This window comes from Grus americana, chromosome 14 (genome assembly GCF_028858705.1).
Source record: "Grus americana isolate bGruAme1 chromosome 14, bGruAme1.mat, whole genome shotgun sequence".
NCBI classification, from domain to species: domain Eukaryota; kingdom Metazoa; phylum Chordata; class Aves; order Gruiformes; family Gruidae; genus Grus; species Grus americana.
The window spans coordinates 20,235,656-20,457,966 of NC_072865.1; the positions used below are offsets into that span (position 1 = coordinate 20,235,656).

Here is a 222,311-nt window from a genome sequence, read left to right on the forward strand (position 1 = left end):
TGTCTGAATAGAAAATAAACTTGTTTTTTTTCTGTCTCACCTGGTGTCAGAGAGCTGGCTTGTTTCCTCTGCTGCTGTCATCAGCCCTGTAGCAAAACTGATTTCCAGGAGCACTGCTGGCTCCCACCTTGGGTAGCAGGCAGTGCTTGCCTTTTGGGGGGGAAAGAAGGGAATCTGTCCCCCTGTAATTCTCTCTTTCTTGGGAAGATGGGAATGACCTTGCAACCCCCCCCAGCCACCCTCCATATCCCAGATATGGTGGCGGCTGGGTCGTGATCCGTAGCTGACATCCTCTGTTTTAGTTATTTTGGTGGGCTGGTGATGACTGAGATCAAAGGAGGCCTGATGTAATTAGCAGTCGGACCCGTTAGCGAACGCAGACTTGCAGGGCTCTGGGACAAGGGTGGTTTCTGAGGCGCAGGGCTGCGGTGATGCGGCCAGGGGAGGCCGAAGGACATTTTTGGGTGCCGGAGGGTGGTTTTTCCCCTCTCACTGGTTTTGCCCTTGCTGCCCCCCGCCCCCCCCAAGCCCCTGCGGGAGGGGCGGAGCGTATGGCGGGGTGGGCGGGGCCGGGAGGCGGGGTCTCATGAATATTCATGTGGTGCTGCCTGGGCGGGTTCGTAGTGGCGGGAACGTGGGGGCCGGGGGGTCACGGCTCAGCGTTGAGGGGTGCCCGGGTCCCGCCGGCTTCTCCTGCGCCTCCAGCTTTTAGAGGAGGTAACAAAAACTTGTTTGGGATTTTTTTTTCCTTAATTATCACTGACCGATATAAACCCACTCCTTGTACTATTTTGGGGGTTAGGTTAGGTTTAGTTTGGTGTTTGGGGGCTCGGTGCGGGTACCCGGGGCTTGGGGAACTGCGGTGCTGCTTTCCTTTTTGGAAAAAACAAAAAAAATTAGTTTATTCCCATTTTATTTTTCCATTCTTACCCTTTAACTTTGCATTTTCAGGAGACTCCAGAAATACTGAGTGTACCCCCCGGCGCTGCTTGCTTTGGGTTAACGCCTCAGCCCGGGGTCCCCAGGCACATCCAAAGTCGGAGCAGAAGGTGTTTGCGCTGATGGATGGGGTGAAAATCTGCCCCCGTGAGCTCATAAACCCCCAAAATGATGCTGGGAGCTCGTGTAGTGCGTGAAGTCGTGCTTTTGGTAACTGAGTCACGCTGTTTATTTGCGGGTTTTAGCGGATGGAGCCCCCAAACGTGCAATCCAAAGCCTTGCTGGGGCTCCTCTGAGGCAAAGCCTGGCTCAGGGGGGATTAAGCCGGGTCCTGATTGCAGGTCTGGGGCTTCTTTGTGCTTCCAACGGCCCCGGAGGTGCCAGGCTGTTGGGGTTAATGAGCCTCTTTGGAAACTGCAGGTTATCCAGGCAGCACTGACCGTTAAACCTTTGTCCCCTCCGAGCAGGGAAAGAAATGTCTTAATCTCCTTCTTTAGCCTCTGGTTCAGCATGTTAATTAGTGAGAAAATCTCTGTTTTGCAGGAGTTTTCTCTTTGCTGCTGCTGCTGTTATAATTTATTATTTATTATTCTCCCCCACGGGTCCCACCTCCTGAACTCCTATGGTGTCTGCAGGGTTTGGGGGGTGCCGGGGCCTTTATTGATTCCAAACTCTGCGATTGAGATTGTAAAATCTCTCTCCCTGTTGCTGGTACCGTTGGGTTGGACAAAGACTAACAATTTTCCTGACAGAGATGAATGATGCTGCCTTGGTTTTCCTCTCACTTAGAAACCTTCGACGCGAGCCATGACTCCGACCTTGGGGACAATTTTCCTGTTTCTCTACAGCCTGACGCGGGTTGGAAGGCAGGTTCTCCCTCTTCTTTTCTGGGTTTGGTGGGGGGGGGGGGTTTCAGGCTGTGAAAAACCAGCTCAAGCTCTTCCAGCCAAGAATGTAGCCCTGCTAGGTCACGTCGGTGACGGGGGAGGGTATGCTTTAAGCATGTTACAAATGCACATTTTCCTATTGCCCGTGCTGGGTGATGCTCCTCCAGACAGAGGTGAGAGGTGCTGGGGGGGGGCTGTGCAAACCTTAAGGGGTGCAGTGATGCCAGGGGACCTTTGTCACCCTCCTTGTGTTGTCCTAAAACCAGGGGTTCATTTACCCGGTGTGCAATATGCCAGTATACACACAGAGCAGAGGCATTTTATTGCATATTTGTGCAGATATGGGTCTCTGTCCCAAGACAGCACACCAAAGCTCCAAATCAGTGGTTATTTATACTTTCAACATTAGCATATTCATCTTTCTAATACACATGCGTTGTTATTCTATTAAATGATTGGTTTAGATTTCTTCGTCTAGCATGCAAACTAGAATGCATGCTCAGTTCTTTTCTCCGCCTTTATCTTTTGAGTAGGTGCTAGAATTGGGGTAGGTGGTCCGTGGGTCGGTGGTCGCAATTCCCCTTGCCAGAATTACCTTTTCCCTAGTTTCCCGGTACTTTTGGCAAGTCTAAATGGTTCTTCAAGGGTTGTTGGTCATAGAATCATAGAATGGTTTGGGTTGGAAGGGACCTTAAAGATCATCTAGTTCCAACCCCCCTGCTGCCAGCAGGGACACCCTCCACTAGCCCACGTTGCCCCAACTAACAATTTATCAGTTGCTCTTCTACTTCTTGACAATCACATCTTAATGTTTATCCAAACAATGTACTAATTAACACAGGAGTAGGACTATACAATGGTTGTCCTTAGCAGCAGTGGTCTTGGTTACGTTTGATTTTGCTGTAACACTAGTCGTCCCCCCTGGTCGCCCTCCTGGTCCCTTTCATTGAGCTGGGACTGAAGGGAGACCTTTTGTTCCTCTTTTAATGCCTCAGAGGTTTACCTGGGGTACTTCGTGTTTTAATTGTTTTTTAGCTGCTGTGCTCTGTTTTAAAAGCTTATTGTACCTCTTTGGATTCCTGTCAATAAATTAGGTAGCATTTTATGGATGAAAATAGAGGAAATTGTCTAGGATTTCCACCCAGGGGTTAGATGTCCAGAAAAAACTGTCCTTGCTTGCTATTGTCAGCCATCAGCCTACTGAAATATTTAACGTATGTTTAACGGTAACATAACTCAAATGCCTCTTAAATATACAATGCTCTGCCTGGGGGATAACTCCCAGCACGACATGAACAGTCTGTTCTGCTGGGTTTAAAAAGAATAAACAAACAGAAATGCCTGCCTTAGTGCCTACACAGGGCAAGAACGTGCAGCAGCAAGGGCACGATGCTTTTGGGCAGCTCCTGAGCCACAGGTAACGGTGCTCGGGTCACCAAACCCTTCCGCTGGTTAATCCACTTGCTCAGCACGAGGAAAACTTATTCTGGATGGAGGTGGATGAAGTCGGCGTCCTGTAAAAGCAGGTATTACCACTGGCCGGGCAGCTCATCTACAGAAATAAAAAATTGCCTTCGACTGGACACAGAGCCGTGTTGCTTTTTCCTTGATCTCAGCATGGGCTCCTGAGTGGTGGCTGGGGCAGGGAAACGCACTTATGCAGAGCGGAGATGAAGGGGAAGTGGGGGAAGGCTGGTTTAGAGGACAAATACCTGGTAGCCAGTGGTAGGGAAGATGCTAGTCAAAAAGCTGAGGGTTGACTAGCACGGAGCCTACTTGCTGTTGAGCTCTTGATGTATTATTGCTTCTATCAGAGATTCTGAGAAGTGAGACCCCCCCGCATTAGCAAAAAAGCAAGCTTGTCGTTTAAAAGAATGTAACGTGGGGAATCAGACCAACTGTTTGATTACTCAGTCTGCCTGAATGTCCAGCCCTGTGTCCTGCCCGAGACAGTGACTAAAAGCTGGTGCCTGGGGAGGCATGTGAGAAAGGGAAAGCATCTCCTGGCCTCCAAGCTCCCTCTGCTCCCAGACTGTTCGAGTCGGGTGCAGTCCCAATGTACCAGGTAACCCAGGGTGGGTTTGTTTTCCATAAACCTGCCTGGGTCCCCCTTGGAGCTGTGTCATCTCTGAACATCTGTAAGATCCCAGGCCAGAGAGCCTCAGCTCTGCTGCCCCAACGCGCAGAGCTCCCTCCCCGTTGTACAGACCCGATTCTTGATCTTGCGGGATGGCTCCAGTCTTGTTTCAATAGACAGTGAACAGCAGAATCCTCCCCATCCTTTCCATACCTCTACAGTTCATCATTTTAAAGCTCTGTTCTTCCTCCACTTCACTGCCTGTCTACTTGGAGAAGCTCTAGCTTGCTTGCCCTGGATGGGGATGCCTTCCCACCTTTTCCTCATTCATGTTCTCTGAAATCTTGAAAAGGCACAATTGGGCATCTTTATGTAAACTCAATGACAAACACTTCATTGTGAGACCTTTCCTTATTTGAACCCAGCTGCAGGAATGTTAATACCTTGTGGCTTTGTTGTCTTCTGCTGCAGACCTCACTATTATAAGCTGGTTGGTGAACGTGTTTCCCAAATCCTAGCGTACAAGGATGGAGCTGACCCCGACTTCAAGTGCAAGCACCTTGACATGGACCCCAAGCAGCTGACATGTAAGTCCTTTCGCCGATTATAGCTCGGCTGAAACCAGCCCCATCAGATCGGGTCCTAGAGCAAACCTTGTTCCTTCGTGCCTGTACCCACTGGAGCTGTTGGCCACCGGAGCTTCTCACTTCTTTCTCCCCATGTTTTCCCTTGAGCTGAGCTGTCTTCTGGTGTTCATTTTCAGCACACCCGCTCCCATCCCCACCCCGCACATGGGATGGGGGTCAAGGCCAATCTTCACTACTTCATTTGGAGCACATGTCCCATCGCTTAGGCGCCGCAGTTCCACCCCTGTCAAATCCAGAACTGCGTGTGGGTGGGGAGTGCTGCCAGGATCCAGTGCTTTATATTGACAGCAGATTGCAGAAGAAACCGTTGTCCTGCCGTGTCCTCCCCAAGAGAAGGGCATGCCAGGCTTCAGGCACAGGTCCTGCAGCAGGCAGACAGGGTTTTCTCCAGCAAGGGCAGGGCCCAGCCCCGCAGTGAGCAGCACGGGGCATCGTGGGGGTGTGTTGGAGGAGGGGAGTGCGTTTACAGCAGCGCTTTTCTTATTCGTATTTCCCTTCCTTTTCTTTTTACCTAGCTCGATTGGTAAAACCAAGGTGGAGAACATTGAAGCAGAGTGGTGGAACTGGACACAAAGGTGTTTTGCTGATGTGGTTGGGTGACAGACGGGTGAGCAGGATCAGACTAAAGCCTGTTCTACCTGGTGCTGGACTACAGGTGCCACCGCTCACCTCTGCCTAATTGATTACCATGGGACACATTCTGCTTGATCCTTCTGACAGAGCGTGTGCTTACCTCTTAATTTAAAAAAAAAAAAAAAACCAAAACAACAGGTTGCAGCTATCACAGTGAGGGGAAAAACACCGTTTGAGCTGTGGGCACGGGTCTGCTCTACCTCTTGAACGCGCAGGCAGATTCTGTCTGGTAGGAAATAATTGAAGCTTCGATGGGGTGGAATTGAAAAATGCCGTTGGTGTCACCGCGGTGCGAGCAGCTGCTTCCAGACCGTGCCGAACCTGCAGCAAATCCTTCCCAGCAGGAAAGGTGTCACCGCTGCTGGTGTTTCGGTGTGGATGTGCGCGCTGGGGAGCTTGGGGCCAGCGCTGCTGGGCTGGAGGTGGACTCTGGGGAGGAGTTTACCTCTTGGGTTAGACAGAGGCCTGAATTTACATCTCTGGCTTTGTGGCATGAGGGTGGTCGAGGTTTTGAGAGGTTTTTAGGATGAGAAGGGAACCCCCCATCCCTGTGTATACACGTACTCCTTGTACGTCCTTGCTCAGCCCATGTGTTTGTTGCCCAGCAGCTGGACTCGGAACCGACTGCACGGAAGAGCTGCATATTGAGATGAAGAACATGAAAAGGGACTTTGAGGTGAAACTGCTAGATACGCATGGTGGGAAGGAGGTGCTGGAGGTGGAGAAGCAGCGAATGACTGTAGAGATGCAGGAGCTGGCAAGCAAAGTCTCCCATCCGAGCGAGGAGGTCCTTGGGCTGAGATGTGGGCTGATAGTTCGGGATGGGGTACAGCAGGTCAGAGACTGTACTCCTCGAAGAGCTCTGTCCCTCTCTGGGGAGGGGTAACATTGGAAGGAGGAGAAACAATGAGAGGCTCCCCTGGTCAGAGATTTGGGGCCCTCAGGAGGCTCTGAGCCACCTTTGCTTGGACAGGTAGGGACAGGAGAAAGATGTGAGGGGAAGGATGGGGATTTGAGATAGGCCTGATCATCTGGGACATGCTTCGGGGTGGCACCCTGTTTGCTCTGGGCAACTGAGCACGGACTGACCTCGGGCATCTTCTTGTTTCTGCTTCAGGTGGAGAGGCTGAGAGAAGAGCCTGAAGACACCAAAAGGGAAATGGCTTCGGGCGCTTCTTCCCTGCCTGCAGCTTCGCTTCTGGGCACTTCAGGGAACATGCCACTGCCAGACCCTGTTGGGGACTATTTCTGGAGTCTGCAGGGAACATCCCACCAGCTCCTGCGCTCCCAGGGTGTTCTGGCATCCCACCACCTCCACCAGCAATGGGTATTCCCCTGCCTGCCCTTGGCTTCGGATCTGGAGGAGCCTGCGCGCCTCGACGGCTTCCGTCATCTCCAAAAGAATCTCAGCCGGCTGTACAACTTCAAAGACCACTTTGGAGTAAGGTAGGACCTACATTTTAAAGCCCGCCTGACACCTTGTTCTTTCACCCCACCCAGCTGGTCGCTTCCCTCGTGTCTCATCTCCTCCCATCGCCCTGTCTGCGGGGTTTCATGACCCCACTTTCTGCAGACTATAGAAAAAACAATTTTCTGTAGAAGGAAGTGATTTCATCTTTGCCTTTGTGTGCAGAGAGGGCAGAGCAGAGCACGCAGAGACCTGAAGTGCTCGGTCCTCCAGAAACCAAGCAAGTGGGAGGCCCGGTTTGCAGCGTGTTGGCACGTGCTTTCCTCTGCCACCTCTGAAGGCTCTGGTGGACCAGAAGGTCTTCATCACTGACCTGAGGTGTGCCTTCTCTTTAAGCTGGCTTAACAAGCTGGCAATCCTTAGTAAGACCTCGTGAAGACCTGAAGGCTCTTCCAGATGATGAGGTCCTTGTTATCTATGAGGCAAGGGAGGGATCTCCCGGCTAAGCCACGGCCGCACCGTGCCTGCATCTCGGTGTGGCTCGCGAGCAGCCGGCTGGGCTGTCGGTGGGGTTTGTGGCAGTGGCAGGAGGTTGTGGTGCGTGGTGTGCTGCTGCACCGTCTGTGCCTTGCATCCGCTTGAGTCCGGGTGTTGTGTGTGCTCTCTGTGTCGTCCCGCGCGCTCCTCCTGGGTTACCCGTCCTGGCGGGTTGTGTTAAGAGCAGGCTGCCTGGCAGAGACCTGGGCTCGGTACCGTGCACACCAGTTATGGCTTTTCTCACCGGTTTTCCCTCCTCTCCTTCCTCCTGCGTTATCAGGTAGCTGTTGGGGCTCTCATCCCCATAACACCTCTCTCCGTTAAACACTTCTGGAGCTATTTCCCCACCTTTGCGCTCCAGGCAGGAGAGGGGCAGGATCCGGGCGCTGTGTGCGCGTCGCCTGGGGAGAGGGAGCGCTCCTGCCCATGCGCTCTCTGCCTGCAGCCCCGGGCCCTGCCCGGGGAGGGGACTCATCCCTGCCCTGAGGACAGGCTTTGGGACTCTCTATGTCCCGGAGATTACGGCAAAGCCTGCGGACGTGCGATAGAGGGGATGTGTGGATAGGAGAGCTTACAGGTGAGGTACGCAGACATGCCCAACCTTGTGTTCCTTAAAGAGGTGGAACAGGAGAAAAGCCTCGTGCCTTTGAGCTTTGCTTCTTGGCTGGGGAAAGAGAACTGCGCGTTCATCAGAGAAATCAGTTCACCAAAGCACGAGGCGGCTGTCTGGTGCTTTTCTCCCTGCCGTAAGCTTCTGGGCTGCTGCCTGTAGCAGACAGACACCACGGAGCACGTTGTGTTTCCTCCCGGAGGTTTGGGCAGTGAAAGAGGGATGTGCTGGGAGCAGAAGGTCTCCCTGGACAATTTCTCAGGAGCAGAGCGGCCATAGGAGTGGGAAGGGCTGTGCATCCCCTGTGGGTGTTCTGGGACCAGATCAAGGGGCAGTGGGAGCAGCAGCACACCTTGGTTGTCCTCTGCTGTCAAATGGCCCCCAAGAAGCGAGGCTGGCTGGCCAGAGACCCGCATTTCTGGAGATGCCCTGACACCTGGATGCTCTGGATCAGCTCTGCAGCATCCGCAGGTACAGAAACACCGGAGCTGTTGTTGGGTGCTTTGCCCCAGGGCCGGCCCCGACTCTTCTGACTGCTGAAGGACACGGCCCAGGACCTGCCTCGGTGGTGGCACCAGCGGCAGGGACAACAATATTTCCCTTTAGGGCCACTTTCCGCTGCTCTTTTGTCAGCAGCTCCTTGCTCTGCTGCTGCGACTGGGAGCACCTGCTTGGTGTTTCCCCTCTTCTTCTGATTTCTAAGCTCAAGGCTGATTTCTGAGTGTCCCGATTGTTTTTTGTTACCTAAGTTTCATAGTTGGCGCTGTCTGTAGGGCTCAGGAGTCCGGCAAGGAGTTTCCTACGGGGACAGAATGAACTGGCGTGGAGGAAAACCTTGCGTTGTTTTCTGGAGGTGGGTGCTGCCGTTTTCTACCCTGCAGGTGTTTGGGCCAGGCAGGGTGGCACTGGATGTTTCTGCAGCAGCGTAGGGTGCTGCTCGTCCCGATGACGATGATGTTTGGGTTCTGGGGAGGTTCAAATCTCCGTGTCTGGGAAGTTGGGGGCATGGTGCAGACCTGCTTTTGGGCACCAGGTGGCACCTGGATCTCTTGGTTTTGCAGGGAGCCTTTGTGTCCCTGCTGCAGAGACCGTCTGAGTGAACTTCCCACCCTGGGTGTGGATTTTTGGGGGAGCAGAGCCCTGGCTGTGCTCTGGGTGAGGCCTGGGGGTGCTGGTGCCATGCAGCACCCCGGTGCAGAGCCCGTCCCAGGCAGGTTTCCGGCACAACTGTCACCGGGCTGCAGAGAAGCAGGCTTTGCTCGCGTCTGCGCATCTCCTGCGTTTGAGCTTCCACGCTGGCCCAACAACTCCTCTGCCCCGAGAGTGTGGCCAGCCTGGCGACCAGAGCTGTGGCCAGGGTGGCACGGCCCTTTCTCTGCACAGACTGCGGCGGCAGAACAGCCCCGTCACCCAGAGATCCCCGCGTGGGAGCCGTTAATCTTCTTTGCTCATGCAGAATCGCACAAAATAACTTTCTGTCCTGCTCTGTGTGACTCTGTACGTGCTCCAGCCACCGGGTGCTTCAGCCTCGGCTACGCTGCTCCAAACAACTCCTTTGAGAGCACGCAGTCGTCTTCTGTGTTGGGTGGTTTTCCATGTGTGGTGGGTTGACCCCGGCTGGAGGCCAGGTGCCCCCCAAAGCCACTCTGTCACCCCCCTCCTCTGCTGGGCTGGGGAGAGAAGATATAACGAGAGGCTGGTGGGTCGAGATAAGGATGGGGAGGGATCGTTCACTAATTACTGTCACGGGCAAAACAGACTCGACTTAGAAAAAATTCATTTAATTCATTACCGAGCAAAACAGAGTAGAGCAATGAGAAATAAACCCAAACCTTAAACCCCCATCCCCCCACCCCTCCCTTCTTCCCGGGCCCAACTTCACCCCCCATTTCTGTCCCTCCTCCCCGCCAGCGGCACAGGGGGACGGGGAATGGGGGTTGTGGTCAGTTCATCACACGGTGTCTCTGCCACTCCTTCCTCCTCAGGGGAGGACTCCTCACACTCTGCCCTGCTCCAGCCTGGGGTCTCTCCCACGTGAGACAGTCCTCCATGGACTTCATACAACCCCTGGGGCTGCAGTTCTTCACCAACTGCTCCAGCGTGGGTGCCTTCCACGGGGTGCAGACCTTCAGGAGCAGACTGCTCCAGCATGGGTCCCCCACGGGGTCACAAGTCCTGCCAGCAAATCTGCTCCGGCGTGGGCTTCCCATGGGGTCACCGCCTCCTTCAGGTGTCTCCACCTGATACGGCGTGGGGTCCTCCACGGGCTGCAGGTGGAATCTCTGCTCCCCACTATCCTTCCTCCATGGGCTGCAGGGGGACAGCCTGCTTCACCATGGTCTTCACCATGGGCTGCAGGGGAATCTCTGCTCCGGCTGCAAAAGCTCCCGCTAGGTTGGTTTTTTTCCCTTCTTAAATACGTTATCCCAGAGGCGTTACCACCGTCACTGATGGGCTCAGCCTTGGCCAGTGGCAGGTCCGTCTTGGAGCCGGCTGGCATTGGCTCTGTCAGACATGGGGAAAGCTTCTAGCAGCTTCTTGCAGAAGCCGCCCGTGTAGCCACAGCAGGACGTAGTAACAGTGGGAGACCGTGGAATGATTTGGGTTCGAAGGGACTTAAAAGCCCATCTAGTTCCACCCCCCCCGCCATGGGCAGGGACACCCTCCACTAGCCCAGGTTGCCCAAAGCCCCATCCAACCTGGCCTTGAACACTGCCAGGGAGCCAGGGGCAGCCACAGCTTCTCTGGGCACCCTGTGCCAGGGCCTCAGCACCCTCATCATAAAACTTTTCTTCCTTATGTCTAGTCAAAACCCCCCTCTGTCAGTTTAAAACCCTTGCCCTGTGTCCTGTCACGACAGGCCCTGGTAAAAAGTCTCTCTCCATCTTCCTTATAAGCCCCTTTTATATATTGAAAGGCCACAGTAATGTCTCTCTGGAGCCTTGTCTTCTCCAGGCTGAACAACCCAACTCTCAGCCTCTCCCCACAGCAGGGATGTTCCAGCCCTCGGGATGTTTCCGTACCTCCTCTGGCCCCGCTCTCACAGGTCCCTGTGCTTGTGCTGAGGACCCCAGAGCTGGACGCAGTGCTTCAGGGGGGTCTCACCAGCGCAGAGGGGCAGAATCCCCTCCCTCGACCTGCTGGTCATGCTGCTGGTGATGCAGCCCAGGACACGGTTGGCTTTATGGGCTGCGAGTGCACATCAATGGGTCATGTCCCATTTGTCACCCACCAGTACCCCCAAGCCCTCTCCATGAGGCTGCTCTCATTCCCTTCATCCCCCAGTCTGTACCGATACTGGGGACTGTCCCAACCACCTGCAGGACCTTGCACTTGGCCTAGTTGAACTTCATGATGTTTGCAGAACCCACTCGTCCCGCCTGTGCAGGTCCCTTGGGATGACATCCCTTCCCTCCAGCACACCAGCTGCACCACTCAGCAGGTCAGCAGATGAGACCAAGCTGCGGGCGCACTCAGTCACACTCAGTCGCACTGTCTTATGTCACTGATGACAATATTAAGTACTATAGGTCTCAGTACGGACCCTTGAGGGACACCACATGTTACTGGTTTCCATTTGGACATTGAGCCATCGACTGCAACTCTTTGGCTGCACCATCCAGGCAGTTCCTTGTCCATCTAATAAGATCCAGAGCTTTGCTGGAAATCGGTGACTCCTTGGCTCCAGAAGGCCAGATCCAGAAAGTATTTAGCTCCTAACACATGGAAAGGTAAGATAGCATTAACAGACAGCGGGACTTCGTACACCCAGGCCAGGGCCCTGAACACTTTGTGTGGACCCAAAGCAAAGTGTCTCTTGAGAATGAAACTTTGGGGTTTTCTGAAAATGCCGCCCAGCACTGTGGGTCTGGTGCTGGTTTGCCAGGCCCTCCAGGTGCCCACAGATGCATTCAGAGCATCCCTGCGTGTTCTTCAGGTTCCTCAGATTTCCAGGCTGCTGAGAGGCATCACTTCCTCTGGCTCACAGATGTCTTACTGCCAGGATCCCTGGCACAAGTGTCTCCTCTAGCCAATATCTCCTTCCCTTTTCCATAGCCAGGACCTCTCTCCCTTCTCCTTTTCCAGCCCAGTGTCCCCTGCTCCATCACCTCTCTCTGCTGAGGCAGAGGCCTTCGGGATTCTGCTGCTGCACCTCCTCTCTTCCTCAAGCATCCATGCGTGTTGTGCTAATGTTCACCGGACAGAAACCTCTCTTTTCCTCTGTTGCTTAGAAATATTCTCGGACAAAATGGAGAATTCTGTCCACAAATCTGGGAGCTAGTAAATCCTGGTTCAAAAGAGCAAATGTGGGGAGCTCACCAGGAATCACAGATTGAAAGGGTCTTCTGGAGGTCTCGGGTCCATCCATCCTGCTCCAAGTAAGGCTAACCCAAAAGTTAGAGATTGGTCAGGACCTTTTGCCATCAAGTTTGAATCTTTTCAAGGACAGAAATTGCCCCAGCTCTCTAGACACAACTGGGCTCCCTTCTCTGGTGTTGAACCACCCTTGTGACAGCATTTTCCTTATATATTCCCTTGTTGGACCTGGTGGCTCTTATCTCTTAACCTTCTCGCTGCTCTTGCTTCCTCCTTTCTCCTGGCGTGATGCGGGGGAACACGCAGTGACAGCATCAGAGCACTTTGACAGGACTCTGGGAGCGGTGCTGGTGGGGAAGCTGAATGTTCGTTGGCTTTTCGAAGGAGGCAGAACCCGTTTGGAGAGCTTTCTCCCTAGATCTTTAAGTGTTTCATCTCTGCAGAATACAGCAGGGATCCGCTCCCTGTATCGTGCCCTAGGAGAGGGTTTTGAGCGTGTACCCTGGAGTTTCTAGAAACTGGGGTCACTCCTCATCACACGTATGCAATCTATAGGTACAGGACCAGTGGTGGCTGGACTGGGAGGTGTTTGTATGTTCCTGCTGTTTCCCACCCACGCGTATCAGAGTCCGGAGAGAAGAACCGCAACTAGCTCAGAAACTTTCTGTAGCACAGCCGTGTATTTTAGCAGCCGTTGTTTTCATCTCGCAATAGGTGATGGTGTTGCCTCTGTGTCCCGGACTGACCTTTCCTTATGCTTTAGGGCAAGCGGCACCTTTCCTGCCATTGCGGTGCCGTCCCTGGGGCACCCAGTCTGCTTCAGCCGCAGCAGATGTCCTGGTGCGGGTGTTTTTTCCAGGTGAAGGTGGTGTTTCTAGCAGAGGACCTGTAGAAAAGTGGGAGCAAGAGGAGCTGCTGCTGTCCTGTCGGTGCTGGCACTGCTGATGCCTTTTCCTGGCGGCAGTCGGCTGCTGACGCTCGCTTTTGGAGGTGCAACGGGGGACAGGTGAGCCCAGCTCTGGGGTGCAGCTCCTGCCTGTCCCAGGCTGCTGCCACCGTGAGAAACACTTGGGATGTTACTGGTGGGCTGCATGCAGGTGTGCAGTGCTTACTGGGAGATACTGGGAGATACTGGGAGCCAGACTGTGCCTGTAGTGCCCACTACACTCATCCACTGTGTTCGCACTGGGGCATCAGTGCTGGGCAGTGGTTTTATTTGCAATTTGAGCATCAAGAGGCCCCTGGGTGAACCCCAGGTTAGGGCCAGGGGTGCCCTGAGGGTTTTTTTGGCCTCATGTGGGTGTTAGGGTTTTCTGGCTTTGAAAACTGGGGGGATTTCTCTGTGTTCCCCTTCCTGTGCATTAATATTTCCAGGTCCCTTGCAGTGCTGTTTTCATCCGCCAGATGCGCGCAGTTGAGCCGTGTTGGCTCCGTTCCTGGGGATGAGGTCAGAGGATTGGGATTGGGAGAAGGGATCAGCTGCTTTCCTGACGAGGGATGACGCAGCCCCGCATCCTCCCCTGCATCCCCCCCGTTCCCCCTCCCTGTGACCTCCTTTTCCAGACAAAGAAGGGAAGTGTCGGCTGCGCACGCATCCTGCGCTGCGCCACTGGCAGCCCCCGGCCCCCCCTCTTGTGCTGCGTCCCCCCCCTCCCTCCGTCCCCGCTCTGAACCTGGCAAGAACAGCTCAGCTTCCATTTCAGGGAGCCTTTGTCCTGTCAGACAGCCTTCTGTGGGAGATTTGTCAGTCTTTTTTTCTGCCCGTGACAAGAGTGTAATTGAGAGAGGGGTCTCCATCTGCTGCTGGGGGGAAATGGGGGGGTCACAGGGAGAAATCACCTGCCCTGGCACACAAAGGCGGCATTTGCCCCCCAAGTCGGCATCACCAGCCTTTTGGGTGCTTAGTTATTAGCTATTTGAGAGCAGCAGCAATTAGCAGTGTTTCATGCCGTTAAATGAAACAGGGATCTCTGGGGCATCGTGCGAGCCCCTCTCCGCACCCCCCTGTTGTGGAGCTCCCCACATCTCCCCAGTACACCCCATTCCCTGTGCTCTGCGCCGCTGCTCTTGCGCCAGTGTCGTTCCCTTCTGTTCCTGCACCCCCAGACCCCTTTCCCTGCTGACGTTACAGCCCAGTGCCTGCCCAGCGGTACCAGCACACCCCGGTCCTGCATTCCCGTGGATCCCTGCCCGTCCCCATCGCTCCCGTCCCGCGGCACCATCTCACCCACCCTGATGTCCCACTTTCCCAGCACTCCCAGGCTGAGTCACTTAGGGTGTGCTGGGAAAACACCCCTATTTAGTAGCCCCAAAGTGATGTTTTGCAAATTTTTTTTTTTCAGTGCCCCGTTGCTCACAGGATGAGGTGTTCTGGCACTTCATCTTTCAATGCCCCCTCCTATGCAGCAGCACTGCCAAAATCCCTGTTCGTCAGCGCATCGTGACGCTGGTGATCTGACCTGCCCGGCTCCCTGCTGTCCCAGTGCCAGCCTCGTTTGTCTCCTGCCATGCAGGGGGACATGCCCGTAGTTTTTGCAGTTGCAGAAATGACAGTAATAATAAAATCAACCCTCCCTGGGTGTCCTGTCCTGGGTGTCCCGCACCCTGTCTGCAGCCAGGCGTGCTGCTGCAGCAGGAGCATCACTGCAGAGCTACACCTCCGGGTCAGCCTCACCCTAATCCCACAAAAAGGACCGTTCTCTCCCAGAAAAGGCCCTTAAAGGTATATTTGTAGTTAATTATATACCCAGTGGGACTCGCCGTGTGCGGCTCTGCGGGATGTAAGTGCTGGCTCTGTCCTTGCAGGCAGGATGGGTGCAGCTATGGTGCCAAAATGTGTGCTGGGCACCCTGCTTCCCGCTGAGTTTAATCCTTCGCTGTTAGGATATTACCTGCTGTCCCCTATATATGTGCTTTCTCTCTCTGTCTTTTCCTTTCATTTTTTTTAAAACTTGCTTTTCTTCCTCATCCTCCTCGGTGTTTAAATTACTGCAAAGGCCTTGGGATCCTGGATCTATTTGTGGTTTTCATGTCATAGCTGAGTGATGCTTTTTGGTCCTTTTTAAGCCGATCCTGAGAAAACTTCTTGGGACATTCACATGGGAATTTAACCCTCGGATTCAGCTGGATTTGGCCCTATGCTGACATACTCCTGGCTTGAAAGCTGGATGCTCAGGGAGTGGTTTGCAAGGTATCCCTGTGCTGATTTTGCGTGTACCCTTTGGTCCCTGAACCTTTCCTAGGGACAGTATCCGGTCACCCTGATTCAGGTGGGTGCCGGTTCTCCCCCCACATCTCCCTTCAGCCCTTTCTCCCATCCCTGGGCCAGGACGTGTTCCCACAAGAGGTAACACCAGGCTTTGGGTGCTCACCCTGGCGTGGAACTTAATACAGATGAAATTTGGTGATTTTTTTTTTCTCAAACCTGGAAAAAAATGTGTAAATACGGAGAGGGGCGGCATTAGTTGTTGGGAGTCGTTTGTGCAAAACACGCTGGTTTTAATACATAATACTATCCTTTTCCTAAGGACTGTGAATGTAACGCAGTGAGGAAAAGCAGAATAGAAACAGGGCGGTGGGGAGAGGCAACCAGGAGCGCTCAGGAGGCGACGAGGCTGCTGAAGTTTTTTAAGCAAATATTTTGGCTATAATGAAAATTTAAATGACCCAGTAAGGGCTGGTTGGAGTCTCTTTTTCTGCCTGGAGCCTGTGGGGCTGGAGAGCTGCTCCCCCCCTCCCCGAGCGGCTCATCCAGCAGCAGAGGGTGCTCACGCACTGCCGTGCAAATCCTTCTTCTCCCTCAGCCATCTTAGGCAAAGTGTTTTCTTTCCCTGCAGTCTCCATTTTATGTTTCTGACGCAGAAAATAAAAAGGTTGGCAAAGGGAGAGAGGATGGCGGCGGGGGGGCGGCGGGGAGCGGGATGTGCTGAGGCAAAGCTTGGCGGCGGCTTTCTCGGTGCTGGGGTGGGGAGAGGCAGCGAGCCCTGACTGGTACCCAGGGGGATGCAGAGCAAGGGGCTCTCGGGGCGGGGGGATGCCAGAATTTGGGAGAGGGGTCTGCAGAGAGCTGCTATTTCAGATGAAATGCTGCTTGGAGTTCCCCCCGCCTGCTCCTGCAACCCCTGAGGCTGGATGGTGCCCTGACTCCCTCCCTCCATCCCTCGTTGTCACAGGATGCTCTAGCTGCAATATTGCTTTTTTTAACCCACATCTCTGTAGGAGGCTGAGCAGACCCCACAAACTGCTGGAAAAGGGATGGAGCTGAGGTTTCGCTGCAGAGCTGCTCTTGTCCGGGCTCCCAGATGAGAGGGACTTTCCTGTTTTCATTGTTCGGGATCCTGAGATCTATTCTTACTCTTTTTTTTTTTTTTTTTTTTTAACTTTTTTCCTTCCTGCCTGTGCACGCTGGGGGGGGGTGGGTTGTTGCCCCAGGTTCATTACCAACAAATCGTGGCAGCGGCACCTTTCCCAGCTGCGTGAGGAGCCCCAGGGGAGCTGCCAGCATGTGGTATTGAGTAACTATTGTCAGCATCTCTATTTGTGGTAACCATTTTTATGTTATTCGTCACTGCATCCTTCGTGTTGTGCAGTGGAACCCTTAGGGGCGAGCAGGCATTTCCCAATCCAGGATATGAAGCAAGCCCACAATCCAGACTGCTGGAGGCTTCTCCAACAGTGAACTTCACTGAATCAACCAAACAAGGATGCTGCAGGCTCAGAGATGGACTCATGCGAGTCTGGTCTGCTCCCGGTCGCTGCCTCTGTGCAGGCTCTTGCTCTGCGACAAGGATGGCGCATCTCTCCCTTCCGTGAGAGGAGACAGTTTCATGAACCTCTGCAGGGCTCCTCAGGTTTTTTGAGGTGTTTTTCAGACTAAGGAGTGCAGTTTAAGGGTTTTCTTTTGTGGCAACTGTTGTTCCAGTACCTGAGAACCAAGTTGCTGGGTCCTCACCCTTACAGGTATGTGCACAGAGATAGTAGCTGGTGTAAATGCATTCAACTAACTTCAAACCAGCTGAAGCTGCCAGCTCCAAAACCAGAGGTGCAGATTAAATGCCTTGCTGTTTCGTCCAAGTCCGTCAGCAATCTTGAACAAAAATCCCTGGGAAAGCTGACTTGTTTAAAGTCTGTTTAGACGAGTCTGCACAAGCAGCTCATCCGTCAGTGACAGGAAGGTGGGGGACATCCCTGCTAGACTGCTCGGTCACTCTTTTTTATAGACATTTATTCCTTCCACATAGGTGAGTCCTGGTTGATCTTGTGCTTATCAAGTCCTAGGCCCAGTTTATTCTCAGGTTCTTACACCCCCTTTTGTTGTTTTCCTAGAAATGTGATTTTGCAGCTTAGTGGAGCTTTTTGTTTTGCTTTTACCCAGCTGCTCTGTGGTATTTTTGTATTTTATTTTTTTTTTTCCTTCCCACAACAGCCATACACAAGGATGCTTCTCAGGAAGATAATAAACGACATGAGAGCCACTGTGGTTTCTGGGGATAGTTAGATGAATATCTTTGCCTTTAAATATCCCAGGCTAAAGCGCCCTTTGTTTGTGATCTTGTGCATATACGAAAATAGGTCAGCGATTCTGTGCCGGCAGCAGCCGCACTGTCTGCGCGCTGGCCCGGGGCGTCAGCGCGTCTGCGGGAGGAGGCACAGAGCAGCAGTGCAGCCATAGGTCACCTCCGAGGGAGGGATGCTCGTCCTCCCCTGCCTTGTTACCAGGCAGCGCGCTGCTTCGGGGACTGGTGAGCGGGGTGGCAGACAGCACTGGGGGTGCTATGGGCTCCTGTGCCCCCCCCCCACCCCGCCACCTGAGGTGTGGAAGGATGAGCACCCTGCGGAGCAGGTCAAGGATGGGTTTCTGTGCTGCTTCTCCCCCTCTCTGCTGTTGGGGTACAGCAGGAAGGGGTGTCCTGGCTTTTGTGGTCACCCTGGGATGGGTGCGGACCCCCTGCTTGTTCCAGCCCAGGGTGAAGCGGTGAGGTTTTAGGCATCCAGGCAGTTGGGTGCCTCGGTGACGTGGAGCTGGCAGAGGCAGCCGGAGTCACAGGACAGGGTGCAAACCCCTTCCACGCTCCTCCGTGCAAATCCAAGGAGTGTCGGTGGGACTGTTCGTGCTCCAGGAGAAGGGGGTGTCTGTGATAGTCTGACTGGTGCAGCGCAGAGTTGTTACAAGGGGCAAAAAAGTCTAGGGACTGTGATGATGATGGGCATCTTTCAGTCACTCTTCCAGCACCAAACCTGCAGACATGTCCCCTGAAACGCTTCCCCCATGCCACTCCGCAAATCCTTTGGTGTTCAGTGTCTCGCGCTGAGCTTTGATGGATATTGTGGATATTGTCACCTTGGCCTGAAGTCCCTGCTTTAATTTTAGGCAACAGATGTCTTCCGCAAGGTTTTTTTGCTCATTGTGGGAGTCGCCTGTGTCCATATCCATGAACACCAGGGAGACCCGCGGTTTGATCTTTCCCTACCGCTTTTTGAAGATGTTTGTGGCATGGGGCAGCCATAACTTCGGTGCTTCTTAGGAGGGCAGTTCTGGTCAGCCCTTACATCACAAAAAGCTGCGTGGTTACCCAAGGGTTAAGTCCTTCAAGAGCTCACAGCTTACCTGAGTTTTCGGTACTCAGCAAAGAAAGACCAAGAGAGTGGAGAGAAGGGGGAAAAAAACAAAACTCCAAAGAAAAAAGGGGAAGGAGCTGCTCTTGTTGAGTTTGGACAATCCTCTGCGATTTAGGGGAAGTCATGCCTGACCAATCTGATAGCCTTCTGTGATGGCATGACTGGCTGGGTGGATGAGCGGAGAGCAGTGGATGTTGTCTACCTTGACTTCAGCAAGGCTTTTGACACCATCTCTCGTGACATCCTCATTAGCAAGCTTAGGATGCATGGGTCAGATGGGTCAGTAAGGTGGGTTGAGAGCTGGCTGAATGGCAGAACCCAGAGGGTTGTGATCAGCAGCACAGAGTCTAGTTGGAGGCCTGTATCTAGTGGTGTGCCCCAAGGGTCACTACTGGGTCCAGTCTTATTCAACATATTCATCCATGACCTGGACAAGGGGACAGAGTGTACCTTCACTAAATTTGCTAATGATACCAAACTAGGACGAGTGGCTGACACACCAGAAGGCTGCACTGCCATTCAGCAAGATCTGGTCAGGCTGGAGAGCTGGGCAGAGAGGAACCAAATGAAATTCAACAACAAAGGCGAGTGTAGGGTCCTGCACCTAGGGAAGAACAACCTCAGGCACCAGTACAGGTTAGGGGTTGACCTGCTGGGAAGCAGCACTGTGGAGAAGGAGCTGGGAGTCCTGGTGGACAACAAGCTCTCCATGACCAGCAGTGTGCCCTCGTGGCCAAGAAGGCCAATGGTGTCCTGGGCAGCATTGAGAAGAACATGGCCAGCAGGTCGAGGGAGGTTCTCTTCCCCCTCTACTCTGCCCTGGTGAGGCCTCGAGTTCTGTGTCCAGTTCTGGGCTCCCCAGTTCAAGAAAGACAGGGAAATGCTGGAGAGAGTCCAGCGGAGGGCTGTGAGAATGATGAGGGGACTGGAGCATCTCTGGTATGAGGAAAGGCTGAGAGAGCTGGGTCTGTTTAGCCTATAGAAGAGAAGACTGAGAGGGTATCTCATCAACACTTTTAAATATCTAAAGGGTGGATGTCTAGAGAACGGGGCCAGGCTCATTTCAGTGGTGTACCCAGTGACAGCACAAGGGGCAACGGGCACAAACTGGACCACAGGAAGTTCCATGTGAACATGAGAATAAACTTCTTCACTCTGAGGGTGACCAAGCACTGGAACAGGCTGCCCAGAGAGGTTGTGGAGTCTCCTTCTCTGGAGAGATTCAAAACCCGCCTGGACGCAATCCTGTGCAACCTGCTCTGGGTGATCCTGCTTTAGCAGGGGGTTGGACTAGATGATCTCCAGAGGTCCTTTCCAACCCCTGCCATTCTGGGATTCTGTGAGTAGGACCAAGTCAGAAACCACTTTCCTTTGGTAATTAGTGGGGAGGTTGTTCCTAAAACTTGACCCATGCTTCTCTTTCAGCCCTGGCAGATGTTTTCCTTGGCTTTCTCCGCTTGCCTTATGAAAAGATCGAGACTCTGCTGAGCACTGGCGTGGTGCAGGTGAGTTTCCATGCCTGCCCTTTTGTGTAAGGATGGGAGAAGAGTACAATCAGGGAGTTAATTGTACTCTGCATCTCTTGGACTTTGTCCTGGTGCCAGTCCAGGCAGCTCTGTCCCACCAGTTTGTACACTTCTCTTGCAGAACTTGCTCAAGCTGCTGCCACAGATGGTGAAGCTCAGGAAAATGCAGGTCTGGCAGAGTATGAGCAGTTTGGGGTTCTGGTAAGTGACTTTTCCTCTGGTCAGACAAATAGAGATCACATCAGCATCTTCCCCTAACAGAAAAATTGCATTTTTCACTGTTTTGTTGCTCCATGCTTCTTGCAGTTTCGCTGTGTTTTCTCTGTCCAGCATTGCACAAAAGATGACGAGACAGGGCAATGTGCTCACAGATTGATTCTCAGGATCTGGTGCTGGTGGTAAACATCAACTACAGCAGTAAAAGTTTCTTTTTAGGGGAGTGAGGGGGGTAATAAAAGGAAGAAGAGAGAAAACGGAAAGTGAAAACTCTCCCCAGTGGCCACCCGGGATGAGAAACAGTGAAAGTCTCCCTGAATAAGCACTTCACCAGTGCAGCAGAGTCCTCCAAATCCTTTTCCTCCTGTAACTCTTGAGATTCTCCAGGTCTTGCTCAGTCTCCCCATTGTCAATCCTTTGGCCCAGAGTGTGGATTGGAGCAAGCTTTGATTAGGTGCAGATGTTGAAGTGCTAATTGCCCATTAAGCTTAGTGCTGCCCATCCTTGGGTGATGTTTAGTGGTTGCTTTAATGACCTTCATCTCCTAGATGTTGTCTACTGAGGGTTACAGATCACAGCACAAAGCTAGGGCAGGAAAAGGCAGATCAGCTCTCCCATCAGTGGTAATTATCTGTTCTGGTCTAATTGCTCCCCACTGCAGCACTACAGACGTGGGCTGATCGAGGGGAGGTTAGGGAGAGGCTTTGGAGTTACGCACAGGTTACAGCACGGTGGGCTCAGGGCTGGTCTGAGGTCTCGTTTTGTAATTCCTTACCTGCTTCCAAGGAGAATAACACTGGAAAGTCAATTCTGCCTGGTCTGCCTGCTACACACCCTTCCTTACAGCCGGGGCTTTGTTTCTGTAGTCTTCTTTTCTTCCTCATCCTGCTGCCTGATAATGTTTTTTAGCATCCTTACAACCAACCAGTGATGAATTTAAATTCTGTCCTTCATTTGTCAAAAAAAAAAAAAAAAGTTACCAAAGTCTTTACCCTGCTTGGGCAGCAGTAATTCTCTTTGGGCTGCTTAATCAGTACCAGCTTTGTTACCTAAGTTTCCAAATAGACTGACTCTTCCCATAGAGAAGGCAGCTGTATCATCTCACTTTGATGTGGGATTTTTGAACTTGTTGGATTTTTAAGATCCAAACAATAGCTGTCCCATGTTCTAGAAAATCTATGCTTGTTCCCTATGTACAAGCTTTCATAAAGTGTGTGGTTGCTTGGCTTCACACCCCCACCCTGCTTTTTTTAAAGGCAGGGAAAAATAAAGAAGAGTTAAGAGCTCCCTATTTGTCTTCCCAAAACATCTTGAGCAGATCTTTGTTGTCCAATTTTTTTAAGACGCAGAACTCTGGGTTGTCCACGTAGGAGAAATCTGATGTTTGAAACACAAAAGCATCTGGTAAAACTCCAACAGAATAGGTCATTTTCTCCTGCCACGTTTAATTCCAAAAAACTGAAAATTTGGCCGTGCAATGCCAGTAGGAAACTCCCATCACGATTTTTTTTTTCCGCTTTCTTCAGTGCAAGAAGTCTTCAAATTGTCAGATCTAAAAATCCTCCTTTAGCAGAACCGTGACGTTTTCCCAGTCCCGTTTCGCCTTGCTGCGGGACAACAGGCAAGAAGAGTGAGGCGGGGAATGGGGAGACAGGACCCCGTGTCTGACAGATCCTGCACCGAGGAGGACGGGCTCTCTAGGAGTTAAGCCCATGACCTCAAATGAGAGTACTGCCACTTGTCAGAAACAGGGGAGTGGAAAATAAATCTGATCCTGTGCCTAACACTGGAACATTTATAGTTTGAGAAGCACAGGAAGGATGAAATACTTCAGCAATGCCCGTTCCTATTTTTTTTTTTTTTTTTTACTTGTATTGATCAGAGTACCATTTTTACAGTTAAGATGCACTCAGAGCTTCAAAGGACCCTCTCTGGGAGGGATGATGATTCCTCCATCCCTCAGCCCTTGCCGATGCTCCTTCTGGAAGCATCTCCTGTGCCCAGCTCTGTGTAACCTGTCTAGTGTCTGCAGCCTGAACTTAGTCTCCTTCGTCCTCCTCAACTCCTGGATAACCTTGTAAGCCCATTCCTGGCCATGATCACGTACACTCAGTCTGAGGTCTTCTAAAGAGGGGAGATGGAGATGAGATCTGAGGCAGAAATCCTTCCCTGTGAGGGTGCTGAGGCCCTGGCACAGGGTGCCCAGAGAAGCTGTGGCTGCCCCTGGCTCCCTGGCAGTGTTCAAGGCCAGGTTGGATGGGGCTTTGGGCAAGCTGGGCTAGTGGAGGGTGTCCCGGCCCGTGGCAGGGGTGGGACTGGATGGGCTGGGAGGTCCCTCCAACCCAAACCATTCCGTGATTCTCCTTTCCCAATAGCTTGCCTGAGGATGGGATCTGAGTACAAAACTGCTCTGGAGACAGAACCTGCCTGTTCAGAACATCATTCTGGTTGCTGTCACAAGTTGGGAAGCAGTACAAGTACCAAGCAGTTGTTTTTCAGTTGTGTGGGAGTCCAGAAAGCAGAAGGTCTCGCCTAGCGAGCTGTTTGAGACATGCCTGCGCTGCGGCAGGACCCTGTGGCACCGATGTACTCGGTGACGGTCCCTTGAGACTCGGTGGGTTGGTGCTCGTCTCGGGAAGCATCCCTTCCTCTCTGTCTGAACACATCTCTCTGCCTTATCCTCCTGCTGATTTCTGTGCTTGTCGCTGTGTTGGACTCTGGCTCAGGTCAGCAGGAAACAAGTGCTTGATAGGTCTGAAGCCTGCGGGACTGCAGGCATCGCGTTAATGCTTTCTGCATTCCATCTGACACGTGGGAGCTGGCGATGGCAGAGAAACAGATTCCTGCCTGCCAGTCCTAGTGCCTGCACGCATCCTGCCCTGCTCACTTACCTACTTCGCTGGCGCTAAGAAGTAATTTATTTTAGGTTTATTGCTTGGTAGAGTGGGCCTGAGCATGATGCGGTGTGCGGGCTCAATCTCAGGTAAAAGCAGGACCCCACGTGTGGGTCTCTGAGGGGTGGTGGCTCTGGGACAGCCCGGGGACTCTGGAGCAGGTCTGCACAGAACTAGAGAGAAACCAGCTCTCTGCAAGGCGAGTGCTTTTCTGTGGGCAGCTCGGGGAACTGGCTGGTGCCCTCTGAGCTTATTTCCCAGCCACCTACGTGTGGGTGGTGAGGAAATGCATCCAGAGGATTTCCAGCACCTGGGAATACCTGCTGGCGAGGCTATCAATGTCCTGTTTTCCTGACCAGTTTTTTTTCTCGCGAGCAGCTCCAAGACACAAAGTCCTGGGACCAGAAACCATCCCAGTGAAGGCGAGATGCTTGCTGTGGCTGGGGAACGGGGGATTGGATCTCGGCTGCTCTGAGCAAAGACAGTTTTGGCTCGTTGCTGTGTCGGTGGCTGCAAAGCCTGAGGCTGCATCCCAAGGATGCCTTATTTGTGGTGTTACAGCAGAAACCTTTTCCCTATTAGAGCTGCGGCTGTGCCGTACTGCGCAGGGTGACAAAGGGAAGAAACAGCGATGGAACGAGCGGATGCGATGCCTGGAAGGAAGGATACCTATTGTTTTGTCCTGTGATAAAAGGCTGGTGGTGCTGAGTCAGTAGCCGGGGAGGAAGGAAAGCGAGAGGCAGCAGCAGGATGCGGACTGCAGATGTATCCGTCCCTCAGGGGGTGAAAGATGGAGATTGTTAGAGCGTGCAGACCTTCCCTGTTGTGTGTGTCCCCCATACCAAAATACTGGGAAAAAAAAAAAAGAGGGGTCTTGGTTTGTATTTACGCTGCAGAACTCTCATCTGGCTGTGAAACACCCGTGGGTGTATGTGTGAGCGAGCTTTGCCCTTGGTCAGAGCACGCACACCATCCAGGAGCAGAAAGGACCGTATTTCCTGGGAGATCTGCTGCTCCGGGAGCACCGAGGTGCTGCCTGAAGCAGTTACTTATCAGTGCGGGGGATGGTTTGCCTGGATCTAAACAGGGGGTGAGCCACGCTCCTGGCACTGAGGTCAAAGGCATTTTCGGGGGGGGATGTCTGGTGTCCTGATGACAGTTGCAGGGTAGAAACTATGCTCCTACGTGAAGCAAATATTTTAGGAATGTCCTTCTCTATTTTTATGTCTTTTTTTTTCCCAGTGTCTGCTGAGAACATGAAGAAAAGCTTAAACATGACAAAAAGACAGATTTTGAATGTGCGGTGTAATATTCTGAGCTTTCCAGCTGACACAGATAAGAGTGACAAATTTGTGGGGAAAAAAAATGACAATATCCTTTTGCTTATAGGAAGAAAAATGTTTCAAAGTGGATGTGAGCTATGGCAGAAGGGATTCACGGCTCTCAGCAAAATTTGGAAAGAGAGAGAGCAGAAGGGTCCGTCATGTAGGAAGAGGCATTTCTGTCGTGGTGTGGACACGGAGTGTTCCTCTGCGGCTGGGCGGGGAATCTTGCAGTGCTGCAGGGATGCTGCGCGCCATCAGCAGGGGATCGCCGCCATTCCGAGCAGCCTTGACAGCTTTGGGCAGAGGGATTGCTGCTCTGTTCAGTTGTTGTCTAGAAGCGAGTTACTTGACTGCGTTTCTGGAGCTTCTGGGCTGCTTCGAGGTTGGTGGTTTGCTGGGAGTGCTGTCGGCATGCCGGGGGACGCTCCGAGTTGTTGGGTGTTGCAGTGTCGTGATGGACTTCGAGCAGTTGGGGCGGTACCAGGAAATCTTTTGCAGGAGGTGCTTGCAGATGTGTGCCATGGGGCTGCCATCCACCCCGTGAGGTGGAGCATAACCAAGATGCTGCTTATTTTCCAGCTGCGTGTTCCTGTGACGTAGGAGGTGTAAGCATCACCCAAGCACTGAGCAGGTTAGGCTGGGTTCATCTCAGCATCGTGGTCGGGTGATGGTGGCATCTGTGCTACAGCTGAATCCTTGGAGTGGAGAGGAATCACAGCTGAGGTCGAATGTTGCGTTTCTCTGTGGTCTGTTGCTCACTCTCATGTTTTCCACCTTATGTTTGGTTTATGGTCCTTGACTTCTGGGTTTCACAACCTTGTTAAGGACACCAAGACACAGTATGAGAAGTTGCAAATGATGTTCTCAAACACAGAGGACCTCTAGATGGTTCTGGGCTGGTACTTTTTGCTTGACTCACAGAAAATGACTGTTGATAGCATCTTTGTAGAACTGAATAACCTTAGAAATAGGTTTCTGGTGAGCAAGATGCCATTTTACTCCTCTTAATTCTTGTTTCCTTCATTGCCCAGATCTTCAAATCCCAGACTGGTTTGGGTTGGAGGGACCTCAAAGCCCATGTAGTTCCAACCCCCTGCCATGGGCAGGGACACCCTCCACTAGCCCAGGTTGCCCAAAGCCCCATCCAACCTGGCCTTGAACACTGCCAGGGAGCCAGGGGCAGCCACAGCTTCTCTGGGCACCCTGTGCCAGGGCCTCACCACCCTCACAGCGGAGGATTTCTGCCTCACATCTCATCTCCATCTCCCCTCCTGCAGCTTCAGGCCATTCCCCTTGTCCTGTCACTCCCTGCCCTTGTCACCAGTCCCTCTCCAGCTTTCCTGGAGCCCCTTTAGGGACTGGAAGGGGCTCTAAGGTCTCCCCGGAGCCTTCTCTTCTCCAGGCTGAACAAGCCCAACTCTTTCAGCCTGTCTCCATAGCAGAGATGCTCCAGTCCAGATCTGTCATGCTGCTCACTCCCCTCTTCCAAAGAGGGATCTTAATTGCTTTTGTGCATTTTTCCCCCCACCCACCCATCCTGCAGCCCCCAAGCAGCTGTTTCTCCTGTTCTGCAACAAGCTGTCAAGGAGACTCAGAAGCAGCATGAAACAGATGATATGCCGTGCAAAGCTGGCGAAGGAGAAGGCAGAGAAGGAATGCCAGGAGTGACAGCAGCAGAGAGAACAGCTGGTGGATACTAGTGCAGGTATGAGATGCAATTGGGTGTTTGGGACAGCAGAAGTTTTGGACTGGAGGTAAAGCCCTACTAATAATATGTATGGAGAGCTACAGGTGAAGAGAGAAATGCTCTGGAGCTGGATTCCCAGGGGATGGAGATTTGGGACAGCACAAGTGGCATTACTCTTCTCTTTCCTGAGAGCAGCAATTTGCAGGTTTGCCTGCAGAGCTTTAAACTGAGGCGTGGGACAAGTCACAGTAAACCCATCTTCAGTGATGCGCAAAGCCTGCTAAGGTACAGAGAACCTTGCCAAACCTGAGGGCCTTCTTGAGAGGCTTTTTGCCCGTATAAAATGCAGCAATTTGCATAACGCACCAAAAGCCCGTACGGCCATTCAGTGCTGTAGCCCTGCGCTCCATCTCCTCCCTTGTTTTTTGGGGAGACCCGGTGGGTATTGGCATCAGAGCTCTTCTCCCCGCTTCCCGAACCGTTATGCTGTGCTCCATTAACGCAGGCACCTGGCATGAGGCTCCTCTATTCCAACCACATACATTCCAGATTTCTTTGCAAATGTGTTTTAAAAGGGGGGAGAGGACAGAAACGGTCTCAGAGCTTTCCCCGTGCTGTAGCCTGAGCCTGGGAGTACCTGAGCCAGGGGTACAGCCTTGTGCAGACTGGGGTTCCTCATGCATCACCCCATCTGCGCCCTTACCTCTGAGAGAGTGAGTCCTACAGTAGCAGGTACTCTTGCACCAAAGCTGTGCTGCTTTCTGGGAGCAGAATGGACCCAACATCCCTCCTGGCACTGCTGATGAATGGCAAACCCGTCTTCTGATGTTACTGTTGTCCGCTTTCCTTCCTAGTTCCGTACTTGTAGATCTAACCCTGTCACTTTGTAATAAACCAGCTATTTCCTTCACCTTTTTGCAACATTAGCTGTTTGATTAGGATGTTAATGAGTTTAAGGTTGGAAGCCTCCTGTGGTTACTCCGGGCACAGACCTCAAAGCCCACACAAGTGACCAGTGACCTATCTTGGTGGTTGTGGTTAGTCTGAATTCAACCTTCTGCTTGGTCCAGGAGGTTAACGTGACTGTGAGCGCCCTGTGCATCCCCACAGCATGGGCTTTCTCCCTTACTCTGCTCCCTGCTACCAGATGCATTCTTCACTTCCAACATATGGACTCAATTACTGTCCCTCTCCCTTGATTTCCTGCCTCTTTGGGTTTCCTGAAACGCATCCCCTTCTCCTGGCAGCTTGAACTCCCGCAGTGAGATGCTTTGCGAGCTCTCGCATTCCTCCCTCCCTCCCTCCAGCCCTCCCGCTGCTTTGCTGCCTCTAACAAGGTGGTCCTGATCCAGAGCACGCACCGATAAGGCTGCAGACCTGCACTGTCGCTGCAGCTGAGCCCAGCACCCCCAAGGGCTTGGCTTGCAGCAGCAAAACTAGCCAGCCCACTAAATGCACGCTCAGTGTCCTGCAGGGCCATGACAGAGGTCCCCACCCTGCCTCAGCATCATTTCTGGATCACCCTGTAGTTCTCAGCCAACTGCTTTATTTGCAAGACTCAGGCTATTTTTTATTTTCTTTCCCCCATTCCGTTCTGAGGCCACGGGCTCTCTGAGCCTCTGCGCTTTGAAAGGAGCATCAAACTGCTCTGGGTTTCTCCTGGGTGCTGTTTGGCTTCTTTCCTGGACATCGACTCCTGCAGAAAAGCCATGTGCCCATGGTTTCTGCCTTTAAAAGCATTTGAGGAGGGGAGAGGGAGCCCTGTCTTCTCCGTTAGCGGTTCTCTCAAGCCCTGCCTGCTGCTCTGGCGTGCTGGAAATCTGAAGAAATCCGAGCTTATTGAAAGGGCAGGGGGAGACGGAAACGGTTAAATCGCGCAAACGAACAAGTTAATGATTTCCATCCCCTTGCTGGCATGTTTCAGTCTTTGGAAGGGGGTCTGGCCAACAGCTGTGCCAGCAATTGTAGCTCAAAAAGAGTATTTTCTTTCTGTGTCAGCTTTCATCCCAGGCCCCTTTGGATTCCCCTGGCTCCTGCGGATGCCAAAGTTTCCAGAGCTCCTGCTGCCATGAGTCCCTGTGACTGTTTTCCCTCCCGTACCCAGCAATGGAGTTAGATGATGGGGAGGAGATAAAGAACACCCTGTTGTATTCCTGCCCCATCATGCCCCAAGCAGAGGAGAGGCTTTTTCCCAGGATCAAAGTGACGCAGCGGCATTTGCAAATGGAAGGAAAAGCCGCAGCTTCTGCGCCTCTGAATCCAGGAGCATGGGGAAGCAACTTAGGGTACAGCTCGGGGGAAGATCCAACAAATAAATATCTGCGGCTGAGCACTCCTGCGGTCGGCTTCAGATGCAGGAGCCTTATTGTATAATAAGGCTTACATATGTTATGTATTTCTATATATAGGTGGCTTATATATTATTATATATTGTATAATAAGCTGTGGTATAATAAGCCTGGACATTTTGTGTCCAAGTTCTCTCATCTAAGGTCGCTGAGCCCCAGCACCAGGCGCACAGGAATGGGTTGTCCCTGTGGCTGTTGCTTGAGCTTCCCCTCAAGAGATGGTGCCCATTCTGGACCACTTTCCCCACGAGGAGTAGTAATTCCTTAGGATCTCATCAGGAGCATCACCTTAAATGCGTAGCACCTCCCTAACTTCCTACTTGCCTTCTCCTCCTGCCTCTTCAGGCAGTGGTGGAAGCATGGAGGGGGAAAACCCCCAACTTCTCGAATAAGATGAAGTATAAAGGATGTTTAGAAGTCCTTGAGTATGCTAAAGCTGGAGGGGAGTAAATGATGCACAGAGGTGAGGGAGGGACCCCAACGCTCAGTGTCACAGGATCCTTCCTCATCCTCAGAGACCTTTCGTGGCAGCCCGGACCCTCCGCTTTGGGCTCAGTACAAGCGGATGGGTAAGCGTAAGAAATTAGAAAGCTGTAAGTGGTACCTGCTGTTGCTCAAACTTGCCCTCAAAATTTTGATAGCCCCTTCAAAACTTCGAGAGCCCCCCACGGGTGAATTTGGACCGGTTTGCTCCTTTCGGAGCAAACCGGTCCAAATTCACCCGTGGGGGCTCTCATCTCTGCCAGCCAACGTCACAGCGATGGGTGTTGTGTCCCACCTAGGAGCCCCTCCAAGGCTCACAGTCCTCGCAGGCTCCCTTCGCTAGCCCAAAAGCCAGATCTGGTAGCCAGGTTTCATACCCCAGGCTTCTCCTAGCATACTGGTGCTATCCTTGCTCCCCTCAACCATATTTCTGGGGTGCTGGGTGCTCCGGGGAGGGTGGGGGGGTGGGGGAATGTGGGTCAGCCTGGCAAAGGGGGGGGTTGCCGGCAGGTGGCAGCCTGTGCAGGCAGCGCAGGCAGCGCAGGCAGGCTCTCGCAGATGTTTAATGGGATTTTATAGCTCTGGGTTTCATCGGGAGCTGTTGTCACGGAAACGGAGATCTGCAGAGAGCCCGTGCCTTCGGTCTTAACCGCTTCGGCGCCGCGGCGGATGCGCAGGGTAAGGAGCAGCCCCCGGCTCCTCTTTTTTTTTTTAAGGAGCGATTTGTGCCTGGAGCTCACAACCTCCGCCTGAGAGGTTGCGGGAATGTGCCGCTTTGTTTCGGACGGGGGTGGGGGGGGGGTTTAGTGGCCTGTTAAAATCTGTTCCTGTGCTCTGGGGGATGGGGTGCGGGGGGGGGGGGGGTCCTTCCTCTGCCCCAGTGTCCTGACCCTCTCGTTTTCAAGCTTCCTACACAAAGAAGGGACAGCAAGTGAGGATGGGTGCAGGTCTCCTGGGTTCCCAGCTTGAGGGTGGGGGTGCAATGTCCTACCAACGCCTGGTCCCAGCACATCTCACCCTACGCCACGGCTCGGGCACCTCCTCTGGGTCCGTAGCTGGACAGGAGAGGGCACCGGAGCTACGTTGCCCCTGGGGTGGTGGCAGTACATGTGTCACCCCTGCACATGGCTGCCCGAGGGGTGACATCCCTGTTGCTAGGGAGGGAGAGCAGCTGAGGCCAGGCTAATCTCCTTAATGGCCTGAGCACCATCAGGAGAGTGAAAGGGAGATTAGAGGGCAGGGTGGCATTAGCAACCCGGGATGCTCATTGGAGAGGAGCAAGGAGACAACTGAGCCAAGCAGAGAGGGAGAGGGAGAAGACCCTGGGGGAGATCAGTGGAGGAGCCAGAGAGGCCTCAGTCGGCAGCAAATAACCCAACAGCTGGGATCTCGGAGGAAGTGAAAGGCTTTAGACAACGTGCCTAAAAATCCTGGTGGAGCCGTCCCCACAGGAGGAAGGTGTTGCCAGGCAGTCTAGGTCCTAATCCATCCCCTCTTATCCAGGGAGGGGAGGTGAATGCCTTCCCACCCCCCCGTCATACCCGTGGGAGATGAAAACATTCCCTCGAATCATATACAGAGGGAAGAGAAAACCACTGGATTTTACCCCGTTCCTGAGAGACATGGAGGAACAGGACATGGAATATTTATTGTCGCTTTCCCTGATACAAGAGGCGAAAGATGCTATTTTCTGTAGTGGAGCAGGGTGTGGTGGTTGCTCACAAAGCCTCCGTGAAGGAGTCCAGGTGCTGGGCTCTGGTCCCTGTCCCTGCCACGTGGGTGTCGCGGGGTCCTGTGGTTTCTTTGCAGGTGGCAAACGGGGCCGGAGCGATGGATGTTTTACGGGGAGCTTTGCAGTCCAGCGGCCTGTCCCGTCAGAGCAGGGAGCATGGCAGGGTAGGTGCTGCTCGCTGGACTGTGCCGCCTCTGTGCTTCTTCCCATGGGGAAGGAAAAAAACGGTGCCCGCTGTTACTGCTTGGTGTTTGTTCCTTCCTCCCAGCTGTCAAGGAAGGCATGACGTGGTTCACATACCCAGCTGGAATTGCCGCAGTTGCTGACGTGTTGCATCCTTTTAATCCATATCCAAAATATGGATTAAATAGCTTCTCCTCCCCTCCTTTCGTGCTGGCTTACACAGCACCTTCCACTGCGCACTCCTGCCTGCCATCGGCTGTTCTCTCACCCAGCGACATGGACCGGGATGCCAGACTTTTTCTTAGAATCATGGATTTTTTGGGGGGGTTGGAAGGGATCTTTAAAGGCCGTCTCATCCAACCCCCCTGCAATGAGCAGGGACATCTTCAACTAGATCAGGTTGCTCAGAGCCCCATCCAGCCTGACCTCGAATGTTTCCAGGGATGGGATATCCGCAACCTCTTCCAGTGTTGCACCACCCTCATCGTAACAAATTTCTTCCTTATATCTAGTCTGAATCTCCCCTCTTTTAGCTTAAAACCATGACCCCTTGTCCTATCACTACAGGCCCTACTAGAAAGTCTTCTTCCAGGCTGAGGAGCAGAATCATACCTTTTACATGTGTGAGTGTGGTCACAGGACTGTTACACTTCTGCCAGAAAGACTTACAGCAATGGGAAGAGTCGAGGTGTAGTGAGATATATGGAGGTACCCCCAGGTGCCAGAAGCTAGAGGAAAAGACAGAGAGAAGGGGCTCATGCCATGCTAGGGGCAGAAGGAAGAGAGATCGAGAGGGTTTGGAAAAGGAGACAGCTTGGAAGCAGGCTCAGAAATTACAGGGTTTGAGGAGAAGAATCTGAAGGAGATGTTAGAGCAGCTTATGTGCTGCTGATGGTGCTCCATGTGTGGGACATTCTGGGATGTGCTCAAAGTGGAGAAGAAAGCAGAGAAAAACAGGACCCAAGGTAGGAGTGAGGACACGTGGTGCTAGAGCAGTGCCACAGAAGTGGCCATGAGCCGGTGACCAGACCAGAAGAGTGGGGGAGGAAGATCTCTCAGCCAAGCATTTGGAAAAAGAAAACCAGAGTAGAGCTGTAGAAGAGACAAAGCTACAATTTTCTGTCTCATGTATAGGAGGAGGAGGAGGGTCAGGAGAAGCATGGAGAGAAACCTCCAGCTCAGTTTCAGCAGCCAGCAGCAGCAGTGGGGTGTTTGCTCATCTTCTGCGTGCAGAAAGGGGCAGGGATTGGAAGGAACGGGGTGTTCTGCCTTGTGGCCTCAGCGGGGTCTAAGGCTAACGCGTGGTTAGCTTCGCCTTGCTGTCCCGTCAGACCCTGGTCACGGTGTCTGCATGGCAGACGTGTCTTGGTGCTGTTGGACATGCAGGGCGCCTGTGGTCGCTCCACCAGTGATGGGACCATGGCTGTGAGCGGCAGCAGTGCAAAAATCTGCAGATACGTGTGACCGTGGCACCACGTCTGCTGCCGTGCACCGCCTCGGCTGTTGGTGACAGTGTGCCCTGTGTCCCACCGACATCTCCCCAATTTGGTTTCACCCCTCTGGCCCTTCCCCTGAGCAGCGCTGCGTGCTCGGCGCGCAGGAAGCTCTCCTGCTGTAATCAAAAGCCCAGGGGAACACTCGCCGCCTTCGCAGCCAGTTTGGCCCCAGCTTCCCTTGGAGGGGGAGGACTTCCCTTTCCACACCCGCGAAACCACAGGGCCCTGACGCACCGCCTGTGGGTGCAAGGGCCGGGAGGGCTGCTGCCTTTACGGGGGTAGGAGCTGGGAGGGTCCCCTGAATGCTGCCTCTCACCGAGGGATTTCCTTCCCCTGCTCTCTGGGTTTTTCCCCTCTTTTGCTCTTTTCGGAAGGTGATTTCAGTACAGCGCGGTGTCCGTGTGGTCCTGTCGTGGTTTAACCCTGGTGGGCTGCTAAACGCCACCAGCTGCTAAATGGCTGAACATCTGCCCTGCCGATGGGAAGTGGTGAATTAATTTCTTATTTCCCTTCGCTTGCGTGCTCAGCTGCTGCTTTACCTATTAAACTGCCTTTATGTCAACCCTTACCCTTCTGATTCTTCCCCCCCGTCCCACTGGGGGACTGAGCGAGCGGCTGTGTGGGGCTGAGCTGCCGGCTGGGATTAACCAGCACAGGTCCCAAGCCTGTACCGGTTTTGGTGTGCTGCGAGAGCCTGCGTTTGCAGAGGATCCTGCTGGAGCTGGTGCTTCTCTCCATGAGTCCTCCTCCCCGTGAACCTCCTTTCTGATGCTTTGCGGTACCCAGGAGCTCTCCCAGTGGGACGTATTGTCCTTCTCCATCACCAGTTGTCAGGACATTTCTCCATCCCCTGTCATGGCTGCCGAGGAAGACGGGAGCTCAACGTCTGAGTCTTGTCAGCTCTGATCTCCAGCTCCCGTCCTGCCCAGGCAGCTGTGTCTGTTTAGCCACCAGCAGCTCTATCCCTAGACCATAAAGGAATGGGAAAAGCCACCGGGCTTCTGCTTAATAGCTTAAAGGACCTGTTGTGGGGGAGCGAGGTCAGTGAAAGGGGAGCGCTGCACCAGCTCATCGAGAAGGGCATGCAGACCATGGCAGGGCACACACACAATGGCTCAGTGTCCTTCGGCCTGGCTCGGCGCTTGTCCTACCCTTAGAGCTTCAGCCAGATGATTCAGAATTGGGTTGTGGTTGAAGTGACTCAACTGGTGTCCTTTTCTGTCGCCTTGACGTCATGCGTGTGCCATCTGCTCCCTGTCAGACAGCAAAGCGAAGGCAGAAAATCAATGGCAAATCCATTGCTGCTGGCCCAGGCATCCAGAGGGTTTAGCTGGATGTGAGGGGACTCTTCTTCCTCAAACGGGATGAAGCTGTGGTGCACAGAGCAGACACCTCGCCCCATTGCTCAGGCTGTTGCCTGGTTTGTGGGAGAGAGGAAGATGCTCGTGTTTAACCCAGGTGGTGCTGACCCCAAACCAAGCAGGGGCTGCAGCCTTTGCCAGCGGGTGCAATCATGCCACAGCAAAAATCTGTGTGTCCTGGGCGAGGAGGAGGTGATTTCTGAGTCTTTCTGAAATGTTTTGCCAGGTCTTTGCAAAGCCACTGCAATCTCAGGTCAGATCTGCTGGGGATGACCAAAAAATGTGATTTTTGGGCACACGTTTCCAGCCCAGTGGTCCCTTAATCCTCATAAATACTCATTGCTCAAAACACTATTAATGTTCAGTAGCTCCAGTGAAGATGGCTTGGGGAGCAAGTTGATAAAGCCCACCTGGATTCCCAAAGGGTTCTTGGGGTGTCCTAAGGAAGCTAAGCTCCCGTGGGATGAGAGGGGAGGTCCCCACCTGCCTGTTAACCCGCTATTTAACAGGCTAAAAGGCAGGAAACAAGTACGTCAGGAAGACTGTGAACAGTAGGAATATTTCTGACAATATTTCAGTAGAAAAAAAGGCTAACAGTGAGGGGCTGCAGAAGGACCTCACCTGGATGCTCAGTGGCTTACAGCATCTCGAAGTCTTGCCCTGCCTGCCTTTCCCTTTTAACTCGGCGAGCAGGGGGATGCTCTGACCTGACCGTTGCCACTTGGAGCAAAACACGGGGTGTACAGGGTGTCCGTGGCAATGTCGGCCCAGTGCTCTGTGGTAATTAAAACCCAAAAGCCTCCTCTGACATCGAGAAATCCCTGGGGAAGGAAGAAGAGGAAGGAAAACCAACCACAGCAGTAGCTTTTTTTTGTTTTAAATGTCATGTGCTGCCTGCAGTTCTGCTTCCCCTGCCTGAGGAGGGACATCGTAAGGGAGGGGACAAGGATGACTGGGTAGACCTGGGGCTGCTTAATTCAGAAAAAGGACATGAAGGAGGCATATGAAAGTATAAACTGGAGATGTTTGTGTCTCATCCACAAAGAGCTTGAATGAAGCTGGGAGGGGCAGGCTTAAATGCCAAGCTCTAGTTTCACATCCCTCCTCTTTACAGGATATCGCAGTTGCTTATGGTTTCCACGGATTAAAAAAAGCAACCGAATGCATTTATGGAAGAAAAAGGTGGGAGGATGTGAGAAAATGCACTGGTTGAGAAAGATGAGAGAGTGTCAGTGGGGGCGTGAGGGAATATTTGGGACCTGCAAGGAGCGGAGGTGGAGGGAGGGAGCAGGCTGCTGGGTTTGTGCTGTGTTGGGAAGGGGTTTGGCCCCAGGGGGAACTGGGCTGCGGGGGGATGACAGCTCTGCCCGCAGGGGTGAGAAGCTGCTGCTGCAGCTCGGGGCTTGGGAGAGGAGTCGGGGGACGTGGGAGAGCCTGCGTGCAGGGCGAGGGGCTGTGGGGAGAGGGGGCTGCTGGATCAGAGGAGGGTTTGCAGAGGAAGGAGGAGGACAAGAAGTGCATTGAGCACGGGCTCCTGCTTTCTTTCAGCTCTCTTTAGCTACGCTATGGTCCAGCTGGCAGCTGGGGGGCCATCCCTCATCCTCCCCCCCTTTCTGCCGTAGCCCCGAGGGGATCAGTGCACAAAGCCTGGCAGCTCTGAATGCTCCCTTGTGTTGTCTGCGCAAACCAAATGCTTCATCCCCGCTTGCTGCTGGAGCGAGATGGGAGAGCAGCTCCTGGGCAGCTCTCGTGCGACCCAGCAGCAGCAAACTGCGACCACCCAGAGGGGGTGACCCATCCTCAGCACCCACACAGGGTCCTCGCACCAGGGTCCTGCACTGAAAAATGCCCACCCTGCAGAGGGGACGTCTTGCTAGCAGACCTGGGAGGGGAAGGGAGATGGTCAATGTCCAGGTTTGGAGGCTGCCGGTCCCTTCCCAGCCAGGCTCTGTGCATGATCCGCGTGCGTCAGACCTGCTGTGCACGGGGCAGAAATGCTCGTAGCTGTCTCCCATGCACAGCCCACTTTTCTCTTGCTTTTCTGGTTTTGGGGGTGAGGCACAGACCCATAAGTGATGTCTCCTGCCCGCCATGCCACTCGTGAAAGGGACACTGTGTGGGGCTGTGGCTGGGGAGCAGGGCAGGGAGAGGTGAGGGGTAGTTCCAGGGATGTTGCAGCGCGTGGAGAGGGGTGCTGGATTTGTCATAGTTATTTAGCAGAGTCTCCAAAAGACACTTAAATCCCACACAGCTAGTCTCCTCTGCGCGGTTTCAGGAGCTAGAGTGGCGGCAGGAAAGGTTTTCAGTTCTGAAGGAGTTATTTCTCATGCCTGCAGCGTCTGGGCAGTAATTCAGCTGCTGCTTTATATTCCTGAGCGGGTCCCCTCCCTTCTGCCGTCCCCTCCCAATCATAAAAATACATCTTCTGAGCCACTGCAGGCACGGGCTTGTGCAGGCAACGACGCGTGGCTGTGCCGGTGCCTGCTCCAACACACCCTGCCCGCGGCCGTGCCGGTGCTCAGCTGGCCATGCTTGCCCGGTGTCCTCTTCCACCCAGTGCCCTGGTGCCGGTCCACGCTCGGCGGCTGCTCTAATTCAGAGCTGCTGGCTTGAGCCTGGCGTCATGAGCTGGATGAGCTCAGGATTTAAGTTGTAAAGGCTTCTTAAGGGTAGGCGCTGTCTGGGCATCATTACTGGGATGCCAGCACTTGTAATGCCGGGCTTAAATGGATAAGACCAAAGCACAGAGAGTGGGGGAGCTTGGGGAGCTGTAATCCTCTGCGGGCACAGTCCCACGAGAGCCTGGCGGGCAGTGATCCTCTGTTACGCCGCTGCTGTCCTCTCCTGGCGAGGTGGTGTCCCGAGGTGTGGAGTCCCCTTTGGGTCACAGTGTTGCCTGTCGGGGAGCTGCGCCCGCTCTCCGGCATTGGGGTGAAGAGTCCGTAACATGGTGCATTTTGCAGCCCTGGTGTCCCACAGTGGGAACTTCTCAATTCCCCAGTGTCCTGAGGTCAGGTAGCCCCTCCAGCCCAGCTGGCCACTGCCCCCCGGGGAAGGTGGTCTGCACCAGAGCTGGCCTGGAGGTGCTTCTCTCCCCTGTTTCTAACAGCACCTTGTTTTCAGGACCAAGCAAGACCCATAAAGACAGTAAGAAGACAAGAGATGGAAGCATCCTTGAGACCACGGAGATCATCAGGTTCTCAAGCTAGATGTTGCCACTGGACAAAAGGCAGAAAACTGCTGGACCTGCGAGAGCTTTCAGTAAGTAAAATAAAGTTTCACTCCGGGATCTGTGCGTGGCTAAGAAGGGTAATTTATTTTCCTTCTTGCTCTTGGGGCTGTTTGTCCCAGCTTTGTGTCAGCCTAGCTCTGCTGACCGATCTTTGGTCTGTCCCTGTAGATAACTGAGGGGTCAAAGGCTTCAACCAAGGGGAAGGACATCGCCTGCAGTTCTCATGCTGGAGCAGACTGAGCAGAAAGGCAGGGACAGAGGGTAAAGGCACAGCCCTCCCCACACATAGCCCAGTGCTGGGGTGCTGAAGCAGGGACCCCAGGTCTTGTCTTGCAGGTTGCTGACTCTTGGTGCAATAGTTTACAGGGAGAACGGCTCTGCCCCAGTTTGCAGCTTCCAGGCATTGTTTTTTTGTTCTAATTTAAGGTTTTTGTAACATTGAAGTAACGGAGTGATCCATAACAGCCCAGCATCATCTGGGACCAGCACACAGCTTGGCTGCTGTCGCATCTCTGCAGGAGGGGGCAGGCTCACCCCAGCCCGGGTGGGAGCTGGGGTACTGGCAGGGTGGAGAAGGAAATGGGGTGGCTGGGAATGCTCTCAGAGAGAAGGCAGGTCGGCACCCTCTGATCTGGGAGAGCCGCCCAGGGAGGGGTGAGCCAGCACAGGCAATGCAGCAGGGTCTGGGGGCCTTTCAGCATGGCTGGGGTCACCCAGCACAGGGCAGGCTCTTTCCTGCAGGAGCCTGTGCCCTTCCAAGTGCTACTGGGAGCACTGGTCCCTCCTGGGGTCATGCCGAGCCTTTGCAGTTTTAAGGCACTTTTATGTTCAACAATAATACAATTCTATTTTTCGTGGCATTTTGAGTCTTCCTTAGGCTTGTTATCACATCATGGGTTGGACGTACTCATAAAAAGCTGGGAAAGCCGAGGAGAGCGCGTGATCCTGTGCCAGGTCAGCCTGGCAACGCAGCACGTGGCACAGCCACCGGTCCGCTCACGGCAGCGTCTGCACTCAGCAGGGCCCTTTGTGCAGGATACGATGCCTGCTCCCTGCTTCAAATGCACTTCATGTCTGTCCCAGGTGCTCGGTTCTGGCATGCAAACCCAGCAGTGCGTGAACCAGAGAGAACAACAGCGAGCGAGCGGCTGCAGATGGGCCCTTGGGAAGAGGTAGGAACGCGTCTGCGCGCAAGAGATTTGTGCTCGAGAGAGAAAAATGCTGATTGTAGGAGGGGAGAGGAGTCTCCGGTTCAGCCTTGGGCAGCTGGTCGGGCAGGATGGTGCTGGCTTGTGGTCCAGGGACTCCCTGCACTCAAACCTGGGTCAGCCAGGACCCCAGTAGAAGCAAGGCTTGACCCCTTCCCCTGGCATCCACCAGCTCCTTGTCCCTGGGAAGGGATGAGGGAGTCAAAAAGGGCAGGTAGGACAATTCAGGCATCAGTGCCCCTGCCCTTGCGATGCTTGGGGCATCACGGGGCTCCTTGCAGGGCTGAGAGCTGTGTTACTCCCACATCGGGGGTGGGGGGGGGGTGGGGGGGTGGGGGGTGGGCTCTGCCAGGCTGATGGCTGCGTGCACTGGGAGGAGTTGCCTTTGCACAGCCAAATGCCTGTGGCTGCATTCAGCAGCCCCGGAAAGCTGCAAAATGAAAGAGAAATCGGGATACGTGAGCTGCACCCAGGCCAGCCTGGAGCTTTGCCCGAGAGCTTTGATTTTCTTGTAACGGTGCCCTTAATATAAAGCCTTTTTTCATGACTTTGCAGCTGTGGGCAAGTGATGCTCTGGTAGCACCGTGTTATCGTGACAGTTTGTATCTACAAAAAAATGGAGAAATAAACATTATTTTTTATACAAATATTTGATCTTGACTTTCTCCATATTGTAATTTCAGTGATGCGGAGGTGAACCTGGAGCCTTGTGGCACTGAACAAGGAGCTTGTCCAGGCTGGGGTGGGCTCCTGGGGAGGTGAAGCAGCATCACGGCTGCCTGCTTTGGGCTGGGTGCTGCCACTGCTTCCCAGGAGGAGGCTGCAAGTCCTGTTCCCTGCCAAAAAAAAAAAAAAAATCCACCTTGGCAGACTTGGTCTGGTGCCTGAGAGCCCAGACGTGGAGTGGGGTCCGGGGGATGGAGGTGCTCCCCCCTGCCCAAACTTCACCCAGGCTGGTGAGGACAGGAGCCACCCTCACCAAGTACTTGCTATGATGGCTGTTCCCCAGGGATAAAACACTCAGCAGAGCTCTGGTCACAGAGCTCGACCCGTTCTTGTCCCCGAAGCTGTACATACCCATGTGGCATCTCTGTGACAGCAGTGTCCCTCCTGGTGACCCCACGGAGAGGTCCCCTTGCTCTCCTATGAGCAGCACCAGCCTGGCCACCGGCTGAGTTTAGAGGTCGAGCCAGCCAGAAACAGGCCAGGCTGCAGCTCCCTGCTGCTCTGCTGGGATGGAAGATGCTTTCTCCCAGATGGCCACTTCAGAGGGACAAATGCTTTGCCATGTGGCTGGCGGCCCTGGCTTGGTGGCACAGGAGGAGTCTGTCCTTGCGACTGGTTCTGTGTGTGGGGCTGGAGCTGAGGGTGAAATGCTGCATCCTTCACCCGTGGACAACCGAGCCCGGGCTGTGTTCCTCATCCTGGGGCCAAGTGCACGTTGCAGCAGCTGTTTTGCTGCTGAAGTCCTGCTGGCATCTCATGGTGGGTACCCCATGGGGCATCCAAATCCCCCTGCGGTCAGCCCCAGCCCCTCCTGCCCAGGGCAGCGCTGCCTTTACCCCCTGCCTGCAGCACGGAGCAGCCCCTGCTCCCCTCCCTGCCACCCTGAGTTTGGAAAAGTGGTGGTGGGACATCACCAAGGGGGTCCTCAATATCCCCTGGATCTCCTCCAGCCCCTCCTGCTACAGCGAGCTACCACCAGCATCTCCTCCTCATCCTCGGCCCTCCTCTGTGCCCTCCCTGTCCCCCCACAGGCACAGCCTTGGGGTGACATGGCCACCAGACAGGCCTGTGTCCCAAAATGTCCCTGCCTCTTCCCCAGCCCCCTTTCCTCTTCAAGGTGTCCCCGTTGCTGCGGCAGGTGTGGGATGGGGCCAGCCGGCCAGCACTGGCTCCACGGGGCTTTCAGGAGCTGGTCCCCATGGGCAATGGGCATGGATACACAGGGGACTGCTGGGATAATTTAAAAATGAGGGCAGAGACCTGATTATTGCCCTAGTTTGTGTCAAATCTCAGTTGTTTTCGTGGGGTTTTTTTTTTTTAGCAGCCTTTTGATGACCTTGGCAATGACAAGTTGCTAATTGGGGAGCGGGAGGCCCTGAAGTGGGGTAGTGGGGCAGGAAGAAGAGTCTCCCCGGGTGCCCTGTGGCTCAATGCGCCCGCGTTGTCCTGCAAAAAAAGAGCTGCGATAAAATAATTGCCTAAACCTGGCGCTGGGCCTGACCAGAGGGACCAGGGGGATAGAGGAAAGCTGGGCTGGGGCGGCCCAATGGGGCTGATGCTCGGTTAGGGGTGGGGACACCCCAAAGCTCTGCAGGGGCCAGCAGAGACCTCATGAGCTTCAGTGCCAGGGTGGGGGGGGAGTGCTGCATCACCCTGGGGTGCTGCAGCAGCAGGGCAGGATGTCTGGGTTCTAACAATGTGAGGCACCTGCCTGCATCGGGTAGAGCTCTGATTTTTTTTTTTCTGCATCCCTCCCCCAATATATTTATTGATTTATAAATTACCTACATGTACTACTGGGCTAACACGTACATTGTAAAGCACAAAGTAAGACAGAAATTACAAAAGCATGGGGTAGAGATGAAAAAATCGCTATTTTTAAAAGGGTTTTTTTAATTTATCAACAGTACAAAAAATATTTTCTTCCTGCACCCCAGTGGACTATCTCATGTGCCCCACTTTGGGGACCATGGGGTCGGAGGGAGCCAGCCCAGCACACACATACCCCCCATCTGGCACCCACCGGCCCCTTCCCACCCACCCCCCCCGGATGCTGCCCCACACAAAGCAGCTTTGTCTGCCTCTTCCTCTTCCTCTCCTCCCGTCTGGCCGCTCTCCCTCCCTGGCGCCCGTCCCGTCTCCCTCTGCAAGGACCCTCCTTCTCAATTTATCTCTGGGGAGGGGGTTCCGAGCCCCCCGTGTTGCCCCCCTGGCTGTGCCCTGCTCCCCAAAGCCCTCTGGAGCTGGGGTGATGCCAAGGGGCCCCTTCCCTCCGGCACGGCATGGCTCACCGGCTGCTTTCCCTTCCCGGTGCCAGCAGGGCTGTGTAGCTTGGGGTTCACCTGGGAGGACCCCCCCCCAAATCCCACATAGTGTGAGCCCTGCGAGCGAGGAGGGGAGGTCCCCAGGACACCTCTCTGCTCCCCAGCCCAAAACTGGCAGCAGCTTCCAAACCCTGGCCAGCGGGATGTGCCCGGCACCGTGCCACCCATGTCCCTGTCCTGTGAGGGGGACATAAGAATCATAGAATAGAACCATAGAATGGTTTGGGTTGGAAGGGACCTTAAAGATCATCTAGTTCCAACCACCCTGCTGCAGGCAGGGACACCCTCCACTAGACCAGGTTGCCCAAAGCCTCATCCAACCTGGTCTTAAACACTTCCAGGGATGGGGCATCCACAACCCCTCTGGGCAACCTGTTCCAGTGCCTCACCACTCTAACAGTAAAGAATTTCTTTCTAACATCTAATCTAAATCGACCCTCCTTCAGCTTAAACCCATGACCCCTTGTCCTGTCACTACGCTCCCTGATAAACAGTCCCTCACCATCTTTCCTGTAGGCCCCCTTCAGGTACTGGAAGGCCGCAATTAGATCTCCCTGGAGCCGCCTTTTCTCCAGGCTGAACAATCCCAACTCTCTCAGCCTGTCTCTATAGCAGAGGTGCTCCATCCCTCTGATCAGCTTCGTGGCCTCCTCTGGACTCTCTCCAACAGCTCGATGTCTCTCCTGTACTGGGGCCCCCAGAGCTGGACGCAGTACTCCAGGTGGGGTCTCACAAGAGCAGAGTAGAGGGGCAGGATTGCCTCCCTCGACCTGCTGGTCACGCCTCTTTTGATGCAGCCCAGGACACGGTTGGCTTTCTGGGCTGCAAGCGCACATTGCCGGCTCATGTTGAGCTTCTCATCAATCAATACCCCCAAGTCCTTCTCCTCAGGGCTGCTTTCAATCCATTCCTCACCCGGCCTATAGTCATGCTTGGTGTTGTGCCGACCCACGTGCAGGACCTTGCACTTGGCCTTGTTGAACTTCATGCAGTTCGCACAGGCCCACGTCTCCAGCCTGTCCAGGTCCCTCTGGATGGCATCCCTTCCCTCCAGTGTGTCAATCACAGCACACAGCTAGGTGTCATCGGCAAACTTGCTGAGGGTGCACTTGATCCCACTGTCCATGTCGCCGACAAAGATGTTGAACAGTGCCGGTCCCAGTACCGACCCCTGAGGAACGCCACTCGTCACCGTTCTCCACTTGGACGTTGAACCGTTGACCACAACTCTTTGAGTGCGACCATCCAGCCAATTCCTTATCCACCGAGTGGTCCATCCATTGAATCCATGTCTCTCGAATTTAGAGACAAGGATGTCGTGCGGGACAGTGTCAAATGCCTTGCACAACTCCAGGTGGATGACGTCAGTTGCCCTTCCCTTATCCACGGATGCTGTAACCCCATCACAGAAGGCCACCAAGTTTGTCAGGCACGATTTGCCCTTAGTGAAGCTGTGTTGGCTGTCACCAATCACCTCCTTATTTTCCATGTGCCTGAGCCTAGTCTCCAGGAGGGTCTGCTCCACGATCTTGCCAGGCACAGAGGTGAGACTGACCTGCCTGTAGTTCCCTGGGTCTTCCTTTTTACCCTTCTTAAAGATGGGGGTTATGTTTCCCCTCTTCCAGTCAGTGGGAACTTTGCTGGACTGCCAGGATTTCTCAAATATGATGGCGAGTGGCCTGGCCACTTCATCCGCCAGTTCCCTCAAGACCCGCAGATGCATCTCATCAGGTCCCATGGACTTGTGCACCTTCAGGTTCCTTAGATATTCTTGAACCTGATCTTCTCCTACAGTGGGCGGTTCTGCATGCTCCCAGTCCCTGCCTTGTGTGACCTGGGCAGTGTGGCTCAAGCATTTGCCAGTGAAGACTGAGGCAAAGAAGTGATTGAGTACCTCAGCCTTCTCCATATCCTGGGTAACCGGGTCACCCGTTTCATTCTGGAGGGGACCCACATTTTCCCTCGTCCTCCTTTTCTCACTGACATACCTACAGAAGCTTTTCTTGTCCTTGACATCCCTGGCCAGACTAATTTCTGTCAGGGCTTTGGCTTTCCTAACCTGATCCCTGACTGCTTGAACAGTTTCTCTGTATTCTTCCCAGGCTACCTGCTCTTGCTTCCACCCTCTGTAGGCTTCCTTTTTTTGTTTGACTTTGCCCAGGAGTTCCTTGTTCATCCACAGGGGCCTCTTGGTGTTTTTGCTCGACTTCCTCTTTGTTGGGATGCAAGAATGAGATGCCCCATCACAGCCGTCTCCAGTCCCCTTCCTGCTCCCAGTCGCCCTGGCAAAGCTCTGGGTGGTTTGGCTCAGCATCGCTGCCCATTCCCGTGGAGGGGGTGCCAAAACCCCCTCCCCACACTGGGCATGGCCACTTTCAACATAGGCATGGGCAGCCACTGCCAGAGGAACATTTTTGACCATGAGTGGCTTTTCTTGCCTTTTTTTTTTTTTTTTTTGGCTGGGGGGTTCCCAAAATGCTGCCTCGGCCCAAACTCCCTGGGGGGTGATGGGGGCTGGGGGCATCCAGGATGGAATTAGCCCTGCCTGGCTGTATGCCGCCAGGGACTCCCTGGGGACTGGTTTGGGGGGGCCAGCAAAGGGCTCTGGGGGCGTGGAGGGGTGTTCCCGACTGCAGAGGCACCATCCGACCCAGGGACCAAGCACAGGGGCTGGTTCCTCCTCCAGCAGCGCTGCCAGCGACCTTGGCAGGTCTCATCCCCAGCAAGTGCCAGCGGAGCGTGTGGGGTCTGGGTAGGGGGGCAGCAATGTCCCCTTGGAGCTCAGCCCCTCCAGCCGCACCGTGGCCCGACAGCAGTGCCCGCAGCATCTCCCCGCTCTGCCCGGTTTGCCTTCATCCCGCCTGGCACCCCTCTCCTGCCCCTGCCTCCCCCTCCCTGCCCTCCCCTCTCCCCTGCTCCATGACTTCAGGTCTTGGCTGGGGCAAGGGCTCTGTCCTGCGGGGAAGGACGGACAGACAGACAGAGTAGGCTCCAAGCAGCTCACGCCACTGCACGGCAGAGGCACTGTGAGGTCACGCGGGCTGTGAAGGGGCGAAATCCCACCAAGTTGTATTTTGCCTGGTCTTCTGCAGCCCGGAGAGTGGCTGAGGGCTGGCCCTACTCTTCTGCGTGATGGATGAGCTCTCGGCAGCCACCGTGACCTGGTGGGGCCAGCAAAGGGCAGGCCATGCTCTCTCTCCACCCTCTCCATCACTGCCATCACAAGGTTTCAGCCAGCAAAAGGCAAATTTTATTCCATCTCCGCACGCTGGGCTGAAGCTGTTAAAAAATAATAGTAAATCAAATTGTTGGGAAGTGGATTTATAGAGCAGGAAGGGATGCGGAGGATGGCAAAACACCTCTCGTTCCCACCCAGGAATGTGAGGCTGTGACAGGAGCCAACTGCATCGGGGTAAATAAAATCCCAGGGGTTGTTATGGTGGGGAGAGCTGCGGGAAGGGATTCCCCGCCACACCACCCTGCTACGGCCACCCGCTCTCCTCACCTGGCCTGTTTGCACCCGCTGCCCCAGCGAGTCCCTTTTACACCTTTTCTATCCCAAGCACCAAGATTTTTAAGTGTTTTTTGACGGCATCGGCTGCCCTCCCCGCTGATGCGTTTATGGGAGGAGAAGCCCCCCACTGCTGCCCGCTCCCCGGGGTTTCTTCTGCTCAGGGCGGGCTCAAAATCCAGCTGCAGGCTCTTGGCACGGGAACGCACAAAGCCCCGTTTAACCCTGCAGCTCCCAGTCTCCGTGTCAGACCCGGGGCGACATCCCAACTGCCTTTGGGGATCCCGAAGGAGCGAGCAAGGTGGAGCTGTGTGAAAACTCAGCTTTTTTGGTGATATTTTTTTCCCCCCCACTCTTTGCTGGGTGAGATCACTGCTGGAGGAGCTGCCTGATGGGACTCAGCCTGTGACCGCAGCCTGATGCCAAGGACCACGTCAGCGGGCAGGATGCCAGCTCCCCACCCAGCCCTCTCCAGGGCTGAGCAACCACAGGTCAGCTCAGCTCACAAATCCAGTGGAAAACTAGGTTTGCTCAATTCTTTTTTCCTTTTTTTTTTTTTTTTGGTGGCTGTTGTTTTGGTTTGATTTTCAAGGTCAACTGGCCAAAAAAAGTGACTGCTGTGAACAAATGCCCCGCAAGCGGGCGACATGGGGCCATCACTGCCCAGCAGTGAGCTGGGGACAATCTCTTGGGGAGGACAACGGGGTCTCCAGCACCGTGTGACCTGTTCCTTTGTACCACAAAGGGCTTCCAGCTCAGCTGCCTGCGGAGCAGCCTGGGGCTCCCCTGGTCCTATGCCATGGATGTACCTGGGAGGGTGACAAGGGACAGTGGGGAAGTGGGGGGAAGAGCCACTGAGCTGCTCCCAATGGAGGGGAAAAAGGAGATGGAGGAGGAGGAGAAGCAGAGCGAAACAGCAGCAGGAGGGCACCAGGGTGGAGGAGGGTACGAGCCCCTTCTGGCTGTTGAGGGATGTTCAGAGCAGCCCAGCACAGACCCTCGCACACCTGATACCCCAGCCCAGACTCCCTCTGCTCACCGGCTGGGCTACCTCAAAGTTTGCTGGTGAATACACACAAGCACCCCATGCACACCTGGTTTGGGGGGGGCTACAGCCTCTCACCCCTCCAGCAGCCGGCACCAGGCTGTAACCCATGGTCCCACTCCAGCTGCAGAGCCCCTCGGTCCCCGCCGTGGCTGGAGATGAAAGATACCTTCCACCTGCTCATTGATCCCGCATCCAGGATCGTCCCCTCCTTTCCAAGGTCAAGTTGCCCGAGCAGCTGCCAGGGGCTCAGTCTTTTCACCCTTTTTGTGTCCCTTTTGTCAGGGCTCCATTTCTGTTGGTCTCCCTTTTCTCGTCACTTCAGCTTAGGAAATCCTCCACCAGCTAACCCACTCCTCCATGTCCCCATTAATTAGCGTGGCTGACCGGGTTCCCTTCACCAGTGCTAATTGACCAGGTTTGTGTCTCTGTGCGTTTCCCTCCCCAGATTTTGCAGTGCCCTCGGGTGATTTTGGTGTGACAGAGAAGAGAAATAAAATGAAACTAAAAACGCATCCTCACACTGCGCACATCCTTACATCGGCACCAGCAGCTGGGGACACGGTGGGGCTCAGGGGACCGGGGTGGCTGTGGGCTCCTGAATCCAGACCCACACCCGCAGCTCTGCAAAGCCCCTCTGTCCCCACCAGTGGTGGCTGTCACCCAGCTGGGGACCCGCTGCCTTGACCATCACCTCTTCCTCCACCCGCAGCCCCCATCACCCGGCTCCAGGCATCCAGCGGCATCACTGGCAAAGGGGACAGCGATACCCGGTGCCCTGGGACGATGTCACCCCGGGCTAGGGCAGGTGCTGGGGACACCTGGAAGTGCTCAGCCCTGCTCCTCATTAGCAGTGGGTCGATGTGATTGATCCCCATCGTCGTCCCTCTGGAGCTGCCCCTAATGCGCTCCAGGTGCTCCAGCATGGGAGGGACGGAGGCCCCATGGCTGTGGGCAGAGGGTACGGCATGACAGGGACCCCACAGCACCAGGTCCCTGTCACCATCCTGACGCTCCCCATACCCTCCCCTGTGCTCTGGGACCGCCCACTCCACAGGAAGATGCTCTGGTTGGAACCCACTTCCATGTGTGTGCACGTGGGTGCATGGGTGTGCACATGGGGTGCGCGAGCAGGGCTGTCCCCACGTGCACAGGGAGGGAAGGAGGGTTGGCTCTGGGGGGGGGGCAGGGGGATTTGGGGGGGTCCTATGAGAAATGCATGGGGATTTCCAGGGGTCTCTGTGGGAGTGCAACAGCATTGGGCTGGGGGGGAGGAAAGTCTCTGTGGGGTGCAGGGAGATTTGGGGAGTGTCTGTCAGTCTGCAAGGGAGTTTTGGGGGGTGGTCTCTGTGTGTGAGGGCAGTCTGGGGGGTGCTGGGAGGGGGGGTGGCGGCCACGGAGCTGCAGCCTGGATGGAGGCACTGCGGGGAGACAGGATGGGAATACAGGGCGGGGGGCTGTGCCCTGCACGTCTGGAACCTCCCGCGCTCTGCTAATGGGGCGACAAGACCCAGCCCACACCCCTCAGGCTGTGTCTGTCTGTCTGTCTGTCTGTCTGTCTCCCAGGGCTGCTCTGCCCCCACCCCCTCCACCCTTCCCCTCACATCTGGGCAGCAGCAGCTTATTTTTTCCTCCATGATTACGACACCCCGAGCCACGGGATGTTTTTTCCCTGGCCTGTGTCAACGCCCCCCTCTGCAGGGAGAGGCTGGGGGACTCGTCTTGGCCGGGCACACTGTCTTGGCACAGTGCCTGACACCCCCCATCCGCCCCCCTCAAATTCAGAGCGTGGAGCCCGGGCACCATGGGGTTGGAGAAGGGAGAGCAGATCCCTGCCGGTGATGGGGAAGGGCGATGGGATCCCCACTGGGTCTTGGGAAGGGTGACCAGATTCCCCCAGGACTGGGGAAGGGTGACCAGATCCCTGTCAGTGATGGGGCAGGGCAGCTGGATCCCCTCGGGGCCGGGGAAGGGGCTGCAGCCGTGGACACCACCGTGGTCTCCTTGGTGGGGTGTGCCAGGCTCTGCCCTGCCCTTCCCCAAAAACACCAGCCAGAGCACATCAGTGCCACCCCCACGGCCATGTCACCTTCAGTCCAAAGGCCTGGGGGACACGAGGACAGAGGTGTCCCAAGAGCATCCCCACTGCATCCCAGAGCCAGGCTGGGGCCGAACCACCGCCCCGCCGGCAGCCTCGGCACAGCAGCAGCACCGGGACGGACAGGCCCCATCTGTGCCCCCCTCTTCCCATGGGAATAAAGACCATTTATTCAGAAGAAACCATTTTATTATTTTTTTTTCCCAAAGAAAAAAAGCAATATAAATATTAGAGTATAAAACTTGCGTGTAACACATTGACATTGGTCTATATGGGTATAAGAAGGATATAAGCATATATATAATATATAAGTATAATCCAATATTAGACACATTGAAAGGGCAAACGTGTTTCATTTCACGTACACTCAGAGCACAGACCACATGGAAATAAGATACAGAGAAAAATTGAGAATACTGGTGTCCACAAGTTAGTTACCGAGATTAAAAATAACACGCCACTAAATACACAACACTCACTACGCTACCTCAGATTGCAGATTAAAAAGAAATATAAAGACTATGATTCAGCTACGGCATTTCTAGAAGGGGGGGCAGGTGGCAGCTGCAGGGGACAGGGTGGGAACCGCTCCCAGTGCAGCCAGCGCCGGAGGTATCCGGATCCGGATGAAATGTGGTGTATGCTCCTGCTGCCCTGGGTTTGGGGAGGGGGTGGCGGTGGGGTGACCGCTGCCGTGCCAGAGCCTGGCCGAGAGGGCTGGGTCTGCTCAGTGAGTTACGTGTTAGTGATTAAAAAGGGGAAAAAAACAACACACGCACCCCCAGGGAAAGCCGGTGCAGCCCCTTCCTGGCCACCCACAGCCCCCCTCCTCCCTCTGGGTACACAACCCCCCCCTCCGCCTCCTGGGGGGCTCAGAGCTGCTTTGATATGGGAAGCTGGCCCAGTGCAAGGGTGATGGGCATGTGGAGAAACTCTATTCCTCATCCTTCGATCCCCTCCGTGCGGTGGAAAGCCCAAAGCTAGTGGGAACATCACCTCCCCCAGGTGAACCCCCCTTGTCGCCCCGGCCCGCTGGCTTTGCAGCATCACCCCGCGCTCACCCCCAGCTCTCGGGTCCCTCCTCCCGGTCTGGTCCCCAGGTGCTACCAAACCAACGGTCACTTACTCAGTCACCAACTCAGCACCAAAGCCACGGTGCCGGCAGCTCTGTGGGTCTCACCCCTTTGAGCGAGATCCCACATAACCCCCTTATATTGGGGTCTGCACCCCAAATAAGAAGCAATGAGTCTCCCCATCCCATTTGACCAATTCTCCCCCCGACTTCCCAAGGCAGCCCCGGCACGGAGGCTCGGGCGGCTGCCGGCGTGTTCACACCACGCTGCGTGGGCATGCGAGGACTTCTGTGGGTCCGTGGAGCTAACTGCGCTAGTGCAGGTGTGAGGTGAAGGACGTGCATGCAGACACGGTGTGCAGAGACGTGAAGCATCGTCCCCCGGTCCCCTTGGCGGGGGCTCGGCCAGATGGCTGCCTGGCCTCAGGGGAGCAAGACTCTCTTAGCTTTAATTCCAGAAGAACATTGACTGTACATATAAATATTTACTGCAAAGAAGGGATGAGATGTGTCTGCTCTTCGGAGACCCCTAGAACCACCGGGGCAGCTGCCGCACACCTCGGCACGCTCCTCATTGAATTCCCTACCTCTCAGACATCAGAGGGTGGGGTTTGTTTTTTTCATCTCATACTTCAGGCCATTGGTGGTTGCACTTTAAAAAAAAAAAAATGTTTAGGAATGCAGCTTTGCCATATTCCCTTGGACTCATGCAATATAAACACTTATTTTTTTCCAGGTAATAGGTAAGCAGGAACTGAAGCACTCCCTACCAACTCCTCAGCAACAAACCCATCGCTATCATTAACTGGGGGTGAATTTTACTAATGGAAAGTTTAAAAGCAAAGATCTGGATCATGGGCTCTAAGCTAGGAATTTCCTTTTCCTTTCCAAAATATGATCGAAGGTCTATAAATTAAAGATCCGAGTTAAAATTATTTACACTGGCCAAAGCAAAGCACAAGCCTTGTGCCTTTCTCGGACCATCTGGGAGCAAATCGGATCCAGAAACGTGGCAGAAGACCTTCCACCCTTGCATATTCTAATACCCGAGGGATCGTATAAAACATTAGCAAGTATTCACAGGGCACTTGTTTGTGTTCGGTTTAGCTTCCGGATTGGTTTTCATCATGAGATCTAACAGCAGAGAGACCCTGCTCCTAGCTCTGATGATGACGAGATACATTCGCAGCGTTCCCTACTTTTTGCATCACAAAAAAAAATAAAAAGCACATTCGTCCTCCGGCCTGGGCTGTGGTTTTGGGGGAGTGCTGGAGCCGGCTGCCCTGTAGCTCTAAGGTCTCCTTCTTCTTCTCTACTTCTTCTCCTTCTTCCCGGATTTCTTCTTGTTGCCTCCCGCGGAGGCGGCGTTCTTGGCATCGCGCTTGCTGGCGGCGTTGGTGAGGGTGGCGGTGCTGCCCGGGATGTAGACGTTCTGCCGGTAATCGGGGACGTGCTGCAGGGTGAACTGGGGGCCGTAGCGGGCGCTCAGCCCCATGGTGCCCGTCCCACCGCCCAGGGTCGAGTTGCCGTCAGCAGCTTCTGTGGGGGACGCCGGAGGCGGGGAGTGGGGAAGAGAAGGGCAGGTTGTTAATGCTGGCCAGAGCCCACCCCAAGCCCCAGCAGCCCCGAAAGGCTCCCACTGGGTGTCAAACCCAAACTTCGGTGCCACCAACCTTCTCCCCCAGCCCTCATTACCCTCCAGCGCTATCGCTCCACAGGACGGCCGCAACATGCGTGCTGGGGAGCATGGCGCAGCCGGCACCGAAATCCCTTGTTTCCATCTCACATCGTTGCTAAAGGTTGGGGATTTGGCGCTGGAGGCTGGCCGGGATAGGGCAACCTCTGCTCTGCCCTCGGCCGCGATGGGGCTGCCTGTCCCTCCCTGCCTGCCTGCCACCCTCTGCTCTGCCCCCCCCCCCCCCATTTGCCGCCTCCGCAGAAAAACATCCCCCCCTCTGAAAGTGGCCCATTACAAACATATCATACAGCCACAACGATTAGTAATGCATTAAGGGAAATCCAATATTTGTCGTCTTTTTTTTTTTTTTTTTCTCCCCACTGCATTTAAAACCTTGCCCCCAGTATTTCTCCAGCCAGGTTTATTCAGGGAGCAGAGCACACAAGATGAGAAAGAAAATCCCTCCCCTGCAGTACCACAAAATGGCTCTAGGAAGCCAAGCACAAAGCAAATCAATGCTCAAGCGCATCTGATGGTCCAGATCTGGGAGCAGGGGGAGGGGAAGGCAAATTCATTCCTGCCGCACTGCAAAGCCCCAGCACGGAGACAGCAAGCGCAGAGAGGGGGAAGGGCACTGGGCCCCCCCGGGGTTGCTGGGGCACTGCTGGAAGGTAGAGACCAGATGGAGATGGGGGGATGCACTGAGGGGGGGCGGGGGGAAATGAGCACGGGATGGCAGGGCACGAGCGATGCTGTTGCCATGAGCCGCTGCACAACCCCGCACCAGCGTGACTGCCCGTGCACGGCCCAGGGTGCAGGGATCCCTGCACGGCCCTGCTCAGAAATGATTTTGCTAAACCCCTGCCGCTGCATTCGATACTCTGGATCCCAGCTCAGCCTTTTGACTGCTCCATGCACGTGGCTGTGGACGCGCTCTCCTGGGAGGCTGGAGAGACCCAGCAAGGGCACCTGAAGGGCCCAACACAGACTCCAGGGCTGCTACTCCCTCCTTTCACAAGCGGAGAGACTGCAGGAATAAAGAAAAACAACGGAGCGGAGCTCGTGGGCTGGTCCCCTAGAGTTTCTGCCCTCGCCAGACCAGATCTGTGCACACCTCCGTGTTGCCTTTGTTTTCCCCTGAGCAGATGGAGGTGGCTAAGCCAGCCAGAAAGCTAAACAAAAAACTGGGCCACATCCCACCAGCCCCCCTGAAATATTGCTGTGTGCACATCCCCTCGCAGGGGTTGGAAGGATGAAGCAACTGCAGTTTGAAAAGTTACAGCTGCTCTGCTGGAGCAGGCGGAGGAAAACACATAGCGGGTCCAAAAACAGGCGGGATATCGTGCACCGAGGGGGTGGGGGGACGCACAGGACGGTGTAAAAACACAGCGAAACACTGTGGGAAATGCCATTTTGCTTTCCGCTGTGGAAGCACCCACTGGCTGAAGAACTTTTCTACAGCCCCCGTTAAATGGGTCCCAGACCTGGTGGGGCTTTGAGGACCTTGGTCTGGAGGAGATGTGCATACACAGTTAGTGATATTTATCTCTAATCCTCGCTCACCTCACCAGTAGCTTGTTTCATTAGCAACCAACTCGCCCCCATGCCTGTCGGGGTGCTCTGAACGGGGATGGGGTGGCTGGAGATGTGCTGTCAGGCGAGGCTGCAGCCAGGGACCACCTTGCAGGAGGACTATGGCCTCTGGCAGCGGGGGAGATTTTTTTTTTTTTTCCTGGGCTCCCCTAGCTGGATACAGCCCGGTTGGGGGTTTGGTGGGCTTGGGCACGCTCTCCTGTGCCCCCCACTGCTGGGTGCCGCTGCCCTGCTTCCCCCCTGGACCATCCCAACCGCACCAAGGCAGCGAGGAGGCTGGGGGGGTCCCAGCAAGATCCAGGACAACTGGTCTCTGTGAACTAGTTTGCAGTCACAGCACAGCTTTCACGGGGGAGAAAAAGCCGCCCGTGAAGTTCCCAGCCTGCCAGTTGGTCCAGGGTAAGTGCAAAGGGCTGTTTCTAGGGAACATTGACATTAAGGCTGAAAAGAAGAGAGAAGGGGGACAAAAGAGGTTTATAAACGGGCACCGAGCTGCTCTTGCCAAGCAGTGCACTTCATCTCTTGTTGCTGGAAAGGTTACACTCCTTTACCGGCAGCCAGCCATTATCCCAAATGGTCCTGAGGAGGAAAATAAGAATTTGGGCTTTGGCAAAAATAACCAGCTAGTGGCTGCATCACCCCCAGAAGCACAGAGAGGAGAGGCTGGACAGGGCAGCCCCGGACCACGTGCTGCTGCAGCTGCTGCTGGGCGTTCAGGAGAACCCAAATAACGCGTCTACCCCTGCCTGCGGGCAGCAGAGCTGGGGAGAAGGATCTCCTTGGGCTGCCTGTCCATCTGTTCTCCCATGGCACCCCTATAAATTCCCACTGGAAGCCAGAGCATTTTAAGGACAGGATGTTTGCCCTTTAGCGTCTGGTGTCCTGGAGCATCTGTGCTCCTTGGTCTTAGCAGCTGCCTCTGCCCCTTAGATGCCTCAAAACACTGACTTTTCACGTTGTTCCCAGCTCCAAGGGAGGAAGATCCAGAGGAATGGAGGCTGGGAAGGGGGACAGAAGCCCTACAGCAGGGTCGCAGCCTTGGAGGGGATACCAGCTCCCCAGGCAGTCTGGCTTCTTGGGAGGGTGATTTAACCATTGGGCAAGTGATTTAACCCTCAGAGAGGCTTGGCATGGCAGGACCAGCTCTGCCTCTTGCTGTACTGAAGGATAACCCCCAGGATGGGGTAGGGATGCAGGCAGGGCATCACCAGCCCCTTCCAGATGCTTGTGGAGCAGAGCAGGATCGAAGGGGCTTCTGCCTCCCCGGCAGCCTCTGCTCGGCACAGACTCCAGCATGAGCTTAACGTGGTGCGGTGCAAGTCAGCATCGACTGCTCTGGGCAGGAGCAGCTCACACTCAGAGGAGCGGGTGAGCAAAAGGCACAGGGCCTGTGTCACTGTGTCCCACCTGCCACCTCGGAGCTCAAACAGAGCTCAGCAGGTGACAGTAAGAGATAAGGATCATTTAAATAGTCAGGAAACATTATCCAAGAATGGGCGGCACAAAGCTTAACGGGCAATTAGCACTGCCCCTAACCAAAGCCTGCTCCAATCAACACTATTAGCTTAATGAGTGAGAGCAGAAAAGGAGCGGGACAGAGAGCAGGGGACACATGAAAACACAGTAATGGTTGGAAAAACTTGTGCTGTGTCTCCATCCATCCATTGCATGGGCAAGGAAGGGATGGAGTGCTCCTATCTAGTGGATGGATCTGATTTAAATTGCCCCCTGGACGCACTGAAGCCGTGGGAGAGGTTAGGACTGTTTGAGACTTGTGGATTGGGGGAGATTTGCTGCAATAGGGCCTGGGGCTACGCGGAAGTCGGTGCTTAACCTGGAAGGGACCTGCTTATTCCTCAGATCCAGGGGACTGCTGGAGTGGCAGTCAGAAAAACATCTTTATTTGTGAGCAAGGAAACCGGATCCGGAGGCACCGGGTGATGATAACCACATGCACCCCCAGAGGCTATTTTTCCAGGGTCGTTTTTCAGAGCAGAGACACATCTTCGCATTGTTTCTTTCCCCGGAGTGTAAACAACTCCCTTGCCCAAGACCTTCATCCCCTTCCCTGGCCACAGCAGCTGCGTCTCCAAGGCTGCCTGATGTCTGCAGAGCAGCAAAGTTCAGCTGCAGCAGCTTTCCAAGAAAGCAACACCAAAGCCATGCCTCCTCCCCCAGATTCCTTCTCTCCCAACAGCTCAAAGGAAACATCCTAAGCATTTTGCACAGGGTTTTATGGCTGTGCTGTTGCTTCTATTTTTAAATCAAGGGGGGGGAAAGACTTGGAGGTATTTATAAATAAAGGCTGTATGAAAACCAGCCTCTTTATCCATAGTGCTGCACAGAGTGATAATTGCATTTCTTTTATATAAAGCCACGGAGACCACAGGTGCATGGGAACACCCCTCCCTGCCCACCACTTCCACATGGCACAGCTGTAAACCAGGACAAATCAACCCAAAATGACCCCAAATCAACCCCCTGAGACTACATCAGCAAAGAGCCAGCAGCAGCTGGTGGGGCAAACCCTGGTGAGCCCACAGCTTGGTGGAGGGACCCAGTGCCAGCAGGGAGCATGCACCAGCATCTCTGGGCACAAGGTTTGTTGGGGATACCGAGTCAGGCATTTACTGCACTCCTGCCTCAGCATAAGCAAATCTTCCAGGCTTCCTACCTCCTCGCCTTACAGCAGATGTTTCATTTACCGTGACATTCTGGAACCATGTAATTTATAAAACATCATCTCAAGACTGGTTCTTTCATGTAACACAACCACATCACGAGACAGATAATGTTCTGTCCAGTACATAGACAATATCGTTTGGGTGGAAGAGGTACCCCTGTCTACAGCATGCCTGATGCTGATGGCTACCTGGTATCTCCTCTGCCTGAATCCTTCCCGACCCCTCTTCTCTGCAGGGTAACACAGACAGCAGTGCTTTTCCACCAGTGTCTGTTGAAGAAGGACTTCCAAAGCCACCCCGGTTAACCCAGATACATCAATGCCACCAGCATCTTATCTAACAGCATGCATCTGAGATGTCCGCGCGAGAGCAAGTGCCATGGTTTTTCCAACACATGATGGAGACCAACCATTTGCTGAAGCCAGGATCATGGCTTGGAGCATCTCCGTGTCAAACTGGTTGTTTGGCCAGGCTCCACCTTCTTCTCCATTCTGGGAGCTACAGGAAAAGAAAAGAAACAGCAAGTTACTGCAGCTCAGTAAGGAGGAGTGGGCATGTCAGAGAGTATGTGAAGCCAAGGCTGTGGGCTCATCCACTGGCAGAGGAGTCTGCAGGCTTTAAATCCTTCCATTAAATAACACTCAAGAGTCAAGACACTTTCAGATGTCTCCATCCCGGGGTTTTGAAGAAAAACCACCAAAAGCAAAAGCACTTAGGGGCTCAGTGGTGCTTCCAGCAACCCCTACCTAACTCCTGCTGACTTCAGAGACAGCCAGCACCTCAAAGTCCCACCAATATAATGTAATACCACAAAAAATGCTGGCCCTAAAGCCCCAGAGGTGCATGTACCCTTGTGCAACCAGGTCCTCCATTCCTTTTGCAGGCCATGTGAGTGGATGAACCTTTCAAGCTATTTCAGACTACAACTCCATTCTGCAGCTTCATTCGTAAGATGGAGGATGAGAAAAAGCCGTGGCGTGGTGGGCTTTGGGATCAGCATGGAGCCAGCTGCCCAGCACCGCAAAACTTGCTCTGAAGGGCATCCAAGAGCAGCTGGCAGCTCTGCAGAGCTGGCAGCAAACAGCCCTGGGGTGGCTGGAGCAACAGGGAAGGGAGAGAAGGGAGGTGGACACATGCCTTGGTTCCCCAGGACTGGCTGATGGGGCAGCTGAGCACCACAGATCCACCTGGGAAACCTCTGGGAATGCTATTAGACTTCAGCTAAGGAAGCTTTGTGACCGAGGTTACAATCAGCAGTCTGTGTGCAGTCTAACAAGCCCCGCTTTCATGTTTGCCAGGTGCCAGCTGTGCTTGGCCTCCGCTCACTGGTGGTGGCACTTCCCCTCCGGAGAGGTCAGGATTGTGCTCCCCAAGCCCCCCCGGCGCCTCACCACTTTCAGCAGAGACCTCTAAACATCTCACCAGCTTCCTGGATCCTCGTCTGCTCTGACCCTAACTGACCACATCACTCAGCCCACCAGTCTGTCCTCTCCCAGCTGGGTGCTCTGACCATCCGCAGCTCTTGCTGCCCCCAGGCTCTGTCCCTGGCTCACCTGGGACGAGGGCTGTCCCGCTCCTCCAGCTGGGAGCTCTCTAGAAGTGAGACGGGGGGGGGGGTTGAAAGCCCCTCCTCCTGGAGAGAGCTTGAGCCTGTTTTCCAGGCAAGTGTTCAAACCACCAGGCTGCAAGACACAGAGGTGGCCTCCTCTTCCTCCTCCACCGCTGCGGTCCCAGCCCTTACACCCAGGAACTGCCAGACCCCGAAGCCCTGCTCAGACATGCTCAAGAAGCCAAGATCTCCCCCAGCTCTGGGGTCTCTTGCCAGCAGCTCTGTGCTTGAGCCCTCAGCACCCCGCACATTGTAAATGCCGGCACAGGCACTGCCGGTGCCAACGCAGCACCCCATGCTGGGTGGCAGATGGACTCTTCGCCACCGTGCCAAGTATCCTGCTGCCCAAGTTCCCCCGCCAGCTGCTCCTGCTGCAGCCCTCACACACAGGACGGGTTCGATATGGCCATTTCGGAAATGGGACGGACCCACAGGCACGTCCTTGAAGGTTGTATCTGCCACAGTGACCTTGTAGCATGGGTAGCCACTGCCCCAGCTGCATCAAAGCTTTACAGGGAGGGAAGCCCTGAATGCACAAGAGCTTTCCCCGTCCTCCCTGTGCAAATGTCCTGCACGCAGGAAGAAAAACTGCAGATGCACGGGATGGGTAAGAGCTCTGATCAGACCCCACATAGCCGTGCTCGGTCACACAGCTTGGTATGGACCCTGTGAGGGGTACATACGGGCAAACTCCCTTTGAACCACAAGATCTGGGTGTGTGGACCCTCCCAGGTACTCTGCAGAAAAATCTGGTCTTAAGCAATTTGTCCAAAGACACGTGGGACCTGTGCCAGGACCACACAACCATCCACCCCCTTCCCCTTCTGTACCGTCTGACCCATCCCCAGCTGGGTGCAGGGCACTGCTCTCACACCGGTTTATCTGTGGAGGATGCAAACAATCCCTAGCGCAGCAGAGCCTGGCTCATAACAACACTGCCACCATCACCGCTTCTGTAATACCTGCTGTCTGCTGCAACCCAGGGCATCCCGAAAACTATGTCGCTCGTCCGCGACGTGTGGTGGCACAGTTTCAAGAAAGCCAGAAGTGAGGCTTGCCCGCCTCGCAAATTGATTTCAGCGTTTGCATGATGATTGTGCTGAGACTCCTCGGCCATGGGTACCACTGCCCTGCACTTGGTGTTGTGCCAGCGAGCAGAGTGCAGGCAGCACAGGCAGTGCAGGCAGCGAGGACAAGATGGGGACAGCCCTGGGGCTGCAGTGACCTCTTAATGTCACGAGCAGGGCTGGGAATAGAGCCCCAGGTTAGATCCAATAAAGGACTTAGGAATCTAAACCCCAAGGCAAACCACTGCCCATTCAGCCACCAGTTAACCCCAGCAGCTCCTGCCCCACCAGCTGCCAGCTGAGGTCTCCAGGTTTTTCAGTGCCCAGAAATGTGTGCAGAAATGTGCCCAGAAACATGCTCCAGGTTTTTCAGGGCTCAGAAAGGTGCCCAGAAACACCTCAGTACCTCCCAGCCACTGCTCCTGGCTCTGGGGGCTGCCCCGGCACAATGGTGGGATCCAGGGATGGGGAAAGGGAGAGCACAAGGAAGTGCTAAATCCTTTTTTTTTTTTTTAATTGTAATATTCCAGTAGTTTGAACTCTGTTTTGAAATTGGAGGCCCATGTTCAACTCCCTCTTTGATGCAGCAGTGCCGGCATCACATTTTCCACCTCCCAAAAGACTCTTTCCTCCCCTCCCACCTCTCCTTTGGGCAACGGGCTGCACTGGACAGAAGCTCCTCCTGCCTCCTATTAAAGCTGTGCCTCGGTGCCCTAGGACAGCGGGAATGTGTGGAAGGAAAGGCTCACCCTGTGGTCAGGGCTTTCACCTGGGAGGTAACATCAGGACCCCCAACCTCACTGAGCTCCTTAACCAAGTGGTCCTCCCTCTCCACCCCAATGAGCCTTGGCCCCATGGCCAAGCCACATGCAGGCACAGACAGGAGAGCTGGCCATCGCTGAGCATCGGACTTGCCCAGGGCTGGGTTGGAAGCGGGGGGAAGAAGGGCCGTGGTTAGTCCCTGCAGCCTGGGAGGGGGTTGAGCAGCACAGCCCAACCCCTCTGGTGCACGGCACAAGAGGAGCAGCTGCACCAAGAAACATGTGGGTCTTGTTCAGGTTGTTTTGACCTCGTGTTTTGGTGGTGTGTGCCCCCAGGGAAGGGTGATCCTGCATCACCAGTGAGCAGAGAGAGGTTCATCCCCGGAGGATGTGGAGACAGGCAGTGTTTCAGATTCTTTTTCTTTCTTCTGGTCTTAGAGAGGGAGTGAACACACATGAACTCTCATGGTGGACTTGACCAGCCCCTGCACTATGGTTATACCCCAGTGTCAGGGGGACAGCCGAAGCCCTACATCCCCTTAATGTCCTGTGGGATCACAGAATCACAGACTGATTCATATGGAGGGACATGAAGCACCCAGCCTGCCGGAGGTGGGAAGGTCTCTGGTCCAACAGCCCACTCCAAATAGGGCCAAGCTTTCAGCTGGATCCAACTTTATATTAGATGCTCAGGTGTCTGAGCAGCCACATTTTGAGATTTCTCCATCTCTCTGGTCTCCTGTTCCAGTGTTTCACCACCCTCGGGTGACAAATATTTCCTAACATCTACTCCAAATTTGTCTTGTTGTGACATGTCCCCATTGCCACACAGCCTTTCACTGTGCACCTCTGAAGACAGCAATGAGACCCTTCTCCCAGCTCTCGCGCCTCCAAGCTGAAGGAGCTCTCGGCCTCTGCTCCCCTGCCATGGGCTCCAGACCTCTGATCATTTTGGTACTCCCATATGGCCATGTCTTTGTTACTGTGGGGAGCCCAAAACCAGGCACGGTGCTCCAGGTGTGGTCCCCTAAGTGCTGAACTGAGGGCAACCATCTCTTCTCTTGACCTCCTGGTTACAATCTTACCAGTAAAACCCAGTATACGGTGGGTCTCCATCACAGCAAGGGTGCACTGGTGACTCACGTTCAACCTGATGGCCCCCAGGTCCTTTTCTGCAAACCTACTGCACCCAGTGTTCCCAAATTTTGCACAAACAGCCCCAAAGCTGTGTGCCTGCTCCCCATGACATCACGCAGAAAAGCTATTTCAGAAATGCCTTAGAGTTGCGAAAAATGGTATTGAGCCTACTTCTCTAAGCAGGAAATTCAAGTGCCTCAATTACTTGCAGTGCAATCATCCAGAATTCAGAGGCACAGAAAAAAACAAGTGCTGTAATCTTAAAATGACCAAAAATAACTTCTCGCATTGGAAAAAGACACACAGCTGATGACCAGACCTGGCTGTCTTCCACGGCTATAGGATGGAGCTCTGAATCAGAGCTGTGAATCACTGATTCAACAGCAAGCAGCCTTGCCCTGCCCTGCTCCCCCTGCCTGGGGCGGGCAGACCACGGAGCCCCCCCCTTGCAGCACTGCTCCTGCTTGGCCGCAGCCTTGGCGCTGCTACAAGGAGGCTGCCCAGAACACGGGGCTGGTTCCTATGGAAATGACTCCAAGAACTCACTGGTTTTAATACAAATGCCGTTGACTCAATACTGGGTTTTTTTTCCTAAAAACCCATCCCCCATAGGATAGATTTTTTTTTCTCTCTGTTCAATTCTACTCCACACTTCAAAGCTCAGCAAAGAGCTGGCTTACATTTTCGGGAACGTTTCCAGCACAGCTAGGTCTGGAGAGAAGGAAGGAAATCCACATTTGATATAAACGCAGGGATACGGCATCTTAGGGGGCTTAGGCCACGGTGGACACAGTGTAGACACCAGCAGAGGCAAGCCCAGCCGGTGCATGACGTGCAAACGTCTTCATTAAACCTGGCTACATGGAAATCAGGGAATACCAAAACCACAGGCTTGCCCTGCAGCCTGGACACAGCCGCAACGCCCCATTACCGAGGGCTTCCACGAGCATCTGCCTGAGCAGCGCAGGGTGGACCTGAGTGCTTTACTGACAGGCTATTTTGCAGCACCCCCGGCCACCACATCCCTCTTTAACTTCCACAGCACAGAATTACTCATTTCCTTGCGGGGTTGCTATGGAGCTTGTCACTATGGCAGCCAAAGGCCTCACAAACATTTATTTGCACAACTGCCCGGTGGATTCCTGAAAAATTGTTTTCCTCGCTCTGCAGCTGGAAACCTGAGCTGTAGCAGCACCACAACAAACTGGAGAAATTAATTTGTGCCGCACGGAGCTGTCAGAGCCTCAGGGGCTGGAGAGGACAGCGCAGCACCCTGCGGATGAGACCCTGGCACCCCGGGGAAGCCTGGCAGGGCTGCGGGCAGCGCTTGACCTGGGGATTTTCCCGGGACACCCTCAGCATCCTCCCTCCTCCCTCATTTGGGGCTTTCTGGCTCCTACAGCAGTGGCCCCCCCAGCCAGCACTGCTCCCACCCCACAGCCCCGGCTGCTCCCAGGCTTCCCTGCTCCGGGGAGGGGGATGTAGCTGGGGTTTGTTTCTCCTCCCAGCTTCTTCCCCTTTTGCTTCCGTTTGCTCCCCAGCTCTGGCTGCTGCTCCCACCCTCCCATCACCTCCCCCAGCAGCCTGGCTGGGGCAGCACCCTGCCCTCCCCAGTCTCAGGGCCAGGTGGCATCTCCAGCCCCATTCCTGGGCAGCCCCTAAAGCGCCCCCAGGCTGCCCCCCCAGCCTAATCCCCCCTGCACTGCTGTTTCCTCTCTCCCAGCTTCCTCCAAGCCCTCCCTGCCCCCCCCCACCTCCCACACACAGCTCCAGCCAGACGCAGCAGCAGCAGTTTCCAGGCTGGCAAAGTGACAAGCAAGAGGGAACGGATGAGTCCCTGCGGGTGCTGAGCCTCTGCCGCGCTCAAGGCGTGCTGGGGACACAGTCCCACGGCTGGGGATGCAGCCCCAGGACCAACATCCCTCTGTCCCACCACCCACGCCAGCCTCCCACAGCCCCAGCCCCCAGCCCACCACCCTCCCACCTCCCCCAGCCCCCGAAAAAAATGGAACCAGCTCCAAAATTGCCACAATTTCCTGCTTTGTCTCTTCTTTAACAGAGGATGCTGCTGCCGGCCCTTCCCCCATGCTCCCCCAGCTCCACACATTCCCTGCCGCTTCTGTAATGCAATTACAGAGGCTGGAGAGAGCCTGGATGAGAACCAGCTCTCAGATCATGACTTTGCAAAGATAGGATTGAAAACTGTTAGCAGGCAAGCAGGGGGGAAGATTTTCAGCCTCCCAAAACACTGGCGAGTCGTTACTTCCAGCCAGCAGAGCTGCTGGGATGCTGCTCTGCCAGGCTGAAGAAGAACAAAAGGCCACGATGTCTCTAAAAGGGGGACCAGGGGCAGTGTCCCCCCCCGTCCCGAGGACTCTCCTAGCCCTCCTGAATGAGACGGAGCTGACATCAGTGTTATTTCACCCAGCCCGTCCTGACGCCACCCGTGCCCCAAACATGCCGGGAAGGATATTTTGAGAGATTCTTTGGAAAGGGTATTGTGCTTATTTGTCAGATCCCCGTGCTTCTGCAGCCGGCCGTGGCATGTGCTCAGCTGCACAGGAAGCAGATGGAGAGAGGAAAAATTAAACTAATACACATAGCACCTGCTAAATTACCTAAAATAGCATTTCTATACATAACACCGTGATGATGAAACTCCTGATATTATGGGGGCTTTCCAGAATGAGAAACACATCCCATCGCTGGGATATTTCCCTTCCTCCATAAGAGACTCTTCAGCTTTTGTCCTGCCTGGCAGGGTCTGGATGGCTCAGACTTCAAGGGCCATGACAAATGCAGATAAAGGCATTATTGGCCCAGGATGGTCAATAAGGGAAGGAAACATTCAGCTGAAGAGGGCTACGTGTGATCTAAAAAGAAGCCCATATACTGAAGCTGCTGAGATTTGGGCTGTTAATAGACAAAAGGGTGAACCCTGCAAGCAGTGGTGCTCTGAGGCATCATGCACAGCATGGGGGACCAGCTCTGTGATCCCCTGGCTGTGGAAATGTGGTGGGGTGGACACTACAAAACCTTCAGCTTCCAGTGCCAGGATCAGCTCAGCCTCACAGGGAGGGGGAAAAGGAGAGTAGTTATCCAGGGACGACTCCTGCTCCCAGCATCAAAACAGCTCCTGCCTGTCCCAGCACCCCAAATCCTCTCCAAAATTGCACCATGGGGCTGCAGCCCATGCTCGGAGCAAAGCCAGGCTCTGAGCAGCCTCGTAATGCTTTAAGGCAGTGTTTGCTCAGCAGCGTTTGAAAGGCAACCACGGTCATAGAATCATAGAACCATTCCGGTTTGAAAAGACCTTTAAGATCATCGAGTTCAACCACTAAACCATGTCCCTAAGTGCCACATCCACACATCTTTTTAAATCCCTCCAGGGATGGTGACTCAGCCACTTCCCTGGACAGCCTGTTCCAATGCTTGACAACCCTTTCGATGAAGAAATGTTTCCTAATATCCAATCTAAACCTCCCCTAGCACAACTTGAGGCTGTTTCCTCTTGTGCTGTCGCTTATTACTTGGGAGAAGAAACCGACCCCCACGTGGCTACACCCTACACCTAGTTGTAGAGAGTGATGAGGTCTCCCCTCAGCCTCCTGTTCTCCAGGCTAAACACCCCCAGTTCCCTCAGCCGCTCCTCATCAGACTTGTGCTCCCTTCCTCACTTCGTTGCTCTTCTCTGGACACACTCCAGCACCTCAAAGCCATAAACCTTTGAGTGATCTTCAACCTTTCCTGTTTCAAGATCCACCAGGGCAACACCAAACCTGGCAGATGCAACCGTCTGGCCCTTGCAGGGCTTCCATGGTTTCTTCCAAGGTGTTTGCTGAGCAAAAGACACACAAACAGGCTGGGGGCTGGCGTGGGTTGCATCATCAGGCATGAACCACCACCTTAAATACTCTCCGAAAAGGCAGCTTCTCTCCCGGGCTCCCCAGGACCTGGCACAAGCTGGTGATTTGAGTTCGGCAGCCCCAGAGACTTTGTCAGGGGAGGAACCCTCCCTTCAGAGCAGAGCCGCTTTACTAGCACAACTCCTTCTCCAGGGAGTCTGCAACCCACATTAAAGCGCAGCGGCTCTCAATCTCAGGAGAGCGCTGTGTCACTTAGATTATGGCTGTTTCTGCAAAGCGATGACCCCGAAGGGATTTCTAGAGGGTGCTGTGGTTTTTCAGGCTGCTGGGCTCTGCTCACACCTTCCTGAGGCCCCAGGGTGGCAGCTGTGAGCAGCTCCACACTCCTCATGCTATAGGAGCCCTGGAGGAATCCCTCAATGCTCAAGCATCTGCCAAGGCAGATGAATGCAAACCAGCCAGAACAAGCAGTAAGTTTGGCCCAAAGACTGTTACATCTTTTTAGATTCACCAGCAAAATGTGTGGAACCTGGCCTGGCAAAGCGAATACCACTGTACCTTGAGTGCATTTGGGATGGAAACCTGAGGATTACAATTATTTCCTAAACTTCCCAGAGCGTCAGTTCTTTCTGCTGCTCCGCTTGCCCCTGTCAACAAGGAGCTGAGGGTGGGAAGCCTGCACAACCCAGAAGTGCCAGCAGCTGCTCCCAGGTCTCCTGGCCTTCCCCAGGAACCCTGGTGACACCAGCGCACGTCCCACTACCTGCACGTTCTCCAGGTGACACCTGTCCTGACAACTGTATCCTTTTCCCTTTTTCAACCTATTTTTCCCATGCTGCCCATCCACTCGTTCAGTTACCTCTGGCTTCTGGAATCTGCTGAGTGGTTACAACCAGATCCAATGGCCAGGTGGACGTTTCTGATATGCTACTCTTCTACCATTTGCATGAAAATCAACAGAGAAAGACTCTCATTGGTGTCTCCCTTTAGGGAAGGGCTCAGTTACCAGCCACACTTGGCCCACTAGCTCGCCTGTCACTGCCCATCATCACACGAGTGGCTGGAAATTGCCAAAGATACTTGTTCTGCTGCTGGTTCAGAGCTGGGCACAGACTGGGATGCTGTGTGGGATGGTGGTGGTGCTGGGGAGGTGCTCAGAGAAAGCAGGAGGCTGGATATGCGATGAGAGAAGAGAAGCATAGGGAGACCCTCGCTGCATGTTGCACAGGAGGGCAGCAAGAGCAGATGTGACGGCAACCACCAGGGACCCTGACAGGCGGGAGGAGTTGGCCCATGTGAACCTCATGAAGTTCAACAAGGCCAAGTGCAAGGTCCTGCACCTGGGTCGGGGCAATCCCCAGTTTCAATACAGGCCATGGGATGAATGGGTTGAGAGCAGCCTTGTGGATACTGGTGGGTGACAACTGGGACGTGAGCTGGCAATGTGCACTTGCAGCCCAGAAAGTTGTATCCTGGGCTGCATCACCAGCAGCGTGGCCAGCAGGTCAAGGGAAGGGATTCTCTCCCTCTGCTCCACTTTCCTGAGACCCCCTGGAGCACTGTGTCCAGCTCTGGGGTCCTCAGCATAAGCACTTGGACCTGTGAGAGCAGCTCCAGAGGAGGCCACAGAGAGCTGGAACACCTCTGCTATGGAGAGAGGCTGAGAGAGCTGGGGTTGTTCTGCCTGGAGAAGAAAAGGCTCCAGGGAGACCTTATTGCAGCCTTTCAATACCTGAAGGGGGTTTATAAGATAGAGAAAGACTTTCTACCAGGGCCTGTTGTGACTGGACATGGGGCAAGGGTTTTAAACTGACAGAGGGGGGTTTTGACTAGACATAAGGAAGAAAAGTTTTATGACGACGGTGGTGAGGCCCTGGCACAGGTTGCCCAGAGAAGCTGTGGCTGCCCCTGGCTCCCTGGCAGTGTTCAAGGCCAGGCTGGATGGGGCTTTGGGCAACCTGGGCTAGTGGAGGGTGTCCCTGCCCATGGCGGGGGGGGGTGGAACTAGATGGGCTTTTAAGTCCCTTCCAACCCAAACCAGTCTGGGATTCTATGAAAAGATGTTGGAAGAGCCATGGTGGGACATGAGAGGGACAGAGGGGTCACAGTCACGGGGACCCAGCTCTGCAGCCCCGCGGTAGCGCTGGAGGGCAGGGACAGCACTGCTGCAGGCTGCGGCTTGGCCAGCGCCTATGCCCAGCACAGACCAGTTTTCACATTTGCAATCAAAGACTGGACAGAAGGTAAATCCGTCAGTGTTTACCAGTACATCCCCGCTGGTGCAGGAGTGCACATGCTTTACAGCACTTGCCACTGTATCAACTATAGCTACGCAAATTTGCAACGTAAATTCCTATGGGGTTACAAAACCCGCAGACGCACTTGTGGCTAGCTAGGTTTTGTTTTGGTTTTTTTTTAAGGATGTGCTAAAGCCTGCATCTGTGGCCAGTTGTCTGTCTGCTGTGTATCCACCCCCGGGCTGCGTCAGCCCAGGAATGTCCGTGTGTCCCTCTGCCTCCAGCCCCAGCTGCTCTGGGATGTCCCACCTGGACACGCAACTACGAGGCTCCCTTGGCGGGAGCGTGTCCTGGCACGCTGGGATGCTGCTGTCACGTGGGACCTCCTGACCACCCCAAACACACACCAGAAGCACCCCAAGCTGTGGTCACCTTTTGGCAGCACCTGCATGCTCTGAACGCCAAGAACACTCCCGAGAACATTTAAGGACTATCCCTGGAACACCTTTTTTCCCATCCCTGGCCCTCACCATGCACAGACAGGCTGCCGTTAGTCCTGCAAGCCCAACTCTTGGAGTTCAGGCATGAAAACAAAGAATGAACAAATGCTCCTTTCCTTCCTAGCTCTCCTGTGGGCGCTGCTGCAGTATCTCTGCTGTCACCCCAAACCCTTTCTGCTGCACTCTCCTTCGTCCCTCTGCACAGCCTCGGGAACGATGGCCGGGGTCAGACAGGCAGCCGTGATGCTGTTTAATGGGCGAGTGAAGCGAATATTGGCCGTGTTCAGCCTGGGAGGGGAGCCTGGCTCATGACCAGTTGGAAACCCCTAACACAGGGAGATTTAGGATTAGAAAAAATTAATGGGGAGGGAAATAACACCCTGTATCTTATTTGCTTGCTTTGCTCCTCCTCTGGAGTGACTAGGGATTCCCACACTGCTCCCCACCTCCTTGTGTGTCCCCCACACGGTCCCTGGGGTGCCTGGGATCTCCTTCTAGCCTGCCCACGCAGCCCGAGATTGTCCCCACTCCTCCCACAAGCTGCCCAGGACAGACCAGCTCTTCCCAGCCCGGGATGTCTCACCCTTCCGTGTTCACCTGTGAGCAACACAGAACCCTCCCCACTCCTCCAGGAAGGAAATCCTGACTTGAGCCCAGTGTTTTCCTGAATAAACCATCACACAGAGATCAAAACAAAGAGCTGCCGGTCAGGCAAGTACCATGCACGTGCAGGGCACAAGCCCGGTCTCTGTTCCTTTGGCGACTAGTGAAAACTCAGCAAGATGGGTCCCTCGTACCAGTCCCAGTCTCTGCGTTCTCCCCCCCGCAGGGAAACCCCACACTGACAATCCCACAGGGATGTCCTGCGATGCTGCCGGACTGGACAATGGACAATTTGTCACTGTAATCTCCACTACAGCCACTGATCTGATTTGTCTGGGAATGGCATCTGCTGCTCAGTATCATTCTGTATTCATTTACATTTGCCTAGAAACAGCACAGGTGCTTTTTTTTTTTTTTTCCAGAAAACAAAACACAAACATCATCACAGGAATTAATCTATCCTCCTGTTTTTCCCAAACAAGATTAATTGAGAATCGCTCTACTCAGGTCTGACTCCCTACCACATTTTCAAAGGATATTGTCTGAGCTCTTATTTCCTGAGCATGTGCACCAGAGCTCTCCTGTGTTTCAGAACAAAGAACAAATTCTCTTTGTTGTCCCATAACAGCTCTCTGAATGCAGCAGTGTAGGAGATCGAGAGATGGTCCTTGCCTTATTGAGCTTATTCTGAGTTTTGCATGGTTCCAGGTGCTCGGAGACATGTGGGATTTGTTTCGGTGGGCAGAGCTATGCCGAGAAAAGACAGGATTGTTCCCTTCTCCCACTCACATGAAGACAGCAAAGGGGAAATCACAACATAGGTTTAAGCCTGCTTTATGGCTTTGGGTCCGTGCCGGACTCCCTCCGGGATCCATTCAAACCGCAACCCTAAGCTGCCTTGTCTTTATTGCTATTTAATTTGGGTCAGGCAAATGCAGTTAAGAACACATCCCTTTTCTTTCTTTTCAGCTAAGAGGTGTTATGTGTTCCCCAAGCGCCAAGCAGAGCCCTGCAGTTCAGACAGCTCACGGAGCTCAAGAGGTTGGCTTGTCAGCACGAGAGACAGCTGTACGTGAGCTAACATCAGAGAGAGTAACAGCAGGCAGGGCTCAGGCAGCTGCCCTTGCACCCTCTTTAATACCTGTACTACCAGGCAGTGCCTGGGGAATTCACACGCCAGACATCAAAACGCTGGGAAGAGCATGGGAAGAGCACAATGGGGAGCAGCCTGCTCTCCAGGATTTGCTTGTTTGATCACCAGAGAGATGTCAGGGCTGGGCACTGAGCATATGATAGCACTTTCTATTTCCATCCTTTAGTATCATAACACGGGTTTAGAATAAAACCACCTCCCTTGATTTAACTTAAAACAGGATAAAAGAAACAGGGGGGAAAAACATCAGCAAAAGCTGTTTCATTGCAAATGTGGGATCTGCACACAGGCAGGTGGGGAAAACCAGCAGGAGTTAAAATCCACTGAGTTATTTCAGTACCGGCCTGTGTTTGGGCAAAGCCCCTCTCCAAACCTGGGGCCAGCCTGGGCAGCCCGTGCTATGGGAAGCCATACCACAACCAGCACTGACACGAGCTGCCGGTGGCTGGTTTAGGGACTACCGTGGGCACCCAGGTCACAGACCATCAGGGGTAACATCACAGCTCGTGCACCAGAACCAGCACATTGCGTTAGTTCAGCTCCCCGGGAACAGAGTCTGTGCCTTTCGTCCTGCCCTCTCTCTCTTCCCACCCCCTGTGCTGCTGCTCCAATTCAGGCGCTGGGAAGGGGCTGGAGCTGGTAAAGAGCTACAGGCAGAGCCTGGGGGCTGGGGTCAGGGTCACTGCGCCATGACCTGAGAAAAGGTCCCTGTCACTGAGTTAAGTAGGTCTGTGCTGCATCAGCACTGTGCCTTGAAGAGCTCCGGCATCATGCTAGAGGAGCAATAGAGTTTGCTCTGATGGGGCTCATTTACTCACTTCTCATAGCAAAACTATTACAGCTGCTCTGGTGCACTTCTGTATTAACAGGGCTTTCCGGTTAATTGTCAGTTGAACTAGAGCGTAAATGGTTTGAAAGATTTTTCTTGATTAAAACGTTGCCAGTGATGGGGAAATCAACGGAGCTCTGAGAAAACTGTTCCAGCGATAGCCTTGTTTTAAAGTCGTGGCTGGTTTCTAGTGGGAACGCTTTATACACTTTACATCAAACCCTCACTTCATTTTGCCTTTGCCAGCTAGAAGAGCCTAGTAACAAAGTTTAATTGCTGCAACAAGTTTGCTATCACAGTCTCTCAATTTTCTGTTAAACTAAATTATCAAGCCAGACCCAGGGAAAGCCTCAGGCACAACCAGCTGCTGCAGATGTTTGACTGCAAGCTCTGACACCGAAACCCAGGACCCAACCCTCCCTGTGGCAAATTTAAACCTCCACGGGGGCTGCCCGAGTGGCCACCAGGAATGACAAAGCTCCTCTCCGTTCCGCGGAGACACTGTGCCTGACCCAGACTGCACAGCGTCCAAATTTCCTCCTGATTGCTCCACAGGTGTAGCCCTTGGGTATGCCCCAAGAGATAGAACCTTCTCACATATAAATTATCCCAGAGCCAGTCTCCTCATGCACACTAATCTCTGACTGGGGTATTTACAGAGGAAGGTGGACTCCCAGTTTAAGTCCTTTCTTACCCTGATGGTACTCAAGGAAGTTCACCCCCTGAAGAAGATCCCTGCCCCTGCCTACAAACCAGGAAGGAAGATGAGAGAGGTGAAGGGCATCTGCTCACCATTTTCTTGTCAATGCTTTCTCACTGTGTACCAAGCAAAGTAAACTTTGTTGGACCAGAGGTAAGCGGGAGCACAGTCAAGATAGGGGAACTCACTCGGGAGGCAGGTCTCTGCTCTGCTGCTGCTTATCTTTTTGACATCACACGTAAATTGGCAAAAATTCAGCCATGGTTTTGAGAGCAAGACCAGACTTAAGAGACCTCCTTCCTGTGAGTCTCCTAACTCATTATGTTTAATTTCTTCTTCCTTAACATCCCTCTGTGCCACTGCCCAGCTCCAGTGGGAAGCGTGCAGAGGGTTCTCACCTGGATGAACCGATGAACCACCCCATGTTGGAGATGGCACTTCCTAAGGAATGCAAGAAAGGCTCCAAATTCCCCACAATGGAGTTTGGTCTGGGGCTCCCAACTCTGATTCAGGAGATTAGCCCAGAGGGGAAAGCACATACAGCGGCATTTCATGAGGGACCTGCTCCTACGGGTTAGACGTGGCTGGGACATGTTTCTCTAGAGGGGACTTGGGGGACCTGAGGCTCATCTACTCAAGTTCTGGGTGCCACAGGGGCTCACACAGCGGTTTGACACTAGGTGCTCAAGCCAGAGCAGGCAATACACTGCAACAGCACAGAGCTCGAGGCTCCATGGCTGGTAAAGTGACTCACACAGTGATTTCCAGCAGCCTCTGTGCAGGGGGAGGAATCAAGGTTTTAGACTCAGAATCTAGTCTAAATGCTCAAAGTCTGCTTTAGAGAAGAAGCCTTTCTCTGTCAAGCATGTTTCCCAGTCCTTTAACCATCTCACAACTTCACCTGGAGCTCCCCCCCATTCCTGACTGTCCTCCTTGAGCTGTAGACACAAAAACCAGGCATATCATTGCGAACAACAGCTGTGACACCCTCATCAAACAGAGCTGACACAGAAACAGCCAGATTTCTAACTCTTTGGCTGGACAATTCTACCAATGACAGGGAATACGCATCCTCAGAGCTGCCAGTCGAGGACTTTCCAGCACTGAAAGTGGCACGCAAAGGAAAGAAACCCTCACCAGACACATACATGGAGAAAGAGGCACTTACCCACTTGTTCCAGGTCTCTGGGTCTGAGAGAAGCGCCAGTCTGTGTTAGGCTGAGCTTGCTGCAGAGAAAATAGAAGAGTTTTAATACTTCTATTCTTGCCTTTGAAAATGAAAGCGAACTGATCCTGGATTATTTCAGTCTGGAATATCAGCGTGTTCCTTCCAAGTAAAGAAAATCAATTAGAACAAAAAGAAAGCCCCCCTCCCTCCCTTTCCTGAGTATTTCTGAACCAGCATGAATACTAAAAAGCATGACAAAAACTATTCAGCGAATAATCTTCCAAAGCAGCTCAGGAAACCAGGCTGTGAAAGAAATGAAGCATGAAATAAACTGATAAGGGCATCAATTCAGCAGGAGCAATGGTACCAAAGTAATGAGCTTGGGGGAGTGAGGGGGTGGGGTGGCAGAGTTAATTGATACCGAGAAAGATGCTTTTAATGCCAGAAGGTAAAATGATAACAGACCTTCCTAATCTGTCCTTCTTCTGTCCTGAAAAAGCCCTGCCTGAGATCTTGATTTCATTGTATTTGAATGACTTTTCCTAGATGCTGTGGCCTCGGAGCACTACAATATTTTTCTGTCCACAGAGAAAAGAATAAACTTCCGACAGCAAAAGAAAAAAGCATTATTTGTTTAGGAGACACAATAAACTTCAGACACAGCAGCATACTTTGTAACTTCATTAGTAAGCCCCTGCATCGCTTTCTGCCCATGTTATTTTACTATCAGACAATGGGCATTTTGTAAATAAGGAAGGACACGGAGCAAGCTTGCGTATTCCTGTGTGAATCACGCCTTTGTGAAGGGCACTAAATAGCAGAACTGTTTTCTGTCTGGAAGACGCATACTTCCGAAAATCGTAATCTTCTTAATTAACTCCCGAATGATAACACGCTACCTGGAAAGGACAACATTTCTCTCAGTTACCTTAGGAATCAGCACTTCATAGTCCATACAGCGGAACAGCAATTTTATAGGATTATTCTGCTTGTACATGCAATTACTAAGGAAAAGTGAAGACGGGTACAGCTGACCTAGATTTTTATTTAGTAGATGTGATTTCACTAATTTCTCCACAGCTTTGATGATTCTCATGAAAGAATATATTAGAATAAATTACTCCCCTAAAATAGAGGCCCCACTGGTACCCATGCTGAATGCAAATTTAGCTGTTTAAGTACTTGCCCTCCAGATTTCAGTTACACGTTTTTGCACACGCTGACACACAATCTCGCACTAGATAAGCCCTGCCCAATCTATTTTTTTGAATTCCTGTTGTAATTACCACTTTCAAATTTAGGGCAGGCATTTATGACACAAAATTACTTTGCTTTTTATAACCCAAAGTTATAAAAGCTACAGCTAAATGCAGTCACCTACATCCATATTTAGACAGCTGAACACAAGTGGCTGAAGTTTTCAAAGCACGCCGCTGCCTAGGTCTCTGTAAGCTCAAGGGCACGTAAGGTCACCAGGATCTTTGCAAAAAATGTCACTACGTTCAGTGCTGAACAGTGAATTCAGCCCCTCGCTGGAAAGAACCAAGCTGGAAAATGATCCCTTGCTGGGACACATTCAGTAATTAATAACACTCAAGGAGCTGAGAAATTTCTACAATGCACCTCTAAAACAGAGCAAAGGAAACAGCGACAAACTTTGCTTTCAGATAACCTCCTCCCACATCATGGTTCGTATGCCATGCAGAATAAAGGGGTTCAACAGAACTGAGAAGTTAAACACCCAAAAAACATGTTCCTGACCATGCTAAGAATCACTTTAAAAAGAAAAGAGTACGGAGCCAAGGGAAAACTCTCAACTTCTACAAACCCACAGTCTTTGATTCTACAGTGCTGCCCAGCCCCTTCCCCTACCTCCATCAAGCCAAGCCAAAGCTTCCACCTGCCACCACCCAGGAGGTGACAGTGACACACATTCCCTGAAGCCACCTTCTTAGGTGGAAGGACAGACAGAGAACAGCCAACTGGCCTGGATATTACGGACCGTTGCGCTTAGCAGACAGGAGAGTAAGAAACACCCATCTCTTACCCCATCGCAGGGACTCGCTAAGGTGCTGGTCACCTGCTCATAGGCAGCCATGGTCTCCGCAGTGCTAGAATGGCTGAAAGGTTTTACAAAGAGGAAATCGCTCTGGTCAGACATGGGTGAGAAACAAGAGGTGTAATTCTGTGCCTGGGAGGTCAAGCCCGCTCCTCCCACATCCAGGTACTTGATGAAGCCATCTGGCTTCATCTGCCCACGGAAATGGGATGCAGGCTTGCGGCCAGTCCCTCGGCAGCAACCCGCAAAGGTCCAGCTGGCAGTGCCAGCTTTGAGACACCGGGCAGCCACCACAGCAAACATCACGCAGGACACAAGGGAAATGGACACCAAGGAGATGATGAGGTAAAGCATCAGGTTGGTATCCTTGGGAGAAGATTTGGGAAGGTCCAAGGACTTGGCGAAGTCCTGCACACTATTTTCCTCTGGAGAAATGACTATTACTACAGAGGCCGAGAGGGACGGTGTCCCATTGTCCCTCACTTCAACCACCAGCCTGTAGGGATCTTCAGACTCCCTGAGAGCTTGTGCAACCCTTATCTCTCCAGAGCGACGTTCCACTTGGAAAGGCAAAGCCTCAGTGGTCTCCTGCAGCTGATAGGACAGCCAGGCATTATGGCCGCTATCAGCATCAACAGCTACAATTTTGGTGACCAGATAGCCAGGTTCTGCCAAGGCTGGGATGGTTTGGTGGAAGGCAGAGCCCTTGGGGACGGACGGGTAGACAATGGTAGGGGCATTGTCATTCTCATCCAGGATGAACACATGGACTACAGCAGTGCTACTCAGTGCAAGAGATCCAGCATCCTTCACCTCCACAGGCACCTGGAACACCTTGTCCTGCTCGTAGTCCAGAGCCCGCACGGTGTAGATGGTGCCATTGTCCTGGTCTATCCGGAAGTAGGTTGAGATGGGTACATCCTGCATCCCGTTGTCCAGGATGGAGTAAGACAGCTTGGCGTTGCTACCCTCATCAGGGTCAGATGCTGACACTGAAAAAACAGAAGTTCCAGGAAGGGAGTTTTCCTGAACGTGAGCTGTATCAAAAGGGCTGGAGAAATTTGGTGCATTATCATTCACGTCAGCAATTCGGAGGTAAAAGGTTTTTTGTGTGGCCCTCTGTGGGGACCCTGAATCCACAGCCTTCACCGTGATGTTGTATCCACTGGCCTTCTCCCGATCAAGGGGACCATTTGTGACCAGCGAGAAATGCTCTTTAAAAGACGACACCAGTTTAAATGGAAGCTCTTTTGCTATCTGCAGATGGACCTGCCCGTTGTCACCTGAATCGCTATCCTTCACACCAATGAGGGCAATCACAGTGCCCGGGGTTGCATCCTCCTGCACTGGGCTGGAGAGAGAGGTCAGCACAATCTCTGGGCTGTTATCGTTGATATCGATTAATTCCACTCGCAGGTGACAATGTCCTTCCATGGCGGGGGATCCCTTGTCCCTGGCTCGAACTGCAATCTCGTAAGCACTGGATTCCTCATAATCCAGCGGGGCTTTGGTTCTGATCTCCCCTGTCCGGGGATCTAAGGAGAACAGCTTGGTGAATTTACCAGGTACATTATTGCTAGTTTTGAAAGAATATTCCACATCCCCGTTGGGACCTTCATCCAGGTCGGTGACATTCAACTTGGTGACCAGAGTGCCCACTGGCACATTCTCCTCCAAATGGACCTTGGATATGGGTGGGTCGCAGACAGGAGGGTTGTCATTTGCATCTAGGACATGGATGGTAACCTTGGCAGTGCCAGATTTCACCGGATTCCCTCCATCCAGGGCTGTCAGTGTTAGGTGATGGACAGCCACTTTCTCTCTATCCAGTGCTTTTTCAAGTACAATCTCAGGCATTTTAACACCATCTCCTCTCATGTTGATACTCAGGGCAAAATGCTCGCTGGGGCTGAGCTCATAGGTGGAGATGGAGTTGGAGCCCATATCGGGATCTTCTGCTACCTCCAGGGGTAGCCGAGTCCCAGGGTTGGCTACCTCAGTGATCTCCAAGACCACCTCTGGCTTGAGGAACTGGGGCGCGTTGTCATTCACGTCGAGGACATCCACCTCGACACGGTAGAGCTGGAGGGGATTCTCCATGACGAGTTGGAGGTGCAAGGAGCACGTGGGGTTCTGCCCGCACAGTGCCTCCCGGTCCAGCCTGCTGTCGAGGAGCAGCACGCCCGCTGCCAGGTCCACCTGGAAGTGCCGCTGCCCACCCTCGCTCACCAGGCGCACGTTGCGGGCAGCCAGGCTCCGCAACTCTACCCCCAGGTCCTTGGCCAGGTCGCCCACCGAGAAGCCCGGTTCGCGGTCCTCGGGTACGGAGTAGCAGAGCTGGGCGCTGCTGAGAGCCGGCAAGCAGGAGAAGGCTGCGAGCAGCAGCGGGAGCTGCCATGGCAAACTCCGTCCCCCGAGCATCCCGTGCTGGGTCGGATGTGCGAGCGGAGCAGCGCGGAGCGGCGCGGAGCGGCGGCAGCTCCGCGCAGGCTCCCCCGCCTCCCCGCCCCCGCTGCCAGCCCCCGGGAGCCGCCGCCGCGCCGGAACCCCCGCAGCCCGGGTGGGGGGGGGTCCGAGAGGGTTGCGCAGGGAGGAAGCCGCCGCCGGAGCCGCCGGAGCCGGACAGGGAAGGATGGAGGGAGCGGGCGGGGAGGGGGGGGGCGATCACAAACCGGCCGGCTGAGCCGCTCCTCGGCACGCAAAGGCACACAAAGTCGGCGAGCGGAGGGGAAGGACCGAGTGACAGTTTTACGTCTCTCCACAGCCCCCTCCTCCTCCTCCTCCTCCTTTTTCTCTCTCTCCCTCCTCCTCCTCTCCCTCCTCCGCCGCCTTCCCCAAAATACGCACAGCGTAGCCCCCCCCTCTCCTCCCGCCCCGCCGCCGCCACTCCACCCCCGCAGCGCCGGGAGGGCGCCGGGGACTCCCGGCAGCGGGAACCCCCGCTCCGCCCCGCCCGGCTGCTGGGAGCGGGCACCGGCGGGCACACACACACACATACCCCCCCCAAAGCCGGCTGGGGGTGCCGCATCCCGAGCCGCTCCGGTGCCGCGCCCCGCAGACACCGGGGCTCCGGTCGGGCTGGGGACACACTGCCGAGCTCACCTCGCTGCACAGGATGGGATCCGGCGGGTTGGCACCGGCTGGACCCGCGGAGGGTTTCACAAACATGAACTCGCTGATGTCCGAGACAGGCGAAAAGCAGGAGCGGTAACGCGGGGCGGGGGGTGCCGTGGCTGTCACCTGGACGCCCATCACCGTGTCCCCTTGCTTAGGCTCATAGTGCAAGTGCCCAAAAATGTGGCTGGGAGGGGGCTGAAGCGTGTTCACGCTCTCCACGCAGCAGCCCTGGTTGGCAGGCGCAGAGCCCCGCCGGAGGCACCGCATGCCCAGCGCGGCCAGTCCCACCAGCGAGACGGTGGAGATGAGCACTAGGGACACGATGAGATAAAGCGTAATTGTGGGTAAGCCCCCACCGTCAGTGGCCCGAGCCTCGGAGCCCTGCAAAGCCTCTGGGCCCTTCTCCTCCACCAGCACCACCAGTGTGACAGCTGTGGAGAGCGGCGGGTCCCCAGCATCCCGGACCACCACCAACAGTTCATGCGCAGAGGGATCTGTCTCCTGCAGGGCCCGCGTGATCCGGATCTCCCCGGAGCGCAGGGCCACACTGAAAAGCCCTGGGTCTGTGGCTTCCATGAGGTTGTAGGAGAGCCAGGCATTGCGCCCCGAGTCCGCATCTATTGCCACCACCTTGGTGATGAGAGCAGGAGGGGCAGTGGAGGGGGAGATTCGGAACTGGGTAGTAGAGTCCTCCCCAGCCCTGGGGAAATGCACCCGTGGGGCATTGTCGTTCTGGTCCACTATAAAAACATGAACCAGTGTCCTGTTCCTCAGGGCCGGGGAGCCACCATCAGAGACCTCCACATGGAACTGGAGATAGGTGGTTTGCTCATAGTCAAAGGGGAATTTGGCAGAAACCTGCCCACTTGTGGGATGTATGGAGAGGTAGCGAGTCGGATCCAGGCCTGGATCTGTCCCACCAGCTCGCAGGATGGAGTAGGAGAGGCGGGAATTCTGCTCCGAGTCAGGGTCGGCAGCAGAGACTGTAACCAGCACGCTGCCCACTGGGTTGTTTTCTGCCACCAGCACTTCATAGGATGCTTGCTCAAACTGAGGCGCGTTGTCATTGACATCTGCCAGGGCAATTGGCAAGATGGTGTGGCGGGAGAGTGGCGGGCTGCCCAGGTCTGAGGCAGAGACGGTGACATTGTAGTAGGCAATATGCTCCCGGTCCAAACGGGTGCTGGTTAGCAGCGAGTACTGGTGCTCATAGTCCTTACGCAGCTGGAAGGGAAGATCTGGAGGCACGTCACACTGGACCTTGCCCTGATCACCAGAGTCCCTGTCTCTGACGTGTATCACGGCCACCACTGTGCCCGGTGGTGCGTCCTCACTCAGGGAGCTGGAGAAGGAGGTAAGAATGACCTCGGGGGCATTGTCGTTGACATCGGTGATTTCCACCACCACGCTGCAGTGCTCCTCCATCGTGGGTGACCCCATGTCCTTGGCCTCCACTTCGATCTCATACACTGTCGCCTCCTCAAAGTCCAGGTTCCCCTGGACACGGATCTCTCCAGTTTGCTCATCGATGGCAAAGATCTGACGTAAGGCAGCTGAGTTGTGGCTGCTGAGGGAGTAGCGGATGTCTCCATTGGGCCCTTCATCCACGTCAGTGGCATTTAACTTCACCACGAGGGTGCCCAGTGGCGAGTTCTCCACCAAGCGGGCTCCATACGATGGTCTGTCAAAGACCGGGTGGTTGTCATTGGCATCCAGGACCTGAATAGTGATGCGTGTCTTGCTGGACTGGGGGGGAGAGCCCCCGTCTTCAGCAGTCAGGACCAGATGGTGGAAAGCTCTAAGTTCCCGGTCCAGGGCCCTCTCCAGCACCAGCTCAGGGAACTTCCCACCATCTGTACGCGCCTTCACATTGAGGTTGAAGTTCTCATTGGCACTCAGGTGATAGGTCTGCAAGGTGTTGGTGCCCACGTCAGGGTCCTGGGCAGGCTGGATGGGGAAGCGGGCGCCCAGGGACGCCAGCTCGTAGATGCGCAAGGAAACCTCGTCACTGGGGAACTCTGGAGGGTTGTCGTTGATATCCAGGATCTCCACCTCGATGCGATAAAACTCTACTGGGTTCTCGATGGCAAGTTTCAGGTGGAGGAAGCAGCGAGGGTTCTGCCCGCAGAGCTGCTCCCTGTCTATCCGTTCGCTGACCATTATAATGCCGGTGTTCACATTGACCGAGAAGTACTGGGAATCCGAATCGGACAGTACCTGCAGATTGGCTGCCGCCAGTTTCGCCACATCGGTGCCCAGGTCCTTCGCGATATTGCCCACGAAGGCGCCCCGGGTGAGCTCCTCCGGGATGCTGTACCGGATTTGAGCAGAGGAGCTGTGCAAGAACAAACAGAAAGAGAAGACACGCGGCAGCCCCAGGGACCGACCCGCCTTCCCTGCCCTCGGCATCCTTGCCGGGTGGGCGGCCGGGGAGCGATGCCCTCCGCGCTCCGGGGCCGCGCTCAGCGCTCGCCGCTCCCATTCATTGTTTGGGGCGGACACGGTTCGACGGGGGCGGGGGATGCCGGGGCTCCGCGCATCCGCCTCGCCATTGGCTCCGAGCGCCTAGCCGTTCCTCCAATCGCCTCGCTCCTTTCCCAGGACAGCAACACCGGCGCCAATCGCAACCCGCCGGCCGTTGCCGCGCGGCGCGAACCTGCGGCGCTTTCCCGAGCGACGGCGGCGGCTCCGCTGCGCCCCCCCCCCTCCCCGGGCTGGGCCGGGCCGGGGGAGCGAGAGCGGCCCCGGCGGGGGGAAAAGCGCGGTCCGGCCGCCCGGAGAGCCCCGCGCAGGCAACCGCCTTCCCCTGCCCTTAGGCTCTCACCTGGCCGGGGTCCCGCAGCGTACCGGTAGCGGAGAGGAAAGCCCCCGTTTCCCTCGGTAGGGTCGCGGGGGGCGGGCAAGGCCGCAGGAAGGTGAAGTCGCTCCGGTCGGAGCCGGGGGAGAAGCAGGTGCTGTAGCACTGGGACTGGGAGTCGGCGGGTCGCAGGGTGACCTCCATGTACTTAAGGGTGCCGTCGGAGCTGAGCTGGAGCTTGGGGCTGGAGTGCTTGAAGAAGTCCCGGGAGGGCGACTCGCTGAGCCAGCAGCAGCAGCAGGGCGAGGTGGCAGCACGGCCTCTGCGCCGGAGGCACCGGGCGGCCAGGAGGGTGACAGTGGCAAGCGCTACGGTGCTGACAGCTGCCAGCGCGATGATCAGGTAGAGAGTCAGGTCCGGCTTCTCCTTGGCACCAGCCAGGAAATCCCGAGGCTTGTAGTTCTCCTCCAGGGCCACCTCCTCCAGGGTCACGGTGATGGTGACAGTGGTGGAGAGTGGTGGGTCTCCATTGTCCGACACCTGGACAACGAGCTGCTGTGTAGCCACGTCGGTGTCCCGGAGGGCACGCACTGTCCGCACCTCCCCGGTGTACAGCGACACATGGAACAAGGATGGGTCAGTGGACTGCGGCAGCAGTTGGTATGAGAGCCAGGCGTTGTGCCCGGCGTCTGCATCCACTGCTGTCACCTTGGTGACCAGGTAGCCCAGTGGGGCAGACAGCGGAACCCTCTGGGGTGCTGGGATGTCAGTGTCGCTGGCAGGGTGCAGGATGGTGGGGGGGTGGTCATTCTGATCCAGCACAAAGATGTAGACAGTAACGTTGGCATGGAGCGGGGGAGACCCCGAGTCCCGCACAGCCACAGAGACCGGCAGAACCTGCAGCAGCTCGAAGTCAAAGGTCCGCTGAGCATAGAGGTTGCCATTGTCAGGGTTGATGTGGACAAAGGAAGAGGTGGGGGCACCCTGCACTTGGCCACTTTCTATGGAGTAAACGAGATGAGAATTATCCCCATCGTCAGGGTCCGAGGCAGAGACAGTGCACAGCAGGGAGCCAGGTGGGTTGTTCTCCAGGATGAAAGCATCGTAGGAGGGCTGCAAGAAGCGTGGAGGGTTGTCATTCACGTCAGATATATTGAGGAGCAGCGTGAGTGTTGTGGTGAGGATGGGAGACCCACCATCCTGGGCGATCAGCTCCACTACGTACTGTGAGGTGGACTCCCGGTCCAGGCTTTCCCGGGTGACCAGGGAGAAATGGTTCTGAAGGGACCTGATGGTGAAAGGCACATCAGGGGAGATCTCCAAACTCACGTACCCATTGGCCCCTGAGTCTCGGTCCCGTACGTTGAAAAGCCCCACAACGGTCTCCAGTGGGGTGTCTTCTGGCACTGGGTTCAGCAGGGAGGTGAGCAGCACCTCTGGGGGGTTGTCGTTGGCATCCTCCACTTCCACGTGTAGCACACAGTGACCCTCCATCTCTGGGACCCCACCATCATGGGCTCGCACATAAATCTCATAGAAAGGTGATTCCTCAAAGTCTAGGGCACCACTCACTCGGACCTCACCGCTGTGGGGATCCAGGGCAAAGAGCCTCCGGACCGAGTCAGAGGTATGAACCCCGAATGAGTACTGCGTCTCCCCATTGGGGCCCTCGTCGGGGTCAGACGCATTGAGCTGGAGGAGCAGGGCCCCCACAGGCGTGTTTTCTGGGACTTGTACCTTGTACGTGGCGTGGTCAAAGGTGGGTGCATTGTCATTGACATCTAGGACCAGGACCGTTATCTGCGCCGTGCCCGAGCGGGCTGGGCTTCCCCCATCCATGGCCGTCAGCACCAGCTGCAGTTCTGGCTGCTCTTCCCGGTCCAGAGCACGCTCCAGCACCAGCTCCGGGAAGAGTTTACCATCCTGCTGCTGCTTGACGTCCAGGGAGAAGTGGGAGTTGGGGCTCAGCCGGTAGGAGCCCACAGCATTGGTGCCCACATCAGGGTCCTGCGCACTCTCCAGGGGGAAGCGCGCAGCCACTGTGGCAGACTCGGCGATGCGCAGGGTGCGGTGAGAGGTGGGGAAGCTCGGGGAGTTGTCGTTCAGGTCCAGGATCTCCACTTCCAGGCGGAAGAGCTGCAGGGGGTTCTCTGTCACCACCTGCACCGACAGCACGCAGCTGGCAGCCGCTCCACACAGACGCTCCCGGTCCAGCTGCTGGCTCACCACCAGCGCGCCGCTGTCCAGGCGCACAGCAAAGTGGCGCAGGCTCTCCTCTGAGCCTAGGCGCAGCCTGCGACCCGGCAGCTCCTCCACCTTCAAGCCCAGGTCCCGGGCCACGTTCCCCACCATGGTTCCCACCTCCGACTCCTCAACCACCGAGTAGCGGATCTGCCCGGAGACCCAGCCCCAGACGCAGAGTGAAAACAAACTCAGTACTTGCCATTTCCAGGCGGGTCGCTGGAGGCTGGCGCTCTCCATGTCCGTGCGCGTCTGGCCTGGGACGCAGCAGGCACTGGGGAGCTGTGAAAAAATCCCTGGGTCTCCCTTCCACAGCTTGGAAAACAGCTCCGGGGCTCCGGCAGGCTGCGGCTCCGGCTGTCAGCCTCTGAGCAGAGGGGGTGGGCTGGGGGAGGGGAACTGAATCACAGCCCCAGCGCGGAGGTGGAAGGGGGGGGGGGGAGAAGCAGATTTTCCCCCCCCTCACTTCAGATCAGCGCCCAATTGGCCGAGAGCTCCTTCCCCTCTCGGCCAGCAGTGGCTCCCCGGAGGTGCGGGAAGCGGGGACCTGAGCCGGCATCAGCGGGGCTGCCACCCCCGGCCTCCCCTCCACCAGCCTGAGTCACTTGCTCCGACAGCTTGCTTCCCGTTCGCAGGGAAACTGCACGTCCTGCCAGCCTGGAAGCTAGGTACAAGCCCTCCCTGTGTGCTCCCCCTTCCACAATGGTGGCTTCACATCACGCCCACAGACAAAGGGCAGCTGTCATGAACACAGGCCAAAGGACTTTTCATGCCCGATGAAAAGGTACTTGTTAGAGCCCCGAGGTGCCAGGGGCTCTTCTCCCACCCCTTTTCTCCCCCCCTCCCAGCTAATGCTTTGGCCACTGCCTGCACCCCATGATTGCCTCTGTAAGTGAGGCATCACTGCCACCAATACCACCATCAGGCAGGAGACTTCACACCGAGGCAGGGATGCCCACCCATGCCAGCCCCCCGTGGGTGTTGGAAGCAGAAGGTGGGAAGGCAGAGATGGGTGATCCATTCAAAGCTGGAACACAATTGCTCCCCGAACACACCCGGCTGTACAGCCCTTCCTCACCCTGGGACAATGAAGGGATCAACATTCACAGTACCCGAGTCACTGCAAATGCACAGAGCCAGCCAACACACTAACAGACCACCACCAGATCACAACATCAGGTCAGGGTGTCAGATTGGTAAAGAGGGCCGAGCCTCCCACCTGGCAGACACACATACTGAAATCCTGTGGCAGACACAGCTTTGCAGCCAAGCAATCTCCCAAAGAGCAAAAGCAGGGCTCCCCAGGGGGGAGCGGAGCAGTAACTTCCCCCTCTCCCTGTCCTAGAGGATGGCAGCAAGCTGCCGGGTGTTAGCTTGGTTCACATCCCCACAGAAGCCTCGTGCAGTCATGCCCTGGACTCCTGTCCTCAGTGCACTCAATGCCACCCTGACCTCCCTTGGGTGCACACAGACCCTGTGACGGGGTCCATGGTCCCTGCCCATCCCCATGACCCGAGCACCAAGGGGACCTGGAGGAATGGGTGAGAGAGGCTGGGGGCACCCATGCCCAGCACGGTGGACGGTGACAGGGACACCATCGTTCTGGGTGAGGACAGGCAGTGGAGCTGCTGCCGTCGAGGGGGCCTCCCTCCCCTCTGCAGCCCCTCCCTGCCCATTCCAAGAGCCACGGGGCGGGACCACCCTGCTGCCAGTCAGGGAGACACAGAACAAGGAACCTCGCGATTGGTGCAGAATACTGTCCGGGTCCCACCTACTGCCTTCTCCGGAGAGGGGAGACAGCATTCTTAAAGGGCCAATGCAGCAAAACGCTGGACAACTGGGTTCCCCAGCATCCAGAAACTGATACGTACTCATTCCCCGAGGGCTTCTGATGGTGCCACCAGAAGGAAGATGTCACAGTAACCTTGACTCTGGGATGTGCCCTGTCCCCATCCCAGGCACGGCCCCAGACAGCACGGCTGGGTGACAGACATTGCCACTGGCAACATGGGGTGCTGCGCCCCTGGGAATGGGTTTGGTGCTGCTGCGGCACCTCAGCAGAAGCCCCCTGTGAAGACTACATGGTCTAGGAGAATCCATTCAGTGTCCCAAGGCAGCTCGGTCACCAAGGGACTAGAGCAAGGGATGGGCTTCACACGGGGGATCCTGCTGTTGCTTGGGTCTGTCAAAGCCTAGGATGGGAATGATGGCAAGGCAGGAAGAGTATGGGGTGTCTAGGATGGAGAAGGAGATGTCCCCGTTCCAGAGGGCCCGAGGTTAGCCTGTGGAAAGGCTCCGACCCAGACAACCAAGGGAGCTGAGGAATCACTGGCGATCCTGCAGGGTATGATCCCTCATAGCAGGACATGCCACCTGCCACAGATGGGGCCAGCACCATCCCCACTGCATTGGTTTTGGGGTCTGGCAGTTGTCCTGCAGAGCAAAGAGGTGTAAAGCCTTTGCAGGCTTGACACAGTCCATGGCATTGGGCTGGATCTTCTTTGACCACAAAGACTGTAAATCCAGGGCCCAGTGCCAGCCCAGCTAGTTTCTCACTGCCAGTGCCTTTCCAGTGTAGTACTGGGGAGTAGGGGGGGGAGCCATGGCTAGGGCTTGGGCTTACTGCCTGCCCGTTATCACCTCCTTCCATCCCCACTCTTAAATTATTTATTGCCCCCACCCCCAGAGGCATCTTGCCAGGACCCTTTGGTGGAGGGGACATCCTTGTCCCTAGCTGTAGCACAACCCGCACAATATAGAGGAACACTTGTTCCTGCAGCTGCTGCAGCCATTCCCACCTGCCACAAATCAGAACTGCTGAGTCTGAGCAGCGACACAAGAGGAAAAAAAAAAAAAAAAGACACAAAATAATTCTGGGAGGTTTCTGCCTCCGCCTGTGATTCGGCCACAGTAAGCAGGCAGCACACGCAGCCCCACACCCATGCACGGCTTCCGCTGCACCTCACTTCCTTCTGCTCCAAGGAACCGGTCGCTCCTACTCACGGCCTCCCAGGAAGGGACACATTACCTGCACCAACCACCTTGGAAACCCCTCAGATCCCCCCCTTCCGCTGGATCCACTTCCCAGCTTCACCTCTGAGGATCAAAGTGTTCCTGTAATTAAAAGCTCTTGAATTAAGCTGCATGATTCCCAGCGGGGAAGAAGCACAGAAGCTGCCTGCCATGCACAAACGCTTTCCTGGCTGCAGTTTGTTCAATCAGGACATTAGACATCACCCGGACACAGCATATTACAAATTGTGCAGGGCTTGTAATAGGGCTGTGAAAACAACACCTGGGTGGAGGAGTCGTCATCCTGCTCAGAGCCACAGTCCAGCTCAGCAGAGCCCTGCAAGCGACTGGGATAGTCTGCAATCCCACCCTCCCCACATCCCGAAGTGAACATCCTCACAAAATTTCCACAGAAACAAAACTGGAACCGTCAGGACTCAAACATGAAGTGAGACACAGACAGGAGGGACTGCTCTGTGGCCACGGTCTGTCAAACAGAGGAACCAGCATCATCCCTCAGTTTTACATACTACACTGTGGGAAGTGACGTCCGGATCCCCCACTGGCAGCTGATGGCTCCCAGTCCCACTTGCACCACCACCTCCCCAGCCCACACCAGGGCGCAACGCAGAGAGGCATGTTCCCCTCCCAGTGCCTGACCCCACAAGTGGTTCCCTCAGCTCTCATTTTGCAAAGGGAAGGAAATACCATTACTAGCAAACTTTCTGCCAAGGATTTGCAAGTGATTGCAAGCTGACCTCAGCCTCTACCAGTTACTCATGCAAGGCGTACCCAAAACTGCTTCGGAAAGAGAAGTATTTGCTAACCTGAGCAAACTGACTCACTTGATCCTGCTCACCACAGCGCAAATGACATTGACACTTGGGACAGCTCATTGGGCTTTGAAGAAGACCTGTTCAGCTCTAGCTAACCACTCTTTAGAGGCATGGCGCAACTGGATATTCCCCCCAACCCCAATCCACTACCATATACATATGGCACAAGTGAACCATGGCTCTACCCGGCACTGGAACATGCCAAGGAAGGAGCTACATTACCTCGGCAGGTGTAGGGAGCCGGGTGGCGGTGCCCACAATCTGGTGGTACAGCCCTGGCTCACCATTCCTCATGGTGCTCTGGCGGCTCCCCAGGGGGCTGGAAGTGAAGGGTTTTTTACACAGGAGATCACTCTGGTGAGAGTCTGTCGTGAGATAGACCTGGTGGTAGAAGTTGGGTGGCGTGAGGCCGCCCCGCACAGCATCAATGTGGTGGAAGGGCCCTGGTGTCCTGTATAGGGTGCTTCTGGAGCTGTTAAACAGTTCCCTTGACTGCCTCCACTTGTAGCACTTGAAGATGCCCACTGACAACATGGTGATGAAGAAAGCTGCTGACACCAAAATCACAGCCAGGATGAGATAGAAAGTCACATGCCTCCTGGGATCATTAGCAGGTGCCACATCAGTGAGGTCAGTGAGCACCTCCTTCACCATCTCAGCCACAGATATGGAGACAGTGGCACTGGCAGACAGCACTGGCTCCCCATGGTCTTTCAGCAGGATGACTAGTGTATGTTGGGGAGCATCATCCTCCTGGAGCTGACGGGCCGTGAAGATCTCCCCATTGTGCAGCCCAACTGAGAAGAGGCTGGGATCAGTGGCCTGCAACAGGGTATAAGAGATCCAGGCATTGTACCCTGCATCTGCGTCCACCGCCACCACCTTAGTGACCATGTGACCAGCAGGAGTGCCTGGTGCCACCACATCAGTATAGGTGGTGGTGGTGTTGGGGTGAGGGTACAGCACGGTTGGAGCATTGTCATTGAGGTCAGTGACAAACACACTGACTGAGACATTGGTGGCCAGAGGCGGAGAGCCGCCATCCTGGACCTGCACCATCATGCTGAACTCCACCTGGTCCTCATGGTCCAGGGAGGTGAGCAGGTAGAGGGTGCCATTCTCACGGTTGATGGAGAAGATGTGGCCTACAGTGGGATCACCCTGCAAGAGGGTATAGGAGAGATGAGCGTTGCGCCCAAGATCCGGGTCTGTGGCACTCACATTAAGGATGGGGATGCCAGGCACATTGTTCTCCAGCACATAGACATCATAGGAGTCCTGGGAAGACTTGGGTGCGTTGTCGTTGACATCTGACACCTGCACCAGGATCTGTTTTACCGCAGACAACGGTGGTGAGCCTGAGTCCCTGGCTGTGATAGTGATGTTATACTCTGATGCCTTTTCCCGGTCCAGAGCTGCTTTCGTTTTCAAGGTGTAGTAATTTTTGAGAGAGGAGCTGAGCATGAATGGGATCCCAGGAGAAATGAGGCAGTTCACCAGACCATTATCATGGGAGTCCAAGTCTGTTACACTGAGCAGAGCTATGACGGTCCCTGGGGCTGCATCTTCAGGCACGGGGCTGTACACAGAAGTCACTGTCACCTCTGGAGTGTTGTCGTTCACATCCACAACTTCCACCAGCACTTTGCAATGAGCCACACCAGGAACGGCACCTTTGTCTTTAGCCTGTAAATAAATCTCATACAGCTTTGTTTCTTCGTAGTCCAGCTGTCCTTTGACCCTCAACTCCCCCGTGGCTGAGTCCAGAGCAAAAAGTTCTCGTACCTTGGCTGGAGTGTGGCTGCTGAAGGAATAGACAATGTCTCCGTTGGGCCCATCATCTAGATCGTACGCACTGATCCTGGCAACCAGGGTACCACTGGGTGTGTTCTCCCTCACACTTGCCTTGTAGGTGGACTGGTTGAAGACTGGGGCATTATCGTTGGCATCCACAACGTCAATGTGGATCTGCACGTGGGCCGACCGTGGCGGGCTGCCTCCATCCAGCGCAGTCAAGACCAAGTGCAGCTCCCGTTGCTCCTCCCTGTCCAGCTCCTTCTCTAGCACCAGTTCCGCGTACTTGCTGCCATCCACCCTCGTCTGCACATCGAGCGCGAAGTGTGGGTTGGCGCTGAGTTGGTAGGTCTGCAAAGAGTTAATCCCCACATCGGGGTCTTGTGCGCTCTCTAGCGGGAAGCGCGCTCCGGCCGCCACCGACTCGCTAATTTCCAACTTCGCCTGGCTGCTGGGAAAAACCGGGTCGTTATCATTGATGTCTTGAATCTCCACGGCGCCGCTGTACAGCTCCAGCGGGTTTTCCACCACGATTTCAAAGCTGAGGGAGCAGGGAGAGAGTGCGCCGCAGAGCTCCTCCCGGTCTATCCGCTCGCTCACCAGCAGCGAGCCACTCGTCAGATCCACCCCGAAGTACTTCTTGTTGCCGCCGGACACCACTCGCAGCCGCCGTCCCGGCAGCCGCCCGACGTCCAGCGCCAGGTCGGCTACCACGTTCCCCACCGCGGAGCCTCTCCGCGCCTCTTCGGGAATCGCATAGCGAATCGCGGCGGAAACCCAGTCGGAAACGCCGAACAAAAGCAAGAGGCTCAGTACCTGCCCCGTCGTCACCCCGCGGCTCCTTACAGCAACGCCGTTCATCGCACAGGACGGCCGCGCTCTCCGCTTCGCCTCCCCCCCCCGTCCCGGCTAGAAATCCGCAGTTCGCCCCGTCATGCCGCTGCCCAGAGCGCCCCGGGAAGCGGCGTCCGGCGGGGAGACGGGCATTGCTTTGCGGGCTCCGCAGTGACTCACTCGCAGGCTCTCTCTGAGACCGTCTGCGCCTCATCCCGGCTCCGAGCGGGGCCGGGCCGCTAGATCCCCCCCGCTCCATCATTGGCCGACAGCGGCACACAGAGTCCCGGCCAATAACTGCACGGAGCGCAGTTACCGGAGCCCCGCCGCGGGGCAGCCGCCCGCCGAGCACCGCCGGGTGGCAGCGCGGCGGCCCCGGTCCCAAGGCAGCGGGGCTCAAACCGGTTGACCCTGAAGGGAGAGCACAGCCCTGCGAGAAACCCAGCTAATAAGGACAACTGGGCTGGGAGAGCCCCGGCAGAAGCAGCGTAGATCGGGCACGGGGATTACGTGTGCGGGCAGGAGGGCTGGCGGAGAGGATGACGCGAAAAGGAGCGATATGGAAACAGGAGGGGGTGTTCTCCGGGAAAACTTCGTTGGAAAGAGGCAGACAGATCAAGAAAGGGAGGTGGAGCGGGCGGGACGAGGGGTGGGGAGGGTCGGCCGGGGCACGCAGGGCGCCGGGGAGAACCAGCCTCGGAACGACGCGCCAGCTCTGAGCGTCCCTCGAGACCTTCGGGATGCCAGTCCTCCCACCCCAAGTGCTTGGTCAGCCCCTTCCTGACATCCTACGGCATCGTGACGTCGCGCCTCTGTGTGCCACCAAAGCAGCGTCATCGGCAAAACGACACGTATTTTGTGCTGCCGAGTTACGAGCAGCTTCTCCGGCCGCAACAGTCAACCGCGCGGGGCAGCTCCTGCCGCAGGGTTCCCAGGAGCATCGCCCCTCCTGCTCCCCACCGCCACCACTGTCCCAGCAGGCACCTTCCCCGACAAATCACAGAAATCTCAGTTTAATACGCCCTCCTGCTTTCGTCTCCTCCTAGCTTGTTCCCTGATGGTACCTGCTTCCCCCAGCCGGACGCCAGGAAATCACGGTCTGCGACGTGCTGGTTCACCGGGGGCGGGAGCGGTTCCTGTTCCCGTTCAGCAACAACCCAGCAGGTCACGGTACCGCGTAGATCACGGCCCCGGCAGCGCCTGGGCGAGAAACAGCCAGTTCTCGGGCTGCTTGTCTGCGTTTGAGGTTGTTGCTGTCAACAACTACTCGTGATCCGTCGTTTTTCCGACGGCAATGTTGCAGCTGGTTATCTGTTACCCCTCTGCTTGTCGTGGCTGAGTGCGTTGTGGAAGGCTTGCGAATCACATGCACCAACGTGGGAGACACCCCCCCCCCCCCCCCCCAAAGCGACAGGGACTTCGACTCTGGCTACGTGTCCTCGCCCTGCACAGTCCTGTCAACTGCCGTGAGCACACGGGATCCACCCAGAAGGACAATATGTGAAAGAGCCGATGACATCAAATGGGTCGGTACACTCTTGCCTCTTTACACGCCCAACTATTTCCTTTCCTAACGAATAACCGTTGCCGAAAGATAAACCGTATCAGCGCTACTCACTGTTCTTATCACCAGACCACAGAAGGTGATAGAAGTATAGGCTTCACACTGATAAAATCCAACGTTAGTAATCCAACGTTGTATTTTAATAGAATTTAATTCTGGGACCATTTAAGGACTGAGAAGGAAAACGATTTGCTTTACTCACCGCAGCTGCCCCGTGCACGTAAGTACACGTCATGCCTCTGTTCGTTTTGGAGCACTTCTGTAACAGATCGTGTCTGCAGGCTCCCAGTACTGAGAGAGATTTCTTTTTTCATAGGCCCTTACGCAACCAAATCCTAATTACCTCTCTTTCTTACATGTAATCTAAAAAGAAGAAAATCCACATGTCTCTTCGAGATAAATCTTGAAACAGCAACTTGTTTTCTCTGAAATACGCTCTGAGTCTTTTTCTCCAGCCACTGCCCATTTCATGTCTTTCCTAAACTCTGTTTACTGAGCAATTTCTCTAACATGCATATCGCAATTCTTAAGGAGTTTCTTTTAATAAGAGTGCACACACGACCCGTATTCAGAGTATCTTGTCCGCTTAATCCCAGCAGCAGTAGGACGGCCAAGCTGCGGAGAGCTGAGTACAGCAAAGATATCTCGGGAAAGGTATGGAAGACTGAACATTTCCGTATTTCGACTGATCTGGAGACACTATGTCCCCCTCACTTTGATGGGAAGCCCGAATACTGAGGGAGACGCTTTGGAACTCCTGAAAGCACCGTTTGGAGGGAGAGGAGTGGAAACGTGCGACAGCAAAGGAGAAAGATCCCTTTCCGCTGCACCAGGAATTCCTTCGGGGATGAGTTCAAGCTAAATCCCAGCCAGAGCCGCTCACTCCGGTGCTGTTCCCGGTTCTGCCGGGGCTCCAGAGGAGCTGGTGGCAGCAGCGGAGCCAAAGCATTTTCTGCTCGACTCCGGGCTCGGAGCTATAGTGACACACCAGCCCCGGCTCCCCAGACGGACGGAAAATGTTAAGTCACGGGTGTACACAACATCTTTCTTTTGAGGGCTTCAGAGTATGAAAAGAACAGAGCTGGAAGGGAAAACAGAGAACTAGAGTCGCTGCCCTCACTGAGTGAACCGGCCGGGATAGATCACACATCATTCTCACAGGAAAGCGCTCAAATGTGGCAGAGACAATAAATGAAGCAGTCCCTAGACCAAGACAGAAGGTTTGTCTCACCTTCGGACCCCACGAAAGTTTTGCCCCCACTCCACCTCATATCCATCCCACTCCCACCCCGGCTCGATGAAATTTGCACCTGGAATAGGACAGACAGCAGTACTGACAACATAGCGTCGCTCCTCGGGGCAAAATCGACAATTCGCGGGTGAGACTGGGCAGGTAAAAAGGAAGAGTCAAGATCACACGCGCGCGCGCCCCCCCCACACACACACACACACTCGAGCTATTGAGCAATGAGCAGGGAGGCGACGTCGAGCTCTGCCGTTTGCCCACCAATCCCCGACGGCAGAAGAGGAGAAGAAGATTCACGCAAGTCCACAGAAAGAGACCCAGGAAAGAAGCTCACCTGTGCTGAGCTCCCTGGGCTGGGAGGGTCCTTCCCAGAATGAGTGCCTGAGCCGGGCTCCCCGGCAGGGAGACGGTCAGATAGCGCTGCCGCCCCTGGTCTCAGAAATGTGAAGTCCTTCTGGCCCGACTCAGAGGCCAAACACACCTCGTAGGAGTAGGGCAAGGGCAGCGTGCTGCTGCAGTAGTTATATGGTGCTTTTGAACCCAGGCTGGAATACAGTTCCTTATCAGAAGTTATAAAAACGGGAGGGCTCCTCGACCGTCGGAATTTAAAGAACATTATAAAAATGACTGTCAAAACGAATAACAAGGACACGATAGCGAGTGACGCTACAAGTATGAGGTTTAGATCAGATGTCAGCTCGGACACAGCGTCTCTGTCGCTCAGCTCCGGCAGCGCCTCCTGCAAGCTCTCGGCCAGCACCACGTGCAGCGTGGCCGTGGCCGACAGCGCCGGCTGCCCGTGGTCCTTCACCACGGCCACCAGCCGCTGCTTCGCCGCGTCCCTCTCCGACACGGCCCGCGCCGTGCGCACCTCGCCGCTGTGCAGCCCCACGCGGAACAGCGCCGGCTCCGGCGCCTGCACCAGCTCGTACGACAGCCACGCGTTGCGCCCCGCGTCCGCGTCCACCGCCACCACCTTGGCCACCAGGTACCCGGCCTCGGCCGACCGCGGCACCACCTCGAACGGCGCCGCGGCCGGGACCGGCGCCGCCCCCGCCGCTCCCGCCCCCGCTCCCGCCGCCGCTCCCGCGCCCGCCGCCGGCCACAGCACCCGCGGCGCGTTGTCGTTGCGGTCCAGCACGAAGACGCGCACCGTCGCCGTCGAGCTCCGCGCCGGCGCCCCGCCGTCCTGCGCCCGCACCGCCACCGCGAACTCGCGGCACTGCTCGTAGTCGAAGGAGCGCTGCGCGTACACCGCGCCGCTCCGCGCCTCCACCGACACGTACGGCGCCGCGCCCGCGCTGCCGCCCGCCAGCCAGTAGCTCACGCGCCCGTTCGCGCCCGCGTCCGCGTCCCGCGCGCGCACGCGCAGCACCGCCGCGCCCGCCGCGTTGTTCTCCGCCACGTAGGCGCTGTAGGCGGCCTCCTCGAACACCGGCGCGTTGTCGTTCACGTCCGACACCTCCAGCACCAGCGCCGTGCGGCTCGACAGCGCCGGGATGCCCCGGTCCCGGGCCACCACCGTCACACGGTGCTCGGCCGCCTGCTCCCGGTCCAGCGCGCTCGACGTCACCACCTTGTACGAGCCGCCCGACGACGCCACGATCGACAGCGGCGCCTCGCCCGACAGCTCGCACCACACCTGACCGTTCTCCCCGGAGTCCCGGTCCCGCACTTTCACCACGGCCACCACCGTGCCGGCCGGCGCGTCCTCGGGCACCGGGCTCGACACCGACAGCATCGTGATTTCGGGCGCGTTGTCGTTCACGTCCAGCACCTCCACCTCCACCTTGCAGTGCGCCACCAGACCGCCCCCGTCCCTCGCCTCCACGGCCAGGCTGAACGCCCGCGTGTCCTCGAAGTCCAACGCTTCCTGCAGCGTGATCGTCCCGCTCTCCGCCTCCACCGCGAACGTCTGAAGCACCTTGGCCGGCATCTTCCCGAAGCCGTAGGTGATGCGCGCGTTGGTGCCGGCGTCGGCGTCGGAGGCGGAGACGTTCACCACCGTCGAGCCCCGCGGCGCGTCCTCCCGCAGGCTCGCGCGGTACCGGTCCTGCGCGAACACGGGTGGGTTGTCGTTGGCGTCCGTTACGTTGATGCAGAGCTGGGCGGTGCCGCTCCGGGGCGGTTCTCCGCCGTCCAGCGCCGTCAGCACCAGCCGCAGGCTCTGCTCGCTCTCCCGGTCCAGCGCGCGGCGCAGCACCAGCTCCGCGAACTTGCTGCCGTCCTGGCTCTCCTTCACCTCCACCGCGAAGTACCCGTTGGCCTCCAGCTCGTAGCCCTGCAGCGAGTTCCTGCCCACGTCCGCGTCCTCGGCGGCTCCCAAGTAAAACCGGGCGCCGGGAGAAGTGAATTCGTTGATCTCCAGCTGGAAATTGTCTTGCAGGAAGCGCGGCGCGTTGTCATTAACGTCCTGGATGGCCACCTCGACGTGGAAAACGTTCAGCGGGTTCTGCACCAGCGCCTCGAAGCTGACGGAGCAGGACGCCGACTCGCCGCACATCTCCTCCCGGTCCAGCCGCTCGCTCACGTACAGGTTCCCGGTCTCCTCGCTCACCGTGAAGTATTTCAGCTGCCTTTTAGCGGCAGACGCCACCCGCAGCTTGCGTGCCGGCAGCTCGGCCGGGCTCAGCCCCAGGTCCCGCGCCAGCGGCCCCACCAGCGAGCCTCTGCCCAGCTCCTCGGGGATGGCGTAGCGGATCCGCTCCGGCGCCGCCCGGCACCACGAGCCCAGCAGCAAAGCGGCCAGCAGCACTCGCCCGGCTGCTCGCCCGCGGCTCGGCACCGGCACCCGCCCCGGCACCCGCCCCGGCACCGGCCCCGGCCCGCCCGCCATTCTGGGCAGCGCTCGCCGCGCTCTCCTCCCCTCCTTCCAGCCGCTCTCCGCAGCGAGCGCAGGGGCCGCCGCAGGCCAGCGATCTCGGCGCCGCCTCGGACGCCGCTGCTCCCCGCGCCGCGCCGCCTCTCGCCTCTGCTGCCCGTGCCGCTGCCGAGAAGGGCCGGCGCCGTGCGAGCCAGCAGCCTGCGGGGGCAGGACGCTGCGGCGGCTCCGGCTCCGGCTGCGGCTCCGGTTCCAGCGCCGCTCCGCGGCGGCCAACAGCGGCACCCGGAGGCGCCGCGACGACACCGCAGCCGGCTGATGGCCGCGCTCCCGGCGCTTCGGTCCCTGCGCTCCGAGCCGCACTGTCAGCAGCTGCCGGGAGTCGGCGCCATCGGCTACAGAAAAGCGTGATTCATCTTTCTGTTCGGCCACTGTTCTCATACCCGCAGAAAGGTGAACCAAGCAGCTCTGTTCAGTAGTGGAAATGAAGAGTCTGGCTGGGGAACGTGTTACCGAGCGGTGGAGGAGCGCACAGACTTCGTACAGCAGAACACAGGTGAGTACAGGTAAGTACAGCAGGTACACTGTACAGCAAATGTCTGACATACTCCAAGAGCTTCTACTATTGCTGCAGGTTGTCTTTCCTCGGCTGTTTTAGTTCATTTCTACGAGCTCTGAGAAGCAGCAGCTCCAAAGTCCTTCAGAGGAGACGCTATTCTTAACAGAAGCACAAGACCCGCCATTTTCTTTGATGAGATTCTTGTTTATATCCCTTTTATTTTATATACCTCTCAGAGTGAGACTGGGAGAACATAGTGACTTCTGTTCTCTGCAACAGCAGTATGAGGACATACTCCCAGTTTACAAATCACGGAGATCACCACAACTTCTTGTTCTAGAACTGGGAACACAGAACGATTAAATTCGCTTTTTCTCCCCAAAAAATTGCTTCTTTCAGTGAATGGGGTAAGTAAGTAGATCTAAGAACATGGACAGGCAGCGAAAAGGTACCCACGTGCCCAGGATACTTCAATTACCAGTGCGCTATTCTGAGAACTGTAAAGAGGAGTGGTATACTCCTCCATGGTGATGCCCGAGGTGTATGTACCATGTCAGCTACCTTTCCTAGGACAGTTCAAGACTTGAAAGAAAAAGACAGGGGGGGAAAGTCCGAAGAAGCAAAGTCAGAAGAGCAGCACTAGGAAGGCAGTTTATCCATGACGCAAAAACAACGATGTGTATTTTGCACCCACAATACACAGAACACTGCAGGCGTGGAGTGATCTGAAAATGGAAAGGATAAAAGCTTCTTGAGTTCAACGCCTATAGAAAAGTACTTGATCCTCCTCAGTGTGTACGATAACACCAACTCTTAGCAACATTCAAAGGAAATCACGGAATTCAAGACTCTCTGCAAACCATCAAATCTTGGTTCATGGCCATGTAGAGAGCAGGGCACATTATGACTAGCTGAATCATTTCAAGTGCTACACAGACCACGAGTTTGGAAACTACAGGTTTACTTTCCTAAAACCCCTATTGCTTCAAACACGAGATGACTCCATGGATGACTGCTGTGCCCATTCACAAGGTCCTGGTGATAACTCAGTTCCCAGTTATGCCATTCTTGCTACTCCCTCAAAAGATACAAAGTCACAGGTTACAGGACTCAGTTTCTCCTTCACAACCTTCTTCCACTGTAGCAATTATCAGCAATCACTCAGCCAGCATGTTGCTGTAAGAACAGGCTCTTTGTCACCAACAAGACCGTTCTCACAAAAAAGCAGCTGTACTCTATTTCACATGGAGAGACACATACAAGAGGGTCACCTACCCATACTGAGCAGGTATTTATGCAGAATCTCACCCTTCCTAAAAGACTGTGATTACAGGAAGGAACTGCTTACACGCATTTCAAATAATTAACGTTAAATGAAAACTCTGAATTGTAAGACAATGGTGATAAATAAAGCAAAAAACAACAGACGTTTAGAAAAACCTTCAATTAATAAGCCGTTCATGATGAAAACATCTGTGTATGTCTAATAGTCCAACCCTATAAGTAACGCTGCCAAGCAAGAAATGAACATTATATCGGCATTAGGACACACTGTTGCTAGACCCTCTTGCCTACACTACTCCCTCTAACTACACCTCTCTGTAAGAGACATGATGACGAACAGTAAAGCAGATGAAACGTGTCCATAGGACAGTAACGATCCCTTGGAGATCAACCCTTCTTTGACAGAAGAGGCCACAAGGTTGCTGCATGAACAGGATTCTTGTGGTCAGCAAGATGATTCTCACAAAATCATTACAGGTGCAGTAAGACTCTGGATGTTCTCACTGACTGATAAGGAACACAGAAGGAAAAACCAACGTTTCTAACCAGTAACACTATTAAGAATGCACATTACTCTGTTCCTCACACGCTATTTGATTCTAAACACTTAGCATCAGAAGATCAAGTGCTGCTACACAAGGGATAATGACATGAAACAAGCTGCAAGGTGACATAAAAAGCACAAATGAATAACCCTTCACAGTAACAGTATCTTGGTATTTCTTGAAGTGCCATGCCATCTGTAACGCACCCCAGCAGAAAAGGCAACAATAGTCTCTACTTTCTAGCACTTCACCCAGAGTTTGAAGGCCTAAGAGGAGGCTTAAGGAGTCTATAAGCACAATGTTCAGTCTAGAAACATCCAGTTCTTCAACTCCACACCATCTCTGGAAGAGCACCAACAAGGTCAACAACCACTGCTCACATATGCACATGTATTTTAAAATTTAACACTTAGCAACAAGTCATGTCGCTCCTGTTACACCTTATTCCTCAATCCAGAGCTTGGAGCTCACTTTTGACCCAACCAAGGAAATTCCCACAAGCAACAAGGAATTCACAGGAATGCCTGGGAATGGTCTCCCGGTTAAGGAAGAAGTACCTCCAGCTTCGAAAACACACATTGCATTCTGGTACACACAGCTGACACCGCGGTCACTACTGGCTGGGTAAGGAACTTTCAGAGACAAGCACAAGACCTACCCCAAAGTAGGCACAGGCAGCTCTATGTTCATTTCCAACAATGGCTTAAATTCAACCTAAATAACAACTGTTGAATCAAAAAGCTGTGTTACAAAGGAAGAGTGATAACTGAGTGAAACAAAGACAAACTTGAGAAAAACACCTCAACATGCCATTCAGGACAAAAACAATTGTGTATTTCTAATAGACCCATCCTATGAATGAAACTGTTCACTGGCTGGTAAAGGGCACAGAAAACGAAGAGAATCTTTCTAATGAGTACAGTTATTAAGAATATATAGTATTCTGTTCCTCACACACTGCTTTCAATGATAATAAATAACAAACTACGTAAGAGCAAGTGCTACCACATACATGAGCATATAACGATATGCAGCAGGAATAAGGCTGCACATAAAGTACAAATTATTAAGCCGTCACAGGAGGTTATACATGGGGTCGATAAGGTTACGTTTCTGAGAAATTACAACAGATTCTCTTTTAGGTCCTGATTAATTTTCCTCACATATAAAATTCCGCCTTAGGTGGCTGAAGAAAATATTTGCTGCAAAAACCACGCTCACAGTTTCAAATGCAAAAGCAAAATCCAGAAATGGGAAACACGACCTTCCAGGAAAGAAAGGCCTGAAAGCAAGTGTAATTACAGCTATGAAGAAACTCTGCATTGCAATCTTTCAGGGAGCTAGAGATGGATAAAGGAGGTTTCACACAGGAATCAGGAGCCATTCTACCCATGCGCCATCATTCTACATGCACATTTATTGTGCAATTATTTTATGATTGGAGGACCGTCACTCCCTGACTTTGAGGACAGGGAATCCAGGGTCACAGCATGAATGGCACAGCCATTGCTCAACCAAAACCACATTGATGCACGTATTTTCCTGCTTGGAAACCAATGTCTCACCCTCCTTGCTCCGCATTTGCAGTCTTTAGTTCCACCACGGACAATATCCAATACTTTGGCTATACGTCAGACACAGGTGAAAGAGTATTTCATTCAGTGACATTTTAGGGAAACAGAGATACATCAAAGTCATTGTCTTGGCAGCTGCTGTAAGGGTTACCAGCCAGAATGAGCCTGAGCTTCAGACCAGGACCAAAAAAAAAAAAACAAACCCAAAACCAACCAACCAAACCCCAAAAAACCCCAAACCCAAACACAAGGCATGAATGGGAAACCTGCAGAAGTGAAGGAATCATAGCTGAACACTTCAGCTTATGTCAACTGCAGTCGGTACATAAGAAGAGTGTCTAGTTGGCAAAAAGTCCACAGGAGCCTCGCACAGAAGCTCACACCACGGACCATAGCCACAGTTCCCCAAAGTCAAGCCTCAGGACAATGAAGAAGAGGAAAATGCAGGGAAACACAATGGTGGGCCTCACCCAATAACTAAGACCAACTGAACTTTCACACCATCTTTACATCTTTCAGACATTTCACATCACACCACAGCAAACTTCTTCAGCAGCCCTGTCTCTGGACAGACAGAATTTGTCCCCCTGCCCAAACATCACACAACACAAAAGCTACCTTTGCAGACAGGCACCGTTGAAAGAAAAAGTTGCACACACCACTGCTCCTTACCTGACAACAAGGATCACAGCAAGGAGGCATGCTCATAACACGATTTTCATAACACTATTTTGAAGAAATACATATTCAATACATTTTGAAATACATTTGAATTATATATAAAAATATATATTGAATTACATTGAAGCACAGAAGCCACATGCAGCCCCAACAAACACTCAGTCGTCAAAGTATCAACTCAAAGACACCATCATCCTGCTTCAACACAGGGGCAACCTGGAAGATACATCACGCTTAAATCTTAATGCAAAAATGTAGCTCTATGCTCAAGAACTGCCACCCCCAAGACTCTCCTCAAACACTTCACAGCTCGCATAGTTGTTAATGATCATCATCATTTGCAAACAGACTCCATGGAATGAAAATTTGCACTGGTAACTTCTCCTCACTATGGGTAATGCTTGACTTCTCACCATGTGCCTGTGACAAGCAAGAGCACTTCCTCCAGTAAATTTTTAAGGAAATACGTCTATGGAAGTCTTCCTCTTTACACCTCTAGACACAAAAGGCACGTACGGGACAGTCAAGGAAACATAACAAATTTGGTGCTCAGTACATTATGAGAAAACAAGGCCCACCTTCGGATCATTCCAACGAGCAAGGCAAGAAGTTAGCAGCTGCAGAAAGGAAGGGATCAGGACATAGCCTTCTGGATGAAGGCACTTAGAGAAGGTGCATAATGAAGGTGTTTAGATGGTAGTGAATACACAATTTGCTCTTCCCATAGATCCCATTATGGCCTTTATCCTCGAGTACTTAATTAAGCTGTTTGTTAAGTATTGACAACAACCTGCAAACACACGGGAAGACCCTCCAGGGCTCCCAGTACAGAAGGAAGAACACCTCTTCGAGTCAAACTTCTTTGGGAAGAAGAAACTCACATTGCATGATACTACAGCTGGACACTGAACAAGGAAAGGAGCAAAGCATAGCTCTTGGGTCCTTCAGCACCTCCTCACGCACAGAGCCCCAGATTCTCCTCTCCAACTTTTCACAACTTCCATCATGTTCTTCGACCCTCAAAATTTACAAGCACGTGTCATCAAACGGTTGTCTTCAACCCACACCACCATCACACCACGGGCTTCATACAGAACCCTTCACATCTCCCTGCTAAAGGAAGATACGCATGTCTGCTCACCAGTCTTCTGCGAAAATAACATCGAGGCTCTAAGAAGAAAGAAAAGAGAAGCCGTCCTCCAGAAAAGGCTGGGTCAGTGAACATTTGCGCAGGGGCAGTCTCCCCCTCCTTAAATCTCGCCCCGCACCTGCAATCGACCCCTCCCGAACTCGTTATCACCACGTTATCGTGGAGAAATAGAAGAGCTGAGAAGACTAGAAACGACGAGCAGCTCAGTTAGGCACGGGGCCTTTCACGCTCCGTTTCAAGACACTCGCCCCCCACTCGAGCACCTGCGCCGTCGGGAACATATCCCACGCTGCTGCTGCCTCCCGCGTGCTAATCAGGCGCCACATCCGCTCCGAAGAGCTCATACCGGCAGGAAAAGCGGAATTACCGCCGTCAAGGGACAAAATGAGCCACCGGCTGGCGCGCGACAAACCCCCAGAGCCCCGCTGGAACGAAACCCCAGCCCAGGGCAGCCCCACGCTCCGGCTGCCTCCCCCACTCCCACGTTCACCGCCCGCGAGCAAGAGGCGGCAGCACAGAGCGCGCTGCTGAGCGAAGCTTCGCAGGAGACGGAGCGGGGGAAACGGCGGAGGAGCAGCGGAGGGAAGCGTCGCGGAGCAAGCGCGGTCAGAGGAACTCACCGGGGCAGCGGCGGGGTCGGCGCGGCGGGCGCCGGCAGGGTCCTCCCCGAGCAGCGGCGCGGGCTCGGCGGGCGGCGGCCGGGCCGGGAGGGTGTCGCAGCAGCTGCCGCCCGACAAGCGGAGCTGGCTCTTGCGCGAGTCGGCGGTGAGCGACACCTCGTGCGAGTAGGAGTGCAGGAAGGCGCGGACGCCGTCGATGCCCACGAAGTGCGAGGCCGGGACGCCGCGCAAGGCGCCGCTGCCCGCCGCCAGCAGCTGCGAGCGGCGCCAGCGCCGCAGGCGCAGCGCCAGCAGCAGCAGCAGGAAGGCGAGGAAGAGGCAGGACACGGCGGCCACGGCCACCACCAGCCACCGCGTCAGGCTGCCGGCCGGCTCGCCCGGCGCCGCCGCCGCGCTGCCCAGCTCCGACAGCAGCTCGGCCACGCTCTCGGCCAGCACCACCGTCAGCGTGGCCGTGGCCGACAGCGCCGGCCGCCCGTGGTCCTTCACCACCACCACCAGGCTCTGCCGCGCCGCGTCGCGGGCCAGCGGGAAGCGCGCCGTGCGCACCTCGCCGCTGTGCAGCCCCACGCGGAACAGCCCCGGCTCCGTCGCCTTGGCCAGCTCGTACGACAGCCACGCGTTCTGCCCCGCGTCCGCGTCCACCGCCACCACCTTGGCCACCAGCGCCCCGGGCTCGGCCGAGCGCGGCGCCAGCTCCACGCCCGCCCAGCCCGCGCCCGGCGCCGGCGCCGGCGGCGGGTACAGCACCTGCGGCGCGTTGTCGTTCTCGTCCACGATCACGAGCCGCACCGACACGTTGCTGCTCAGCGCCGGCGCCCCGCCGTCCTCCGCCCGCACCCACAGCCCCACCTCGCGCACCTCCTCGTAGTCGAAGGAGCGCAGCGCGTACAGCGCGCCCGTCTCCGCCTGCACCGACACGTAGGACGAGAGCGGCGCGCCCCGCACGCGCCCCTCCGACAGCCGGTACCGCACGCGCGCGTTCTGACCCCAGTCCGCGTCCGCCGCCCGCACCGTCAGCACCAGCGCGCCCGCCGCGTTGTTCTCGGGCAGCCGGGCGCTGTAGCGCGCCTCCGCGAACACCGGCGCGTTGTCGTTCACGTCCAGCACCCGCAGCGCCAGCACCGCGCTGCTCCACAGCGACGGCGACCCGCCGTCCGCCGCCCGCACCGTCACGTTGTACTCCGACACCTTCTCACGGTCCAACTCCTCGGCCGTCACCACGCGGTAGTAGTCCTCAAAGGTCTTCTCCAGACGGAACGGCAGCCGCTCCGCGATGCTGCACCGCACCTCGCCGTTCGCCCCCGAGTCCCGGTCCTGCACGTGCAGCAGGGCCACCACCGTCCCCGACGGGGCGTCCTCCGAGATCGCGCTCAGCGCCGACGACACTCTCATTTCGGGCGCGTTGTCGTTGACGTCTGTCACCGTGATCGCGACTTTCGCCGTGTCGTAAAGGACACCACCGTCCCGTGCCTGCACTTCCAATTCGTAGGAGTCGCCTTCTTCGAAGTCCAGGCTCCGCAGCAGCGTGATCGCTCCCGTCTCGGCGTCCAGCTGGAAAGTCTCCGGTGCCATGTCCGACACTTTCTTCAGGGAGTATTTCACGTGCCCGTTCATCCCCTCGTCGGCGTCGGTGGCCGTGAGGGTGACGAGGACGGAGCCCACGGGCACGTCCTCCGGCACACGCACCGTGTACTCCGCCTGGCTGAACACGGGCGCGTTGTCGTTCGCGTCCAGCACGGCCACGCGGATCCGCGCCGTGCCCGTCCGCGACGGCTCGCCGCCGTCGCTCGCCCTCAGCACCAGCTCGTGAAACGCCGCCTCCTCCCGGTCCAGCGCCTTCGCCAGCACCAGCTCGGGACGCTGCTCCCCGCCGGGGCCCGCCTGCACGGTCAGCGAGAAGTGCTCGTCGCCGCTCAGCTCGTACCTCCGCACGGAATTCGATCCCGCGTCCGGGTCGAGAGCCTCGGCCAGGGGAAACCGCCAACCCGGGGCTGTCGTCTCGCTCATTCTCTCCTCCAGCTCGATTTCCTTGAAGCTGGGGGCGTTGTCGTTAATGTCCGTGATTTCCACTTCGATTCCGTGAACCTGCATTTCCCCTTCCACTATCATCTCACATCGCAGCACGCATTTCTCCACCAGCCGGCACAGCTGCTCTCTGTCTATCCTCTCCGCCGTCACTAAATGCCCCGTCTTCCCGTGCAGAGCGAAATACTGCGTCCGACCGTTATCCAAGATGCGGACGCCGCGGTGCCGGAGCGCCGGCAGGTCGAGCCCCAGGTCCTTGGCCACGTCGCCCACGAACGAGCCCTTCGGCATCTCCTCGGGAAGCGAGTAGCGCAGCTGCCCCCACGCCGCCTCCCACGCCGCCACCAGCACGCACCACAGCAGGGCTCGCTCACGCCGGCCCCACCGTCTCCACGCAGCCCACATCGCCGCCGCCTCACCGCCGGCACCGCTCCACCGCCCACCGACGAGCCGGCTCCCGAGCCGGCTCCGTCTCGCCGCTCCCGGCCGCTGCCGACGGCCCCTCCGCCTCGCTGCAGCACGGCTCCGCACCGCGGGGACGCTCGCAGACCGCCCGGACGCCCACACAGCCAGCCAGCCAGCCAGCGAGTCGGGCCGCAGCGGGCGGGGCTGCCTGCAGCGCTCCGGCCTTCCTCTCGCTCCTCCTCGGTCAACAGCGGCGCCCGCAGCCTCTTCCCGGCACTGCAGGCACCCAGCGCTGCCCAGCGCTGCCCGACCTGCCTTGCCCACGGGCAGCACGCGGCTACGGGACAGGCAACACGGGGACATCCCTCCCCGTCCCGCGGCGATCTCCTGCGTGGGCTTTCCTCCAGCCCGTCTCTTCTGCGATCTTCGCGGCGATCACGGCCAGGAGTAAGGCAGAGACCTCTCGTGGTTGTGTTCTTTCTACCGCACGGAACAACTGAATTGCTAATAGCGTATATGTAAAGTAATACTGTTTTTTTCTCAATGTGACGTGCAGAATATTGCGAGTCTTATGCCATTAGTCCAAAAGTAGCATCTCCACCACGAATTGCACAGCGTTTTGTAGCAGACGTGCTTGAATTAATTTTTTTTCACCCTTTCTGCAGAGCAAAACAGTGTCATGGAGTAGGGGAACTACTCACGAGCAGTCGGAAGGGTCAGTCCCCGCATCCCGCAGTACACGGACAGCCCTTCGCTCTTGACTTTGTTACTTCTCACTTGTACATCGGAGGCTGCTCTGAATCAGCCTCCATTTCTCCCCCTTCTCCCATCATCACTTCCGAATATCTGTTTATAACCCTACACTATGGAGTGACTCAGCAGCAGGCAGCGATGCGCATGTACTCTCTGTCGGGGAGGACATTTACAAACAAAAATAAATAAACCCAGCATAAACCCAACTCTTCACGTGAAACGCAGTACAACACTTGGGGAAAAAGGGATAGAAAAAAGATAACAGGCAAACCGCGACTTTTTTGTTTTGGCGCTCCCATTTTACAGGTTAACCCTTGTACAAAAGGACAGATCAGGAACAGTAAAAAAACAGACGGAACAAAAAAAAGAGAAATAATTACAGAAGGGACTCCGAAAATGATGTCTGGAAAATACTAGTCAGCCTCACTAGTGCAACGGGGCTTTGCTCAGCTGTCACCCAGGTGCAAGTCCATCGCTTCAGAAAAAAGCGATAAGGAAAAATCTCCAATACCAAGCGTCAACCCCATTTTCCAGACCCCGTCATGTACAGTTAGCGTCTGTCATTCTACACAGTACGAATCTGCCTTCACCGTTCCTAACACGCACCATTTAGGACGGCACAAGTTTATAGACAAAACTTTTCAGGATCCGCCACATCACTAGTAACTCCTAACATTTCAGACAACGCAAGTTTCAGAGACAACACTCTTCGGGTGAACTTGACCTTGTGATGAACCAAAACAAGAGCTTCACCACACTCGTACCGTTTTCTGGAATGGCGAGAACCTCTCCACTGAGCCTACGCGGGTGACCGCTGATGACGCCCGAAGTGCCGGTTCGCACATGCCAAGGTGGACACGGCACAGGGTTATTTCATTCGTTCGTGGAAACAGAGATCGGCAGTAACCGCCCCAGCAGACACAGCAAGACCCGGCGACCCCGTCATGTAGAGTTAGCGGATCTCACTCTAGGCAGTAAGGATCCGCCTTCACCGTTAGCAACATTTCAGACAAAACGAGCTTCCTAGTCTAAACTTCTCAGCTGAACATGAACCTGCGCCCCCCGATGAACCCGAAAGTCCCGGCGCCTACTGCCTGCCCGGAAGGGGACGGGGTTACCCTCTTCCTTCTTTCATTGCTTCGCGGATACACGGATCAGCCACAGCACCCGGGAAACCCAGGAGGAGAAGGACGGAGGTTCACAAAGGCCCAAGGAACTCATTCGGCACAGAAAGGATCCACATACCATCTTACACAGCACACGCCTTGTAAAGAAAACTACTCAGCTGAACCTGAACACGTGATGAACCAAAAAAGCGCCATCACTAAATGCCTGCTCAGAGTGCAAAAGGAAAAAACGTGGGGGTTTTGTTTTGGTTTGTTGGGGGGTTTTTTGGCTTGTGAACGTCCAGCATCAGAAGAACTCGTTCTATCCAGGAGCTACAGCATACCTGTAGCATTTTCTGCAGCACAAGCTGGATGGCAAGAACCTCTCCACTGAGCCTGCTGCCAAGAAGGACACGGCGCAGGAGTGTGTCATTCGTTCGTGGAAAGAGAGGTCGGGAAGACCCCGCAGCGCAGCACAGCGCAGCGCAGCAGCCTCGGCGTGAGGTTGGGAAAGGCTCAGGGACAAGGACCGCGCGGGCTTACAGACCTGCGGTGCGTCGGCGTCGGCGGGCGGCTCTCCCGCGCCGGCGCTGCTGCTCGGGCTCCGCTTCCCGCAGGGCTCCCCGCCGACAAGCTCCTCCGCGGGCAGGCTGGGCAGCGGCGGCGGCGGCGGCAGCCAAGCGGCCTCGGCGACGGCGCGTCCCGGCGCCACGCACAGGTTGTAGGAGTAGGGCAAGGTGCCCTCGCAGAAGTCGGCCGGGAAGGCGGCGCCGGCCACGGAGAAGCGCTGCGCGCCCAGGCAGCGCAGCACGGCGGGCGGCCCGGCCCGGCGCACCCGCGCCAGCACGGCCAGCGCCACGCTCAGCAGGAAGAGGGCGGAGAGCAGCGCCAGCGCCAGCACCAGGTAGAACTGCAGCTCCGCCGGCGAGTCGGCGCCCGCCGCCCGCTCGCTCAGCTCCGGCAGCGCCTCCTGCAAGCTCTCGGCCAGCACCACGTGCAGCGTGGCCGTGGCCGACAGCGCCGGCTGCCCGTGGTCCTTCACCACGGCCACCAGCCGCTGCTTCGCCGCGTCCCTCTCCGACACGGCCCGCGCCGTGCGCACCTCGCCGCTGTGCAGCCCCACGCGGAACAGCGCCGGCTCCGGCGCCTGCACCAGCTCGTACGACAGCCACGCGTTGCGCCCCGCGTCCGCGTCCACCGCCACCACCTTGGCCACCAGGTACCCGGCCTCGGCCGACCGCGGCACCACCTCGAACGGCGCCGCGGCCGGGACCGGCGCCGCCCCCGCCGCTCCCGCCGCCGCTCCCGCGCCCGCCGCCGGCCACAGCACCCGCGGCGCGTTGTCGTTGCGGTCCAGCACGAAGACGCGCACCGTCGCCGTCGAGCTCCGCGCCGGCGCCCCGCCGTCCTGCGCCCGCACCGCCACCGCGAACTCGCGGCACTGCTCGTAGTCGAAGGAGCGCTGCGCGTACACCGCGCCGCTCCGCGCCTCCACCGACACGTACGGCGCCGCGCCCGCGCTGCCGCCCGCCAGCCAGTAGCTCACGCGCCCGTTCGCGCCCGCGTCCGCGTCCCGCGCGCGCACGCGCAGCACCGCCGCGCCCGCCGCGTTGTTCTCCGCCACGTAGGCGCTGTAGGCGGCCTCCTCGAACACCGGCGCGTTGTCGTTCACGTCCGACACCTCCAGCACCAGCGCCGTGCGGCTCGACAGCGCCGGGATGCCCCGGTCCCGGGCCACCACCGTCACACGGTGCTCGGCCGCCTGCTCCCGGTCCAGCGCGCTCGACGTCACCACCTTGTACGAGCCGCCCGACGACGCCACGATCGACAGCGGCGCCTCGCCCGACAGCTCGCACCACACCTGACCGTTCTCCCCGGAGTCCCGGTCCCGCACTTTCACCAAGGCCACCACCGTGCCGACCGGCGCGTCCTCGGGCACCGGGCTCGACACCGACAGCATCGTGATTTCGGGCGCGTTGTCGTTCTCGTCGGTGATGTCTATCTGCACCTTGCAGTGAGCCGTCAGCCCGCCCCCGTCCCTCGCCTCCAGGCCGAAGCCGTACTTGCTCCTTTCCTCGAAGTCGAGCGGCCCCGCCGTCCTGACCTCGCCGCTGTCGCTGTCGACACTGAACAAGGCGCGGACGCCGTCCGGGACGTTGCCGAAGGAGTAGGAGACCCGCCCGTTGGAGCCCGCGTCCGCATCCGTGGCTCGCACCCGCAGCACCAGCGACCCCGCCGGCAGATTCTCCCGCACTCGCGCCTCGTACACGCCTTTGCTGAACACGGGCGCGTTGTCATTGGCGTCCGTCACGTTGACGCGAACCTGCACCGTCCCGGACCTCACCGGCTCCCCGCCATCCACCGCCGTCAGCACCAGCTGAAAGGAGCTCTGCTTCTCACGGTCCAGCGCTCTCTCCACCACTAATTCCGGCTGCTTGCTTCCATCCGGGCTCTCCTTGACGGCCAGCGAGAAGGACGGGTCGCCAGTGAGCTCGTAAGTCAGCAGCGAGTTGCTGCCCACGTCCGCGTCTCGGGCCATCTCCAGCGGGAAACGAGCACCGGGAAGCGTCCATTCACCAATCTCGAGGTCCAGAGCAGGCTTGCTGAAGGCCGGTGTGTTGTCATTAACGTCCTGGATGGCCACCTCGACGTGGAAAACGTTCAGCGGGTTCTGCACCAGCGCCTCGAAGCTGACGGAGCAGGACGCCGACTCGCCGCACATCTCCTCCCGGTCCAGCCGCTCGCTCACGTACAGGTTCCCGGTCTCCTCGCTCACCGTGAAGTATTGCTTCTCCGCGCTGAGCCGCAGCTTGCGTGCCGGCAGCTCGGCCGGGCTCAGCCCCAGGTCCCGCGCCAGCGGCCCCACCAGCGAGCCTCTGCCCAGCTCCTCGGGGATGGCGTAGCGGATCCGCTCCGGCGCCGCCCGGCACCACGAGCCCAGCAGCAAAGCGGCCAGCAGCACTCGCCCGGCTGCTCGCCCGCGGCTCGGCACCGGCACCCGCCCCGGCACCCGCCCCGGCACCGGCCCCGGCCCGCCCGCCATTCTGGGCAGCGCTCGCCGCGCTCTCCTCCCCTCCTTCCAGCCGCTCTCCGCAGCGAGCGCAGGGGCCGCCGCAGGCCAGCGATCTCGGCGCCGCCTCGGACGCCGCTGCTCCCCGCGCCGCCTCTCGCCTCTGCTGCCCGTGCCGCTGCCGAGAAGGGCCGGCGCCGTGCGAGCCAGCAGCCTGCGGGGGCAGGACGCTGCGGCGGCTCCGGCTGCGGCTCCGGCTCCGGCTCCAGCGCCGCTCCGCGGCGGCCAACAGCGGCACCCGGAGGCGCCGCGACGACACCGCAGCCGGCTGATGGCCGCGCTCCTGGCGGGACGGGCTTTTGGCCGCTCTCGGCTGGCTCCACCCAGCCTTGGGGTCTCCCTTGCATTAGACCCGCCGAGCCAGAAGCACTCGCTTGCTGCAGCTCCAAAGGCCTTTGTACCCGAGATAGCAGCTGTCGGCTGCTTTTACGTCATCGCCTTGAGTCCAGTCAAGACTCAGAACCAAGTAGCTGGGGCAGAGCAAAAAGCAACTCAGCTGCACGTAATAAAATCAGACGGAACTATAAGATCAGTAAAGAATTTTATAGCTGCAGAAGACTTTCTTTTCCATTTTGCTTTCATTTCCCTTCATTTCTTCCTATTCCTCATCGAAGTCTTTGACATTTCTCCCCTTACTATTTTTTCTTCTAGGGAGAAGAACCATGACACGGAGAGTTGTATCACCGCAAAGGTCAGGCGCATAGCTCTATGTTAAGATAGCAGAATGACCTTCATTATTTTCCCAAGTCACAAAAATTCCTTCTTTTGCCGCTCCGCACTGCAGGCACTGACAATGGGAAATTGCAAAGCCACCAGGAGTCTTTGAGAAAATCATGTAGTCCACCACTCTGCCATGGGCAGGGATGCCCTTCAAATGATCAGATTGCTCAAAGTCCCATCCAGTATGCCCTTGAACAGTGGTGGCACATCCACAACTTCTCTGGGCAGCCTCTTCCACTGTCTCATCACCCTCATTGCAAAACAGTTCTTCCCTATGGAAAATCAAAATCTATCCTCTTTCAGCTTAAAACCCTTGCCCCATGCCGTGTCCCAACAAGCCCTGGTGGAAACTCTCCATCTTTCTCATGAGCCCCCTTTCTCTATTGAAAAGGTGCATTGAGGCTCCCCAGAGCCTTCTCTTCTCCAGGCTGAAGAACCTGAACTCTTCCAGACTTTCTTAAGAGTGGAGACATTCCAGCCCTTTCACAATTTTTGTAGCTCTGCTCTGGACTAGCTCTAACAGGTCCATGTCTATCTTGTAGAGTGGGCCCCAGATTTTCACACAGTACTCCAGGCGGGGTCACCCAAAATTGCCTAGAGGGGGAGAATCCCCTCCCTCGACCTGCAGCCCAGGATACAACTGGATTTCTGGGCAGCAAGTGCACATTCCCAGCTCATGTCCCATTTCTCACCCACCAGTACCCACAAGTCCTTCTCCACAAGGCTGCTCTCAACGCATTCATCCCACGGCCTGTATTGAAACTGGGGATTGCCCCAACACAGGTGCAGGACCTTGCACTTGGCCTTGTTGAACCTCATGATGTTCGCACGGTCCAGTCCTCCAGACTGTCACGGTCCCTCTGGATGGCATCCCTTCCCTCCAGTGAATCAACTGCACCAACCAGCTTGCACAGGGTGCACTCAATCCCACTGTCTCTGTCATTGACGAAGATATTAAATAGTCCTGGTCCCAGTACGGGCCCTTGAGGAACACCACACATCACTGGTTTCCACTTGGACGTTGAGCCATTGAGCGTAACTCTTTGGACGCAGCCAGCCAGCCAGTTCCTTATCCATCTAACAGTCCAACTGTCAAACCCATGTCTCTCCAACTGAGTGGCCACCATGTTTTGGGGGACCATGTAGGGGACGCTCTGCATGCCTTGTCCCCTTGACCCCCAGCCTGTTCATGGAAACCTTGGCCAGGCTGGGTTGCCACTCTGCCACTCTACTGGACTGCAGTAGAGATGGTTTTGCTTTCTTCCACTGCAGACAAGTGTGCCTCTGGGAGCACACGTATGCCTAGGACTCATGACAACAAGCAAGGTAAGAGTTAGAAACATACAGAAATGAACGGATCAGGTGGAATAGCAACATTTCTTAGGCCAAACTTACTGAGCACAAGCAACTCAAACTCCATTGTACTACATGGGGCACAAGGTTGTGTTAACGGTTACATCTCTACATCGTAGCCTTACAAGGACACATTGATGGAAAATGACAATAGGAACTTCTACACTTCCCCTCGCCACAAGCTCCTGTGTCTTCTCTCCAGCCCTACACAAATTGCGGGTTTGCTTCTGACCTTCTCATAATTGGGAAAAACATATCATGGGATGATAATGTAGTACAATCACAGGAAGAAGTGAAGTACATTTGTCTGCTCACCAACATTCTCAGCAGAAAGAGAAGGATTCAAAAGCACACGAATGTTAAACGGCCAAAATCAAAGAGGAGCCGTCATCCAACAGAGAAGGGGTCATCAAGCCATCAGCTTAAGGGGGGAATCTCAGCCCCTCTTCTATCATATGTAATGTTCCACAGAGATGCAACTGCTACTGTAATCATGCTTTCATCTACTCTCCCTACCAAAAACATAACACAAATGTACCCTCACATCTCCTGCCTTCTTCTCCTACCAGCAAGAGGCACTAACGCACAATGGAAGATAGCCTCCTCCTTGTCAATAAAACAACATAGAGAGGAGACCAGGGAAAGGAAAAAAAGAATAACAAAACAAACCAAAACCGAGACAAGCAACACAAGAAGCCTCAAAGGAGAAAAAGATGTCAGAGGGAAGTGACTGTGAGGATGTCTCAGGCTTCACCGTGGACATTGAAATTCATTGCCCAGAGCACCTGGAAGTCATTCAGGTCCCAAGCTACAAGTGCAACTTTCAACCTTACTCTGCACTACATAGTGGGGAGTTTCATTTTTTGAAATATTCATCACCTGTTTTTTTCTACTCTGTGGCCCATTAATCTCCCTACAGATTCAATGCTCATCATGGGCTTCCTGCTCAAGCTAAGAGAATATAGAAGAGATTCTGGTTTAGATTTTGCTTCATTTTCCTCACACCTAAAGTCCTGTCTTCAGGTGGTGGAAGTAAGTATTTGCTGCAAAACAACACTCCCAGTTTCAAATGAAAAAGCACTATCCAGAAATGGCAAAAAGGGACCACGACCTCGCAGGAACAAAAGGCCTGAAAGAAAGTGTCAGTACAACTGTCAAGAAACTCTGCATCTCAACATTCCAGGGAGACAGAGAGGAATAACGGAGGTTTCACAGAGGAATTATAACCTGCTCTACCCATGCATCATCCTTCTAGGTACACACTTATGCTCAACTACTTTATTATCCAAGGATCACCATGGCCTTTCTGGACAGTGAAGCTAGGATGATAACATAAATGGCACAGGCATGCCATCAAACCATTGCCCAGCCAAAACCACATTCACCCACCTCTTTTCCTGGTTGGCAGCCAGCCTCTCACCCTCCTTGCTCTCCTTTCACAGCCTATAGTTGAACCAAAGACAACACCCAACTTTTGCCCATGCATCAGCCACAGGAGGAATTTTAGGGAAACAGAAGCATGTCAAAGTCTTTGTCTTGGCAGCTGAACACCTCCAAGGTCCGCATGGAAACTGCTCCCCCAGCCTGATCATCAAAACCCATCTCTACTTTTAAGGGCTATCAGCCAAAATGAGGCCCAGGTTTCGAACATGAGAAGAATCACGGAAGGAATGTGAAACCTACAGAAGTGAAGGCATCATAGCTTAACATTTCAGTTTATCTCACCTGTAGTAGCTACACAGGAGGAGTATCTAGTTGGTGAAAAGTACATGGGAGGATGACACATGGGAGTAAATTTGGACAATAACAAAACAAAAATGCACAGGACCAGAATTATGGGACCCATACAACAACTGGGAGAAACTGGAAGATAACTTTGCGGACAGACATCATTGATGGAAATGTTGTGTTCACAGGGTTTCCTCATCTGAGAACAAGGATCACATGCACGCATAGAGACGTCTCTGCTCATCACACTCATTAAAAATGTAAAATGGGCACCTCAGTAAAGACTCATTCACAAGTAGCAGCTTAAAGACACCATCATGCACACGGGCAGTTACTTCATCTGAGCAAGAGCCATTAAGGACACCTGAAGGCATGTTAAGGCTGGGAAAAGCTTAATACCACCACGACAAAAATCTACATTGGAGTCTAACAGGGACACATAGGTGGAAAAATGACGTTTCAGAGAGTAATTACTAGAAATAGTACCCCTGAGTCATTTTTGCACTGCCATGGCTATTACTTGCAGACCAACGCATCAGGGGATTGGTCACCCCTTTCAGGATGCAGGAAAAGGGGGCTGAGGCTAAGTGTCAGAGGCCTTAGCACTAGGCATGATATTAAAGCAACAGCCAGCCAGGTGGAGTGTACAACCCCCTCGTGTCCTGCTTCCAGGCCAGTCTTCTGCTGATCCTGCACTGACTTCTCACCAGGTGCCGGTGACAAGCAAGAGCATTTCTTCCAGTGACATTTTGGCACACTTTTTCAGACACAGAGTTGCCCACATTTATCTCATGATGACAAGAAAGGTAAGAACTACCATTCACGGGGAACGTCATATGATAGCAAAGCAAACTGGCAATTCACAAAACACATGCCATGTCTCCACCAGGACCTCCTCACACACAGCACCCCCAAGATTCTCGTCAAACACTTCAGAGGTTGTCATGCTTGCCATGAACTTCATAATATCATCGTTATCAATGATCTTCATCATTTGCAGACAGGCTCCATGGACAGAAGACTTGCACAGACAACTTCTTCTCACCATGGGTAATTCGTGATTTCTCACCATGTGCCTGTGACAAGCAAGAGCATTTCTCCAGCAACTTTTTAAGGAAACACGTCTATGGAAGTCTTCCTCTATACAGCTGTAAACACAAAAGACATGTACGGGGCAGGCAGGTAAAAATAATGACGTGATCTTCCACACTTTATCAGAAAATAAAGGTCTACCTTCAGATCATTCCAATGAGCAAGGCAAGAAGTTAACACCTGCAGAATGCAAAGGATCCGAACACGTCCTTCTAGATTATGGCACTTAGAGAAGGTACATAATTCAGGTATTTAGTAATAGGGAACGAAAACATCATTGCCTCCTCCCAAAGCTCCCATTATGGCACTTGCTGTATGTACTGAAGTAAACTGTAAGTTAAAAACATCATGACAGCTTGCAAACAATCAGGAGGAACCTCCCAGGGCTCCCAATGCAGCTGCAGTGACCTCTCTTAGCCCAAACTTACTTCGGAAGAAGGAACTCCATGGCACGATACCACTACAGCAGGACACTGAACAGGGAAAGCAGCAAACCATCGAGAGATGTGTCCTTTAACAGCCCCTCACAAACACCTGCCAGGACTCACATCACCAACCCCTCACAATTTCCATGGTGTTCTTTCTCCCATATACAACTGGCAAGCATTTGTCATCAAAGGGCCGGTTGCCCAGACCACTACTCTTCAACATGCACCAGCATCACCCATGGACGTCACATAACACATCTTTACAGCTCTGTGCTAAAATGAAGCTACGTTATCTCTTGGCTACACTTCAGAGAAGAAACACACAGGTTGTAAAAGTAAAAGAGGAGCTGTTATCCAGGAGAGACTGGGACAGTGAAGAGTGTGTAACACAGTTACGACATGATAAAAACAGTAGCCTCACTTCTCCTGCCACCCACACACACTGCAAGGCTGAGCCACAATCCCACGTTCACCTCCCGGGAGAAAGAGGCACCAGCACACAGCACGTTGCTGAACAAAGCTTTGCCTTCCTTCTATCAGGAGAGCATGATGCAGTACACCCACACCAGCAAGGGAGGTCCATCTGTCTCCTCACCAACATTCTCAGAACAAAAAGAAGGATTCCAAAGCTCACAAAGGATAAACAGCCAGAGGAGTGGTCACCCAACAGAGAACGGCTTCATCAAACTCATGGTTTAGGGGGAATCTCCTCCCCTCTTTTATCACATGCCCTCTTCCACAGAGATGTGACTTCTACTGAGGTCGCGTTCACATCTGTTCCTCCCAACGATAACAGAACACAAAGATACCCTCACATCTCCTGCCTTTCCCACTCACTCTAGCAAGAGCAAGAGGCACTAACACACGACACATTGCTAAACAGAGCTATGCTGATAATTACAAGTAAACCGACATCCGTATGGGACCTGGTAAAGAAAAAAACCCAAGGCCATGAATCAGACAAGCAAGGCAAGAAGCATTATAAGATAAAGTCTTGTCAGAGAAACTCACCGGGAAGTCTTCTTGCTCTTCACTGCGCGTGTGGAAATTCATCCCAGAGAGCACCTGGAAGTCATTCATATCTCACGCTGCAAGTGTGGCCCTAAAGTCTTACTCTGGACTGCACCATAGGGGGTTTCATTTGAAGAAAGAGTCAACAGGTCTCAGCCATTTTTCCAATTTGAGGCCTGCTTATCTGCCACAAATACGAAGCTGTAAGCGTAAACACCTTATCACGGGCCTCATTCTCAAGCTAAGTCTTCTGGGAAATTAACCTCCCTCGATCTGCTGGCCACGCTCTTCTTAATGAACCCCAGGACACCATTGGCCACCTTGGCCATGAGGGCACACTGCTGACTCACAGTTAACTTCACCATGGTTAATTAGCCAGGCATGAAATGAAACCATTGCTCAGCCAAAAACACATTGACGCACGTATTTTCCTGGTTGGAAGCCAGTGTCTCACCCGCCTTCCTCTGCACTCACAGCCCTCATTCCACCACGGACGACATCCAATATTTTGGCTATATGTCAGACACATGTGAAAGAGCGTTTCATTCAGCGACATTTTAGGGAAAAAGGGATACATCAAAGTCATTGTCTTGGCAGCAGTTGTAAGGGTGGCCAGAATGAGGCCCAGCTTTGGGCCATGACAAAGAACCACCCAAAAAACCACAAGGCATGAAGGGGAAACCTACCAAACTGAGGGAAACATAGCTGAACATTTCAACTTATGTCAACTGCAGTCGGTACACAAGAAGGGTACCTAGTTGGTAAAAAGGTCCACAAGAGCCTCATGCAGAAGTTCACACCGCAGACCATAGCCATGCTTCCTCAAAATCAAGTCTTGGGACAGTAAAGGAGAGGAAAATGCAGGGAAACACAACGGTGGGCCTCACCCAACAACTAAGACCAACTGAACTTTCACACCATCTTTACATTTTTTTAGACATTTCACATCACACCACAGCAAACTTTTTCTGCCTCTGGACAGACAGAATTTGTCCCCCTGCCCAAACATCACACAACACAAAAGCTACCTTTGCAGACAGGCACCACTGAAGGAAAAGTTGCACACACAACTGCTCCTTACCTGACAACAAGGATCACAGCGTGGATGCAGGCAGACATTTCTCTGCTCATAACATTGTTTTCATAACACTGTTTTGAAGAAATATAACATGCTCTCAAGTGCATAAGTGATATGCAGCCCTCATAAAGACCCAGTCGTCATAGTACCAACTCAAAGACACCACCATTCTACTTCAGCACATCGGCAACTTGGAAGACAAATCATGTGCAAATCTTAACGTAAATTCCACGTCAATGCACAGTAACTGCCATCCATGGGAAACATCATGCAGCACGAAAGTAGTAATCTGATGAACCCACAGCTTGGTCACTTGGAATCTGAGCAGTGGGATCTCCAGAAATAAAACACCTTCATTTGATCAAGTCCAGCAATGAACCCTGGGAATTCACAAAACACATACCATATCTCCACCTGTACCTCCTCACACACACAGCACCTCCAAGGCTCTCCTCAAACACTTCACAGCATGGCTCTCAATGATCATCATCATTTACAGACAGGCTCCATGCAAAGAAAAGTTGCATAGGCAACTTCTCACCACCACGGGTAATGCTTGACTTCTCACCACGTGCCTGTGACAAGCAAGAGCACTTCCTCCAGTAACCTTTTAAGGAAACACATCTATGGAAGTCTTCCTCTTTACAACTCCAAACACGAAAGGCACATATGGGACATTCAGATGTGACAGATTTGGTGCTCAAGACAACGTCAGAGACAAGGGCCCACCTTCAGATCATTCCAGGCAGCAAGACAAGAAGTTAACAGCTGCAGAAAGGAAGGGATCAGAACATAGCCTTCTGGATGAAGGCACTTAGAGTACGTGCATAATTAAGGTGTTTAGTAGGTCATGAATACACACCTGGCTCTTCCCAGAGCTCCCATTATGGCCTTTGTCCTAAGTACTTAATTAAGCTGTTTGTGGAGAATTGAGGACAACCTGCAAACACACAGGAAGACCCTCCCAAGTACAGCCCTAAAGTCTTGCTCTGGTCTGAACCCTAGGGGGTTTCATTTGAAGAAATAGTCAACAGCTGTCAGCAATTTTTCTAATATGTGGCCCCTGCTCATCTGCCACAGATATCAAGTCGAAAGTGTAAACACCCTGTCACGGCCTCGTTCTCAAGCTAAGTCTTCTGGGAAATTACAACAGATTCTCTTTTAGGTTCCGATTCATTTTCCTCACACCTAAAATCCTTTCTTATGTGGTTAAAGTAAGTATTTCCTGCAAAAAACCGTGCGCAGTTTCAAATGCAAAAGCAATAGCCAGAAGTGGGGAAAAGGAAACGTGACCTTCCAGGAAAGAAAGGCCTGAAAGCAAGTGTAATTACAGCTATGAAGAAACTCTGCATCACAATCTCACAATCTTACAGGGAGACAGAGATAGATAATGGAGCTTTCACACAGGAATCAGGAGCCGTTCTACCGTACCCATGCGCCATCATTCTACATGCACATTTATTGTGCAAACACTTTCTGATTGGAGGACTGTCATTCCCTGACTTTGAGGACAGGGAATCCAGGGTCACAGCATGAATGGCACAGGCCTTGCCACCAGAACCAAAGAATCAATCTAGACATCCACCCTTTAGATACTTCTAAGCGTTGATGAGATACCCTCTCAGTCTTCTCTTCTCCAGGCTAAACAGACCCAGCTCTCTCAGCCTTTCCTCATACGAGAGATGCTCCACTCCCCTCATCATCCTCAAAGCCCTCCGCTGGACTCTCTCCAGTAGTTCCCTGACTTTCTTTAACAGGGGAGCCCAGAACTGGACACAGAACTCCAGACATGGCCTCATTAGGGTAGAGAGTAGAGGGGGAGGATAACCTCCCTCAACCTGATGGCCACGCTCTTCTTAATGCACCCCAGGACACCATTGGCCTTCTTGGCTCATGGTCAACTTCACCGTGATTAACTTAACCAGGCATGAAATCAAACCATTGCTCAGCCAAAACCACATTGATGCACGTATTTTCCTGGTTGGAAGCCAGTGTCTCATCCTCCTTCCTCTGTATTCACAGCCTTTAGTTCCACTGCAGACAAAATCCAATAATTTGGCTCTATGACACACAGGTGAAAGAGCATTTCATTCAGTAATATTTTAGGGAAACAGAGATATATTGACTTGGCAGCTATTGCGAGAGTTACCAGCCAGAATGAGGCCCAGCTTTTAACCAGAACAAAACCAATCAACCATCCAACCAACCAACCAAACAAACAAAAAAACCCACACCAAAAAACCCCCAAACGTCCACAAAAAAAAACCCTGAAGAAGGCAAGAAGAGGAAACCTGCAGAAGTATGCAGAATCATAGCTTAACATTTCAGCTTATGTCAACTGCAGTCGGTACACAAGAAGGGTATCTAGTTGGTAAAAAGTCCACAGGAGCCTCATGCAGAAAATCACACCACAGACCATAGCCACAGTTCCTCAACAACAAGCATCAACTGAGCTTTTACACCGTCTTTACATCTTTCAGACATTTCACATCACACCACAGCAAACTTTTTCTGTCTCTGGACACACAGAATTTGTCCCCCTGCCCAAACATCACACAACACAAAAGCTACCTTTGCAGACAGGCGCCGTTGAAAGAAAAAGTTGCACACACCACTGCTCCTTACCTGACAACAAGGATCACAGCAAGGAGGCATGCTCATAACACGATTTTCATAACACTATTTTGAAGAAATACATATTCAATACATTTTGAAATACATTTGAATTACGTATATAAATATATATTGAATTACATTGAAGCACAGAAGCCACATGCAGCCCCAACAAACACTCAGTCGTCAAAGTATCAACTCAAAGACACCATCATCCTGCTTCAACACAGGGGCAACCTGGAAGATACATCACGCTTAAATCTTAATGCAAAATGTAGCGCTGTGCTCAATAACTGCCACCCCCAAGACTCTCCTCAAACACTTCACAGCTCGCATAGTTGTTAATGATCATCATCATTTGCAAACAGACTCCATGGAATGAAAATTTGCACTGGTAACTTCTCCTCACTATGGGTAATTCTTGACTTCTCACCATGTGCCTGTGACAAGCAAGAGCACTTCCTCCAGTAACTTTTTAAGGAAATACATCTATGGAAGTCTTCCTCTTTACACCTCTAGACACAAAAGGCACGTACGGGACAGTCAAGGAAACATAACAAATTTGGTGCTCAGTACATTATGAGAAAACAAGGCCCACCTTCGGATCATTCCAACGAGCAAGGCAAGAAGTTAGCAGCTGCAGAAAGGAAGGGATCAGGACATAGCCTTCTGGATGAAGGCACTTAGAGAAGGTGTATAATGAAGGTGTTTAGATGGTAGTGAATACACAATTTGCTCTTCCCAAAGATCCCATTATGGCCTTTATCCTCGAGTACTTAATTAGGCTGTTTGTTAAGTATTGACAACAACCTGCAAACACACGGTAAGACCCTCCAGGGCTCCCAGTACAGAAGGAAGAACACCTCTTCGAGCCAAACTTCTTTGGGAAGAAGAAACTCACATTGCATGATACTACAGCTGGACACTGAACAGGGAAAGGAGCAAAGCATAGCTCTTGGGTCCTTCAGCACCTCCTCACGCACAGAGCCCCAGATTCTCCTCTCCAACTTTTCACAACTTCCATCATGTTCTTCGACCCTCAAAATTTACAAGCACGTGTCATCAAACGGTTGTCTTCAACCCACACCACCATCACACCACGGGCTTCATACAGAACCCTTCACATCTCCCTGCTAAAGGAAGATACGCATGTCTGCTCACCAGTCTTCTGCGAAAATAACATCGAGGCTCTAAGAAGAAAGAAAAGAGAAGCCGTCCTCCAGAAAAGGCTGGGTCAGTGAACATTTGCGCAGGGGCAGTCTCCCCCTCCTTAAATCTCGCCCCGCACCTGCAATCGACCCCTCCCGAACTCGTTATCACCACGTTATCGTGGAGAAATAGAAGAGCTGAGAAGACTAGAAACGACGAGCAGCTCAGTTAGGCACGGGGCCTTTCACGCTCCGTTTCAAGACACTCGCCCCCCACTCCAGCACCTGCGCCGTCGGGAACATATCCCACGCTGCTGCTGCCTCCCGCGTGCTAATCAGGCGCCACATCCGCTCCGAAGAGCTCATACCGGCAGGAAAAGCGGAATTACCGCCGTCAGGGGACAAAATGAGCCACCGGCTGGCGCGTGACAAACCCCCAGAGCCCCGCTGGAACGAAACCCCAGCCCAGGGCAGCCCCACGCTCCGGCTGCCTCCCCCACTCCCACGTTCACCGCCCGCGAGCAAGAGGCGGCAGCACAGAGCGCGCTGCTGAGCGAAGCTTCGCAGGAGACGGAGCGGGGGAAAGGGCGGAGGAGCAGCGGAGGCAAGCGTCGCGGAGCAAGCGCGGTCAGAGGAACTCACCGGGGCAGCGGCGGGGTCGGCGCGGCGGGCGCCGGCAGGGTCCTCCCCGAGCAGCGGCGCGGGCTCGGCGGGCGGCGGCCGGGCCGGGAGGGTGTCGCAGCAGCTGCCGCCCGACAAGCGGAGCTGGCTCTTGCGCGAGTCGGCGGTGAGCGACACCTCGTGCGAGTAGGAGTGCAGGATGGCGCGGCCGCCGTCGATGCCCACGAAGTGCGCGGCCGGGACGCCGCGCACGGCGCCGCGGCCCGCCGCCAGCAGCTGCGAGCGGCGCCAGCGCCGCAGGCGCAGCGCCAGCAGCAGCAGCAGGAAGGCGAGGAAGAGGCAGGACACGGCGGCCACGGCCACCACCAGCCACCGCGTCAGGCTGCCGGCCGGCTCGCCCGGCGCCGCCGCCGCGCTGCCCAGCTCCGACAGCAGCTCGGCCACGCTCTCGGCCAGCACCACCGTCAGCGTGGCCGTGGCCGACAGCGCCGGCCGCCCGTGGTCCTTCACCACCACCACCAGGCTCTGCCGCGCCGCGTCGCGGGCCAGCGGGAAGCGCGCCGTGCGCACCTCGCCGCTGTGCAGCCCCACGCGGAACAGCCCCGGCTCCGTCGCCTTGGCCAGCTCGTACGACAGCCACGCGTTCTGCCCCGCGTCCGCGTCCACCGCCACCACCTTGGCCACCAGCGCCCCGGGCTCGGCCGAGCGCGGCGCCAGCTCCACGCCCGCCCAGCCCGCGCCCGGCGCCGGCGCCGGCGGCGGGTACAGCACCTGCGGCGCGTTGTCGTTCTCGTCCACGATCACGAGCCGCACCGACACGTTGCTGCTCAGCGCCGGCGCCCCGCCGTCCTCCGCCCGCACCCACAGCCCCACCTCGCGCACCTCCTCGTAGTCGAAGGAGCGCAGCGCGTACAGCGCGCCCGTCTCCGCCTGCACCGACACGTAGGACGAGAGCGGCGCGCCCCGCACGCGCCCCTCCGACAGCCGGTACCGCACGCGCGCGTTCTGACCCCAGTCCGCGTCCGCCGCCCGCACCGTCAGCACCAGCGCGCCCGCCGCGTTGTTCTCGGGCAGCCGGGCGCTGTAGCGCGCCTCCGCGAACACCGGCGCGTTGTCGTTCACGTCCAGCACCCGCAGCGCCAGCACCGCGCTGCTCCACAGCGACGGCGACCCGCCGTCCGCCGCCCGCACCGTCACGTTGTACTCCGACACCTTCTCACGGTCCAACTCCTCGGCCGTCACCACGCGGTAGTAGTCCTCAAAGGTCTTCTCCAGACGGAACGGCAGCCGCTCCGCGATGCTGCACCGCACCTCGCCGTTCGCCCCCGAGTCCCGGTCCTGCACGTGCAGCAGGGCCACCACCGTCCCCGACGGGGCGTCCTCCGAGATCGCGCTCAGCGCCGACGACACTCTCAGTTCGGGCGCGTTGTCGTTGACGTCTGTCACCGTGATCGCGACTTTCGCCGTATCAAAGCGCTCTCCTCCGTCATGTGCCTGCACTTCCAATTCGTAGGAGTCGCCATTCTCGAAGTCGAGGCCCCGCAGCAGCGCCATCGCTCCCGTCTCGGCGTCCAGCTGGAAAATCTGCGACGGCGTGTCCTTAGTTTTCTTCAGGGAGTATTTCACGTGCCCGTTCATCCCCTCGTCGGCGTCGGTGGCCGTGAGGGTGACGAGGACGGAGCCCACGGGCACGTCCTCCGGCACACGCACCGCGTACTCCGCCTGGCTGAACACGGGCGCGTTGTCGTTCGCGTCCAGCACGGCCACGCGGATCCGCGCCGTGCCCGTCCGCGACGGCTCGCCGCCGTCGCTCGCCCTCAGCACCAGCTCGTGAAACGCCGCCTCCTCCCGGTCCAGCGCCTTCGCCAGCACCAGCTCGGGACGCTGCTCCCCGCCGGGGCCCGCCTGCACGGCCAGCGAGAAGTGCTCGTCGCCGCTCAGCTCGTACCTCCGCACGGAATTCGATCCCGCGTCCGGGTCGAGAGCCTCGGCCAGGGGAAACCGCCAACTCGGGGCGGTGGATTCGCTCATTCTCAGCTCCGTTTCTGCCTCTGGGAAGCTGGGGGCGTTGTCGTTAATATCCGTGATTTCCACTTCGATTCCGTGAACCTGCATTTCCCCCTCCACTATCACCTCACATCGCAGCACGCATTTCTCCACCAGCCGGCACAGCTGCTCTCTGTCTATCCTCTCCGCCGTCACTAAATGCCCCGTCTTCCCGTGCAGAGCGAAATACTGCGTCCGACCGTTATCCAAGATGCGGACGCCGCGGTGCCGGAGCGCCGGCAGGTCGAGCCCCAGGTCCTTGGCCACGTCGCCCACGAACGAGCCCTTCGGCATCTCCTCGGGAAGCGAGTAGCGCAGCTGCCCCCACGCCGCCTCCCACGCCGCCACCAGCACGCACCACAGCAGGGCTCGCTCACGCCGGCCCCACCGTCTCCACGCAGCCCACATCGCCGCCGCCTCACCGCCGGCACCGCTCCACCGCCCACCGACGAGCCGGCTCCCGAGCCGGCTCCCGCTCCGGCTCCCGATCCGGCTTCGTCTCGCCGCTCCCGGCCGCTGCCGACGGCCCCTCCGCCTCGCTGCAGCACGGCTCCGCACCGCGGGGACGCTCGCAGACCGCCCGGACGCCCACACAGCCAGCCAGCCAGCCAGCGAGTCGGGCCGCAGCGGGCGGGGCTGCCTGCAGCGCTCCGGCCTTCCTCTCGCTCCTCCTCGGTCAACAGCGGCGCCCGCAGCCTCCTCCCGGCACTGCAGGCACCCAGCGCTGCCGAGTCTTATCCCACTACTCCAACAGCAGTATTTCCACCACGAATTGCACTGGTTTCCGAGTGCTTCACTGACATTTCCCTCACCCTTTCTGCAGATGAAAACAGCCTCATACTCGAACGCCACCAGCCACATCAGTTTCCCAAACCCCGAACCATAGCACAAGGCAGCAATGGAGATCCCCCCCTCAAAAGGAGTCCTCCTCCTCAGGGACTGCTCTTCCTTCTCGACTTGCCGCTTCTCCCCTGCACACCGGAGCCCGCTCTGAAGCAGCCTCCATTTCTCCCCTTTCCTCAACCACCGCTTCGCAATTTGTCCTTGTACCCTTACACACACTACAGGCCTTGCTTACCATGAGGACTTACTGCTCCATTCCAGAGTAACTCTTGATGCACACACACTCTCTGTCAGGGTATCATTACAAAACAAAAAGCAGCATAGGGAAAATTCTTCACGAGAACAACTCTTAGGGAAATGGGGGATACAAAAAACCAAAACTCTGAAATACAAAATGCGAATTGCTTTGGTTTTGTGTTTCATGGCGGGGTGGGGGTGGGTTTTTTTGTTGTTGTTGTTGTTGTGTTTGTTTTTTTTTTTTTTAAATTCACTTTATACGGGTTAACCTTTCCAGAAAAAGACAGATTGGGAAAGGTAAAAAAAAGAGGGATCAAAAACAAATGAGAAATATCTGCACAAATCACTCGAGAAAGAATGCCTGGAAAACATTAGTCAGCTTCGCTAGCTTTCGCACTGAGGAAAAGTACATCGCCTTGGGAAAAAGCACTCAGGAAAAATCTCCAACACCGAGCGTCAACCCCATTTTCCAGATCTCGTCAATTAAAATTAAAAACATTAAAATGAACCAACACAAAACGTCACGCAGAGCTTCATCACACTTGTACCATTTTCTGCAGCACAAGTGGAATGGTGAGAACCTCTCCACTGAGCCTACGCGGGTGACCGCTGATGACGCCCGAAGTGCCGGTTCGCACATGTTAAGGCATTCGTACACGGCACAGGGTTATTTCATTCGTTCGTGGCAACAGAGATCGGCAGTAACCGCCCCAGCAGACACAGCAAGACCCGGCGACCCCGTCACGTAGAGTTAGCGGATCACACTCTAGGCAGTAAGGATCCGCCTTCACCGTTAGTAACATTTCAGACAAAACGAGCTTCCTAGTCTAAACTTCTCAGCTGAACATGAACCTGCGCCCCCCGATGAACCCGAAAGTCCCGGCGCCTACTGCCTGCCCGGAAGGGGACGGGGTTACCCTCTTCCTTCTTTCATTGCTTTGCGGATACACGGATCAGCCACAGCACCCGGGAAACCCAGGAGGAGAAGGACGGAGGTTCACAAAGGCCCAAGGAACTCATTCGGCACAGAAAGGATCCACATACCATCTTACACAGCACACGCCTTGTAAAGAAAACTACTCAGCTGAACCTGAACACGCGATGAACCAAAAAAGTGCCATCACTAAATGCCTGCTCAGAGTGCAAAAGGAAAAAACGTGGGGGTTTTGTTTTGGTTTGTTGGGGGTTTTTTGGCTTGTGAACGTCCAGCATCAGAAGAACTCGTTCTATCCAGGAGCTACAGCATACCTGTAGCATTTTCTGCAGCACAAGCTGGATGGCAAGAACCTCTCCACTGAGCCTGCTGCCAAGAAGGACACGGCGCAGGAGCGTGTCATTCGTTCGTGGAAAGAGAGGTCGGGAAGACCCCGCAGCACAGCACAGCGCAGCACAGCGCGGCAGCCTCGGCGTGAGGTTGGGAAAGGCTCAGGGACAAGGACCGCGCGGGCTTACAGACCTGCGGTGCGTCGGCGTCGGCGGGCGGCTCTCCCGCGCCGGCGCTGCTGCTCGGGCTCCGCTTCCCGCAGGGCTCCCCGCCGACAAGCTCCTCCGCGGGCAGGCTGGGCAGCGGCGGCGGCGGCGGCAGCCAAGCGGCCTCGGCGACGGCGCGTCCCGGCGCCACGCACAGGTTGTAGGAGTAGGGCAAGGTGCCCTCGCAGAAGTCGGCCGGGAAGGCGGCGCCGGCCACGGAGAAGCGCTGCGCGCCCAGGCAGCGCAGCACGGCGGGCGGCCCGGCCCGGCGCACCCGCGCCAGCACGGCCAGCGCCACGCTCAGCAGGAAGAGGGCGGAGAGCAGCGCCAGCGCCAGCACCAGGTAGAACTGCAGCTCCGCCGGCGAGTCGGCGCCCGCCGCCCGCTCGCTCAGCTCCGGCAGCGCCTCCTGCAAGCTCTCGGCCAGCACCACGTGCAGCGTGGCCGTGGCCGACAGCGCCGGCTGCCCGTGGTCCTTCACCACGGCCACCAGCCGCTGCTTCGCCGCGTCCCTCTCCGACACGGCCCGCGCCGTGCGCACCTCGCCGCTGTGCAGCCCCACGCGGAACAGCGCCGGCTCCGGCGCCTGCACCAGCTCGTACGACAGCCACGCGTTGCGCCCCGCGTCCGCGTCCACCGCCACCACCTTGGCCACCAGGTACCCGGCCTCGGCCGACCGCGGCACCACCTCGAACGGCGCCGCGGCCGGGACCGGCGCCGCCCCCGCCGCTCCCGCCGCCGCTCCCGCGCCCGCCGCCGGCCACAGCACCCGCGGCGCGTTGTCGTTGCGGTCCAGCACGAAGACGCGCACCGTCGCCGTCGAGCTCCGCGCCGGCGCCCCGCCGTCCTGCGCCCGCACCGCCACCGCGAACTCGCGGCACTGCTCGTAGTCGAAGGAGCGCTGCGCGTACACCGCGCCGCTCCGCGCCTCCACCGACACGTACGGCGCCGCGCCCGCGCTGCCGCCCGCCAGCCAGTAGCTCACGCGCCCGTTCGCGCCCGCGTCCGCGTCCCGCGCGCGCACGCGCAGCACCGCCGCGCCCGCCGCGTTGTTCTCCGCCACGTAGGCGCTGTAGGCGGCCTCCTCGAACACCGGCGCGTTGTCGTTCACGTCCGACACCTCCAGCACCAGCGCCGTGCGGCTCGACAGCGCCGGGATGCCCCGGTCCCGGGCCACCACCGTCACACGGTGCTCGGCCGCCTGCTCCCGGTCCAGCGCGCTCGACGTCACCACCTTGTACGAGCCGCCCGACGACGCCACGATCGACAGCGGCGCCTCGCCCGACAGCTCGCACCACACCTGACCGTTCTCCCCGGAGTCCGGGTCGTTCACGTTCACCAGGGCCACCACCGTGCCGGCCGGCGCGTCCTCGGGCACCGGGCTCGACACCGACAGCATCGTGATTTCGGGCGCGTTGTCGTTCTCGTCGGTGATGTCTATCTGCACCTTGCAGTGAGCCGTCAGCCCGCCCCCGTCCCTCGCCTCCAGGCCGAAGCCGTACTTGCTCCTTTCCTCGAAGTCGAGCGGCCCCGCCGTCCTGACCTCGCCGCTGTCGCTGTCGACACTGAACAAGGCGCGGACGCCGTCCGGGACGTTGCCGAAGGAGTAGGAGACCCGCCCGTTGGAGCCCGCGTCCGCATCCGTGGCTCGCACCCGCAGCACCAGCGACCCCGCCGGCAGATTCTCCCGCACTCGCGCCTCGTACACGCCTTTGCTGAACACGGGCGCGTTGTCATTGGCGTCCGTCACGTTGACGCGAACCTGCACCGTCCCGGACCTCACCGGCTCCCCGCCATCCACCGCCGTCAGCACCAGCTGAAAGGAGCTCTGCTTCTCACGGTCCAGCGCTCTCTCCACCACTAATTCCGGCTGCTTGCTTCCATCCGGGCTCTCCTTGACGGCCAGCGAGAAGGACGGGTCGCCAGTGAGCTCGTAAGTCAGCAGCGAGTTGCTGCCCACGTCCGCGTCTCGGGCCATCTCCAGCGGGAAACGAGCACCGGGAAGCGTCAACTCTGCGATTTCGAGGTCCAGAGCAGGCTTGCTGAAGGCCGGTGTGTTGTCGTTAACGTCCTGGATGGCCACCTCGACGTGGAAAACGTTCAGCGGGTTCTGCACCAGCGCCTCGAAGCTGACGGAGCAGGACGCCGACTCGCCGCACATCTCCTCCCGGTCCAGCCGCTCGCTCACGTACAGGTTCCCGGTCTCCTCGCTCACCGTGAAGTATTTCAGCTGCCTTTTAGCGGCAGACGCCACCCGCAGCTTGCGTGCCGGCAGCTCGGCCGGGCTCAGCCCCAGGTCCCGCGCCAGCGGCCCCACCAGCGAGCCTCTGCCCAGCTCCTCGGGGATGGCGTAGCGGATCCGCTCCGGCGCCGCCCGGCACCACGAGCCCAGCAGCAAAGCGGCCAGCAGCACTCGCCCGGCTGCTCGCCCGCGGCTCGGCACCGGCACCCGCCCCGGCACCCGCCCCGGCACCGGCCCCGGCCCGCCCGCCATTCTGGGCAGCGCTCGCCGCGCTCTCCTCCCCTCCTTCCAGCCGCTCTCCGCAGCGAGCGCAGGGGCCGCCGCAGGCCAGCGATCTCGGCGCCGCCTCGGACGCCGCTGCTCCCCGCGCCGCGCCGCCTCTCGCCTCTGCTGCCCGTGCCGCTGCCGAGAAGGGCCGGCGCCGTGCGAGCCAGCAGCCTGCGGGGGCAGGACGCTGCGGCGGCTCCGGCTCCGGCTGCGGCTCCGGCTCCAGCGCCGCTCCGCGGCGGCCAACAGCGGCACCCGGAGGCGCCGCGACGACACCGCAGCCGGCTGATGGCCGCGCTCCCGGCGGGACGGGCTTTTGGCCGCTCTCGGCTGGCTCCACCCAGCCTTGGGGTCTCCCTTGCATTAGACCCGCCGAGCCAGAAGCACTCGCTTGCTGCAGCTCCAAAGGCCTTTGTACCCGAGATAGCAGCTGTCGGCTGCTTTTACGTCATCGCCTTGAGTCCAGTCAAGACTCAGAACCAAATAGTCCTGGCAGCACTAGCTAGGGGAAGACTTTCAGAGCTTTTTAGCACTCTGCCAGGTATTTTGAGTTCTGCTTTCCTTGCCTGTCACGAATACCAAGAAGGAAATATTCGTGTTGCAGAAATCAGTAAGCACGCAGAGGCAGAATGGGGCAACGGTAATTTCAAACCTGGCATGCCCGACCTGCAAAGGGTGTCCATCTTCCCTGCATTTCTTCCTTTTGCTCAAGTAAGTCTTTGAATATCGTCCCGTTATTCTGTTTTCTTGTAGGTAGAAGAACCGTTACACTGAGGAATGTATTCTTTTGCATCTCTGTACCAGAGGGTCTGACAATAGGAAAGTGCAAAGCCACCTGGAGTCTTTCAGAAAATCACAGAATGGTTTGGGTTGGAAGGGACCTTTATAGACCATGTAGTCCACCCCTCCGACATGGGCAGGAACACCTTTCAAATGATGAGGTTGCTCTAAGCCCCATCCAGTATGTCCTTGAACAGTGGTGGCCAATCCACAACTTCTCTGGGCAACCTCTTCCACTGTCTCACCACCCTCATTGCAAAACATCTCTTGTCTATGGAAAGAAATCTATGGAAGAAATCTACCCTCTTTCAGCTTAAAACCCTTACCCTGTGTCGTGTCACAACAGGCACTGGCAAAAACTCTTTCTGCATCTTTCTTTTAAGCCCCCTTTGTACAAGGCACAATAAGGTTATGCAGCCCAGGATACAACTGGATTTCTGGGCAGCAAGTGCACATTCCCTGCTCATGTCCCAGTTGTCACCCACCTTCTCCACAAGGCTGCTCTCAACGCATTCATCCCACGGCCTGTACTGAAACTGGGGATTGCCCCAACACAGGTGCAGGACCTTGCACTTGGCCTTGTTGAACCTCATGATGTTCGCACGGTCCAGTCCTCCAGACTGTCATGGTCCCTCTGGATGGCATCCCTTCCCTCCAGCGAATCAACTGCACCAACCAGCTTGCACAGGGTGCACTCAGTCCCACTGACTCTGTCATTGATGAAGATACTAAATAGTCCCAGTCCCAGTACGGGCCCCTGAGGAACATAACATGTTACTGGTTTCCACTTGGACCTTGAGCCATTGAGCGTAACTCTTTGGACGCAGCCAGCCAGCCAGTTCCTTATCCATCTAACAGTCCAACTGTCAAACCCATGTCTCTCCAACTGAGTGGTCATCATGTTTTGGGGGACCATGTGGGGGACACTCTGCATGTGTTATCCCACTGACACCCAGTCTGTGCATGGAAATCTTGGTCGGGCTGGGTTGCCACTCTACCACTCTACAGGACTGCAGCAGAGATGGTTTTGCTTTCTTCCACTGCAGACAAGTGTGCCTCTGGGAGCACACGTACACCTAGGAAAGCCTTCCTCTTTACAGCTCTGAACCTCAAAGGTGTGTACGGGAACTGTGCCTGCACTCAGAGAGTTGGAACAGATGGCACCTTCCACATGTGGTCAGACACCCTGAGGACGAGCTGTAGCTCATGACAACAAGCAAGGCAAGAGTTACAGAACATACACACAGAAATGAATGGATCAGGTGGAACGACACCATTTCTTCGGCCAAACTTATTGAGCAGAGGCAACTCAATTTGTACACGTGGTACCACAACTGTGTGCCTAATGGAGTAACTATGACAAGCAGGGAAATAAGCATCTGCTCTTCTATGGCCCCAGTGCCAACAGATCTTCCCCAGGTGTTCTCTCCAACCCTACACAAATTGCTGGTTTGCTTCTGATCTTCTCATAATTAGTAAAAACATATCATGGGACGATAATGCAGTACAATCACTGCTCACCAACGTTCTGAAAAGAGAAAGGAGGATTCAAAAGCATACGAATGCTAAACAATACTATAATACTATAATCATGCTTTCATCTACTCTCCCTACCAAAAGTATGACACAAATGTACCCGCACATCTCCTGCCTTCTTCTCCTACCAGCAAGAGGCACTAACGCACAACATTTGCAACCTCCTTGCAAATAGAACATACAGAGGAGACCAGGAAAAGGAAAAAAAAAAATCAAAACAAACAAAAAAACCCAGACAAGCAACACAAGAAGCCTCAAAGGAGAAAAAATTGTCACTGGAACATCACTGTGAGGATGTCTCGCTCTTCACTGTGGACATTGAAATTCATTGCCCAGAGCACCTGGAAGTCATTCAGGTCCCAAGCTACAAGTGCGACTTTAAACCTTACTCTGCACTACATGGTAGGGGGTTTCATTTTTTGAAATATTCATCAGCTCTCATCTGGTTTTTTTTCTACTCTATGGCCTGTTTATCTCCATGAACATTAAAAAATGCTCATCATGGGCCTCTTTCTCAAGCTAAGAGAAAATACAAGAGATTCTGGTTTAGATTTTGCTTCATTTTCCTCACACCTAGAGTCCTGTCTTCAGGTGTTTCAATTAAGTATTTGCTGCAAAACAACACTCCCAGTTTCAAACGCAAAAGCACTATCCAGAAATGGCAAAAAGGAACCACGACCTTGCAAGAACAAAAGGCCTGAAAGAAAGTGTCAGTACAACTGTCAAGAAACTCTGCACCTCAACATTCCAGGGAGATAAGAGGGGAATACCACAGGTTTCACAGAGGAATTATAAGCTGTCCTAACAATGCATCATCCTTCTAGGTACACACTTATGCTCAACTACTTTATTATCTGAGGATTACCATGGCCTTTCTGAACAGCAAAGCTAGGATGATAACATAAATGGCCGAGGCCTTGGCATACGGCATGCCAGCAAACCGTTGCCCAGCCAAAACCACATTGACCCACCTCTTTTCCTGGTTGGCAGCCAGCCTCTCACCCTCCTTGCTCTCCTTTCACAGCCTATAGTTGAACCAAAGACAACACCCAACTTTTGCCCATGCATCAGCCACAGGAGGAATTTTAGGGAAACAGAAGCAAGTCTTTCTCTTGGAAGATGTACACCTCCAAGGTACATATGGACAGTGCTCCCCCAGCCTGATGATTTTAATTGATCTCTACTTTTAAGGGCTATCAGCCAAAATGAGGCCCAGGTTTTGAACCTGAGAAGAATCGCAAAAGGAATGTGAAACCCACAGAAGTGAAGGCATCATAGCTTAACATTTCAGATTATCTCACCTGTAGTAGCTACACAAGAAGAGTATCTAGTTGGTGAAAAGTACACTGGAGGATCACACCGGAATTTGCACAAAAGGGCCATAGCCACAGTTCCCAGATTGATTTCTTTGGATAATAAGAAAAGGAAAATGCACAGGACCACAACTGTGGGACCCATACAACAACTGGGAGAAACTGAACCTTTTAGACATTTCAAACTACACCACAGCAAACTCTTCCACCTGCCCTCTCTCGGTGCAGACACAATGCTTCACCCTGCCCAAGCATCACGCAACAGGAAAGCTAAATTTGCAGGCAGACATCGCTGAAAGAAATAGTATGCTCAGAACTTCTCCTTACAGACAACAAGGGTCACACATGGATGCATGCATACAGACGTCTCTGCTCATCACACTCAGTTGAAGGAACATAAAGTGTTCTAAAGGGCAGAAGCAACACGCGGCTCGGTTATAGACTCAGTTACCAGTATCAGCTCAAAGACACCATCACGCACATGGGCAATTTGGAAGATATGTGACTCTGCCACTGTTAATGCAAGGTTTACAACTACACCAAATAACTACCATTCACAGGAAAAGCCGTATCAGACATGACAGTGTATAAAATCAGTAGCTTCCTCACACATGCTTCAAATAACAAGCCCCAAAGCCAGAAATTCCTGACAAAAATACTCTCCTATCCTCTACATTCCCACCAATTTTATATACCAACAAAGCCTCAGCAGTTACTTCATATTAGCAAGAGTCATTAATGACATCTGAAGATTGGTCGAGCCTGGGAAAAACTAAATACAAACAGGATGAAACTCTACATCGCAGTCTTACCAGGACATATAGATGGAAAACTGACGTTTCAGGCAGTAACTACTAGAAATAGTTCCCCTGAGTCATGTTTGCACTGCCATGGCTATTCCTTGCAGAACAATGCGGCAGAGGACATTTTTTGCACATATTTTCAGACACACAGTTGCCCACCTTTACCTCATCATGACAAGAAAGGCAAGACTTTAACTACCACTCACAGAGAACGTCATGCGATAGGAAAGCAAACTGATGGACTCACAACATCCAAATATAAAACATCATCAGGCTCATTGGATGTAGTCCAGCAAAGAACCCTGGGAATTCACAGAACACCTGCCATGTCTTCACCAGTACCTCCGCACACACGGCACCCCAAGACTCTCCTCAAACACTTCGGAGGTTGTCATGCTTGTCATGTTCTTCCTAATATCATGGTTGTCAACGATCTTCGTCATTTGCAGATAGGCTCCATAGAAAGTAAGTTACACAGACAACTTCTGTGCAATGATCTTCATGTACGGCATAGTCAGACAAATGTAACGGATGTGAACTTCCACACTTTATCAGAAAATAAAGGCCCACCTTCAGATCATTCCAACGAGCAAGGCAAGGAGTTAACACCTGCAGAATGCAAAGGATCAGAACACGTCCTTCTAGATTAAGGCACTTAGAGAAGGTACATAATTCAGGTATTTAGTAGTCGGGAACAAAAACATCATTGCCTCCTCCCAAAGCTCCCATTATGGCACTTGCCATCAGTACAGAAGCAAGCTGTTTGTTAAAAACATCATGACAGCTTGCAAACAATCAGGAGGAACCTCCCAGGGCTCCCAATGCAGCTGCAGTGACCTCTCTTAGCCCAAACTTACTTCAGAAGAAGGAACTCCATGGCACAATACCACTACAGCGGGACAGGGAAAGCAGCAAACCATGGAGAGATGTGTCCTTTAACAGCCCCTCACAAACACCTGCCAGGACTCACATCACCAACCCCTCACAATTTCCATGGTGTTCTTTCTCCCATATACAATTCGCAAGCATTTGTCATCAAAGGGCCGGTTGCCCAGACCACTACTCTTCAACATGCACCAGCATCACCCACAGACCTCACATAACACATCTTTAGAGCTCTGTGCTAAAATGAAGCTACGTTATCTCTTGGCTACACTTCAGAGAAGAAACACACAGGTTGTAAAAGTAAAAGAGGAGCCGTTATCCAGGAGAGACTGGGACAGTGAAGAGTGTGTAACACAGTTATGACATGATAAAAAAAGTAGCCTCACTTCTCCTGCCACCCACACACACTGCAAGGCTGAGCCACAATCCCACGTTCACCTCCCGGGAGAAAGAGGCACCAGCACACAGCACGTTGCTGAACAAAGCTTTGCCTTCCTTCTATCAGGAGAGCATGATGCAGTACACTCACACCAGCAAGGGAGGTACATCTGTCTCCTCACCAACATTCTGACAAGAAAAAGAAGGATTCCAAAGCTCACAAAGGATAAACAGCCAGAGGAGTGGTCACCCAACAGAGAACGGCTTCATCAAACTCATGGTTTAGGGGGAATCTCCTCCCCTCTTTTATCACACGCACTCTTCCACAGAGATGTGACTTCTACTGAGGTCATGTTCACATCTGTTCCTCCCAACGATAACAGAACACAAAGATACCCTCACATCTCCTGCCTTTCCCACTCACTCTAGCAAGAGCAAGAGGCACTAACACACGACACATTGCTAAACAAAGCTATGCTGATAATTACAAGTAAACCGACATCCGTATGGGACCTGGTAAAGAAAAAAACCCAAGGCCATGAATCAGACAAGCAAGACAAGAAGCATTATAAGACAGAGTCTTGTCAGAGAAAGTCACCGGGAAGTCTTCTTGCTCTTCACTGCACGTGTGGAAATTCATCCCAGAGAGCACCTGGAAGTCATTCATATCTCACGCTGCAAGCGTGGCCCTAAAGTCTTACTCTGGACTGCACCATAGGGGGTTTCATTTGAAGAAAGAGTCAACAGGTCTCAGCCATTTTTCCAATATCAGGCCTGCTTATCTGCCACAAATATGAAGCCATAAGCGTAAACACCTTATCACGGGCCTCATTCTCAAGCTAAGTCTTCTGGGAAATTAACCTCCCTCGATCTGCTGGCCACGCTCTTCTTAATGAACCCCAGGACACCATTGGCCACGAGGGCACACTGCTGGCTCATGGGTAACTTCACCATGGTTAATTAACCAGGCATGAAATTGAACCATTGCTCAGCCAAAAACACATTGACGCACGTATTTTCCTGGTTGGAAGCCAGTGTCTCACCCGCCTTCCTCTGCACTCACAGCCCTCATTCCACCACGGACGACATCCAATATTTTGGCTATATGTCAGACACATGTGAAAGAGCTTTTCATTCAGCGACATTTTAGGGAAAAAGGGATACATCAAAGTCATTGTCTTGGCAGCAGGTGTAAGGGTGGCCAGAATGAGGCCCAGCTTTGGACCATGACAAAGAACCACCCAAAAAACCACAAGGCATGAAGGGGAAACCTACCAAACTGAGGGAAACATAGCTGAACATTTCAACTTATGTCAACTGCAGTCGGTACACAAGAAGGGTACCTAGTTGGTAAAAAGGTCCACAAGAGCCTCATGCAGAAGTTCACACCTTAGCCATGGTTCCTCAAAGTCAAGTCTTGGGACAGTAAAGGAGAGGAAAATGCAGGGAAACACAACGGTGGGCCTCACCCAACAACTAAGACCAACTGAACTTTCACACCATCTTTACATTTTTTTAGACATTTCACATCACACCACAGCAAACTTTTTCTGCCTCTGGACAAACAGAATTTGTCACCCTGCCCAAACATCACACAACACAAAAGCTACCTTTGCAGACAGGCACCACTGAAGGAAAAGTTGCACACACAACTGCTCCTTATCTGACAACAAGGATCACAGCGTGGATGCAGGCAGACATTTCTCTGCTCATAACATTGTTTTCATAACACTGTTTTGAAGAAATATAACATGCTCTCAAGTGCATAAGTGATATGCAGCCCTCATAAAGACCCAGTCATCATAGTACCAACTCAAAGACACCACCATTCTACTTCAGCACATCGGCAACTTGGAAGACAAATCATGTGCAAATCTTAACGTAAATTGCACGTCAATGCACAGTAACTGCCATGCATGGGAAACATCATGCAGCAGGAAAGTAGTAATCTGATGAACCCACAGCTTGGTCACGTGGAATCTGAGCAGTGGGATCTCCAGAAATAAAACACCTTCATTTGATCAAGTCCAGCAATGAACCCTGGGAATTCACAAAACACATACCATATCTCCACCTGTTCCTCCTCACACACAGCACCTCCAAGGCTCTCCTCAAACACTTCACAGCATGGCTGTCAATGATCATCATCATTTGCAGACAGGCTCCATGCAAAGAAAAGTTGCATAGGCAACTTCTCACCACCACGGGTAATGCTTGACTTCTCACCACGTGCCTGTGACAAGCAAGAGCACTTCCTCCAGTAACCTTTTAAGGAAACACATCTATGGAAGTCTTCCTCTTTACAACTCCAAACACGAAAGGCACGTATGGGACATTCAGATGTAGCAGATTTGGTGCTCAAGACAACGTCAGAGACAAGGGCCCACCTTCAGATCATTCCAGGCAGCAAGACAAGAAGTTAACAGCTGCAGAAAGGAAGGGATCAGAACATAGCCTTCTGGATGAAGGCACTTAGAGTACGTGCATAATTAAGGTGTTTAGTAGGTCATGAATACACACCTGGCTCTTCCCAGAGCTCCCATTATGGCCTTTGTCCTAAGTACTTAATTAAGCTGTTTGTGGAGAATTGAGGACAACCTGCAAACACACAGGAAGACCCTCCCAAGTACAGCCCTAAAGTCTTGCTCTGGTCTGAACCCTAGGGGGTTTCATTTGAAGAAATAGTCAACAGCTGTCAGCAATTTTTCTAATATGTGGCCCCTGCTCATCTGCCACAGATATCAAGTCGAAAGTGTAAACACCCTGTCACGGCCTCGTTCTCAAGCTAAGTCTTCTGGGAAATTACAACAGATTCTCTTTTAGGTTCCGATTCATTTTCCTCACACCTAAAATCCTTTCTTATGTGGTTAAAGTAAGTATTTGCTGCAAAAAACCGTGCACAGTTTCAAATGCAAAAGCAATAGCCAGAAGTGGGGAAAAGGAAACGTGACCTTCCAGGAAAGAAAGGCCTGAAAGCAAGTGTAATTACAGCTATGAAGAAACTCTGCATCACAATCTCACAATCTTACAGGGAGACAGAGATAGATAAAGGAGCTTTCACACAGGAATCAGGAGCCGTTCTACCGTACCCATGCGCCATCATTCTACATGCACATTTATTGTGCAAACACTTTCTGATTGGAGGACTGTCATTCCCTGACTTTGAGGACAGGGAATCCAGGGTCACAGCATGAATGGCACAGGCCTTGCCACCAGAACCAAAGAATCAATCTAGACGTCCACCCTTTAGATACTTCTAAGCGTTGATGAGATACCCTCTCAGTCTTCTCTTCTCCAGGCTAAACAGACCCAGCTCTCTCAGCCTTTCCTCATACGAGAGATGCTCCACTCCCCTCATCATCCTCAAAGCCCTCCGCTGGACTCTCTCCAGTAGTTCCCTGACTTTCTTTAACAGGGGAGCCCAGAACTGGACACAGAACTCCAGACGTGGCCTCATTAGGGTAGAGAGTAGAGGGGGAGGATAACCTCCCTCAACCTGATGGCCACGCTCTTCTTAATGCACCCCAGGACACCATTGGCCTTCTTGGCTCATGGTCAACTTCACCGTGATTAACTTAACCAGGCATGAAATCAAACCATTGCTCAGCCAAAACCACATTGATGCACGTATTTTCCTGGTTGGAAGCCAGTGTCTCATCCTCCTTCCTCTGTATTCACAGCCTTTAGTTCCACCGCAAACAACATCCAATAATTTGGCTCTATGACACACAGGTGAAAGAGCATTTCATTCAGTAATATTTTAGGGAAACAGAGATATATTGACTTGGCAGCTATTGCAAGAGTTACCAGCCAGAATGAGGCTTTTAACCAGAACAAAACCAATCAACCAACCGAAAAAACAAACAAAAAAACCCACACCAAAAAAAACCCAAATGTCCACAAAAAAAACCCCTGAAGAAGGCAAGAAGAGGAAACCTGCAGAAGTAAGGGAATCATAGCTGAACATTTCAGCTTATGTCAACTGCAGTCAGTACACAAGAAGGGTATCTAGTTGGTAAAAAGTCCACAGGAGCCTCATGCAGAAAATCACACCACAGACCATAGCCACAGTTCCTCAACAACAAGCATCAACTGAGCTTTTACACCGTCTTTACATCTTTCAGACATTTCACATCACACCACAGCAAACTTTTTCTGTCTCTGGACACACAGAATTTGTCCCCCTGCCCAAACATCACACAACACAAAAGCTACCTTTGCAGACAGGCACCGTTGAAAGAAAAAGTTGCACACACCACTGCTCCTTACCTGACAACAAGGATCACAGCAAGGAGGCATGCTCATAACACGATTTTCATAACACTATTTTGAAGAAATACATATTCAATATATTTTGAAATACATTTGAATTATATATATAAATATATATTGAATTACATTGAAGCACAGAAGCCACATGCAGCCCCAACAAACACTCAGTCGTCAAAGTATCAACTCAAAGACACCATCATCCTGCTTCAACACAGGGGCAACCTGGAAGATACATCACGCTTAAATCTTAATGCAAAATGTAGCTCTATGCTCAAGAACTGCCACCCCCAAGACTCTCCTCAAACACTTCACAGCTCGCATAGTTGTTAATGATCATCATCATTTGCAAACAGACTCCATGGAATGAAAATTTGCACTGGTAACTTCTCCTCACCATGGGTAATGCTTGACTTCTCACCATGTGCCTGTGACAAGCAAGAGCACTTCCTCCAGTAAATTTTTAAGGAAATACATCTATGGAAGTCTTCCTCTTTACACCTCTAGACACAAAAGGCACGTACGGGACAGTCAAGGAAACATAACAAATTTGGTGCTCAGTACATTATGAGAAAACAAGGCCCACCTTCGGATCATTCCAACGAGCAAGGCAAGAAGTTAGCAGCTGCAGAAAGGAAGGGATCAGGACATAGCCTTCTGGATGAAGGCACTTAGAGAAGGTGCATAATGAAGGTGTTTAGATGGTAGTGAATACACAATTTGCTCTTCCCAAAGATCCCATTATGGCCTTTATCCTCGAGTACTTAATTAGGCTGTTTGTTAAGTATTGACAACAACCTGCAAACACGCGAGAAGACCCTCCAGGGCTCCCAGTATAGAAGGAAGAACACCTCTTCGAGTCAAACTTCTTTGGGAAGAAGAAACTCACATTGCATGGTACTACAGCTGGACACTGAACAGGGAAAGGAGCAAAGCATAGCTCTTGGGTCCTTCAGCACCTCCTCACGCACAGAGCCCCAGATTCTCCTCTCCAACTTTTCACAACTTCCATCATGTTCTTCGACCCTCAAAATTTACAAGCACGTGTCATCAAACGGTTGTCTTCAACCCACACCACCATCACACCACGGGCTTCATACAGAACCCTTCACATCTCCCTGCTAAAGGAAGATACGCATGTCTGCTCACCAGTCTTCTGCGAAAATAACATCGAGGCTCTAAGAAGAAAGAAAAGAGAAGCCGTCCTCCAGAAAAGGCTGGGTCAGTGAACATTTGCGCAGGGGCAGTCTCCCCCTCCTTAAATCTCGCCCCGCACCTGCAATCGACCCCTCCCGAACTCGTTATCACCACGTTATCGTGGAGAAATAGAAGAGCTGAGAAGACTAGAAACGACGAGCAGCTCAGTTAGGCACGGGGCCTTTCACGCTCCGTTTCAAGACACTCGCCCCCCACTCCAGCACCTGCGCCGTCGGGAACATATCCCACGCTGCTGCTGCCTCCCGCGTGCTAATCAGGCGCCACATCCGCTCCGAAGAGCTCATACCGGCAGGAAAAGCGGAATTACCGCCGTCAGGGGACAAAATGAGCCACCGGCTGGCGCGTGACAAACCCCCAGAGCCCCGCTGGAACGAAACCCCAGCCCAGGGCAGCCCCACGCTCCGGCTGCCTCCCCCACTCCCACGTTCACCGCCCGCGAGCAAGAGGCGGCAGCACAGAGCGCGCTGCTGAGCGAAGCTTCGCAGGAGACGGAGCGGGGGAAAGGGCGGAGGAGCAGCGGAGGCAAGCGTCGCGGAGCAAGCGCGGTCAGAGGAACTCACCGGGGCAGCGGCGGGGTCGGCGCGGCGGGCGCCGGCAGGGTCCTCCCCGAGCAGCGGCGCGGGCTCGGCGGGCGGCGGCCGGGCCGGGAGGGTGTCGCAGCAGCTGCCGCCCGACAAGCGGAGCTGGCTCTTGCGCGAGTCGGCGGTGAGCGACACCTCGTGCGAGTAGGAGTGCAGGAAGGCGCGGACGCCGTCGATGCCCACGAAGTGCGAGGCCGGGACGCCGCGCAAGGCGCCGCTGCCCGCCGCCAGCAGCTGCGAGCGGCGCCAGCGCCGCAGGCGCAGCGCCAGCAGCAGGAAGGCGAGGAAGAGGCAGGACACGGCGGCCACGGCCACCACCAGCCACCGCGTCAGGCTGCCGGCCGGCTCGCCCGGCGCCGCCGCCGCGCTGCCCAGCTCCGACAGCAGCTCGGCCACGCTCTCGGCCAGCACCACCGTCAGCGTGGCCGTGGCCGACAGCGCCGGCCGCCCGTGGTCCTTCACCACCACCACCAGGCTCTGCCGCGCCGCGTCGCGGGCCAGCGGGAAGCGCGCCGTGCGCACCTCGCCGCTGTGCAGCCCCACGCGGAACAGCCCCGGCTCCGTCGCCTTGGCCAGCTCGTACGACAGCCACGCGTTCTGCCCCGCGTCCGCGTCCACCGCCACCACCTTGGCCACCAGCGCCCCGGGCTCGGCCGAGCGCGGCGCCAGCTCCACGCCCGCCCAGCCCGCGCCCGGCGCCGGCGCCGGCGGCGGGTACAGCACCTGCGGCGCGTTGTCGTTCTCGTCCACGATCACGAGCCGCACCGACACGTTGCTGCTCAGCGCCGGCGCCCCGCCGTCCTCCGCCCGCACCCACAGCCCCACCTCGCGCACCTCCTCGTAGTCGAAGGAGCGCAGCGCGTACAGCGCGCCCGTCTCCGCCTGCACCGACACGTAGGACGAGAGCGGCGCGCCCCGCACGCGCCCCTCCGACAGCCGGTACCGCACGCGCGCGTTCTGACCCCAGTCCGCGTCCGCCGCCCGCACCGTCAGCACCAGCGCGCCCGCCGCGTTGTTCTCGGGCAGCCGGGCGCTGTAGCGCGCCTCCGCGAACACCGGCGCGTTGTCGTTCACGTCCAGCACCCGCAGCGCCAGCACCGCGCTGCTCCACAGCGACGGCGACCCGCCGTCCGCCGCCCGCACCGTCACGTTGTACTCCGACACCTTCTCACGGTCCAACTCCTCGGCCGTCACCACGCGGTAGTAGTCCTCAAAGGTCTTCTCCAGACGGAACGGCAGCCGCTCCGCGATGCTGCACCGCACCTCGCCGTTCGCCCCCGAGTCCCGGTCCTGCACGTGCAGCAGGGCCACCACCGTCCCCGACGGGGCGTCCTCCGAGATCGCGCTCAGCTGAGAAGTCACTCTCAGCTCGGGCGCGTTGTCGTTGACGTCTGTCACCGTGATCGCGACTTTCGCCGTGTCGAAAAGCTCTCCTCCATCGCGTGCCTGCACTTCCAATTCGTAGAAGTCGCCATTCTCGAAGTCGAGGCCCCGCAGCAGCGTGATCGCTCCCGTCTCGGCGTCCAGCTGGAAAATCTGCGAGGCTTTCTCTGTGATTTTCTTCAGGGAGTATTTCACGTGCCCGTTCATCCCCTCGTCGGCGTCGGTGGCCGTGAGGGTGACGAGGACGGAGCCCACGGGCACGTCCTCCGGCACACGCACCGCGTACTCCGCCTGGCTGAACACGGGCGCGTTGTCGTTCGCGTCCAGCACGGCCACGCGGATCCGCGCCGTGCCCGTCCGCGACGGCTCGCCGCCGTCGCTCGCCCTCAGCACCAGCTCGTGAAACGCCGCCTCCTCCCGGTCCAGCGCCTTCGCCAGCACCAGCTCGGGACGCTGCTCCCCGCCGGGGCCCGCCTGCACGGCCAGCGAGAAGTGCTCGTCGCCGCTCAGCTCGTACCTCCGCACGGAATTCGATCCCGCGTCCGGGTCGAGAGCCTCGGCCAGGGGAAACCGCCAACCCGGGGCTGTCGTCTCGCTCATTCTCTCCTCCAGCTCGATTTCCTTGAAGCTGGGGGCGTTGTCGTTAATGTCCGTGATTTCCACTTCGATTCCGTGAACCTGCATTTCCCCCTCCACTATCACCTCACACCGCAGCACGCATTTCTCCACCAGCCGGCACAGCTGCTCTCTGTCTATCCTCTCCGCCGTCACTAAATGCCCCGTCTTCCCGTGCAGAGCGAAATACTGCGTCCGACCTCTGTCTACGATGCGGACGCCGCGATGTCGGAGCGCCGGCAGGTCGAGCCCCAGGTCCTTGGCCACGTCGCCCACGAACGAGCCCTTCGGCATCTCCTCGGGAAGCGAGTAGCGCAGCTGCCCCCACGCCGCCTCCCACGCCGCCACCAGCACGCACCACAGCAGGGCTCGCTCACGCCGGCCCCACCGTCTCCACGCAGCCCACATCGCCGCCGCCTCACCGCCGGCACCGCTCCACCGCCCACCGACGAGCCGGCTCCCGAGCCGGCTCCCGCTCCGGCTTCGTCTCGCCGCTCCCGGCCGCTGCCGACGGCCCCTCCGCCTCGCTGCAGCACGGCTCCGCACCGCGGGGACGCTCGCAGACCGCCCGGACGCCCACACAGCCAGCCAGCCAGCCAGCGAGTCGGGCCGCAGCGGGCGGGGCTGCCTGCAGCGCTCCGGCCTTCCTCTCGCTCCTCCTCGGTCAACAGCGGCGCCCGCAGCCTCCTCCCGGCACTGCAGGCACCCAGCGCTGCCGAGTCTTATCCCACTACTCCAACAGCAGTATTTCCACCACGAATTGCACTGGTTTCCGAGTGCTTCACTGACATTTCCCTCACCCTTTCTGCAGATGAAAACAGCCTCATACTCGAACGCCACCAGCCACATCAGTTTCCCAAACCCCGAACCATAGCACAAGGCAGCAATGGAGATCCCCCCCTCAAAAGGAGTCCTCCTCCTCAGGGACTGCTCTTCCTTCTCGACTTGCCGCTTCTCCCCTGCACACCGGAGCCCGCTCTGAAGCAGCCTCCATTTCTCCCCTTTCCTCAACCACTGAGGAATTCGCAATTTGTCCTTGTACCCTTACACACACTACAGGCCTTGCTTACCATGAGGACTTACTGCTCCATTCCAGAGTAACTCTTGATGCACACACACTCTCTGTCAGGGTATCATTACAGAACAAAAAGCAGCATAGGGAAAATTCTTCACGAGAACAACTCTTAGGGAAATGGGGGATACAAAAAACCAAAATTCTGAAATAGAAAATGCGAATTGCTTTGGTTTTGTGTTTCAAGGGGGCTGGGGGTGGGTTTTGTTCTTGTTGTGTTGGGTTTTAAAAAAAAATTCACTTTCTACGGGCTAACCCTTCCAGAAAAAGACAGATTGGGAAAGGTAAAAAAAAAGAGGGATCAAAACCAAATGAGAAATATCTGCACAAATCACTCGAGAAAGAATGCCTGGAAAACATTAGTCAGCTTCGCTAGCTTTCGCACTGAGGAAAAATCTCCAACACCGAGCGTCAAACCCATTTTCCAGATCTCGTCAATTAAAATTAAAAACATTAAAATGAACCAACACAAAACGTCACGCAGAGCTTCATCACACTTGTACCATTTTCTGCAGCACAAGTGGAATGGTGAGAACCTCTCCACTGAGCCTACGCGGGTGACCGCTGATGACGCCCGAAGTGCCGGTTCGCACATGTTAAGGCATTCGTACACGGCACAGGGTTATTTCATTCGTTCGTGGCAACAGAGATCGGCAGTAACCGCCCCAGCAGACACAGCAAGACCCGGCGACCCCGTCACGTAGAGTTAGCGGATCACACTCTAGGCAGTAAGGATCCGCCTTCACCGTTAGTAACATTTCAGACAAAACGAGCTTCCTAGTCTAAACTTCTCAGCTGAACATGAACCTGCGCCCCCCGATGAACCCGAAAGTCCCGGCGCCTACTGCCTGCCCGGAAGGGGACGGGGTTACCCTCTTCCTTCTTCCATTGCTTCGCGGATACACGGATCAGCCACAGCACCCGGGAAACCCAGGAGGAGAAGGACGGAGGTTCACAAAGGCCCAAGGAACTCATTCGGCACAGAAAGGATCCACATACCATCTTACACAGCACACGCCTTGTAAAGAAAACTACTCAGCTGAACCTGAACACGCGATGAACCAAAAAAGTGCCATCACTAAATGCCTGCTCAGAGTGCAAAAGGAAAAAACGTGGGGGTTTTGTTTTGGTTTGTTGGGGTTTTTTTGGCTTGTGAACGTCCAGCATCAGAAGAACTCGTTCTATCCAGGAGCTACAGCATACCTGTAGCATTTTCTGCAGCACAAGCTGGATGGCAAGAACCTCTCCACTGAGCCTGCTGCCAAGAAGGACACGGCGCAGGAGCGTGTCATTCGTTCGTGGAAAGAGAGGTCGGGAAGACCCCGCAGCACAGCGCAGCGCAGCGCAGCAGCCTCGGCGTGAGGTTGGGAAAGGCTCAGGGACAAGGACCGCGCGGGCTTACAGACCTGCGGTGCGTCGGCGTCGGCGGGCGGCTCTCCCGCGCCGGCGCTGCTGCTCGGGCTCCGCTTCCCGCAGGGCTCCCCGCCGACAAGCTCCTCCGCGGGCAGGCTGGGCAGCGGCGGCGGCGGCGGCAGCCAAGCGGCCTCGGCGACGGCGCGTCCCGGCGCCACGCACAGGTTGTAGGAGTAGGGCAAGGTGCCCTCGCAGAAGTCGGCCGGGAAGGCGGCGCCGGCCACGGAGAAGCGCTGCGCGCCCAGGCAGCGCAGCACGGCGGGCGGCCCGGCCCGGCGCACCCGCGCCAGCACGGCCAGCGCCACGCTCAGCAGGAAGAGGGCGGAGAGCAGCGCCAGCGCCAGCACCAGGTAGAACTGCAGCTCCGCCGGCGAGTCGGCGCCCGCCGCCCGCTCGCTCAGCTCCGGCAGCGCCTCCTGCAAGCTCTCGGCCAGCACCACGTGCAGCGTGGCCGTGGCCGACAGCGCCGGCTGCCCGTGGTCCTTCACCACGGCCACCAGCCGCTGCTTCGCCGCGTCCCTCTCCGACACGGCCCGCGCCGTGCGCACCTCGCCGCTGTGCAGCCCCACGCGGAACAGCGCCGGCTCCGGCGCCTGCACCAGCTCGTACGACAGCCACGCGTTGCGCCCCGCGTCCGCGTCCACCGCCACCACCTTGGCCACCAGGTACCCGGCCTCGGCCGACCGCGGCACCACCTCGAACGGCGCCGCGGCCGGGACCGGCGCCGCCCCCGCCGCTCCCGCCGCCGCTCCCGCGCCCGCCGCCGGCCACAGCACCCGCGGCGCGTTGTCGTTGCGGTCCAGCACGAAGACGCGCACCGTCGCCGTCGAGCTCCGCGCCGGCGCCCCGCCGTCCTGCGCCCGCACCGCCACCGCGAACTCGCGGCACTGCTCGTAGTCGAAGGAGCGCTGCGCGTACACCGCGCCGCTCCGCGCCTCCACCGACACGTACGGCGCCGCGCCCGCGCTGCCGCCCGCCAGCCAGTAGCTCACGCGCCCGTTCGCGCCCGCGTCCGCGTCCCGCGCGCGCACGCGCAGCACCGCCGCGCCCGCCGCGTTGTTCTCCGCCACGTAGGCGCTGTAGGCGGCCTCCTCGAACACCGGCGCGTTGTCGTTCACGTCCGACACCTCCAGCACCAGCGCCGTGCGGCTCGACAGCGCCGGGATGCCCCGGTCCCGGGCCACCACCGTCACACGGTGCTCGGCCGCCTGCTCCCGGTCCAGCGCGCTCGACGTCACCACCTTGTACGAGCCGCCCGACGACGCCACGATCGACAGCGGCGCCTCGCCCGACAGCTCGCACCACACCTGACCGTTCTCCCCGGAGTCCCGGTCCCGCACTTTCACCACGGCCACCACCGTGCCGGCCGGCGCGTCCTCGGGCACCGGGCTCGACACCGACAGCATCGTGATTTCGGGCGCGTTGTCGTTCTCGTCGGTGATGTCTATCTGCACTTCGCAGTGAGCCGTCAGCCCGCCCCCGTCCCTCGCCTCCAGGCCGAAGCCGTACTTGCTCCTTTCCTCGAAGTCGAGCGGCCCCGCCGTCCTGACCTCGCCGCTGTCGCTGTCGACACTGAACAAGGCGCGGACGCCGTCCGGGACGTTGCCGAAGGAGTAGGAGACCCGCCCGTTGGAGCCCGCGTCCGCATCCGTGGCTCGCACCCGCAGCACCAGCGACCCCGCCGGCAGATTCTCCCGCACTCGCGCCTCGTACACGCCTTTGCTGAACACGGGCGCGTTGTCATTGGCGTCCGTCACGTTGACGCGAACCTGCACCGTCCCGGACCTCACCGGCTCCCCGCCATCCACCGCCGTCAGCACCAGCTGAAAGGAGCTCTGCTTCTCACGGTCCAGCGCTCTCTCCACCACTAATTCCGGCTGCTGCTTCCCACCCGAGCTCTCCTTGACGGCCAGCGAGAAGGACGGGTCGCCAGTGAGCTCGTAAGTCAGCAGCGAGTTGCTGCCCACGTCCGCGTCTCGGGCCATCTCCAGCGGGAAACGAGCACCGGGAAGCGTCCATTCACCAATCTCGAGGTCCAGAGCAGGCTTGCTGAAGGCCGGTGTGTTGTCATTAACGTCCTGGATGGCCACCTCGACGTGGAAAACGTTCAGCGGGTTCTGCACCAGCGCCTCGAAGCTGACGGAGCAGGACGCCGACTCGCCGCACATCTCCTCCCGGTCCAGCCGCTCGCTCACGTACAGGTTCCCGGTCTCCTCGCTCACCGTGAAGTATTTCAGCTGCCTTTTAGCGGCAGACGCCACCCGCAGCTTGCGTGCCGGCAGCTCGGCCGGGCTCAGCCCCAGGTCCCGCGCCAGCGGCCCCACCAGCGAGCCTCTGCCCAGCTCCTCGGGGATGGCGTAGCGGATCCGCTCCGGCGCCGCCCGGCACCACGAGCCCAGCAGCAAAGCGGCCAGCAGCACTCGCCCGGCTGCTCGCCCGCGGCTCGGCACCGGCACCCGCCCCGGCACCCGCCCCGGCACCGGCCCCGGCCCGCCCGCCATTCTGGGCAGCGCTCGCCGCGCTCTCCTCCCCTCCTTCCAGCCGCTCTCCGCAGCGAGCGCAGGGGCCGCCGCAGGCCAGCGATCTCGGCGCCGCCTCGGACGCCGCTGCTCCCCGCGCCGCGCCGCCTCTCGCCTCTGCTGCCCGTGCCGCTGCCGAGAAGGGCCGGCGCCGTGCGAGCCAGCAGCCTGCGGGGGCAGGACGCTGCGGCGGCTCCGGCTCCGGCTGCGGCTCCGGCTCCAGCGCCGCTCCGCGGCGGCCAACAGCGGCACCCGGAGGCGCCGCGACGACACCGCAGCCGGCTGATGGCCGCGCTCCCGGCGGGACGGGCTTTTGGCCGCTCTCGGCTGGCTCCACCCAGCCTTGGGGTCTCCCTTGCATTAGACCCGCCGAGCCAGAAGCACTCGCTTGCTGCAGCTCCAAAGGCCTTTGTACCCGAGATAGCAGCTGTCGGCTGCTTTTAGGTCATCGCCTTGAGTCCAGTCAAGACTCAGAACCAAGTAGCTGGGGCAGAGCAAAAAGCAACTCAGCTGCACGTAATAAAATCAGATCGAACTATAAGATCAGTAAAGAATTTTATAGCTGCAGAAGACTTTCTTTTCCATTTTACTTTCATTTCCCTTCATTTCTTCCTGTTCCTCATCGAAGTCTTTGACATTTCTCCCCTTACTATTTTTTCTTCTAGGGAGAAGAACCATGACACGGAGAATTGTATCAGGCACATAGCTCTATGTTAAGATAGCAGAATGACCTTCATTATTTTCCCAAGTCACAAAAATTCCTTCTTTTGCCGCTCCGCACTGCAGGCACTGACAATGGGAAATTGCAAAGCCACCAGGAGTCTTTGAGAAAATCATGTAGTCCACCACTCTGCCATGGGCAGGGACGCCCTTCAAATGATCAGATTGCTCAAAGTCCCATCCAGTATGCCCTTGAACAGTGGTGGCACATCCACAACTTCTCTGGGCAACCTCTTCCACTGTCTCATCACCCCCATTGCAAAACAGTTCTTCCCTATGGAAAATCAAAATCTATCCTTTTTCAGCTTAAAACCCTTGCCCCATGCCGTGTCCCAACAAGCCCTGGTGGAAACTCTCTCTCCATCTTTCTCATGAGCCCCCTTTCTCTATTGAAAAGGTGCATTGAGGCTCCCCAGAGCCTTCTCTTCTCCAGGCTGAAGAACCTGAACTCTTCCAGACTTTCTTAAGAGTGGAGACATTCCAGCCCTTTCACAATTTTTGTAGCTCTGCTCTGGACTAGCTCTAACAGGTCCATGTCTATCTTGTAGAGTGGGCCCCAGATTTTCACACGGTACTCCAGGCGGGGTCACCCAAAATTGCCTAGAGGGGGAGAATCCCCTCCCTCGACCTGCAGCCCAGGATACAACTGGATTTCTGGGCAGCAAGTGCATGTTCCCATTTCTCACCCACCAGTACCCACAAGTCCTTCTCCACAAGGCTGCTCTCAACGCATTCATCCCACGGCCTGTATTGAAACTGGGGATTGCCCCAACACAGGTGCAGGACCTTGCACTTGGCCTTGTTGAACCTCATGATGTTCGCACGGTCCAGTCCTCCAGACTGTCACGGTCCCTCTGGATGGCATCCCTTCCCTCCAGCGAATCAACTGCACCAACCAGCTTGCACAGGGTGCACTCAATCCCACTGTCTCTGTCATTGACGAAGATATTAAATAGTCCTGGTCCCAGTACGGGCCCTTGAGGAACACCACACATCACTGGTTTCCACTTGGATGTTGAGCCATTGAGCGTAACTCTTTGGACGCAGCCAGCCAGCCAGTTCCTTATCCATCTAACAGTCCAACTGTCAAACCCATGTCTCTCCAACTGAGTGGCCACCATGTTTTGGGGGACCATGTAGGGGACACTCTGCATGCCTTGTCCCCTTGACCCCCAGCCTGTTCATGGAAACCTTGGCCAGGCTGGGTTGCCACTCTGCCACTCTACTGGACTGCAGTAGAGATGGTTTTGCTTTCTTCCACTGCAGACAAGTGTGCCTCTGTGAGCACACGTACACCTAGGACTCATGACAACAAGCAAGGTAAGAGTTAGAAACATACAGAAATGAACGGATCAGGTGGAATAGCAACATTTCTTAGGCCAAACTTACTGAGCACAAGCAACTCAAACTCCATTGTACTACATGGGGCACAAGGTTGTGTTAACGGTTACATCTCTACATCGTAGCCTTACAAGGACACATTGATGGAAAATGACAATAGGAACTTCTACACTTCCCCTCGCCACAAGCTCTTCTGTCTTCTCTCCAGCCCTACACAAATTGCAGGTTTGCTTCTGACCTTCTCATAATTGGGAAAAACATATCATGGGATGATAATGTAGTACAATCACAGGAAGAAGTGAAGTACATTTGTCTGCTCACCAACATTCTCAGCAGAAAGAGAAGGATTCAAAAGCACACGAATGTTAAACGGCCAAAATCAAAGAGGAGCCGTCATCCAACAGAGAAGGGGTCATCAAGCCATCAGCTTAAGGGGGGAATCTCAGCCCCTCTTCTATCATATGTAATGTTCCACAGAGATGCAACTGCTACTGTAATCATGCTTTCATCTACTCTCCCTACCAAAAACATGACACAAATGTACCCTCACATCTCCTGCCTTCTTCTCCTACCAGCAAGAGGCACTATTGCACAATGGAAGATAGCCTCCTACTTACCAATAGAACAACATACAGAGGAGACCAGGGAAAGGAAAAAACAACATCATCAAAACAAACCAAAACCGAGACAAGCAACACAAGAAGCCTCAAAGGAGAAAAAGATGTCAGAGGGAAGTGACTGTGAGGATGTCTCAGGCTTCACCGTGGACATTGAAATTCATTGCCCAGAGCACCTGGAAGTCATTCAGGTCCCAAGCTACAAGTGCAACTTTCAACCTTACTCTGCACTACATAGTGGGGAGTTTCATTTTTTGAAATATTCATCACCTGTTTTTTTCTACTCTGTGGCCCATTAATCTCCCTACAGATTCAATGCTCACCATGGGCTTCCTGCTCAAGCTAAGAGAAAATACAAGGGATTCTGGTTTAGATTTTGCTTCATTTTCCTCACACCTAGAGTCCTGTCTTCAGGTGTTTCAATTAAGTATTTGCTGCAAAACAACACTCCCAGTTTCAAATGAAAAAGCACTATCCAGAAATGGCAAAAAGGGACAACAACCTCACAGGAACAAAAGGCCTGAAAGAAAGTGTCAGTACAACTGTCAAGAAACTCTGCACCTCAACATTCCAGGGAGACAGAGAGGAATAACGGAGGTTTCACAGAGGAATTATAACCTGCTCTACCCATGCATCATCCTTCTAGGTACACACTTATGCTCAACTACTTTATTATCCAAGGATCACCATGGCCTTTCTGGACAGTGAAGCTAGGATGATAACATAAATGGCACAGGCATGCCAGCAAACCGTTGCCCAGCCAAAACCACATTCACCCACCTCTTTTCCTGGTTGGCAGCCAGCCTCTCACCCTCCTTGCACTCCATTGATTCATAGTTGAACCAAAGACAACACCCAACTTTTGCCCATGCATCAGCCACAGGAGGAATTTTAGGGAAACAGAAGCATGTCAAAGTCTTTGTCTTGGCAGCTGAACACCTCCAAGGTCCGCATGGAAACTGCTCCCCCAGCCTGATCATCAAAACCCATCTCTACTTTTAAGGGCTATCAGCCAAAATGAGGCCCAGGTTTCGAACATGAGAAGAATCACAGAAGGAATGTGAAACCTACAGAAGTGAAGGCATCATAGCTTAACATTTCAGTTTATCTCACCTGTAGTAGCTACACAGGAGGAGTATCTAGTTGGTGAAAAGTACATGGGAGGATGACACATGGGAGTAAATTTGGACAATAACAAAACAAAAATGCACAGGACCAGAATTACGGGACCCATACAACAACTGGGAGAAACTGGAAGATAACTTTGCGGACAGATATCATTGATGGAAATGTTGTGCTCACAGGGTTTCCTCATCTGAGAACAAGGATCATATGCATACATAGAGACGCCTCTGCTCATCACACTCATTAAAAATGTAAAATGGGCAGCTCAGGTAAAGACCCAGTCACAAGTAGCAGCTCAAAGACACCATCATGCACACGGGCAGTTACTTCATCTGAGCAAGAGCTATTAAGGACACCTGAAGGCATGTTAAGGCTGGGAAAAGCTTAATACCACCATGACAAAAATCTACATTGGAGTCTAACAGGGACACATAGGTGGAAAAATGACGTTTCAGAGAGTAATTACTAGAAATAGTACCCCTGAGTCATTTTTGCACTGCCATGGCTATTACTTGCAGACCAACGCATCAGGGGATTGGTCACCCCTTTCAGGATGCAGGAAAAGGGGGCTGAGGCTAAGGTCAGAGGCCTTAGCACTAGGCATGATATTAAAGCACCAGCCAGCCAGGTGGAGTGTACAACCCCCTCGTGTCCTGCTTCCAGGCCAGTCTCCTGCTGATCCTGCACTGACTTCTCACCAGGTGCCGGTGACAAGCAAGAGCATTTCTTCCAGTGACATTTTAAGAAACATTCTTGGACACGCAGTTGCCCACATTTACCTCATGATGACAAGAAAGGTAAGAACTACCATTCATGGGGAACGTCATATGATAGCAAAGCAAACTGATGACCTCACAACATCCAAATATAAGACACCTGCAGACTCACTGGATGCAGTCCAGCAAGGAACCCTGGCAATTCACAAAACACATGCCATGTCTCCACCAGGACCTCCTCACACACAGCACCCCCAAGACTCTCCTCAAACACTTCAGAGGTTGTCATGCTTGCCATGAACTTCATAATATCATCGTTATCAATGATCTTCATCATTAGCAGACAGGCTCCATGGACAGAAGACTTGCACAGACAACTTCTCCTCACCATGGGTAATTCGTGATTTCTCACCATGTGCCTGTGACAAGCAAGAGCATTTCTCCAGCAACTTTTTAAGGAAACACGTCTATGGAAGTCTTCCTCTTTACAGCTGTAAACACAAAAGACATGTACGGGGCAGGCAGGTAAAAGTAGTGATGTCTTCCACACTTTATCAGAAAATAAAGGCCCACCTTCAGATCATTCCAACGAGCAAGGCAAGGAGTTAACACCTGCAGAATGCAAAGGATCAGAACATGTCCTTCTAGATTAAGGCACTTAGAAAAGGTACATAATTCGGGTATTTAGTAGTCGGGAACAAAAACATCATTGCCTCCTCCCAAAGCTCCCATTATGGCACTTGCCATCAGTACAGAAGTAAGCTGTTTGTTAAAAACATCATGACAGCTTGCAAACAATCAGGAGGAACCTCCCAGGGCTCCCAATGCAGCTGCAGTGACCTCTCTTAGCCCAAACTTACTTCGGAAGAAGGAACTCCATGGCACAATACCACTACAGCGGGACACTGAACAGGGAAAGCAGCAAACCATCTCTCTTGTGTCCTTTAACAGCCCCTCACAAACACCTGCCAGGACTCACATCACCAACCCCTCACAACCAGGATCACCCACAGACCTCACATAACACATCTTTAGAGCTCTGTGCTAAAATGAAGCTACGTTATCTCTTGGCTACACTTCAGAGAAGAAACACACAGGTTGTAAAAGTAGAAGAGGAGCTGTCATCCAGGAGAGACTGGGACAGTGAAGAGTGTGTAACACAGTTATGACATGATAAAAAAAGTAGCCTCACTTCTCCTGCCACCCACACACACTGCAAGGCTGAGCCACAATCCCACGTTCACCTCCCGGGAGAAAGAGGCACCAGCACACAGCACGTTGCTGCACAAAGCTTTGCCTTCCTTCTATCAGGAGAGCATGATGCAGTACACTCACACCAGGAAGGGAGGTACATCTGTCTCCTCACCAACATTCTGACAAGAAAAAGAAGGATTCCAAAGCTCACAAAGGATAAACAGCCAGAGGAGTGGTCACCCAACAGAGAACGGCTTCATCAAACTCATGGTTTAGGGGGAATCTCTTCCCCTCTTTTATCACACGCACTCTTCCACAGAGATGTGACTTCTACTGAGGTCATATTCACATCTGTTCCTCCCCGCAACGATAACAGAACACAAAGACACCCTCACATCTCCTGCCTTTCCCACTCACTCTAGCAAGAGCAAGAGGCACTAACACACGACACATTGCTAAACAGAGCTATGCTGATAATTACAAGTAAACCGACATCCGTATGGGACCTGGTAAAGAAAAAAACCCAAGGCCATGAATCAGACAAGCAAGGCAAGAAGCATTATAAGATAAAGTCTTGTCAGAGAAACTCACCGGGAAGTCTTCTTGCTCTTCACTGCGCGTGTGGAAATTCATCCCAGAGAGCACCTGGAAGTCATTCATATCTCACGCTGCAAGCGTGGCCCTAAAGTCTTACTCTGGACTGCACCATAGGGGGTTTCATTTGAAGAAAGAGTCAACAGGTCTCAGCCATTTTTCCAATATCAGGCCTGCTTATCTGCCACAAATATGAAGCCGTATGCATAAACACCTTATCACGGGCCTCATTCTCAAGCTAAGTCTTCTGGGAAATTAACCTCCCTTGATCTGCTGGCCACGCTCTTCTTAATGAACCCCAGGACACCATTGGCCACCTTGGCCACGAGGGCACACTGCTGGCTCATGGTTAACTTCACCATCGTTAATTAACCAGGCATGAAATTAAACCATTGCTCAGCCAAAACCACATTGACGCGCGTATTTTCCTGGTTGGAAGCCAGGCTCAACATTTCAGCTTATGTCAACTGCAGTCGGTACACAAGAAGGGTATCTAGTTGGTAAAAAGGTCCACAAGAGCCTCATGCAGAAGTTCACACCGCAGACCATAGCCACGGTTCCTCAAAATCAAGTCTTGGGACAGTAAAAGAGAGGAAAATGCAGGGAAACACAACTGTGGGCCTCACCCAACAACTAAGACCAACTGAACTTTCACACCATCTTTACATCTTTCAGACATTTCACATCACACCACAGCAAACTTTTTCTGCCTCTGGACAGACAGAATTTGTCCCCCTGCCCAAACATCACACAACACAAAAGCTAACTTTGCAGACAGGCACCACTGAAGGAAAAGTTGCACACACAACTGCTCCTTATCTGACAACAAGGATCACAGCGTGGATGCATTCAAAGACATTTCTCATGACACAATTTTCATAACACTGTTTTGAAGAATTGTAAAATGTGCTCAAGTGCATAAGTGATATGCAGCACCAATAAAGATCCAGTCGCATAGTACCAACTCAGAGACTACTATTCTAATTCAGCACATGGGAACTTGGAAGACACATCACGCTCAAATCTTCACATAAATTGCACGTCTATGCGCAATAACTGCCACGCATGGGAAACATCATGCAGCAGGAAAGCAGTAATCTGATGAACCCACAGCTTGGTCACGTGGAATCTGAGCAGTGGGATCTCCAGAAATAAAACACCTTCTGACTCATTTGATCTAGTCCAGCAATGAACCCTGGGAATTCACAAGCAACATGTGTATCTCCACCAGTACCTCCTCACACACACAGCACCTCCAAGACTCTCCTCAAACACTTCACAGCTCGCAGGGCTGTCAATAATCATCATCATTTGCAGACAGGCTCCATGCAAAGAAAAGTTGCATAGGCAACTTCTCACCACCACGGGTAATGCTTGACTTCTCACCATGTGCCTGTGACAAGCAAGAGCACTTCCTCCAGTACCTTTTTAAGGAAACACATCTATGGAAGTCTTCCTCTTTACAGCTCCAAACACGAAAGGCACATATGGGACATTCAGATGTGACAGATTTGGTGCTCAAGACATTGTCAGAGACAAGGGCCCACCTTCAGATCATTCCAGGCAGCAAGACAAGAAGTTAACAGCTGCAGAAAGGAAGGGATCAGAACATAGCCTTCTGGATGAAGGCACTTAGAGAAGGTGCATAATGAAGGTGTTTAGTAGATAGCAAATACACAATTTACTCTTCCCAAAGCTCCCTTTACTCTAGGCTTTTATCCTAGAGTACGTAAATAAGCTGTTTGCGAAGAATTGATGAAAACCTGCAAACACACAGAATGACCCTCCCAGGGCTCCCAGTACAGAAGGAAGAACACCTCTTCGAGCCAAACTTCTTTGGGAAGAAGAAACTCACATTGCATGGTACTACAGCTGGACACTGAACAGGGAAAGGAGCAAAGCTTAGCTCTTGGGTCCTTCAGCACCTCCTCATGCACAGATGCCCAGATTCTCCTCTCCAGCTTTTCACAACTCCCATCATGTTCTTTGACCCTCAGAATTTACAAGCACGTGTGATATCACAAGAGTGTTAACTGAGTGAAACAAAGACAAACTTGAGAAAAACACCTCAACTAACATGCCATTCAGGACAAAAACAATTGTGTATTCTAATAGACCCATCCTATGAATGAAACTGTTCACTGGCTGGTAAAGGGCACAGAAAACGAAGAGAATCTTTCTAATGAGTACAGTTATTAAGAATATATAGTATTCTGTTCCTCACACACTGCTTTCAATGATAATAAATAACAAACTACGTAAGAGCAAGTGCTACCACATACATGAGCATATAATGATATGCAAGAGGAATAAGGCTGCACATAAAGTACAAATTATTAAGCCGTCACAGGAGTTATACATGGGGTCGATAAGGTTACGTTTCTGAGAAATTACAACAGATTCTCTTTTAGGTCCTGATTCATTTTCCTCACATATAAAATTCCGCCTTAGGTGGCTGAAGGAAATATTTGCTGCAAAAACCACGCTCACAGTTTCAAATGCAAAAGCAAAATCCAGAAATGGGAAACACGACCTTCCAGGACAGAAAGGCCTGAAAGCAAGTGTAATTACAGCTATGAAGAAACTCTGCATTGCAATCTTTCAGGGAGCTAGAGATGGATAAAGGAGGTTTCACACAGGAATCAGGAGCCATTCTACCCATGCGCCATCATTCTACATGCACATTTATTGTGCAATTATTTTATGATTGGAGGACCGTCACTCCCTGACTTTGAGGACAGGGAATCCAGGGTCACAGCATGAATGGCACAGCCATTGCTCAACCAAAACCACGCTGACGCACGGATTTTCCTGCTTGGAAACCAATGTCTCACCCTCCTTGCTCCGCATTTGCAGTCTTTAGTTCCACCACGGACAATAGCCAATACTTTGGCTATACGTCAGACACAGGTGAAAGAGTATTTCATTCAGTGACATTTTAGGGAAACAGAGATACATCAAAGTCATTGTCTTGGCAGCTGCTGTAAGGGTTACCAGCCAGAATGAGCCTGAGCTTCAGACCAGGACCAAAAAAAAAAAAAACAAACCCAAAACCAACCAACCAAACCCCAAAAAACCCCAAACCCAAACACAAGGCATGAATGGGAAACCTGCAGAAGTGAAGGAATCATAGCTGAACATTTCAGCTTATGTCAACTGCAGTTGGTACACAAGAAGAGTGTCTAGTTGGCAAAAAGTCCACAGGAGCCTCGTACAGAAGCTCACACCACGGACCATAGCCACAGTTCCCCAAAGTCAAGCCTCAGGACAATGAAGAAGAGGAAAATGCAGGGAAACACAACGGTGGGCCTCACCCAACAACTAAGACCAACTGAACTTTCACACCATCTTTACATCTTTCAGACATTTCACATCACACCACAGCAAACTTCTTCAGCAGCCCTGTCTCTGGACACACAGAATTTGTCCCCCTGCCCAAACATCACACAACACAAAAGCTACCTTTGCAGACAGGCACCGTTGAAAGAAAAAGTTGCACACACCACTGCTCCTTACCTGACAACAAGGATCACAGCAAGGATGCATGCTCATAACACGATTTTCATAACACTATTTTGAAGAAATACATATTCAATATATTTTGAAATTCATTTGAATTATATATATAAATATATATTGAATTACATTGAAGCACAGAAGCCACATGCAGCCCCAACAAACACTCAGTCGTCAAAGTATCAACTCAAAGACACCATCATCCTGCTTCAACACAGGGGCAACCTGGAAGATACATCACGCTTAAATCTAAATGCAAAATGCAGCGCTGTGCTCAAGAACTGCCACCCCAAGACTCTCCTCAAACACTTCACAGCTCGCATAGTTGTCAATGATCATCATCATTTGCAAACAGACTCCATGGAATGAAAATTTGCACTGGTAACTTCTCCTCACTATGGGTAATGCTTGACTTCTCACCATGTGCCTGTGACAAGCAAGAGCACTTCCTCCAGTAAATTTTTAAGGAAATACATCTATGGAAGTCTTCCTCTTTACACCTCTAGACACAAAAGGCACGTACGGGACAGTCAAGGAAACATAACAAATTTGGTGCTCAGTACATTATGAGAAAACAAGGCCCACCTTCGGATCATTCCAACGAGCAAGGCAAGAAGTTAACAGCTGCAGAAAGAAAGGGATCAGAACATAGCCTTCTGGATGAAGGCACTTAGAGAAGGTGCATAATGAAGGTGTTTAGATGGTAGTGAATACACAATTTGCTCTTCCCAAAGATCCCATTATGGCCTTTATCCTCGAGTACTTAATTAAGCTGTTTGTTAAGTATTGACAACAACCTGCAAACACGCGAGAAGACCCTCCAGGGCTCCCAGTATAGAAGGAAGAACACCTCTTCGAGTCAAACTTCTTTGGGAAGAAGAAACTCACATTGCATGATACTACAGCTGGACACTGAACAGGGAAAGGAGCAAAGCTTAGCTCTTGGGTCCTTCAGCACCTCCTCACGCACAGAGCCCCAGATTCTCCTCTCCAACTTTTCACAACTTCCATCATGTTCTTCGACCCTCAAAATTTACAAGCACGTGTCATCAAACGGTTGTCTTCAACCCACACCACCATCACACCACGGGCTTCATACAGAACCCTTCACATCTCCCTGCTAAAGGAAGATACGCATGTCTGCTCACCAGTCTTCTGCGAAAATAACATCGAGGCTCTAAGAAGAAAGAAAAGAGAAGCCGTCCTCCAGAAAAGGCTGGGTCAGTGAACATTTGCGCAGGGGCAGTCTCCCCCTCCTTAAATCTCGCCCCGCACCTGCAATCGACCCCTCCCGAACTCGTTATCACCACGTTATCGTGGAGAAATAGAAGAGCTGAGAAGACTAGAAACGACGAGCAGCTCAGTTAGGCACGGGGCCTTTCACGCTCCGTTTCAAGACACTCGCCCCCCACTCCAGCACCTGCGCCGTCGGGAACATATCCCACGCTGCTGCTGCCTCCCGCGTGCTAATCAGGCGCCACATCCGCTCCGAAGAGCTCATACCGGCAGGAAAAGCGGAATTACCGCCGTCAGGGGACAAAATGAGCCACCGGCTGGCGCGTGACAAACCCCCAGAGCCCCGCTGGAACGAAACCCCAGCCCAGGGCAGCCCCACGCTCCGGCTGCCTCCCCCACTCCCACGTTCACCGCCCGCGAGCAAGAGGCGGCAGCACAGAGCGCGCTGCTGAGCGAAGCTTCGCAGGAGACGGAGCGGGGGAAAGGGCGGAGGAGCAGCGGAGGCAAGCGTCGCGGAGCAAGCGCGGTCAGAGGAACTCACCGGGGCAGCGGCGGGGTCGGCGCGGCGGGCGCCGGCAGGGTCCTCCCCGAGCAGCGGCGCGGGCTCGGCGGGCGGCGGCCGGGCCGGGAGGGTGTCGCAGCAGCTGCCGCCCGACAAGCGGAGCTGGCTCTTGCGCGAGTCGGCGGTGAGCGACACCTCGTGCGAGTAGGAGTGCAGGAAGGCGCGGACGCCGTCGATGCCCACGAAGTGCGAGGCCGGGACGCCGCGCAAGGCGCCGCTGCCCGCCGCCAGCAGCTGCGAGCGGCGCCAGCGCCGCAGGCGCAGCGCCAGCAGCAGCAGCAGGAAGGCGAGGAAGAGGCAGGACACGGCGGCCACGGCCACCACCAGCCACCGCGTCAGGCTGCCGGCCGGCTCGCCCGGCGCCGCCGCCGCGCTGCCCAGCTCCGACAGCAGCTCGGCCACGCTCTCGGCCAGCACCACCGTCAGCGTGGCCGTGGCCGACAGCGCCGGCCGCCCGTGGTCCTTCACCACCACCACCAGGCTCTGCCGCGCCGCGTCGCGGGCCAGCGGGAAGCGCGCCGTGCGCACCTCGCCGCTGTGCAGCCCCACGCGGAACAGCCCCGGCTCCGTCGCCTTGGCCAGCTCGTACGACAGCCACGCGTTCTGCCCCGCGTCCGCGTCCACCGCCACCACCTTGGCCACCAGCGCCCCGGGCTCGGCCGAGCGCGGCGCCAGCTCCACGCCCGCCCAGCCCGCGCCCGGCGCCGGCGCCGGCGGCGGGTACAGCACCTGCGGCGCGTTGTCGTTCTCGTCCACGATCACGAGCCGCACCGACACGTTGCTGCTCAGCGCCGGCGCCCCGCCGTCCTCCGCCCGCACCCACAGCCCCACCTCGCGCACCTCCTCGTAGTCGAAGGAGCGCAGCGCGTACAGCGCGCCCGTCTCCGCCTGCACCGACACGTAGGACGAGAGCGGCGCGCCCCGCACGCGCCCCTCCGACAGCCGGTACCGCACGCGCGCGTTCTGACCCCAGTCCGCGTCCGCCGCCCGCACCGTCAGCACCAGCGCGCCCGCCGCGTTGTTCTCGGGCAGCCGGGCGCTGTAGCGCGCCTCCGCGAACACCGGCGCGTTGTCGTTCACGTCCAGCACCCGCAGCGCCAGCACCGCGCTGCTCCACAGCGACGGCGACCCGCCGTCCGCCGCCCGCACCGTCACGTTGTACTCCGACACCTTCTCACGGTCCAACTCCTCGGCCGTCACCACGCGGTAGTAGTCCTCAAAGGTCTTCTCCAGACGGAACGGCAGCCGCTCCGCGATGCTGCACCGCACCTCGCCGTTCGCCCCCGAGTCCCGGTCCTGCACGTGCAGCAGGGCCACCACCGTCCCCGACGGGGCGTCCTCCGAGATCGCGCTCAGCATTGACCGCACCGAAATCTCGGGCGCGTTGTCGTTGATGTCTATCACCGTGATCATGACTTTCGCCGTATCAAAGCGCTCTCCTCCGTCATGTGCCTGCACCTCCAGTTCGTATGAGTCACCTTCCTCGAAATCTATATCATCCTTAAGTGATATTTGTCCTGTGTGAGAGTCCAAGCAAAAAAGTTCGGACGCCTGATCTGAAATTTTACGAAAAGTGTATTTCACGTGCCCGTTCATCCCCTCGTCGGCGTCGGTGGCCGTGAGGGTGACGAGGACGGAGCCCACGGGCACGTCCTCCGGCACACGCACCGCGTACTCCGCCTGGCTGAACACGGGCGCGTTGTCGTTCGCGTCCAGCACGGCCACGCGGATCCGCGCCGTGCCCGTCCGCGACGGCTCGCCGCCGTCGCTCGCCCTCAGCACCAGCTCGTGAAACGCCGCCTCCTCCCGGTCCAGCGCCTTCGCCAGCACCAGCTCGGGACGCTGCTCCCCGCCGGGGCCCGCCTGCACGGCCAGCGAGAAGTGCTCGTCGCCGCTCAGCTCGTACCTCCGCACGGAATTCGATCCCGCGTCCGGGTCCTGTGCGTCGGCCAGGGGAAACCGCCAACCCGGGGCTGTCGTCTCGCTAAGTCTCAGTTCTTTTTCAGACTCTCGGAAGCTGGGGGCGTTGTCGTTAATGTCCGTGATTTCCACTTCGATTCCGTGAACTTGCATTTCCCCTTCCACTATCACCTCACATCGCAGCACGCATTTCTCCACCAGCCGGCACAGCTGCTCTCTGTCTATCCTCTCCGCCGTCACTAAATGCCCCGTCTTCCCGTGCAGAGCGAAATACTGCGTCCGACCTTCTGAGACAACATGCACGCCGCGATGTCGGAGCGCCGGCAGGTCGAGCCCCAGGTCCTTGGCCACGTCGCCCACGAACGAGCCCTTCGGCATCTCCTCGGGAAGCGAGTAGCGCAGCTGCCCCCACGCCGCCTCCCACGCCGCCACCAGCACGCACCACAGCAGGGATCGCTCACGCCGGCCCCACCGTCTCCACGCAGCCCACATCGCCGCCGCCCCACCGCCGGCACCGCTCCACCGCCCACCGACGAGCCGGCTCCCGAGCCGGCTCCCGCTCCGTCTCGCCACTCCCGGCCGCTGCCGACGGCCCCTCCGCCTCGCTGCAGCACGGCTCCGCACCGCGGGGACGCTCGCAGACCGCCCGGACGCCCACACAGCCAGCCAGCCAGCCAGCGAGTCGGGCCGCAGCGGGCGGGGCTGCCTGCAGCGCTCCGGCCTTCCTCTCGCTCCTCCTCGGTCAACAGCGGCGCCCGCAGCCTCCTCCCGGCACTGCAGGCACCCAGCGCTGCCGAGTCTTATCCCACTACTCCAACAGCAGTATTTCCACCACGAATTGCACTGGTTTCCGAGTGCTTCACTGACATTTCCCTCACCCTTTCTGCAGATGAAAACAGCCTCATACTCGAACGCCACCAGCCACATCAGTTTCCCAAACCCCGAACCATAGCACAAGGCAGCAATGGAGATCCCCCCCTCAAAAGGAGTCCTCCTCCTCAGGGACTGCTCTTCCTTCTCGACTTGCCGCTTCTCCCCTGCACACCGGAGCCCGCTCTGAAGCAGCCTCCATTTCTCCCCTTTCCTCAACCACTGAGGAATTCGCAATTTGTCCTTGTACCCTTACACACACTACAGGCCTTGCTTACCATGAGGACTTACTGCTCCATTCCAGAGTAACTCTTGATGCACACACACTCTCTGTCAGGGTATCATTACAGAACAAAAAGCAGCATAGGGAAAATTCTTCACGAGAACAACTCTTAGGGAAATGGGGGATACAAAAAAAGAAAACTCTGAAATACAAAATGCGAATTGCTTTGGTTTTGTGTTTCATGGCGGGGTGGGGGTGGGTTTTTTTGTTGTTGTTGTTGTTGTGTTTGGGGTTTTTTTTTAAATTTCACTTTCTACGGGCTAACCCTTCCAGAAAGAAAGACAAATTGGGAAAGGTAAAAAAAGAGGGAACAAAAAAAAAGAGAGAAATATCTGCACAAATCACTCGAGAAAGAATGCCTGGAAAATATTAGTCAGCTTCGCTAGTGCCCCTATTTCTGCAGCAGCCTTTCCTCGAGAGATTGGAGGGCACACGGCAGAGGTGGAGGATCAACAGTCTGTAATTTCTCCATTCATGGAGTCACACGCACGTTTCCTTTGGGAGTCCAACACCGAAACATCATCACTCAACGGGGCTTTGCTCAGCCATCACCGAGGTGCAAGTCTATCGCCTCAGGAAAAAGTGATTTATTCAAGTATCTCGATACCTTGAAGGGGCTTCCGTTTTCTCAGAAATCACAGAGTAAAAGATTGATGCTTGTTAGTAAAGTATTCATCTGATTCCTTAATCTTCATGTGTGTAGGACATCTTTTCAATAAAATACTGTAGGTCAGCGAGAGACAAGTACTACTGCACACTCTAAACTATGCGGACCATTTGTAAATGTGCAAATTGACTTTATCCAAGTGACTAACTGTTGTCATTTTGCGTATTTCGTTCTTGGTTTGAGATGTGTTCTCAGGATGGGAAGAGATCACTCCTTGTAAACTCCTTGTAAACTGGCGGACGCAACGAAGTAAAACTCTTGGGGGGAAGGGGTATACCAAAAAGAAAACAGGCTCTGAAATACAAACACCGATGGAGGTCATTTGGGGGGGTTTTTTGTTTGCTTCTTGGTTTTGGGTTGGTTTGGGCGGGGTGTGTGTGTTGTGTTGTGTTTTGTTTTCCCCGGGGGGGGGGGATACTATTCTACGGATTAACCCTTGCGTAAAAAGACAAGTCAAGAAGAGTAAAACAATAACGGAACAAAAAAAAGTGAAATAACTGCACACATCACTCCGAGAAAGAATGCCTGGGAAATACGGCTCGGCCTCCGTAGTACTTCCATTTCTGCAGCAGCCTGCCCTCGACAGATGGAGAGGCAGAACAACAGTCTGTAACTTCTCCATTCATGGAGCCACACGCACGTTTCCTTTGGGAGTGCAACACAATGAAACAGCATTAACCAACGGGGCATTCCTCAGCCGTCGCCCAGCTGCAAGTACATCGCCTTGGGAAAAAGCACTCAGGAAAAATCTCCAACACCGAGCGTCAACCCCATTTTCCAGATCTCGTCAATTAAAATTAAAAACATTAAAATGAACCAACACAAAACGTCAAGCAGAGCTTCATCACACTTGTACCATTTTCTGCAGCACAAGTGGAATGGCGAGAACCTCTCCACTGAGCCTACGCGGGTGACCGCTGATGACGCCCGTTTGCACATGCCAAGAAGGGCACGGCACAGGGTTATTTCATTCGTTCGTGGAAACAGAGATCGGCAGTAACCGCCCCAGCAGACACAGCAAGACCCAGCGACCCCGTCACGTAGAGTTAGCGGATCACACTCTAGGCAGTAAGGATCCGCCTTCACTGTTAGCAACATTTCAGACAAAACGAGCTTCCTAGTCTAAACTTCTCAGCTGAACATGAACCTGCGCCCCCCGATGAACCCGAAAGTCCCGGCGCCTACTGCCTGCCCGGAAGGGGACGGGGTTACCCTCTTCCTTCTTTCATTGCTTTGCGGATACACGGATCAGCCACAGCACCCGGGAAACCCAGGAGGAGAAGGACGGAGGTTCACAAAGGCCCAAGGAACTCATTCGGCACAGAAAGGATCCACATACCATCTTACACAGCACACGCCTTGTAAAGAAAACTACTCAGCTGAACCTGAACACGCGATGAACCAAAAAAGTGCCATCACTAAATGCCTGCTCAGAGTGCAAAAGGAAAAAACGTGGGGGTTTTGTTTTGGTTTGTTGGGGTTTTTTTGGCTTGTGAACGTCCAGCATCAGAAGAACTCGTTCTATCTAGGAGCTACAGCATACCTGTAGCATTTTCTGCAGCACAAGCTGGATGGCAAGAACCTCTCCACTGAGCCTGCTGCCAAGAAGGACACGGCGCAGGAGTGTGTCATTCGTTCGTGGAAAGAGAGGCCGGCAGTAACCGCCCCAGCAGCCGCAGGAAGACCCCGCAGCACAGCACAGCGCAGCACAGCGCAGCAGCCTCGGCGTGAGGTTGGGAAAGGCTCAGGGACAAGGACCGCGCGGGCTTACAGACCTGCGGTGCGTCGGCGTCGGCGGGCGGCTCTCCCGCGCCGGCGCTGCTGCTCGGGCTCCGCTTCCCGCAGGGCTCCCCGCCGACAAGCTCCTCCGCGGGCAGGCTGGGCAGCGGCGGCGGCGGCGGCAGCCAAGCGGCCTCGGCGACGGCGCGTCCCGGCGCCACGCACAGGTTGTAGGAGTAGGGCAAGGTGCCCTCGCAGAAGTCGGCCGGGAAGGCGGCGCCGGCCACGGAGAAGCGCTGCGCGCCCAGGCAGCGCAGCACGGCGGGCGGCCCGGCCCGGCGCACCCGCGCCAGCACGGCCAGCGCCACGCTCAGCAGGAAGAGGGCGGAGAGCAGCGCCAGCGCCAGCACCAGGTAGAACTGCAGCTCCGCCGGCGAGTCGGCGCCCGCCGCCCGCTCGCTCAGCTCCGGCAGCGCCTCCTGCAAGCTCTCGGCCAGCACCACGTGCAGCGTGGCCGTGGCCGACAGCGCCGGCTGCCCGTGGTCCTTCACCACGGCCACCAGCCGCTGCTTCGCCGCGTCCCTCTCCGACACGGCCCGCGCCGTGCGCACCTCGCCGCTGTGCAGCCCCACGCGGAACAGCGCCGGCTCCGGCGCCTGCACCAGCTCGTACGACAGCCACGCGTTGCGCCCCGCGTCCGCGTCCACCGCCACCACCTTGGCCACCAGGTACCCGGCCTCGGCCGACCGCGGCACCACCTCGAACGGCGCCGCGGCCGGGACCGGCGCCGCCCCCGCCGCTCCCGCCGCCGCTCCCGCGCCCGCCGCCGGCCACAGCACCCGCGGCGCGTTGTCGTTGCGGTCCAGCACGAAGACGCGCACCGTCGCCGTCGAGCTCCGCGCCGGCGCCCCGCCGTCCTGCGCCCGCACCGCCACCGCGAACTCGCGGCACTGCTCGTAGTCGAAGGAGCGCTGCGCGTACACCGCGCCGCTCCGCGCCTCCACCGACACGTACGGCGCCGCGCCCGCGCTGCCGCCCGCCAGCCAGTAGCTCACGCGCCCGTTCGCGCCCGCGTCCGCGTCCCGCGCGCGCACGCGCAGCACCGCCGCGCCCGCCGCGTTGTTCTCCGCCACGTAGGCGCTGTAGGCGGCCTCCTCGAACACCGGCGCGTTGTCGTTCACGTCCGACACCTCCAGCACCAGCGCCGTGCGGCTCGACAGCGCCGGGATGCCCCGGTCCCGGGCCACCACCGTCACACGGTGCTCGGCCGCCTGCTCCCGGTCCAGCGCGCTCGACGTCACCACCTTGTACGAGCCGCCCGACGACGCCACGATCGACAGCGGCGCCTCGCCCGACAGCTCGCACCACACCTGACCGTTCTCCCCGGAGTCCCGGTCCCGCACTTTCACCACGGCCACCACCGTGCCGGCCGGCGCGTCCTCGGGCACCGGGCTCGACACCGACAGCATCGTGATTTCGGGCGCGTTGTCGTTCACGTCCAGCACCTCCACCTCCACCTTGCAGTGCGCCACCAGACCGCCCCCGTCCCTCGCCTCCACGGCCAGGCTGAACGCCCGCGTGTCCTCGAAGTCCAACGCTTCCTGCAGCGTGATCGTCCCGCTCTCCGCCTCCACCGCGAACGTCTGAAGCACCTTGGCCGGAGTTTCCCCGAAGCCGTAGGTGATGCGCGCGTTGGTGCCGGCGTCGGCGTCGGAGGCGGAGACGTTCACCACCGTCGAGCCCCGCGCCGCGTCCTCCCGCAGGCTCGCGCGGTACCGGTCCTGCGCGAACACGGGTGGGTTGTCGTTGGCGTCCGTCACGTTGATGCAGAGCTGGGCGGTGCCGCTCCGGGGCGGTTCTCCGCCGTCCAGCGCCGTCAGCACCAGCCGCAGGCTCTGCTCGCTCTCCCGGTCCAGCGCGCGGCGCAGCACCAGCTCCGCGAACTTGCTGCCGTCCTGGCTCTCCTTCACCTCCACCGCGAAGTACCCGTTGGCCTCCAGCTCGTAGCCCTGCAGCGAGTTCCTGCCCACGTCCGCGTCCTCGGCGACGCCCAAGTAAAACCGGGCGCCGGGAGAAGTGAACTCGTTGATCTCCAGCTGGAAATTGTCCCGCAGGAAGCGCGGCGCGTTGTCATTAACGTCCTGGATGGCCACCTCGACGTGGAAAACGTTCAGCGGGTTCTGCACCAGCGCCTCGAAGCTGACGGAGCAGGACGCCGACTCGCCGCACATCTCCTCCCGGTCCAGCCGCTCGCTCACGTACAGGTTCCCGGTCTCCTCGCTCACCGTGAAGTATTTCAGCTGCCTTTTAGCGGCAGACGCCACCCGCAGCTTGCGTGCCGGCAGCTCGGCCGGGCTCAGCCCCAGGTCCCGCGCCAGCGGCCCCACCAGCGAGCCTCTGCCCAGCTCCTCGGGGATGGCGTAGCGGATCCGCTCCGGCGCCGCCCGGCACCACGAGCCCAGCAGCAAAGCGGCCAGCAGCACTCGCCCGGCTGCTCGCCCGCGGCTCGGCACCGGCACCCGCCCCGGCACCCGCCCCGGCACCGGCCCCGGCCCGCCCGCCATTCTGGGCAGCGCTCGCCGCGCTCTCCTCCCCTCCTTCCAGCCGCTCTCCGCAGCGAGCGCAGGGGCCGCCGCAGGCCAGCGATCTCGGCGCCGCCTCGGACGCCGCTGCTCCCCGCGCCGCGCCGCCTCTCGCCTCTGCTGCCCGTGCCGCTGCCGAGAAGGGCCGGCGCCGTGCGAGCCAGCAGCCTGCGGGGGCAGGACGCTGCGGCGGCTCCGGCTCCGGCTGCGGCTCCGGCTCCAGCGCCGCTCCGCGGCGGCCAACAGCGGCACCCGGAGGCGCCGCGACGACACCGCAGCCGGCTGATGGCCGCGCTCCCGGCGGGACGGGCTTTTGGCCGCTCTCGGCTGGCTCCACCCAGCCTTGGGGTCTCCCTTGTATTAGACCCGCCGAGCCAGAAGCACTCGCTTGCTGCAGCTCCAAAGGCCTTTGTACCCGAGATAGCAGCTGTCGGCTGCTTTTAGGTCATCGCCTTGAGTCCAGTCAAGACTCAGAACCAAATAGTAGCTGGGGCAGAGCAAAAAGCAACTCAGCTGCACGTAATAAAATCAGATCGAACTATAAGATCAGTAAAGAATTTTATAGCTGCAGAAGACTTTCTTTTCCATTTTACTTTCATTTCCCTTCATTTCTTCCTATTCCTCATCGAAGTCTTTGACATTTCTCCCCTTACTATTTTTTCTTCTAGGGAGAAGAACCATGACACGGAGAATTGTATCACCACAAAGGTAAGGCGCATAGCTCTATGTTAAGATAGCAGAATGACCTTCATTATTTTCCCAAGTCACAAAAATTCCTTCTTTTGCCGCTCCGCACTGCAGGCACTGACAATGGGAAACTGCAAAGCCACCAGGAGTCTTTGAGAAAATCATGTAGTCCACCACTCTGCCATGGGCAGGGACGCCCTTCAAATGATCAGATTGCTCAAAGTCCCATCCAGTACGCCCTTGAACAGTGGTGGCACATCTACAACTTCTCTGGGCAACCTCTTCCACTGTCTCATCACCCCCATTGCAAAACAGTTCTTCCCTATGGAAAATCAAAATCTACCCTCTTTCAGCTTAAAACCCTTGCCCCATGCCGTGTCCCAACAGGCCCTGGTGGAAACTCTCTCTCCATCTTTCTCATGAGCCCCCTTTCTCTATTGAAAAGGTGCATTGAGGCTCCCCAGAGCCTTCTCTTCTCCAGGCTGAAGAACCTGAACTCTTCCAGACTTTCTTAAGAGTGGAGACATTCCAGCCCTTTCACAATTTTTGTAGCTCTGCTCTGGACTAGCTCTAACAGGTCCATGTCTATCTTGTAGTGTGGGCCCCAGATTTTCACACGGTACTCCAGGCAGGGTCACCCAAAATTGCCTAGAGGGGGAGAATCCCCTCCCTCGACCTGCAGCCCAGGATACAACTGGATTTCTGGGCAGCAAGTGCATGTTCCCATTTCTCACCCACCAGTACCCACAAGTCCTTCTCCACAAGGCTGCTCTCAACGCATTCATCCCACGGCCTGTATTGAAACTGGGGATTGCCCCAACACAGGTGCAGGACCTTGCACTTGGCCTTGTTGAACCTCATGATGTTTGCATGGTCCAGTCCTCCAGACTGTCACGGTCCCTCTGGATGGCATCCCTTCCCTCCAGCGAATCAACTGCACCAACCAGCTTGCACAGGGTGCACTCAATCCCACTGACTCTGTCATTGATGAAGATACTAAATAGTCCTGGTCCCAGTACGGGCCCTTGAGGAACACCACACATCACTGGTTTCCACTTGGATGTTGAGCCATTGAGCGTAACTCTTTGGACGCAGCCAGCCAGCCAGTTCCTTATCCATCTAACAGTCCAACTGTCAAACCCATGTCTCTCCAACTGAGTGGCCACCATGTTTTGGGGGACCATGTAGGGGACACTCTGCATGCCTTGTCCCCTTGACCCCCAGCCTGTTCATGGAAACCTTGGCCAGGCTGGGTTGCCACTCTGCCACTCTACTGGACTGCAGTAGAGATGGTTTTGCTTTCTTCCACTGCAGACAAGTGTGCCTCTGGGAGCACACGTACACCTAGGACTCATGACAACAAGCAAGGTAAGAGTTAGAAACATACAGAAATGAACGGATCAGGTGGAATAACAACATTTCTTAGGCCAAACTTACTGAGCACAAGCAACTCAAACTGCAATGTGCTACATGGGGCACAAGGTTGTGTTAACGGTTACATCTCTACATCGTAGCCTTACAAGGACACATTGATGGAAAATGACAATAGGAACTTCTACACTTCCCCTCGCCACAAGCTCTTCTGTCTTCTCTCCAGCCCTACACAAATTGCAGGTTTGCTTCTGACCTTCTCATAATTGGGAAAAACATATCATGGGATGATAATGTAGTACAATCACAGGAAGAAGTGAAATGCATTTGTCTGCTCACCAACATTCTCAGCAGAAAGAGAAGGATTCAAAAGCACACGAATGTTAAACAACCAAAATCAAAGAGGAGCAGTCATCCAACAGAGAAGGGGTCATCAAGCCATCAGCTTAAGGGGGGAATCTCAGCCCCTCTTCTATCATATGTAATGTTCCACAGAGATGCAACTGCTACTGTAATCATGCTTTCATCTACTCTCCCTACCAAAAACATGACACAAATGTACCCGCACATCTCCTGCCTTCTTCTCCTACCAGCAAGAGGCACTAACGCACAATGGAAGATAGCCTCCTCCTTGTCAATAAAACAACATAGAGAGGAGACCAGGGAAAGGAAAAAACAACATCATCAAAACAAACCAAAACCGAGACAAGCAACACAAGAAGCCTCAAAGGAGAAAAAGATGTCAGAGGGAAGTGACTGTGAGGATGTCTCAGGCTTCACCGTGGACATTGAAATTCATTGCCCAGAGCACCTGGAAGTCATTCAGGTCCCAAGCTACAAGTGCAACTTTCAACCTTACTCTGCACTACATAGTGGGGAGTTTCATTTTTTGAAATATTCATCACCTGTTTTTTTCTACTCTGTGGCCCATTAATCTCCCTACAGATTCAATGCTCACCATGGGCTTCCTGCTCAAGCTAAGAGAAAATACAAGAGATTCTGGTTTAGATTTTGCTTCATTTTCCTCACACCTAAAGTCCTGTCTTCAGGTGGTGGAAGTAAGTATTTGCTGCAAAACAACACTCACAGTTTCAAATTAAAAAGTACTATCCAGAAATGGCAAAAAGGGACCACGACCTCGCAGGAACAAAAGGCCTGAAAGAAAGTGTCAGTACAACTGTCAAGAAACTCTGCACCTCAACATTCCAGGGAGACAGAGAGGAATAACGGAGGTTTCACAGAGGAATTATAACCTGCTCTACCCATGCATCATCCTTCTAGGTACACACTTATGCTCAACTACTTTATTATCCAAGGATCACCATGGCCTTTCTGGACAGTGAAGCTAGGATGGTAACATAAATGGCACAGGCATGCCATCAAACCGTTGCCCAGCCAAAACCACATTGACCCACCTCTTTTCCTGGTTGGCAGCCAGCCTCTCACCCTCCTTGCTCTCCTTTCACAGCCTATAGTTGAACCAAAGACAACACCCAACTTTTGCCCATGCATCAGCCACAGGAGGAATTTTAGGGAAACAGAAGCATGTCAAAGTCTTTGTCTTGGCAGCTGAACACCTCCAAGGTCCGCATGGAAACTGCTCTCCCAGCCTGATCATCAAAACCCATCTCTACTTTTAAGGGCTATCAGCCAAAATGAGGCCCAGGTTTCGAACATGAGAAGAATCACAGAAGGAATGTGAAACCCACAGGAGTGAAGGCATCATAGATTAACATTTCAGTTTATCTCACCTGTAGTAGCTACACAGGAGGAGTATCTAGTTGGTGAAAAGTACATGGGAGGATGACACATGGGAGTAAATTTGGACAATAACAAAACAAAAATGCACAGGACCAGAATTATGGGACCCATACAACAACTGGGAGAAACTGAACCTTTTAGACATTTCAGACTATACCACAGTAAACTCTTCCACCTGCCCTCTCTCTGTACAGACAGAATGCTTCACCTTGCCCAAGCATCACGCAACAGGAAAGATAACTTTGCGGACAGATATCATTGAAGGAAATGTTGTGCTCACAGGGTTTCCTCATCTGAGAACAAGGATCACAACACACATGCACGCATAGAGACGTCTCTGCTCATCACACTCATTAAAAATGTAAAATGGGCAGCTCAGGTAAAGACCCAGTCACAAGTAGCAGCTCAAAGACACCATCATGCACACGGGCAGTTACTTCATCTGAGCAATTATGTCATTAATGACACCTGAAGGCACATCAAGGCTGGGAAAAGCTTAATACCACCATGACAAAAATCTACATTGGAGTCTAACAGGGACACATAGATGGAAAAATGACGTTTCAGAGAGTAATTACTAGAAATAATACCACCTGAGTCATTTTTGCACTTCCATGGCTATTACTTGCAGACCAACGCATCAGGGGATTGGTCACCCCTTTCAGGATGCAGGAAAAGGGGGCTGAGGCTAAGGTCAGAGGCCTTAGCACTAGGCATGATATTAAAGCAACAGCCAGCCAGGTGGAGTGTACAACCCCCTCGTGTCCTGCTTCCAGGCCAGTCTCCTGCTGATCCTGCACTGACTTCTCACCAGGTGCCGGTGACAAGCAAGAGCATTTCTTCCAGTGACATTTTAAGAAACATTCTTGGACACCGCAGTTGCCCACATTTACCTCATGATGACAAGAAAGGTAAGAACTACCATTCACGGGGAATGTCGCATGATAGCAAAGCAAACTGATGACCTCACAACACCCAAATATAAGACACCTGCAGACTCATTGGATGTAGTCCAGCAAGGAACCCTGGCAATTCACAAAACACATGCCGTGTCTCCACCAGGACCTCCTCACACACAGCACCCCCAGGACCCTCCTCAAACACTTCAGAGGTTGTCATGCTTACCACGAACTTCATAATATCATCGTTATCAATGATCTTCATCATTGCAGACGGGCTCCATGGACAGAAGACTTGCACAGACAACTTCTCCTCACCATGGGTAATTCGTGATTTCTCACCATGTGCCTGTGACAAGCAAGAGCATTTCTCCAGCAACTTTTTAAGGAAACACGTCTATGGAAGTCTTCCTCTTTACAGCTGTAAACACAAAAGACATGTACGGGGCAGGCAGGTAAAAATAATGACGTGATCTTCCACACTTTATCAGAAAATAAAGGCCCACCTTCAGATCATTCCAGAGAGCAAGGCAAGGAGTTAACACCTGCAGAATGGAAAGGATCAGAACACGTCCTTCTAGATTATGGCACTTAGAGAAGGTACATAATTCAGGTATTTAGTAATAGGGAACGAAAACATCATTGCCTCCTCCCAAAGCTCCCATTATGGCACTTGCCATCAGTACAGAAGTAAGCTGTTTGTTAAAAACATCATGACAGCTTGCAAACAATCAGGAGGAACCTCCCAGGGCTCCCAATGCAGCTGCAGTGACCTCTCTTAGCCCAAACTTACTTCGGAAGAAGGAACTCCATGGCACAATACCACTACAGCGGGACACTGAACAGGGAAAGCAGCAAACCATCTCTCTTGTGTCCTTTAACAGCCCCTCACAAACACCTGCCAGGACTCACATCACCAACCCCTCACAACCAGGATCACCCACAGACCTCACATAACACATCTTTAGAGCTCTGTGCTAAAATGAAGCTACGTTATCTCTTGGCTACACTTCAGAGAAGAAACACACAGGTTGTAAAAGTAGAAGAGGAGCCGTTATCCAGGAGAGACTGGGACAGTGAAGAGTGTGTAACACAGTTATGACATGATAAAAACAGTAGCCTCACTTCTCCTGCCACCCACACACACTGCAAGGCTGAGCCACAATCCCACATTCACCTCCCGGGAGCAAGAGGCACCAGCACACAGCACGTTGCTGAACAAAGCTTTGCCTTCCTTCTATCAGGAGAGCATGATGCAGTACACTCACACCAGGAAGGGAGGTACATCTGTCTCCTCACCAACATTCTCAGAACAAAAAGAAGGATTCCAAAGCTCACAAAGGATAAACAGCCAGAGGAGTGGTCACCCAACAGAGAACGGCTTCATCAAACTCATGGTTTAGGGGGAATCTCCTCCCCTCTTTTATCACACGCACTCTTCCACAGAGATGTGACTTCTACTGAGGTCACGTTCAGACCTGTTCCCCATAACAAAAAAGGAACACAAAGATAATCTCACACCTCCTGCCTTTCCCACTCTAGGAAGAGCAAGAGGCACCAACACATGACACATTGCTAAACAAAGCTATGCTGATAATTACAAGTAAACCGACATCCGTATGGGACCTGGTAAAGAAAAAAACCCAAGGCCGTGAATCAGACAAGCAAGGCAAGAAGCATTATAAGACAGAGTCTTGTCAGAGAAAGTCACCGGGAAGTCTTCTTGCTCTTCACTGCGCGTGTGGAAATTCATCCCAGAGAGCACCTGGAAGTCATTCATATCTCACGCTGCAAGTGTGGCCCTAAAGTCTTACTCTGGACTGCACCATAGGGGGTTTCATTTGAAGAAAGAGTCAACAGGTCTCAGCCATTTTTCCAATATCAGGCCTGCTTATCTGCCACAAATATGAAGCCGTATGCATAAACACCTTATCACGGGCCTCATTCTCAAGCTAAGTCTTCTGGGAAATTAACCTCCCTCGATCTGCTGGCCACACTCTTCTTAATGAACCCCAGGACACCATTGGCCACCTTGGCCACGAGGGCACACTGCTGACTCATGGTTAACTTCACCATGGTTAATTAACCAGGCATGAAATTAAACCATTGCTCAGCCAAAACCACATTGACGCGCGTATTTTCCTGGTTGGAAGCCAGGCTCAACATTTCAGCTTATGTCAACTGCAGTCGGTACACAAGAAGGGTATCTAGTTGGTAAAAAGGTCCACAAGACCCTCATGCAGAAGTTCACACCATAGACCATAGCCACAGTTCCTCAAAGTCAAGTCTTGGGACAGTAAAGGAGAGGAAAATGCATGGAAACACAACTGTGGGCCTCACCCAACAACTAAGACCAACTGAACTTTCACACCATCTTTACATCTTTCAGACATTTCACATCACACCACAGCAAACTTTTTCTGCCTCTGGACAGACAGAATTTGTCCCCCTGCCCAAACATCACACAACACAAAAGCTAACTTTGCAGACAGGCACCACTGAAGGAAAAGTTGCACACACAACTGTTCCTTATCTGACAACAAGGATCACATCACAGATGCATTCAAAGACATTTCTCATGACACAATTTTCATAACACTGTTTTGAAGAATTGTAAAATGTGCTCAAGTGCATAAGTGATATGCAGCACCAATAAAGATCCAGTCGCATAGTACCAACTCAGAGACTACTATTCTAATTCAGCACATGGGAACTTGGAAGACACATCACGCTCAAATCTTCACATAAATTGCACGTCTATGCGCAATAACTGCCACGCATGGGAAACATCATGCAGCAGGAAAGCAGTAATCTGATGAACCCACAGCTTGGTCACATGGAATCTGAGCAGTGGGATCTCCAGAAATAAAACACCTTCTGACTCATTTGATCTAGTCCAGCAATGAACCCTGGGAATTCACAAGCAACATGTGTATCTCCGCCAGTACCTCCTCACACACACAGCACCTCCAAGACTCTCCTCAAACACTTCACAGCTCGCAGGGCTCTCAATGATCATCATCATTTGCAGACAGGCTCCATGCAAAGAAAAGTTGTATAGGCAACTTCTCACCACCACGGGTAATGCTTGACTTCTCACCACGTGCCTGTGACAAGCAAGAGCACTTCCTCCAGTACCTTTTTAAGGAAACACATCTATGGAAGTCTTCCTCTTTACAGCTCTAAACACGAAAGGCATGTATGGGACATTCAGATGTGACAGATTTGGTGCTCAAGACATTGTCAGAGACAAGGGCCCACCTTCAGATCATTCCAGGCAGCAAGACAAGAAGTTAACAGCTGCAGAAAGGAAGGGATCAGAACATAGCCTTCTGGATGAAGGCACTTAGAGTACGTGCATAATGAAGGTGTTTAGTAGATAGCAAATACACAATTTACTCTTCCCAAAGCTCCCTTTACTCTAGGCTTTTATCCTAGAGTACGTAAATAAGCTGTTTGCGAAGAATTGATGAAAACCTGCAAACACACAGAATGACCCTCCCAGGGCTCCCAGTACAGAAGGAAGAACACCTCTTCGAGCCAAACTTCTTTGGGAAGAAGAAACTCACATTGCATGGTACTACAGCTGGACACTGAACAGGGAAAGGAGCAAAGCTTAGCTCTTGGGTCCTTCAGCACCTCCTCATGCACAGATGCCCAGATTCTCCTCTCCAGCTTTTCACAACTCCCATCATGTTCTCTGACCCTCAGAATTTACAAGCACGTGTGATATCACAAGAGTGTTAACTGAGTGAAACAAAGACAAACTTGAGAAAAACACCTCAACTAACATGCCATTCAGGACAAAAACAATTGTGTATTCTAATAGACCCATCCTATGAATGAAACTGTTCACTGGCTGGTAAAGGGCACAGAAAACGAAGAGAATCTTTCTAATGAGTACAGTTATTAAGAATATATAGTATTCTGTTCCTCACACACTGCTTTCAATGATAATAAATAACAAACTACGTAAGAGCAAGTGCTACCACATACATGAGCATATAATGATATGCAAGAGGAATAAGGCTGCACATAAAGTACAAATTATTAAGCCGTCACAGGAGGTTATACACGGGGTCGATAAGGTTACGTTTCTGAGAAATTACAACAGATTCTCTTTTAGGTCCTGATTCATTTTCCTCACATATAAAATTCCGCCTTAGGTGGCTGAAGGAAATATTTGCTGCAAAAACCACGCTCACAGTTTCAAATGCAAAAGCAAAATCCAGAAATGGGAAACACGACCTTCCAGGAAAGAAAGGCCTGAAAGCAAGTGTAATTACAGCTATGAAGAAACTCTACATTGCAATCTTTCAGGGAGCTAGAGATGGATAAAGGAGGTTTCACACAGGAATCAGGAGCCATTCTACCCATGCGCCATCATTCTACATACACATTTATTGTGCAATTATTTTATGACTGGAGGACCGTCACTCCCTGACTTTGAGGACAGGGAATCCAGGGTCACAGCATGAATGGCACAGCCATTGCTCAACCAAAACCACGCTGACGCACGGATTTTCCTGCTTGGAAACCAATGTCTCACCCTCCTTGCTCCGCATTTGCAGTCTTTAGTTCCACCACGGACAATAGCCAATACTTTGGCTATACGTCAGACACAGGTGAAAGAGTATTTCATTCAGTGACATTTTAGGGAAACAGAGATACATCAAAGTCATTGTCTTGGCAGCTGCTGTAAGGGTTACCAGCCAGAATGAGCCTGAGCTTCAGACCAGGACCAAAAAAAAAAAAAAACAAACCCAAAACCAAAAAAACAAACCCAAAAAAACCCCAAACCCAAACACAAGGCATGAATGGGAAACCTGCAGAAGTGAAGGAATCATAGCTGAACATTTCAGCTTATGTCAACTGCAGTTGGTACACAAGAAGAGTGTCTAGTTGGCAAAAAGTCCACAGGAGCCTCGCACAGAAGCTCACACCACGGACCATAGCCACAGTTCCCCAAAGTCAAGCCTCAGGACAATGAAGAAGAGGAAAATGCAGGGAAACACAACGGTGGGCCTCACCCAATAACTAAGACCAACTGAACTTTCACGCCATCTTTACATCTTTCAGACATTTCACATCACACCACAGCAAACTTTTTCTGTCTCTGGACACACAGAATTTGTCCCCCTGCCCAAACATCACACAACACAAAAGCTACCTTTGCAGACAGGCACCGTTGAAAGAAAAAGTTGCACACACCACTGCTCCTTACCTGACAACAAGGATCACAGCAAGGATGCATGCTCATAACACGATTTTCATAACACTATTTTGAAGAAATACATATTCAATATATTTTGAAATACATTTGAATTACATATAAAAATATATATTGAATTACATTGAAGCACAGAAGCCACATGCAGCCCCAACAAACACTCAGTCGTCAAAGTATCAACTCAAAGACACCATCATCCTGCTTCAACACAGGGGCAACCTGGAAGATACATCACGCTTAAATCTTAATGCAAAATGTAGCGCTGTGCTCAATAACTACCACCCCCAAGACTCTCCTCAAACACTTCACAGCTCGCATAGTTGTTAATGATCATCATCATTTGCAAACAGACTCCATGGAATGAAAATTTGCACTGGTAACTTCTCCTCACTATGGGTAATTCTTGACTTCTCACCATGTGCCTGTGACAAGCAAGAGCACTTCCTCCAGTAACTTTTTAAGGAAATACGTCTATGGAAGTCTTCCTCTTTACACCTCTAGACACAAAAGGCACGTACGGGACAGTCAAGGAAACATAACAAATTTGGTGCTCAGTACATTATGAGAAAACAAGGCCCACCTTCAGATCATTCCAATGAGCAAGGCAAGAAGTTAGCAGCTGCAGAAAGGAAGGGATCAGGACATAGCCTTCTGGATGAAGGCACTTAGAGAAGGTGCATAATGAAGGTGTTTAGATGGTAGTGAATACACAATTTGCTCTTCCCAAAGATCTCATTATGGCCTTTATCCTCGAGTACTTAATTAAGCTGTTTGTTAAGTATTGACAACAACCTGCAAACACACGGGAAGACCCTCCAGGGCTCCCAGTACAGAAGGAAGAACACCTCTTCGAGCCAAACTTCTTTGGGAAGAAGAAACTCACATTGCATGATACTACAGCTGGACACTGAACAAGGAAAGGAGCAAAGCATAGCTCTTGGGTCCTTCAGCACCTCCTCACGCACAGAGCCCCAGATTCTCCTCTCCAACTTTTCACAACTTCCATCATGTTCTTCGACCCTCAAAATTTACAAGCACGTGTCATCAAACGGTTGTCTTCAACCCACACCACCATCACACCACGGGCTTCATACAGAACCCTTCACATCTCCCTGCTAAAGGAAGATACGCATGTCTGCTCACCAGTCTTCTGCGAAAATAACATCGAGGCTCTAAGAAGAAAGAAAAGAGAAGCCGTCCTCCAGAAAAGGCTGGGTCAGTGAACATTTGCGCAGGGGCAGTCTCCCCCTCCTTAAATCTCGCCCCGCACCTGCAATCGACCCCTCCCGAACTCGTTATCACCACGTTATCGTGGAGAAATAGAAGAGCTGAGAAGACTAGAAACGACGAGCAGCTCAGTTAGGCACGGGGCCTTTCACGCTCCGTTTCAAGACACTCGCCCCCCACTCCAGCACCTGCGCCGTCGGGAACATATCCCACGCTGCTGCTGCCTCCCGCGTGCTAATCAGGCGCCACATCCGCTCCGAAGAGCTCATACCGGCAGGAAAAGCGGAATTACCGCCGTCAGGGGACAAAATGAGCCACCGGCTGGCGCGTGACAAACCCCCAGAGCCCCGCTGGAACGAAACCCCAGCCCAGGGCAGCCCCACGCTCCGGCTGCCTCCCCCACTCCCACGTTCACCGCCCGCGAGCAAGAGGCGGCAGCACAGAGCGCGCTGCTGAGCGAAGCTTCGCAGGAGACGGAGCGGGGGAAAGGGCGGAGGAGCAGCGGAGGCAAGCGTCGCGGAGCAAGCGCGGTCAGAGGAACTCACCGGGGCAGCGGCGGGGTCGGCGCGGCGGGCGCCGGCAGGGTCCTCCCCGAGCAGCGGCGCGGGCTCGGCGGGCGGCGGCCGGGCCGGGAGGGTGTCGCAGCAGCTGCCGCCCGACAAGCGGAGCTGGCTCTTGCGCGAGTCGGCGGTGAGCGACACCTCGTGCGAGTAGGAGTGCAGGAAGGCGCGGACGCCGTCGATGCCCACGAAGTGCGAGGCCGGGACGCCGCGCAAGGCGCCGCTGCCCGCCGCCAGCAGCTGCGAGCGGCGCCAGCGCCGCAGGCGCAGCGCCAGCAGCAGCAGCAGGAAGGCGAGGAAGAGGCAGGACACGGCGGCCACGGCCACCACCAGCCACCGCGTCAGGCTGCCGGCCGGCTCGCCCGGCGCCGCCGCCGCGCTGCCCAGCTCCGACAGCAGCTCGGCCACGCTCTCGGCCAGCACCACCGTCAGCGTGGCCGTGGCCGACAGCGCCGGCCGCCCGTGGTCCTTCACCACCACCACCAGGCTCTGCCGCGCCGCGTCGCGGGCCAGCGGGAAGCGCGCCGTGCGCACCTCGCCGCTGTGCAGCCCCACGCGGAACAGCCCCGGCTCCGTCGCCTTGGCCAGCTCGTACGACAGCCACGCGTTCTGCCCCGCGTCCGCGTCCACCGCCACCACCTTGGCCACCAGCGCCCCGGGCTCGGCCGAGCGCGGCGCCAGCTCCACGCCCGCCCAGCCCGCGCCCGGCGCCGGCGCCGGCGGCGGGTACAGCACCTGCGGCGCGTTGTCGTTCTCGTCCACGATCACGAGCCGCACCGACACGTTGCTGCTCAGCGCCGGCGCCCCGCCGTCCTCCGCCCGCACCCACAGCCCCACCTCGCGCACCTCCTCGTAGTCGAAGGAGCGCAGCGCGTACAGCGCGCCCGTCTCCGCCTGCACCGACACGTAGGACGAGAGCGGCGCGCCCCGCACGCGCCCCTCCGACAGCCGGTACCGCACGCGCGCGTTCTGACCCCAGTCCGCGTCCGCCGCCCGCACCGTCAGCACCAGCGCGCCCGCCGCGTTGTTCTCGGGCAGCCGGGCGCTGTAGCGCGCCTCCGCGAACACCGGCGCGTTGTCGTTCACGTCCAGCACCCGCAGCGCCAGCACCGCGCTGCTCCACAGCGACGGCGACCCGCCGTCCGCCGCCCGCACCGTCACGTTGTACTCCGACACCTTCTCACGGTCCAACTCCTCGGCCGTCACCACGCGGTAGTAGTCCTCAAAGGTCTTCTCCAGACGGAACGGCAGCCGCTCCGCGATGCTGCACCGCACCTCGCCGTTCGCCCCCGAGTCCCGGTCCTGCACGTGCAGCAGGGCCACCACCGTCCCCGACGGGGCGTCCTCCGAGATCGCGCTCAGCGTTGACCGCACCGAAATCTCGGGCGCGTTGTCGTTGATGTCTATCACCGTGATCACGACTTTCGCCGTATCGAAAAGGTCTCCTCCGTCATGTGTCTGCACCTCCAGTTCATGTGAGGAGATTTCCTCGAAGTCCAGACTCCGCAGCACGGTGATCGCTCCCGTCTCGGTGTCCAGCTGGAAAATCTGCGAGGCTTTCTCTGTGATTTTCTTCAGGGAGTATTTCACGTGCCCGTTCATCCCCTCGTCGGCGTCGGTGGCCGTGAGGGTGACGAGGACGGAGCCCACGGGCACGTCCTCCGGCACACGCACCGTGTACTCCGCCTGGCTGAACACGGGCGCGTTGTCGTTCGCGTCCAGCACGGCCACGCGGATCCGCGCCGTGCCCGTCCGCGACGGCTCGCCGCCGTCGCTCGCCCTCAGCACCAGCTCGTGAAACGCCGCCTCCTCCCGGTCCAGCGCCTTCGCCAGCACCAGCTCGGGACGCTGCTCCCCGCCGGGGCCCGCCTGCACGGCCAGCGAGAAGTGCTCGTCGCCGCTCAGCTCGTACCTCCGCACGGAATTCGATCCCGCGTCCGGGTCGAGAGCCTCGGCCAGGGGAAACCGCCAACCCGGGGCTGTCGTCTCGCTCATTCTCAGTTCTTTTTCAGGTTCTCGGAAGCTGGGGGCGTTGTCGTTAATGTCCGTGATTTCCACTTCGATTCCGTGAACCTGCATTTCCCCCTCTACTAACACCTCACACCGCAGCACGCATTGCTGAACGCTCTCGCAGAGCTGCTCTCTGTCTATCCTCTCCGCCGTCACTAAATGCCCCGTCTTCCCGTGCAGAGCGAAATACTGCGTCCGACCTCTGTTTATGACGCTGACGCCGCGATGTCGGAGCGCCGGCAGGTCGAGCCCCAGGTCCTTGGCCACGTCGCCCACGAACGAGCCCTTCGGCATCTCCTCGGGAAGCGAGTAGCGCAGCTGCCCCCACGCCGCCTCCCACGCCGCCACCAGCACGCACCACAGCAGGGATCGCTCACGCCGGCCCCACCGTCTCCACGCAGCCCACATCGCCGCCGCCTCACCGCCGGCACCGCTCCACCGCCCACCGACGAGCCGGCTCCCGCTCCGGCTCCCGAGCCGGCTCCCGATCCGGCTTCGTCTCGCCGCTCCCGGCCGCTGCCGACGGCCCCTCCGCCTCGCTGCAGCACGGCTCCGCACCGCGGGGACGCTCGCAGACCGCCCGGACGCCCACACAGCCAGCCAGCCAGCCAGCGAGTCGGGCCGCAGCGGGCGGGGCTGCCTGCAGCGCTCCGGCCTTCCTCTCGCTCCTCCTCGGTCAACAGCGGCGCCCGCAGCCTCCTCCCGGCACTGCAGGCACCCAGCGCTGCCGAGTCTTATCCCACTACTCCAACAGCAGTATTTCCACCACGAATTGCACTGGTTTCCGAGTGCTTCACTGACATTTCCCTCACCCTTTCTGCAGATGAAAACAGCCTCATACTCGAACGCCACCAGCCACATCAGTTTCCCAAACCCCGAACCATAGCACAAGGCAGCAATGGAGATCCCCCCCTCAAAAGGAGTCCTCCTCCTCAGGGACTGCTCTTCCTTCTCGACTTGCCGCTTCTCCCCTGCACACCGGAGCCCGCTCTGAAGCAGCCTCCATTTCTCCCCTTTCCTCAACCACTGAGGAATTCGCAATTTGTCCTTGTACCCTTACACACACTACAGGCCTTGCTTACCATGAGGACTTACTGCTCCATTCCAGAGTAACTCTTGATGCACACACACTCTCTGTCAGGGTATCATTACAGAACAAAAAGCAGCATAGGGAAAATTCTTCACGAGAACAACTCTTAGGGAAATGGGGGATACAAAAAAAGAAAACTCTGAAATACAAAATGCGAATTGCTTTGGTTTTGTGTTTCATGGCGGGGTGGGGGTGGGGTTTTTTGTTGTTGTTGTGTTTGGGGTTTTTTTTTTTTTAAATTTCACTTTCTACGGGATAACCCTTCCAGAAAAAGACAGATTGGGAAAGGTAAAAAAAGAGGGAACAAAAAAAAAGAGAGAAATATCTGCACAAATCACTCGAGAAAGAATGCCTGGAAAATATTAGTCAGCTTCGCTAGTGCCCCTATTTCTGCAGCAGCCTTTCCTCGAGAGATGGGAGGGCACACGGCAGAGGCGGAGGATCAACAGTCTGTAATTTCTCCATTCATGGAGTCACACGCACGTTTCCTTTGGGAGTCCAACACCGAAACATCATCACTCAACGGGGCTTTGCTCAGCCATCACCGAGGTGCAAGTCTATCGCCTCAGGAAAAAGTGATTAGTTAGTAAAGTATTCATCTGATTCCTTAATCTTCATGTGTGTAGGACATCTTTTCAACAAAATACTGTAGGTCAGCGAGAGACAAGTACTACTGCACACTCTAAACTATGCGGACCATTTGTAAATGTGCAAATTGACTTTATCCAAGTGACTAACTGTTGTCATTTTGCGTATTTCGTTCTTGGTTTGAGATGTGTTCTCAGGATGGGAAGAGATCACTCCTTGTAAACTCCTTGTAAACTGGCGGACGCAACGAAGTAAAACTCTTGGGGGGAAGGGGTATACCAAAAAGAAAACAGGCTCTGAAATACAAACACCGATGGAGGTCATTTGGGGGGGTTTTTTGTTTGCTTCTTGGTTTTGGGTTGGTTTGGGCGGGGTGTGTGTGTTGTGTTGTGTTTTGTTTTCCCCGGGGGGGGGGAGATACTATTCTACGGATTAACCCTTGCGTAAAAAGACAAGTCAAGAAGAGTAAAACAATAACGGAACAAAAAAAAGTGAAATAACTGCACACATCACTCCGAGAAAGAATGCCTGGGAAATACGGCTCGGCCTCCGTAGTACTTCCATTTCTGCAGCAGCCTGCCCTCGACAGATGGAGAGGCAGAACAACAGTCTGTAACTTCTCCATTCATGGAGCCACACGCACGTTTCCTTTGGGAGTGCAACACAATGAAACAGCATTAACCAACGGGGCATTCCTCAGCCGTCGCCCAGCTGCAAGTACATCGCCTTGGGAAAAAGCACTCAGGAAAAATCTCCAACACCGAGCGTCAACCCCATTTTCCAGATCTCGTCAATTAAAATTAAAAACATTAAAATGAACCAACACAAAACGTCAAGCAGAGCTTCATCACACTTGTACCATTTTCTGCAGCACAAGTGGAATGGCGAGAACCTCTCCACTGAGCCTACGCGGGTGACCGCTGATGACGCCCGTTTGCACATGCCAAGGTGGACACGGCACAGGGTTATTTCATTCGTTCGTGGCAACAGAGATCGGCAGTAACCGCCCCAGCAGACACAGCAAGACCCAGCGACCCCGTCACGTAGAGTTAGCGGATCACACTCTAGGCAGTAAGGATCCGCCTTCACCGTTAGTAACATTTCAGACAAAACGAGCTTCCTAGTCTAAACTTCTCAGCTGAACATGAACCTGCGCCCCCCGATGAACCCGAAAGTCCCGGCGCCTACTGCCTGCCCAGAAGGGGACGGGGTTACCCTCTTGCTTCTTTCATTGCTTCGCGGATACACGGATCAGCCACAGCACCCGGGAAACCCAGGAGGAGAAGGACGGAGGTTCACAAAGGCCCAAGGAACTCATTCGGCACAGAAAGGATCCACATACCATCTTACACAGCACACGCCTTGTAAAGAAAACTACTCAGCTGAACCTGAACACGCGATGAACCAAAAAAGTGCCATCACTAAATGCCTGCTCAGAGTGCAAAAGGAAAAAACGTGGGGGTTTTGTTTTAGTTTGTTGGGGGGGTTTTTTGGCTTGTGAACGTCCAGCATCAGAAGAACTCGTTCTATCCAGGAGCTACAGCATACCTGTAGCATTTTCTGCAGCACAAGCTGGATGGCAAGAACCTCTCCACTGAGCCTGCTGCCAAGAAGGACACGGCGCAGGAGTGTGTCATTCGTTCGTGGAAAGAGAGGCCGGCAGTAACCGCCCCAGCAGCCGCAGGAAGACCCCGCAGCACAGCACAGCGCAGCACAGCGCAGCAGCCTCGGCGTGAGGTTGGGAAAGGCTCAGGGACAAGGACCGCGCGGGCTTACAGACCTGCGGTGCGTCGGCGTCGGCGGGCGGCTCTCCCGCGCCGGCGCTGCTGCTCGGGCTCCGCTTCCCGCAGGGCTCCCCGCCGACAAGCTCCTCCGCGGGCAGGCTGGGCAGCGGCGGCGGCGGCGGCAGCCAAGCGGCCTCGGCGACGGCGCGTCCCGGCGCCACGCACAGGTTGTAGGAGTAGGGCAAGGTGCCCTCGCAGAAGTCGGCCGGGAAGGCGGCGCCGGCCACGGAGAAGCGCTGCGCGCCCAGGCAGCGCAGCACGGCGGGCGGCCCGGCCCGGCGCACCCGCGCCAGCACGGCCAGCGCCACGCTCAGCAGGAAGAGGGCGGAGAGCAGCGCCAGCGCCAGCACCAGGTAGAACTGCAGCTCCGCCGGCGAGTCGGCGCCCGCCGCCCGCTCGCTCAGCTCCGGCAGCGCCTCCTGCAAGCTCTCGGCCAGCACCACGTGCAGCGTGGCCGTGGCCGACAGCGCCGGCTGCCCGTGGTCCTTCACCACGGCCACCAGCCGCTGCTTCGCCGCGTCCCTCTCCGACACGGCCCGCGCCGTGCGCACCTCGCCGCTGTGCAGCCCCACGCGGAACAGCGCCGGCTCCGGCGCCTGCACCAGCTCGTACGACAGCCACGCGTTGCGCCCCGCGTCCGCGTCCACCGCCACCACCTTGGCCACCAGGTACCCGGCCTCGGCCGACCGCGGCACCACCTCGAACGGCGCCGCGGCCGGGACCGGCGCCGCCCCCGCCGCTCCCGCCGCCGCTCCCGCGCCCGCCGCCGGCCACAGCACCCGCGGCGCGTTGTCGTTGCGGTCCAGCACGAAGACGCGCACCGTCGCCGTCGAGCTCCGCGCCGGCGCCCCGCCGTCCTGCGCCCGCACCGCCACCGCGAACTCGCGGCACTGCTCGTAGTCGAAGGAGCGCTGCGCGTACACCGCGCCGCTCCGCGCCTCCACCGACACGTACGGCGCCGCGCCCGCGCTGCCGCCCGCCAGCCAGTAGCTCACGCGCCCGTTCGCGCCCGCGTCCGCGTCCCGCGCGCGCACGCGCAGCACCGCCGCGCCCGCCGCGTTGTTCTCCGCCACGTAGGCGCTGTAGGCGGCCTCCTCGAACACCGGCGCGTTGTCGTTCACGTCCGACACCTCCAGCACCAGCGCCGTGCGGCTCGACAGCGCCGGGATGCCCCGGTCCCGGGCCACCACCGTCACACGGTGCTCGGCCGCCTGCTCCCGGTCCAGCGCGCTCGACGTCACCACCTTGTACGAGCCGCCCGACGACGCCACGATCGACAGCGGCGCCTCGCCCGACAGCTCGCACCACACCTGACCGTTCTCCCCGGAGTCCGGGTCGTTCACGTTCACCACGGCCACCACCGTGCCGGCCGGCGCGTCCTCGGGCACCGGGCTCGACACCGACAGCATCGTGATTTCGGGCGCGTTGTCGTTCTCGTCGGTGATGTCTATCTGCACCTTGCAGTGAGCCGTCAGCCCGCCCCCGTCCCTCGCCTCCAGGCCGAAGCCGTACTTGCTCCTTTCCTCGAAGTCGAGCGGCCCCGCCGTCCTGACCTCGCCGCTGTCGCTGTCGACACTGAACAAGGCGCGGACGCCGTCCGGGACGTTGCCGAAGGAGTAGGAGACCCGCCCGTTGGAGCCCGCGTCCGCATCCGTGGCTCGCACCCGCAGCACCAGCGACCCCGCCGGCAGATTCTCCCGCACTCGCGCCTCGTACACGCCTTTGCTGAACACGGGCGCGTTGTCGTTGGCGTCCGTCACGTTGACGCGAACCTGCACCGTCCCGGACCTCACCGGCTCCCCGCCATCCACCGCCGTCAGCACCAGCTGAAAGGAGCTCTGCTTCTCACGGTCCAGCGCTCTCTCCACCACTAATTCCGGCTGCTTGCTTCCATCCGGGCTCTCCTTGACGGCCAGCGAGAAGGACGGGTCGCCAGTGAGCTCGTAAGTCAGCAGCGAGTTGCTGCCCACGTCCGCGTCTCGGGCCATCTCCAGCGGGAAACGAGCACCGGGAAGCGTCCATTCACCAATCTCGAGGTCCAGAGCAGGCTTGCTGAAGGCCGGTGTGTTGTCATTAACGTCCTGGATGGCCACCTCGACGTGGAAAACGTTCAGCGGGTTCTGCACCAGCGCCTCGAAGCTGACGGAGCAGGACGCCGACTCGCCGCACATCTCCTCCCGGTCCAGCCGCTCGCTCACGTACAGGTTCCCGGTCTCCTCGCTCACCGTGAAGTATTTCAGCTGCCTTTTAGCGGCAGACGCCACCCGCAGCTTGCGTGCCGGCAGCTCGGCCGGGCTCAGCCCCAGGTCCCGCGCCAGCGGCCCCACCAGCGAGCCTCTGCCCAGCTCCTCGGGGATGGCGTAGCGGATCCGCTCCGGCGCCGCCCGGCACCACGAGCCCAGCAGCAAAGCGGCCAGCAGCACTCGCCCGGCTGCTCGCCCGCGGCTCGGCACCGGCACCCGCCCCGGCACCCGCCCCGGCACCGGCCCCGGCCCGCCCGCCATTCTGGGCAGCGCTCGCCGCGCTCTCCTCCCCTCCTTCCAGCCGCTCTCTGCAGCGAGCGCAGGGGCCGCCGCAGGCCAGCGATCTCGGCGCCGCCTCGGACGCCGCTGCTCCCCGCGCCGCGCCGCCTCTCGCCTCTGCTGCCCGTGCCGCTGCCGAGAAGGGCCGGCGCCGTGCGAGCCAGCAGCCTGCGGGGGCAGGACGCTGCGGCGGCTCCGGCTCCGGCTCCGGCTCCAGCGCCGCTCCGCGGCGGCCAACAGCGGCACCCGGAGGCGCCGCGACGACACCGCAGCCGGCTGATGGCCGCGCTCCAGGCGGGACGGGCTTTTGGCCGCTCTCGGCTGGCTCCACCCAGCCTTGGGGTCTCCCTTGCATTAGACCCGCCGAGCCAGAAGCACTCGCTTGCTGCAGCTCCAAAGGCCTTTGTACCCGAGATAGCAGCTGTCGGCTGCTTTTAGGTCATCGCCTTGAGTCCAGTCAAGACTCAGAACCAAATAGTCCTGGCAGCACTAGCTAGGGGAAGACTTTCAGAGCTTTTTAGCACTCTGCCAGGTATTTTGAGTTCTGCTTTCCTTGCCTGTCACGAATACCAAGAAGGAAATATTCGTGTTGCAGAAATCAGTAAGCACGCAGAGGCAGAATGGGGCAACGGTAATTTCAAACCTGGCATGCCCGACCTGCAAAGGGTGTCCATCTTCCCTGCATTTCTTCCTTTTGCTCAAGTAAGTCTACGAATATCGTCCCGTTATTCTGTTTTCTTGTAGGTAGAAGAACCGTTACACTGAGGAATGTATTCTTTTGCATCTCTGTACCAGAGGGTCTGACAATAGGAAAGTGCAAAGCCACCTGGAGTCTTTCAGAAAATCACAGAATGGTTTGGGTTGGAAGGGACCTTTATAGACCATGTAGTCCACCCCTCCGACATGGGCAGGAACACCTTTCAAATGATGAGGTTGCTCTAAGCCCCATCCAGTATGTCCTTGAACAGTGGTGGCCAATCCACAACTTCTCTGGGCAACCTCTTCCACTGTCTCACCACCCTCATTGCAAAACATCTCTTGTCTATGGAAAGAAATCTATGGAAGAAATCTACCCTCTTTCAGCTTAAAACCCTTACCCTGTGTCGTGTCACAACAGGCACTGGCAAAAACTCTTTCTGCATCTTTCTTTTAAGCCCCCTTTGTACAAGGCACAATAAGGTTATGCAGCCCAGGATACAACTGGATTTCTGGGCAGCAAGTGCACATTCCCTGCTCATGTCCCAGTTGTCACCCACCTTCTCCACAAGGCTGCTCTCAACGCATTCATCCCACGGCCTGTACTGAAACTGGGGATTGCCCCAACACAGGTGCAGGACCTTGCGCTTGGCCTTGTTGAACCTCATGATGTTCGCACGGTCCAGTCCTCCAGACTGTCATGGTCCCTCTGGATGGCATCCCTTCCCTCCAGCGAATCAACTGCACCAACCAGCTTGCACAGGGTGCACTCAGTCCCACTGACTCTGTCATTGATGAAGATACTAAATAGTCCCAGTCCCAGTACGGGCCCCTGAGGAACATAACATGTTACTGGTTTCCACTTGGACCTTGAGCCATTGAGCGTAACTCTTTGGACGCAGCCAGCCAGCCAGTTCCTTATCCATCTAACAGTCCAACTGTCAAACCCATGTCTCTCCAACTGAGTGGTCATCATGTTTTGGGGGACCATGTGGGGGACACTCTGCATGTGTTATCCCACTGACACCCAGTCTGTGCATGGAAATCTTGGCCAGGCTGGGTTGCCACTCTACCACTCTACAGGACTGCAGCAGAGATGGTTTTGCTTTCTTCCACTGCAGACAAGTGTGCCTCTGGGAGCACACGTACACCTAGGAAAGCCTTCCTCTTTACAGCTCTGAACCTCAAAGGTGTGTACGGGAACTGTGCCTGCACTCAGAGAGTTGGAACAGATGGCACCTTCCACATGTGGTCAGACACCCTGAGGACGAGCTGTAGCTCATGACAACAAGCAAGGCAAGAGTTACAGAACATACACACAGAAATGAATGGATCAGGTGGAACAACACCATTTCTTAGGCCAAACTTATTGAGCAGAGGCAACTCAATTTGTACACGTACCACAACTGTGTGCCTAATGGAGTAACTATGACAAGCAGGGAAATGAGCATCTGCTCTTCTATGGCCCCAATGCCAACAGATCATCCCCAGGTGTTCTCTCCAACCCTACACAAATTGCTGGTTTGCTTCTGATCTTCTCATAATTAGTAAAAACATATCATGGGACGATAATGCAGTACAATCACTGCTCACCAACGTTCTGAAAAGAGAAAGGAGGATTCAAAAGCATACGAATGCTAAACAACCAAAATTAAAGAGAAGCAGTCATCCAACAGAGAAGGGGTCATCAAGCCATCAACTTCGGGGGAATCTCCTCCCCTCTTCTATCACACACACTGCTCCACAGAGATGCAACTTCTACTATAATCATGCTTTCATCTACCCTCCCTACCAAAAGTATGACACAAATGTACCCGCACATCTCCTGCCTTCTTCTCCTACCAGCAAGAGGCACTAACGCACAACATTTGCAACCTCCTTGCAAATAGAACATACAGAGGAGACCAGGAAAAGGAAAAAAAAAAAATCAAAACAAACAAAAAAACCCAGACAAGCAACACAAGAAGCCTCAAAGGAGAAAAAATTGTCAATGGAACATCACTGTGAGGATGTCTCGCTCTTCACTGTGGACATTGAAATTCATTGCCCAGAGCACCTGGAAGTCATTCAGGTCCCAAGCTACAAGTGTGACTTTAAACCTTACTCTGCACTACATGGTAGGGGGTTTCATTTTTTGAAATATTCATCAGCTCTCATCTGGTTTTTTTTCTACTCTATGGCCTGTTTATCTCCATGAACATTAAAAAATGCTCATCATGGGCTTCCTGCTCAAGCTAAGAGAAAATACAAGAGATTCTGGTTTAGATTTTGCTTCATTTTCCTCACACCTAGAGTCCTGTCTTCAGGTGGTGGAAGTAAGTATTTGCTGCAAAACAACACTCACAGTTTCAAACGCAAAAGCACTATCCAGAAATGGCGAAAAGGGACAACAACCTCACAGGAACAAAAGGCCTGAAAGAAAGTGTCAGTACAACTGTCAAGAAACTCTGCACCTCAACATTCCAGGGAGATAAGAGGGGAATACCACAGGTTTCACAGAGGAATTATAAGCTGTCCTAACAATGCATCATCCTTCTAGGTACACACTTATGCTCAACTACTTTATTATCTGAGGATTACCATGGCCTTTCTGAACAGCAAAGCTAGGATGATAACATAAATGGCCGAGGCCTTGGCATACGGCATGCCAGCAAACCGTTGCCCAGCCAAAACCACATTGACCCACCTCTTTTCCTGGTTGGCAGCCAGCCTCTCACCCTCCTTGCTCTCCTTTCACAGCCTATAGTTGAACCAAAGACAACACCCAACTTTTGCCCATGCATCAGCCACAGGAGGAATTTTAGGGAAACAGAAGCAAGTCTTTCTCTTGGAAGATGTACACCTCCAAGGTACATATGGACAGTGCTCCCCCAGCCTGATGATTTTAATTGATCTCTACTTTTAAGGGCTATCAGCCAAAATGAGGCCCAGGTTTTGAACCTGAGAAGAATGGCAAAAGGAATGTGAAACCCACAGAAGTGAAGGCATCATAGCTTAACATTTCAGATTATCTCACCTGTAGTAGCTACACAAGAAGAGTATCTAGTTGGTGAAAAGTACACTGGAGGATCACACCGGAATTTGCACAAAAGGGCCATAGCCACAGTTCCCAGATTGATTTCTTTGGATAATAAGAAAAGGAAAATGCACAGGACCACAACTGTGGGACCCATACAACAACTGGGAGAAACTGAACCTTTTAGACATTTCAAACTACACCACAGCAAACTCTTCCACCTGCCCTCTCTCGGTGCAGACACAATGCTTCACCCTGCCCAAGCATCACGCAACAGGAAAGCTAAATTTGCAGGCAGACATCGCTGAAAGAAATAGTATGCTCAGAACTTCTCCTTACAGACAACAAGGGTCACACATGGATGCATGCATACAGACGTCTCTGCTCATCACACTCAGTTGAAGGAACATAAAGTGTTCTAAAGGGCAGAAGCAACACGCGGCTCGGTTATAGACTCAGTTACCAGTATCAGCTCAAAGACACCATCACGCACATGGGCAATTTGGAAGATATGTGACTCTGCCACTGTTAATGCAAGGTTTACATCTACACCAAATAACTACCATTCACAGGAAAAGCCATATCAGACATGACAGTGTATAAAATCAGTAGCTTCCTCACACATGCTTCAAATAACAAGCCCCAAAGCCAGAAATTCCTGACAAAAATACTCTCCTATCCTCTACATTCCCACCAATTTTATATACCAACAAAGCCTCAGCAGTTACTTCATATTAGCAAGAGTCATTAATGACATCTGAAGATTGGTCGAGCCTGGGAAAAACTAAATACAAACAGGATGAAACTCTACATCGCAGTCTTACCAGGACATATAGATGGAAAACTGACGTTTCAGGCAGTAACTACTAGAAATAGTTCCCCTGAGTCAGGTTTGCACTGCCATGGCTATTCCTTGCAGAACAATGCGGCAGAGGACATTTTTTGCACATATTTTCAGACACACAGTTGCCCACCTTTACCTCATCATGACAAGAAAGGCAAGACTTTAACTACCACTCACAGAGAACGTCATGCGATAGGAAAGCAAACTGATGGACTCACAACATCCAAATATAAAACATCATCAGGCTCATTGGATGTAGTCCAGCAAAGAACCCTGGGAATTCACAGAACACCTGCCATGTCTTCACCAGTACCTCCGCACACACGGCACCCCAAGACTCTCCTCAAACACTTCGGAGGTTGTCATGCTTGTCATGTTCTTCCTAATATCATGGTTGTCAACGATCTTCATCATTTGCAGATAGGCTCCATAGAAAGTAAGTTACACAGACAACTTCTGTGCAATGATCTTCATGTACGGCATAGTCAGACAAATGTAACGGATGTGAACTTCCACACTTTATCAGAAAATAAAGGCCCACCTTCAGATCATTCCAACGAGCAAGGCAAGGAGTTAACACCTGCAGAATGGAAAGGATCAGAACATGTCCTTCTAGATTAAGGCACTTAGAGAAGGTACATAATTCAGGTATTTAGTAGTCGGGAACAAAAACATCATTGCCTCCTCCCAAAGCTCCCATTATGGCACTTGCCATCAGTACAGAAGTAAGCTGTTTGTTAAAAACATCATGACAGCTTGCAAACAATCAGGAGGAACCTCCCAGGGCTCCCAATGCAGCTGCAGTGACCTCTCTTAGCCCAAACTTACTTCAGAAGAAGGAACTCCATGGCACAATACCACTACAGCGGGACAGGGAAAGCAGCAAACCATGGAGAGATGTGTCCTTTAACAGCCCCTCACAAACACCTGCCAGGACTCACATCACCAACCCCTCACAATTTCCATGGTGTTCTTTCTCCCATATACAATTCGCAAGCATTTGTCATCAAAGGGCCGGTTGCCCAGACCACTACTCTTCAACATGCACCAGCATCACCCACAGACCTCACGTAACACATCTTTAGAGCTCTGTGCTAAAATGAAGCTACGTTATCTCTTGGCTACACTTCAGAGAAGAAACACACAGGTTGTAAAAGTAAAAGAGGAGCCGTTATCCAGGAGAGACTGGGACAGTGAAGAGTGTGTAACACAGTTATGACATGATAAAAAAAGTAGCCTCACTTCTCCTGCCACCCACACACACTGCAAGGCTGAGCCACAATCCCACGTTCACCTCCCGGGAGCAAGAGGCACCAGCACACAGCACGTTGCTGAACAAAGCTTTGCCTTCCTTCTATCAGGAGAGCATGATGCAGTACACCCACACCAGCAAGGGAGGTACATCTGTCTCCTCACCAACATTCTGACAAGAAAAAGAAGGATTCCAAAGCTCACAAAGGATAAACAGCCAGAGGAGTGGTCACCCAACAGAGAACGGCTTCATCAAACTCATGGTTTAGGGGAAATCTCCTCCCCTCTTTTATCACACGCACTCTTCCACAGAGATGTGACTTCTACTGAGGTCATGTTCACATCTGTTCCTCCCCGCAACGATAACAGAACACAAAGATACCCTCACATCTCCTGCCTTTCCCACTCACTCTAGCAAGAGCAAGAGGCACTAACACACGACACATTGCTAAACAAAGCTATGCTGACAATTACAAGTAAACCGACATCCGTATGGGACCTGGTAAAGAAAAAAACCCAAGGCCGTGAATCAGACAAGCAAGGCAAGAAGCATTATAAGACAGAGTCTTGTCAGAGAAAGTCACCGGGAAGTCTTCTTGCTCTTCACTGCACGTGTGGAAATTCATCCCAGAGAGCACCTGGAAGTCATTCATATCTCACGCTGCAAGTGTGGCCCTAAAGTCTTACTCTGGACTGCACCATAGGGGGTTTCATTTGAAGAAAGAGTCAACAGGTCTCAGCCATTTTTCCAATATCAGGCCTGCTTATCTGCCACAAATATGAAGCCATAAGCGTAAACACCTTATCACGGGCCTCATTCTCAAGCTAAGTCTTCTGGGAAATTAACCTCCCTCGATCTGCTGGCCACACTCTTCTTAATGAACCCCAGGACACCATTGGCCACGAGGGCACACTGCTGGCTCATGGGTAACTTCACCATGGTTAATTAACCAGGCATGAAATTAAACCATTGCTCAGCCAAAAACACATTGACGCACGTATTTTCCTGGTTGGAAGCCAGTGTCTCACCCGCCTTCCTCTGCACTCACAGCCCTCATTCCACCACGGACGACATCCAATATTTTGGCTATATGTCAGACACATGTGAAAGAGCTTTTCATTCAGCAACATTTTAGGGAAAAAGGGATACATCAAAGTCATTGTCTTGGCAGCAGTTGTAAGTGTGGCCAGAATGAGGCCCAGCTTTGGGCCATGACAAAGAACCACCCAAAAAACCACAAGGCATGAAGGGGAAACCTACCAAACTGAGGGAAACATAGCTGAACATTTCAGCTTATGTCAACTGCAGTCGGTACACAAGAAGGATGTCTGGTTGGTAAAAAGGTCCACAAGAGCCTCATGCAGAAGTTCACACCTTAGCCATGCTTCCTCAAAGTCAAGTCTTGGGACAGTAAAGGAGAGGAAAATGCAGGGAAACACAACGGTGGGCCTCACCCAATAACTAAGACCAACTGAACTTTCACACCATCTTTACATTTTTTTAGACATTTCACATCACACCACAGCAAACTTTTTCTGCCTCTGGACAGACAGAATTTGTCACCCTGCCCAAACATCACACAACACAAAAGCTACCTTTGCAGACAGGCACCACTGAAGGAAAAGTTGCACACACCACTGCTCCTTACCTGACAACAAGGATCACAGCGTGGATGCAGGCAGACATTTCTCTGCTCATAACATTGTTTTCATAATACTGTTTTGAAGAAATATGCTCTCAAGTGCATAAGTGATATGCAGCCCTGATAAAGACCCAGTCATCATAGTACCAACTCAAAGACACCACCATTCTACTTCAGCACCTCGGCAACTTGGAAGACAAATCATGTGCAAATCTTAACATAAATTGCACGTCAATGCACAGTAACTGCCATCCATGGGAAACATCATGCAGCAGGAAAGTAGTAATCTGATGAACCCACAGCTTGGTCACTTGGAATCTGAGCAGTGGGATCTCCAGAAATAAAACACCTTCATTTGATCAAGTCCAGCAATGAACCCTGGGAATTCACAAAACACATACCATATCTCCACCTGTACCTCCTCACACACACAGCACCTCCAAGACTCTCCTCAAACACTTCACAGCATGGCTGTCAATGATCATCATCATTTGCAGACAGGCTCCATGCAAAGAAAAGTTGCATAGGCAACTTCTCACCACCACGGGTAATGCTTGACTTCTCACCACGTGCCTGTGACAAGCAAGAGCACTTCCTCCAGTACCTTTTTAAGGAAACACATCTATGGAAGTCTTCCTCTTTACAGCTCCAAACACGAAAGGCACATATGGGACATTCAGATGTGACAGATTTGGTGCTCAAGACAACGTCAGAGACAAGGACCCACCTTCAGATCATTCCAGGCAGCAAGACAAGAAGTTAACAGCTGCAGAAAGGAAGGGATCAGAACATAGCCTTCTGGATGAAGGCACTTAGAGTACGTGCATAATTAAGGTGTTTAGTAGGTCATGAATACACACCTGGCTCTTCCCAGAGCTCCCATTATGGCCTTTGTCCTAAGTACTTAATTAAGCTGTTTGTGGAGAATTGAGGACAACCTGCAAACACACAGGAAGATCCTCCCAAGTACAGCCCTAAAGTCTTGCTCTGGTCTGAACCCTAGGGGGTTTCATTTGAAGAAATAGTCAACAGCTGTCAGCAATTTTTCTAATATGTGGCCCCTGCTCATCTGCCACAGATATCAAGTCGAAAGTGTAAACACCCTGTCACGGCCTCGTTCTCAAGCTAAGTCTTCTGGGAAATTACAACAGATTCTCTTTTAGGTTCCGATTCATTTTCCTCACACCTAAAATCCTTTCTTATGTGGTTAAAGTAAGTATTTGCTGCAAAAAACCGTGCACAGTTTCAAATGCAAAAGCAATAGCCAGAAGTGGGGAAAAGGAAACGTGACCTTCCAGGAAAGAAAGGCCTGAAAGCAAGTGTAATTACAGCTATGAAGAAACTCTGCATCACAATCTCACAATCTTACAGGGAGACAGAGATAGATAAAGGAGCTTTCACACAGGAATCAGGAGCCGTTCTACCGTACCCATGCGCCATCATTCTACATGCACATTTATTGTGCAAACACTTTCTGATTGGAGGACTGTCATTCCCTGACTTTGAGGACAGGGAATCCAGGGTCACAGCATGAATGGCACAGGCCTTGCCACCAGAACCAAAGAATCACTGAATCACCGAGTGGTAGGGCTTGGAAGGGTCCTCTGCAGATCATCTAGTCCAACCCCACTGCTACAGCAGGTTCACCTAAGGCAGGTTGCACAGGATCGTGTCCAAGCAGGTTTTGACCATCTCCAGAAAGCAACACTCCACAGCCTCTCTGGGCAGCCTGTCCCAGTGCTCTGCCACCCTCAGAGTGAAGAAGTTTATTCTCATGTTCACATGGAACTTCCTGTGGTTCCGTTTGTGCCCATTGCCCCTTGTGCTGTCACTGGGTACACCACTGAAATGAACCTGGCCCCGTTCTCTAGACATCCACCCTTTAGATACTTCTAAGCGTTGATGAGATACCCTCTCAGTCTTCTCTTCTCCAGGCTAAACAGACCCAGCTCTCTCAGCCTTTCCTCATACGAGAGATGCTCCACTCCCCTCATCATCCTCAAAGCCCTCCGCTGGACTCTCTCCAGTAGTTCCCTGACTTTCTTTAACAGGGGAGCCCAGAACTGGACACAGAACTCCAGACGTGGCCTCATTAGGGTAGAGAGTAGAGGGGGAGGATAACCTCCCTCAACCTGATGGCCACGCTCTTCTTAATGCACCCCAGGACACCATTGGCCTTTTTGGCTCATGGTCAACTTCACCGTGATTAACTTAACCAGGCATGAAATCAAACCATTGCTCAGCCAAAACCACATTGATGCACGTATTTTCCTGGTTGGAAGCCAGTGTCTTATCCTCCTTCCTCTGTATTCACAGCCTTTAGTTCCACTGCAGACAACATCCAATAATTTGGCTCTATGACACACAGGTGAAAGAGCATTTCATTCAGTAATATTTTAGGGAAACAGAGATATATTGACTTGGCAGCTATTGCAAGAGTTACCAGCCAGAATGAGGCCCAGCTTTTAACCAGAACAAAACCAATCAACCAAACAAACAAACAAAAAAACCCACACCAAAAAAAACCCAAATGGCCACAAAAAAAAAAAAAAACCCTGAAGAAGGCAAGAAGAGGAAACCTGCAGAAGTAAGGGAATCATAGCTTAACATTTCAGCTTATGTCAACTGCAGTCGGTACACAGGAAGAGTGTCTAGTTGGTAAAAAGTCGACAGGAGCATCACGCAGAAAATCACACCACAGGCCATAGCCACAGTTCCTCAACAACAAGCATCAACTGAGCTTTTACACCGTCTTTACATCTTTCAGACATTTCACATCACACCACAGCAAACTTTTTCTGTCTCTGGACACACAGAATTTGTCCCCCTGCCCAAACATCACACAACACAAAAGCTACCTTTGCAGACAGGCACCGTTGAAAGAAAAAGTTGCACACACCACTGCTCCTTACCTGACAACAAGGATCACAGCAAGGATGCATGCTCATAACATGATTTTCATAACACTATTTTGAAGAAATACATATTCAATATATTTTGAAATACATTTGAATTATATATAAAAATATATATTGAATTACATTGAAGCACAGAAGCCACATGCAGCCCCAACAAACACTCAGTCGTCAAAGTATCAACTCAAAGACACCATCATCCTGCTTCAACACAGGGGCAACCTGGAAGATACATCACGCTTAAATCTTAATGCAAAATGTAGCTCTATGCTCAAGAACTGCCACCCCCAAGACTCTCCTCAAACACTTCACAGCTCGCATAGTTGTTAATGATCATCATCATTTGCAAACAGACTCCATGGAATGAAAATTTGCACTGGTAACTTCTCCTCACTATGGGTAATTCTTGACTTCTCACCATGTGCCTGTGACAAGCAAGAGCATTTCCTCCAGTAACTTTTTAAGGAAATACGTCTATGGAAGTCTTCCTCTTTACACCTCTAGACACAAAAGGCACGTACGGGACAGTCAAGGAAACATAACAAATTTGGTGCTCAGTACATTATGAGAAAACAAGGCCCACCTTCGGATCATTCCAACGAGCAAGGCAAGAAGTTAGCAGCTGCAGAAAGGAAAGGATCAGAACATAGCCTTCTGGATGAAGACACTTAGAGAAGGTGCATAATGAAGGTGTTTAGATGGTAGTGAATACACAATTTGCTCTTCCCAAAGATCTCATTATGGCCTTTATCCTCGAGTACTTAATTAGGCTGTTTGTTAAGTATTGACAACAACCTGCAAACACACGGGAAGACCCTCCAGGGCTCCCAGTACAGAAGGAAGAACACCTCTTCGAGCCAAACTTCTTTGGGAAGAAGAAACTCACATTGCATGATACTACAGCTGGACACTGAACAGGGAAAGGGGCAAAGCATAGCTCTTGGGTCCTTCAGCACCTCCTCACGCACAGAGCCCCAGATTCTCCTCTCCAACTTTTCACAACTTCCATCATGTTCTTCGACCCTCAAAATTTACAAGCACGTGTCATCAAACGGTTGTCTTCAACCCACACCACCATCACACCACGGGCTTCATACAGAACCCTTCACATCTCCCTGCTAAAGGAAGATACGCATGTCTGCTCACCAGTCTTCTGCGAAAATAACATCGAGGCTCTAAGAAGAAAGAAAAGAGAAGCCGTCCTCCAGAAAAGGCTGGGTCAGTGAACATTTGCGCAGGGGCAGTCTCCCCCTCCTTAAATCTTGCCCCGCACCTGCAATCGACCCCTCCCGAACTCGTTATCACCACGTTATCGTGGAGAAATAGAAGAGCTGAGAAGACTAGAAACGACGAGCAGCTCAGTTAGGCACGGGGCCTTTCACGCTCCGTTTCAAGACACTCGCCCCCCACTCCAGCACCTGCGCCGTCGGGAACATATCCCACGCTGCTGCTGCCTCCCGCGTGCTAATCAGGCGCCACATCCGCTCCGAAGAGCTCATACCGGCAGGAAAAGCGGAATTACCGCCGTCAGGGGACAAAATGAGCCACCGGCTGACGCGCGACAAACCCCTAGAGCCCCGCTGGAACGAAACCCCAGCCCAGGGCAGCCCCACGCTCCGGCTGCCTCCCCCACTCCCACGTTCACCGCCCGCGAGCAAGAGGCGGCAGCACAGAGCGCGCTGCTGAGCGAAGCTTCGCAGGAGACGGAGCGGGGGAAAGGGCGGAGGAGCAGCGGAGGCAAGCGTCGCGGAGCAAGCGCGGTCAGAGGAACTCACCGGGGCAGCGGCGGGGTCGGCGCGGCGGGCGCCGGCAGGGTCCTCCCCGAGCAGCGGCGCGGGCTCGGCGGGCGGCGGCCGGGCCGGGAGGGTGTCGCAGCAGCTGCCGCCCGACAAGCGGAGCTGGCTCTTGCGCGAGTCGGCGGTGAGCGACACCTCGTGCGAGTAGGAGTGCAGGAAGGCGCGGACGCCGTCGATGCCCACGAAGTGCGAGGCCGGGACGCCGCGCAAGGCGCCGCTGCCCGCCGCCAGCAGCTGCGAGCGGCGCCAGCGCCGCAGGCGCAGCGCCAGCAGCAGCAGCAGGAAGGCGAGGAAGAGGCAGGACACGGCGGCCACGGCCACCACCAGCCACCGCGTCAGGCTGCCGGCCGGCTCGCCCGGCGCCGCCGCCGCGCTGCCCAGCTCCGACAGCAGCTCGGCCACGCTCTCGGCCAGCACCACCGTCAGCGTGGCCGTGGCCGACAGCGCCGGCCGCCCGTGGTCCTTCACCACCACCACCAGGCTCTGCCGCGCCGCGTCGCGGGCCAGCGGGAAGCGCGCCGTGCGCACCTCGCCGCTGTGCAGCCCCACGCGGAACAGCCCCGGCTCCGTCGCCTTGGCCAGCTCGTACGACAGCCACGCGTTCTGCCCCGCGTCCGCGTCCACCGCCACCACCTTGGCCACCAGCGCCCCGGGCTCGGCCGAGCGCGGCGCCAGCTCCACGCCCGCCCAGCCCGCGCCCGGCGCCGGCGCCGGCGGCGGGTACAGCACCTGCGGCGCGTTGTCGTTCTCGTCCACGATCACGAGCCGCACCGACACGTTGCTGCTCAGCGCCGGCGCCCCGCCGTCCTCCGCCCGCACCCACAGCCCCACCTCGCGCACCTCCTCGTAGTCGAAGGAGCGCAGCGCGTACAGCGCGCCCGTCTCCGCCTGCACCGACACGTAGGACGAGAGCGGCGCGCCCCGCACGCGCCCCTCCGACAGCCGGTACCGCACGCGCGCGTTCTGACCCCAGTCCGCGTCCGCCGCCCGCACCGTCAGCACCAGCGCGCCCGCCGCGTTGTTCTCGGGCAGCCGGGCGCTGTAGCGCGCCTCCGCGAACACCGGCGCGTTGTCGTTCACGTCCAGCACCCGCAGCGCCAGCACCGCGCTGCTCCACAGCGACGGCGACCCGCCGTCCGCCGCCCGCACCGTCACGTTGTACTCCGACACCTTCTCACGGTCCAACTCCTCGGCCGTCACCACGCGGTAGTAGTCCTCAAAGGTCTTCTCCAGACGGAACGGCAGCCGCTCCGCGATGCTGCACCGCACCTCGCCGTTCGCCCCCGAGTCCCGGTCCTGCACGTGCAGCAGGGCCACCACCGTCCCCGACGGGGCGTCCTCCGAGATCGCGTTCAGCTGAGAAGTCACTGTTAGTTCGGGCACGTTGTCGTTGACGTCTGTCACCGTGATCGCGACCTTTGCCGTGTCGTAAAGGCCGCCGCCATCCTCTGCCTGCATCTCCAATTCGTAGGAGTCGCCTTCTTCGAAGTCTAGACTCTGCAAGAGCGTGATCACTCCCGTCTCTGCATCAACCTGAAATCTGTCCGATGCCGTGTCCTTAGTTTTCTTCAGGGAGTATTTCACGTGCCCGTTCATCCCCTCGTCGGCGTCGGTGGCCGTGAGGGTGACGAGGACGGAGCCCACGGGCACGTCCTCCGGCACACGCAGCGCGTACTCCGCCTGGCTGAACACGGGCGCGTTGTCGTTCGCGTCCAGCACGACCACGCGGATCCGCGCCGTGCCCGTCCGCGACGGCTCGCCGCCGTCGCTCGCCCTCAGCACCAGCTCGTGAAACGCCGCCTCCTCCCGGTCCAGCGCCTTCGCCAGCACCAGCTCGGGACGCTGCTCCCCGCCGGGGCCCGCCTGCACGGCCAGCGAGAAGTGCTCGTCGCCGCTCAGCTCGTACCTCCGCGCGGAATTCGATCCCGCGTCCGGGTCGAGAGCCTCGGCCAGGGGAAACCGCCAACCCGGGGCTGTCGTCTCGCTCATTCTCAGTTCTTTTTCAGGTTCTCGGAAGCTGGGGGCGTTGTCGTTAATGTCCATGATTTCCACTTCGATTCCGTGAACCTGCATTTCCCCCTCTACTATCACCTCACATCGCAGCACGCATTTCTCCACCAGCCGGCACAGCTGCTCTCTGTCTATCCTCTCCGCCGTCACTAAATGCCCCGTCTTCCCGTGCAGAGCGAAATACTGCGTCCGACCTCTGCCTACGATGCGGACGCCGCGGTGCCGGAGCGCCGGCAGGTCGAGCCCCAGGTCCTTGGCCACGTCGCCCACGAACGAGCCCTTCGGCATCTCCTCGGGAAGCGAGTAGCGCAGCTGCCCCCACGCCGCCTCCCACGCCGCCACCAGCACGCACCACAGCAGGGATCGCTCACGCCGGCCCCACCGTCTCCACGCAGCCCACATCGCCGCCGCCTCACCGCCGGCACCGCTCCACCGCCCACCGACGAGCCGGCTCCGGGTCTTTCTCCGGCTCCGTGTCGTCGCTGCCGGCCGCTGCCGACGGCCCCTCCGCCTCGCTGCAGCACGGCTCCGCACCGCGGGGACGCTCGCAGACCGCCCGGACGCCCACACAGCCAGCCAGCCAGCCAGCGAGTCGGGCCGCAGCGGGCGGGGCTGCCTGCAGCGCTCCGGCCTTCCTCTCGCTCCTCCTCGGTCAACAGCGGCGCCCGCAGCCTCCTCCCGGCACTGCAGGCACCCAGCGCTGCCGAGTCTTATCCCACTACTCCAACAGCAGTATTTCCACCACGAATTGCACTGGTTTCCGAGTGCTTCACTGACATTTCCCTCACCCTTTCTGCAGATGAGAACAGCCTCATACTCGAACGCCACCAGCCACATCAGTTTCCCAAACCCCGAACCATAGCACAAGGCAGCAATGGAGATCCCCCCCTCAAAAGGAGTCCTCCTCCTCAGGGACTGCTCTTCCTTCTCGACTTGCCGCTTCTCCCCTGCACACCGGAGCCCGCTCTGAAGCAGCCTCCATTTCTCCCCTTTCCTCAACCACTGAGGAATTCGCAATTTGTCCTTGTACCCTTACACACACTACAGGCCTTGCTTACCATGAGGACTTACTGCTCCATTCCAGAGTAACTCTTGATGCACACACACTCTCTGTCAGGGTATCATTACAGAATAAAAAGCAGCATAGGGAAAATTCTTCACGAGAACAACTCTTAGGGAAATGGGGGATACAAAAAAAGAAAACTCTGAAATACAAAATGCGAATTGCTTTGGTTTTGTGTTTCATGGCGGGGTGGGGGTGGGGTTTTTTGTTGTTGTTGTGTTTGGGGTTTTTTTTTTTTAAATTTCACTTTCTACGGGCTAACCCTTCCAGAAAAAGACAGATTGGGAAAGGTAAAAAAAGAGGGAACAAAAAAAAAGAGAGAAATATCTGCACAAATCACTCGAGAAAGAATGCCTGGAAAATATTAGTCAGCTTCGCTAGTGCCCCTATTTCTGCAGCAGCCTTTCCTCGAGAGATGGGAGGGCACACGGCAGAGGCGGAGGATCAACAGTCTGTAATTTCTCCATTCATGGAGTCACACGCACGTTTCCTTTGGGAGTCCAACACCGAAACATCATCACTCAACGGGGCTTTGCTCAGCCATCACCGAGGTGCAAGTCTATCGCCTCAGGAAAAAGTGATTAGTTAGTAAAGTATTCATCTGATTCCTTAATCTTCATGTGTGTAGGACATCTTTTCAACAAAATACTGTAGGTCAGCGAGAGACAAGTACTACTGCACACTCTAAACTATGCGGACCATTTGTAAATGTGCAAATTGACTTTATCCAAGTGACTAACTGTTGTCATTTTGCGTATTTCGTTCTTGGTTTGAGATGTGTTCTCAGGATGGGAAGAGATCACTCCTTGTAAACTCCTTGTAAACTGGCGGACGCAACGAAGTAAAACTCTTGGGGGAAGGGGTATACCAAAAAGAAAACAGGCTCTGAAATACAAACACCGATGGAGGTCATTTGGGGGGGTTTTTTGTTTGCTTCTTGGTTTTGGGTTGGTTTGGGCGGGGTGTGTGTGTTGTGTTGTGTTTTCCCCGGGGGGGGAGATACTATTCTACGGATTAACCCTTGCGTAAAAAGACAAGTCAAGAAGAGTAAAACAATAACGGAACAAAAAAAAGTGAAATAACTGCACACATCACTCCGAGAAAGAATGCCTGGGAAATACGGCTCGGCCTCCGTAGTACTTCCATTTCTGCAGCAGCCTGCCCTCGACAGATGGAGAGGCAGAACAACAGTCTGTAACTTCTCCATTCATGGAGCCACACGCACGTTTCCTTTGGGAGTGCAACACTGAAACAGCATTAACCAACGGGGCATTCCTCAGCCGTCGCCCAGCTGCAAGTACATCGCCTTGGGAAAAAGCACTCAGGAAAAATCTCCAACACCGAGCGTCAACCCCATTTTCCAGATCTCGTCAATTAAAATTAAAAACATTAAAATGAACCAACACAAAACGTCAAGCAGAGCTTCATCACACTTGTACCATTTTCTGCAGCACAAGTGGAATGGCGAGAACCTCTCCACTGAGCCTACGCGGGTGACCGCTGATGACGCCCGTTTGCACATGCCAAGAAGGGCACGGCACAGGGTTATTTCATTCGTTCGTGGAAACAGAGATCGGCAGTAACCGCCCCAGCAGACACAGCAAGACCCAGCGACCCCGTCACGTAGAGTTAGCGGATCACACTCTAGGCAGTAAGGATCCGCCTTCACCGTTAGCAACATTTCAGACAAAACGAGCTTCCTAGTCCCCCCCGATGAACCCGAAAGTCCCGGCGCCTACTGCCTGCCCGGAAGGGGACGGGGTTACCCTCTTCCTTCTTTCATTGCTTCGCGGATACACGGATCAGCCACAGCACCCGGGAAACCCAGGAGGAGAAGGACGGAGGTTCACAAAGGCCCAAGGAACTCATTCGGCACAGAAAGGATCCACATACCATCTTACACAGCACACGCCTTGTAAAGAAAACAACTTAGGTGAACCCGAAGGCGTGATGAACCAAAAAAGTGCCATCACTAAATGCCTGCTCAGAGTGCAAAAGGAAAAAATGTGGGGCTTTTGGTTCAGTTTGTTGGGGGGTTTTTTGGCTTGTGAACGTCCAGCATCAGAAGAACTCGTTCTATCTAGGAGCTACAGCATACCTGTAGCATTTTCTGCAGCACAAGCTGGATGGCAAGAACCTCTCCACTGAGCCTGCTGCCAAGAAGGACACGGCGCAGGAGTGTGTCATTCGTTCGTGGAAAGAGAGGCCGGCAGTAACTGCCCCAGCAGCCGCAGGAAGACCCCGCAGCGCAGCGCAGCACAGCGCAGCAGCCTCGGCGTGAGGTTGGGAAAGGCTCAGGGACAAGGACCGCGCGGGCTTACAGACCTGCGGTGCGTCGGCGTCGGCGGGCGGCTCTCCCGCGCCGGCGCTGCTGCTCGGGCTCCGCTTCCCGCAGGGCTCCCCGCCGACAAGCTCCTCCGCGGGCAGGCTGGGCAGCGGCGGCGGCGGCGGCAGCCAAGCGGCCTCGGCGACGGCGCGTCCCGGCGCCACGCACAGGTTGTAGGAGTAGGGCAAGGTGCCCTCGCAGAAGTCGGCCGGGAAGGCGGCGCCGGCCACGGAGAAGCGCTGCGCGCCCAGGCAGCGCAGCACGGCGGGCGGCCCGGCCCGGCGCACCCGCGCCAGCACGGCCAGCGCCACGCTCAGCAGGAAGAGGGCGGAGAGCAGCGCCAGCGCCAGCACCAGGTAGAACTGCAGCTCCGCCGGCGAGTCGGCGCCCGCCGCCCGCTCGCTCAGCTCCGGCAGCGCCTCCTGCAAGCTCTCGGCCAGCACCACGTGCAGCGTGGCCGTGGCCGACAGCGCCGGCTGCCCGTGGTCCTTCACCACGGCCACCAGCCGCTGCTTCGCCGCGTCCCTCTCCGACACGGCCCGCGCCGTGCGCACCTCGCCGCTGTGCAGCCCCACGCGGAACAGCGCCGGCTCCGGCGCCTGCACCAGCTCGTACGACAGCCACGCGTTGCGCCCCGCGTCCGCGTCCACCGCCACCACCTTGGCCACCAGGTACCCGGCCTCGGCCGACCGCGGCACCACCTCGAACGGCGCCGCGGCCGGGACCGGCGCCGCCCCCGCCGCTCCCGCCCCCGCCCCCGCCCCCGCTCCCGCGCCCGCCGCCGGCCACAGCACCCGCGGCGCGTTGTCGTTGCGGTCCAGCACGAAGACGCGCACCGTCGCCGTCGAGCTCCGCGCCGGCGCCCCGCCGTCCTGCGCCCGCACCGCCACCGCGAACTCGCGGCACTGCTCGTAGTCGAAGGAGCGCTGCGCGTACACCGCGCCGCTCCGCGCCTCCACCGACACGTACGGCGCCGCGCCCGCGCTGCCGCCCGCCAGCCAGTAGCTCACGCGCCCGTTCGCGCCCGCGTCCGCGTCCCGCGCGCGCACGCGCAGCACCGCCGCGCCCGCCGCGTTGTTCTCCGCCACGTAGGCGCTGTAGGCGGCCTCCTCGAACACCGGCGCGTTGTCGTTCACGTCCGACACCTCCAGCACCAGCGCCGTGCGGCTCGACAGCGCCGGGATGCCCCGGTCCCTCGCAGTGATGGTGATATTGTAAGCGGAGACCTTTTCTCTGTCCAACGCACTGGCTACTATGAGTTTATAGGTGTTCTCTGATGACGGTTCTAGTCTGAAAGGCAAATTGCCGTCGATGTCGCAGCTCACTTCTCCATTATCCCCCGAGTCTCTGTCACGGACATTGATCACAGCTATAACTGTTGTTGGGCCCGAGTCTTCCGGTATCGGGTTCAAGATAGGCAGGAGGGAAAGCGTTGGCGCATTGTCATTCACGTCTAGAATGTCTATTTGCACTTTGGCATGCGCACTCAGTCCGCCGCCGTCCTTGCCTTCAACACTTGCTTCGTAATATTTTCCTTCTTCATAATCTAAGGGCCCTGTAACCTTCACTTCTCCTGTCCTGGAGTCCAGAGTGTAGAGCTGGCGAGCACTGTTTGCGATGTCACTGAAGGAGTAGGTAATTTCTGCATTTGTACCTTCGTCGGCGTCAGTAGCTTTCACCTGAAAAGCTAAGGAGCCCTCTGGCAGATTTTCCAGCAGTTGAACCTTGTAGATCTCTTTGGTGAATACCGGCGGGTTGTCATTTGCGTCGGTCACGGTAATCTTTATCTGGGCCGTCCCCGATCGGACTGGATCCCCTCCATCCACTGCCGTCAGTATCAAATGGTGATTTCTCTGGTTTTCTCGATCTAAGCTTTTCTCCAACACTAATTCTGGCTGCTTCGTTCCATCAGGACTCTCCCTCACTACAAGGGAGAAGAGCGGGTTGGGGGTAATTAAGTAGTTTTGTAATGAGTTCACCCCAATGTCGGGATCTCTGCCACTGCCCAGTGGGAACCTGGCCCCAGGAGGAGTGGATTCGATCATTTCTATGGCAACAAATTCTCTGTCAAAATGCGGCGCATTGTCATTGATATCCTGGATAGTAACGCTGACATGAAATATATTGAAAGGGTTTTCCACGACTGCCTCGAAACTGAGGACACAGGGCGACACGGCCCCGCAGATGCCCTCTCGGTCTATCCCTTCCTTTACCCGCAGATTTGTATTATCTTCCCCGAGAGTGAAGTATTGCTTTTCATCACCAGACACTATCCGCAGCTTGCGTGCGGGCAAGTTGGCCGGGCTCAGCCCCAGGTCCCGCGCCAGCGGCCCCACCAGCGAGCCTCTGCCCAGCTCCTCGGGGATGGCGTAGCGGATCCGCTCCGGCGCCGCCCGGCAGCACACCAGCAGCAGCACGGACAACAGCACGATCCGCCCGGCGGCTGCCCGGCCCTGAGCTGCCGGTTCGACCTCCATTCTCTGTTTTGCTGAAGCGTATTTCTGCAGACGATTATAAATTAGGCTTTCCGAGCAGCTGAATCAGTACCTGAGAGAAATAAATATATGAAATCCCTGGTGCCGGTCGGAGGACGGGCTGAGTCGGGCAGTTGCTGCTCTTCTCTCTGCTCTGCGGAGCGGCACTGCGCGGGCGCCAGGGCCGGGGAGGAGCCGTCGGCGGAGCCGCTTCTCCGCCTTGGCGAACAGTGACACCCTGAGTCCGTGTCTGAGAACCGCAGCGTCCGAGAGGGAGAAAACAGCCGGAAGGTCTTGCTGTGCACGCCAGTAGATCGCACTCCCACGCTGGCTGGAAAATACAGATGTCAGTAGCGGGAAACAGTAATCTTGTATCTGTGCTGAAACAGTGCATCTAGGAATTCCCATTGTCTGAATTCCTTGCACTTGCAAGTCTTCTGCAGGACAAATCCTCCCCCATTTCTCGGAGAATGTGGGGCAGGATTTCTGTCTCTGACCCCAGTGATCTTACTGGTCTGTAGTAGGGTGAGGTGCTGGCGTGTTCCCGCCATCTCCTCATCACCGTGAGAGAAACGGCAGGACGAGACGAACGCTGAAGCACTGCTTGTAGATGGATTATTTTCGATAGCTGGAAGATCCCGAGCTGTCACTCAGCTTTCCCACTTTGAACGGTGATCGCTGGTGGAGAAGCAAAACCGGGAATCCCAGGCAATGAGAAAACCACAGCAGTCACACCAGACCTACCAGATCCCATGTCTTTCGACATTCAAAACCCAGCATCATCGTATCAGTGCCATACATCCAACTCGGAATCTCTTTTGTCTGTCTCTGAGAAACCACGTCCTCACCTCCTCTGCCGGCTATAACTGCAACAGGTCTCAAACCTTAAGAATATTTTCTGGCAAATGCCGACGGCGGTTATCTTTGCTTGAACAAACCAAGGAAAAAAAGGTAGATCCCTCACGAAAAGCCGTTGTATCTCACCTGTACATTAAAACCTCGTCTCTCTTACAGTCTTATGCAGAAGACAAGGAAAGGTTAGAAAACTCTCCACATTACCTACCCGGTGGAGTAGCTCTCGAATATACACCAACGCTGAGTCTCTGTAGATGCTAATGAAAATACCTCCTCCCCTTCTCAGTAAGGTGTCGTTAGAAAATGTATTTTCCTGCTAACTCTGGTCATTTATCCAGTGGAGAATAATTTTTTCCTCCAGCTGCACCTATACACAACTTATGGCAGCAAATTAATAACCCATCAGAACGAGAAGTTATTTTGACTTTGTGGTGTTTCAGGAGTCAAGAGGTAGCAAGCATATGAGCATCTCTGTTTGAGGTCGAGAGAAGGATGTGGATATTTATATAGGGACCAGGGGACTCTGCTGAACCATGTCGGGGTCAATTCGCTGCCTCCTATATGGTGAGAATCGCCTATCACAACCCAGACACACCTTTTCATGCATCTTCACACACCGCAGTACCCTTTTAAATTGCTGTGTTAATCGATGTCTCCAGTTCCAGGATTTTCTCTCCCCCCTTGTACACGAACCTCCGGGACACAGCATAGTTAAATCCCAGGAGGACGCAGCTAAGAACCAGCCTGCATCGGAGAGGGAAACATTTTCTTCCCACATGCATATCGCATGTGAGTTTGCCTGATGGATGGCAGCAGAGAGGATTAACGACAGTAAGGTTAGTTCATATGGAGCATAAGGTTATGTCTCAGCTTACATTCCCACCACACACAAAAGCACCAGTACAAAGTCACAATATTTCGGCAAGATCTAGGATCAGCACAAAAAATCTGTGTGGACCTTCACCGGGAACCTTACAGTGTAATTTTCTCTCAACTTGAAAGCAGTCATTTTTATGTGCCACTAACGGACAATTAAATTTCTGTCGGATCCAAAGGATCCAAAGGATCCGATCCAAAGTAATGGAGCCCAGTAGTGGGAAAAAAACCTCGATGGGGTATCAGAGGAATTGTTCATCATCTAATACAAACCTATTAGTAGAACTTTGAGTGTCCTTAAGTGGGATTGATAAATTCTTTTGTTGAAGGTGATTTCAGAGTAACCTGAGACTTCAGAGATGTTGGGTTTTAGGCTACAAGGTTGCCCAAAATACAGGGGACGGCAACGAAATTCTGGGAACTAGGAATTAAACAGTTTCCAGGAAGTGTCAGAGGAAGACCTAGAGACTGAAATTTCCTTGTGCAGTTAAACATGCAACGGAACCTTCCAGACTTAGAGAAAGCTAGATACGGTGAGCTCAGCTCAGCCCAGCCGGTAGAGAACATGGCACATAAAACACATACAGCAGACTCAGTTGAGGAAGAGACATTCAGGCGCTGGTGACCATCGTAAAACATGATTTCCAAGACTGCAAACCACGCACTTTGAAATGTCTCCGGCTACCGTAAGAACACTAAGCACTGCGTACGCAAATAAGGTTAAAAAAATCAACGCACCTGAAAGGAAACTTGGCGACCGTTCTCGTCAACGTGATCTCCCGTAGGGATGAGATCACCCGGAACCTCAACCGGTGCCCGGGCCGGGAGGGTATCGCAGCAGCTGCCGCCCGACAAGCGGAGCTGGCTCTTGCGCGAGTCGGCGGTGAGCGACACCTCGTGCGAGTAGGAGTGCAGGAAGGCGCGGACGCCGTCGATGCCCACGAAGTGCGAGGCCGGGACGCCGCGCAAGGCGCCGCTGCCCGCCGCCAGCAGCTGCGAGCGGCGCCAGCGCCGCAGGCGCAGCGCCAGCAGCAGCAGCAGGAAGGCGAGGAAGAGGCAGGACACGGCGGCCACGGCCACCACCAGCCACCGCGTCAGGCTGCCGGCCGGCTCGCCCGGCGCCGCCGCCGCGCTGCCCAGCTCCGACAGCAGCTCGGCCACGCTCTCGGCCAGCACCACCGTCAGCGTGGCCGTGGCCGACAGCGCCGGCCGCCCGTGGTCCTTCACCACCACCACCAGGCTCTGCCGCGCCGCGTCGCGGGCCAGCGGGAAGCGCGCCGTGCGCACCTCGCCGCTGTGCAGCCCCACGCGGAACAGCCCCGGCTCCGGCGCCTTGGCCAGCTCGTACGACAGCCACGCGTTCTGCCCCGCGTCCGCGTCCACCGCCACCACCTTGGCCACCAGCGCCCCGGGCTCGGCCGAGCGCGGCGCCAGCTCCACGCCCGCCCAGCCCGCGCCCGGCGGCGGGTACAGCACCTGCGGCGCGTTGTCGTTCTCGTCCACGATCACGAGCCGCACCGACACGTTGCTGCTCAGCGCCGGCGCCCCGCCGTCCTCCGCCCGCACCCACAGCCCCACCTCGCGCACCTCCTCGTAGTCGAAGGAGCGCAGCGCGTACAGCGCGCCCGTCTCCGCCTGCACCGACACGTAGGACGAGAGCGGCGCGCCCCGCACGCGCCCCTCCGACAGCCGGTACCGCACGCGCGCGTTCTGACCCCAGTCCGCGTCCGCCGCCCGCACCGTCAGCACCAGCGCGCCCGCCGCGTTGTTCTCGGGCAGCCGGGCGCTGTAGCGCGCCTCCGCGAACACCGGCGCGTTGTCGTTCACGTCCAGCACCCGCAGCGCCAGCACCGCGCTGCTCCACAGCGACGGCGACCCGCCGTCCGCCGCCCGCACCGTCACGTTGTACTCCGACACCTTCTCACGGTCCAACTCCTCGGCCGTCACCACGCTGTAATAATTATCAAAGGTCTTCTCCAGACGGAACGGCAGCCGCTCCGCGATGCTGCACCGCACCTCGCCGTTCGCCCCCGAGTCCCTGTCTTGGACATTGAAAATTGCGATGACAGTCCCCAGCGGTGTATCTTCTGGGACCGAACTGAATACTGACGTGATGACAATCTCGGGGATGTGGTTGTTCACGTCAGCTACCTTGATAAGAACCTTGCTGTGCGACGAGAGTCCGCCCGCGTCCCGGGCTTGCACGTGCAATTCGTAAAATGTCTGTTCCTCGAAATTCAGCTTTTCTTTTATCTCGATTTCTCCACTTTCAGGATCCAGCTTAAAAGTCTTGTCGAACTGCTCCGGGATTTTAAAGAACGAGTACTTCACCTCGGCGTTTGGCCCCTCGTCTCTGTCAGTCGCTGTCACCTGCAACACTCGACTTCCCACGGCCATGTCTTCTCTCACGGTCACCTTATACACAGACTGAGTAAATTCCGGAGCATTGTCGTTTCCATCTAACACAATGATTTGGATTGTTGTCGATCCCGATTTCATAGGACTTCCGTTGTCTGTGGCCGTCAGGGTCAAATTATGAGCAGCCTGCTCTTCTCGATCCAAAGATCGCTGCAATATTAATTCCGGATATTTCACACCATCATCTCCATTCTTCACGTCCAAGGTGAAATAATGGGTCTCGCTACACTCATAATTCTGTAAAGAGTTCACTCCTATGTCGGGATCTTGAGCTTTCTCCAATGGGAAACGCGTGCCTGGTGGGGTATACTCGCTGATTTCTAAGACGCTTTTCCTCTCTGGGAAACTGGGAGAATTATCATTAATATCTTGTACTTGTACCTCCCCTTTGTAAAGTTTCATTGGATTTTTTACAAGAATCTCAAAATTTATAACACATGTAGCAGCAGCGGCGCATATTTCTTCTCTGTCCACCCGCTCCTTGATAGATAAGTGGCCGTTTTGCAAATCCAAAAAAAAGTACTGCGTCCTACCTTTGTCAACAACGAAGGCGCCTCGATCGCGGAGCGCCGGCAGGTCGAGCCCCAGGTCCTTGGCCACGTCGCCCACGAACGAGCCCTTCGGCATCTCCTCGGGAAGCGAGTAGCGCAGCTGCCCCCACGCCGCCTCCCACGCCGCCACCAGCACGCACCACAGCAGGGATCGCTCACGCCGGCCCCGGCGCCCTCCTCTCTCCGCCATTGCAAAGCCCGGCAGCACCTGCCCGCTCGCCCCTCCGCCCACCGGAGCCGGCCTGCGGGTCACCGCTGTCGCCGCGCTCCTCCTGCCCAGCCTTCCCCCGAGCAGCCCAGCTCGGCTCGGCTGGGCTCGGCTCGGTCCCACCGCACTGCTTGTGGCTCGGATCCTGCAGCCCCGCGGCTCGCTCGCCGGCTCGCCGTTGCTCCAGCGGTCACCTCCCGCCCGTCGGCCCATCGTGAGCCAACAGCGACACTCGCAGCCACAGGCAGCAACTGCAGCGCTCTGGCGCTGCGAAGCGGCCCTCCGCGTTGCCGGCTTCACACTCCTGCTCAGACAACAGCGTCTGCTGAAGCCCCGGCTGGCGATCATCCCTAACAGTACTTACAGAAGCAGGGGTCATGCACGCATTCGGGATAGTCGCTCTGACAAGTCCTGCCCACCGCATTGCTGCATAGAATCACAGAATGACAGAATGATTGATAGAACAATGGAATGGAATGATGGAATGATGGAATGATGAAATCATGGAATCATGGAATCATAGAATGGTCTGGGAAGTGACCTTTAAAGGTTATCTACTTCAACTTCCCCCTACAATGAGGAGGGACATATTCAACTAGACACCATCTGCAAATGTGCTGAGGCCGCACTCGATCCCACTGTCTGTGTCGCTGACAAAGCTACTAAACAGTACTGGTCCCCGGACGGAGCACCGAGGGACACCACTCATCACTGATCTCCATCCGGGCATAGAGCCATTGACCACCACTCTCTGGAGGCAACCATCCAGGCAAGTCCTTATCCGCCAAATAGTCCATCCATCAAACCCATCTCTCTCCCATGTAGAGAGAAGGCTGTTGTGGAGGACCGTGTCAAAGGCCTTACAGAAGTCTGGGCAGGTGACATCCATGGCTCTTGCCTTGTGCACTGAGGTAGTCGCTCCATCACAGAAGGCCACAGGGCTGGTCAGGGAAGACTTGCCCTTGGTGAAGCCATGCTGGCTGTCTCAAATCTCCTCCCTGTCCTCCATGGCTTCTAGGAGCATCTGTTCCTTGATCATCCCAGGCTGATGGGTCAGTAGTTCCCGGGGCCCTCCTTTCTACCTTTTTTAGAAATGGGTGCAATGTTTCCATTTTTCCAGTCACCAGGGACTTCACCTGACTGCCATGACTTTTCAAATGTCATGGCTGGTGGCTTGACAGCTACATCAGCCAATTCCCTCAGGACTCTCAGATGCATCTTCACATAAGAAAGACATGGAGCTGTTGGAGCAAGTCCAGAGGAGGTCCACAGAGATGATCAGAGGGCTGGAACTCTTCTCCTATGAAGACAGACTGAGAGAGTTGGGGTTGTTCAGCCTGGAGAAGAAAAGGCTCCAGGGGGACCTTATAGCAGCCTTCCAGTACCTAAAGGGGCCTACAAGAAAGCTGGAGAGAGAATGTTGACAAGGGCATGGAGTGACAGGAGAAGGGGGAAGGCTTTAAACAGAAAGATTTAAATTAGAGGTTAGGAAAAAATTATTCACTGTGATGGTAGGGAGACACTGGAAGTGGTCTCCCAGAGAAGCTGCAGATGCCCCATCCCTGGAAGTGTTCAAGGCCAGGTTGGATGGGGCTTTGGGCAACCTGGTCTAGTGGAAGGTGTCCCTGCCCATAGCAGGTGTGTTGGAACTAGATGATCTTTGCGGTCCCTTCCAATCCAAACCATTCTACAATTTTATGATTCTATGATTCTATGAGTCTGTGAGTCTATGATCTAGTCAGGTCCCATAGACTTATGTATGTTCAAATTGCTCAGGTGGTCTCAAACCCCATCTTCTCTTGCAGTGGCAGGCACTTTGCTCCCTAGTCCCTGTCTTCAGGTTCATCCACTCGAGCAGTGTGGGAAGAGAGGTGGCCAGTGAAGACTGAGGCAAAGAAGTTGTTGAGTACCTCAGCCAGCCTCCTCCTTGTCTGCTGTTACCAGTTCGCTAGTCATGTTCATCAGGGCAGGTACCCTTTCTTTGACCCTTCCTTTTCCGGCTGACATACCTATTGAAGATCCTCTTCATACTCTTTGCGTCCTTTGCCAAGTTCAGCTCCAGCCACGCCTTCGCCTTCTTGACCCCATCCCTACACAACCGGCCAAAGTCCCTACATTCCTCCCAGGAGCCCTGTCCCTGCTTCCACTGCCTGTGCATTTCTTTCTTGCCTTTTAGTTTGACCAGCAGGTCTTTACTCAGCCGTGCCGGTCTCTTGCCTTCCTTTCCTGACTTCTTACACATGGGGATCGAGAGGTCCTGCGCTCTTTGGAAAGCATCCTTAAAGATGTGCCAGCTCTGTTCTGCTCTCTTGTCCCTCAAGGCAGTTACCCAGGGGCTTCTACTGACTCATGCCTACAACAGCTGCAAGTTTGTTTTCCTGAAATTCAGGCTCTGGACTTTACCCTTTGCCTGACCCCTGTCCCTCAGGACTGCAGACTCCACCACTGCATGATCACTGTAGCCCAGGCTGCCTCCAATTTTGACATCTCTGATTAGCTCACTCGTGTTGGTGACCAACAGGTCCCATCTGATAGGCCTGTCTATTCCCTGGCCTGAGAAGTTATCCTTCCTAAAGGGCACCTCCAACGAGCCCCTCAGGAAAGTTCAGCAGTGTGTTCAGGCCCTCCGGTACACGCAACAGGTTCCCCCTCTGTCGTGGTTTAGCCCCAGCTGGCAGATGAGCACCATGCGGCTGCTCACTCACCACCCCCAGCAGGATGGGGAGGAGAATGGGAAACACAGAGGCAAAACCTCGTGGGTTGGCATAAGAACAGTTTACTGGGACAGCAAAGGGAGAGGGAAATAGCAACAACAGTACTGATAATGGAATATACACAACGTGTGATAACAGAAAGCAATTTACCATTCTGACGACTGACTGGATGCTCAGCCCACACTCATACTGTCCTGGAGCCTCACCAACCTGTCCCTCCCCAACTAGCCCCGTTTTATGGTGAGCATGATGTCACATGTACAGAATAGCCCCCTGGCCATCTTGGCTCACCTGTCCAGGCTCCTTGTTAAGATTAACTCTGTTCTAGCCAAAACCAGGACATTATCCATCCCCTATTCTATACCACCTACATCATGCCCAGATCATACTCAGATATCATTCCTTTAGTCTATGGGCCATCCCTCTAAAATGTCCATTGAGTTAATTTAGTCTGTGACTTTGGGCTCCATCTGTCATGACAGTCTCTCGGGGCTGGAGCAATGGTGTGTGCTGATGCATTGTTGCATGCTGCATCCAGAGTTCGCGGCTGGTGTATCTGACGTGGTCCGTACTCGCAGTCTGCACGTTGAAGCTGTCGATTTTCAAGGAAGTTGCTGGCCACCAATTGCCGAAGTCAGTTCGAGTTCCATCACCTCTGCACTTTGCTCGGTTTCATCAAATTCCATCCCTCATTAATTTGGGTGATTCTTATGATAATATAATTGATACAGCATATAGGAATTTTAGCAATGATGACATACAATGGCAGGGTTATTTAGCAATTAACATCATACAATTTAATTTATTGACTATTCTCACCCAAAATCAAATCCCCTTGAGGTACACATCAGACTTTCTCATCCTTTGTCATCACCCACCAAGTGCACTCTGGTCCCTGAGCAAAAGCAGTCCTGCCGATGGGTTTGCCTTTGCCTGAAGCAGGGATAACCCACACTGTCTTCCCCAACATATTTTTCATGCATACTACAGGGACTTTATCCCCTTCTACAGGATGTGGAAGTTTTGATTGGGCAGGACCAGCTTGATTGGCAGATCCCCTAGTGTTAACTAACCAGGTGGCCTTTGCTAAATGTGTGTCCCAGTGTTTGAGGGTCCCACCACCCATTGCTCTCAGTGTAGTCTTTAACAGTCCATTGTATCATTCGATTTTCCCAGAGGCTGGTGCATGATAGGGGATGTGAAACACCCGCTCAATGCCATGCTCTTGGCCTAGCTGTCTGTGAGGTTGTTCTGGAAATGAGTCCCATTGTCTGACTCAATTCTTATTGGGGTGCCATGTCACCACAGGACTTGCTTTTCAAGGCCCAGGATAGTGTTCCAGGCAGTGTCATGGGGCACAGGATATGTTTCCAGCCATCTGGTGGTTGCTTTGACTATTGAACGTACATAGCACTTGCCTTGGTGGGTTTATGGGAGTTTGATGTAATCAATCTGCCAGGCCTCCCCATATTTATGTTTCAGCCATCATCGTCCATACCACAGAGACTTTGCCCACTTGGCTTGCTTGATTGCAGCACACATTTCACACTCATGGATAACCTGTGAGATGGCGTCCATGCTCAAGTCCACCCCTCGATCATGAGCCCATCTATATGTTGCATCTCTTCCTTGATGGCCTGAGGTGTCAAAGGCCCAACGAGCTATAAATAATTCACCCTCATGTTGCTAGTCCAGAACCACCTGAGCCACTTCAATCTTAGCAGCCTGATCCACCTGCTGGTTGTTCTGATGTTCCTCAGTGGCTCGACTCTTGGGTACGTCGCATCTACATGATGTACCTTTACCACCAGCTTCTGTAGCTGGGCAGCAATATCTTGCCACAATGGGGCAGCCCAGATGGGTTTGCCTCTGCGCTGCCAGTTGCTCTGCTTCCATTGCTGCAAACACCCCCACAGGGCATTTGCCACCATCCATGAATCAGTAGAGAGGTAGAGCATCGGCCACTTTTCTTGTTCAGCAATATCTAAAGCCATCTGGATGGCTTTCACCTCTGCAAACTGGCTCGATTCACCTTCCCCTTCAGCAGCTTCTGCAACTTGTGTAGGACTCCATACAGCGGCCTTCCACCCCTGATGTTTTTCCACAATGTGACAGGATCCATCAGTGAACAGGGCATATTGCTTCTCATTTTCTGGTAGTTTATTATATGACGGGCCTTCTTCAGCGTGTGTGACCTCCTCCTCTGGTGACATTCCGAAATCTTTCCCTTCTGGCCAGTCTGTGATCACTTCCAGAATTCCTGGGCAATTTGGGTTTCCTATTTGAGCCCGCTGTGTGATCAGTGCAACCCACTTACTCCACGTAGCATCGGTTGCATGATGTGTAGAAGGAACCCTCCCTTTGAACATCCAGCCCAGCACCAGCAGCTGGGGTGCCAGGAGGAGCTGTGCTTCAGTGCCAATCACTTCTGAAGCAGCTCAAACTCCTTCATATGCTGTCAATATCTCTTTTTCCTTTGGAGTGTAATGGGCCTTGGATCCTCTGTATCCCTGACTCCAAAACCCCAGGGGTCGACCTCGAGTCTCCCCTGGTGTTTTCTGCCAGAGACTCCAGGTAGGGCCATTCTCCCTGGCTGCAGTGTAGAGCATATTTTTCACATATGGTCCTGCCCAGACTGGCTCAAGAGCTACTGCATGGACAATTTCCTGTTTAATTTGTTCAAAGTTTGTCATTGCTCAGGGCCTCATTTGAAATCATTCTTCTTCCAGGTCAGGTGATAGAGGGCGCTTACAATGAGATTGTAATTTGGAATCTGCATTCGCCAGAAACCCACAATGCCTAAGAAAGCTTGTGTTTCCTTTTTGTTGGTCGGTGGAGACATAGCTGCTATTTTGTTGATCACATCCATTGGGATGTGATGATGCCCATCATGCCATCTTATTCCTAAAAACTGGATCTCCTGTGCAGGTCCCTTGACCTTACTTCGTTTTATAGCGAAACCAGCTTTCAGCTGGATTTGGATGATTTTCTTCCCTTTCTCAGAAACTTCCTCTGCTGTGTGGCCTCATACAATGATGTCATCAATGTATTGCAGGTGCTCCGGGGCTTCATCCTTTTCCAGTGCACTCTGGATATCAGTCCACGGCAAATGGTGGGGCTGTGTTTCCACCCCTGGGGCAGTCAGTTCCAGGTGTACTGGACACCCCTCAAAGTGAAAGCAAACTGTGGCCTGCACTCTGCTGCCAAAGGGATCGAGAAAAATGCATTAACTGTATCAGTTGTGGTGTACCACTTGGCTGCCTTTGACTCCAGTTCATATTGAAGTTCCAGCATGTCTGGCATGGCAGCAGTCATCAGCGGCGTGACTTTGTTGAGGCCACGATAGTCTACTGTCAGCCTCCACTCTCCATTGGACTTCTGCACTGGCCATATGGGACTGTTAGAGGGTAAGCAAGTTCTGCTGATCACTCCCTGGCTCTCCAGTAGACGAATTAGCTTATGGATGGGAATCAAGGAGTCTTGGTTGGTGCGGTATTGTCACTGGTGCACCGTTGTGATAGTGATTGGCACCTGCTTTTCTTCGACCCTCAGCAACGCCTCAACAGAAGGGTCCTCCGAGAGACTGGGCAAGGTACACAACAGTTCAATTTTCCCTGTCTCCAAGGCAGCTATACCAAAAGCCCACTAGTACCTTTGGGGTCTTCGAAATACCCTCTCCAGAGGTAATCTATGCATGGAGCCTCTGGACCAGTCACCATGGGGTGCTTTTCCCAGTCATTCCCAGTTAGACTCACTTCAGCCTCCAGCAGAGTCAACTCTTGGGATCCCCCTGTCACACTAGAAATACAAATGGGTTCCACCCCTTCATAGCTTGATGGCATTAAAGTACACTGTGCACTGGTGTCCACTAGAGCCTTGTACTCCTGTGGATCTGACATGCCAGGCCATCAGATCCACACAATCCAATAAACCAGGTTGTCCCTCTCCTCCACCTGGCTGGAGTCAGGGCCCCTCTAATCCTGCTCATTGTATTCGCTACTCACTTCTTGCAAAAAGGACTTAGAAGACCCTTCAAGAGGATTATAAGTGCAATCAAGCCTTTGACTCAGTGTGGGGGGCTGCCCAGTGGAAACTGGAGCAGCATTTTTCCTGGAAGAATCCCTTTTTATGACTGTTTTGTCTTGCATCTCACATGCTCTTACCCGTAGGGTTGAGGTGGGTTTTCCATCCCACTTCCTCATGTCCTCTCTGTGGTCGTGCAGGTAAAACCACAGGATGCCTCATGGTGTGTATGCTCTATATCCCCTCTCTGGAGCACAGGAACGCTTAGTCCTAACAGCTGAAATACTGATCTGTACAGGTGGGGAGTAGGACATATCCTCTTTGAGTTGCCAGACCTCCCAGGACAGTTTCTCCACAGCTGAGATGAGGGAGGAAGAGAGAATTTCTTCATATTGCCGGAGTCAGGAAGCCACTTCATCCACTGTTGGTGCCTTTTGGCTTTTCCAGTCTATTACTGCCAGTGAGTTGGTGTATGATGATGGTACACTCCATACAAACTTCTGCCACATGAGTTGGGTACATTTGACTTCATCAGGATCTGTGGGTAACTGCACGTTGTTCGTGTCATAATAAGCCATCTCCCACATGGCTAATTCCCTCAGATATTGGATACCTCTCTCCATAGTGGTCCACTTGCCTGGCCGACAGACATCATCTTCACTGAAGGGATATCTTCCCCTCATGCTTGAAAGAAGTTGTCTCCAGAGGCTGAGGGCTTGTGGCTTTTTCCCAATCACCTTGTCAATGCCCCCTTCCCTAGACAGAGATCCCAGCTTCTTGGCCTCCCTACCCTCTAATTCCAGGCTACTGAGCCCGTTATCCCAGCATCGGAGCAGCCAGGTAATGATGTGCTCACCTGGAAGGCAGCTGAAATCTTTTCTCATATCTCGCAGCTCACTCAGAGACAGGGATCGGGTGATTACCTCTGGTTCTGGCACTTCCTCCTGTTCTCATGATGGTGCCGGTTCATCATCATCTTTCACTAAGTGAACTGATTTCTTTCTGTATTTCTTCTTGTGTATAGGGGCGACTGATACTGGTATGGGTTGGTCTTTTGGCTCAGCTACAGTGCCTGTCACCAAGGTTTCAGTAGGCACAGTGCCTGTTGCGGGGGTTTGGGTATCTGCAGTGCCAGTGGGTCTGTTCTCCCTCTCTTCCCCCTGATGGTGCTGCCTACTATTGAGCAGTGTTTGGTAGATAGTGGCCAGGGCCTAGCACAGCACAGTAAGTTGTGCCTCCTTTGGAATAGCCGTATGTGGTGGGCTGACCCTGTCTGGGGGCCAGGTGCCCACCAGAGCCGCTCTATCACTCCCCCTCCTTAACTAGACAGGGGAGAAAAGGTATAACGAAACGCTTGTGGGTCAAGATAAGGACAGGGAGAGATCACTCACTAATTATCATCACGGGCAAAACAGACTGAACTTAGAGAGAAAATTCATCTAATTTATTACCAAGCAAAACAGGGTAGAGGAATGAGAAATAAAATCAAATCTTAAAACACCTCCCCCCCACCCCTCCCATCTCTCCGGGCTCAGCTTCACTCCCAGTTTCAACCTTCCCCCCCCTCAGCGGCACAGGGGGATGGGGAATGGGGGTTACGGTCAGTTCATCACACATTGGTTTTGCCACTTCTTCATCCTCAGGGGGAGGACTCTTCTCATCGTTCCCCTGCTCCAGCATGGAGTCCCTCTCACAGGAGACAGTCCTTCATGAACTTCTCCAACGTGAGTCTCTCCCACAGGCTACGGTCCTTCACGAATTGCTCCAGCGTGGGCCTCTCCCACGGGGTGCAGACCTTCAGGAGCAGACTGCTCCAGCATGGGTCCCCCACGGGGTCACAAGTCCTGCCAGCAAACCTGCTCTGGCGTGGGCTCCTCTTTCCACGGGTCCACAGGTCCTGCCAGGAACTTGCTCCAGTGCGGGCTTCCCACAGGGTCACAGCCTCCTTCAGGTGTCTCCACCTGCTCCGGCATGGGGTCCTCCACGGGCTACAGGTGGAATCTCTACACCCCCTCATCCTTCCTCCATGGGCTGCAGGGGGACAGCCTGCTTCACCATGGTCTTCACCATGGGCTGCAGGGGGATCTCTGCTCCGGCGCCTGGAGCACCTCCTCCACACTCAGACTGTCCTGGAATCCTGGAGACCCACCGTTCCCTGACTAGCCCCCTTCTATAGTGAGCGTGACTCACATGGTATGGAATAGCCCCCTGGCCAACTTGGCTCACGTGTCCTGGCTCCTTGTGAAAATTAACTCTATCCTAGCCAAAACCAGGACATCCTGGTCTAAAGGTGGGCCTCATTCTGGCTGGTAACCCTTACAACAGCTGCCAAGACAATGACTTTGATGTATCTCTGTTTCCCTAAAATGTCACTGAATTAAATGCTCTTTCAGCTGTTCTGTTGGGTTTGCATGGTAAGGTTTTGGTAGTGGGGGGGCTACAGGAGTGGCTTCTGTGAGAAGCTGCTAGAAGCTTCCTCTGTGTCTGATAGAGCCAATACCAGCCAGCTCCAAGATGGACCCACCGCTGGCCAAGGCCAAGCCAATCAGCGCCTCTGTGATAACATATTTATAAGGAAAAAAACAAGTTAGAGACAGCTTTTGCAGCCGGAGAGATGAGTGAGAAGATGTAAGAAACTCTGCAGACACCAAGGTCAGTGCAGAAGGAGGGGGAGGAGGTGCTCCAGGCACCGGAGCAGAGATCCCCCTGCAGCCCGTGGTGAAGACCATGGTGAAGCAGGCTGTCCCCCTGCAGCCCATGGAGGAAGGATGAGGGGGTATAGAGATTCCACCTGTAGCCTGTGGAGGACCCCATGCCGGAGCAGGTGGAGACACCTGAAGGAGGCTGTGACCCTGTGGGAAGCCCGCACTGGAGCAAGTTCCTGGCAGGACCTGTGGACCCGTGGAAAGAGGAGCCCACGCCAGAGCAGGTTTGCTGGCAGGACTTGTGACCCCGTGGGGGACCCATGCTGGAGCAGTTTGCTCCTGAAGGTCTGCACCCCATGGGAGAGACCCACGCTGGAGCAGTTCGTGAAGGACTGTAGCCCGTGGGAGAGACTCACCTTGGAGAAGTTCATGAAGGACTGTCTCCTGTGAGAGGGACTCCATGCTGGAGCAGGGGAACGATGAGAAGAGTCCTCCCCCTGAGGATGAAGAAGTGGCAAAACCAATGTGTGATGAACTGACCGTAACCCCCATTCCCCATCCCCCTGTGCCGCTGAGGGGGGGGAAGGTTGAAACTGGGAGTGAAGCTGAGCCCGGAGAGATGGGAGGGGTGGGGGGGAGGTGTTTTAAGATTTGATTTTATTTCTCATTCCTCTACCCTGTTTTGCTTGGTAATAAATTAGATGAATTTTCTCTCTAAGTTCAGTCTGTTTTGCCCGTGATGATAATTAGTGAGTGATCTCTCCCTGTCCTTATCTTGACCCACAAGCGTTTCGTTATACCTTTTCTCCCCTGTCTAGTTAAGGAGGGGGAGTGATAGAGCGGCTCTGGTGGGCACCTGGCCCCCAGACAGGGTCAGCCCACCACACCTGTGTCTGACATACAGCCAAAATATTGGATATCATCCGTGGCAGAATTAAGGCTGCAAATGCAGAGCAAGGAGGACGAGACACCGGCTTGCAACCAGGAAAACATGTGCATCAGTGTGGTTTTGGCTGACAAATGGTTGACTTCATGCCTGGTTAGGTTAATCATGGTTAGGTTAACCATGAGCCAGCAGTGTGTCCTTGTGGCCAGGAAGGTCAATGTTGTCCTGGGGTGCATTAAGAAGAGCGTAGCCAGCAGGTCGAGGGAGGTTATCCTCCTCATCTATTCCACCCTAATAGGGCCACATCTGGAGTTCTGTGTGCAGTTCTGGGCTCCCCTGTTAAAGAAAGTCAGGGAACTACTGCAGACAGTCCAGCGGAGGGCTACAAAGCTGATGAGGGGACTGGAGTATCTCTCGTATGAGGAAAGGCTGAGAGAGCTGGGTCTGTTTAGCCTATAGAAGAGAAGACTGAGAGGGTATCTCATCAACACTTAGAAATATCTAAAGGGTGGGCATGAGGAGGATGGGGCCAGGTTCTGTTCAGTGGTGCTCAGTGACAGGACAAGGGGCAATGGGCACAAACTGGACCACAGGAAGTTCCATGTGAACATGAGGAAAAACTTCTTCACTTTGATGGTGACTGAGCACTAGGACAGGCTGTCCAGAGAGGTTGTGGAGTCTCCTTCTCTAGAGAGGTTCAAAACCTGCCTGGACACAATCCTGTGCAACCTGCTCTACCTGAACCTGCTGTAGTAGGGAGGTTTGACTAGATGATCTCCAGAGGTTCCTTCCAACCGGTACCATTCGGTGATTCTGTGATTCTGGTGCCAAGGCCTGTGCCATTCATGCTGTGACCCTGGATTCCCTGTCCTCAAAGTCAGGGAATGACAGTCCTCCAATCAGAAAGTGTTTGCACAATAAATGTGCATGTAGAATGATGGCGCATGGGTAGAACGGCTCCTGATTCCTGTGTGAAAGCTCCTCTATCCATTTCTATCTCCCTGTAACATTGCAATGCAGAGTTTCTTCATAGCTGTAATTACACTTTCTTTCCCAGAAGGTCATGTTTCCCATTTCTGGATATTGCTTTTGCATTTGAAACTGTGCATGGGTTTTTACAGCAAATACTTACTTCAAACACATAAGAGAGAATTTTGTATGTGACAAAAATGAAACAGAACCTAAAAGAGAATCTGCTGTAATTTCCCAGAAGACTTAGCTTGAGAACGAGGCCCATGATAAGATGTTTACGCTTACAGCTTCATATTTGTGGCAGATAAGCAGGCCTGATATTGGAAAAATGGCTGAGACCTGTTGACTCTTTCTTCAAATGAAACCCCCTATGGTGCAGTCCAGAGTAAGACTTTAGGGCCACACTTGCAGCATGAGATATGAATGACTTCCAGGTGCTCTCTGGGATGAATTTCCACACGTGCAGTGAAGAGCAAGAAGACTTCCCGGTGACTTTCTCTGACAAGACTCTGTCTTATAATGCTTCTTGCCTTGCTTGTCTGATTCACGGCCTTGGGTTTTTTTCTTTACCAGGTCCCATACGGATGTCGGTTTACTTGTAATTGTCAGCATAGCTTTGTTTAGCAATGTGTCGTGTGTTAGTGCCTCTTGCTCTTGCTAGAGTGAGTGGGAAAGGCAGGAGATGTGAGGGTATCTTTGTGTTCTGTTATCGTTGCGGGGAGGAACAGATGTGAACATGACCTCAGTAGAAGTCACATCTCTGTGGAAGAGTGCGTGTGATAAAAGAGGGGAGGAGATTCCCCCTAAACCATGAATTTGATGAAGCCGTTCTCTGTTGGGTGACCACTCCTCTGGCTGTTTATCCTTTGTGAGCTTTGGAATCCTTCTTTTTCTTGAAAGAATGCTGGTGAGGAGACAGATGTACCTCCCTTGCTGGTGTGAGTGTACTGCATTATCCTCTCCTGATAGAAGGAAGGCAAAGCTTTGTTCAGCAATGCACTGTGTGCTGGTGCCTCTTGCTCCTGGGAGGGGAACATGGGATTGTGGCTCAGCCTTGCAGTGTGTGTGGGTGGCAGGAGAAGTGAGGCTGCTGTTTTTATCATGTCATAACTGTGTTACGTGCTCTTCACTGACCCAGTCTCTCCTGTAGGACAGCTCCTCTTTTACAACCTTTGTGTTTCTTCTGTGTAGTTAGCAGACAATGCAGCTTCATTTTAGCAGAGAGCTGTAAAGATATGTGATATCCGCGGGTGATGGTGGTCCATGTTGAAGAGTAATGGTCTGGGCACCTGACCCTTTGATGACAAGTGCTTGCCAATTATATGGGTGAAACAATACCATGGAAGTTGTGAGGGGTTGCTGACGCAAGTCCTGGCAGGTGTTTGTGAAGGGCTGTTAAAGGGCACAAGAGAGATGATTTGCTTCTTTCCCTGTTCAGTGTCCAGCTGTAGTATTATGCCAGAAGTTTCTTCTTCCAAATAAGTTTGGGCTAGGACACGTCACTCCAGCTACGCTGGGGGCCCTGGGAGGATCCTCCTATGTGTCATGATGTTTTTAACTAACAGCTTACTTCCATACATATAGAAAGTGCCATAATGGGAGCTTTGGGAGGAGCCAACTGTGCTTTCATTCCCTACTAAATACCTGAATTATGTACCTACTCTAATTGTCATCATCTAGAAGAGTATGTTCTAATACCTTCATTTCTGCAGGTATTAACTTCTTGCCTTGTGCATTGGGATGATCTGAAGGTGGGCCGTTGTCTCTGCTCAGGTTCCAAGTGGCCAAGCTGTGAGTTCATCAGTTTACACCTTTTCTGTTGCATGATGTTTCCCATGAATGGCAGTTATTGAGAATGACATGCACTTTATGTTAAGATTTGAGTGTAATGTGTCTTCCAAGTTGCCCATGTACTGAAGTAGGATGATGGTGTCTTTGAGTTGATACTTTGACAACTGGGTCTTGATTGGGGCTGCACATCACTTATGTGCTTGAGAACATTTTACATTTCTTGAAAATAGTGTTATCAAAATCGTGTTATGAGCAGAGAAATCTCTTTGCATGCGTCTGTGTTGTGATCCTTGCTCTCAGATAAGGTGCAGCTGTGTGTGCAATTTTTCCTTCAATGGTGCCTGTCTGCAAAGGTAGCTTTCCTGTTGTGTGATCTTTGGGCAGGGGGACAAATTCTGTCCTTAAAGAGACAGGGCAGGTGAAAAAGTTTGCTGTGGTGTGGTTTCAAATGTCTGAAAGATGTA

At 54.5% G+C, this 222,311-nt stretch overlaps 9 protein-coding genes and 1 pseudogene across 19 annotated transcripts; all 10 read right to left on the minus strand.

The window, feature by feature from the left end:
- Window positions 1-48,235: 48,235 nt before the first annotated feature.
- LOC129212957 (protocadherin gamma-C5-like) lies at window positions 48,236-208,938 on the minus strand. Of its 11 annotated transcripts, none has more exons than XM_054842205.1 (4): window positions 206,378-208,938; window positions 70,726-70,784; window positions 55,505-55,593; window positions 48,236-50,679 (listed from the first exon to the last, which is right to left on the minus strand). In XM_054842205.1, exons 1-4 carry the CDS (start codon window positions 208,796-208,798, stop codon window positions 50,453-50,455), a joined length of 2,796 nt encoding a protein of 931 aa, XP_054698180.1. In that variant the 5' UTR covers window positions 208,799-208,938; the 3' UTR covers window positions 48,236-50,452. The 11 variants fall into 11 exon arrangements, with proteins under 11 accessions (XP_054698180.1, XP_054698173.1, XP_054698172.1 ...); XM_054842198.1 differs by lacking the exon at window positions 206,378-208,938 and adding an exon at window positions 104,299-106,909; XM_054842197.1 differs by lacking the exon at window positions 206,378-208,938 and adding an exon at window positions 99,460-102,878 and having other exon boundaries at window positions 48,236-50,676.
- On the minus strand, window positions 118,223-121,824 carry LOC129212958 (protocadherin gamma-A10-like; annotated as a pseudogene).
- Window positions 122,737-126,072, minus strand: LOC129212962 (protocadherin gamma-B5-like). Its single transcript, XM_054842212.1, has one exon. It carries the CDS (start codon window positions 125,701-125,703, stop codon window positions 123,073-123,075), a length of 2,631 nt encoding a protein of 876 aa, XP_054698187.1. The 5' UTR covers window positions 125,704-126,072; the 3' UTR covers window positions 122,737-123,072.
- Window positions 136,588-140,270, minus strand: LOC129212963 (protocadherin gamma-A10-like). The gene has a single exon (XM_054842213.1). It carries the CDS (start codon window positions 139,885-139,887, stop codon window positions 137,044-137,046), a length of 2,844 nt encoding a protein of 947 aa, XP_054698188.1. The 5' UTR covers window positions 139,888-140,270; the 3' UTR covers window positions 136,588-137,043.
- On the minus strand, window positions 141,718-144,969 carry LOC129212961 (protocadherin gamma-B5-like). The gene has a single exon (XM_054842211.1). It carries the CDS (start codon window positions 144,463-144,465, stop codon window positions 141,733-141,735), a length of 2,733 nt encoding a protein of 910 aa, XP_054698186.1. The 5' UTR covers window positions 144,466-144,969; the 3' UTR covers window positions 141,718-141,732.
- On the minus strand, window positions 155,276-158,648 carry LOC129212960 (protocadherin gamma-A10-like). The gene has a single exon (XM_054842210.1). It carries the CDS (start codon window positions 158,514-158,516, stop codon window positions 155,667-155,669), a length of 2,850 nt encoding a protein of 949 aa, XP_054698185.1. The 5' UTR covers window positions 158,517-158,648; the 3' UTR covers window positions 155,276-155,666.
- LOC129212707 (protocadherin gamma-B5-like) lies at window positions 161,473-164,496 on the minus strand. Its single transcript, XM_054841668.1, has one exon. It carries the CDS (start codon window positions 164,125-164,127, stop codon window positions 161,473-161,475), a length of 2,655 nt encoding a protein of 884 aa, XP_054697643.1. The 5' UTR covers window positions 164,128-164,496.
- Window positions 175,036-184,220, minus strand: LOC129212972 (uncharacterized). Its single transcript, XM_054842238.1, has 3 exons — window positions 181,236-184,220; window positions 179,719-179,827; window positions 175,036-178,916 (listed from the first exon to the last, which is right to left on the minus strand). The coding sequence occupies exons 1-3, from the start codon at window positions 183,854-183,856 to the stop codon at window positions 175,449-175,451; spliced, it is 6,198 nt and encodes a 2,065-aa protein (XP_054698213.1). The 5' UTR covers window positions 183,857-184,220; the 3' UTR covers window positions 175,036-175,448.
- On the minus strand, window positions 194,386-199,010 carry LOC129212959 (protocadherin gamma-A10-like). The gene is made up of 2 exons (XM_054842209.1): window positions 196,015-199,010; window positions 194,386-195,357 (listed from the first exon to the last, which is right to left on the minus strand). Exons 1-2 carry the CDS (start codon window positions 198,880-198,882, stop codon window positions 195,331-195,333), a joined length of 2,895 nt encoding a protein of 964 aa, XP_054698184.1. The 5' UTR covers window positions 198,883-199,010; the 3' UTR covers window positions 194,386-195,330.
- LOC129212973 (protocadherin gamma-B1-like) lies at window positions 201,185-204,034 on the minus strand. The gene has a single exon (XM_054842239.1). The coding sequence runs from the start codon at window positions 203,909-203,911 to the stop codon at window positions 201,185-201,187; it is 2,727 nt and encodes a 908-aa protein (XP_054698214.1). The 5' UTR covers window positions 203,912-204,034.
- Window positions 208,939-222,311: the final 13,373 nt, after the last annotated feature.

Bases quoted from the DNA above. Each gene is read 5' to 3' on its own strand.
- LOC129212960 (XM_054842210.1), bottom strand. From the start codon at position 158,516: ATGTGGGCTGCGTGGAGACGGTGGGGCCGGCGTGAGCGATCCCTGCTG.
- LOC129212957 (XM_054842196.1), bottom strand. From the start codon at position 102,255: ATGTCCCCGTGTTGCCTGTCCCGTAGCCGCGTGCTGCCCGTGGGCAAG. The intron at 70,785-99,459 runs GTGAGTTCCTCT...TTTTCTCTGCAG, and splicing joins CCGACCCCGCCGCTGCCCCG to CAAGCTCAGCCTAACACAGA. The intron at 55,594-70,725 runs GTAAGTGCCTCT...CTTTTCCTGTAG, and splicing joins CAGAGACCTGGAACAAGTGG to CTCCCAGAATGGAGAAGAAG.
- LOC129212973 (XM_054842239.1), bottom strand. From the start codon at position 203,911: ATGGAGGTCGAACCGGCAGCTCAGGGCCGGGCAGCCGCCGGGCGGATC.
- LOC129212962 (XM_054842212.1), bottom strand. From the start codon at position 125,703: ATGGCGGGCGGGCCGGGGCCGGTGCCGGGGCGGGTGCCGGGGCGGGTG.
- LOC129212963 (XM_054842213.1), bottom strand. From the start codon at position 139,887: ATGTGGGCTGCGTGGAGACGGTGGGGCCGGCGTGAGCGAGCCCTGCTG.
- LOC129212961 (XM_054842211.1), bottom strand. From the start codon at position 144,465: ATGGCGGGCGGGCCGGGGCCGGTGCCGGGGCGGGTGCCGGGGCGGGTG.
- LOC129212959 (XM_054842209.1), bottom strand. From the start codon at position 198,882: ATGTGGCTGGTGGCGTTCGAGTATGAGGCTGTTCTCATCTGCAGAAAG. The intron at 195,358-196,014 runs GTGAGTTCCTCT...ATCTTCCTTTAG, and splicing joins CCGACCCCGCCGCTGCCCCG to CAGGGAGATGTGAAGGGTTC.
- LOC129212707 (XM_054841668.1), bottom strand. From the start codon at position 164,127: ATGGCGGGCGGGCCGGGGCCGGTGCCGGGGCGGGTGCCGGGGCGGGTG.
- LOC129212972 (XM_054842238.1), bottom strand. From the start codon at position 183,856: ATGGCGGGCGGGCCGGGGCCGGTGCCGGGGCGGGTGCCGGGGCGGGTG. The intron at 179,828-181,235 runs GTTACTGCCGGC...CTTCCCCCCAAG, and splicing joins TTCCTGCGGCTGCTGGGGCG to AGTTTTACTTCGTTGCGTCC. The intron at 178,917-179,718 runs GTTAGTCACTTG...CGAATTCCTCAG, and splicing joins AAATACGCAAAATGACAACA to TGGTTGAGGAAAGGGGAGAA.